This window comes from Oryx dammah, unplaced genomic scaffold, assembly GCF_014754425.2.
Source record: "Oryx dammah isolate SB20612 unplaced genomic scaffold, SCBI_Odam_1.1 HiC_scaffold_24, whole genome shotgun sequence".
Taxonomy (NCBI): domain Eukaryota; kingdom Metazoa; phylum Chordata; class Mammalia; order Artiodactyla; family Bovidae; genus Oryx; species Oryx dammah.
In genome coordinates this window covers 14,720,852-14,984,702 of record NW_024070208.1, presented here as the reverse complement: position 1 = coordinate 14,984,702, position 263,851 = coordinate 14,720,852, and the positions used below count along the sequence as shown (strand labels likewise).

Sequence of the window (263,851 nt, the reverse complement as noted above, 5' to 3'; positions counted from 1 at the left end):
AGGAGCCTGACGTATCTCCCTTTGCCTGGCAAAGTAGTAGAGCTATTCTTTTCTACTTCACCCAAAACTCTGTCTCCAGGAATTGATTTGCTCTGATGTACAAAGAGGCTGAGCTTTCAGTAATACTCTTTTTGTTAGGGGACGCACACTGAAACCGCCCACCCTGGCCAGGCATCCTAGTAACCATTTGCATGAGTTATTTTACGACAGGAAGTCCTGGTAAGGAACACAGAACTAATAAGCCATCACCAACAGGGAGAGTTCAGTTCAGTTCAGTTCAGTCGCTCAGTTGTGTCTGACTCTTTGTGACCCCATGGACTGCAGCACGCCAGGCCTCCCTGTCCATCACCAACTCCCAGAGCTTACTCAAACTCATGTCCATTGAGTTGGTGATGCCATCCAACCATCTCATCCTCTGCTGTCCCCTTCTCCTCCTGCCTTCAATCTTTCCCAGAAGCAGGGTCTTTTCCTATAAGTCAGTTCTTCACATCAGGTGGCCAAAGTATTGGAGTTTCAGCTTCAGCATCAGTCCTTCCAATGAATATTCAGGACTGATTTCCTTTAGGATGGACTGGTTGGATCTCCTTGCCATCCAAGGGACTCTCAAGAGTCTCCTCCAACACCACAGTTCAAAGGCATCAATTCTTCAGCACTCAGCTTTCTTTATAGTCCAACTCTCACATCCATACATGACTGTTGGAAAAACCATAGCTTTGATTGGATGGATCTTTGTTGGCAACATAGTGTCTCTGCTTTTTAATGGGCTGTCTAGGTTGGTCATAACTTTTCTTCCAAGGAGCAAGTGTTCAGAGATGCTCAGAGGGCTCAAACTTTGTGTGCACCAGGACCCAGAGACTCCACAGAGACTGAGACAGAATTGTGTTTGAGTGTCTCCTGCAGAGGTATGGGTCGGCAGTAGACTGCTGCAGGGGTAGAGGCTTTGGGTGCAGTGGACCTGGGTATGATGTAAGCCCTCTTGGAGGAGGTCACCATTAACCCCACCATAGAGCCACCAGAACTTATACAGGCCTGGGAGACAGACTCTTGGAGGGCACAGATAGAACCTTGTGCACCAGGACCCAGGAGAAAGGAGCAGTGACCCCACAAGAGACTGACCCAGATTCGCCTGTGAGCATCCAGGAGTCTCCAGCAGAGGCGTGGGTCGGTGGTGGCCTGCTGCAGGGTTGGGGGCACTGAGTGTAGCAGTGAGTGCATGGGACCTTTTGAAGGAGGCCGCCATTATCTTCATTACCTCCACCATAGTTTGGCCCCACGTAAATATCAGGGAGGGAACACATTCCCACTCATCAACAGATAATTGGATTAAAGATTTACTGAACTTGGCTTCACCCATCAGAACAAGACCCAGTTTCCCCCTCAGTCAGTCTCTCCCATCAGGAAGCTTCCATAAGCCTCTTATACTTCCCCATCAGAGGGCAGACAGACTGAAAACCACAATCACAGAAAACTAACCAATGTGATCACATGTACCACAGCCTTGTCTAACTCAATGAAACTATGAGCCATGCCGTGTAGGGCCACCAGAGATGGACGGGTCTTGGTGGAGAGTTCTGACAAAACGTGGTCCACTAGAGAAGGGAATGGCAAACCACTTCAGTATTCTTGCCTTGAGAACCCCATGAACAGTAGGAAAAGGCAAAAAGATAGGATGCTGAAAGATGAACTCCCCAGGTCAGTAGGTGCCCAACATGCTACTGGAGATCAGTGGAGAAATAACTCCAGAAAGAATGCAGGGATGGAGCCAAAGCAAAAACAATACCCAGTTGTGGATGTGACTGGTGGTGGAAGTAAAGTCTGATGCTGTAAAGAGCAATATTGCATAGGAAACTGGAATATTAGGTCCATGAGTCAAGGCAAATTGGAAGTGGTCAAACAGGAGATGGCAAGAGTGAACATCAACATTTTAGGAATCAGCAAACTAAAATGGACTGGAATGGGTGAATTTAACTCAGATGACCATTATATCTACTACTGTGGGCAGGAATCCCTCAGAAGAAATGCAGTAGTCATCATAGTCAACAAAAGAGTCTGAAATGCAGTACTTGGATGCAATCTCAAAAACGACAAAATGATCTCTGTTTCCAAGGCAAAACATTCAATATCACGATAATCTAAGTCTATGCGCTGACCAGTCATTCTGAGGAAGCTGAAGTTGAATGGTTATATGAAGACCTATAGGACCTTCTAGAACTAACACCTGAAGGAGATGTCTTTTTCATTACAGGGGACTGGAATGCAAAAGTAGGAAGTCAAGAAATACCTGGAGTAACAGGCAAATTTGGCCTTGGAGTACAGAATGAAGCAGGGAAAAAGCTAATAGAGTTTTGCCAAGAGAACACACTGGTCATAGGGAGAGTTCAGCATCAAAAGGAGACTCCATGTGTCCAATCACCTCCCAGAATCCTTCTCTCTGGCATCCATCTTGGCTGAGTGATGCATGCCCCACCAGGAAGGACTCTGAGTCAGAATGATTGGCTAAAGACAACCTGGAAACTAATCCCATCACCATAAAACCAGGACTGCAAGCCAGGACTGTGGCAGAGCAGTCCTCCTGGGTTCCCTGACCCTACTGCTCTCCATCTGGGCGCCCCTTCCCAATAAAATCTCTTCCTTTGTCAGCACATGTGTCTCCTCGGACAATACATTTCTGAGTGTTAGACAAGAGCCCACTTCCGGGCCCTGGAAGGTGTCCCCCTTCCTGCAACACTATCAAGAAAATAATTATTATTGTGCAGCACCAAATTATATTGGTAAGGTTAATTAAGGTAGTATTATTAAATAATAAAGGCTTTCCAGGTGGTGCTAGTGGTAAAGAACCTGCCTGCCAATGATGAGACATAAGAGATGTGGGTTTAATCCCTGGGTTGGGAGGATCTCCTGGAGGAGGGCATGGCATCCACTCCAGGATTCTTGCCTGGAGAATCCCAAGGACAGAGGATCCTGGTGGGCTACAGGCCACAGGGTCACAAAGAGTTGGACAGAATTCAAGTGACTTAGCACACACACATTAAATAATGAAAGGGAAATGCCTACATTTTGAAAAGATGCCTAGAGAAAATATGCATAAAGGATCTCATTATTTGTGAGTATGGTATTCTTTTTGTTTTTAATTGACTAGTATATTTGTTTAGTTTTGGCTGTGCTGAGTCTTCGTTGCTGCATGGCCTTTTTCTAGTTGTGGTGAGCAGGGGCCACTCTCGTTGCAGTGCACAGACTTCTCACTGCAGTGGCTTTTCTTGTTGTGGAGCACTGGCTGTAGGCTCATGGTCTTCAGTAGTTGTGGTGCACGGGCTTAGTAGCTCCACGCCTGTGGGATCTTCAGGGACTAGGGATCAAAGCCATGTCTCCTGCATTGGCAGGTGGATTCTTAATCACTGGACCACCAGGGAAGTCCTGAGTATGATATTTTTAATAGAGCACTGCAACTTCGGACATGAGATTTCCTATGTGAGCTTTATAAGGACTTAGGAAAAAAAGGTGGACAGTATGTTAATAGCATTACGCTAATAGAAAGTTCTTAAAGAGATGGGAATATAAGACCATCTTACCTGGCTCCTGAGAAATCTGTATGCAGGTCAAGAAGCTACAGTTAGAACCAGGTGTGGAACAACAGACTGGTTCCAAATTGGGAAAAGAGTACATCAAGGCTTATTTAACTTCTATGCAGAGTACATCATGCAAAATACCAGGCTGGATGAAGCACAAGCTGGAATCAAGATTGCCAGGAGAAATATCAACAACCTCAGATATGCAGATGACATCACCCTTATGGCAGAGAGTGAAGAGAAACTGAAGAGCCTCTTGATGAAGGTGAAAGAGGAGAGTAAAAAAGCTGGCTTAAAACTCAACATTCAAAAAACTAAGATCATGGCATCCAGTCCCATCACTTCATGACAAATAGATGGGGAAACAATGGAAACAGTGACAGACTTAATTTTCTTGGGCTCCAAAATCACTGCAGATGGTGACTGCAGCCATGAAATTAAAAGACACTTGCTCCTTGGAAGAAAAGCTATGACAAACCAAGACAGCATATTCAAAACCTGAGACATTATTTTGTCAACAAAGGTCTGTCTAGTCAAAGCTATTGTTTTTCCAGTAGTCATGTATGGATGTGAGAGTTGGACTGTGAAGAAAGCTGAGCACCAAAGAATTGATACTTTTGAACTGTGGTGTTGGAGAAGACTCTTGAGAGTCCCTTGGACTGCAAGGAGATCCAACCAGTCCATTCTAAAGGAAATCAGTCCTGAATATTCATTGGAAGGACTGATGCTGAAGCTGAAACTCCAATACTTTTGTCACCTGATGTGAAGAACTGACTCACTGGAAAAGACCCTGAAGCTGGGAATGGTTAAAGGCAGAAGAAGAAGGGGACGATAGAGGATGAGATGGTTGGATGGCATCACCAACTCAATGGACATGAGTTTGAGCAAGCTCTGGTAGTTGGTGATGGACAGGGATGCCTGGATGCTGCAGGCTGTGGGGTCTGAAAGAGTCAGACACGACTGAGGGACTGAACTGAATTGAATTGATGTTAGCAGCAGAACTGTCCAATTCCTCCCCCTGGCCCTCACCAAAGAGTATTCTCAAGGACAAAAAAAAAGTGGTAATATTTAACCTCTCACAAAATATTTTGTGTTCACTGGAGATTGATCCTGATACTACCAGCCTTTCCCTTTGCTTCAGAGCTATCTCTCACTTCCCAACTACAGCCAAGGGGGTGGGCTGGACCTGGGCTACAGCTGGGAGGAAAGAGCTCAGATAAAGGATTTGGAGAAGATTGTGGTTTACTGCTAAGAGGATGGGCTGTGGAGACAACTGCATTCCAATGCGAAGTTGTCACTTGTAGCTATGTCACCTGAGCAAGTCACAAAAGTATTGGAGTTTCAGCTTCAGCATCAGTCCTTCCAGTGAATATTCAGGACTGCAACTCCATTTCCCCATTTATATAGTAGAGGTAATAAAATCTATTTCTCACAGATGTTTCATGAAAGTTGGTTACTGTCATTTATACTTTATTTTTTATGTTTTCACATATTTCTACTGTCCCTTTTTTGACCATGGAATTGTAGTTCATTCCAACAGTGATTCTGGCTTCTTGTTTTTTTGTTTTGGTTTTATTATAAATTCACTGGACTTGTGTTATGGTAAGCTGGAAAGTATCCTTCCATCCTTGTCATTTGCTGTTTAATAAAGCTCAGATATGGCACTAACACTACTCTTTAAACATTCATTAAACAAAAGTTCCCTAAATAAACTTTTTATTGAAAGTCTAACATTGTGCTAAGCACTATGCCAAATGATGTGGCTAGAAATTAATAAATCCCGGCTGGATGAGAAGGTAAGAAAATTGTCTAAATATATTTAGAAAAAGGCTTAGGCAAATATTTTAAAAATGTATAATGAATGAGGCTAATATAAAAGTAGATTTCTACTTGTAATATGAGTTAAAGACGTTGGCTTAATTTCAAGAAGCTTTCTGATAGAGTAAAGAATATGAATTAAGAATTTGGGAAAGCAAAGTGGAGTATTAATCAGGAGATTTTGTTTTCAGCCCAGGAATTAGTGATACAGTTTTGAGCAGGACATTTAATTTTTCAGGACTTTAGTTTCTTTACTTATAAAACAGAATTTGGAGGTTATAAATTGAAAAAACAAATCTTCTACAGAACTCATGGACTCAAGGGGAAATCACAATGGAAATGATAACATTTTTATATGTGCAACAACATATCAAAACTTGGGATAATTAGAAAAGTAATAGTAATTAGAATGAAATGCATATGTGTAAATGAATTTATTTAAAATATAAGACAGCTTGAGCTATATGTTCAATTCATAAAATTAGGGTTAAACAAAGTAGCAAAGAAAAATAATGAAATTAACTATGGAAATTAAGGAAACAGTAGAAAAGAATAGAAATATAGATGATCAATAATACCAAAGGCTGGTCTTTGGAAATAATCCAGACAAGGCAATTTATGGAAAGAAAATAATGGACCAATCTCATTTACAAATTCAGATGCAAACTTTCTGAACTGACTACTAACAAATCATGTGCAAAAATGTATGAAAAATACATTGTGATCAGAGGTAGAGCTACTATGGAAAACAATATGGCAGTTCCTCCACAAATTAAAAATAGAATTGCTATATGATCTAGCAACCCCATTTCTGGTCATATATCCAAAAGAGTTCAAAGCAGGATCTCAAAGATATATCTGCATACTCATGTTCATTACAGCACTATTCACAATAGCCAAGAGGTGTAAGTAACTTAAATGTCCATAAACAGATGAGTGGATAAAGAAAAGTGGATAATTACACACAATGGACTCTTTTTTTTTTGGCTGCTCTAGGTCTTCGTTGCTGCGCTCAGGCATTCTCTAGTTGTGGCACACAGGCCTCTTGCTGCGGTGGCTTCTCTTGCTTTGGAGCACTGGCTCTAGGGTGTGTGGGCTTCAGTAGTTGAAGTTGTGGGCTTAGTTCCCCCCGAGGCATGTGGAATCTTTCTGGACCAGGGATTGAACTTTTGTCCCCTGCATTCGAAGGCAGATTCTTAACCACTGGACCACCAGGGAATTCCCCCTAATGTACTTTTGATGGCAGACTCTCCATAATATAGTTCTGACTGTATCTGTCTTTCAGACCACTCAACTCTGTATCAGGGTTACTGCCATTAGGAAATCAGCTTAGGTTTCAGCAGAAGACAGTAATGATAGAAAATGATGTTCAGGAGTTTAGGTTCTGTTATGTCTGGGCTTCTTTCTTCTTTGAAGATGAGACTTCCTGTCTACCTACTCTCCTCACCCCAAATAAATAAAAATTAGGCAGCCAATTCAGGGACAAAGGTGGGTCCCTTAGAGACAAAGAGATCTGTTTACTCTTCCAGAGACCTCTCCCAGGTGCTTTCCAACCACACATAGGCACCAAAGAATTCTGTTATTTCTATTTTCATGCAGCCTTTGAAGAATTCTGTATGTGATCTCAGTACCCTTAAATAAGTTCTTGCTCCATGACTCACTCTATTACTTTTTTTTTCTTTTTTTCCCCCCTTACTTTTTGACAACTTGATTATGTCATATTTCTGCTGGTCGTATAAGTGTGATAGAGTTGACTGAAATGTATATTATAATCATTCTAGAATATTCTGTTATAAGGTATGTAGGCACAAACATGCCTTTTCTGTTCCACACTAAAAATGACTTACAATTTAGGCAAGTCCTTAATAAATGTTTGTGGGCTGAGAGACCTCATTGAAACAATAGCTTTTTTATTATCTTTGCTATTAGAAGAAAGCAATAACAGAATTCTTCCAAAATGGTAGATAAAGTATAGCAGACTTAGACGTCCACTTCAATAGAGTTACATGCCTAGACTTTTTCTCTTTTGGTCTAGACCAAATTGTAAATGATTTGCCATCCCTCACACACACATTGTAGTGTGGGGATGGGGGAACCCAGTGGGGTTGACTGGGAGGTTTGAGATGGTTGAAGAATGCAAACTGCCCAGGGGACAAGCATATGCAGATAATCAGGCAGTGGTTGTCCCTGAAATACTGATTAAAATGCACTTCAATCTGTGCAATAGACTACAGGTTCTGCTCTCATCCTGTTTCCCTGTTGAAAATGGGACTCAAGTTCATGTTTCAAGATTTTCATTTTAGCAACCTACATGTCCATTGACAGATGAATGGATAAGGAAGATATGGTACTTATGCACAATGGAATATTAGCCATAAAAAGGAACGAAAAACTTCATTTCAATGCTTTAAAGGTGAGGCTGATAACATTGCTTTTATTTAAATATAATCCCCCTTTCTAGTTTTTCTACTTATGGAATGTTCTATCTGTCACCATATAGATAATGGGCTGCCATAGAATAAAACTGATTAATGTTAAACATATGAGATACAGACATAGTTTTTTTCTGTGCTTGGCGGTTGGCTATCATGTCATTTGTCAGAGGATAAGGAGCCTCAAAGAATACTTTTGGATGTTGTTATTGTCTCTGCTTTCTGCTAAGTTTAGTATATTTCCCTGGTCTTACTAGTAATATTGCCAGATTCAGTTACACCAGGAACATAGAGGCTTTTTGCCTCCCGAACATCTGCCATTAAAAAGATGAACAAAAGGAAAAACCCAACAACTGAAAATTAGACAAGCAGCAAAACTCATGTTTAGTCAGAATCAATTATCATACTGAAGAGCCATAACTGCAGGTTTTCTTTACTTCTGTTCTGGGCACCACCATATGCTCATTCCCCAGCAGATGTATGCATCATGAGGCATCATGGTTTCTAAACTATAATGTTGCTATTGTGTTACATTAGAATTCTTTTTATCTAATTTCCAAAGATTCATATGATGCCTATATGGAATTGCTGGATTAAGACATGTTTGCAATGACTTAGAAGTCTCTGGTTACCTTCAACCTGGAGGAAAAATATCTTTGGTGAAACGTGAACCAAATTGTTCTCCTGCTGCTTCCCATTTGCTCTTTGTTTACAACAAAGTTATATAAATACACCTTTGAGCTGGAGGTGAGGGTCCATGGTAAGGCTGGCCTTCGTTTGTGCCCTTATCGATACATAAAAGAGCACCGCCTAGGCAATTTTGTCTCCTTAAAAAATAGTAGTAGATATTCAATTAATGATATTGAACTTCAGTCAATCTTATTATTTTCTATTTCTAGTTCTAAGGAGAGCTTCCCTTTTCTCTCCCAGGTGGCTTAAAATTCAAGATTAAATATCATCTTACTAGGAAAGGGTAGGGGGGATGTAGATCTCTTAAGGCAGAGTTAGTGACTTCTAGGAAAGATGAGTGGACCCTTAGAAGAACACATTGGAAGTATGATAGCTTGTGAAGAACTTTTGTCTGAGTGTGGTGCTGACTTCCACTCTCCTCCTGTGATAAGTCCATCTTTCCTGGTTAATGAATTAAAGAAACTCCCGGGGAGGGGATTTTTGACAATGGAATTCCTTTTGGAGGATATGTCTTTAGGCAGATAAGGGGAGTTCAGAGAAAGCCTCTTCCTGCACTTGCTGTTTTTTAAGTGCCTACATCACAAAATATTAATATACCAAAGCAGCATATTTTGGGAGTGGTATGCCATGCTACACTTCACAATGACAAATAAAAGGAAAAAGTGTCTCATGTGGCGGCAAATGCAAAAATAATAGCAGAACCCTCATTTGGTATTAATACCTCAAAATGGAAGATTTTCTTTTTTTAAAACTATTTATTTATTTATTTGGCTGCATTGGGTCAGTTGCGGCACACAGAATCTTCATTGCATCATGTTGTCTATTTCGTTGCGGCATATGGACTCTCTAGTTGTGGTGCATAGCTTCAGTAATTGCATGGGTTTAGTTGCTCCGTGGCACGTGGGATCTTAGTTTCCCCGACTAGGGATGAATCCAAGTCTGGAGCATTACAAGGCAAATTCTTAACCACTAGACCACCAGGGAAGTCCCCCAAATAGAAGTTTTGACCAATGAACAGGTAGTAAGTTTTTTAGATGTGTTAACTAAGCTTTAAAAATTAATCATTTTATCTGAAATTATTCATTGTAGTCTTTGTGTGAGCTCTGTGATGAGTCATGCCAAGTTAAGTTTCTTAGATAGTAGTTCTGGAGCTCATCTGAGAAGAAGAAGCACCTGAATTCCCCATATCCTGAAGCCAGGATGTAAGGAATGAATCTCCAGAATCCAGGGACTAAGGATCTCAGTTCTCAACAGTATTTAACATGATGCTCTGCTGCTGCTGAGTCGCTCCAGTGATGCTCTATCCCTAAACAAATGCAAAGCTATCAGAAACGGAGATGCAGATTCAACTTGTATCTTCTTACCATTTTCACTGAACTTTGCTTCTTACAAAAAAAAAAAAAAATGCTTTGGGCATGATATTCCATGAAAAGGAATAGTCAGCAAATTATCATAAGTTTAGTTTGGGCAAGGAGAATTTTACAGAGATCAAAAAACAGAGAAGGAAATGTAATACCATTGGATGCCCCTGACTGAAATTTTAATAGTGAGCTTGTTTCTTACTGTCATAATTTCTGAACCTGATGTTCTGCAGAAACATCCTGTGAAAAGTTCAGTAATGAAAGTTCATGTGATAAATTATGTTGACAATATTATTACAAAATGTGGGATCTAAGAAATTCTTTACAAGTTCTTATTGAGTTCCTATCATATGCTTGACAGAATAAAGAGAACTTACATCCTTTTTCAAGATGTTTTTCACTGGAAGTATTCTTTTCAAAATGCTTTTTCTTTTATTAAGTAATTTAGGATCAACACTGGGGTAAAACAGTACTATCCCATACAGTATTATCCCAATATACATTTTAATCAAAATGTATATTGATAGAAGTGTAATCCAACAACTATTTTTTTGTGTGTTACTTATGCCTTGGATAAAAGGGGTGTTTAGAAACTCTTTAAAACATCAAAGTTAAACCACTGAGTTGGCATTATGGCATGATCCCATTCCTATCTATAAATAACTGGAGCAAGAAAGCACCTGAACCTTCACTTCTAGTTTTTGATGGAAAGCTTTGCTGGCATCCTTGCAATTAACTTTACGTTTAACTTCATGAAGGGGCTGAGTCAGCTATATATTTAATTTTCTTGAATTTGACAAGTGTATATACACTGCATGTATTAAATCAGTTTTGTTAGGCTCTTTTCTCTAAATCCTATCTCATGTTTTTCTCTGAAATTCCAACCTTTCCCATTTAATTGTTCTAATTATATCACTCACATAGGAAGGTTTTGTAAACACCTTATGCAAACAGTTGCATTTAGCAGTCAGTGGTCATACACTTAAAAGGATTTTATCTTGTGCTTCTGATTCTAATTTAGCTTGCACATATCCAAGATTTTCTTTTATTTTCCATCAAAGGTATAAAAATCAGACAAGATTTTGGCCTTTATGACTACTGATTTCCTGTTTTCTTCCACAGTGAAATTAACTGGGAATGTCAATTTAAGTATAAGTTACTGAAAACTATTTTATTGTTTTTCTCCTGAAAGATAATCCAGAGTAGGAGAAAATGAATGACCAAAGGAAAATTCCACACTGAGGAATGACTTCAAGAGCCATTCTTTTTTCCTTGAGCTCTGAGACTTGAAACAGACCTGTGTTTGTGGACCTAATCTTTAAATATGAAGAAATATTGGCTGCCATGATCTGTTTGTACTTCTCAACCTGGTTTTGGTTCACATATGGTGGAAGGACAGAGGTCTTCTCAGAATTGTAACACAAAGAAAAATAATGAATTTGCTTATTTCAATAACTTCAGTATTCAAAAACATGTGCAAATACAAATTGGTCCTTAGAACGTGTTGGAAAGATTAGGTTATTATTGTCTCTATTTTATAGGCTCTCATGTTCAATGAACACTAATTGCTGGGATGGGAAAACATTTATCTTGTCCTGCATAGACAGTGTTCCCCAATTATGTGTGATTAATGCCTTCCCCCCCCCAAGCATTTGACATCTGTTTTTGATCAGTGAAGGATCATCCAACTTATCAAGCCGTGGTTCTGCTCATTTATGTCCAATTCCTAGGCGGCTGTAGTAGATATTCTAAAATGTACATTCTTTCCTAGAATGTTTCTACATCAGGAGAAGATGGTGTCCCCAGAGTCTTTGGACAAATTAAAACATGAGTATTCTGTGGAAATTTAACTTGGGAGCTAGAGTTGGCAGAAACCTGATTTAACAACGTGTCTCAGATGCAGCCCTGAAGGAAGAGAAGGTTACACTGCAGGAATTTCTATCTTAGCCCCACACTTGCTAAATTTTAAGACCACAAACTCTCTGAACCCCATTTTCCTCATTTGCAAAATGGGGTAATTACAGCTCCTACATTATACAGTTGTGAGAATTAGAGATAAAACACTTAAAGCAGTTAGAAAATGTGTGGTAGAGAGTAGTCATTAAATAAATATTAGCTATCATCTGGGGAGATTTGGAGGGTTATTTGATTATAAACTTAGAAAAAAAAAAACAACGAAGTTAACAAATTATTTCTTTTTTTAATGTTACTTAGTTCTGTAGCAGAAGTTAGAAATGTTTTTTTTTTTTAATTTATTTTAATTGTGAGGAAATTCTCCAAATTAACACATTCCTTAGAGAAGACTGACTGTGGAAGCGTCTGTAACATTTATGTTGCTTCAGACAGGGAAGAAGTCTTTCATCCCCTTCATGTAGAAGAAATGCTGTGTACAATTAGTGTGTATGCTGAATTATCTTCCTTGGCATTCAAAAGCATTAAAAGAACACTCATTAATTTCCAAAAGAGCTTTGAAAAATATTAGTCTCTAGAGGTCATACTGTGTTTGCAGGAAAATCCTCAGCACAGAGGCATGGAATCTGCAATGAGGAGGGACCCGAGTACCCAGATTTAGGCATAAACCTTGGACAAGTTATTTAATCTCTCTGTGATCACTTACTTCTAAAATGAGAATGATAAAGCCTTCTCCCTCAAAGGGTAGAATTTAACGAGTTAATGTATATCAGTGTGCCCACTGAACCATAAATTCAAATTTCTATACTTAAAAAAAAAAAATCATGTCTCCTTTGAGGATATAAAATTGTTTAGCTGACCAGAAACATATTTATATTAAAAGTTTAATAAGTGCTACAAAATTGAATCAGTTATAAGTTAAGCTATACTCAGTGAAATGTGAATGAAAAGTTTCAAAATAAGTATTTTGTGCAATTTGCAAAAGTCAAAGAGCACATATGACTTCTGGTCTCATATTAATTTTCTAGAGAGCAAACTGATTTAATAAACATGCTGTACTATCCCCATGCATAAATTTCATATGTAAAAATGTATGACTTTTTTTCATGTTTATAACTCATTATTTAAAAATTTGACTTTTTTAAGATGACATTTAAAAGTTACACATAACTACAGCATGACTGAAGCCCTGGTTAGCCAGAATAATTACTGGAGTGGATCAATGGTGTATTTTCTGCACCCGTTTCTCTTTAGTATTTATCTCTGCACTCACAGCCATTCTGAGTGCAAGTATTCTCTTCCTGTTCCTCAAGGGCACTTCTTTTGGAGAATTACTTGGTTTTATTTTATTAAAAAAAAAATTTTTTTTTTGGCTGTGCATGCAGCATATAGTTTCCTTGCATGTGGGCTCTTGGTTCCCTGACCAGGAATTGAACCTGCACCCCTTGCATTGGAAGGTGAAGTTTCAACCACTGGACTGCCAGGGGAGTCCCTTCTTGGTTTTATTTTTTAACTTAATTTATTTTAATGTATTTATTTTTGGCTGCGCTGGGTCTTCCTTGCTTTGTGCCGGCTTTCTCTAGTTGTGAGAGGGGGCTACTCTTTCTTGTGGTGTGCAGGCTTCTCGTCATGGTGGCTTCTCTTATTGAGGAGCACAGGCTCTAGGGCATGAGGGCTCCGCAGTTTCAGCGCAAGGAAGTCCGTTACTTGGTTTTAAATGCCCATCTATTTCACAGTTCTCACAAATAGGTAAATTAAGTTATAATGGTCAGGAAATTTTCTATTTTATGGTAGAAAAAATTCTGGGATTCTCCAGGCAAGAATACTGGAGTGGGTTGCCATGCCCTCCTCCAGGGGATCTTCCCAACCCAGGAATCGAATCCAATCTCCTGCATTGGCAGGCAGGTTCTTTACCACTAGTGCCACCTGGGAAGCCCACCAAAAACTCCTGACATAGTGAAATTTACGTGCTTGTTTGCAATGTCACGATAACGAGATTTAGGTGAACACTGCACCTAGGACTAAGATGAACAATAGAGAATAATTCAGAACTACTTGGGAGAAGGCGATGGTACCCCACTCTAGTACTCTTGCCTGGAAAATCCCATGGACGGAGGAGCCTGGTAGACTGCAGTCCATGGGGTCGCGAAGAGTCGGACACGACTGAGGGAATTCCCTTTCCCTTTTAGAATTATACCTTCAGAATGTAAATAGGTGAAATGTAGGCTTTCAAAAGACAAAGGATAAGTCCAAGTACTGGATTCGAAGGAGTGTTAATGACTTCATTCCACACAGCAGTGGGCATTTGATAATAATGTAAAAAAAATCCAGACTTTTCAAACTGAAAGGTGGGAACATGATAACACCACCAGGTTGGTTCAAAGGCTTCTGTTTGTTTTTAGGGACTCATATTTATGTATCACTGGTCATAGAAATGCTGGCTACTGGAGAAAGAGAGAAACATTTCTCAAACTCAGGTTTTCCATATTTGCAGACTTGCTCGTCATATCTCAGTGGGCCTTGAGGCTGCCTCACCAGGAATTTGAAGGTGAAATGGCAGGTAAAAGTGAAACATGTTTCGAAAGACAGTATTTTCTTAGGTCTTACTGTTATCCTGGAAAAACGAAAACAAGTTTCTTTTAAAAAAAATAATACGGGGGGGACCCACCCCCAACATCAAAACAGCACAAAAATAACAATATTCATTATTATAGTTATTAGAAATCTGCTTTTACAGGGTTATCTCAGTGAGTCATTCTGTCCAACTCTGAAAGACTTGATTATGTGCTTCTTCTGCTTCAAACTCTATCAGCACAATCATGGTGGGTATTTAGGTGACCCCAGGTGTGTTGTTATTTGGGGGTAATTTAAAACTTTGACCTAAAAGCCAACATGTGAGGGACTGTGAGTATTTTCTTTCACATAGTAGCTCAGAGACACATTTAGCCCCACTATATTCCACTGCACTTTCAATTTTCTGGGATACATACTTCCTATTTTCCGTTCAAAAACTATTTAAAAAGCAAGTCAGAGTTTCATTTCAGCAATGAATGGCGGCCATTAATCGGGTGTATCTCTTAAAGCAAAGGCTGTTGTAGCCTTAAAACAATAATTATTTTTGTAAATGGCCATCAGTCAGTGAGTCAGTTCAGTTGCTCAGTCGTGTCTGACTCTTTGTGACCCTATGAATTGCAGCACGCCAGGCCTCCCTGTCCATCACCAACTCCCAGAGTTTACTCAAACTCATGTCCATTGAGTCAGTGATGCCATCCCACCATCTCATCCCACCATCTCATCCTCTGTCATCCCCTTCTCCTCCCATCTTCAATGGCCATAGTTATGTAAAAAAATGGCCACAGTTATGTAAAAAATCCAATTATTCATCTATCAATTCATGAATATCATAAAACAAGTCTGATGTTTTCAAGTGAACTTGATTTTTACTACCATTTCCTTTTCAGTATTTGTGACCACCTACTTGATTCCAGCTTGTGCTTCCTCCAGCCCAGCGTTTCTCATGATGTACACTGCATAGAAGTTAAATAAGCAGGGTGACAATATACAGCCTTGAAGTACTCCTTTTCCTATTTGGAACCAGTCTGTTGTTCCATGTCCAGTTCTAACTGTTGCTTCCTGACCTGCATACAGATTTCTCAAGAGGCAGTCAGGTGGTCTGGTATGCCCATCTCTTTCAGAATTTTCCACAGTTTATTGTGATCCACACAGTCAAAGGCTTTGGCATGGTCAATCAAGCAGAAATAGATGTTTTTCTGGAACTCTCTTGCTTTTTCGATGATCCAGTGATGTTGGCAATTTGATCTCTGGTTCCTCTGCCTTTTCTAAAACCAGCTTGAACATCTGGAAGTTCACGGTACACATATTGCTGAAGCCTGGCTCAGAGAATTTTGAGCATTACTTTACTAGTGTGTGAGATGAGTGCAACTGTGTGGTAGTTTGAGCATTCTTTGGCATTGCCTTTCTTTGGGTTTGGGATGAAAACTGACATTTTCCAGTCCTGTGGCCACTGCTGAGTTTTCCAAATTTGCTGGCATATTGAGTGCAGCACTTTCACAGCATCATCTTTCAGGATTTGAAACAGCTCTACTGGAATTCCATCACCTCCACTAGCTTTGTTCGTAGTGATGCTTCCTAAGGCCCACTTGACTTCACATTCCAGGATGTGTGGCTCTAGGTGAGTGATCACACCATCGTGATTATCCGGGTTGTGAAGATCTTTTTTGTACAGTTCTTCTGTGTATTCTTGCCACCTCTTCTTAATATCTTCCGCTTCTGTTAGGTCCAGACCATTTCTGTCCTTTATCGAGCCCATCTTTGCATGAAATGTTCCCATGGTATCTCTAATTTTCTTGAAGAGATCTCTAGTCTTTCCCATTCTGTTGTTTTCCTCTATTTCTTTGCACTGATCGCTGAAGAAGGCTTTCTTATCTCTTCTTGCTATTCTCTGGAACTCTGCATTCAGATGCTTATATCTTTCCTTTTCTCCTTTGCTTTTCGCCTCTCTTCTTTTCACAGCTATTTGTAAGTCCTCCCCAGACAGCCATTTTGCTTTTTTGCATTTCTTTTCCATGGGGATGGTCTTGATCCCTGTCTCCTGTACAATGTCAGGAACCTCATTCCATAGTTCCTCAGGCACTCTATCTATCAGATCTAGTCCCTTAAATCTATTTCTCACTTCCACTGTATAATCATTAGGGATTTGATTTAGGTCATACCTGAATGGTCTAGTGGTTTTCCCTACTTTCTTCAATTTAAGTCTGAATTTGGCAATAAGGAGTTCATGGTCTGAGCCACAGTCAGCTCCTGGTCTTGTTTTTGCTGACTGTATAGAGCTTCTCCATCTTTGGCTGCAAAGAATATAATCAGTCTGATTTCAGTGTCGACCATCTGGTAATGTCCATGTGTAGAGTCTTCTCTTGTGTTGTTGGAAGAGGGTGTTTGCTATGACCAGTGCCTTCTCTTGGCAAAACTCCATTATGCAGATGATACCACCCTTATGGCAGAAACTGAGGAGGAACTAAAAAGCCTCTTGATGAAAGTGAAAGAGGAGAGTGAAAAAGTTGGCTTAAAGCTCAACATTCAGAAAATGAAGATCACGGCATCTGGTCCCATCACTTCATGGCAAATGGATGGGGAAACAGTGGAAACAGTGTCAGACTTTATTTTTTTGGTTCCAAATCACTGCAGATGGTGATTGCAGCATGAAATTAAAAGACACTTACTCCTTGGAAGGAAAGTTATGACCAACCTAGATAATATATTCAAAAGCAGAGACATTACTTTGCCAACAAAGGTCCATCTAGTCAAGGCTATGGTTTATCCAGTGGTCATGTATGGATGTGAGAGTTGGTGCTGTGAAGAAAGCTGAATGCTGAAGAATTGATGCTTTTGAACTGTGGTGTTGGAGAAGACTCTTGAGAGTCCCTTGGACTGCAAGGAGATCCAACCAGTCCATTCTAAAGGAGATCAGCCCTGGGTGTTCATTGGAAGGAGTGATGCTGAAGCTGAAACTCCAATACTTTGGCCACCTCATGTGGAGTTGACTCACTGGCAAAGACTCTGATGCTGGGAGGAATTGGGGGCAGGAGGAGAAGGGGATGAAAGAGGATGAGATGGCTGGATGTCATCACCAACTTGATGGACATGAGTTGGAGTGAACTCTGGGAGTTGGTGATGGACAGGGAGGCCTGGCGTGCTGCGATTCATGGGGTCACAGAGTCAGACATGACTGAGCGACTGAACTGAACTTTGTACCTATGTCCTCTGGGTTGCACAGTGGTTAATGGCACAGTCTGCTTGCCAACGCAAGAGACTTGGGGGTTTGATCCCTGTATGGGGAAGATACCCTGGAGAAGGAAATGGTAACCCACTCTAGTAGTCTGGCCTGTTAAATTCCATGGACAGAGGAGCCTGACAGGCTACAGTCCATGTGATCACAAAGTCTGCTGCCTCTGAGCAGGCACGCACTTCGTACTGACCCCAGAACTCGTTAAAAACAGGTAGTCCTACTTCTGAGTTTAGTGAAGGAGAGCACAGAAAAAGCAATATATCAAAACTGGTACAAGCTATACAGGGGTGTTGAGCATGTGCTTCTCTACACTGCAATAGAATGGTGGGGTTCCTAACCTTTTAGGGGATGGAAAGAGGGGAAAAGTTTAGAGAAAGCTAAAAGGTAACATGCTGAATCTACTATTATGCATCTTTCAAACCCTGCCATGTATGTTTTTAAAAAGCTCCTGAAATAGGACTGCTAGATCTGGTCTGTGAGATTTAGTGAATCAGCGGTCTGACCATAAACGTTTAGTCCCTCAACACTAAGTTGAAAAAAAACATTTCTGAGGTTTCCTATACTGTTTTTGTTTTCTTGGTTCCTAGGTGAGAAGTACATTTTATTTAGTGGTCAAAAATGCTTAGGGCTAGAACGTTTTGACTTGTAATGGCCAGAGCAGCAACTTCCAGTTAAGTTGCCTCCAATCAAACCTAACCCTGCTTCTGTAGAACTATGCAGGTGTTTTTTTTTTTTTTTCTTTCTTTTTTCCAAACTGGAACTGCAGATAGTTCTTTTTCTAATCGCAGAGGTGGTCTTCATTGATCATTGTCCTCGCGTTGCCACCATGACCAAGCCACTTTGTCTTCCAAGTCAAAACCTACGCGGCCTACAGCCTGGACAATTACAGGGAAAGCTGTCCCTGTGGGCGATTAGCTCCACCTGTTGAGGTCAGTTTCCCCCCGCCACCCCCACCCCCGCCACTGGGCCGGGCTGCTTCCCTCCAGGTAACGATGGATTGCAAGCGCTCTCTTTCTGGAGATGACCTCCTTCCGGCCGTTGAGGGCAGAAAGCAGCAACATCTGCCGGCTCGCTCGCCCCTGCCCGTCGAAAGGGTCGAGGGGACCGCATGGCAGCTGCCACCGCGCAGCACAAAAGAGGGCGCCGCTCGCGAGGAGCCACCGGCCTTCCGCGGACCCCGCAGCTCGGGGGTACCCTCGGAGCCGGCGAGGGCGGCGCGGCCCGGGGGGCAAGCCCAGGTGCGGCGAGGCGGGGAGGAGGGCCCAGCCGCGCGCCTAGGAGGAACGCCTGACTCATGTCGTGGCGGCGGCGGACTCCTGGGAACTGAAACTCGTGATGCTTTTGCTGCGGAGAAGAGCCTCATTACCCATTCCGCAGGCGGGGGCTGGGGGGGACACACCACCCGGGACGCGGACACCCGAGCCCGGGGACCCGGCGGCCTCCGCGGGCCCCTCCGCCCGCCGCGTACCCGCGCGCGCGCCGGCCGCGTGTGGAAAAAGGAGCGGACACGCCTAACAGGCGCGCGCGCTCCGCGCCTCGCCCCACCCCGCCATGGGCCGACCCGGATTCTCTCCCCCGAGGCCGAAATTCCCCACCCCCCCACCGCCGGCGCCTCAGTCAACCTTCGGCAATTTCCGCCGGGACACCCGGCGCTCGGCGAGGCCCGAAGACCCGCCGCCGCCGCCTCCTTCTACCGCCAGACCCGGCTTTATGTCTGCGGCGCCGGGGCGCATGCGCAGACGCCATCTTCCCTCCTTCTCCTCAGCCGGCCCCCTCCCGCCGCCGCCGCCGCCGCTGCCACCGCCTCCGCCTCCTCTCGCCCGCGGTCGCCCCTCCTCCTCCTCCTGCGCTCGGGCGCTGGTCCCTCCTCTCCCGATGCCGCGAGAGACCGGGGGATACGGCGGAGCCGGAGAAGAGCACTAGTAACCACCACAGCCCCCTCCTCGCCCGCCGCCCTCCCTCGGCACCCACCCACTCACCCGCCCCGTTCGCCGACACCGACCAAACCCCACCTCTCGTTCCTTTGAACGGCGTCGGCTGCAGTCGCTGCACCAGCCCCGTCTGGCCACCAACGCCGCCGAGAGAGGAGTCGCCGTCGCCTGCGGCCCCCTCCCGCCCGGGCCGCGGGAGCAGCGGGGGTGAGAGGACCAACCGGCTGCGGAGGACGAGGACGAAGCGGCTCGCACCACCGCCGGCGCTCCTCAGCGCACGTCCCGCCGCCCTCCGGGGAGGCTCGGGCGCCGGCCCCTTCCTCCCCGAGGACGTGTGCCGAGCTGAGGCGCCTGCCCGGAGGGAGGAAAATGCTCGGGCTCCATGGCTGCCAGTGATGGAGCGGTCCCTGGGCTCCCGCTGCCACCGCCGCCGCCGCGCCCCGGCCGTGCTCCGCGAGGACCCGGCGTCTCTGCGCGCCCGCCCGCGCCCCGTTGCTGGGCTCACCGTACCGGGCGCCCCGCCGCCCGAGCCTCGCCGCGCCGGCCTCAGTCGCGGCCAGCGTTTCCTTACGGAGCAGCAGCAGCCGCCGCGAGCCCAAGGGGTTTGAAAGGGTCCGCGGGGCCGCGGGGGGAGGAGGCCCGAGCCGGGCCGGCGGGGCCGGGAGCGGAGGTTTGAGCGACACTGACTGAGCTCGGGGCTCGCCGCCGGCAGCCGCGGCGGCGCTGGGGGGCGGCGAGGGGAAGGCGACACTCGCTCGGCGCCGCCTTCGTGCAGGGCGACCGGGAGGCTTTTTGCAGCGGCCGCCGCCGCCGCCGACGGGAGGAGGGGCGGAGGTGGCTCCGGAGTTGTCCGGAGAAGGTGGGCATTTCTTGGCTTTTCCCACCCCCCTCCCCTCGCCTCCCCGCTCCCCTCCCCACCCCCTCCCTCCCGCCCCGCACCCCACGTGAAGCGGAGTATAAAGGGGGTGTGAGGCCAGCGGGGAAAGTGGATGGCGAAGGACTGAAGGGGTCCCCCCCTTGGAGTCCCTGGCCGCCCCGTTCACCCTCGTCCATCCTCCCTTCCCGAAGCTCGCCCTCGAAGGCAGGAACGGCCGGCGCCTGCGGCTGAGGAGGAGGAGGAGGTGGGGGAATCTCGCCGGGCGGAGCGTCAGGTCCCGTTTTCCTCCTCGGCGTCTTGAATACAAAGATTACGGTGCAGAAGGAAATTGCACTCGCCTTCTCCGCCCCCCGCCCCGGTACCCAACACAATGCACCAGCCGCCCGAGTCCACGGCGGCCGCGGCCGCTGCAGACATGAGTGCTAGGAAGATGGCGCACCCGGCAATGTTCCCTCGAAGGGGCAGCGGCGGGGGCAGCGCCTCAGCTCTCGGTGCAGCAGGTACCGGCGTCGGTAGTAGTGTCCCATCTGCCGAGGATTTTCCGCCTCCGTCGCTGCTCCAGCCGCCGCCGCCTGCAGCATCTCTGTCGGGACCACAGCCTCCGCCTCCACAAAGCCTGAACCTCCTTTCGCAGGCTCAGCTGCAGGCACAGCCTCTTGCTCCAGGCGGAACGCAGATGAAAAAGAAAAGTGGCTTCCAGATAACGAGCGTGACCCCGGCTCAGATCTCCGCTAGCATCAGCTCGAACAACAGCATCGCAGAGGACACGGAGAGCTACGACGACTTGGATGAGTCTCACACGGAAGATCTGTCGTCTTCCGAGATCCTTGATGTGTCGCTTTCCAGGGCTACGGACTTAGGGGAGCCTGAACGCAGCTCCTCGGAAGAGACTCTCAATAACTTCCAGGAAGCCGAGACACCTGGGGCGGTCTCTCCTAACCAGCCCCACCTTCCTCAGCCTCATTTGCCTCACCTTCCACAACAGAACGTTGTGATCAATGGGAATGCTCATCCACACCCCCTCCATCACCACCATCCCATTCATGGCCACCACCTGCACCACGGGCACCACCATCCATCCCATGCCGGTGTGGCCAGTACATCCATCCCTGGAGGACCGCCCTCAAGCCCAGTGTCCAGAAAACTCTCGGCCGCGGGAAGCTCTGACGGTGTTATGCCAGTTGCACCAACTTCTGCTGTATCATCGAGTGGCTCGCCGGCATCTGTCATGACTAGTGTCCGTGCTCCGAGTACTACCGGCAGCCTAGGTATAAATTCTGTTACGGGCACCACTACGATGAATAACGTTAACATCACTGCTGTGGGTAGTTTTAATCCTGCTGTGACCAGCAGCATGCTTGGTAACGCCAATATAAGTGTGAGCAGTATCCCCAGTGCTGCTAGTATGAGTGTCGGGCCTGCAGTGAGCAGCGGGGTTAATGTGAATATCTTGAGTGGTATGGGCAATGGTATGGTTGCTTCCTCCGCGGCCTTTAACAGCGCTGCCAGTGCAGCAGTGGGCATGACAGTGGGGTCCGTTTCCAGTCAGCAGCAACAGCCAACCGTTAACACGTCCAGGTTCAGAGTCGTGAAGTTAGATTCTACTTCTGAGCCTTTCAAAAAAGGTCGATGGACTTGCACTGAGTTCTATGAAAAGGAAAACGCCGCCGTACCCGCCACCGAAGGGGTGGTGGTAAATAAGGTGGTGGAAAGTGTAAGACAGAACACGACTGAAGCGACTTCGGAGAGGGAGAGCACGAGTGGGAGCTCCGTGAGCAGCAGCGTCAGCACACTGAGTCACTACACGGAGAGTGTGGGCAGCGGAGAGATGGGCACCCTGGCGGCCCCGCCAGTGCAGCCGCAGCCGCCCCCGACCCTTCCAGGGGTGGCCCTTCCGCAGATGGACTTCAGCAGCGCCGCTCCACAGGGCATTTCAGCAGTTAGCATCCCTCAGAGTATTTCTCAGTCGCAGATCTCGCAGGTCCAGTTACCGTCTCAAGAACTGGGCTATCAGCCGAAGCCAGGTCTTCCACCAGTACCTCTGCAAGCCGGTATTCAGCCGTCACCTGTTGGCGTGGTGGGCGTCACTTCGGCTTTAGGTCAGCAGCCTTCCATCGCCAGCCTGGCTCAACCCCAACTGCCGTATTCCCAGGCGGCCCCCCCAGTGCAAGCTCCCCTGTCAGGGGCGCCACCCCAACAGGTACAATATGGCCAGCCGGCGCCAGCTGTGGCCCCTCCGATGGCCCCAAGCCACGGTACATCAGTGACTCCGAACCCAGCCTCCGAGTATGTTCAGCCCTCACCGCTTCTCCAAACAGCGGTATCCTCTGGACAGCCCACTTCTGCAGGGGTGGCCGTGGGAGCCACGGTGATTCCTATGGCTCAGCCACAGAGCATCCAGCTCCCAGTGCAGCCCGCGGCAGTCCAGGCACAACCTGCAGGGGCAGCTGGCCAACCTGTTGGCAAGGCTCACACGACAGTAGCTGCTGTACCTCCCAGCAGTCAAATCGCAAATATTGGTCAACAGACAAGCCTACCATCGGCACTGCAGCAGCCCTCCACCCAAATCACACCTTCAGTTATCCAGCAAGGTGCTCCTCCGTCTTCACAGATAGTGCCACCTGCTCCAGCTGCGATCCTTCATCAGGGAGTTCAGCCCAGCGCTTCAAGCCTTCCTCAACAACTGGTCATTGCACCCCAGAGTACCCTGTTACCTGTGCCTCCCCAGCCACAGGGGGTCGAGTCGGTAGCTCCAGGAGTGGTTTCAAAGCAGTTGCCTGCAGTTAGTCCTTTGCCCTCTGCTAGTAGTATTTCTGTTACAAATCAGGTTAGTTCAGCTGGTCCTTCTGGACTGCCTTCTGCCCCGACAAACTTGGTTCCGTCACAGAATATAGCACAAGCCCCCGCCACTCAGAATGGTAATTTGGTTCAAAGTGTCAGTCAGCCTCCCTTGCTAGCATCTAATATAAATTTGCCTTTGGCACAACAGCTACCACTCAGTTCTGTTCAATTCTCCGCACAATCATTAGCTCAGGCAATTGGAAGCCAAATCGAAGATGCCAGGCGCCCAGCGGAACCCTTAGTTGGCTTACCTCAGACCATCAGTGGTGACAGTGGGGGAGTGTCAGCAGTTTCAGATGGCAGTAGCGGCAGCCTTGCAGCCTCTGCTTCTCTTTTCCCGTTGAAGGTGCTACCGCTGACGACACCCCTGGTGGATGGCGAGGACGAGAGGTAAGCTCACGCCGTGTTTCTGCAGGCATTCAACAGATTCAGAGTTCCTCTATTTAGTCGCTGCATATGCACAGGGTTAGTCTAAAAGCGTTATCTACTTTTTTCCTCTTTAGAGGTGAACGAGCATTTTTCTGGTAAGTTTTCTAGAGCAGGAGTGTGATGGAATGGTTTCAAACTGCTTAGGAAGTGGTCCAAGTAAAAGGTAAACAATACTTGACAGAATAGTTTTTGAACATTAAGAGTAGGTACGGGAGCCCCAAGCGGTTTTGTTATTTACGAGATGGTTTTTTTAGAATTAATTATGAACAGAAGCTTAATTTTTGCTAACCCAGCTTAATCGTTCATATCTTCTTTTGACTTACTAAAATCGTTATGATCATCTCTTGGGGGCAGGAGGGGAGGTTGTGGTTCCCACATTTGTTTCTCCTTCACTGGACTGGATAACCCAAAGTCTACTGTGTTTGCCATTAGTCTGAAAAAGATCATGTTACTGCTTTTCCTAGTCAGATATTATAGGAAAGGTGACCTAAGCTGGGTTATACAGGTTGCTCTCAAACTAATTGACCGACTTTTGTGTCCTTACTTAATGGTCGTTTTATCTGAGCAGTAAAGAAATGGGAATGGTAAAGTGTTTTGTGGGGGAGGAGGGGCATACACTTAAAAACAGGCCAGTTTATCTTTGACAGTAGTATGCACTATGTTTTTCCTTTTGCAGTATGGTAGCTGTTTTAAAGAGTAAAGAAAGAGAATGTCTTGGAGGGTTGAATTTATAGAGACATGAAACTGACTTTGTTCTCCTGCTAATCTACTCCACTTGTTCTCTTCTCTGACCAGAGAAATACAGAAAGCCTAAAATACATTACTAGACCATTGTTTTCTTAATAGGATTGGTAATAATATGGTGATTTTTTGAATCAAATTGTGTCTTTGAAGCTGGCCAGCTAGAAGAGTTGTGAAATCTCTCATGATACTACATGGCTTTAAATTAAGTCGATTTTTAAAGGAATGTTCTTTTCACAGATCTGCCTTACTAACCTTGATCAAAGTAATAGTTTTGATCAAGGAGTTTTGACAGAGGCTATTCATTTTCACTGTGGAACTTTGAATAAATGTGAAAGATACTTAAATATTTTGGTATTGGAAATTTTTGTGATTGAACTTTTATTAAGCCAGTTGGAACATTTACATTCTAAATGTATATCTGTGATTTTTACTTTGGAAAAACTGAGCATATTTCAAAAGAATTGCCATTTTAGAAAAACAAAAGCCAAATGTTTCAGTGAGGCCTTCTTTTTTTTAAAAAATTACTTAAAAGATATAAGGTAAAGGCATGGTTAATTGAAATAATTTAAATTCTTGCCTTTGAAGATTCTTATTTTTCTAAGTCATATATAGAATCTTGTTATCTAGCCACATGTATTCTGTATCATGTATACAAGGCTATACTTTAAAAGAGAGACCTCTTCTAGGAGGTGGTTTCCTTAATAGTTGTATTATAATTATTGCTAAACCTTTAAATTTATCAAATCATGCTAATACACATCTATAATTTTAAATTATTAACTTACCTCAGATATTCAGGTTTTCTAAATCTAGTGAGTGTGATCTGAGTAAAATCCCTATAAGAACAGGTATGTTATGTGGATGCTAAATTTAGAGAAGTAAAAGATGGGTGGATACACAAATGAAAACCACATACTTTGAATTCAAACCTGCCATGATTTTTACTAATTACCATTGTGGTCTCCTGGCATGACTTTTTCCTTTTTGTTTTCTCCTCCTGGTGGTAGGGCATGATAGAGCTTTCCATAACATGGTGTTCCAGATGATTAAAGTCAGATGTTGCTACTTACAATTCGGTTTTTAACTATAGAGCTAGAGTCCCAGTTTAAGATATTAGAACAGAATCAATTTTTCCATATAGCAGCTGAGATGAGGACTAATTAGGGGCAAATTATGTAGAATAGTTTGAAATTAAAGGGGCAAAACAGATACTGAGAAATATGATTAAATATTGGTGTACAGTAACTTGAGTTGACTGTACCTGTTTTGAATTAACCACATATTTGAGCTTTTGTTAACATCCTTTAAATTCTGTAATATCAAAATGACTCCTAAAATAGCTGTAAAGGTCAGATCTGGTAAATTTGTGTATTATTTTCTTGGCATTTTACTGCAGATTATCACTGTAGTTTGGAAAAAGTTGTTAAGTGATAATGATTTAAAAAATTGTTTTTACTTTTTTCTTCCCATGTTAGTTTCTGTGTCCTTTGTGTCTTCTGGGCTTCACCTATGGATCTCATGGGAGAAAAGGATACATTGTAATGTCAGTGTTATGACTTAGAAAACACATTAGCAATAAAACTTTTAGGTGGTAGGATAAATGAAGATTGGCTGTTCTTTAGTCATCTTTTGAAATAATATTGACACATGGTAAATTTTAAAATGTTGGGAACATGTGTCTACTGGTGTTGGCTACTGGCAGAGACTATAAAGATTAGAAAACATGATCAGGCCTTAAGATTATGTATGATCTTTAAAAAAAAAAATCATTCTCATTAAAAAGGTCTTAATGTCTTAATGTCTTCCCTGGTGGCTCAGATGGTAAAGAATCTGCCTGCCGTGCAGGAGTCCTGAGTTTGGTCCCTGGGTTGGGAAGATCCCCTGGAGAATTGAATGGCTACCCACTCCCGTATTCTTGCCTAGAGAATTCCATGGACTAGGAGCCTGGTGGGCTACAATCCACGGGGTTGCAAAGAGTTGGATACAACTGGGTGGCTAGCAAACAAAACACGTAATGTCTTAGGTTAGCCTTTAATGTGAACTTACTGTTACAGCACAGGGAAGATGCAGGTATTTCACACTGATGTTTTCAGTGTTTTGTGATTGTTAATACAGCCTTTTCTGTGAAATTGGTCAAACTTCCATTCATCCTTTAAGACTCAGCTCAGATGTTCCCTCCGTAGCATTCTCTTCAAGAAATGTTGTTTGCCTTAACCCTTTTTAGTGGTCCTCTATTCAAGGCACTGTGCACATTCAATTAAAATTACGTTTACCCATTTTCCCCACAAGACTGTGAATTCTTCAAGGGCAAGAGCTAAGTGTTTTTTGAAAGAATTAATGAGCAGACCTTTCTTTGCCTTTTGTATGGTTTAAAACTTGTATTGTCTCTCACCTTAAGCATAACTGTTGGAGATGCAGGATCATATAATTTAATGCCAAAAATGAAAAGAAATTTCATACCTTGAGGTAAATTGATATTTATCTTCTAAATACAGTACCTGTATATAGAGTAGTTCCTCAAATAGATATTAATGAGGAATTTGAGTTTTCTTATCAAATAGGAGTAATACTCATTTTTGCCAACTTCTTAGGATGGTTGCATCAGATAAAATACTTTAACTGTGAAATACTAGATTATAAGATCTAATTTTTATTTATGTTGTACCTGCCCAGTTTAAAGAGCCAAATAGTTTACGTGCTTACCAAAACAAACGAAAGCTTCCTGCCCTCTTTATTTCCCTGGAAGCAATCACTTTCACCTCTTGGAGATGACGATTGTGATATTTATCTCCTAGTCTCTAAATAACCGCCTGTATTACTGCTCGCCGTGCAATGCAGCCAGGTGGTTAGGAGAGTGGACTGCTTAGGTCTGAGCCACCCTCTCTGTCGTTCACCAGTTGCTTAACCTCTCTGTGCCTCAGTTTGCTCACTTTAGAAAGTGGGGAGAATAGTATCTACTGCATAGGATTTTGTAAGAATGAAACGAATTTGGAAAGTCCTTTGAAATGTCTCTAACTCATATGCTCTATATTACTGTTCAGTTGCTAAGTCGTGTCCAATTCTCTGCAACCCCATGGACTGTAGAATGTCAGACTTCCCTGTCCTTCACTGTCTCCCAGAGTTTGCTCAAATTACGGTCCATTGAGTCAATGATGTTGTCTAACCATCTCATCCTCTGCTGCCCTCTTTTCCTTTTGTCTTCGATTTTTCCCAGCATCAGGGTCTTTTCCAATGAGTCGGCTCTTCCATCAGGTAGCCAGAATCTTGGAGCTTCAGCATTTGTCCTTCCAATGAATATTCAAAGTTGATTTCCTTTAGGTTTGCTTTGTATAAGTGTGTGTTAGATAAAAATACTTGCTTTTGTTTTTGGCTTTAGTAACTTCCTGGGTAGAAAATGAAGATTAACTTTGTCATGATCTACTCAGCTGGTCCTCCTTCCTCCTGGTCCCCTCTTCATCTTAATAGTTATGATTGCATCACTGTTGATTATTCAGTTTTCTTGTAAAATATAACTTTTCCTGGCCTGTCTAATGTCCTGCACTTGCCTTCCTCCTATCCCAGCCATCTAGTATGTATGGTATACTTGTATGTATATTTCTGTGTATTGTTTAACGTATACAAATGTTAGTAGTGGGTTCCCTTACCCCAAGCTTTCCTCCATCATCATCTGTTTCCTCCAGGTTGCCTTTCTTCCCATTTTTGTGGGTTTTGGGTTTAACCTTTTGTGATAGAGCCTCTCCTCAGATGTCTGGCAATTCTTGATCTTCTGGGTGTACTTAAATGTAGGAGACTTAAGAGCTGATAAGCAGTTCTCAATGTGACTTGTTGACTGTTAGCTTTTCCATAGGCTGATCTGGCTGGAATTCATTGTCTCCACGCCTCCCTGCCGCTTTAGTTTTCTCTGTAGTAATCACTGACTCAGCGTTTCATCACATGTCCCTGGAGATGTTCAGACATATCGGGTATTGTTACCTCTTTTATCTTTCTGAGGAAGGCTCTCATATTTCTCTGATCTTCATTCTGGACTAATTACCTTTTAGACTTACTAATATTGTGGGGTGCTGAGGTTGGGTCTCCATTTTTCAGTGACCCACGTCATATTCTTCCTTGGCTTGCTCGATATTTTAAAATGGCTTTATATTACCCTTATACAGTTAGGTAAAGGATATTGGATTGGAAAGTGTATTATTTTATAATTTTGCTCCATAGCTTTCTAGCTTCCATGTTGTTTTTGGGAAGTTTGAAGCTGTTCTGATGGCTTACAGATATTACATGTGGCCTGTGTGTGTTTTGTTTTTCCTTTTTACCCCTGTCCTCTTATTTATTCTCTTTTCTTCCCTTCTCTCATTTTTTTAAATCTCTGAAAGCTTTTAAGAGTGTATCTGTTTTTAGCATTCTGAAATTTAACAGTGAGTGTTCCTTATGTGGATTTCTTTTCATTCAGGGTGCTGAATACTTGGTGTGCCCTTTCAGTCTGGAAACGCCTTTTAGTTTTGGGACTTTTTCTTGAATGAGGTTGTTGATTATTTCTTTCCGATTTCTCTTTTCTTTCTCAAATTCCTTTTATTGGGATGATAGACCTTCTTGACCAGTCTTCTGACTTTCTCATATTTTCTTGGCTATTTTCCATCTTTTTCTTTTTGCTCTACTGCTGTTGAGTTTTCATCTATTATCATAAATTATCATATATTAAATTTCCAAGAGCTTTTGTCTTTGGTCCTTGTGAATAGTATCTATCCTGTTGTGGTAGCAATCGTACTTTCTCTTAGCTGAGTATAAGTGTTAGTTTAGTTTTGTTTTTTTCATTAAGGTTTCTTCTCCATGTGTGATCTGTGTCCTCCATTTTTTACTCTTAGTTTTTATTTGTTTGGTCTTTATCTTTTGTGTTACAGCCTTTCCTTAGGTGGTGGTTGTGTCTGAGAGTAGGGGAGTAAAATGCTGATTGGAAATTCTGAGAGGTTTTGTTAGCTGCACTCTATGGTGACCTGTCCGGGCACCTCTGTATGTGTTTCTTCACTCACTCAGCTTGTTTTCGGAATGCTCTCCTGCATGTTGCTGTGCCTCGTTTTCTCAGTCCCAGGATCTTGTGTTTTATATTCACTAGACAATGTATTTTCAGTTTTTTGTTGGGGTTAGGGAGGGGTGGTTGGTATCTGTGGGGCTGGTTGCTTCTTAAACAGACTTTTAAACAATCTTTCTTATTTTAGCACTCTCTCTCCCCCACATCCCACTTCAGATGTATGTGGTACTGCCAATTCCTGAGTCTTTTGGGGATTTTACAGTTTAAATTGGGTTTGTTCTTGGCTTCCCCACTGTTTGCTAAAGATTTGATTTCCTAGTGTTTGCTAAGTCATTTGTCACTCAACCATCTGCTTTCCAGCTTCCAAATTTTTGTTGCTATTGTCTTTTCACCCATTCTCTCAATTTTTGTGGGCTCATGGCTTTTTATATCTTAAAAATTCCTTTTCTGTCATTTTTGTGAGGTTTTTAGGAAAGGAGTGTAAAATAAATGTGTTTACACGTCTATTTCAGTTGTAGAATGCTATGCTATTAAATCTGAAGAAGGATGCTAATTTTAATGATTCATGTTCCAAGATTTGATCTGTAATTAGTACATAAATTTTGAGTGGAATTGCTTGGCTTATATTCAGCAGAAATAAGAATGGCATATAACTTGGTATTTTAGTTCACAGAAGTGATTTAAAATGTTAGGATTAGATTCAGTTAATACTTATTATCGCATTTAATCACTAAACAACCTTGTGAATTAAGTTTTTTTCTAATTTACTGGTGCATAAACAGAAGCTTATTTGGTTTATTAGAGAAACCGAGTGAGTTGTGTAAGGTTACACACATAACAGTAAAGCAGAGTAAGGATTAAAAGTCGTTTTTCTAACTCAGAATCTGGTGCTGTTTCTACTGCTCATAAAGCCAACATGAGGTAAGCCCCTAAGGAATATTAGAGTGGCTGAAAACCCAAAAGAAGGCAGGCCTCGTTGATTTGTGTCTTAGTACAAATCATGGGATTGCCCTAGAACATATCAACATTTACCTGTGACCCTTTGATGAGGAAAAAAGTGGGCAGAGTCATAAGAGTGATGTACCTGGAAAACACAGTAGACAGACAAATGTTAGATGAATTAGTTTTAACATTTTGGGCGGAAAGTTGTATGAAAGTTATCTTTTCAGGAAAACCATTTTAATTTTCTAATCTAAATTCTGTCTTTGTAACATTGACTTCAGTATTGCAAAGCAAATAGATCTTATTTTTTGTTTAGAAACTTCAATTTAAAAATATGAAGTCATTAAAAATATGTGGCATTATCTGAGCCATAGTGGTTGATTTTTGCTGTGTCACTGTGTCTTTAGGGTTGACTATGTCATGGTAAGAATATGCTTTAGTGGCTTATTAAAAGAAATGACACGAGGGGAAAAATGATAAAGGATGTTTATGTTATTTTAAAAGAGTGATCTGTCTATACTGAGTTTTGGATTCCAGGTTGACATTTTTCCTCAGCTTGCATCCCCAGCCCTTCACTTCTTCCTTACCTATCAGCTAGACCCGAAAATCATACTGGACCTCTCATTAGGTCTAGTTGAGCTTTGTTTTCCCTCCTTGAAGCACCCATTCTCTTTTACTTTCAGTTCCGCTCTTCTGTCAGACTCATCGTTGGAGTTCTTTGGGTTTGTGTCCTCTTCCCATCCCCTCCCTTTTCCCTAGGTAGTTGGCTGTTCTGTGGCTTCAGATGAGATCTGTATGCTCTCAACTTCTGAATGCATATCCCTAGACCACACTTCTCTTCTTAGCTCTAGACTGATGTGGTCCTTTGCCTTAATGTTATCTCTACTTGCGTTCTCACAGCTTCTCAGTCTCAACAGATCGTAACCTTAACCTCCTTATTACCTGACCTCTCAAATGTATTAGTTACCCTCATTTTAATAAATGTTACTCCTCATTCTAGTTCTTCACTTTAGGAGCCTGAGTCATTTCTTGATAGTTTCCTTTCTCTCACCCTCTACATTCTGACCATTACTTTCTAAATATATCTTGAATTTATCTTTTCTTTCGCTATCTCTGTTGCCACAACTCTAGCCTAAGATAACATATTCAACTCTTAAAAAGTACTGCAGTTGCTTCTTCACCAACTTTCTGCATACATTCTTGCCTTTCTCTGATTTTGTGTCTTATAGTCAGAATGACATTCTTAAAATGGAAATCTGTTTCAGTTACTCACTTGTCCCAAATCCCTAAAGCCTTTCCATTTCTTTTAAGATGATTCCATTTTGCTTTTGCTCCCTTCTGGCTTCATATGCTCCTTCCCCTCACTTTTTGAGTCCCATTTGCCTCCTTTCAGATCCTCAGGTTGTCATCCTTTCTTGCTCTCTCCTCCGGGCTTTGGCTTGGGCTGTTTTAGCCAGAATGTGTTCTATGTCATCTTTCCTCCTTTCCTCCCTAAAGCCTCACTGTCGCCTTAAGAGGCCTTCTCTGATATACCAGTCTAAACTTAGATTGTTTGTTAACACTGTTTAAAATCACCTTGTTATATTATAGTGCTTAGTACAGCCTTTAATTTGTGTGTGATTATCTGTTTGATTTTAAGCTTCTCAAACAAGTTTTTGGTTTGCTACTATATATATAAAGTATATGTCAGTATCTGACAGTAGGTACTCAGTAAAAATCTGCTTAATAAGTGAAGAAAAAAAAATTTAATGTTGGCATAAGGACAGCTTCTTTTTAAAAACACTATTATGACATATTTGAAAGGTAAATAAGTTCTTGATACATCATGTGATAACACTATTTTCTCCTTTAGTAGAGTTGATTGAGAGAGAGTTGATTGAGGAATGATTACTTTTTTCTGTGTTTATGAGCAAAAAAGCAATGCTTACTTGCTGCTTTTAACAAGCATCTCTGTTTATTTTTGCACATATGTTTTGTTTATGTATGTTTATTGATGAGTTCTCCAACTTAAACCCATTTATTTCTACATTGTGTCAGTATTTTTCTTTATCTCCTTTTGACTGGTTCAGCTCTTTAGCATAAATGATTCTCAAATATCTAAGTATTACCTTGAAAGTTCTTAGCAGTTTCAGCTGTTTAAAATATAAACATTTAACTGGCAAAATGCCACTTGTTTGTATTAAGAGTTTCCTTTGTTAGTGTAGTAAGCACTGAGTTAATTACTTGTTTAAAATTCCTAACCGCTTGTTTTGCTTTTGGTCAATGTAGTTACTTGTTACTAAACTAGTAAGTTATGGTTTCTGTTAAGGGCAAAGAATCATGAAAAATATGAGGCAGTGATTAGAATTAGCAATAAGTTTAATTGATTATATATGGATATTAAATGGGAGTAAAAAGGTATTAAGAGATGAGGCCTTTTAAGGTTGGGGTTATTAAAAACAGAAGGGAAAATACAAAATCTGTTGTAGTTCAGGGGTCATCAGAGGCTAGTTCTAAGAGTCTTTAAAGGTTTTCATATCCTTTTGTGAACATACCGGTGTTAAAACTGGCTGCGTGGCTTAAAACTGTATTTGTGTTGACTGGGGAGAAGGTTCACTGTAGCTTGATTTTATTAAGGATTAGATCGTGGTGAATGGTATTGCCTTTTCTCATCCACGGAGCCATAGAGTAGAGTACTCTGAGCTTCCTGGGGATAAGACAGATGAGATAGCATCTTATTTTTCCAGGCAGCCCAGATTATTTTTATAATACTGATTTACTACCTAGGCGAGGAGCTCCTGGTACTCAGTGTACGTGTCTGAGTATTCTTTTTCTGCGTAATTGTAGATGGATGGATTGATTATAAAATTGCTCACTGTTGATGAGACTTTGTTCTCTCTCAGCTCTCCTAGTTACCTTATTTCTTTGGTTATTAGGGTTAGTGTATATCTCCATGTCAACAAGCCACATATTGACTAGTTGGTCAAACAACATATAGATGTACAGTTGAAATAATATCTTGCATTACATTTTTGTTATCATATGGGTATGATATATTTCTAGTGGTGATAGTAATAAAACCTTACTCTTGTATTATTTTTGTGGGGCAACGGTTTAATAAAACCATTTGAGATAGATTATGTGCTCTTGAGTCATAGCAGTCTTAAAGTTGTCTTAAAGCAGTCTTAATGAATGGAGTAAATTAGGGGGATTGCGGTTTTCATTGTAAGATGATTCAGTTCAGGAACCCTTTGGTTAGCAAATTTATCAACTTATAAAAATACTGTATTCACTTTTCTAGCTTCTCCTCCCTCAAAGCAATGTTTCATTTCTCTTATGTCAGAAAGGAAATAGACAACCCTGATTTTCCAGAAAAGCTATTGATTTATAGCTGCAGTTTTAAAGATCTGAAGGATAAGTGGTTCTAACCTTCAGGTACAATTTTGGCAGTTTAATGTCTCCATAGGTTTTATCTGTGTTTGTAATCCAAAGCAGAAGTGTCCTAAATATATTTAGTAGTGAAAGGAAATCCAAGTAACTGTGAACTAAATATCTAGGATGGGTTCTTTACGTTATTGATCATAGGTGCTTTCTTTGCGTACTAACCAGAGTCCATTGCCAGTTTCTTCCAGGCACTGGAAAGAGATGAAATTATTTCTTCCTATCCCCTGAGCACTCCTAGTGAGTTAAAAGTTGCTCAGTCGTGTCCCGACTCTTTGTGACCCTATGGCCTGTAGCCCACCAGGCTCCTCCATCCATGGAATTTTCCAGGCAAGAGTCTCTACCAAAAAGGAAATGGTATAGATTTATTTAAAGTGAGAAAAACATTAAGGCTATCATTGACAGTAAATGTAACTTGATTATTTTATTGACATCTAAAGTGCCACAAAACTTATTCCTTTATATGTTGGTGCCTTTTTTCATTTTCGTTTGCCATTTCAAAAATTTGGGAATATACACATATATGTGCGGGTATACAAGGTGGCCGAGATGGTAAAGCGTCTGCCTACAATGCGGGAGACCTGGGTTCAATCCCTGGGTCGGGAAGATCTTCTGGAGAAGGAAATGGCAACCCACTCCAGTACTCTTACCTGGAAAATCCCATGGATGGAAGAGCCTGGTAGGCTACAGTCCGTGGGGTTGCAAAGAGTCAGACACGACTGAGCGACTTCACACATACAAAGGTATATGCTTTTTTAAGAGGACGCTTTAAAATCGTCCTTAGATTACAGAATCTCCTGGGTATTTGAAAGGATGTAATTTATTTACGTGTATATACATAGCACTATTTATATCCTTAAGGAGAGCCTGCAGTTGAATTTAAGAATAAATAAATATATATACACACACACACACATACATGAAAGGAAGCAATAACAGGTAACAGATTCAATATATATTACTCTTCTCCTATTTTTGGTCCTTTGTGTCAGTTTTTTTTACCCATTTATAATTTATTTTATCTTGTAATATTTACATCTATTTTTGCAAGCTTCTGGAAACATTTTAGGGCATGACTTGAGATAGAAAACCAGTAAATGGGAAAAGTATAACAAGGTAGGATATGGTGTGTCATGAGAGATACTATTAAAGCAGTGGTGAGAGATAGAATGTAAAGATCACATGCTTTTGAGAGAACTTTGATAGCTGTGGGGATTGTAATATAAGTCACATTAGCAGAGAAAACAGCCCAAAAGGTTCAAGGTATGGAGAGTGTTTTATAGAAAAGAATACAGGACATAGTCTAAGTTGGTAGGAGGTAGTGTCTGTACACAAGAACATGGCAGATGAGGCTAACTTTGAAAAGCCTTAAAGGCAGCATTGCCAAGTTTGGACTTAATTGGGCTTGGAATGGAGGGCCCTTCTTATGTTCCTGTAGTGGCCTGATCAATGCTGTGTTTTAAGAAACACATCCTTACTTTGGATGTCTCGTTGCTTCCTTTCTTAATGGGGTATGAGAAGTTCAGTAATTCCCTTTCCATCACTGGTGAAGATAGAGGCACATTCTCTTTGTGGTTGCAATCTGAGATAATGGTTTGAACCAGTCACCTTGGCCTCTTTAGGAAAGCTAAGAAGGTAAGGACCCAGTCCACACACGGTAACACTCCACTTATCCAGAGTGGGTAACTTAATCATTTAAGAACACAGCTCTGGCTTCTGAAACTGCTTGAAATTGCCATCATAAAATAAAGTTCTGTGGGTTTTTTTTGTTTTGTTTGTTTCCTCTTCTTGCATGGTATCTCTGGTCCTTTTTTGGACTTTTACTAGCTCTGTCATCTTAAAGGAGATGAGGGGAGGGGAAGGGGAAAACGGGACTCTTAGGCATGTAGGATGACAGTAAGAAAGTAGCAGTTCACAACCTGACAGCAAAGTCGGAGTTGGAAATTTTAAGAAAACCCCGGAGAAATTTGATACCGTATTGAATGCTCACTAGTTGAAAGTTAGGTTATGTTTTGTATATTATTTTAAGGAAGCATGAACCTGAATAAATTCCAAATGGTGTTAATTACTGAGCTATGGATAAGTATAAAGAGATGGTATTTTTAGTTGTATTTGCCACCATTGTATCATTTAACCATGGACTGTTTAATATGCTGCTCTATGTTGCTTTTTTTCCCTATTCTCAAGGGAAGTGCTTCACATTTTCCTAGTCAGAGTCTTCTGTAAGAAATTCATAATGTGTTATAAATAAATGTTAGGCCTCTACAGACAGATATTACAGAGAACATTTTCAGTACTAAAAAGTCCCTAATACATGCTATGATTTAAGTAATTATCAATGATTTTTATATTTTAATTTTATATATTATAAAGTGTATATCATATACTGTATATATTTTTATATAATTTTATATTTATATTAGTGAAATTATTGATGAATAAATGGCATGTCAGTTACCTATCAGTTCAAGGTATTGTGTAGATACCTACTTTTTTGGATATTTTGTTATAATATTTCCCCCTCAGTTTTTTCTTTGAAATATTTTTATCATCTTTTCAATGCAGTGAATCAAATAATTGTATCAAAGCTGATTTCTCATTTTAGATGTTTTAAATCTCTATTTTAGGAATTGTTAATACAACCACTTTCTTTCATAAGGAGGTATTTGCTTATGCTTTTAATGTAATTTTGTTTTCTTGGCTGTATCCTTTTGGTGTGCTATTTTCAAAAATGACTGGGATTCTTTATTGAGGGAAATACTCTCCAATTTTAAAATTTACTTTTGAGAGATGGTATTGGAAGGATTGATTCTCAAGCTGAAACTCTCAATACTTTGGGCACCTGATGCTGGGGAAGATTCAAGGCGGGAGGAGAAAAGGGGACAGCAGAGATTCAGATGATTGGATGGCATCACCAGCTCGATGGACATGAGTTTGAGTAAGCTCCAGGAGCTGGTGATGGACAGGGAAGCCTGGCGTGCTGCAGTCCATGGGGTCACAAAGAGACACGACTGAGGAACTGAACTGAACTGATTCAGTGAAACTTACCTTATTAAATTTATTTTGGAAAAAATGCTACTTTTTAGTTAACCTTTTTTGCTTGATTTTTGTTTTTTCAACTGTATTGTTTGGGGTGCAAGGTGATCAGGTGAATTGAGTAAATCTCTGGTTTTGGCTCCAGTGCTGTCTGCTGATCAGGTGCTAATGAGCCATCTCATGTCTGAGTCTTTCCTTCTTGTCCTGTTTTAAAAGGCTTGATCACTTACAGTTGATCTTAACTTCTCTTCCAGAGTCAAGCATGGAGCCTTATCTTTTGTCTTTGGTGGATATTCCATGGTATCATAGAATCTTAACATAAGGGATTTCACTGATTCCTAAGCTGTTCTTCATTTTCATTGTGTTATTCTCTTCTTTCGGGATCTATCAAACATTACTTACCAGTTATTCTCCTATGTGACATCAGGATTTATGTTTGTACAACTGGATATATATCTTATTGGGAATTTACCTGTTTTGAGATTCTAGGGAGGAAGGGTAGATCTAGAGTGAGGAGGTGTAGGGTGAGTCCAAGCTAGGTATCTTAACTAGTTTTCTGCCTCCATTCTTGAATCCCATAGTAATAAACCAAATATTAAACTGCATCCCAGTCCTTTTTTAAAATTTATTTTTAAATTGGGGCTATTGCTTTACTATGTTGTCTTGGTTTCTGCCGTACAGCAGTGTGAATGAGCTGTAAGTATACATATATCCCCTCTTCCCAGTTCTTTTAGGAACAAGCATACTTGGGTGTGTGCTCAGGTGCTTCAGTCTTATCCAACTCTGCGACCCTGTGGACTGTAGCCTGCCAGGCTCCTCTGTCCATGGGATTCTCTAGGGAAGAATTATTGGAGTGGGTTGCCATTCCCTCCTCCAGGGGATCAGCCCATCCAGGGATCAAACCCATGTCTCATGTCTCTGGCATTGGCAGGTGGGTTCATTACCACTAGTGCCACCTAGGAAGCCCCAGTATCAAGTATGTTTAATATTTACTGAAGGTAAGGAATATATGAAGTAGCAACTTCTTTAACTTTTTTTTTTTTTGTAAATTTGTATAAGGTTGATGATAAAATCATAGGGGACCTGAGGATTGTATGACAGATGATTCTAAAATTTCTTTCACTATATTATTGGCTGACATACTACTACAGGTAAAATATTGTCAAGGAAGTTGGTCACGTAACTACTAAGTGATGGAGCTAGTATTTCATCAGGTGATTTGATTCCAGAGCATGTACCACTCTGGCTCTCTGTCTTTGTGGGTTCCATATCCATGGATTCGGCCATTCTCTGGTTGGTTGAATCCGAGGATGTGGGATCCACAGATGGGGAGGGCCAGTAGTATTGATACTTAATACTACTTTGGACCTGAGGAGTGTCATAACAAATGAAGTAAGTCAGAGAAGGAGAAATATTCTATGACATCCCTTATACCTGGAATCTAAAAAGAATTGATACAAATGAACTTATTTACAAAACAGAAAGAGACCCAGACTTAGAAAAGGAGCTTATGATTGCCTGGGGGAAGAGAGGGTTAGGGAGTTTGGGCAGGTCATGTACACACTGCTATGTTTAAAATGGATAACCAACAAGGACCTATTGTATAGCACATGGAACTCTACTCAACGTAATGTGCCAGCCTGGATGCGAGGGGTGTTTGGGAGAGAATGGATACATGTATATGTATGGCTGAATCCCTTTGCTGTTCACCAGAAACTACCACAACATTGTTAATTAGCTATACCAATAAAAGGGCTTCCCTGGTGGCTTAGATTATAAAGAGTCCGCCTGCAGTGTAGGAGACCTGGGTTTGATCCCTGGGTTGGGAAGATCCCCTAGAGAAGGAAATGGCAACCCACTCCAGTATTCTTGCTTGGAGAATCCCATGGACGGAGGAACCTGGTGGGCTACAGTCCATGGAGTCACAAGAGTTGGACACGACTGAGTGACTTCACTTTCATTAATAAAAAGTTTAAAATTTGAAAAAAAAAAGCACAAATGCAGGCCACAAAAACAGCAGTCTTTAGCATATGAGTATGGCGCTCTTTGGCCTTATACACTTCCTGTTGGTTATCGAGTGGTACAGTGACTGGTGTTTCAAATGATGATCCTCTCAATCTTAATTTTGTTTTTTTTCTTAATACATTTGAAAGCATTTTCTGCTCAAAATTATTTAAGTTTTCCAAGTTTTTGCTAAAGAATAAGCCTTTAATTAGAAAATCTGCTTAAGTGGAATCCACTTTCTGAAAAATAAATTGACATAGAGGTAGTTTTATGGTAAACATTTTAATAGATCAGATGGGTAGCCTTGTATTGATCTCAGTGAGCTTTAAATACAAGCTTATAAGCTATTGATAATTCAGATTATTTTTGGTTTCATGTGATCAAATTACAGTACTTTTCAAAATAGAAAACTCTTTAATCCAATTATAATAGCACTTTGTGACTCAGATCTTTAATTTTGTACAGTGACAGCTTATGTTCACATTGTACGATTATTATTGGAATAAAAATTATTAATTTACATGAACATTTTTATATTAAGTTGAAAAACAAGATTTACTAGTCTTTTTTGCTCATTAACCTAGGAGAGTATTATTTTTAAGTCTTAGACAGTTGCATTAGTTATTCTTTTAACTCATGTCTTATAGTAAAGCTGCTTTCCTTAATTTTTATATTTTCCTGATTCACTTATAAACAGTGGAACTATAGAAAACAATTGGAATTTTTTAAAATTGTAGTTAACAGTAAAGGATATCTTAAAGGATATCTTACCTTAAAGTATATCTTAAAGGATATAGTAGTAATTTATCATTTAATAGTAACATAGTACAAATCTTATTCACATGTTCCATAATTTCACTTTCCAGTAATATGAAATAGCCAACGCTGCTAAAAGTCAGTAATTTTCACATCTTGTACAATTGATTGCATTTCTAGACATTTTGCTTATTGATATGCTTTCAAGAGCCTAAATTTGCCGCTCTTCCCAATCCTTGAAGCAGTCACATTGAAAAAGAGAAAATTATCAATGAGGTTAGGTTACCCTTCTGAAATGGATAGGCTAACAGACTCACTTTGTTTTTTCTTTATATGAAAGTTTAGGTATGTCTCTAGTTACATTCAGATTCTTAGCTCATGAGAATCTGCCAGTAGCTTCAGTTAGCTTGTTAAGAAATTGATCCATACGCAAAAAAAAAAAAAAAGTGAACACATCGGCTTAAAAACCTGGTTGTGTTATGAATATATGACTTAAATGCAGTTAATACAAATGGTTGAGTTAGAGGTTCAAAACATGAAAAGGGGGGGAAAACAAAAGTAGAAAGGCCAGTAAAAGGGATGGTCGGGCAAGAGGACGATCTGGTGATAGTTTTTAGCTGTATGAAGTATTTTAGAAAAATAAGCAATTTAAGCAGTTGTCTGTTAGCCCAGAAGTCTTTTTATATTTATCATATTTCTGTTCTTTCTTGATATTTGTGATGATTCATTTATTTAAGAAATATTTATTAAATGCTTGTTATACACATATGTTCACACTGAGCAAACATACTAAGGATGCAAAGGGAAAAAGACATAATTTTGGTCTTGAACAGTTTTGTCTTGTACCCCGAAGAAATATCCTAAAACCTTGTACGTCTTCTGACTTACTCCACGTTAATTATGCTTAGTTATTCTGTGTGTGATGTGCATGACAGCTCTTCTGTTCACACAGGTTGATTAATCTAGGCTGTGGACTAATGAGCATAGAGCATAATGAGGTGGAGTTTAACGAGCATTATCCTTGGCCTCAGATCAGGTGTCTAATCTTGTTTATGCTATCTCTTCATTGTCTGACCTTTGTAAATGTACTTGTAAGCCCAAATTCTTTACCTGTTAAATGGGAGTACTAGCTACCTTTGCACTGTTAATGGGAGGATTAAAGGAGATAATGTAGTGCAGCAAGTTCACGTCTTTGGTAAACGGTAGCTGCTGCTCTTACTGTGCCAAATAAGAATGATTCCTTTCTTACCTACTGTAAATTGAAATTACAAACTTGTCTATGTGTTTAGAGACTTTCTTCCTACTACAGCCTTAGAAACAAGTGGTGCTGCGCCTTTGAGACATTTTTGGTGGTAACCTTTTTCACCTGGAGCTCCATTAGGGAATTAATGCATGCAGGAGGAGTGAATACCTTCTTAATTCTCTTAAGAACAATGTATATCTAGTATCACCATTCCAGATACGTAAGAGAAAAGTGAATTTATAATGAAAGTATTGCAATTAATTCTTTTGCTGAATCCCAGGGTGCTTGGACTGTAGCTTGACTATTGGAGAAGTGCTTCAGAGTTCTGGAACTCATGGAAATAAAAGTTGTTAAAAGCATACTTCCCTCTTTCTTAATGGGGCAGGGAATATGTAGAAGGAATGTAGTGTCATGTGGCAGATTGTTGATACTCCAAAAATGAAACCGTTTCCCTAATCAAATGGTTCTGAAACTTTTTCGCTGTAAGATTGTTTTAGACGGGCGTAATGTCCTGAAGACCATCTGTTCCATACTCAGTCCCATATGGAACTGAAGACTTACCTGCTTAGAATGAATGGAATTAATCAGTTTATTTTAAATAAGATAATGAGTCAGTACCTGGTTTCTAAGTTTCAGAGATTCATTGAACTGGATTTTGGAATCTAGTTTAAAAGTTTCAAAACTAATGTTTTGGGAATGCTGGTTCTTCATGTAAAAAGAAAAATGTTCTAGAGCCCTGGAATCTGGGGGAGAATGCTTTTTGTTGTATACATCTTGGAGACTGACATTGTACTTTAATTTATTGAAGACAGAGATTCTGCAGAAGGAAGACAGTTTCATTTCTTGACTACAACTCATTTGAACATATAGCGCCTATTAGTGTCTTGTAGACCCTGTGTTTTTTGGAACATACTTTGGGAAATGTCGATCTGTTTGATTTTACATGTGAGGAATATTCTGGGTCGTATAACTAAGTGATGTCAGGCTTCAAGTGCATCCCGTCCCTTCATTTATTCTACGTGAGCGGTTCTTTTTCTGCTATACCACCTTGTTTTCTCTTAAGTATTTGATTTATATTAGAAATAAAAGTATAATTGTTGTCATGTGAAAGTATATACCGAGTATATATACCATCTGGCAGAAGGTTAAGAACATATTGTGAGAAGTACAGGCTGACATATTTGCAGCCTCATTTAATTGGCCCTGTCATTGTAAATGGTTTGCAGACCTTAAGGATGGGCCTCATATGAGTTAGCATATTCCTAGGGGAAATCTGTAAATAGGAGAGAAAGAACTAGTTAACTCCATGAACTCAGAGATAGGGATGCTAATCAGAATTTGTTCTGTGCTTCAGTTAGTAAAACGTAGGACATTTTACTTACTTTACTTTGTTTTTCTTAGGTTTTAGAGTTAAAACTTGACATTGCTAACAAAGTAAAGGACCCAATTAAACATTTGCACTCTCATTTATCTATTTCATGTGTTAAACATTTATTTCAGCAATGGAATAAGTGGTACCAAAAATGATGTCAAATTCTGAGAATAACGGAAGTCTCTTGGAGACTAAAAGATTTATCAAAGAGGTGAAAAGAATGGATATTGGAGATGTTCCTGAAGAAGTGTTGGTAGATTAAGGTATTTTCTGGCTTTTTTGGGAATAACTTTGACGATAGACCACCATAAAACAGCAGGAAGTCAGAATTTTTAAAGTACTAGCTGTGTTTATCAGAGACTTGATTCAAGTTTTGAAGGAGGAATGGAAAAAGATTTTCCAACTCAAACACTATAATCTGGTATTCTGAATAAAACTTAAAGAAGTGCCTTATTTAAACATGTGAAGGGGTATACAAGAATTTTATTTCTTGAAGTTATATTCACATTTGTTGTTTTCTCACTAAGTTGAAAACTTGAGTTGTGGTAATAGTGGCACTTACAAGGCCTTCATCCAAGATTTGTGGTGGCCTTTAGAAAGTTGTTGGAGAAGGCAATGGCACCCCACTGCAGTACTCTTGCCTGGAAAATCCCATGGATGGAGGAGCCTGGTAGGCTGTAGTCCATGGGGTTGCTAAGAGACGGACATGACTGAGCGACTTAACTTTCACTTAGAAAGTTGTATGGATAACGCTCATGGTATTAACTAAACTTCATGTATCTCTTTTATGTCAAATCACATTTCTAAAGTTGATTTGATGATAATGATGTTCTTTTCCTTTCATACCATTTCACCATTTTCTTTTTTGGCAGTATTTTCATTTTCACGACCTGGATCGTGACTATAAAATCTTATTTCTAAAATGTTTGGAAAGTAGGATTGTCTGTGAAAGCTGTGAATGGTTGGTAAAATATCAGGATTAATGGTTTTTTTTTTTTTTCCCCAGAATATAAATTTAGTATAGCATATCAGGTTGGGCATTCTTTCTTTTCCTGGTTTGTAGTTTCATTACTATGTAGGTATTAAATACCTCATAAGTATTTGGCAAACTTGGGCTTTCTTAATTTCTGATGGTTTACTGACTGATATGAGCCCAGAAGTTCAGGATACCATCTATGACTTCTTTTTGTCACTGCAGGCTCAATGGCCAGACAAGTTATATAAGAGTAGATTAAAGGTGTTATTTATAATTAAATAATTCTCCAGTCTTTTAAAAAACCTTCCTTGCTTTGTTGATAAGGAATTTGAAAGCATCTTGTTCTTGTATAAACTACTGAGTGCTTCTCATATCACACTCACAATTAGATATTATATTGATTTTTATTAGATTTCATTGGAATGAGAAAGGGAATGACCTTCCTTTGATCTTGTTTTTATATACAGAAGCATTTGAGTAGAAATAATGAAAGCCATCTGTAAATAATTTTAAAAATACGTTAAAATTTAGGACAGCTACAACAGCCATACAAAATATTATATATGCTAACAAACGAAAGACTTCTCTAAGTAGCAGAATTGAGCTCTGAATTAGTAGAGAATAAAATCCAGTTGTTACTGCTAGATCATTATTCTTACACTGCTCATAAGTGATAACTTAATATAATGTTTATTTAATGTTTATATTTAATGACTTAAATATAATGTTTAAAGTACATTAAGATAATTAAACTCATTGAACTTTTTATGAGGTTTTTATACATTTAAGAGACTGTCCTATATATTTGTTAGGCAGGTTAATAGATACATGTGACATGTAAACTAGAAATTAAAATTCTGCATCTTGCTTTTTTGGAGATCTTTCAAGATGAGAAGAATTTTGAATTACCATTTCAACAGATTTTAGATATAGGCCTTTTAGGTTCTGTAGAAACATCTGTTTCTAGGTTATTTATGGTGCTGATACTGAGTTTTGCTATACTTTATTTCTAAGTCTTTTTGCCTTGGCAGACTTTCCTGGGTTGGTAGAAATGGCAAAACAAATAGAAGGAGAAAATTTCAGTTCTACTTAAAGCATTTATTCTAGCATTTTATCACATTCTAAGTATTTTAAAAACAAATATTGCTAATCAAAGTAATATAATTTGGAAAAGTATAAACTCAGGATCTTGGAGACAAATTGGTTTTCTGTTTCCTAGTCTAACAACTTACTAGATTTGTGATCTTAGATGTGTTAACTTTACTGCTTTGTGCCTTAGTTTATTCTCAGTAAACTTGTGATGATTGTATTATATGTCATTGAGTTGTGAGGTTGAGAGAGGCCATATATATAAAACGCGTACTGTATAGCTGTATACTGAGCTCTCCATAAGTGTTAAAAAAACAAACAGGTTACGAATATTTGCTTGTAACTGATTTTTTAAGTGAAGGTTTATTAATTGAGAATTTTGTAATTTGATTTTTAGGAAAAAAAATTGTAAGAGGGATATTTATGGCACTATACTTTCTTATGGAAATTTTAAAGAAAAATGAGCACAAATTTTTATTCCTTGCATTTTTTATTATGCAGTAATAAAAATTCACATGTAGTAATTCAAAATCTGAAGACTTTTTGTTTTTTAGCCAATTACTCCTATATGCTTGCTTTAGTCCAAAGTTCATTTCCATGCTAGTTTAACATAAACATAATTCAGTTTCTCTGTTTGTAGAAGATTTTTTTTATCTCTGATTTCTTCCAAATCAGAGTTCTCTCTATAGAACTATTTATCAAAAAAATTAAAAAGCATAAGCAAGACTATCACTATCTGATTAGTAGTCTGATGTTAGTACAGAACATTAATGCTGTTATTTCTACTAGAGTTAGTTTTTAAAGAAAGATTGGAGTGCACTTTATGTCAAATTATTCAGAACCTTTTGTTTTATTTGGTATTTTTAAATTTTATTTTAAAACAAACTTAGGTCTACCAAAAGTTGCAGAAATAGTACATAGAATTCACCCAGCTTTTGCTAATATTTGTAGAACAAATGTAGACATCAGGAGTTAATACTAACCATCTGTAAGTTTATTTGCATTTTGATCATAGTCCATTAAATGACCTTGTTTTGGTCCAGGATCCTATCTAGAATTTCACAGTGTATTTAATTGTCATGTCTGTTTAATCTTCTTCAGTCTGGGCTTGTTCTTCATTCTCTTTGCCTTTTGTAACCGTGACATTTTTGAAGAGTACTGGTTAGTTAGACTATTTCTTAACTTGTGTGTCTCATGTTCTTTCATAATCAGATTGAGAATTAAACATTTTTGGAAAAGATTCCACTGAAGTGATGTTATGTCCTTATCAGTACATTGTATCAGGAGGTACGTGGTACTGATTTGTCCTGTTACCGGTGGTGATAAAAGTTAATTTGGCTAAGGAAGTGTCTGTCAGGTTTCTACACTATTAATTTACTTTTTTCCAATGTAAATAATAAGTGTCTTGTGGGAGATATTTTAATACTGTGTCAATATTGTTTCTCATCATATTTCCATTAATTTTAACATAAAATTACTTTCACTAAGATTTTCTTTTTTTGAAATATAGAAGCCTTTTTCATTTAAAGGAGGCAGTGGTAAATTTAAATGTTCCTGGGTTTAGTTGTCTTGACCCTGAAGTTGCCTTTTTAAATGCAGCTTGACTCTGAATTTGACTTTTTTTATAGTTGATATATAGTTTTAGGATTGCCTTTTATCTTTCATTCTATAGTGCATTAACTGCTCTAAAAATATATTGCACATTTTCTTTCTTTTTTTTTTACCTTTTTTATTTCCCTATCTTAAGAACCTGAAGACACAGTTGGATTAGCTATTGCTTTTCTCTCTTTTAACAAATACTTAATATTTAAACCTAAAAATAGAGTAACTTGAGCCCCAAATTTTGGGATTAGTATCTTTTCCAAAAGGATGAAGAAAAAAATATATTGATAAATCTTGGAATTTGGTTAGATTCTTAAAATAATCTAATAGGTTTCTTTCTCATTATATTTTCTTCTCTGTTAGGTTATTGCTTTCCATGCTCTATGTTCCTTAATTTCCAGGCTTTCTTCCTTATTTTAGTATTTATAGTATCAAAGGTGTATCCCCTTTGATAATATATACAGGGTTGTGGTTTAGCTATAACCTTTTCTCGGAAGCTAAGCAGGGTCAGGCATCATTAGTACTTGGATGGGGGATACCGCCTTTTCCTCCAGATACAACACAATACTGTGGCTAACTAATTCTAAGGAAGCTGGGCTTTGTCTGTCTGTCTGCCTTTTTGACAAGATCTCTCACTTTTTAAAATTTAAAAGTGAAATTGGATGTTTTGGCAATATCCAGTTTGTTTTCTTACTAATTTTGGTCTGGAAAAGAACATTAGAAAATTTATAATGGGTCTTAAATTTAGCTAAAATTTGTGTCACCTCAGGATAATACCTGTGAAGTTTCAGGTGATTGATCATTCGTAGAAGTTAACCCTAGATGCTGATGGACAACCCCCCCCCCCCCCCGCAAAAAAAGCGAATCCATGAAACTAATACTTACGATGATTTTTATTTCCTTTAGGATAAAAAAAGCCTAACTTTAGACATCAGCTGCTTGATAGAGTTCTCCTTAACTTTTTGTTTTTTGACCAGTGGGCTTCATTCATTTATAAAACCTTTACTGAATTTATTTAACTCAAGTGTGTATAGGGGCTAGAGTTGCAAAGACTCACTGCTTCTCTTAAAGATGTTCTTTCATTTTCTTCTTAATGCCAGTTGGGCCTGATTTGGACATGTGAAGGGATTTGTGGGAAATTCTTATTCTTTGCAGAAATGCCTTAGAACTAGTAAGAATAAATGAAAAAAGACGAGAAGAAGATATTTCTGTGTCACGTTCCCAGTTTAGAGTGAAAGTGCAGTCGCTCAGTCGTGTCCGACTCTTTGCGACCCCCTGGACTGTAACCTCCCAGGCTCCTCTGTCCATGGAATTTTCCAGGCAAGAGTACTGGAGTGTGTTGCCATTTCCTTCTCCAGGGGATCTTCCCAACCCAGGGATCGAACCCATGTCTCCCGCATTGTAGGTAGACGCTTTACCATCTGAGCCACCATGTGACTCTTAGATGTTTTGTTTTATGAATTATCTGTAAATTTATAATTTAGACTTAAATTAGTCTTCTATGACACAAGAGAATAGAAATCATAGTCTTTGTAGAAATGTGTTACCTTCTATTTCATTGCTTAAAAATGATTTGGTGAATCTTTCTCTCTTTTCATTGATATTAGAAATGGTTAGACCTAATAAATATTATATGTTTATTTAGTAATTTAGTATTGAGAACAAATATTGCAAATAGTCTGTACATTTCAGGAGAGTTTCTTAAGAGTAGTATTTATATATAAAATACTTAGATTGTTTCCAATTTGAATGTAACTTAATATTCAGTAAGAATCTTTAAACTTTAATAATGGAAAATACTAAAATGATAGATGAATAGACCTTCTGCCTCCTTGTTTGAGTTCTTTTGTGACATTTCAGCATTGCTGATTTTCTTAGCTTTGGTTTGGAATTTCTTCTTTACTGGTTGAACTGTAAATCCTGAAGCGGAGTAATTTCTTTTTTCCCTCTTGAAACATCACATCGAAGAATGCTGTCTATTAAAACAGAATTAGGTTAGGTCCTACTGTGTCTTTCTTGTGAGCCTCAATCAGTAGTAGTCGTGCAAAGGCTATTCTTTCTTGTTTGAATAGTGGTCTCATTTTGAAAGTGCCTTTACATTTTTCTGTGTAAGTGATTATCAATCCATAGTCTTCATAAATTAATTCCTGAAGCAAGAGAGATACAGTTCTCCTCAGTGATTCAAATAATTCCTATTTAAGGAAATCTGTTTAGTTCATTTTTGAGTATGAATATGTTGAATCCACAAGTTTTGGCATACTTTAAGCAAAATAGAGAGGTGATATCTTGAAAGTAACCCGACTTAGAATTTCGTAAGTGGGTCTATTTCTCCAGCCAGCTCTCTTATTTAACTTACCCTATAACTTAACCTAAGGACATTGGGTGGTTTTAAATCTAAGTTTGTTGCCTTTTTAATTTATATATTCTGTGGGGCCTGGTAATTCAAGGATTTGGAGCTCCTACTTAAGGAGAAACTGTAAATTTAGACCATTATTAATCTGAGCAAGATAATGATTTCTTGGGAGTTGTTTCTCATTTTCAAAGTGAAGTGGGCTTCTAAATTTAAATTTAGAATTGAGTAATTTTTTTCCATAATGGAATTCCCTGAGTAAATTTTTTCCATAATGGAATGCTCCCTTTTTGCATGTATTTTCAATCAGGTATATTGCTATACTACTGATTAGTATTTATAAAATGAAGAAAAACTAAGAAATTTAGAAAATCATATCTTTATAGTTTCTGAATATATTTTAAACTGTATCTTAGTTAAGTTTTACTTAGCTCTCATTCATTTGGGAGTCTTTAAGTTTTCATGATTAATATTGAAATATTAGATATGAAAAATAACTTGTCAAGAAAATTGATTAGAAAAGGGTAGAGGTTGATTGTTTAATAATTTTAAAAGTGATTTTGTCATACCTGTTTCCACAGTATAGGTCCACTGAAAACAAATGAGATACCTCTGATGTATCAGTTTTAAGCCTTTCTCATCTGTTAAAGAGCTACTCCTTAAGAACTCCAGCTGTGGAATACTTTGCTAATCTATTTGTGATTTTTGACCTTTGAAAATACCTATTTAGATTTTGTTTTCTTGAGAGATTGAATATTCAGATCTTTTCTTTTGGTGCTCTTTTCCTCTTGTTATCCCTCACGTTCCTCCTAATGTGATTTTACTGTAAAATACTGTTTAAAGACCCTGGGATTTAAAGTCTGTTGGAAATTTGAAATGAAAAGATAGCTGCCACATAAACTCATAAAATACTGTTGTAGTTATTTATTTGATCTCTTGTTAGATGACAGTTTCACCCCCTTGACTTCCTTTTACTTCTTTTTTCATTTCTTTAAATTTTGGAAATTATAGATTTGATTGTTAAATTTATAGGTTTTCTAAATCCGAACCATTTTTATTTCTCACTTGTACAGAATTGAATATATTCCTAAGGTACCAAAGGGTTATTACCTCATTCCTTCATCTTCAGGCTTAAAAAATTTTTTTTTTACTCTAATTGTTGTTAGGTAATGGAATAACCATTCCTTTTCAGCTGTTGGCATTTTTCCAAACTGGCCGGCAGAGCCAGAAGGAAGTGAAGGCATTAAAACTAACTTTGGTTGGTTGCTACCTTCTTAGTGCTGAACCTATAACCTTTGTGAGTTGATTGATAGAGAACAAGAGAGCGCAGTCCTCGTTCCACTACCAGGTAAGGAACCCTTGTGATGACCAGTTGGGGTGAGAGAGAGAGAAATTATTTGATAGCACTTTTTCTTAATTTATCCCCAAATACAACATGTCCCTGAAGTCGGACAGTGACTGCCCATGTTCCATACAGTAGGAGCATACAGCACCTTTCTATTTAGAATAAGATCTGAAACTTAATAGGGATGTATCACTCTGTACCACAGAATACAATTGATCTGTTTTCAGCTGTTAAAATTTATCCTGCAGTCCCTCTAACTTTAAATATTATATATCTGCCTATCTTATTCTCCTTTCAGCTTTTCCTTGATCAGATACTATGTGCTTTGAACTTCCTTCTCTTGTTCACCTTATTTCTATAATAAAGTGAACTATTTTCCAGTATCTTTATCATCATCTATTATTTGGGTATATCTTAACTACTTTAATTTCTGCATTGAAGCCATTAATGATTATTTCCTGGTCCTTCTTGACCCCAAACCAAATGATCATATGTTTGAAAAGGATTTTTAGTCCGTATTGCCTATGTCCACTATTCTACCCTCCCACTTTAAAGGATGAGTGCTTGAAGAATAAATCTTTTTCAGTGACAGTAGGCATAGCTTGATAAAATTCAGGTGTATTTTTATACTGCTATAATAAGGGACTGTAGTCTGATTAATTCTTTAAATTACTGAAGAATTAAAAAACTGAGAACAAATTCCACTTCTTAAGGCAATTCCCAAGGTTTAGTGGTATTCCTGTTAATATGCTTGATTATTCTATTTCTGCTTTTCAATCCATCGTCTTCTCTTTGACAGCAGAATTAATTGGGACTCCTCCTTTAATATATCTGAGGTCAAGTGCCTTTGCCTGTCCCTTTAAGACACTTATGATCTTGTTTATCAGTCCTAATTTATCATTTTTGTATTTGGTCTTCCACTTGATGTTGAGTGGTTTGTCACACCCTGTGTTATGACTTAGACCAAGCTAGTTCCCTTCTTAGTAGTTACTGAAGAATTAATCATTTGTGGTGAAAGGCTTCTAAAATTCAAATTAAGAAGGCACAGAAGAATGTGTGCCCAGAGGCAGCCCCTTTTTGTCCTGAGGATAAGTCATTACAAGCTCAATGACCAGAGAATGTAATTTCTTAATAAGAGTTTTTTCTTAAATCTATATTCAGCTCTCTATTTCAGTGCTTCTCTCCTACCAGAGGTGCAAGGAGTGATCCTAGAGCCACAGATACAGCCAAGACCACGGAGAGCTTTTGACGTCAGGGGTCCACTTTCTCCACTGAACCTTTGGAGGCAGAATATCCAGCTTCTGGAGAGAGTTGGGAAAGGGTAATAAACAAGTGGGTGCTTTCCATTATTTACTTGGGTTTATTTATAGACTGGAGTGTTCTTCCATTGCCCATGTAATTCTGTTGTTTACTCCTTGGGTTCATAGAAGAACCAAGTGGGGCTGCAATCTGTTTGTTTTTCTAAGAATGCTAACTAGTGCCCTTTCAGAAAAGAGACTTAAGATGTATTTAATTTTCTCTCCAGATAATTAAAGCAGTGGCTGATGTGGGGGCACTGATTTGATGAATGCCTGTGTAGTCCACAGGAATTTTTAAAAGGAAATATTTGCCCATTTTAACCTTTACTGGTAGTAGTGTACTTCTCAGTGCTCTTTTATATTCCACTATTTAAGAAGTTTCTGTATTTTGTTTTTGGGCAAACTGGACATCTGAATTTTCCTGATATACACGTCTGATGTCCAGGTGTTATCCTACCCTATTAGTGAGAACTTTTTGGTCTATTTTCCTATGTTGAACTTTAGGACTTCATATCAGGTAGATCTTTAACAAGATGCAATGATAGTACCATTATGGTTTTACTGTCAAATCTAGGCTTCATTCTTTAATACGATACAAACAAATGAATATGTTTCAGGAGATACTATCCCTGAAAGCTTTGTTAAATATACTCACAAGTAGTTTTCCAGTCCCTAGGAATAATGTTATTTGTGGCAAAAGAACCTTGTCCTAGATTTTCCCCATGGCGTTAATAGAGTTTTCTGTTAGTATCTTTGATGCCAAGGGTAGGATTTGATTTCAGGAAGTTCTTATCATCTATAGTGGGTAGAACGTGAACTTTGGTGCCTTTGGCAAGTTTTCATTTTTTCCTTGGTGGATTCCTTCTGTGACTCCAGGTATCTTGATAATGGGAGACCGGTTTATTTGTTCTCTAATTGCCCAGATTTCTTTCAACTGGTAAACATCCTCCTTCAGCCAAAGGAACTCTAGCAGAGCCTTCATGGATGATATCTGTCACACATGCAGCAACTGCAGTTTGGAAGGCAGTGGTGAACGGAGCCATGCACTATATCTAGAAGACACAAGGATGAGAGAGCCACCTGATCTTGTCACTGATAAACTTTTAAGATTTTCTCTGGTGTACTCTTGATCTGGAAATGGAAAGGCTCAAATAATGACGTAATTTTTTCAGATTGGAACTTTACATGACCATGAAACTATTCCTTTCTATTCAGAAGACTGAACTAGAGGAAGCATGAGAGACTCCTTTCTTTAAAAAACAGCTCTCTATCTGTTTCACTTAAAAGATTTGTGGGATTGAAAATCACCCTAATGAAGCAGGCAGACTTTTTGGTAGTCTCAGAGACCCAGAAAACTTAATGAAACTTGTCTTTTGTTGCCCAACACTGAAAAGAACTAGGAAGTAAAGGGTGAAAATCTTAATTATTCCTAAATTACTTTTAATATTGGGATGTACTTTTTTGGTTTATTTTTTTCTAGTCTTGAGCCTTATTCTTGTCGAATCAACAGATTCCAGCATAGAAGTAGAGGCACCTTCTAAGTTAAGTCTTTCAAAGTAAATATCTGTTAAACTTGAGGTATTGTTCTGCGTTTGCAGGCATTCTAAAGTTGAATGATACTGAAACAAAGAGATATTTTATAGAGCAAAGGCAAGTAGTAGAATAAGCCTCTGTGTGTGAATTAAGTGTTGCAAGAAAGTTATCCAAACTATGGATTTGATAAATTGATGGAAGTAGCTATCAAAATGTTTTATTTCTCTTTTTAGTATCTATTAAACTAGTCAGTTGAAAGCTACTAAAGAGGTTTTTTAAAGTTACACGATGCTGCCAGTTTGTTTTATTTGGTTTAAACTTTAAGAGTAGAAATTCTAGAGATAACACGGTGGAAGCATCTAACTGTTTTAGGAATCTTAAGAGGCTTTAGAAACCACACTTGCTAGGTTATAACCTGGCCTTTAGTCTTTGTTGGCTATGTGTGGGACGCGTTTTCCCCTCATTAATTATACATAAACTTTTGTATATATGGTACTTAAAAGTAAGTTTAAAAGATCAGTTTGAGCTAAAATTTCCCAGGAGAGCTCTGAATTCCCATAAACGATTACAACTTTTTACTCTTGATTTGCTTTTGTTAAAAGTTAATAAGAAAAAAAAAAGTTAATAAGATAGTTTTTACAAACACATATAAATTGAAAAACAACTACTCAACATTTTAGAAAGAACTCAGGCAATTGAAGGCCAGTTTATGGCCTTTTGTTTCAGTTTTGAAGAGAAATGATTTAGTCTGTTAATCCCATTCATCTCATGCTTTGATTAAATTTTAGCTTTGTTCCTTAAAGTGTGCAAAAGAAATGTAAGTGCATTTCTATTCATCTCATGCCACTGAAAGCTATTTAAAAGTGAAATTTCATGTATATTAATGTGAACTGATTTGTTTAAACTTTTATTTTGATTCATTTTCTTTCAGATTTTTAAATATTTCATGTCACAATATGCAATCCTATATTTTTCAGTGTTTATTTTATGAATATTAATATAAGCTAATTTTTTTCTAGAATGACTAATTGTGTAACATTTGTATTATGTGATCATTTGAAAAACTAATAAATATTTTCTCCATGAAAAAAATGCACTTACTGATAAATGGCTTATTTTTCTTTCAGGAGTAGAAAATGGAAACTATAACAGTATTTTAAAATGTATTTTAATTTTATGTGTCTTTCTCTAAGTATTTCTGAATATATATCCTTGTATGTCTTAAACTTTTTTGAGAAAAAAATGATTTAAACTGTTGAATTAAAATGACTATTCATTGGGTCACACAGTGCCAAATTAAGGAAATAGATGATCTACTTAGTCTTGTTTTTGCACTTTACTGATTAGCTTCACCTTAGCTTTGTTTCCAGAATTGGATTGTTTTAGATGCCATTTTCGTATATCGATTTTGCAAACCATTAAAACTCTTGGGAGTAATACACTCAAGTCTTTTAAAGTGAGATCTTGCTAAACATAGACCCTTAGAAAATTGCATACAGAAGACAGTTCTTCGAGTCAGAAAAAGAATATTTGAGAATAATGACTTATTGGAGAACTAGTCTATTAGTGGATACTGTTAATAGGAGAAGAATGGATTTTACATTTTGGTGTTCTACTCGAACAAGTAGTTGTAGAAGGGGAAATCTTAACTTACAGAGTTTTTTTTCTTTTAACCATATCAAGAGAACATGGGAAAGGATAAAATTTGGTTTTCATGATTCTTGTCTTTATATCTACATAAACTTAATTAGAGCCATTAGAACAGTTTACTTTTCTATGCAGAGTCTGCTAGACACAAGAGGAGATTTCCCTTTTGGATTGATGAAAATTTGTAAGCAGACTGCTAAACTTAAAAAACTTTATGGTGGGTTCCTAGGTGACAAATAAGTTTAGTTAATGACAACTTGTGGATTAAAATGACCTAATTTGGCTCTCTAAAGAAATTATACTCTGAAAAAAATAATTATAAAAGGAAATTATGATTTAGAGTAGCTACTGTAGTTAGGGTGTGGGAGAGGAGCTAAAATTCTTGGCTTTATTAGTCTAGTAATTTGGAAAAGATGAGTGAAAATACTGTGGATAAAATTTTGTTTTTAGAATTAAAGCTATTGAAAGATTCACAGACAAAATGTATTTCTATGAAAGATGGGAGGCTATATTTCCTTGAGTACAAAAGAATTTAGAAGACTTAACTATGTGTATTTAAAAGATGTAGGGTAGGGAGTGTTAAATAAAAGCATTACACTGGAAATTTCAAACATATTGTAAAAATAGTGGTGAAATCAGAATTTTAAAAATAATTTTCATTACATGAACTCTTCTCTACACTATCAGTAGCTTCAAAATGAAAACGTTTATTAATATTAAACATGGCTTTATGTTTGAGGTATAAGAACTAGGCTTATTGTTTCACTATGATTCTTAGGACTAGCTATAGAATAAAATAGTTTTTCTTAATTTGAGTAAAGAAAGTTTTTTTTTTAATAACTTCTGTTTTAAAGAAGATAAATGTCAATAAGTGTGACTACAAGTACTGACCTTGTAGCTTATTGTAAATATATCCATAAATCTTACTTGATTTTGCTGTATTGAAACACTTGAGCAAAATGTCAGTGCCTAGATGTCCTAAGCAATTTCTTGATTTAAAAAATTCAGGTATTTTAATTTCCCATTTAAAAAAGTTCACATTAGCTTAGTCTTGAAATGTGAAAGGTTTGTATTTCCAAAATAAGCACATAGGTGCTCTTTAAAGGTTTTCCCCACTTAAATGTACATCTAAGGTAATCAGATTACTGCAGTAAAAAAAAAAAAAAAAATGCTAGGGAACTTTGAAGTGTGCATCGGAGTTTTCAGGAATTGTGATCAAAGTGATCTCTACTCGAGGTAAGGTATGGCATGTAGGTAGAAAATGTTCAAAATATTTTCAATGTAATATCTGATGATAAAGTGACCTAAAACAGATTTCCTTGGATTTTCAGACAGATGTAGAGTTAGGGAAAGAATTTTTCTTTAAATTTCCCCCAGAGAAGAGCAATGGATAAGCCACCAATTTATTTGGAGTGAATTTAGGAACATACATCTATCTACATTGTACTCTCTGTACCTGGCCTACTGTATTCCAGGCATCTCCTACGCTTGTTCTCTTAATGTTTATGATCCATACTTAATTTAGTATTTCTTATGTGCTGAGCACTGTTAAAATACTATACATGGAAAGTTGAGTACATATTTCGTGAGGTTATTCCCTGGTTGTTGGTTGTATATGCCTATTTTTATTACATAAACCTAAATGTAGAAAACTAGCTGTACTGAGTAATTTTAACTTTGGTTTGAGAATTTAATTTGAGTTTTATAAACATTCACTTTCACTGTAACTCAGAGGAGTCTTTAAGAAATAATATTGTTGGCTAGTATATACAAAATTGTTCAGACAAGATATTTATAAGGTTATCCCATAAGGTATATTAAGTGGGTTCAAAGAATCAAAAGTTAGTGTAATATTCAATATATCTAGAAACAAAGGAAGATGTAACATTCAGTACAGATGAGCTAGAAATATGATTTAGGATTTTTTTTTCCTAAAATTACGTTATTAAAATTTACTCAGTAGATGGCAACATAAAAACAATACTCTTCCATCCTATCTTTTAAATTCTTTTTACAAGAATACCAGCTTGTGGATATTTGGCTTTTACTTAAAATACTGTGCTATCTGTTGTGCTTTTTTCCTTTATACAGAGCACATGATCGTATTGCTGTGAACTAGTGATAGCACTCATGACTTCAGTGAGATAGCTCATTCCATGTTCAGGATGCTCTGATGGCAAGAAGCTGATCCAGAATATGCTTCCATGTCATTTTTTATTTGAAGATTACCTTGGGAATTAGCCAAGTTAGAACCTTCATCTTACATACAAGATTAATTGATGTCTGAGAATATCACATGTATTTCTAATATCACATAGTTTATTAAAGGTCTCCTGTAGGGTTTGAGTCTCTTGAAGGCTCTGAGATCTATACTTATCCTGTACTTTATTGCTGCCTCATGTTAGTCTCAGTTCTGGGAACATCGAGCAAGTCTGATTCCCTTCAAATACCATAGCCTGCAGGTGATCCAAGATGGCTCTTATACTGCATCAATTTCAAATGCAGTTTGTTTTTTTTTTTTTCCTACAGGTTAAGCATACCTCCATTTCTTGCTCTTAGGTAGCATGGTTTTGAGTTAAGAGTTCTGTAGATCTCTGAACGTGCTTCAGTATATTTTTCTTAATGTGTGACACAACACAGTACAGGTGTGCTCAGCTTCTGTTTGACCTTGTGACACTCATACTGCTTTGTTTATCCTTACGTATTTATCCAGTCAGGTGCTTAATTTTACGAGATTCTCTTGGACAAAAGAGTTTCATATTGATATGCAAATTTTGTTTAAAAAAAATCAGGGCAGTAGTCTCTTACAGACCAACATGCGCAGTTCAGTGGAAAAGAAAATGACTCAAAGTCAAGCCAAGACCTTGAGAAAGCAATCAAAAAAATGTAATCTTCATTTCAGTTATTGCTTGCTTAATTCTGACTCACAGCTATAAATTCTGTATTAAATAGTTTTTATTGTTGTTCAGTCACTAAGTCTTGTCTAACTCTTTGCGACCACATGGACTGAGCACCCCCGGGCTCTGAGCAACCCCCACCTCTCCTCCACTATCTCCCAGTTTGCTCAAACTCAGGTCCATTGAGTCAGTTATGATATCTAGCCATCTCATCCTCTGCTGCCCCCTTCTTCTTTTGCCCTCATCCCAACTTCAACATCTTTTCCTTGCTTTTTGCATCAGGTGGTCAAAGTATTGGAGCTTCAGCATCAGTCCTTCCAGTGGATGTTCAGGGTTGATTTCCTTTAGGATTGACTGGTTTGATCTTCTTGCAGTCCAAGGAACTCTGAAGAGTCTTCTCCAGCACCACAATTCAAAAGCATTAATTCTTAATGCAAAATGTTATTTTTCAGGTTGTCCTTTAGTAATTTAAGGGGAAGCAGGCCCTTTGGAGCTAAATTGTTGACACAAGGACTGACATTGAGACGAAAATGAACTTGTGTTTAGTAACATAATTAAAACTGGAAATGAAAGGCAGTGCTTTAGTGGAAAAATTTGAGATATATCCCAAACGGCTGAAGATGGTGGAGAAGTGCCCTGGAAGCCTGTGTGGCCAAAATTCTCATGCAAGCAGGGTTTCCTGTTGCCTCTTGAAATATCGTGCAAATACTTCAGCAACGTTGTTTTGGTATAACAGTGTTTTAAGTTACCAGTTAAACAGCTTCCCCCCTCCCCTCCAAATTTTAAATTGAGCTCCAGGAAGACATGTATTTAATACCTTTAAGGTATGAGTAGCCTAATGGTTTGTTTAATGGTTGATTTCATACCCCTTTAGGGTATGTGTTACCTTTTTTTGAGAAATACGCAGGGTGTGTTCTACCTTACCTGAGTTAAAAAGAATTTGAGGACAAATGAGCAAGAAAGAAAAGAACGATTTACATGCCTACTTTGTGCAACTTTTGCTAGGTGAATTACATTTATTTATGTGATTAAATCCAGTTGACCTTTTAGGTAATTTTTTATTTTACATCCCAAAATGCCCAAACTCAGAAATCACAAAATCTTCCCAAGGACACATAATCAATAAGCAACAAAAGTAGCATTTAAAAGAAAATTTGTCAGAATCTAAAGAATTCTATCATGCTGTTGATTGTCAAACATCTTTGCCAAAAAGAATGGATATTCTTAGAAAACTTCATTTTTTCTTAGTATGCATTTTTAAATTGAGAGTAGTTTTAGTCTTTACAGGAAAATTCACCAGAAAGTTCAGAATACCTCCTTCCTCCCCAGGTACACTTTTGCTTATCATAGTTTGCTCTATTGACATCTTGTGTGGTGTATTTTATAATTCATGAACTGGTGTCGATACCTCATTTTTAAGTGAAATGTATAGTTTAGGGTTCACGCCTGTCATACAGTTGTGCGAGTTTCCCCATATACATAATGTCATGTATCATGGTGTCATACAGAAAAGTTTCACCAACCTACACATGATATACGCCTATATTTATCCCTGTGTTCCCTCCCCACCCTTGGCAATCACAGATATTTTCCTTCTTTCTGTAGTTTTACCTCTAGCCGCCTCAGACTGCCTTCTTTCAGTTAGCGATGTCCAGTGTCTCTTTGTGACTTGTTAATGTACTTCTTTTTATTACTGGATGGTATTCCATCATGTAAATCTACCACTGTGTGTTTATCCACTCATCTTTGAAGGACATCCTGATTGCCTCCAGTTTTTGGCACTTAGGAACAAAACTGCTGTAAACATTGGTGTGTAGGGTTTTTGAGGACAGAAGATTTCAACTCATTTGGAAAAACACCCAGCAGTGCAATTGCTGGATCTTACGGTAAGACTATGCTTAGCATTGTAAGAAACTGCCCAGCTGTCTTCCAAAGTGGCTGTACCATTTTGCCTTCCCACCAGCGATGAACCAGAGTTCCTGTTCTGCATCCTTGCCAGCATGTAGTGGTGGTTGTGTTTTGGATTGTAGTCCCTCCAGTAGGTGTATAGTGGCTTCTTACTGTTTTAGTTTGCAATTCTCTAATGATACTATTTACCATCTGTATATCCTTTTCTGTGAGGTATCCTTCAGATCTTTTGCCCATTTAAAACGTTTTTTTTTTTTCCTTTTGTTGAGTTTTTAAAGTTCTTTGTAAGTTTTAAATAGCACGCCTTTACCAGAGAAGTATTTTGAAAGTATTTTCTCCTAGTCTGTGACTTGTCTTCATTATCTTAACCGTGTCTCCTAGAGAGCAAAAGTTTTAATCAATTCCACATCAATTTTTTTTCCTCTAATGGATTGTGCTTTGGATGTTGCATCTTTTAAAAACTCATTGTTAAACCCATGGTCACCTACATTTTTTTCCTATGTTACCTTCAGAAGTTTTACAGTTTTGAATTTTACATTTAGGCCTGTAATCCATTTTGGATCACAGTTAACTTTTGTGAAAATTGTAAGGCAAAAGTTTTAGAAAAGACTGTCCTTTTTCCTTTGTATTTTCTTTGTTCCCTTTTCAAAGATCACTTGACTATATTTGTATAGGTCTGTTTCTGGGCAGTTTATCCCATTTCATTGACCTGTCTTTTCTGCTGATACTACACTGTGTTAAATACTGTAGATTTTTTGGTTCATCTCAAAATTGGTTGTCAGTTCTCTAATTTTCTAGGTCTTTTACTGAGACTGAAACTAGGTCTTTCATATAAATTTTAGAATCAAATTGTCCACAAAATGACTTAACTAGGTTTTTTATTGGGATTGCATCAGATCCAAAGATTAAGTTGGGAAGACCTGACATCTAACCATCTATGATCATGTAATTAGTCTCCCATTTATTTAGATCTTTGATTTTTCATCAACATTTTGTAGTTTTTTCCTCACATAGATCCTGTATATATTTTGTTAAATTTATACCTATATATTTCTTTTTTTTTTTTTTTGGTGCTGATGCAAATGGTGTATTTTTAACTCCAGTTGTTCATTCCTGATATACAGGAAAACAGTTAACATTACCTTTGTCTTGCAACTTTTTTATAGTTGCTTACTAGTTAAAGGTGCTTTTTCTTTCTTTCTTTAGGGGCTTTCAATATACAGTATGTCAGCTGCAAACAAAGACAATTTTATGTTTTCCTTCTTAGTCTTTATACCTTTCATTTCCTTTGCTTATTGCACTGGTTAGGTCTTGCAGGTACAAAGTTCAGTAAGGATGGTGAGAGGGGACTTCCTTGTCTTATTCATGATACTGGGTGGAAAGCATCTGGTTTCTTACCACTAAGCATGATGTTAGGTGTAGGTTTTTTGTAGATATTTTTCACATTATGGAAGATCCCCTCTAATTCTGGTTCCTCAGAGGTTTTTTGTTTGAGTGTTGTGTATTTTTTTAAAATCATGAGTTGATGTTGCCTTTTGTCAGATGCTTTGCATTTATTGATAGGATCATCAGTCTTACATATGTGGGTTAAATGGAGCTTGGCCATGGTGTATAATTCTTTTTACATGCTACTGTATTCAGTTTGTTAATATTTTGTCAAGTATTCTTGTGTCAAGGTTAATGAAACACTGGTCTGTAATTTTCTTTTTTTGTAATGTCTGACTTTGGTATTGGGATTGTTTCATAGAATGAGTCAGGAGTTGTTCTCTTTGTTTCTACTTTCTGAAAGAGATTGTAGCGAATCGGTGTTATTTTATTAAACAGTTGGTAGAATTCATCAGTGAAACCATGTGTGCTTTGCGCTTTCTGCTTGGGAGGGTTATTAATTGTTAATTCAGTTTCTTTCAATAGATACAAACCTTTCCAGTTTGTTTCTTGTAAGTTTTGGTAGATGATATCTTTTAAATTCATTTAATCTAAGTTAACAAATTTGTGGCGATAAGAGTTCATAATATTCCTTACTATCCTTTTAATGTCCATGGGATCAGTTGTAATGGCTCCTCTTTCATTTGTATTGTTAGTGATTTGTGTCTTCCTTCTTTTTATTTGTTAGCCTGGTTAGAGATTTATCAGTTTCATTGATAAAATTACCAAACCTTGGCTTTGTGGATTTTTCTGTTTTATTGTTTTCAGTTTCAGTTTCATTGACTTCTCTAATTTTTATTTCTCTTCTTCCACTTGCCTTAGGTTTATATGGCTCTTCTTTCTCAGCACTGCTTTTGCTGTGTTTCAGAATTTTGATAAATTATTTTCACTTTCTTCAGTTTGAAATATTTAAAGATTTCTCTTGAGCCTCTTAAAACCAATGTATTATTTAGAAGTGTTGTTTAATCTCCATTTTGGGGATTTTCATCTATCTGTAAATATTTGGTATCTTACTAATTTTTAGTTTAGTTCTATTTTGATCCGAGAGCATACTCAGCTTGCTTTCTATTTTTTCAAAATTTTGTGGTGTGTATTATGGCCTTTAATCTTGGTGAATTCTCCATGTGAGCTTGAGAAGGTATATTTTGCTGTTGTTAGATGAAGTAGTCTTTAGATGTCAGTGAGATCCAGCAGATTGATAATTGGTAGATATTCAGTTCTGCTGTCTTTCCTGATTTTCAGCCTGCTGAGTCACCTGTCACTTCCTGGTAGAGCAGCATTGAAGTCTTTCAGTATATTAGTCTGTTCATCCATTTCTCATTTCAGCTCTGTCAGTGTTTGACTCACATATATTGATGCTCTGTGGTTAAACAGATACATACCTAGGGTTGTCATCTCTTCATAGAGAATTGACCCCTTCATCGTGTGATGTCCTTCTTTAGCCCTGGTAACTTTTCCTTGTTTTGAAGTCTGGTTTTCCTGAAATGTATGTGGTTATTCTAGTGTTCTTTTAATTAACGTTATGGTATATCTTTCTTATCCTCTTAACTTTAAATCTCCTGTATCTTTATATTTACTGTGAACTTTTCTTACAACATACAGTTGGGTCTTTTTTTTTCCAATCCATTTGATAGTCTCTGTCTTTTAATTGAGGTATTTCAACCATTTATGTTTAAAGCAATGTTTTTAAGTTGCATTTATATCTATCTTGTTTGTAACTGTTTATTGCCTTTGTCCTTCTAAAATGTGTTTTGCCTTACACTATTTCTGCCTTCTCTGGTATAATTCTAGCCTAGGGTCCTAACATTTACATATGCTTTGCCAGGAGCCTTCTAAATCATTTCAATTCTTTAATTTGATTCATTTAATTCTTTTGAGCATCCACTTACTCGTGCATCTCTCAAGTGCTGAAGATAAGATGCTTCTACCCTAAACCCATCTTTTCAAAGGCTTTCCCCCCTTGTTCTCTGGAGCCTGGATTGATCTGTTGTGTCTTGTCAAAGACTTCATGGCTTTAGTATTTTCTCTGTGAGCCAGTCTCCCTCTCTACTGGATCGTTCCCATTACCATCTAATTGTGCTTTCATATGTCATCTTGAGGCCATCTTCACCTTTTCTGTCACCCTCTAACTTCTACTACAGTCTCTACTCACTTTTATTACCAAGAATCATCTACTCATATTGTTATAATTTCTCAAGTTTTATTCTTTTCTTAGTCTGTCCCATTGTGGCTTTTGCATCTAACACCATATGGCTGCTCTTATCAGAGTCTCTCAGGTTCTGTGGCAACAGCAGGCCTACTCGGTGCTTACCTGTGCGTTCTGACCTCTTAGCAGAGTTCACTGTAGCTGAACCTATTTTCTGAAATGCCCTTCTCAGTCCTTGAGTTTTTCTTTTAAGTCTTCTTCCTTTGCAGTTGGATGACTTCATCCTTTCCCATGACTTAATGCTTTTTCTTTTTTTTTTTAACTCCCCTAATGGTTATCTCTTGTCCAGTCACCTCCTCAAAGCTCCAGTCTTGATACCCACTTGGAAATCAAGTGGATTAAACTACATTAAAAAAAGTCCAACCCCCAGGCTATTTTTTCTCTGTGTCTTCTTCGTTTCAGTAAAGAATGATATTGATCTCACATCAAAAACAATGGAGTGGTCTCCCTTACCTCCCATAGGCAGTCTGTTATTTGTTAGTCCAGTTGTTTGTTTGGGGATTTTTAAAAAACTTTGGTTTTTTTCTTTTTATAGCAGTTTTATGTTTATAGAAAAATTGACCAAAAAATACAGAGCTTCTATATTAATTTCCCCTCCCTAGTTTCCTTTACTAACGTCTTGCGTTAGTTTGGTATATTTGTTGTAGTTGAACCAGTTTTGGTGCATTGAAGCCCAGAGTTTACATAAGGATTTACTCTTTGTGTCAGCAGTGCTATGGATTTTGCTAAACGTGTAATTTCACCTGTCCCATCATTAGGGTATCCTGTCACCACCACAATCCCTGGCACCCACTGATATTTTTACTGTCTCTGAAGGTTTGTCTTTCCCAGAAGGTCATATAGTTGGAATGTTGTAGCATTTCCCACTGGTTTCTTTCACTCAGCCATATGCAGTTAAGGTTTGTCCTTACCTTTTTGTGGCTTGATAGCATATTTCTTTTTATTACTCTATAAATCTGCCACAGTTTGCTTGTTCTTCACCTTTTGAAGGACATCTTGGTCGCTTTCAGTGTTGGGGACTTACGAGTAAGGAAAGCTCCTATAAACATTTGTGTGCAGGTGTTCTGAGGACACGTTTGCAAGACACTTGGAAAAATACCTAGTAGTGCAGCTGCTGGATCTTAAATGGTAAGCCTCTGTTTAGGTTTGTAAGAAACCTCCAGACTCTTCCAGAGTAGCTGTACCGTTCTGCATTCCTACCAGCAGTAAAGGAGAATTCCTGTTGTTTTACGTCTTTGGCAAGTAGAAAATAAAATACAGCCCAAAAGCAGAGCCAAAAAATAGTATCCAGTTTTTCACAGAGAAATTATGAAACAGAGTTTACATATAAATATCTCCACTTTTAGTGGGAGTTTTCATGTCGCAACAGTTGACTATATTTCCCAAGAATGTAAGAGGTGTTAAATCCTTTAGGATAAACTCCTCTTCATTATAGGTATCCTATTTCGTAGACTAAGTGAAAAAGGTCATAGATGGTGTGGTTGTATCTCATTGTTTTAATTTGCAGTCTCCTAATGGCATGATGTTGAGCATCTTTTCACTTGCTTATTTTCCATCTCTATATCCTCTTTGGTATTTAGATAAGGCCAGTGTTTTTAGATTGATCTGTTTTTTCCCCACGTGGATGTTTATTTCTTCTAGCACCAGCTTTTGAGAAGACTGTCCTTTCACCTTTGAATCACTTTGGTTCCTTTTTCAAAGATCAGATTTCCCTCCTAAATCTGTCTCAAGCCTGTGCAGCTTCTCACTGTTTCCATCTACCAGCTTCTGCTCCAGGCTGTCCCTTGCCTGGACTCTTGCAGTAGCCCTCCCTGGTCACCTTACAGAACAGGGTTTATTACATCCATCCGTATCTGTTTCCTGTTGAAGACTCAGTTGCTTTTCTTCATTAAAACTATAAAATCCTAATTCTTTCATCATGACCTGTGATCTTGCCTCCAGCTTTGCCCTAATTCCTGCTCTCTAGCCAACCTTGGGTTTATTTCATGAAGTCTCTAAATTGCTTATCCTCTACTTTAGGGGATTCCCCGTGACTGGAATGTCCCTTCCTCTGATTGTAGGTCTCAGCTTCAGTGTTTTCTTTTCAGAGATGCTGTCTCTAGTCACTAGATCTAAACATCCCGTTTTGCTTCTTAACCTTCGTTCTTTGATATCAATTCCTTCCTAGCATTTTTCTCAATTTAAAATATATAGTTTGTTTATATATTGCCTGGCTTCTGTTATTCATACTGTTTCTTAGCACTTGGCAGAGTAGCTATCACACAGCAGACACTGAACAGATACTTGAGTGAGGAAGACGTAGGCAACTTTTGAGATGTCCACATCTAGTGAGGGAGATCCACACAGAAATAGGTGAATTGCAGGGCCACTTCAGTGCTGTTGGACAGTTGTTATAGTTCTGGAAAATAAGCAATAGAAGACTTAAAAAAAAATCTTTGGGATTCTTTCTCAGTAGTGTGAATTAGTGATTACAGTAATCAGTTTCTGAAGTCTTATTGCCCAGGCTTATTTATGAATCCTTATTGCCTTGGCCATAAGTGAGTTAAATATTTGATAATGCAGGGTCAACATAACTTTCATCCTAGCAGTACGATCCCAGAAATCATCCATCGGTACTGACAGTATGGGTGCTTTAGGGACAATCTCAAGCCCACCGAGAGATTGTCCAGCCTACTGACTGAACATGGCCTGTAGGGTGAGTGTTGGTTTTGAGTGCCCAGTGCAGCCGTTCACCTGGGCAAGTTTAACCTCTGTGTGCCTCAGTTTCCTCATCTGTGAAGGAGCTAATAAACACTGCATGGGGTTGTGATGAGGGTTGGATAGACTAATACTTCCGTAAAGCATTTTTTCATGTGCCAGATAAAGAAAAAGTGCTTATTCTGTCATTAACATTTTATGATGTTAGAGTACCCTGAGTAATATGCAGCTTTCTCAACAGACACTTTGTTCCCACTTTTTCTTTAGACTTCATTCTGATGCCAAACATAAATCTTAACCTTCTCAGCAAGCACCCATCCGTTCTCCTCCATCTATGCTCTGCATCCAGTCACTTCTGCTTTCTCAGATGTCTTATGACTTAAATTCCCTCTCATATTTCTTCCTTTCAAACAAATCTTTCTCGTATGCATACAAACACATTCAAGCCTCCAATTAAAAAAATAAGTAACTGCAGGCGCTGCCCCACCTCTTCCTCTGTGTATGCAAACTTATTCTCTATAACATTCTCTCCATTTCTGTCAATGCCACTCATTTCTCTGTCTATTCCAAGCTTGCTTCTACCTCTTAACTTCATTGAAATGATACCACTGAGGTGATCAGTGACCTTATCACCAAATCAACTGAACCTTTTCCATCCCTCGCCACGAGTGCTCTCAGCATTGAGCACAATTGACCCTCTTCTGACATTTGGATTCTGAGAGTCTTTAGTCTGAATTCCTCCTACCTTTCTGGCTGGTTCTGAGTCTGATTTGCAGACCCATTCTTTCCCAGGCTTTATTTTATATATTGAGAGTTTCTGAGGCTGGATCCTTGGTCATTTAATTAACTTTATGCTGATGATTCAAGTTCAGTAATAGTGGTCCAGCTTTAGAGACAGAATGACCTACTTGGCATCTCTTTCCTTTTCTCTGTGCCCCAAGGGCATTTCAAACACACTTTTGAATTTTTGATCTGTCTCCCCTCAAATGTGATCTTAGCATTCCTCCTCTTAGTGACTAGCACCCCCGTGCATCCACTTACGCATGCCGGAAACCTAGATGACGTTCTGTGTGTGTGTATTCCTCACACCTCCTTTACCCCATCTGTCGTCCTCTCTTGTTGACTTCTGTGTCTGAAATCTCAGCAACCTATTTCTCTGTTATCAGTTACTTCCTAGCTTGCACTATAACAGTTCTAACTGGTCTCCTTGTATACAGCCTTGTGCTAATCGAATTTATTTTCCACAGTGCAGCCAGAATGATGTTTCTCAAGATACAAGTTTTATTGATATATCTTTAATTAAAACAATCAGCTTTCTATTTTTAGTTCGAATCCTTGGATAGGTTAGAGACAAAATCCTTATTATAATTTGTGAAACCCCAATAGACCAAGTTCCTGTTTACCTCTCCACTCATGCTTGGCCACTTTTTATTTATTCTTTTTTTTTAATACTCTGCCTCTCTCTCATCTTTTTTTGCCTTCACTCCGTGGTCATTACCTTGCTTCAGGAATACCTCTGATGTTCTTGAACAGGTTAGATCACCATCCTCTTTGCTCTCATAATGCCATGTTCATATCATATCAGTGGTCACAGTCTTACATTTCTGTGTCCCACCTCTCCCTCCAGCTAAAAACCCCTGAGAGACCAAGGATTGTGTTTGGTTTTGCTTACCATTTGTGGGTACTTAGCCCAATAACTGGCTTATACCCTTCGGTTCATCAGATCTTGAGATGCTATCTTTCTTTCACTAAGGAATAAAAAATTTAAAAAAGGAAGGAAAATAATGAAAGATAAGCTCACAATAATGTTATTGAAAGAATTTTCTATAAAATTAGCTTGAACTATTACATTTTCTCCCAGCCCCCTGCCTTTCTTAGGTAATAAAATAATGTTATTTAAGAAAAATATCCTAGAGTTTATTCCTAGATTCTTGATACTATACGAAAATAATTGGCACTTAATCATAGTTCCATTCTTCAGGCCTTCCGAAACCGAGAAATTAGATTTGTTTCTAACTTTGGAAATAAAATATTCAAGCTGGTTTTGATTTGTCTTTAAGTGCGGGTTTCCTGAACTCCCAAACGATGCTGCCTTGTGGTCATCTCTGGGAAGGGATACTTGTCATGATTTGAGTTCAAGAGCAAGAATTGCTTTTTAACTGTAGGGTGACATGACATGAGTCTTCGTCTAGCTCTTCATTAAGTTACCCTTTCTTTTTTCTCATACTTTTGTTTCTTATAGGAAGGTACCAACTGTCAGCATTTCTCTCCATTCCTTAGTTCATGAGGTTCTCTGCACCATTCTATTAGGGGGTCCAAGAGGGCCATTCTATTAGGGGGTCCAAGAGGATAATTTCCATAACAGACTTAATTTTTGTCTTGACTCAATTTATGCTTTGTATTAGAGAAATTTATAATGGAAAAAATTCAGTTTGTCATTTAACATTGTATTATTTCTCAAAGGAGTTTAAAAATCTAAAAAACTTAAAAGTTTTAAATTAAAAAATCTATCCAAAAAAACTTTTTGTAATTTTGGGGGCCTTGTTTTGCTAGATACTGAATAATCAGCACTCCTGGTAGCCTGGCATTTGGTAGTTGGAATAAACTAATCACTTCAGGCTTTTGCAATCACTTGAAATACTCATTAACTGTGAGTCATTGTTTTGAAATAATGTACATTATATTCCTTTTGTTTTTCTTTCTTGAATGCCTAACAGTGTTAAGAACAGCTTTGTGTCATGAGCTTAGCATACATTTTTATTTTCTGAAAATCGAGTGGTGCCAAAGTACGTTGCAGGACAGTTTATTCCTTTAACATCAAGTTGGTAGTAAGATGTTCTTTTGTAGAGCAAAAAGTACAGCAAAGTACAGAACTTTTTTTTTTTTTCTTACTGAAGTACTTATAAGAAAGTGTCAAGTACTTATAAGAAAGTGTATATGTCTGAAATAATAGGAAACTAATTATCTCTCAGCTTCCCTGGTGTCTTACATGATAAAGAATCTGCCTACAATGCTGGAGACCTGGGTTCAATTCCTAGGTCAGGAAGATACCCTGGAGAAGGGAATGGCTACCCCCTCCAGTATTCTTGCCTGGAGACTTCCATGAACAGAGGAGCCTGGAGGGCTACAGTCCATGAGGTCACAAAGTCTGACATGACTGAATGACTAACACCAACACAGGCATCTTAAAAATTTATATATACGTTTCTTTGCTAAGAATGGAACTTCATTTCTTTATTTTCAAAATTGTTTACAGTAGTTCTTTGAAAGCATAGAATAATCTTCATATTTAAGAGTTAAAATCAGTTACTGCTGCTGCTGCTGCTCCTGCTGCTGCTAAGTCGCTTCAGTTGTGTCCGACTCTGTGTGACCCCATAGACGGCAGCCCATCAGGCTCCACCGTCCCTGGGATTCTCCAGGCAAGAACACTGGAGTGGGTTGCCATTGCCTTCTCCAGTGCATGAAAGTGAAAAGTGAAAGTGAAATCGCTCAGTTGTGTCTGACTCTTTGTGACCCTATGGACTGCAGCCTACCAGGCTCCTCTGTCCATGGGATTTTCCAGGCAGGAGTACTGGAGTGGGGTGCCATTGCCTTCTCTGAAAATCAGTTACTACTATCATATTAATTAAAATATATCTGTATAAAGTAGCTTATTAAATGCTTTCTAAAATTTCTAGTTTTAATAATATGGACCTAGTCATTTTTACATGAGTAAATTAAAACATTTTAAGTATTACTGTTTTTAAGTTGGGACATTCTACTTTTCTAAATATAAAGCCTTTTATTAATGGAAAATGAGACTTAATAATGAACTCTTGTATTTTCAATGTTGTCTTTTAAAAAGTCATTAAAAACAATCCTGTGACGGCTATCAGGGTTTTAAAAATGAGCAGCTTTGTTCCAACTTTGCGCATGAACCAGAGCTTTGATATTTTAGTTGCACAGTTCAGTGCATTAAAGACAAAAACAAACCAATAATCATCTCCTAGCAGTCGTCTTTGTTCTCTGAACTGTTTGTGTTGGTGGTGAATGTAGGACTATTTGAGGACACATTTTGTGTATGTTTTCTAATTAAGTACTCTAAATTCTGAAATCCTTGTTTAAATATATTTATCTCCCTATAATAAGAGTTTCTAATAGGCCTGTATCAGTATTCGCAAATTTAGATGACATTTCTCAATCTACTAAATAAGTCGGGATACTAAAATGAAGAGGGGGTTATCCTAACGGATTTAACACCTCTTACATTCTTGGGAAATATAGTGAATTGTTGTGACATGAAAACTCCACTAGGAATGGAGATATTTATATGTAAATTCTGTTTCATAATTTCTCAGTGAAAAATTGTATACTATTTTTTGGCTATACTTTTGGCCTATATTTTCTATCTGAGTTTGGCTTCTAAGATAGGAAAGGGGGGATGAAATTTGTCATATAAATTAGAGTTTTATTCTTTACCTCTATAAATCAAAATTTCTTTTTAAGCTCTTTTCTTTCAGCCTTAATTTAAGCACATATTTTCAATGAGCAGATATGAGAGATTTTTAAGATCGCTGTGAACATTTCAGTACAAACCACAAAATGGTGAGGATGTTTCTGAACATCCATCTATAACATGCTTCATAATTTTTTAAAAATCTTGGTTATTTTGACAGCAATATGAATCAGATTCGATGGTCATTATTTCGACACTTATAAAATGGCTGTCAGAGATGGTTCACAGAGATACATTGATTGAATTGACAGTAATTCCTAAATCATGATACTAAGATTTTAATATCATCCAGCAGTTATGCAGAGGTTTTGGTGATACTTGGCTGGTTCCTAGTAGTCTGACCTTGCACCTGATGGAATGGATTTTAATTACCATCATTTTAAGAAATTGATTAGAAACCTGATGTTCTTCTGGAAGGTTTTGGAAGTGGTTAAACATTATGGTTCCAAGCTTTTAAATGAGAGGTTTTTAAAAATTATCTCTCTCAACAGTTTTAGTACCGATCACACAATGATGAGCCGTTTTGAGACATCCATCTTTAAAATTCCCATAGAAGTTATTCCTGGAAAGCAATCATTCTCATGAATTGTTGAAAGGTTTTCACATCAAAGGTACAGGTTCAGTGTGTTTGTACTGAAGATTTCTGCTTGGTAGCTTATTAATCTCTTGTCATCACAGGAAAGCTCAGCAATTGTGAATGTTTTTCTTTTCATAAAAGAAAAATCCATAGCCCATCTTTTAAGTTCAACAGTTCTAAGTTTTTCACAATAGATAGCTAGCAAGCCAAATGGAGGAAAAATGATTTTTTTTTTTTTTTTTTTTCTGTTCTCTGTCTCATTGAAAATACCCTTGTGATTCTTCTGGGCTTTGCTGGTGGCTCAGTGGTTTGGTCCTTGGGTTGGGAAGAAACCCCTCAAGTAGGAAATGGCAACCCACTCCAGTATTTTTGCCTGGGAAATCCCATGGACAGAGGAGCCTGGTGGGCTACAGTCCATGGGCTCGCAAAAGAGTCAGACACGACTTAGTGACTAAACAACAACAAATGATCTTTCTACTTTAAATGATTTTTTTTTTTTAATGGAATTAACGACGTTGATATCCTGGGGCATTTAGTGCAAACTTATAATTTCAACTTCTTTGCTGCAATAACTTGACTGTGACTGGATGACTCATTGATTTTCACATGAGTTGATGTCTCTGATTTATCTGCAAATCCCTTTTCTAGCTAAAGCAGCTGCTCCATCGGAAGTTGCAATTATAAAAGAAGAAATTTGCGGTTGAGATTACATCTTCGCCAGTAAAATTTTTCTTTAATTCATCATATACACAAACACAGTGTTTTATTTTGGAAACAGAATCTAGCAAACACCACAGGCTGAGCCATGTAAGAAATATGTCTTCTTTTTATCTTCTATCCGACCTTTTTGGACTACATCATTTGCAACAGTGCTGCTTTCTTCAGACATTATGCAATCTTTCTTATAACCCTTCTGACAATATTTATTGATTGAGGATTGCATTTTAATTTGTCACTAGACTTATTTTTAAAATTCAGTCAATTTTGCCACAGAGCAAAGTATTTTCCTAATGTAACATAACTATTTGTTTAGGGATATTTAGTGAGTGTTGTAAAATGTTGAGCCAACTGGATTGAGTATTTCATGGCTTTAAACATATCTTGAAAAAATACAGATATTTGTCTGGGTTCTGAATTTTTAAAATTTCAGATATCTTGTGAACAGTGATGGCTTCATATTCTCATTAATTATCTAAGCACAATATATATTTAGGACTGATTATTTGGTAAGGGACATAAATCTGTATTTCAAATGAATAGTTTTGCGGAGTTCTTTTTTTGCAGATCTGATTAGCATGATGCATTTGTCAACTGTTGTGGTTCATATGATGTTCATGCTTAGAGAGTTACTCAGCTCTGCCATTGTCCTTTATTTACTCGTTTGTGTTATCAGTGGGCTTCCCAGGTGGCGCAGGTGGTAAAGAATACACCTGCCAATGCCAGAAATGTAAGAGATGTGGGGTTCAGTTCCTGGGTTGGGAAGATCCCCTGGAGGAGGGCACAGCCCCACTCTAGTATTCCTGCCTGGAGAATCCCATGGACAGAGGAGCTGGGCGGGCTACTGTCCATTGGGTCACAAAGAGTCAGACACGACTGAAGTGACTTAGCACGCACGCACATGTTGTTCGTTATCATCCTAGTCCTATATTCCTTTGCAGAAATATTTTAAAGCCATTTCTTTATTTGGTGTGGATTACTTAGTTAATGTAACTCACTTAATCAAATGCCCATAAACTGCAGTAAAATTTAAAGCATTGAAAGTGATCAAGTAAAAGTGCTACTGAAAATTCCTATACCTTTGTGGAACTATTAATACAACTGAGGAAACCTGAACGGGAACACAACTTGAACACTAGTTGATGAGACCATCTAACTGAAGGGTAGACCGGGGTCACCAGTGTCAATCTATATGTGAAATAGCAGTGCAGCTCAATGTCTGACTTCTAAAATGAAAAACTTTTCTCTTCCTGCACCAAGTAGAACATCTTTTATACTCTCTTCTGGAGTTTACTGGTTTAAAGTATGGTTTTAAAAATTGGGATTTTCTCTCTCATAGTCCTTTAAAACTGAGATATGCATGTCCATTAAAGTAAATTTTGGCCTTATTTGACAGTCCACGATTATTCCCATCACCTTAGCTTTTCATTTCCAAGGTGATTGAAATCTTTCTAATTAGACCATTGTACAGTCTTAGATAAATATTAAAGCAAAGTTTGATGAAAGTAATAGTATTATGTCCATGATATGTTGATAGTTAGATGTTATAATTAGGACTGTCTGTGAATTAAATAAGCAATCTGTTTTTAACTTTGTCCTTGGGATGGGATGAGAAAATTTGTTTAGAAATACTCTCTGTGAGGTAACATATAATTTGTTTACCTCTACTTTGAAGGAGGATATTTGTTTTCTTTTGGGATGCTCAGTCGTGTCCGACTCTTTGCGACCCCATGAACCCATGAACAGATACCCACCAGACTCATCTGTCAATGGGATTTCCCAGGCAGGAGTACTGGAGTGGGTTGCCGTTTTGTCTTCCAGGAGACCTTCCCTACCCAGGGATCAAACCCTTGTCTCCTGCATTGCTGGCAGATTCTTTACCACTGAACTGCCTGGGAATCCCTTTCTTCGGGATATTTAATTTCATTTTTTGTCGAAATTATTTTTGAAGGTGCTAACATATTCTTGAGATTGATTTAACTGGTAGACATTTAAAGAAAACAACAGCATTAGGATGGAGAATACGCTGAGGTCCTGATAGATCCTGCACATTTAAGATAGATTTTAATGTTCCTGCACATTTTCAGTGTGAAATTCAGTGTTTGTTTTCTGTTAGTGTCTTAGAAATTATAAGGGCTAATCAAGTCTCTAAAAAATTTTCTAATTTATGCTCACTGTTCATTTTCTCCAATTTTTACTTGATATTTTAGTGAGTAGGCAATAATTTTTTTTTTTTTTCTGTAATGATGCGACCATTGCTCTTGATTTTTTAAAATGTAATGCTTGTGGATCAGTGCACACTGTTTAAGAGGCCAAGGCATAGGATGAATTAAGTTGAAAATTTGCTTCCATTTCAGTTGTTGCCTCTAAAGACTGAAAGCTGTGTGTTTTGCATATAGTCTGGATCTACTTATATTAATACACATGTATGTGTGTAAGCATACAGGCACATGTGCACACATATATATTTGTATGTATAAACAGTTCATTTATCCCTGACCAGAAGGAAGCATAGTAGTCAGACAGTGTAATTCTGGGTTGAAGTTTTAGATTGTTGGAGCCCAAAGAGCCTCTACTCTACTTCTGACTAGCAACGTATGAGCATATTCATTCCCCTCGCACAGATTACTCTTGTTTTAATTTTTTTGTTAATTTTCTAATTTGATATGTTTTAATGTGAACTTTGGCTAATGAAGATAAACATTTTAGAAGTACGGTTACATCTCTTTTTTTTCAGTTATCTTCTTTTTTCCCCTCTTTTAGTTCTGGTAATTAATCCAGTGAGGAGTTGCATATTCTTACTTGATCTGTTGTGATTTAATAGATGATAACCTTCTTAGCTTTTATGACTTCTCAGAGAAGGGAGTTCCAGACTTTTTAGCCTTAAAGACTAAAGATGTATTTGATATTTTCCTACTCCTGACCCCCCCGCTTTGAAATTATAGTATTTCATCACATATTACATACATTACATAATTACATTACTACACAGTATATAAAATTGACTATCTTAACCATTTTTAAGTATTCAGTTGAGTAGCACTGAGTATACTTATATTGTGAATCACTGTCGTCCTGCCCTCTTGGTCATTTTGATTGCTCTGCTAGCATAATTAATTCACTTGGCTTAAAAAGTAATGTTGGCTTTAAAATCTCACTGGTGTTGCCTGTAGCATTCTTATTGTTAGTGAACCATCCTTTTGGTTACTGTTTTTATCAAAATGTTGTATAGATTCGTTGACTTCTCTGGGTGTGGAAGCATACTGTCTAGGTACAGAAGCTGAGATTTCTAGTTTATATTGAGTCTTGGTTACTACTAGTAATTTAGAGTTCATCATTCAATGAATGTGGCTGATTAACATGAATTTCAGTTTTCCCGAAACTTACTCTGTTCTGGTTAGACTGATGCTCTGTCTGCCAGTTTCTGTTTATCACATGGAACCTCCTGAGATAATTCTATAGTTTGTTCTTTTCAGTTAGACACTTTGGGCTGTGTGTCTCTCTTTCTTTGTGTTTTGGCAAAAGGTACAGGGAGTACAAAGGCTCACATGGGGAAGGAACTTGATGTTCTCAGCGGACAGAAGGGCAGCTTGGTGGCTGGGCGTGAGGAGCCCAAGGACATTGGTGTGAGATGCAGGGGCCAGATACTATGGGCCCCATAGGAGTTAGGTTCCTGTTGCACTGTGAGTAGAACTCTGCTGAAGGAGTGTAAGTGAAGCTGGAGTGGAGTGAGCAACATAGTCTTTGTGTTTTATAAAAGAACATACTGGCTACTGGGTGGGAAGAAATGGATTCTAGAAGAAGAGTAGAAGCAGGGAGATTGTGTTGGGATGTGGGATGTATAGTCCAGGTGGCAGTCTTACCCTGATATACTTCCCTTCTTTCAGTCTCTCTCTCTTTCAAACTAAATCCACGTTGTGACCATCTGCAGCACATCTGAAGATAACTTGCCAGGTTTAGTCCATGGAAAAGTAAGGCTTATCAATAAGGATGTATTATAAACATCAGAGCAATGGGTTCATTAGTATCATACTTTAATCAAGCTAACTAACCCCAGGCTAAATATAGTTTGCCTGTGAATCTCAGAAGTTCGCTATCAGCTATCTTTGAACATCCCAGTGATGTTAAATGAACTTTAATTATGTAGGAGTTAGTGAATTCAGAAAGATAATAAACGTGCCTATTTTGTACATGAAGAACAGGACGTAGGACTTTAGTAGTACTAGTCATTAGTAGTTCTAAAATAAAACCAAAACATTTGCCACTTTCCTAACTGCAAGCAACGTTTTGTAAACATCATCCTTTTAGTTTAATTCCTTCCAAATCCATTGTAACTTCAGAGTATGGATGAAACTTAAGTTTTATGCACATTTTTGGCATTTATTATTGTGATGTCTCAGATAAAAGGTCATGAAATTCCTCTGTGTATTTGCTTCTAATTCTGTAAGACTGGGGAAAGGCCCCTCTTAATGTGCTTTTATCAGAGAAGGCAATGGCAACCCACTCCAGTACTCTTGCCTGGAAAATCCTGTGGACAGAGGAGCCTGGTAGGCTGCAGTCCATGGGGTCGCTAAGAGTCGGACACGACTGAGCGACTTCACTTTCACTTTTCACTTTCATGCATTGAAGAAGGAAATGGCACCCCACTCCAGTACTCTTGCCTGGAAAATCCCACGGACAGAGGAGCCTGGTGGACTGCAGTCCATGGGGTCGCTAAGAGTCAGACACAACTGAGCGACTTCACTTTCGCTTTTTACTTTCATGCATTGGAGAAGGAAATGGCAACCCACTCCAGTATTCTTGCCTGGAGAATCCCAGAGACGGGGGAGCCTGGTGGACTGCTGTCTATGGGGTCACAAGTCGGACACGACTGAAGTGACTTAGCAGCAGTAGCAGCATACCTTCCCCTATGTTAAGCATTTATTCTATTTAATTATGAAGCTCTTTGAGAACAAAGGTCAAGATTGGGGAGAATGAAGACAAATGGGGGAACTGGAGAAACAAACGTGAAGGAACTTGAGGCAAGTGTGAAATTTCTCTGAAGTCTTGTGAATATTCAATTGCACTCCATACTACAGCTTTGTTAGATGCAACCACATTTCAGATTAGCAAACGCTGAGGGAGGTTGACACGACGAGAAGCTATGTATTGTTTACACGGTGGCTTTATCTGTTTTCAGCATACTATTGTCTCCCCTAGTGTGAGGAATTAAGTTCTATAGTATTTTGTGAACATTTAAGTTTCTTATGTTGGCTTTAGGGGGATAACATCAATTGCTGTTGTTTAGTCGCTCTGTCGTGTCCAACCCTGTGTGACTCCATGGCCTGTCGCCCGCCAGGCTCCTCTGTCCATGGAGTTTTTCAGGCGAGGATACTGGAGTGGGTTGCCATTTCCTCCTCCAGGGGATCTTCCCAACCCAGGCATCAAACCTGTGTCTCCTGCATTGGCAGGCAGATTCTTTACCAATGAGCCACCAGGGAAGCCCAATAACATCAATACACACCTGATTAGACCTTGTAGGCTTTAGAAAGTAATATATTTTTACTTTTTTTTGAAGTATAGTTGATGTATAATATAAGCTTCAGGTGTACAGTATAGTGATTCACATTTTTTAAGCTTATGTTCCATTTATAGTTGCTGTAAAATACTGACTATATTCCCTGTGTTGTACAATATATCCTAGTAGTTTATTTTGTACATAGTAGTTTGTGCCTCTTAATCCCCTGTACCTATGTGAGATATTTACTTTGTAAAATTTTGGAAGGACTTCGGATGCTTAGTTCTTCAGTACAATATTCCTCTGACTCCTTGCCTTTCTGGACTTCTCTAAACTTGGTCTCCGACTTCTTTTGAATCTTTCTTATTTTGACACTGCACTTCTCTGGTTTACTCCTTACTTTAAAAATCTCATTTCTTGGCTATTTACCTCCCCTCCCATAAGCTATGTAGAAATATGTAAAAGCTTTGTCCTTAGTTCTGTTCCTTTCTGTCAACTTACTCCTGGAACATCTGTGACAGTTCTTAAACTCTAAATACTGCAGATGCGTCCAAATCCTTGTCTTCAGCCTTGATCTCTTCCCCACTGCCCTGTCCTGTGTGGCTGACCAGTTGCCTTGTATCCTGTATGTGTCTCATGAGCTTGGAGCCTCTATTAGCCATCACCCTGGAGTCCCCATCAGCTAGACTCCAAAGCTTAGTCACTTTGACCCCACTTTCTCCTGCTTCCCTTGAGCTTGCTTCCGAATCCCCAGTGCCTGGTTCATAATGGACACTCTGTGTTATCTGCTTTTGGAATTTCTTATTCTGTAACATCTTGCTTTTTGTTCTTTTTTTTTTCCCCACTGCTATTATCACCCCCATACTCTTGACTGTTATCAACTCTTTTGGACTATTTGTGGGAGACGCCTTACTGACTACCCAGCCTCCAAGCCTCCCCACCTCCTTCCCAGTTACAGGATTAATCTCACTGAAACATCCCCTCCCAATACCCAGTTCAGACATCTTTAGTGGCTTCCTGTTGTTTTCTTCTAGCTGACTACTCACTCATACTTTTAAAATATCACCTTAACATAACCCCTTGCTTATTCGTTGTCGTCGTTCAGTCGCTGAGTCGTGTCCAGCTCTCTGTGACCCTATGGACTGTAACACTGCAGGTTCCCTGTCCTTCACTGTCTCCCGGAGTTTGCTCAACTTCATGTCCGTTGAGTCAGTGATGTTATCCAGCCATTTCATCCTCTGTCGCTCCTTTCTCCTCTTGGCTTCAGCAGTGTCAGGGTCTTTTCCAGTGAGTCAGTTCTTGGCATCAGGTGGCCAAAGTATTAGAGCTTCAGCATCGGTCTTTCCAATGACTATTCAGGGTTGATTTCCTTTAGGATTGACTGGTTTGATCTCCTTGCTGTCCAAGAGACTCTCAAGAGTCTTCTCCAGCTCCACAATTAAAAAGCATCAATGCATATGCTTATTCATATGCATCCTTTTTACCAAGAATTCCCATTCCACTCTTCCCCTCAGGCTTATGTGTCCTGGGACCACATTTTGAGTTCTACCCATTTGGATGTGATCTTTTGGAAGTTCAATCCATATATGTGTGTCTTGTACTTAAAAAAAAATTATCACTCACTGACAACCTGTCTTAATTATTGTTTTGAGTCATCATGGGCAGAGTGGTTAAAAGAATGGACTCTGGAGCTGCACTGCCTGCATTCTCATCCCAGTTCCACCTCTTACTAGTTCTACACCTTGAGCTGATTACCTAACCTCTCTGAGCTTCATTTTTCTCATCTGTAAATTGGGAGCAGTCATAGTACCTGGCTCACAGGACTGATGTGATTAATAAGCAACTTAATACATATTTAAAACACGGCCTAGTACCATATAGATATTTTCTATTATTATGTGTTTCCAAAAGATTTATCCTATTCCATCAGCTCCCTAAGGGTCGGGGATATCTTATTCTTATTTGGAATGCCCCATGGAAACTGTTAAGGTACCTTATACTTAGTAGGCATTCAGTAAATTACTTATGAAATGAAATGTAAATTTATTGAAAGATCTAGTTGTCTAATAACAGCTACTTCTTTGTTTTTTTTTGAAATAAGGTTCTTTAAACTTGTGCCAGGGGAGTTTCAATAGTTATAGTGTGAGGTCACAGAGTTTTTCTGGGATGGTTTAGCACCAAAGTATATGGTTTCCTTGTTTAATTACATGGTTTGGAAAGAAAACCAACTATGTACTTTTAAAAAAATAGATTTTAAACAAAATCATACAAAGATGAACTAGTGAACCACTGAACACTAAAACTCTTAAGACATAAACTTTGGTGTTTTAAAAAGTAGCAACAGCAACTAAGAATCATTTTGGACAACAATTAGCATGCAACAGAGACAACCTTCTAGGTGAAAACACCCTGGAGTAGAACTTGGCTGGTTACATATAATTTTAGACCATCCTGGCATTTTTTATGTATGCATTTGGCTTTTCCAACATATATTTAACAGTGTTTTTGAGTACTGAATTGAATACAAGATGGCCAGGGCTAACATTTGCTGTTGGTCTTGTATGTTGATTGTAAATTGGGGTAGTGATGTTTCAGGCTTAAATATCTGAAGATGTATCATGTAGTAGTTTTGTTTATATGGTGTTAAAGAAATAGTAAACATTATCATTTGAGACTTTTAATGGGAACTTAAGAAGCTCTAAGACTAGACTGCAGGTAAAACAGAGTAATATTGGGTTCTGATGGGAAAAAGGGAAAAAAATCCATTAAGTATGGGCTTAATTTTTTCTGGCTCCAAGATAAGATAAATTGAATTTTCACCAGTAAATAGAAACCTGTCTAAATACCCCCAAGAAAGTAAAATTATTTGCCTCAGATTAAAATATTTCATTCCATTTGGTGATAAACTATCTTTTTTTCTGTGGTTTAATAAGGGTCTTGAAGCAATAGCGGAAGAACCATTTGAAATGCCATGTAACCCTGGGTCTCAAATTCGCGTAATCATCATTTTATAGTCAAATCTAGGTATATTATCTTGGATATTTAACAGAGTAAAAGACTAAATTTCCATCTTTTTATGTTAATATGCTCTTAAGATGGATTCAGTTAATGTCTCCTAATTTTGTCATGAATTTATTTGAAATAATTTTTAATGTTTAAGTGTTCTAAGTATTTCTAGTCCAAATAAAAACATAAATATACTCAAGAATCTGTAAAACTAGGTTTTGTAATGGATCAGTATTTAAGTAAAAGGAGGAATGGTATCAGGTAATTGTAATGAAACATTTATCAGCTGTAGAATGCCTTATTCATCCACTAGCCAAGTCTTAGCCTGTGTTTCTGTTTCATTTGTCTTTATAACCTTTGTGTTAAAACCCTGAGGCTTTATGCTGTAAAGTCTCTCTCTCTCTGCTTTAGAGTTGAAAATACTGATTTTTATATTCTAGATTATATCTTCTCCTCCCCCACCAAAAAAAAAAACTGATGAAAATTCTTGGAAAAGTATTAGCTCATTTACAAACTTAGTAGCAATGGCAGTTTGAAAATTCAAAGGTATTTATGTTGGCATCCTGGAGTTTGGTGGGAATCATTTATTTTCCTTTTTCTTCTGCCATGTTAACTTTAGTCTAGATTTATATATTCCTAAATAGAGCTCCGGCAGATTTCTAGAATCTTTCATCATGTACTACATCGCCTGGTTGCCCTCTATTTTCCCCGTGTACTTCAGGGTATTTGTGTGGGTACATTAGAAGCTGTCTGAAGGAACTAGAAAGTAAAATTGCTGAAAAAGCAACTTTCATATTAGTAATTATATGATAGCTTAAAAATAATTAATTGTAGATATGTCTGTCTTGTGTGCGTTTTCCCCGTATTTGTATCTTCAAATTTCATTATGTTCAGTATGTACATATTATTATATCTCTAATGACTGATGACTGTACTTTGGCTCGAGTGAGGCTTCTATCAGTAAGCCTACGCTTAGTTGACTTTTTTCAGGAGCCTAGGGCTATTAGGAATACAAGGGAAGTTTGTTGTGGTCCTTATTTTAAACAGCTTGCAGTTTTGTTGTGATAAGTGTGTATATTTGTAAAATAACTATAAAAATAGTACATCATTAAGGATTAGTTCATAAGGTGTTGCTTACATAGGAAGGCAGAGCTTCCCTGGTGGCTCAGTGGCAAAGAACTTATCTACCAGCAGGAGATGCAGGTTTAATCCCTGAGTCGGGAAGATCCCCTGGATAAGATGGCAGCCCACTCCAGTATTCTTGCCTGGAAAATCCCATGGACAGAGAAGCCTAGTGGGCTACAGTCCATGGGGTTGCAGAGTCAGACATGACTTAGGGACTAAACAACAACATATATGAAGGGAGAGCTCAACAACATATATGAAGTGGATTCAGAGCTGTAGATTTGGGAGTTATTGAAATAGTAAGGACTCTGGATTCCTTACTCTGAATCCAGGTTCCTCCACTTACTTCACTAGCAATGTGACCTTGGTCAGGTAATGCAACCTCTGCCTCAGTTTCCTCATCTGTCAAATGGAGATAATAATATAGCTTACCTACTGGGATTGTTGACTTATGGGCTTTCTAAACAGGAATTTCTTGAGAAAATTCAGCAATAATGACCTCAGTCATCTATTTATGTATTGATTTGTCTCCTACGCACCTGAAATGGCACTAGTTTTGAACCACTGTTGGGAGATTTGAGAAAACAGGCATCAGATAATTTTCTGTGTACAGTGCTTCCAGTAAGGAACCCTGGTTGAGGATTAAATGAGCAATCAATCATATGGAACAGGGCTTGAAAGTGTTAATTATCATTGTTGGCCTCTGAAAAGAAAAAAAAGAGGATTTAATTAGAGGTAAAGGGTTTTTTAGGCTGAGAGAAGTTAAAGGTTATCTGAAAGTGTTTTCCATCTCAAATAAGTATCCAATTACTTGTGTCTTTGGAACCAAGATGGGACTTGGAAAAATCAGCAACTTGGTTATCAGTCAGAAAAGCATGGAGCGCTTGAAAGGAGGATTGTGTATTTAAAAAAAAAAAAAAGCTTCTTAATAAGCATTTAGTTGAATCAGTCATATAAATTTATAAGTATCATATTGAAACTATGAGAGAGATACAAATTTTCAGTGAGCAAGAGATGGCAAACGGAAAATAACCATATACCAAAAAGGCAAATCAACACACCTTTTTTTGGGGTGGTTACATATATTTTTTGTTGCATATAAAGACAAATCAGAGAGAGATTTTCATTTGATCTGCTAGAGGGCTGTTGGAGCACAACTTTAGGTAGGTTAAGTACAGTTGGCTGTTGAGTATAAAGATCATTGTTAACCCTGGAAGAGAGTCATTTCAATGGAGTTCTCCCTACCATGCATGTGGGCCACTCACTCTTCTCCCCCGCCGCCCCCCCCCAACAGTTTCCATATGTTTGTAAATTCATCTGACTTTGATGCAGTTAATATGCGTGTTCAGAGGTTTGTTTTTTTACTACACTAGACTGGTCATCCCACATTCAGAGCCTCTCTTCTTACATTTCATCCGGCATGTCACACCTCTGATCATTTTCTTTCATCTGTCCCACGTGACTCCCTCTAACATGTGCACCCCTTCCCCGCCTGAGCCTCTGGGAACAAGTCTGACCTTAGGGAGTATTTAAAATGGCACCCCACTCCAGTGTTCTTGCCTGGAGAATCCCAGGGACGGGGAAGCCTGGTGGGCTGCTGTCTATGGGGTCACACAGAGTCGGACACAACTGAAGCGACTTAGCAGCAGCAGCAGCAGCAAAGAGGTCCAGCTCAACACTGGAGGATTCAGCAGTTGGGATGGCTGTTGCTGTCTTAACCATTTATCATGTAGTAGTATGCATAATCAGTGTACTGCTTTGTTCCAGTGATCAGTTCCCCGCCTCCACCCCACTTTGTGTACCTGGGCTACTTTTATTTCTCTTTGCAGAGTAGTTTGATAACTCTAGGCCTCTTCGTGAAACTCAGAGGCTGATTCTCTCTGATGTGTGACATTTGCAGTGTCCCATCTGCTGAGGCATCTCTTAAATGATACTGAGACTCCCTAAGACTAATCTCTTGCCTTATTATTACCTGTTGCCTGTCAGGGTTTCATCTGTTTTCCTTCTGGTAAATTTTCCATTGCTCCCCGTGGTTGGGTCCCCACCCCACTGCTTCTAGTTCCATATCCTCATCCCTTCTAGGTTCTCATTGCAGGAACCACTGCTGCTGCTGCTGCTAAGTCGCTTCAGTCGTGTCCGACTCTGCGACCCCAGGGACGGCAGCCTACCAGGCTCCCCTGTCCCTGGGATTCTCCAGGCAAGAACCAGAACTTTAGGTACTGCCTAAAGCAGAACAGTGGCAGAGGGTGAGATGTTGTTTAATAAAACTTTTCTGGCAAAGGAAGAAGCCAGCAGAGGAGACGCCATTAAGTATATGAGATAAAGTAAGGCCATAGGGAAATACTGAGCAGGTTTTAGCATTAAGAACCCAGAGGGAAGCCTCTTCTTTCTTTTGGTTGTGATTATAATTTACACATTCTTAAGATGCAGTCTGAGGAGGACAGTGAGGGAATTTAGTTGATTGTCTCTATCACCTCTGAGATTTAGGTGGAGATGTTGCTTGTTGATAGTGAGATAAATTGCAATGGCTCCAAAAAATGAAAAACAAAATATAGAATGGTTTATGTGGAGTATGGATGTATAATCAAACAAGAATGTGTATGTGGGTTGCCAAAAAGCTGTGAAATAAGTATGATTAAGTCTGGCTCCTATAACATTTGGAAGCCCAGAGACAGACTGGCTGATAATTAGTCAAGTGGTATGTAAAGTTTTCCTAACAGTATATTCCATAAGGAGTTAAAGGAAGCTTACAAAAATATACCCAGCATGACAGAATTATAAAAGTATACACATTTAGAAAGGATAAGATGGGGCTCAGAATGAAAATGTGACCCAGACAACATACACAGAAGTCTAGAAGTGGGGCATAAATTAACTGAGGGCTTTCTAGCTGCCTATCTAAAGATGGAAATAGTAATTGCTAATTCCAACTCTGTACGATATAAAACAAATGAGCTAATTAGGCAAAACACAAGACTTGTTGGCATTGAGAAAATATTTTCCCAAAGTCTTTTCTGGGATTTTATAAAATGATGAAAATAGGGAACATGTTATGGGTCAGCAGAAATAGCTCTAGGTAAAGTCAGTCTTGATCATAAGAAAGTAAGTTAGTTAACGGCAGTGTTTCATTCTTTCCAGGGTCGGAAATCTACAGATGTTAAGTGGACAGAATTCGATTGAATTAGAACAGTTAGAGTAAAACTAACCCCATTACCAATGAAAACACAGAACTGTAGTTTGTCATGCAAGTACAATTTTTGGGGAAGTATTTGTAAATTATAGATATTTCAAAATATCAGTTTATACCTAATTATTAAGGCAGTCTAGAGGTACAGCCCTGCTCACCCTGGGTACCTTCAAATTCAGAATGTTGAAACAGTCTTAGATAACAAGTGTTTTCAACAGAAACAAGTAAAAAGAAAATACCTTCTTTGAAAAATACTATGCAAGCATTTAGTTTCTAGCATAGTATCTAATGGCATCCAGATGATTTGCTGAGGCTAAGAGCGTGGCAGTGTGCCCGGGGAGCTGCTAGCCCGTGATGCCAGAGTGAGTGAAACCGACGTCCAACTCCACAGGCCCAAGCCGAACTGTATTTCCAGTGAGGGAGAGAACTGTTCTGTTAGTTAGATTTTTATATTTAGGTTTTTCATCTCAGAACTAATTAAGGGATTTTACCTTGACTGTGGCCTTATTTAATAAGAAAAAGATTTACATTTCCTTAGATTAATTTAGAGCAGTTTTTTCTTTTTTTAATAAGGAGGATTAGAAAATATTTCTTCGTGTATTAAATGCATTAATCAACTCAGAAGCTCTTGTTTTAATTAGTTTGAGGATGGATTACGAGGCAGAAACATTGCACAAACAAGTTGCTAATTATTCCCTCAGATACTGGCCAGCCATGAAGACCTAACGACCAAGTAGCAACGGGTGAGCAAAGCTGTGAATTATTTTCTGTCTGACCAAGTAAAGGACTAAATGCATGAGCATTCGCTAAGTGAGGTACCTGGGATATAAATATGATAAAGTCACGGCCCCTGCCCTCAGAGTCTGGTCGAGGGTTATCTCGTCTATAGGAAAGCAGGCAAGTGGTAAGTGCTCTGATAAATGCTTCAAAAATATGCTGTGAAACAGTGAAATAACCCTTTCTAGAGGATGAGACATTTTAGTTGAATTTTGAGGGAAGTTACTTGGGAAAGGATTTCCCAGTTAGAAAAGCACAGACCCCTTCAGCAGAAGTGTAATTGGGAAATAAGAGTGTAATTGGGAAAGAACTGACGCTGAAGCTCCTGTACTTTGGCCACCTGATACAAAGAGCTGACTTGCTGGAAAAGACCCTGATGCTGGGAAAGATTGAAGGCAAAAGCAGAAGGGGGCGGCAGAGAATGAGATGGTTAGATAACATCACCGACTCAATGGACGTGAATCTGAGTAAACTCCCAGAGATAGTGAAGGACAGGGAAGCCTTGCATGCTGTAGTCTATAGGGTGTCAAAGAATTGGATAGACTAGTGACTAGCAGCTGACCACCACCACCACCACCAAAAGGCAAGGGACAGCAGGAGATGAGGCCAGAGGGCTAGACTGTTGTCCAGTCACTCAGTCGTGTCTGCCTAGGAGGGGGCTACAATAGGGAAGACCTGTTGTGCTAAGATAAGGACCTTCACTTTATCCTAAAAACTATAGGGAAACTATGGGAGGATTTTGGGTAGAAAAATTAGATGATTAGATTTGCATTTTGGAAAGATGGACCTGGCAGCACTTTAGAGAAGAGGTGAGTTGAACTATCTTAAAACAAATTAACTATTTACTGCTGAAATGTGATATTAAGTATATTCAGTGTTGTATAACTTGTGAAATTCTAAAACATTTTTATCACCCCAAAAGAAAACTTCATACCTAGTGAGCAGTGCTTGCCATTGGCCTCTGCTCTCAGGCCCCAGCAACCACCAATCTACTTTCTGTTTCTATGGATTTACCTGCTGTGAGTATTTCATATGAACGGCATCATACAACATGTGACCTCTTTTGTTTGGCTACTTGGTGTAATGATTCCCAGGCTCACCCACGTTATAGCATGAATCAGTACTGTTTTTATGGCTGAAGTGGGTCCCTTGGGTGTCTGTGCCACATTTTGTCTATTCATCTATTCCTGAACATTGGACTGTTGCTACCTTTTGGCTCTTGTGAATAGTGCATGTTAGTGTAAGTATTTGAGTACACGTCTTCAGTTCTTTTGGATGTGTACCTAAGAATGGGATTGCTGGGTCATGTGGTTTTTAAGTTTTGAGAAACCACCCAACCATTTTCCACCGTTGCGACTCCATTTCACATTCCCACCAGCAAGGTACACGTGTTCTGATTTCTCTACATCCTCACCATGACTTATTTTCTATACTTTTAATTATAGCCATCCTAGTGCTTGGAAAATCCCATGGATGGAGGAGCCTGGAAGACTGCAGTCCATGGGATCACTGAGGGTCGGACATGACTGAGCGACTTCACTTTCACTTTTCACTTTCATGCATTGGAGAAGGAAATGGCAACCCACTCCAGTGTTCTTGCCTGGAGAATCCCAGGGACGGGGGAGCCTGTTGGGCTGCCGTCTGTGTGGTCCCACAGAGTCGGACACGACTGAAGTGACTTAGCAGCAGCAGCAGTGGGTGTGAAGTGGTACCTTACTGTGGTTTTGATTTGCATTGTCCTAGTGACTAAAAGATGTTAACCATCTTTCATGTGCGTAGTAACCATCAGTATGTCTTAATTCCACTCTTAGGTATATACCCCAAAGGTCTATTCAATATATACTAGACCCTTATTGGATAGTGTTAATCACAAGTATTTTCCCCCATTCTGTAGGCTGTCTTTTCACATTCGTGATAGTGTGCTTTGATCCACAAAGGTTTTAATTTTGACCAAGTCCAACTTACCTATTTTTGCTGTTGTTGGTTGTGCTTTTCAGTGTGTTATATCTAAGAATCTGTTGCCAAACCCCAGGTCATGGCATCTTATTCTGTGTTTTGCTCCAGAAATTTTTTAGTTTCAGCTCCTGTATTTTGATCATTGGTCTATTTTGAATTTGTCGATGGTATGAATAGAAGTCTAGCTTTATTCATTTGCATGTCAGTATCCAATGTACCAGCACCATTTATTGAAGACTGTTCTTCCCCTGTTGAAGAAGGCACCCCTTTCTAAAATCAGTTGGTGAGAGTTGTATGGGTTTATTTTGGTATCTTTGCTGTAGGTGATCTCTGAAGTGTCTATTGCATTCATTTGAGGTCAGCTAGTGTTTTGGCAGCAGAGAAGGCAATGGCACCCCACTCCAGTACTCTTGCCTGGAAAATCCCATGGACAGAGGAGCCTGGTAGGCTGCAGTCCATGGGGTCGCGAACAGTCGGACATGACTGAGTGACTTCACTTTCACTTTCATGCATTGGAGAAGGAAATGGCAACCCACTCCAGTGTTCTTGCCTGGAGAATCCCAGGGATGGTGGAGCTTGGCGGGCTGCCATCTCTGGGGTCGCACAGAGTCGGACACGTCTGAAGCGACTTAGCAGCAGCAACATCAGTGTTTTGGCAGAGATTGCCTTGAATGTCTGGACGCACCCCACCTCCCCTGCTAAATAACCCCAACTCTCCCACTCTTTGTAGATTGGCCCTCCATTGGGACAGCCTTTAAAGCTGAGCTAGGCTATTTATAGTTCTCCCTTAGCCTTTCCTTCCTCATGCACTGAACCTCAAGATCTGCCAGGAGTAACATTTCAGGATCTTCTCACATCCTGTCCCGGGTGTGCATGCTGGCTTTCTGATTGCCCAGTGTAATGGTAGCTTTCCGGTGTACTAATTTTCCATAGCGTCTCTCTCCCCGGGCTGTCAGGGTATCTTTTGTGCACCTTCCCTGTAATCTTTTTGTGTTTTCTAGGAATGCCCTCTACTTAGCTACTTTTCCACCTGGAGTGAGTGAATGTCAGTTGGTCTTTCACGTTGGCCACAGATAGGTCAACACAGACATGATTCTTTGAGAACAAGGTCTGCTCTGCTCCCAGTGCCACCAGGGGCTGGTGTCCCCCACTGTGAATGAAGGCCTCCGTCATCAAGACCGCAGCAGAGCCAGGGAGTTGGTGGGCAAGTAGAAATGGTGCCAAGCTTACCTACCGTTTTTGTGTTTCCCCTTATGGTTCACTATTTGCTTGGTTGCTTATAAACCTTTGACTACTTTCCAGAACCCCTACAAAGTTGATTCTGTTTGTTTTGCTCATTTTGGAGCGTGGTTCTTGGAGGGACGTGCCCTCGGAACCACCTACTTTGCTATATTTGCTGCTACTGCAACCACAGGTGGCCTTTTGAGGAATATGTTTGATGGGAGAGGTAAAGCGTACCTGAGAAATATTGGATGTAGATAGCTACCCAGTGAGAGTATATCTCTTGAGCAGTTTTCAAGGGAAATGAAATGGAACTCATATTTTCATATTTTAAGTTCTTTTGGTCATTGGATCTGGAAGTCATGTAAAAGAATTACATAACCTTTAAGCTAATTATGAAATAAAATAAACAGCTGTGAATCTACTTTATTGTTGTTTAGTTACTAAGTTGAGTCCGACTCTTTGCAACCCCATGGACTGTAGCCTGCCAGGCTCCTCTGTCCATGGGATTCTCCAGGCAAGAATACTGGATTGGGTTGCCAGGGGATCTTCCTGACTCAGGGATTGAACCTGCTTCTCCTGCATGGCTCAGATGGTAAAGCGTCTGTCTACAACGCGGAAGACCTGGGTTCGATCCCTGGGTCGGGAAGATCCCCTGAAGAAGGAAATGGCAATCCACTCCAGTACTATTGCCTGGAAAATCCCATGGACAGAGGAGCCTGGTAGGCTACAGTCCATGGGGTTGCAAAGAGTCGGACACGACTGAGCGACTTTGCCTTGCCTCTGCCTCCTGCATTGTAGGCAGATTCTTTACTGCTGAGCCACCAGGGAATAACACCTTAGAGTGTCTTTGAAGCTATTTTTTATCCCTTAACCCTCCCCCCAGCATCCACTTCCCCCTGTGTTTTACATCAAAATAGATCCCACATCAGCTTATCTAGATAGGTCCTTTCCCTAAACAATGTGTTGTTAGTTTTGTTTGTTTTAGGAGCCTTATAAAAAATGGAATCCTGTGGGGAGTCTTATATAGATTAGGTGTTTCACTCAGTGTTGTTTTAAGAGTATCCATGTATAACTGTGCATTGTTCATTTTCATGAATACATGAAACTTAGATGTGTGAAAGCCCACAGTTTATATAGTTTTCTCTTGCTCCGCGTTGTTTTAGGGTTGTTTCCAGTTGTGTTTTGTTTTTGTCTTTGTTTTTTTTTGTCAGCGTGGACAGGGATGTTATGAACATTTTTTTACATATATGCCCAGACCTGTATAGTATTTCCAGCTGGAATGGAGTGTCCCAATCATGGAAGAGACACGTGTTCAGCTTGTAAAGGGACTTTGCACAACGATTGTTCCAATTTGCCCTCCCACCAGCTGTGCATAAAAAGCTCACCGATTGTAATTTGATATTACAAACCTTTTCAATTTTGCTAATACAGTGCATGAAAATATTAGTTCATTGTGGTTTGAAATTGAGTACATTACCAGCATTCTAGAATCCCCTTTCAAACTACCTCCTAATTACTACCCTCATTCATCTAGGTAAAGATACTAGTCTAGTGTCAGTTAACTTTTGTCCATTTCAAACTTTATATAAGTGAAATTATATGCTATATATGCATTTACTTCTAGTTGTATTTGTGAGATTCATCCTTGTTGAGTTTAACAGAAATTTGCTGATTGTCGTTAACTATGTAGTATTTCATTGTATATGACATTGTATTTTTCTATGGATAGACTTTAGATAGTTTTTCTTTGGAGACTTCATGACTATTCAGCTATAAACGTTCCCATGTATATCCTTTTGGTGCACATATCTTTGCATTTCTGTTGGGGGTAGTCCTAGGAGTAAAATTGCTGGTTGGTTTGTGTATGTTGATTTCTGGTAGATATTACCAAGTTTCCTATTTGCACATCGACCAGCTATGTATGAGTGCTCTATTTGCTTCTGACTCCATCCATCCCATTTAAATCTGTTCCTCAGTCTTTCTAATTTTAGCCACCTTGGTGGGTGTGTAATGTTACCTCGTTGTGGTTTTAAATTGCATTTCCCTTATGGACAGTGAGATTGAGCATAGATGGAAAGCAGACAGCCATGCTATTTGGATATATTATTTTGTAAAATATCTGTTCAAGTCTCTTGTCTATTTTTTCTGTTAAGCTGTCTTTTTCTTATTGATTTTAGAAGTTCTTTAAATATTCCTGAAATAAGCTGTTTGATGTATTACAAATATCTCCTCTCACAATGCAGTGTGTCTTTTCATTCTTTTATTGATGTCTTTCCCAATTTTGATGTAGTTCAGTTTGTTTATTTTTCTCTTTGTAGTTAATGCTTTTGCGTTCTATTTAAGAAATTTTTGCTTATCACCAAGATACTCTTCTATGTTATTTTCTAGAAACTGTTAACATTTAGAGCTATAGTCAATCTTATTTAATTTTTTTAAAAAATATGGTTTGTGATAGAGATTAAGTTTTTCCATATAGGGGCAGCTAATTAGCTCAGTACTAATGTTTGAAAAGACCATCCTTTTTCTTCTTTGCAAATCTGTCTTTGTCATAAATCCAAATAACACAGGGGTGCCAGTATCTTTTTGATTTCATGTTTTTAAATATCTAGAAGTAGAATGGCTGGGTCGTATGGTAGCTGTATCTTTAATTTTTTGAGTAATCTCTGTACTATTTGCCACAGTGGCTACACCAGTTTACATTCCTACCAAAATGCACAAGCATTCCCTTTTTTAGACATCTTTGCCAACATGTTGTATCTCGTCTTTCTTGCTGATAGCCATTCTAATAGATATAAGGTATGTAGGTTTTGTAGTAGTCACATTAAAAATGTAAAGAAACAGGTGCAACTAATTTGAATAATATGTTTATTTAATCTAATATTGTTATTTCAGAATGTAATCAGTATAAAATTATTAATGAGATATTTAACTTTTTGGAGTTACCGAATCTTCATAAGCTAGTATATGTTTAATATTTGTAGCACGTCTCAGTTTGGATTAGCTGTATTTCAAGTGCTCATAGTTGCATGTGGCTAGTGGCTACTGTATTGGTGAATATCGGACTAGAATTTCTAGTAGAGTGCTAATACTGGCAGACTTGTTCGTAACTTAGAAACAAATGCTTCTGACATTTCACTGTTAAGAAGGATATGGTCTGTAGGTCTGGATAGATATCTTATATATGGTTAAGGAAGCTTTCTACATTTTTAGTTACTAAGTTTTATTAAATTTTGTCAATCTTTTTAATCTTACTTGAGATAATCTTTTTCTTTTAATTTTTAAGGTGATAAATACAATTTAAAGATGTTCTAATGATTAGCCAGTCTTTTATTGCTAGAATAAGCCCAACTTGGTCATGATATCTTTTTATTCACTACTAGATTTATTTTGTAAGAGTATCATCTTCTGTACCTTGGCTGTTTGATAGAAATTTACATGTAAAAGGTTCTAGGTTGGATGTTTCTTAGTGCTGCCTCAAATTTTATAATATTCTAATTATTTTAATTTTTGATTATATCCTTTAATTCCTCATGCTATTTATATTTGTATCCCATTTTCTTCATTAATGTTTTCAGTGAGTGAGTGAGTTATAGTCACTCAGTCGTGTCTGACTCTTTGCAACCCCCTGGACTGTAGCCTGCCAGGCTCCTTTGTCCACGGACCTGTTTTATTAGCCTTTCAAAGAACCAAACGTGTAAGAATTGTATCTTGTTTTAAAGTTTTATGAATTTTTGTTTTATATTCATTGTCTGTTTCTCTCTGCCTTTAGGCTTATTTTAGTTCCTATTCTATTAAGTTGAAATTTCTATTCTTAAATTTAGAATAGCTCTTAATTTTCAAGTTTTCTTCTCTAACGTTGTAAGCATTTAAGGCTATAAAATTTCTTCCAGGTTATTACTTTGGCAGCATATCTTACAAGTCTACATTTTCTTTTCATTTGAATTGTTTTTATTTATTTGGCCATGCTGGGTCTTAGCTGTGGTATATGGGATCTAGCTTCCCGACCAAAGATCGAACCCAGGCCTCCTGCATTGGGCGCATGGAGTCTTAACCACTAAGTGTTTTAAATCATCACTATATTTTATTTTTGACGCAGAAATGATCTAGGAGTGCTTTAAAATGTAGGTGCTTTTATATTTTTATCATTTTTGTTAGCAAATTATGTATAAATGAATTATGCATGGTGATCTACAAACTTGGTTGTGTGATACAGATTCTTTGAAATTTGTTTAGTCTTGCCTTGTGGTTTAGCGCATGAACAGTTTATGTAGATATTCCATGGATGTTTGTAGAGGATGTGTGTTCTTTAACTGTGAAGTTGGGAATTCTCTTTGTGTCCATTGAGTCAAGTTATTTCATTGCTTTTACCCACTCCAGTGTTCTTGCCTGGAGAATCCCAGGGACAGGGGAGCCTGGTGGGCTGCCATCTGTGGGGCCGCTCAGAGTCGGACACGACTGAAGTGACTTAGCAGCAGCAGCTGCAGATGTTTAATACCTTAACTAATTTTGTCTGCTTGATCTAAATATTGTAAAGAGAGGGGATTTGACGTATTCTCCCTTATGATTCTATCATTTTTGCTTTATAGATTTATATGTATTCGGTGAATACAGAGGAGAATTCTTGTGCATTTCTGGTGCATTGAAGCTATTATGTCTTGATTCTTTTTATCCCTAATGATGCCTTTTGCTTAGATCTATTTTGTGTTATTTTAATAAGGTCGTTCCAGCTTTCTTGAGTTGATATTGCCAATGATGTCTCTTTTTTCCACTTTCCATCTTTTAGTATTTCCATGCCCTTATATTTTACTGTGTCTCTTGTAAATACTGTATAGTAGCATTTTGCTGTGTGTGGGGAGAGGTTTTTTTTCCCCCATTTGGGTTTGAGAGCTATATATTCTACTTACATTCTTCTAGTTTATACTAGTCAGACATTGTTATTGACCATTTTAATTTCATTTTTTAAAGTTCCATAAATTTGACATTATTATTTATGCAGACATTGACATTATTATTTATTATCTAAATAATAATTAAATATTATTTATTATTACAGTAGACAGTGTTTGTTTAGTATTATGTACATGTCTACCAGCTTCTTTGCTTACTGTTCCTTCTTGTAACTCAGACCTTTTAAAGGGAGCATTTTTCTTTTCCCTAAAGGAATATTTTTGGGGAGTTTCTTTAGTGAATGTTAAATGGTGACAAATTTTTATTTTGTGTTTATCTGAAATGGACTTTATTTAACTCTAACTCTTGAAAGGTCTTGGGTACCCAGTTCTAGGTTGAGAGTTATCCTAGTCATTTGTTCTTTCTGCAATAGTAGGACATTTTTGAAATGTCTTTCTAATGAAAAATGTAATAAATCTAATATTTAATATGTGTGGGCTCAATAAAAATAATCTTACTAAAAAGTGTCTTAATAACTATGTACACAGTTGGCATTAGGTTATATACAGGATTGCTATACATTTAAAGATTGAAATATGACTAACAGGAATTTCTGTACACATATGTATGGGGACTGCCCTTAGGTTTGTAGCTGGAGTCACTAGTTATACTATTATTATTTATGACTTTAAGGCTTTATTTGCTTATACTATGTGCCCATTTTTCAGAAACTCCTACTTTATCAGTTTTTGCTGATAAGAGGGCAGGTTGTCTGGATTTCAGTGTTTTAAAGCCTTATTTTCTGATTATTGCCTTGATGAAGTGATTTTATTATTATTTCTGCCTGCTCTTTACTGTTTCTGTAATATGCTAGAAGGAAAATGCAGTCTTACGTTCTCTGTATCTTTGTATGTCACTCATGCTGTGTATTCTACATAGCTTTTATTTTTTAGTTCTCATTCTACTCCCATTTTATACTTACATTATAAATGGGATTTATATACTTCCATTTTATAAATGAGGAAGTTGAGTTTGAAAATGATTTAAATGACTTCCTGGGGTATCACAGTATGTAAATGTTGGGACTAGGAGTCAAGACACAAGCACTCAGGTATTGTCTGCAATTCTGGTCTCATTTAAGATACCCTGTGATAATCAGCCATGCTAATGCAGGTCAGTGGGCAGACTGAATAACCGCCTGTGTACCTTGATGCTCACGTGCCAGAGCCCCTCAACTAAAAATAGTGCTGTACTGTTTGGTGTTGCATCAAGGTGTAGAACTAGATTTCCTCGCAGGTTTGAGACCGCTATCTTACGCCACAAATCATTTAATATATTTATCATGAGCGTGATTTGTACTTAAAATAATTTCTGTCATTCCCTGTCTTCCCCTATCCCAGCTCCCGTTCTAGACTAACATGGCAGGTAATAATAAGTAACTGTGCATTTTATCTCTTCCAGGCTAATTAAAATAACTTTTTACATACCTATGTATGGCCAACATTCAGAGACATTATTTACCATTGGGTTGGCACTATTATTGTTCAATTCTCAGCCGTGTCTAACTCTCTGTGACCCCTTGGATTGCAGCATTCCAGGGTTCCTTGTCCTTCACTATCTTCTGGAGTTTGCTCCAACTCATGTCCATTGAGTCGGTGATGCCATCCAACCATCTCATCCTCTGTTGTCTTTTATGATGTATAAAAGGTAGGCTAGTATGTGAAGGGGTGGGGAAGAACTATATTCCCTTTCCTGTCAAGGAAGTTAGAATATTCTCCAGAGTTTTAAAGGATTTCGTGAAGAGATAGGAAAAGTGATTATTGCAAATACTAGAGGTTTTAAGAGGGCTGTTTGTTTGAACATTCCTATGGTTGGTTGACTGTAAAAGTAATTTCACTTTCTGGCTACTCTAACCTCAAAACATTCACATACTATTTTTGAGTTTCTTTTATCTGTTATTTTTTCTCAGTTTTTCAAATTTTGTGATAGTGTATCTGTTAAATTTGTTAACAAAGTTTATAAATTTTAATCGTATATTAAAGCAATACATTTTTTAAAATTGTCCAGATTTGTGTATAAGATGCCTGTGTGTTCGGGTTTAAACAATTAGATTAGAAATTAAAATATAGAATCATACTTAATTTAAATTTACCTGGGTTGTCTATATAAAAATATTCTCCTAGAAGGGAATGGACGCTATTTGAAAAAAAAAAAAAAGAATACGATGTATTAGCGCCATCTACTGTTGAGTAAGAATAGTCTCTTTGTGTATACTTGGATTTTTCCCAGCCCCTACCTATTAAGTCCTACCTATTACTGTAGGTATCCTCATTTAGTTGACCACTCTGTAAACTCTGGATGTTTGGGAATATTTAGATGATATTATTTGTTCAGAGTTGACCAGTTTTTGGAGATCTTGCTCATAATTCTCATCAAAGTAACAGTAGCAAATTTCCTATAATATTCTTAACAGTTAAGGATTTTAAAAGGAAGCTAGCTGGTTATTCTAGCTTTCCGTATAGCATCTTTGGTTTAAAGTTTACTGATTGATTGGCCATTGCTATAAAAAGACTGGAGGATTAAAACTCAGATTTTAAATTCAATGTGCCATTTGTAGTTGAAGGACTATCCATGGAATACTATGTTTCCATATGTTGTTTGTTTTATAATGAATGTCCAAATCTGCATAGCACAGTATTGAGTGTATTTGTCATTTAGAGGAAAAGCTGTGTTTAAATAATATATTAATTTTCTTGGAGTTTGTTACTGGAAAGCACATTACAAAAATAGGTTCCAGTAATACTATTTACTTTGCCACTTACGATCTTGAGACCGTTAACTTCTCTGAGTCTCAGTTTTCTCATTTGTAAATGAGAATATCAGTAACACTACATATCTCGAGATTACTGTAGAGCATAAATAAGATATACCTTCTAAAGCACAAAGCATAGCTTCTGGCACCTTATAATAATAAATACTAGTTGTTAGCATTATTTGTCATTAATATTTTTATCACTGATTATATATTTAAAGTAAATATAATGTTTCAACAAATATTTTTTTATCTTAATAACTAATACCTTTAAAAAAAAAACCCTGTAATGTTTGAATAAAACTTGCTGCCTAAGAATACAAATGTTCAAAATGTTTACTGTTTCTGCACATCATTTATAATGGAGGATGCTGTGTGGTTGGGTGGAAAGTAACAAGGCCTTTTGGATCTCTGGTCCTGGACCTTCAGTTACTAGCAGTGTAACCTGCAGTAAACTATTTAACCTCTCTAAAAAACTCAGTTTCTTCTTCTGACAAATGGGGGGAGGGTGTTATGAGGATTAAATGATTCCGTGTATATATGGAACCATTATTCATTTCCTTTTTGTGGACTAGCAGACAATAAATGTTCATTCTCCCTTTCAAAAACAACCTACTACAAGTTTGCTAACATGAACCTATTCCTCTAATTTTTCTTTGCATTATTTATGCTAAAATAAGAGATTTGCTTCCCTGGTAGCTCAGATGGTAAAGCGTCTGCCTACAGTGCGGGAGACCCGGGTTCGATCCCTGGGTCGGGAAGATCCCCTGGAGAAGGCAATGGCAACCCACTCCAGTAGTCTTGCCTGGAAAATCCCATGGACGGAGGAACCTGGTAGGCTGCAGTCCATGGGGTTGCAAAGAGTCAGACACGACTGAGCGACTTCACTTCACTTCAAGCATCTTTATGTTTGAGAGACATGGAGTTTGAGGGGATACAAAGAAATTGTGACATGTTTGAGGTGTCTAATTGAGATAGGATCTAAATATACAAAGGTTTTCTTTTTAATTTGAATAATGTAATCTGTGTGCATCACTGTTAAATAAATTATACAGGAAATATTTGGGGGGAATTCAAAGGAGGAATCCTTTTTCTGCTGGACCCAGCTGACCTGCCCCCTTCCCATTATCGTCATTGTCACCATTATCGTCATCGTCACCATCATCAGTCACCATCACTGGTTTAGGAATTGTCTCCCCTTGCATATTCTAAGAGGACATAAACAAGATAAAATCCACTCATGGATTAATAGAAATACTTAACCAGTTGCACGTTGTTTAGCAGCATTATGGACCAAGTCTTCAAGGTAGGGCAGGGGTTGTATGTGGTGGTAACTGATGAACACTGAAAACATAGTGAGTGTGTTTGTGTGTGTGTGTGTGTGTGTACAGCTCTACTGGGTACGTGCTTGTAAATACTTGAACAAATGAACGAAAGCCTCTGCATCACAATAGTAACGTCAGCTGAAACCAGTGTTCTTGTCACACTCTAGTTTAAATTTCTGTGCATAATTATAAACAACTAATTCCCTCCTGTGTCCTCTGGGTCTTTACTTCATAATGATGCTATCAGTTATCTTTCATCTTTTCCTCTTTACTGGCAACTTGTGTGGATCAGCAATCCACCCCCTGCCCACCCCGGAACCCCAGACCGTGTCTTCCTGATCCCTATTCATTGATGTGGCTGTGGGCCGACTCTTCCCTCTTCCTCACCCCCTTATAGCACAGGTTTCTGAGACTGTCGTTTTGCACACATGACCAGTGACTTCCTAACTGTCCAGTCTCAAGTCTGAGAAACGCTTTTCAGTCTTACCTCCTTCAGTCTCTTGTCTTTGTCATCATTGTCTGATGTTCTCCTCCCTTGGTTCCTAGTTCTCCTCTCTTGACCTCTTTTTGAGTCTCATGTATTTATTTTAAAATTTTTCCTTGCCCAGCCCTCTTAACTGTTGGTGTTTCCTTGTGTTCTGCCTAAGGTTTTCTTCTTCTTACGCTGCAGATTTTCTTTGCACTGCGGGGACCCTGCCCAGATGTGATGATCGGCTGTCTCCACTTGAGTTTTATCTGTGGGATCCTAGGTCAGCCTCTGGTAGTGCAGGGGGCAGAGGGAGGTGGGCTTTAGCCCAGGAAACCCTCCACCACCTGTCAACGCATGAAAGCTTCCCTGTGTGAACATACAATCTGTGTGAGACAAGCAACTGAAAACCACAGAAACATGGACAAGTAGTGTGTTTGGTGTGGAAACTCAGCCTCAAAAGTGTCTCTAACCCCTTCTGCTGCTGATGTACTCCTCTGTAGAAATTCTGGGGCTGCGCTCGACGGGCCTTAGTTTCCCTGTGAACGCATCTCCTTGCGTGTCCCATCCAGGCTGCGTTCCTCAGTTATCACCCCTTTACACGGTATGCTCCTCCTGTATTTTCAGTTAACAGGACCAAGATACACTCTGTGCATGAGCCAAACCCCTAATCATCCTAAACTCAGCTGCTGCTGCTGCTCTTATCGTATGTAACCAGCCAGCCCTGGGGTAACTACTCCTTTAGTATCTTTCCTTAGCAGTGGAATTTACTTTGTTAAAGTTATTTGATCAATGTCTGTTTATTTCACTAGAATCTTTATGTCCCAAGTCCCTTGTATATTTTCACACGATAATATTTTTATATGTAGAAATACATTTAGCAACAATCCCTAAATCCCAAGGACTGTTTAATAGCATCACCCTCCTATGCCAAAGAACCCAGGTCTCCCGCACTGCAGGCGGATTCTTTACCAGCTGAGCCACCAGGAAAGCGCCACTAAAGAACACTAACGTACCATGAAACAACAGGCCTTTTAATCTTGAGTTGGTCAGATGTTATATTACAAAATACTAAGATTATATTAAAGTGAAATACTTTAAGGTTGTTTTCTTTTGTAGTTCCTCAGTTTAAAAGAGTTGTTTATATGTTACCGATACCTTCTAGAACTTGCACACTTCTGATTGCTTCAGTTTAAAAAAATGAAGTTCAAACTCCCTATGAGTCTTATGTTATTATCCAGTTCTTCTCATTTAATATTGCTCAGTATTATTTTTGTTCCTTAGATGCTCTCCAGCAGTGGTTCAGTAGTTGCATTTTTGTGAAATGTATACTGTACTTCCCATTTATTGTCATTTTTAAAGTAAACTGTCCCCATTATCCTTTCAGGGCCAGCCTTGGAGGTGTAAACTTTTCCCATTTCAGTTCTAAATAAATAACATGAGAAGATGGCATGTTCCAAACTCTATAAACGGTTACAACTTATTCATGTAGGTTTTCCAGTGGTTCTAGTGTTTAACATAAGAGAAGTATCGGGCTAACTGAGACAGACTTTTAGATGCCTAATCTTATTTTAACCTTCTGAGATGGTTACTGTTTGAGGATGACTCAGGCTCAGGTCCAGGGCCATGACTTGTCTTTATGGATGCGACTACTTACCTCTCAGCCTCACAAGACAGAAAAGTTACCTCTTCTTGATACTGTGTATAACTGGTAACCGTTTGCCCTTTTCATGTAATTTTTTTAATCTGTTGAAGCCCAGAAAGCCTGATAGTCAGATTTTAAGAACTGTATGATAAAAGAGTCAGTAATTCTCAAACAAGATCTAAGGCGGTTGTTGTTTAGTCCCTCAGTCGTGTACAGCTCTTTGCAAGCCCATGGACTGTAGCCGGTCAGGCTCCTGTATCCACGGGGTTTTTCTAGGCAAGAAAACTGGAGTGGGTTGTCATTTCTTCCTCTAGGGGATCTTCCCGACCCAGGGATCAAACCCACGTCTCCTGGTTTCCTGTGTTGGCAGGCATGTTCTTTACCACCGCACCATCTGGAAAGGCTGAGATCTAAGGAACAGAGGCTTTCCTAGGAGTCAGATGCTAAACCTTACTCAAAAAAGTATCTGCTCAGGCCTATGAATATGGGCCTGTTTCCTGGTCGTTCCGTGCTTCAGTTTTCCTGCCTATGACATGGTAAAGTTAAGTTCTTACAGGCTCCCAGGTGGCGCTGGTGGTAAAGAACCCACCTGCCACTGCAGGAGACATAAGAGACGCAGGTTCAATCCCTGGGTCAGGAAGATCCCCTGAAGAAGGAAAAGGCAACCCACTCCAGTACTCTTGCCTGGAGAATCCCATGGACAGAGCAGCCTGGTGGGGTCCATGGGGTCGCAAAGAGTCAGACACGACTGAAGCAACTTAGCACAGCACAGAGTTCTTACGGGAATTACACGAGATACTATATATATAAAGTACTGAGAAGAGTGTGTGGATACTAGTTCCTCAATAGTGCTAATATTGTCTATATATTATTTTTATTGTTTTCTTTTGTTGTTTTCCAGTCACTAAGTTTCGTCTGACTCTTTGTGACTCCATGGACTACAGCACACCAGGCTTCCTTGTCCTTTACTATCTCCTGGAGTTTGCTCAAACTCATGTTCATTGAGTTGATGATGCCATCTAACCATCTCATCCTTTATTATCCCCTTTTCCTCCTGCCCTCAATCTTTCCCAGTATCAGAGTCTTTTCCAGTGAGTCAGTTCTTCACATCAGGTGGCCAAAGTATTGGAGCTTCAGCTTCAGCATCAGTCCTTGCAAAGAATATTCAGGATTGATTTCCTTTAGAATTAACTGGCTGGATCTCCTTGCAGTCCAAGGGACTCTAAAGTTTTCTCTAGCACCACGATTAGAAAGCATCAATTCTTTGGTGCTCTGCTTTCTCTATGGTCCAACTCTTCTTACACCCATATATGGCTACTGGAAACACAGCTTTGACTATACAGATCTTTGTAGGCAAAAATGTTTGTTTTTTAATACGCTAGGTTTGTCCTAGCTTTTCTTCCAAGTAGCAGGTGTCTATTAATTTGGCTGCAGTCACTGTCCACAGTGATTTTGGAGCCCAAGAAAAGAAAATCTGTCATTGTTTCCACTTTTTGCCCTTCTGTTTGCCATGAAGTGATGGACCAGATGTCATGATGTTCATTTTTTGAATGTTGAGTTTCAGGCCAGCTTTTTCACTCTCACTTTCTTCAAGAGGCTCTTTAGTTCCTCTTTGCTTTCTGCCATAATGGTGGTATTATCTGCATATCTGAGGTTTGTATATTTCTCCCAGCAGTCTTGATTCCAGCTTGTGATTTATCCAGCCTGGCATTTCACATGGTGTACCCTGCATATAAGTTAAATAAGCAAGGTGACAGTATACAGCCTTAATATACTCCTTTTCCTGTTTGGAACCAGTCTGTTGTTTCACGTACAGTTCTAATTGTTGCTTCCTGACCTGCATACAGATTTCTCAGGAGGCAAGTAAGGTGGTCCGGTATTCCCATCTCTTTACGAATTTTCCACTGTTTGTTGTGATCCACACAGTCTAGGGCTTTTGTGTAGTCTGTGAAGCAGAAGTAGATGTTTTTCTGAAATTCTGTAACTTTCTGTATGATCCATCGGATGTTAGTAATTTGACCTCTGGTTCCTCTGCCTTATCTAAATCCAGCTTGTACATACATTATTTTTTACATTATTTTTCCTGTGGCAGACGTGAAATGTTTTCATGTAAATTTAAAATGTAAATTTTAAAATTTCCTCAAACTTAAGAATTCTGGAAACTTCTGGCATCTCTGAGGGAATGTTGTGATTTAACTATTTAAGCAACTTAAAGTAATTCCAATCTTAAGTTCTGTTCCAGCTTACACAAAGGACCTGTTGAAATTCTTTTACCTTTTATATAAGGACTTTATTTAAAAACCAGAATGACGCTTGCTGTGTTCTCCGTAGTCCCCTCTTCCCTCTGCTTCACACACATCCAACTCCCGCCAGTGCTGGCTGCTGGAGGCGCAACAGTGAGAAAAGCACCCGTGCTCCGCGTCCGCTATGCGTGGGGCATACAGGTGTGCCACGCTGTCCTGTCTTCAGTTATACAGGCGATTAAATTCTGTACCACAGCTGTATTCATGCCTATTGCTGGGAAAGACAGGGCAGGAGGAGAAGGGGACCACAGAGGATGAGGTGGCTGGGTGGCATCACCGACTCAGTGAACATGGGTTTGGGTGGACTCTGGGAGTTGATGATGGACAGGGAGGCCTGGCATGCTGTGGTTCACGGGGTTGCAAAGAGTCAGACACGGCTGAGCGACTGAACTGAACTGATTCAGGTCTATGAGAGCATTTCACAGGGACACCTCACCTGGTCTGAGTGTTCAGGAAAAGACTCACTTCGGGAAGGAACTTAGAGATGAAGTCCAGAGGTTGATCAGTATCATTAACTAGGAATGAAGTGAACAGGGCAGGGCACGCATTTCACACAGATGTGATGTGCTTGAGATGGAAGGGAGCCATTATAAAAAGGTGTGCTCTTTAATGAATTCTTATTTTTTTGCAGTTGTGGTATTTTACTGTTAAATATATTCTGTCTAGGAACATCTAAGTATTATAACAGTCTTAAAATTTGTAATCAATAACTGCGACAGTCTAGTCTTTTCTTAATCTTTAAGAAAATGTAAAAAGAAATGATTTTTAAGGTAAATTGTAATTACTAAATATTGAAAATAGTCATAAAATTTGATTCAATAAGCTGTGCTTCAGTATAAAAGATTATTTAAGTTTAAAATAATTTATTCTTGTTTATGTCAGGGGTCAGATCATGTGGCTAATTAATAATTTTCATCACTTTGATTTTTAAAATAGAGCACGTCATCCCTGTTTTGGGGAGGTTTCCCTGGTGGCTCAGCTGGTAAAGAATCTGCCTGTGATGTGGAAGACTTGGGTTTGATCCCTGGGTTGGGAAGATCCCCTGGAGAAGGGAAAGGCTACCCACTCCAGTATTCCGGCCTGGAGAATTCCATGGGCTGTGTAGTTCATGGGGTTGCAAAGAATGGGACGCGACTGAGTGACTTTCACTTCACTTTCTCCCTGTTTTTATAAACTGCACCGTTTATTATTTGATAATCAAAAAAAGGAGGATCATTTCATCAGTTATTCAAAGTTTATTTCAAGTGACAAATAATGTATGTTTTGGACTGATTTAGAACTAACCATTCTGTTTTATGATATTTTGAGTGTATTTTTTTTCTGTACTTATATTCCTAGAAATAAACTGCACCAGTTGTTCTGTAGTTTGTTTATAGTTTATGTAATTGCTGAAGTAGAAAGTTGAATAGATCTTGAAGGATACCTAGTTTATGTATTCTGTCAGCAGTGACATTTCAACTTTTTTATGCCTTCATCCACTGATGCCCCCTTCTGCAACAGAGTTTCTCACATGGACTCCTGTGGCTTATCTAGTGTCAACCACATGGCATTAATTTTAATTTTCTCCATCTCTTTGGGCCACACTGAGGTTCTGTTCTGTTCACAAGGGAGTGCCTCTTTTGGCGGTTTCTGTTGCTGACCCTTTCTTGGCCGTTGCAGGAACCGCCCAGGGCTGGGTCACTGAATGATATCTAGGACTTGATGGTGAAGCTGTCTAGCCTGGGAGTTTTATTTATAAAAAGGTTTTTCACTATTGATTTAATTTTATTTAGTGGCAATAATGGGCTGTTCAGATTTCATATCTCTTCATCAGTCTGTTCCAGTAAATAATGTTTTTCTAGCAATTTGCCTGTTCTGTATTTTTAAAATGATGGCTGTATTCCTTTTTCTCTCTTGATTTTGCTTATTTCTGCCTTCTCTTTTTTTTCTTAATCATATTGGGGGTTTGACATTTTAGAGTCTTTTTCACAGGGCCAATTTTTGGCCGTGTTGATCTTCTCATATATGTTTTCTGTTGAAATTGGTTTTGCTATTACCTTTGTTATCTCCTTTCTTTTATTTGGGTTGATTTTGCCAAGTTTTCTCCTCTGTGATAAAGCCTCATATCAGTTTAGTCTTTATTCTAATGTTTAAGACTGTTACTTTGGTTACATCCTACGAGTTTTGAGATATACTATATTCATTTTAATCTCATAATTTAATAGGAAATCTGTGATGTTGATCCCTTTGCTTGTATTTTTAATTGCAAATGTTCCTGAATTTTTCAAAGTTTAATCTATTTTCTGAAAGCTCCAACTTGGACATTTACTGGTTACTTTCTGTTTTATAATTGATACCATCCAGGTTTTGCTGATGATCACATCCTTTCATTTTGATTTTCTCAGTCCTATTCTACCTTCTGAAGTAGCATTGGGTAGGAGAAAACAAATGAACTATGTGTTTCTCTTTATTTCCCACCCCACCCCCATGTCTGCTCCAGTAAAATGGTATATTTGTAAGGCTAGAGTAGAATATCTTGGATGTAAGTTGTAGGAAGTACCGTGGGCCCTCTTGGGAATTGAGAAGCTGCTGGGCAGGAAGTTTCTCCGTCTCTCCCCATCTCTCTCTGTCTCTCCCTGAGCCCTCCCTCTCCCTGAGTCCTCCCTCTCCGCAGCCCTCCCTGTCTGCTTGTTTCAGTTTTGCTTTGCGAAGCCTCTTGAATGTTCCTCTCTTCCCTCTCCTTCTTCCTTCCTTCCTCTGGCCCTTCTCTCTCTCCCTTCCTCCCTACCTGTTCCTCTTCCTCCCTCCCTCCCCAGCATCTTCTCTCCTATCTTCATCCCTCCCTTCATATTTTCCTTCCTCAAATCTTCCTTCTATTCTTGCATCTTCATTGCTGTCCCCACCCCGCAACACGTTTCAAAAGTTGGAAAGCCCCCCCACTGGATACTCCTGATTTTGGGATCTAGAATTCCCACAGGAGCCATATGGCATTGACTTGTTACACTCTAAGAAAACCTAAAGAAAGTCTCCTATGCCCTTTCAAATCCTTGAAGCAGAGCAAGTCACTGTGTGCATAGTGTTACTGTTCTCTGGGAAGCCAGGTCATCCTAAAGAAACTGGGTCACTGTCCCTTTAAATAGAAACTGCCTTGAGGGAGGGGTGGAACTCGGGACACTTGGCTGGGTCCACCCTGAGCGTCAGTTGGGCCTGAGTGCAAAGAGAGGCCCTAGGAAAGCCCCGTGGTGTGTGTGTATACCATGAAACTTTTTCTGTAGTCTAGCGGTAGACCTGCTGTGAGTACTCAACTGTCGTCAAATAACTGTGTGAAGAATTGCCCCCTCAGTGGTCCTATTCTTGATTACCTTGAAAGAGGGTTGATTTCTAAATACCCATATTGGAGGGTGAAATGAGGTTCAGTTCAGCCATTTTTATGTCCTGGTTGGAACATTTTAAAAGATATATATATTTTTTAAACCACTTGGAAGATTATTTGGAGATTATCAAGGAAATAATTTTTTCCTTCTCTTGTTAACTGAGGTGAATTCTGTAATGTCCATTTTTTAGTTTAAAATCTTTAAAAGCTTAGTTGCATAACAACTTTTAATTTGTTTGATTCCCCAGGTAAAGTGCTAATGAATTGACTTAAAATTGTAGATGATTTAGGACTTTATATTGAGCTTTTCTATCAGAAAATGTCAGTATCCCTTCATTTAGCTACTTAAAAATGATGTTAGCTGTACTTCATAGTATGTTTTGAAATTAAAGATATTTGGATTTATATGTCAGTCAGTTGCATGGTTCTTTTGAGTTGCTCAGATTGTTGTGAATTCGTCTTAGAGCTGGTGAATTCTAGCTTAATTTAAATATATGTTGTATATTATGTATATTTTATGAGTATATGTATGTATGTATATGTGTGTATATATATGTATATATATATACACACACTGTCTCTACTGTTTCTATAACTTAAACTGATTTGAATGCTGGCAAAAGTCCTTATCCAATTGTATAGTTCTACATAAATTTAAAGTACTTCAGAGTAGTTGGTATTAACTTTTAAAATTTAGAACTCTAATTTTAAAAGTAAGTTTCAAAAAAAAAGTTGTTCACTAGCCTCAAATTAGAGAAAATAATTATAGGAATTTTGCAGTTGGCTTAGGTGACTCAGATGGTAAAGAATCTGCCTGTGATGCAGGAGAGCTGGGTTCAATCTGAGTTGGGATGATGTCCTGGAGAAGGGAATGGCTACCCACTCCAGTATTCTTGTCTGAAGAATTCCATAGACAGAGGAGCTTGGTGGGCAAGTCCATGGGATTGCAAGAGTCAGACACAACTGAACGACTAACACTTTGACTTTCACTACTTTACTAAAGAAAGACACAGATTGTGGTTAATTTTATTTAAAGAGAGGTGAACCAAAAAGATAATTGGAGGGTGAAATGAGGACAAAGAAACTTTTAAATCTTTTAAAATTAAATCTATAGATTTCATCAGTACTAAGTTTGAAGAAAAGTTGCACATCAGAGCTGAAATTGCAAAGGGAAATTTTCTGCTTAGCATAAATGAAAATCCTTGAATCTTAAAGGAGAAACAATCTTTTTGCCTAAATTAACTCTTCCATATGATGGCAATTTTTTCTAGTTATTTTTAGTGAAAAACGTATGAATCCAGTTTTTAAAATTCTAATTTCTGTTTGATTTATGGATTCCTGAGGTGTGTGTAAACTTTATAATAGAGTCATGATCTGACTGCTAATGGTCAAATAATACTTGTTTTCATAACAATACAGATACAAATGGAAAGCCAGTTTTTAAAAAATCACTGAAATAACTTAGATTTTAGTTATTGATTAAACAGATGACCAAGAGTTGTTATGATGTAATTTTTTTTAGAACTGGTTTATGATGATTTAAAAAAAAAGCATACTTTTGTTAAGCCAAATAGCACTAATGATTTACAAATGAATAGCTCACTGAAATTAATGGTTAATTGAAGATATTTTAGATATATAGGATGAATTTCATCTCAGTTATAACATTAAGTGATCTTATTTGCCCGCTTGTTTTGTCATATCACTTGCTTCTCTGATTCGGCTTTAGAAATAACTTAATACTTCATAAGTGTTTCTGCATATATTGTCTCTTTTGGGTCCTTAGAATAACTTGTGAGGAAGTTAAAACAAATGCTCTTATCCTTATTTTACAAGTAAAGAAATTGAAGTCAAGAGATCGTTACCAGTCAGTCATACCCAGTCCTAGTCTTTCAGCTGCTAAGTTTGTACTTTTTATATGTATGTAGTACAAATAAAGTATGCCTGATAAATGTTTGTTGAATGAGTTAGCATAAATAATTTTTATTATAAAGTAATAGACTCATTCATGATTTAATTAGAAATTTCTTTAATAAGAAATTTGGATGATATAAGAAATTAGAAGGGAAAAATCATCTTCAAATTCATCTACAGTGCATTTGATGAAAGATAAAAAAATTATCTCACGTTATTTGTATGTGATTATAACATAAAAATATAATTCTATATATAAACATTAAAAATACATAATTATAGTGTATAGTATGGTATATACACTTATATGCTGCCAAGTTGCTTCAGTCGTGTCCGACTCTGTGTGACCCCAGAGACGGCAGCCCACCAGGCTCCCCCGTCCCTGGGATTCTCCAGGCAAGAACACTGGAGTGGGTTGCCATTTCCTTCTCCAATGCAAGAAAGTGAAAAGTGAAAGGAAAGTCGCTCAGTCGTGTCCGACTCTTTGCAACCCCAAGGACTGCAGCCGACCAGGCTCCTCCATCCATGGGATTTTCCAGGCAAGATACTGGAGTGGGGTGCCATTGCCTTCTCCGATACACTTATATACATATATGTATTTGACTGATATCATACTTCATTGGCAATTTAAAATCTGATAGTTGACCTGGTGTCAGTGAAGAAGCATTTCTAGAGGAATTTATGTCCAATTTTAGGAAAATTTAGGGAGAAAATTAAGAAAAGGTATTTATTTTGTCCAGAAAACTAACAGAGGAAACAGAATGAAAAAGGACTGTGATAGAACTTTAAAAAGTGGCACTTGGTTCAAAGGAATTTGAAGCAAATTTTAAAAACCTTTCTTTAATTTTCTTTAATCTTCTATTTTTCTGAATTTGCTTATGGAATTTATATATAATACTGGTATCCTATAGCCATTCAGTGGGTTGTTTGGACATTTTAACTTTAACAGAAAAGATAAAAAGATTGTGAAAACATTTATCTGCATAGTCATTATCCCTGATACAACTTGTTGTTTTGTACTTTTTTCTATTAACATACTACAAAATTTTCTGTTACGAAAAGAAGCAATTAGCAAAGCTGTGCAATTAAATGTGAAGCTTATCGGGAGAATGGCTTTGAGGATGGGAGGAGTGGACAAAAGTAGATACCTCAAAACAAAATTAGCTGCCATTCTTCCTACATTCCATTATTCTCTCTACACACTGGTCTTGAAATACTTATCATTAACACTGTCTCCTTGCCTCTCCTACTAAACAGTAATTTGTTTGATGGTAAAGACTGCATTTCCATGTCTCCTCCTCAGTACCTGGCACACACAGCAGGGTCTCAGATATTTGTGGGATGGAGAGAGAAATCAGATAATGCCAATGCTTTAAATTTCTGAGGCATTGCTACCAGCATGCAAAGTAGAAACTGCTGGCTTATATGAAAAAAAGAGAAGGCACAGTTCTGGGGCTGTGAGGATAAAAGAGATGACCAGTTTGTTGTTAAAGAAGTAAATTCAAATGATGCCGCAAAACTGAAAAATGCAACAGCTTGTTTGCCTTCTCTCCTGAGAGTTTTAATAGTTAAAAGGAAACAAGTCTTCCCTGGTGGCTCAGAGGTTAAAGCGTCTACCTCCAATGAGGGAGACCCGGGTTCAATCCCTGGGTCAGGAAGATCCCCTGGAGAAGGAAATGGCAATCCACTCCAGTATTCTTGCCTGGAGACTCCCATGGATGGAGAATCCTAGTAAGTTACAGTCCATGGGGTTGCAAAGAGTCAGACACGACTGAGCGACTTCACCTTACCTTACCTTAAATGCTATTTAAAGTCATCATTAACAGAAAAACAAAAACCAAAAAAAATACTCATTATCTTTTCAGAAACATTTAAAGCAGATATTCTGCTTTAACTATGTAAATATCTGTTCTATTGGATATGGTGCTTGGAAACTGGAAGCAGACAGGCTCTGTCACTTGGGGCAGGTTATTTGACCTCTAAGCCTCAATGACCTTCTTAGTATCTTAGGGGGATAAGAATGGTTACCTCCTTCACTACGTTAACATGAGGATTATTAGATAAGAGAGGTAAGGTGAAGTACATAGCACAGATTTATAGGAAACTCAATGAATGTTACTTATTACAGTAAACTAAATTACAGTTGAGCTACCACTTTAATAATTTTAAAATTATTAAAAACAATTTAAAATTTTATGAATTTAAATGTAAATAATTTAAATTTAATTAAATAAATTATTTTTTAAAATAATAATTTTATGGATTTAATAATTTTGACCTCCATATATAGAATTTCATTTAGTGCAACCTGATTGTAATTGGTGGTCATATTTTCACAGACTAAACTTCCAATCCTTTATATTTCAAAAGTGACTTAATCTTCACTGAATAATTTTCTTAGATGGAATTAATACAGATGGTGCTCTGAAAATGTCAGGGGTTCTGTATTTTTATCCAGTATTTGAAAACTAGTCTTCGTATGTCAACATGATGTTAAGAAACTTCATAATTATTTAGGCTCATTAAGGAGTTTGAATAATTTAAGAATTAGAAAGTGTATGTAGTTAAGGTACTATAGAAATTTACCATACTTCATTTATGCGTACTTCATTGTTTAAAGTTGATCAAACAATGCTATCTAGTGGGCAATAAAAATTTGTAGTTCCATATATTTAACAGGATGGTTATTTGATGACCAGAAAGGAAAATGTGATCCCTAATTGATGTAATGAATTTGTTGGGAGCTCCAGGTGCTCACAGTTGAATTTCTATATCTTGTATTTGAAGAGAACAATTTAGTTTTGACCTTAGAAACAACTTCATTAAATCAGACATTGACAATTTAATAATTTTCACAAATTTTATGAACATTAATATCAGTATTTAAGATCTTAAAATAAGTCTTACAATATCTTGATTAATATTTTTCTAAATAAGCAGTTTTAGAAGTCACGGTTTGTTTTAAAGTTTGAAGTGGTGAAGGTCTTTTGAATAGGTACCACAAGGTGGCAGGAGTGTGTTTTTGTAGATTCTTTTTGCTTTGATGGCCTGCAAATTCTTGGTTATCTGAGATTAGTGTTTTCCATGTGGTTAACTGTTAAGCATTTTATATACCAGAACTTTTAAATTTTAACTTTTCTAATGGAAAACCTTTAAAGTACATTCCCTGTTTTCCTGAATTCTTAAGCAGAAAAATATAACTTAGCCTTTATCAATAGGCCTTTTGAATACCAGTTATTGGATTGCGATTAAGATGAAGTGCAAGATAAAGGTGGTATGTGAAGAATGAGGACTTGGCCCTGCAGAAACGCTAGAACTCGTGCGGTAAAAACTTGTGCTGTTTGCTTTAGCTTGCTTTTCTGCATATCTACATTTTTTCCTGGTGAAGTGAAGTCAATCATGTCGAGTGCCAGACTCTGGTGTAGTAGAACATAATTGCTTTCTGCAAAATTAAACAGCAATGAAGACAGCCATTGCCTTTTCCCCAGGAGGAGCGCGGAGAACAGAGAGGAGGAAAGAAAATAAACTATGTGCCTTAAAAAGTCTTCATCAAAGACCGCTCTGGTAAAGCAACCCCAGACCATGAGGACTAGGATTCTGTAGTTACGAGGGACATTAGAAACGAGTACAGCTGCTTGTGGAGCAACTTTCAGAAGTATTTCCTGTGATAATGTTTTAGACTCTGAGTTGTACATAATGTGTATGAAAGAGATAATACTGATTATAAAAGATATCTCTAATTATATACTTAGAGATGGATGTATTTCCGTGGTGACTGTTTTCTTGCTCTGGTCCTAGAGCTGTTTCAAGGCCGTCTGTGCCGTTACTGGTGATACAACAAGTGTTGGGTAAAATCTTCAGTATCTTGAAGGCTTCATTTTTTGCCAGAACCTTTTTCTCCCCTCCCACGCACTTCCAGTTGTTCCGTGAATCTATTACAGCAGAGGTTTGGGCTAAAAATAGGTTTTCTTTTGGATTTGTTTCCTTCACTAGTTATTTGCATATTTTTTGTAATCTTTGTAAAGATATGGGTAGAATTCATGATACCAAATTTGAAAACAAATCCATTTAACCTCCCATAAGCCCTGAGAAAGCACTGTTGAGCTCCAGTGATGAAGCTCATTGAAGAAGAAGATGTGGCTTCCTTCAGCACCCATTTATTTCTCTGGCTTTCTGGAATGTTCCTTGACCTACCTTCTGAGTTAATGAGAGAACTCTGAAAGGGCTGCAGAGAAGCCCCTGGAAATGACCATTAAGTTAGCTCTATCTGAAATAGGTATCAGGGCATAGACGCTCGATCCTTTCCTCTCAGTTCTCCTCAATGACACAACCGTTTTTAACCTATAGTAGATGAGAAAGTAGGAGTTTCATGACTAAATATATGTATAAACTTCCCTACCTTGTAGTTTAAGCTTGTACATGCTTTCCTCCTGGTAAGGTATTATATGTTTTTAAGTAAAAGTGATGTTCAAGATTTGCAAACTGGTTTTGTGAATTATATAAAAGATTCATGCTGTAAGAAATAGCCAGAACCCTTCCGGTTACCCAAGGGCAGTTTTTGTGTAACTGTACAGGCTGGAGCAGAATTAACTCTAATTTTGAGATTACCCGAAAGATGCAAGAGGTTAGCTGTGTTAAGAACATCCTGCTATACATTCTGCCAAAAATTGAAGAACTGTGAGCAAAAGCAGCATGTTTGAAGTGGTACCAAGTTTGAACATTTAACTCTAAGTTAAACATTTAAGATTTAACCTCATTTGTACATGAGGTACAATCTCATTAAAAGTATTAGCCCACAGTTTAAGTATTTTTCTCCTTTTAAATGTAGTTTTAAGATATATTTAATTTTTGTTTTGGTGAAGGAATTTTGGACTAAAAATGCATTGCAGTTGAATTAAAAAAATTTTTTTCAAGTCTATTAGAGAACATTTCATTTTTTATTTATTAATTGGAAGATAATTGCTTTATAATGTGTTTTTAAAAAATTAGTGGTAAGTTAAAGCAGTTACCTACAGACTTTGAACGCCAAGCTAAATGTTGGGATTTTATCCTATATGCAGTGTGTAATCATTAAAGGACCTGTAGTTGAATGAGAGACAGGCAAGAAAGTTAACATTAAGAATATTAGCCTGGAGGCAGTATACAGGATGGATTTGCCTGGATCCAGGTGGATGGCGATTAGAGCCAGATTGCCCAGTGGGGATAATATGGCAATAATCCAGAAATCTTATGATATGAGTCTGGATTAGGGTGTTGGTAATAGAAATAGAATTAAAGGCAGAGATATTAGCAGGGAGGAATGGACAAGACAGCAAATTACTTATATAAAATTTCTGTCTTTGTCAGAAGTCTTAGGCACAAGCCCATCTTTCTGCAGGAGAACTATTTCTGTACATTAATGTATTGCAAATTCTTGGTCATAAAGAAGATAATGCTACTTGATTTAAAGTCCAGTAATGGAAGACTGTTGATGTTAAGCCTGATTTCACAGAGTGATGTGCTGAAAGTGACACTAAAAGATTATAGTACAGTGGTTCTCAGAAATCCAGCAACCTCAGAACCACTGGTTTATTGGAGAGGGAGAGGATGTTTTAAAGGATGAGAGGAATGTCATGGTTATAAGCATAGGCTCTATGCACCCCTACAGGTGTGAAGCCTGGATCCACCCTTGGCCACGGGCAAATTGGGCTTCCCTGGTGGCTCAGCTGGCAAAGAATCTGCCTGCAGTGCAGGAGACCCTAATTCAATTCCTGGGTTAGGAAGATCCCCTGGAGAAGGGATAGGCTACCCACTCCAGTATTATTTGACTTTCCTGGTGGCTCAGCTGGTAAAGAATTAGTCTGCAATGCTGCAGACCTGGGTTTGATCCCTGGGTTGGGAAGATCCCTTGGAGAAGGAAACAGCTACCCACTCCAGTATTCTTGGGCTTCCCTTGTGGCTCAGCTGGTAAAGAATTAGTCTGCAATGAGGGAGACCTGGGTTCGATCCCTGGGAAGATCCCCTGGAGAAGGGAAAGGCTACCCACTCCCGTATTCTGGCCTGGAGAATTCCATGGACTGTATAGTCCATGGGGTCGTAAAGAGTCAGACACGACTGAGCGACTTTCAGTTTCACTTTTCGTGGGCAAGTTACTTAACTTCTCTATGTCCCAGTTAACTATTTAGGGTTGTTACAGGTACTAAATCCAGTGATACATACAAAATGCTTAGATTTCCTGGGACATTGTAAATACTGAAAAACAGCTGTGGCTGTTTTTAGTTTATCATTTCCGACCTCTGAAAATTCTAATTCATACCTTTGACTTTGGGCTCAAGAATCTGTATTTTTAAAACTTCCTGCAGCTCTGATCTGCAAGTTTGAAAACTTGTTGCCACCTGCTTTTCTACCTGCATGTAACAGGACTGTATTTAAATGTCTCTATCTTCTTTTTCTTTTGACATTCCAAAGGTGGCCAAGGTTTTTAATGGGATGTGAGGCAGTGTTCATGTGCTCCATCAGGAACTCCTGTTGAACAGCTTATCTGAATACCTCTGAAAATTCCTCCAAGCACCCCCACCACCATTCCTCACCCCTCGGTCTCTCAGTGGAATTGAGGATCCCAGCCATAGTTGTCAGCCTTCCCTGCTGCCTCACCTGGAAGCCAAGATTAGGGCTCCCTGGTCTCAGCCCTCACTCTCTGGTTCTGCCTGTTTCCAGCCCTGTCTGTGCCCTCAGAAATTCCTTTGTACCCGCCCCTCGTCTTTTTTTTTTGGCTGCATCATGTAGCATGCGGGATCCTAGCTCCCCAACCAGGGATTGAACTCACGCTGTCTGCAGTGGAAGCACGGAGTCTTAACCACTGGACCACCAGGGAGGTTCCTCTACACTTTGTTGGAGAAAATGAATATAGAATCTTACTAAGAATAGTGGAGCAGCTTGCCATTCCTTTCTCCAGAGAATCTTCCCGACTCAGGGATCAAACCCAGGTCTCCTGCATTGCAGGTGGACCCTTTACCATCTGAGCCACCAGGGAAACCTTCTTAATAACTGCAGAGTTTTTTGAATTATATCAAATAATATCAGGTTTGTTTTTTGTAAAAACAAAAACTCCTAATACCTTTTCTCCGATCCTCTGATTGTTGCTGATGTCTTACTCTGGTCTAGTGGTTCTTAGCCCATGCCTCTTTTGATATTACCTGGGGAACTTTTAGGACTTCCCTGGTAGCTCAGATGGTAAAGTGTCTGCCTACGATGTGGGAGACCAGGGTTCAGTCCCTGGGTTCTGATCTCCTGGAGAAGGAAATGGAAACCCACTCCAGTATCCTTGCCTAGAGAATCCCATGGATGGAGGAACCTCATAGGCCACAGTCCATGAGTTCGCAAGGAACTTTTAAAACCTACCGATGCTCAGAATTCGTACAGGGCCAATTAAATCAGGATGGACCTGAGGCTCTGTATTTGTGAAAAGCCTCCCACTTGAGTCTAAGGTTCAGCCAAGGTTGAGAAGCATTGAATTAGTCTGTCTCATCACAGACAGACCCCACCCCACCCTGCCTGGCACAGTTCTGTTAGACAAAGGAATGCCTCAGCCATGTGAAGTGAAAACAGCTCTCCTGTCTGGCAGAGAATTTGAGATGGTAAAGAGAAAGCTTCCTGAAGCCTGTGTTTTTCCTGGTGGGCTGTCCTTGTTTTCCTGTCTCTGTGCTTCAGGCCTTCGTCCTTGCTATTCCCATATTAGATCCAAGTCCTCTAGAGCTGTAAGAACTGTCCTTAATGGTGCAGGCATTTCTTCTATACTATGACATGGATGTTTCTAAAGACCCCACTTTGCAAAATTGCATGCCAAAAATAAGGTGGCTTCTGGAGAAAACCGAGTCAAGCCGATCACTCAACACTTAGGCAACTTTTGTAACTAGAGCACTGAGAAAACAAAAATTTGGTGCCAGCTCAAGAGCTGAACTTCTCATGGTAGATATTAACACACACACACACAAGTAGGGTGAAATGCCAGCAACATTTTAATTAGTGCAGAGGCAGTGGGTGCTAAGATAACAGAAGGAAATGGAGCTCTAAGCTAGGCAGGCTGCTGTGGGGTGGGGTGCAAGAGGCAGCTTCCTTGGCAGAAGCTGAAAGCTGCACAGAACTGGGGGCTGGCTCTCCTTGGGAAGCACTTGCTTTGAAGTTTTGTTAAATGCAGCAGCAGGGCCTGGGGCTCTTTGTGTGCCTGCTCAGTCGCTTGGTCGTGTCTGACTCTACAACACTGTGGACTGCAGCCCGCCAGGTTCCTCCGTCTGTGGGGTTCTTCAGGCAGGAATACTGGAGTGGGTTGCTATTTTCTCCTCCAGGAGATCTTCCAGGGATCAAACCCACGTCTCCTGCATTAGCAGGTGGATTCTTTACCACTGGGGCACCTGGGAAGTCCCTGGAGCTCTTCGTTTTCTTGCTAAAGGTTGTAATTGGCTGACTATGCTGGCTGTTTGGACTTCCCATCCTGGGAGACATTTGCTGAAAGAACTTCTCTAATGAAAGGGGTGGGAGCGGTCAGAGATGGGAGCATTGCATATATACTTTGAAAAGATGGAACAATCAAAGTGACAGCCTTATGGAAAGTTTAGGAAGCTGAGGAAGACATCATCCTTGATCCTCTTCTACTGCAGTCATACTCTAGTACTCTTATTATTGTTGTGGTATTATTATTACATGACCTTTTGAAATATACATTCTATCAGTTTTCTATTGCTATAACAAATTACCCTAAAATTTAGTGGCTTAAACCAACAATAAATATTTATTATCTGCTCAGTTTCTGAGGGTCAGGAATACCTTAACTGGATGGTTCTGGCTCAGGGTCTCTCAGGAGGTTATGGTCAAGATATCAGTCAAGGCTACAGTCATCTGAAGGTTTAACACTGGGCTGGAGGATCCACTGTCAAGATGGGGTACTCAGATGGTCGATGTTGGGTGTTAGCCGGTTGTCTCTTAGTTCCTTGCCATGTGGACCTTTTCTACACAGGGCTACGTGAGGTTCTTCATGACATGACAGCTGGCTTTTCCCAGAGCGAGTGATCAAAGAGTCTTAGAAATCACACACCATTGTTTGTACAGTATTTTTCCCAGGTCAGCACTCTTCACTGTGGAAGGGGGCTGAGCAAGGGTGTGAATATCAAGATGGGATGATCACTGGAGGCCATCTGGAAGGCTGGGTACCACATATATGCATTCATGTTGATAGCTGTCATTGTAAAATAGGTGCAGTCTGTATCTTTGTTCACTTAGTACTTTCATGTCGTTTAGTTTCTATTATTTGTGGTGTATATAACTCCTTAGTTTCTTTTGTTTCTAAACACGAGATAATAAAATATAATAGTTATACATAATTTTCTCTACAATTCAATTCAGCAGACATTGAGTACTTTCTGTATACATGCTGCTGCTTCTGCTGAGTCGCTTCAGTCGTGTCCGACTCTGTGCGACCCCATAGACGGCAGCCCACCAGGCTCCCCCATCCCTGGGATTCTCCAGGCAAGAACACTGGAGTGGGTTGCCATTTCCTAGTTAAGCATTTAAAATTTGCCACTGTATACATGAAAATGTAAGCCATGTACATACATTTTAAAATAACTCAATTATGGGCACAGTCAACAGTACAGAAAATGACTGATTTTTCTTTTCATTTTTCTTTCATGAATTGATCTACTTTCCTGGCATTGCTCTTTGACAATTACTGTGATTGGATTGCAGGTAAGGATTCTTTTAAACTTTTTCTCTTTTATTATAATCTTAAGAGCAAATGAATGTAAATTTGCAAATATAATTTTTAAAATGAAATCCTTGAATGAAATACCACATATTTAAGGATTTAGACATTTCTTTCGAAAGGCCGTCTTCAAAGAGAGAAGTAGTCTCTTTATATCAACTTCCATATGAAATTCAATAGTTAATCTGAATTCCCACTGACCCATCTCTGAGTTCAAGTGCATAGTGTTAAACCCTTGGGCTGGTCACCCAGCTGAACTTCTAGTTCAGAGTCAGGAGTGCTGCAGTTTAGCCAAAGATACTGTTTCTGTAATTCTGGGTAGAATGAAGATTAATACAGGTACGTGAGAAGTCTGTGAGTGTGTCAGATAGTTAAACGTGATTTACAGATGTTAGGTTACTGTTGTTGTTTAATTGCTATGACGTGTCCGGCTCTTTTGTGACCCCATGGACTGTAGCCTACCAGGCTACTTTCTCCATGGGATTTCCCAGATGAGAATGCTGGACTGGGTTGCCATTTCCTTCTCCAGCGGATCTTCCTGACCCAGGAATCCAACCTGTGTCTCCTGCATTGGCAGGCAGATTCTTTACCACTGAGCTACAGGGAAACTCCAAAGAAATTTCATGGACTTTTAAACTGAAATTTCATAATTTTAGGAAATCATACGTAATTTTTGTAGTTATTTATACTTTCTTCCTTATGTTTATACATAGATGATGATGTCTGATTTTGTTACTTTGTCAAGTAAAATTGAACCCTTTGATCAACACTTGAGAATTATAGAATCAATTTTGTTTTTTCAGAATTAAGATTAGGAGAGATATGGACTGAAATTATTAAGTGGATCTTTTTTATTGAAAAGAGTGACATAATTTTTCAAAATTCTTAAGCATTCAATGTGTATAATATACATCTAAAATCTTATTTATAGTTATGTACATTAACTTAATTTTTATATATTATGTATTTTAATATAAGCTTTACTTTTCACAGATAAGTAAACAGTATTTAAATATTTCCTGACACATTCACCATCTTTTTTAATTGAAATATAGTTGACTTATAATATTAGTTTTTAGTATACACATAGTAATTTGGCATTTTTACAGATTACACACCATACAAAGTTATAATATTGTTGACTATATTCCTTGTTCTATACGTTACATTTCTGTGACTTATTTATTTTTAAACTGGTACTTTGCACCTTTTAAAACCCCTTCTCCTATTTTTCCCATCCCCACCCCTTCACCACCCTCCAGCCGCCCACAGCCACTAGTTTGTTTTCTGTATATGTGAATTAATTTTGTTATATTTGTTCATTTGTTTTGGTTTTTAGATTCTACATATAAATGAAAACATACAGTACTTCTCTGTCTTATTTCACTAAGCTTAATAACCTCCAGATCTATCCATGTTGTTGCAGATGGCAAGATTTCTTTTCTTTTTTATGGCTGAGTAATATCCCTCCCTCCCCCAGCCCCTCATGTGTGTGTCCCATCTTCATCTGTTCATTTGTCAGTGGGCACTAAGATTGCTTCCGTATCTTGGCTATTATAGCTGATGTTGCTGTGAACACAGGTACATATTTCTTTTTGAGTTAGTATTTTCACTTTCTTCAGATAAATACCCAAATGGTACTCTGGATTGTTTGGTAGTTCTATTTTTAATTTTTTGAGAAACCTTCCTAATATTTTCCATAGTGACTGTACCCATTTACATCCCCAACAACAGTGCACAAGGCCTTCTTTTTCTCCAGATCTTTGCCACTTGTTATTTCTTGTCCTTCCGATGAGTGCATTTTGACAGGTGTGAGGTGATATCCCCTTGTGGTTTTGATTTGCATTTCTCTGGTGATTAGTGATGTTGAGCATCTTTCCATGTGCCTGTTGTCCAGCTGTATGCTTGCTTTGGAAAAATGCCTGTTCAGGCCCTCTGCCCATCTTTCAGTTGAGTTGTTTTTTGATACTGAATTGTATGAGCTCTTGATGTGGTTTGGATAGTAACCCCTTATTGGATGTGTCATTTGCACATGTCATCTCAAGTTGCTTTCTTTTTTGCTGATAGTTTCTTTGCTATGCAAAAGCTTTTTAGTTTGATATAGCTCCATCTGCTTAGTTTTGCTTTTGTTGCCCTTGCCTGAGGAGATAGTTCCAAAATAATATTGCAAAGGCTGATTTCAAAGATTGAACTACTGATATTTTCTTCTAGGAGTTTTATGGCTTCAGATCTTATATATTTAAGTCTTTAATTCATTTTGGATTTATTTTTGTATTGTAGTATGAGAAAATGGTCACATGTAGTCATCCAATTTTCCCAACACCACTTACTGAAGAGGCTGCTGTCTTATCCCCGTTGTATGTTCTTACTTCCTTTATTGTAGATTAACTGACTGTATATCTGTGGCTTTATTTCTGGGCTCTATGAAGGAGGCTATTAGGACTGGAACATAGTGTGGGACATCAAGTAAATAGGTGAGGGGAGAAAAAAGAGAGGATTCTCTAAAGATATTAAACAGAAGTATTGGGAATCACTCTCTGAACTAATTCATCATATCTGCATGCTCAGTCACGTCCAACTCCTTGTGACCCCATGGACTGTAGCCTGCCAGGCTCCTCTGTCCATGGGATTTTCCAGGCTAGAATACTGGAGTGGGTTGCCGTTCCCACCTCCAGGGGATCTTCCCAACCCAGGGATCAAACCCACATCTTGTGTATCTCCTGCATTGGTAGGCAGATTCTTTACTACTGAACCACCTGGGAAGTGCTTCATCATATTACAGAGATTAAGGCAAAACTTTAGCTGTCCTTTTAACAACGTAATGAAGTCTTTTTTAGGATGACGATTATGAATTGGTTCTTAGGATAATTTTTATGTGTTAGGGATTCTCATAGTTGAAGTAAGTGGAGAAATTTACTGACCTTTCGATTAACTCTAGTTATGTCTGAAACCAAGTAGTTGAGAGCACGAGGTCATGACTTTAATTGCTTGATTAACCTGATTGATGTGAGAAATGCTAGGTTCTTTCCTTGTGTTATCTCCCCATTGTATATAAAAGAAGTGATTTTTGGAAATTTGAATTTTCATGGGCTCCAAAATCACTGCAGGTGGTAACTGCAGCCATGAAATTAAAAGACGCTTGCTCTTTGGAAGAAAAGCTATGACCAACTAAGACAGCATATTAAAAAAGCAGAGACATTGCTTTGCTGACAAAGATCTTTCTAGTCAAAGCTATGGTTTTTCCAGTAGTCATGTATGGATGTGAGAGTTGGACTATAAAGAAAGCTGAGCACCGAAGAATTGATGCTTTTGAACTGTGGTGTTGGAGAAGACTCTTGAGAGTTCCTTGGACAGCAAGGAGATCCCACCAGTCCATCCTAAAGGAAATCAGTCCTGAATATTCATTGGATGGACTGATGCTGAAGCTGAAACTCCCAATCCTGTGGCCACCTGATATGAAGAATTGACTCACTGGAAAAGACCCTGATGCTGGGAAAGATGGAAGGCAGGAGGAGAAGGGGATGACAGAGGATGAGATGGTTGGATGGCATCACTGACTCAATGGACATGAGTTTGAGCAAGCTCCAGGAGTTGGTGATGGACAGGGAAGCCTGGTGGCAGTCCATGGGGTCATAAAGAGTTATACACAACTGAGTGACAGAACTGAACTGAACTGAATTCCAAAGCAGGGTTAGATAGCATCACTGATTCAATGGATAGGAACTTAAGCAAACTCCCAAGAGACAGTGGAAGACAGAGGAGCCTATTGTGCTACAGTCCATGAGGTCGTGAAGAATGGAACAACTTAGCAACTCAAAAACAACAAATTTCAAAGTATAAAATCTTTAAAGCAGCTTAAAAAGACATTACCGATCAAAGAATAAATAGATTTGAAATTTTACAATAACGTATCTGAAGTCAAAGGACTAAAATAACATCATAGTTGCTTTTAAGAGTTTTTTGAAGGTGATAACTTTAACTGGAATTAAAAAGGCTAAGTCAGCATCATTTTGGCATCTCTCTCTTAGGCCTTAAGAGGAGTTGGTGAGATGTATGGAAAGACTAACATGGAAACTTACATTACCGTATATAAAATAGATAGCCAATGGGAATTTGCTGTATGGCTAAGGAAACTCAAACAGGGGCTCTGTATCAACCTAGAGGGGTGAGGAGGGAGATGGGAGGGAACTTCAAAAGAGGGGATATATGTATACCTATGGCTAATTCATGTTGAGTTTTGACAGAAAACAACAACATTCTGTAAAGCAATTATCCTTTAATAAAAACTGTTAATTAAAAAGAATAGAATTGTGTCTGCTATTAGGAGAATGAGGAGAATTTTCATTGATATCAGAACCTTAGAAACATAAAGAGGCTCATATTTGATAGCATCTAGTCTAGTCAAGGCTATGGTTTTTCCAGTGGTCATGTATGGATGTGAGAGCTGGACTGTGAAGAAAGCTGAGTACCGAAGAATTGATGCTTTTGAACTGTGGTGTTGGAGAAGGCTCTTGAGAGTCCCTTGGACTGCAGGGAGATCCAACCACTCCATCCTAAAGGAAATCAGTCTTGGGTGTTCATTGGAAGGACTGATGCTAAAGCTGAAACTCCAGTACTTTGGCCACCTCATGCGAAGAGTTGACTCATTGGAAAAGACTCTGATGCTGGGAGGGATTGGGGGCAGGAGGAGAAGGGGACGACAGAGGATGAGATGGCTGGATGGCATCACTGGCTCGATGGTCGTGAGTTTGAATGAACTGCGGGAGTTGGTGATGGACAGGGAGGCCTGGTGTGCTGTGATTCATGGGGTCACAAAGAGTCGGACACGACTGAACAACTGAACCTAACTGAAGTGACTTGAGAATAATCAGTCTTCACTAATCCATTTGAGAATTGGAATTGGATCCTAGAATTCTTCTATTTTGATATAAACAGACTTGGACATCCCTGGAAACTTAGTTTTCTAAGTCCATCCAATAGTATAAAACTGTCAGTAGCCGTAATTCTTAGACTTAGATCAAATGTATGCATGTATAATAATATATATAAACTCCTTTTTCCATTAACTTGTATATCATTGCTGGAAATTCTTTAGCAGTTTTCTCTTCATTCTCTGCTTCACAGAGAATGACAGCTGGAAACTTTAAAATTATATAGAGATTTTTGAGACTACTAGTCATTAGTAGCACTGTTAATAAAAGAAGCAACTTCTGCAGCATCTAGTGATTTCCATTTAAGATCTTTGTGTAGAGATAGTGCTTTCTCTTTGATTGTGAGGAAGGTTGTTCTTGTTTTCTTTGTTTCATTTGGTTGGAAGTCAGGAAGATTTCCATTTCTTCTCTGTATTAGGAGCTTGTCCTTACTGGCTTCACATCACTTGAAGTTGCTGTAGCTGTGTTTCTTTTATGTTTAGGTGCTCTTCGGTGGCCCAGTGTGGGTTCCTTTATGCTTGTTGCTCTGGAGAGATTTCACATACTCTCATGTCTTTGAAAACATCCTATTCTTAGCTTCTTCCTCATTATTTAAAACTTTTTCCTTTTTCATGCACTGCTTGATTTTTTTTTTTTTAATTAAAGTATAGCTGATTTACAAAGTTGTGTTAGTTTCAGGTGTACAGCAAACTGGTTCAGTTACACACACACACACACACACACACACATGTATATATACACTATAGTCTTTTTCAGATTCTTTTCCATTCTGGGTTATTATAGGATATTGAATACAGCTGCCTGTGCTATGCAGTAGGTCCTTGTTGTTTATCTACTTTGTATATAGTGGTGTATATCAGTTAATCCCAACCTACTGCTTGGTATTTTTGAACCAGGGTCGTTAGACATGTTTGGGATTTGAATGAGTGCTTTTTTTTTTTCTTTAATATACAAAAGTTAGAAAAGTTAAGATTTGAGAAAGAATAGCAAACAGTCTTGTAGGATATCAAACTATGAGTAGCTGCTAATATGCTTGAGATGTGTGTGTGATTGTTTTTCCAGGCAGCCTGATCCAGCTGGATGCAGTTTCCTGTGTTCAGCTAATATTGCTTGAACACATAAGCCTAAGCAAAATGTGAAATATGAATTATGCTCAAGTTGTTCTGTAACGTATAGGCTATATTGGAACAATTTGTGTTCTCCCAATACGCTTTACAACAGAACAGATTGTGCTTGATAGTCTCTTTTAATTTAAAAAAGCACGATCTGTAGCTCTAGGAAATTTTCTTACATTATTTTATGATACTTTCTTCTCCTTCAGATTCTCTGTTCTGTTTGCAAAAATTTTGAGTTTTTATCATTTGCTGCAGGTATTAGTCCTTCTAAACTGCTGTCCTGGCACTTCCCTGGTGGTCCAGTGGTTAAGACGCCTCACTTCCGATGCGGGGCAGGGAGGGTGGCACAGGTTTGATCCCTGGTTAGGGAACGAAGATCCCACATACTGCGTGGCATGGCCAAAACATAAAAATAGAAAAGAAAGCAATCCAGCTTTGGAAAAACTGCTGTTTTTTCTCTTCTTTCCTATTTTTCCCTTTTTGGTGTTTGTTCTGGTTCTGAGATATTTCTTCAGCTTTACTTTTCATACATTCTAGGAAATTTTCACTTGTGCTTTTATAATAGCAGTTTTTCAATTTCCATGAGTTTTTGTAGTGTTTTTTTGTTTTCTACTCCACCCCTCTCCATCTCCATTATTTTATCCATGTAATCTTTTAGCGTCTTTAAAGCTTCTTCATTCTCTCGGTTTCCCCCAGGTTCCTTTTTCTTTGGGTGGTGGTTCTATTAGAGAGTAGTTAGGCCTTGCTCAGTTATCAGTGTTCTTGCTTGGAGAATCCCAGGGACGGGGGAGCCTGGTGGGCTGCCGTCTGTAGGGTCGCACAGAGTTAGACACAACTGAAGTGACTTAGCAGCAGCAGCAAGGATAGATAAGGGTCTGTTTTTCTTTACAGACTCTCATTTTGCCTGTACCTTGTACTTTGAAAAGCCTGTGCTTTAGAAGTATTGGATTCTTCAATGCATATCACCTATCTTCTGATATGTCTTACTTTGTCTTGCTTTGGTTTCAGCTTGATGAATTGCCATCTTTTTTCCAGGCTGTTGAAATCGACATTTCTCACGTTTACTCTATCCTTCTGTATTTAAAACCAGATTCTCTATCTCTTTAGTGGTTTGTTGGCAGCAACAGGGATAATATAATTGATTGTATTCAGTCTACCATATTCACTCGGAAGTAGCTTTGAATAGCTTTGTAGCTGAAGGAAATAAACTCTGAGATTGTTATGGCTTCATGAAACTGTATAAATGAAGATTCAGAGAAGAGAGCTGTCACTATATTTCTAGTGCTGGAACTTTGTAGGCGGATGATTCTACAAAAGGACATCACTTGTGTATAGTTCCAGGCAGGAGAAGTTTTTGAGTTTTTATTGAAAGGTGAAAAGCACCCCTAAATAATCATTGAAGAAACTAGTTTAGGAGCATACCAAATGGTATGTAATACGTATGGCTATATTGCTGTTAAATGCTCAGCAGTGCTTCTTAAATGCACTGTGTATCATAATGCTGATTTCAGTCACTGTTCTGCCAGAGAAGAAAGGAGTCTTTTGGAGTACCAAGAAAGCCAGGGCCATCCCTTGCACTATATACCGCTCGCCACACAACCCCATGATGCCTCATGACGGCTTGACGTGGTATGGACTCATGAATATCAGATGAGCATTGCCTCTTCCTGTTCTGTCTCTTTGATATCCTCTTCCATGACTGATTCCTTCATTTCCTTCAGGTTTTTACTCAAGAGTCACTTTCTCATGGAGGGCTTTCTTGATGACTTTATCTGAAATTTACCCTCTCTGATCGTGGACATTCCCACTTCCGTTCTTCTTCTCCTCAGTATCATCACTATCTCCTATACTATTTAGCTTAAATTTTTTTAAAATTTATTTTTATTGAAGTATAATTGCTTCACAGTGTTGTGTTAGTTTCTGCTGTACAACAAAGTGAATTAGCTATGTGTATACATATATTTGGTCTTCCCTGGTAGCTCAGATGATAAAGCATCTGCCTACAATGCAGGAGACCGGGATTCAATCCCTGGGTTGGGAAGATCTCCTGGAGAAGGAAATGGCAACCCGCTCCAGTATTCTTGCCTGGAAAATCCCATGGACTGAGGAGCCTGGGAGGCCACAGTCCATGGGGTCGCAAAGAGTCAGACATAACTGAGCAACTTCACTTCACTATACATATATTTGGAAATGGCAACCCACTCCAGTATTCTTGCCTGGAGAATCCTGTGGACAGAGGAGCCTGGTGGGCTGCTTGCTGTCCATGGGGTTGCACAGAGTCGGACACAACTGAAGCAACTTAGCAGCAGCAGCAGCAGCATACATATGTTCCCTCCCTCTTGCGCCTCCCTCCCAGCCCACCCCCTTCCTACCCCTTTAAGTGAATATTCCTTGGTTTAGATCTCTGTATGTAAATCTGGGATTCCTGATCTAGAGGACAGCATATTGAATCAGAAGGTGGTTCTCTGCCCCGTCCTACAGTAGATGAGATAAACGCTGTACAAAGCACACAGTGTCTTTGAACTTCACTTTCTAAACCTACAGAAGAAGGAAATTAGAACTAGATGATCTCTAAGAGCCATTTCAGCTCTAAAATTCTGCAGAGACCAGTAAAAGAAACCCTCAGGCCCAATGAAGTCACAGAGTTGGAGAGAGACTGTAATATGGAAACGCATCCCTTGATCAAAGCAGAAGGTATTTATTAAACACATAGTGTCCCTAGCACAGAATTATCTTTTCCAATCGGTAATGTTTACCTAAGTCTGCATTTGAAATTCAGGAGCTATGCAATCCTCTAGTATTTATCTTCACCTTTGTAAATAAAACTGCTCAATTGAGCTTCATCTACTTGTTTCAAGATCACCAAGGACCGACTCTAATGGCCCTATGTGGTTCTCTGTGTACAGAATAATGGTTAATATACTCCCCACTGGCTCGTCTTTCTCTACTGCTTATCATTGTTGTTATCATAGGGAAATTAACATTAAAAAATAGCTTAAAGTAACTAGTTACTTTTAAAAAGTTAAAGAAGAGCCTGAAGCATCTGTTTTCCATAGCTGTGCAAAGGTAAAATAGAAATAATATTCATTCCTGATAGACTTGCACACAGTTCTTGAAATAGCAAATCATAGTCAGGGTAACTTTTCACTTCTTCAGAGTTTTATGTTTTTTGATTCCAAAATCTGTGATGCCCATTTTGCCTGTGGCTTCTGATTTTCATAATCTTACCACAATTTAGCAAAAGCAGTGATTTATGAAGAAGCTTGGCTTTGAGGAGCTTATTTTCATGATGATAAAAAGGAGAAAAGAGAATGTTAATCATTTGAATCCTGTTGACTCTTTTAGCATAAGGGCATCATTTTGGAATTAATAGTTATGTTAGGGACTTCCTTGGTAATCCAGTGGTTAAGACTTCACCTTCCAGTGCAGGCCTTCTCGTGCAGAGGGTGCAGGTTCAGTTCCTGGTCAGGGAGCCAAGATCCCACCTGCCTTAGGGCCAAAAAACCAAGATGCAGAACAGAAGCAATGTTGTAACAAATTCAACAAAGACTTTAAGAATGATCCACATCAAAAAAAATCTTTAAAAGATAGTTATATTAAATAAAACAAATATATATAGAGAGAGGCATGTGCAGACAGGTATGGAAGAACCAGAGATTGCTTCTAGAACTTTAATTTAAAAGTAATTGTATATATTTAGAGAGAACATATACAGAAAGAGACAGGAAAAATATATTTATAGAGAGCCTTATGTGTGTGTATAAATAAATAAAAGGTTAATTTAAATTTGCTAGTATTTTGTTAGGATTTTTGAAATTCTTCCTCTGAGCAAGTAATTTGTTGAGTCTTCTAATCCTCATATGGGATTTAGGAAACCTGTAATATCAATATACCTCTGTTCTTCTGCAGGTTAATTACCAACAAATTTGATAGCTTTAAGACAAAGCAAAGTTGTAGTTTAAAATTCAAACCCAATAATACATTTCAAATAATTACAGAGCAGTTAGTTCTGAAATAGACAATTTTTTTTAGTTCTGGTCAGTGAAAGTATTCAAGTCCTTGTATTATAACTTTGGTAGCTTTTTTTTTAACTCTTTGCTTTTACTTCAAAATATTTTTAGTCAAAATACACGCATAGGTGACTAGAGAAGTAAATTCATAGAAACAGTAGCATGATGATTACTGGGGCCAGGGTGGGGGATGGGTGTGGGGAATTATTTAATATGCATGGCTTCAGACTTGCTAGAAGAAAAAATTGTAGAGATCTGTTTTACAACAAGGTATATACTCTTAACAATACCGAACTGTACACTTAAGATGATTAAGTTGATAAATTTTAGGTTATATGTGTTTTACCACAATAAAAAATACACATGCATTTATAAAGATCAGGTAGAATTAATAGAAAAAAATATTAGCTGTTCCTTTTTTTATCCTCTCGGCCGCTACCTAGCCACTCTTTTCTTTCATTTTTTTAAAGTGTGATACAAAGTTTCTCTCTTTAGTACACAGTTCTACAAGTTTTGACAAACACAAACAGTGGTTATACCATCACCACAATCAAGAAATGAAACAGTTCCATCTTCTACAAAAACCTCTCCTCTCTCACCCCAAGGCTCTGGCAACTTCTGATCTGGTTTGTTTGTCTGTTTGTTTTTTGTCCCCATAGGTTTGTCTTTTCTGGCTTCTTTCACTTAACCATAATACATTTGAGATTCATTCGTGTTCCTGCGTGTATCAGTACTTAATTTCTTGTTATGGCTGAGCAGTATTCCGTGGTATAGGTGTACCATGATTTGTTTATCCATTCTGCAGTTGAATGACATTTGGGTTATTTCCACTTTTGAGTGATTATGACAAAGGGCTTCCTTGGTGGCTTAGTGGTAGGAATCTGCCTGCGATGCAAAGAGCCACAGGAGATCCAGGTTTGATCCCTGGGTTGGGAAGATCCCCTGGAGGAAGGCATGGCAACCCACTCCAGTATTCTTGCCTGGAGAAACCCATGGACAGAGAAGCCTGGCAGACTGTAGCCCGGCAGGCTTCTCTGTCCATATGGTCGCAAAGAGTTGGACATGACTGAAGCGACTTAACGCACACTCACTAACTTAGACTGGGATTATCGGGTTTTATGGAGACTGAGTCTAACTTTATAAGCAACTCCTGAACTGTTTTGCAAAGCGGTTATACCATTTTGCATTCCTATCATCAATACATGAGCATTCCAACTGCTCTGCAGCCTCATCAGCAGTTGATATTTTTAGGTTAACTTTTTAAAAGATTTCCCCGCCTCTGGTATCTCACTGGGGCTTCCCTGGCGGCTCGGATGATAAAGAATCTGCCTGCAATGCAGGAGACCTGGGACTCGATCCCTGGGTTGGGAAGATCCCCTGGAGAGGGGAATTATGTTGCTGTATCTCATTATGGTTTTAGTTTGCATTTCTGTAATAATTAATGATGTTTAACATTTTGTCATGTGCTATTTACCAGTCTTCTTTGATAAAGTGTTGTCCATTTTTTAAAAAATTGTGTTGTTTCCTTGCTATTGAGTTTTAAGAATTCTTTATATAACTGGATATAAGTCCTTTATCAGATGTGTGACTGGCAATATTTAATTACAGTCTATAGTTGTATTTTCATTCTTGTAACCGTGTCTTTCAAAGAACCAAAATTCTCCATGTTAATAAAGTCTAGTTTATTGATTTTTTTTTCTCTTTTATGAATGGTGCTTCTTGTACCATATGTAAGAAACTTTGCCTAACCCAAAGTCCCAAGGAATTATAGTTTGAGATTTTACATTTAAGTCTATGGTCCATTTTAAGTTGATATTTCATGTGGTGGAGAGGAATGGGTCAAATTGGGTTTTGTTTTTTTATATGCATCTAGTTGTTTCAGTACTGTTTGTTGAAAATATTATCTTTCTGCACGGAGTTAGTTTTACATCTTTGTCAAATCAGTTTCCATATATGCATGAGACTGTCTCTTAACCTTTCATTGCTCTGAACATCTGTCCTTTTACCATTACCATACTATCCTGACAAGAGTAACTTTACAGAAAGTCTTGAGTGCGAGTCCTTCAGCACTTTTCTCAATGTTGTTTGGCTCATTCTAGTTCTTTAACTTTCACATATAAATTTTAGAATCACTTTATCATTTTTTATAAGATGTCTTGCTGGAATTTTGATTGGGATTACATCGAATCTATGCATTATTGTGGGGAGGGGTAATTGACATGTTAGCCATGTTGAGTCTTTCAGTTGGTGAACACAGTTTATCTCACCATTTATTTGATTCTCTTGGATTTCTTTTGTCAGCATTTCTTAGTTTTCAGCATACAGATTTTATACATATTTTGTTAGATTTTATACCTATTTCATGTATTGTTATGATATTATAAATGGAATTTAAAAAATATCAGCGTTTAATTGTTTATTCTAGTACGTAGGAATGCAACTGATTTTTCTGATTGAACTTATATCCCATGACTTAGGTAAACATGCTTATTGTTAGTTCCTGTAGTTTTTTTATGCATTCTTAGGGATTTTCTGTATAGGCAATCTTGTGCTAAGTTGCCTTAGTCATGTCCAACTCATTGCTACCCTATGGACTGTGTAGCCCCCCAGGCTCCTCTGTCCATGAGATTCTCCAGGCAAGAACACTGGAGTGGGTTGCCATGCCCTCTTCCAGGGGAGCTTCCTGACCCAGGGTTCAAACTTGAGTCTCTTATGCCTCCTGCTTTGGCAGACGGGTTCTTCACCTCTAGCGCCACCTGGAAAGCCCCATAGACAATTATCTGTTAATAGGACAGTTTTATTTTTTTCTTTTTAATCTGGATATCCATTCTTTTGGTCTTCTTCCTTTTTTTTTTTTTTTTTTTGCCTTATTGCCTGCCTATTACTAATACCTCCAGTGTCATATTGAATAGTATTGCTGAGATTGGACATTCTTGCCTTTTTTTCCAATCATAGGAGGAAAGCATTCATTCTTATATTGTTAAGTGTGATGTGGACTGAATGGTTTTTATTAGGGTGAAGAATTTCAGTTCCTATTTTGCTGAGAGGTTTTTTTTTTATTATGAGTGGATGTTGAATTTTGTCAGATTGCTTTTTCCTGCCTCTGTTGAGATGACCCTGTAATTTTTCTTTAGTCTGTTGACTAAATCATACAGTGAATCATTGATTTTCAGATGTTTACCTTGCCTTCTCAGAATAAATGCTATTTGGTCCTGATTATATAACTGGTGTCAAGTTGCCAAAACTTTTTAAATTTAAATTTACTTATTTTAGTTGGAGGCTAATTACAATATTGTATTGGTTTTGCCATACATCAACATGAATCTGCCACAGGCATACACGTGTTCCTCATCCTGAACCCCCCTCCCTCCTCCCTCCCCATACCATCCCTCTGGGTCATCCCAGTGCACCAGCCCCAAGCATCCTGTATCCTGCATTGAACCTGGACTGGTGATTCATTTCTTATGATATTATACATGTTTCAATGCCATTCTCCCAAATCATCCCACCCTCTCCCTCTCCCACAGAGTCCAAAAGACTGTTCTATACATCTGTGTCTCTTTTGCTGTCTTGCATACAGGGTTATCACCAAAACTTTTTGAAGAATTTTAGTATCTCTGTTCAGTAGGGCTTTTGGTCTATAGCTATCTTCTCTTTTTTTTATAACATCATTGCCTGATTTTAGTATTAGGGTCATGCTGGCCTTGTAGAATGAGTTGGGAAGTATTTTCTTCTCTTTAGTTTTCTGGAAGAGAGTTTGTATAGAATAGGTATTATTTCTTCCTGAAATGTTTACCAGTGAAACAAACCATCTGGGCCTGAGGGTTTTGGCATAGGAAGATTTTAAATTACAAATTAATTTTTAAAGGAGACCATTTAGGTTACCTGTTTCTCCTGAAGTGAGTTTTGGCAGTTTTTGTTTTTCTAAGAATTTGTTCATTATATCTAAGTTGTTATATTTATTAAAATAAATGTAATATGCTATGTTTTATTATTTTTTCCTCAGTTCAAAATATTTCCCAATTTCCCTTTTATTTGACCTCCATAAGTTATTTAGGTATGTGTTATTTCCAAATATTTGAAGATTTTCCAATTAATTTTCTGTCATTGATTTCTAATTCAGTTCCAATGTGTGTATACAGCATGCTTTGTATGATTTGAATTCTTTTAAATTTATTGAGACTTGTTTTGTGGCTCAGAATGTGGTCTCTCCTGGTAAAAATGCCATGTGTGCTTGAAATGAATGTGTAGTCTGCTGCTCCTGGATGGAATGTTCTACAAAAACCAGTTAGGTCAAGTGCTTGACAGTTACTCAAGTGTTCAGTATTCTTATTTTCTGTTTACTGTCTTTCAGTTACTGAGGATTGTTGAAAACTACAGTTTTGGATTTTTAAAATTTCTCCTTACAGTTCTATCAGTTTTTGCTTAATACAGTTTGAAGCTCTGTTATCAGTGTTTAAACACTTAGGATTTTTATGACCTCTTGATAAATTGATCCTTTTATTCATTAGGAAATGGTTTAGCTTTGCAGTCTACTTGGTCTGAAAAATGTAGCCTTTTCAGCATTCAGCATTTGATTATTTTAACATAGAAGATCTTCTTCTATTCTCTTATTTTGCCCATTTATGCCTTTATATTTAAAGAATTATTTCTTAAAGCCAGCAGTAGTTGTGTCTTGCTTTTTTATCTAGTCCAACAGTCTCTACCTTTTAACTAAGGTGCTTAATTTACATTTAATGTGATTCTTGCTACAGTTGGTTTAAGTGTACTGTCTTATTGTTTGCTTTTTGTTCATCCCTCTTTCCTTTCTTTCTCCTTCTTTTAGATTGTATTTTCTCTAATGATTCCGTTTTATCTTCTTTATTGGCTTAGTATTAATAGCTGTTACTCTTTGTATTTCAGGTATTACTTTAGAGTTTGTAGAATCCATCTTCAACGTTCACATCTACTTGTTAGTAATCTAAGAACTGTACAGCAGTATCCATTCCTTCACCCCTCCTGGTCTGTGTTCTACTTTGTCATACATTTCACTTCTATGTATGATATAGCCCCTCTTCACTCATATACTGTTACTAATTTTACTTTAAACAGTCAGTTATTTTTTAAAAGAGATATAATGGGTTTTTTTTAAAAGAGAAATAATAGCTAAGGGAAATATTTTTGTGTTTAACTACATAGTTCCTACTTCTGACACTCTTCATTCTTTTGTGCAAAATTTCTTATAGTGATAAATTTCTTATCACTGGCAGTGATTGAGTCCTTCCAGCTTTCTGAAAAAGAATTTCATTCTCATTTTTTTTTCTTTTTTAAAATATTTATTTATTTGGCTGTGCCAGGTCTCAATTGCAGCATGCAGGATCTTTTGTTACAGCATGAAAGATCTAGTTCCCTGAGTAGGGATTGAACCCAGGCCCCTGCACTGGGGGCACAGAGTCTCAGCCACTGAACCACCAAGGAAGTCCCTCATCTTTATTTTTGACAGATATTTTCACCGGGGACAGACTTGTAAGTTGATAGACTTTTCAGAATTTCCTCTCAGCGCTTGAAAGATGCTGCCACACTCTTCTGTCAACCAGAAGTCTGCTTCCAGTCTCATCTCTGTAGCTCTGTGTATAATCTAGTTCTTTCCTCTGGGCAGCTTTTAGGATGATCTCTTTATCACTGGTTTTAAGCCATTTGATGATGATATACCTTGCTGCAGTTTTCTTCATAATTCTCTTGCTTGAGGTTTGTTTAACTTCTTGGATCTATTTTTTTCAATAAAATATGGAGAAAATTGCCATAATTGCCTCAAATATTTTTCCCCTTCCTTCCTCTCTTCTTCAGGGACTTCACTAGAGATTTATTTGGTTGTTTGAAATTGCTCCATGGTTCAATGATATGGAGCAATATTAATTTTTTTGTTTTTTTCTCCGTTTTGTTTTGGTTAGTTTCTATTGCTAATATATCACTAATATTTCTGCCCTGTTTAATCTGCTGTTAATCCCATCTTTTTTCCCAAATCATATGTTTCATCCTGTAAATTGGGTTTTCTGCAGTTAATATGCTAATGTTTACCTGTACTTTCTTGAACATATAAAACATGGTTATAATAATTTCAGTGTCCTGGTCTACAAATTATATCATCTCTGTCATATCTGGGTCATACTGATTGATCGATTTTCCTCCCCATCATGAGTCATATCTCCCTGCTTGTTTGTATGCCTGGTACTTTTCATTGGATGCCAGACATTGTGAATTATTGGTTTATCTCCGAGCCTTATTTCGAGAAAAAATTAAGTTACTTGGAAACAGTTTGATCTTTTCAAAGCTTCCTTGTATATTTATCTATTTTATTTTTCATTGAAGTATAGTTGAATTACAGTGCTTTGTTAATTATTGCTGTACAGCAAAGTGACTCAGTTATTCACATATACACTCTTTCTCATATTCTCCTCCATTATGGTTTATCATAGGATACTGAATACAGTTCCCGGTGCCGTCCAGGCGGACCTTGTTGCTCACCCTTTCTATATATAATAGTTTGCATCTGTTAACCCCAAATTCCTACCCTTACCCTCTCCCATCCGCTTTCCCCTTTTCCCTTGGCAGACACCCGTCAGTCCAGAACTAACTTTTCATCATGACTTCGGCACTATCCTTCTAAATATCTGGTGTCCTGTGTTTACAAGTTTTTTTTTTTCCTTTTTTACCCAGGCTGGTGGCAACACCAACCCTGTGTGATTTCTAGAAGCTGTTCTGCTGCTTCTGTTGCTGGCTCTTCCCCAGCCTCAGGCAGTTTCTTCACCTGTGCTAAGTACTCACCTGAAACCTGGGAGCAGAGCAGCTCCTGGAAGACCCCATTCTCCCTCTTGAAAATATTTTTTAATCAAAGCAATACCTGTACATACCTAAAAATAGAGTGAATAGAAACAAAAGTTAGCAATTTCCTTTTTTCAGTCCATAAATTTATGCCTCAGTAGGGAGCCACTTTTAATTTCTCAAATTTACCCACACATGTCCATGTAATAATATATTTATACTGTTATTTCTTGCTCTGTCAAGAGCATTGTAGGTATTATATAATCAAGTCGTAGTAGAGGAGGATTTAGCACTTTTACACCATTCTTAATAGACATTGTTTTTTCCTACCATGCATTTCTTCTTCCCACAACCTTCCCAGTAACCTTAACTTTTTAAAGTTAAACCAGTAAAACAATTTATATTATTATAGTCAAGTTTTATCTATGAACATTCTTTTCTTTTCCTTTACTTTTGATTTCTGCAAAACTGTAAAACTGTCTCGAACTTACTTAGTTGTTCCATTAGATCTGGTTCATACCTGGCTTTAGCCCCCTCCCCCCACAAATGCTCAGATCTATTAGATCATGTCTCTGTTTATTCTCACCAAAGTGCTGCCTCCCAAAGGCTCTCACTTCCCCCCACGATTACATACCTGTTGCTGCTAAGGTTTGCTTATTAGCCCCTGCCATCCCCAGGTTTCCTTCCCCATCATCTTCTTTTGGGCTTTTTCACTACACCATGCGGCATCTTAGTTCCTGCACCGCGGATGGAGCCCATGCCCCCTGCAGCCCTAACCACTGGACAGCCAGGAGCGTCCCTCATTATTCTGTTGGTTCCCTTCCTCCTCTCCAGCATTTGAGTCCCTGCTTCATGTTTCTCATACCATCTTTCCTTTCTGGGGGAATGTATTTTTTTTTTAATTTTCATTTTATTGTGGTAAGAAGACTTAACCTGAGACCCACCCTCTCAAAGTTTTACATTTTCAACATCGTATTATTGATTTCAGGTGCAAGGTTGTACTGCCTATCTCTAGAACTTATTCCTCTTGCTTTAAACCCCTTTCCCTGATTTGCTCCTCCATTTCGGTTTCTAAAATATCTGAAAATGTTCTTGTGATACATTTACATTTAAATGATTTCACCAAGTAAAAAACCTTTCTCTCTTAGAATTTTATAAGCAGTTTCTCCATTGTTTCCCAGTGGCCAAAGCAGCCATTCTGATACTGGTACCTGTGTTTGTACCTTGCTTTGTCCCAAATGATCTTTAGTTTTGTCATGACGCGCTTTGGTGTAGGGCTCTTTTCCTTGATGGCGGTCACCATTTGGTCATCTCATATCATCAGGAGACTTGCACCCTTCAGTTCTGGACATACTCTTAAATTATTTCTTTGGTAATTGCCATCCCTCTGGTCTCTGTTTGTGGAATTCACTCTGTTTTGCTCTTGGCCCTCCTCCTAGATGGACCCGTTTAGTGTCTTGTATCTCATGTTTCCATCTCTGTTTCTTTTGTTCTGTTATTTTGAGGAAGATTTTCTCAACTTTATCTTCCATGTTTTCAATCGAAATCAAGGAAATTTAAAGTATGGTTGAATTTTTCTTAAAATTTTTTTTGACATTCTTTCTTGTTCCAACAGTGTGCAGGACCCCAACAATAAAAACATTATTCGTGGTTTATCTGCAGTTCAGCTTTAACTTGGAGTCCTGTAGTTTCATTTGCTAAACCTGGTAAAATGACCCCCAGCACCTAGTGAGAGTGGGCTAGAAAGGGAAGGTGGCGAGCAGTCCCTGGACAACAGCTGTTGGTCAAGCTCGGGGTTCTGTGCTTTAGCCTCTTTTGCGGCAGTCAGTTTAGATTTGCAATGAGTTTGGACAGAGGGACAAACAGGTTATCTTGTTTGAGTGGTGGGTCACCAACTGTACCTATATTGTTGTTGCTGTTGTTTAGTCACTAAGTCCTGTTTGACTCTGTGACCCCGTGGACTGCAGCGTGCCAGGCCTCCCTGTCCATCGCCAACTCCTGGGATTTACTCAAACTCATGTCCATCGAGTCAGTGATGCCATCCAACCATCTCATCCTCTGCCTCCCCCTTCTCCTCTAGCCCTCAGTCTTTCCCAGCATCAAGGTCTTTACCTATATTGTACCTATCAAGTTTGGAAGAAGAGCACATGTCACTGAATTAGCTATTAATTCATATGTGCTATTAATATGCAGAAGTGATTGAACTGGAATCCAGGTAAAAAGGCACTTAGGCAAAACAGAACAGAACAACAAAATCAACAACAGATAACCACCCAGTCTCAAAGGTCCAGGCCTTTTCCTGTGATCCGGATTTCCCACTGGAGTGAGACCTCTTGACCTCTGCCCAGTGTCTGAAGGGGACTAGTATCATCCATGCCTTCAGGGGTCTCTCCTGGAGGCAGGCGAGTGTTTATCCTGTCCTTGGTTAAAGTCAGGGCACTAAACTCACAGATGTTCTATTTTGCAAATGGAAGAACCTTTCTGTAATAGCTGGAAAGTAATTTTAGTCCTCTGGGCCTCAGACATTCCTGACCCGTGGACTGTCCTCTAGAGAGATCTCTAATCTCGTTGCCTTCTTTTTGAAATTATGTCTTTTTAGTTTTCCATTTAAAATCTATCTTATCCATGCTACCACATAACATTGAGCAGAGTTCCATGCTCTATACAGTAGGCCCTTGTAGGGTATACATTTTAAATATATCTGTGTGTACATGTCCATCCCAAACTCCCTAACTCTCCCTTCCCCCCATTCTTTCCCCCAGGGAGAGTGGATACTTGTTTGTCTATGTATGGCTGAGTCCCTTTGCTATTCACCTGAAACTATCACACCATCATCAATCAGTTGCGTGTGTGTGTGTGTGTGTGTGTGTACAGAATAAAAAGTCAAAAAAAAGAAAGTCAAACTTAACAAATCTAACAAAAGGTATAACATTCATAGAGATTAAATTTTTTTCTCTAATTAAAAAGAAAATCTATCTTAAAGGAACCTAGCACATTTATCAGAGAAAGCAATGGTACCCCACTCCAGTACTCTTGCCTGAAAAATCCTATGGACGGAGGAGCCTGGCAGGCTGCAGTCCATGGGGTCACTGAGAGTCGGGCACGACTGAGCGACTTCACTTTCCCTTTTCACTTTCATTCATTGGAGAAGGAAATGGCAACCCGCTCCAGTGTTCTTGCCTGCAGAATCCCAGGGACGGAGGAGCCTGGTAGGCTGCCATCTGTGGGGTCGCACAGAGTCGGACACAACTGAAGCGACTTAGCAGCAGCAGCAGCAGCAGCAGTACATTTATAGAAAAGATAGGAAAAGAAATAGATTTCTAATTATCTTTTTTCCCAGCAGATTCTCCAGAAATATATTACAGATGTTCAAGGGTATATGTGCAAGGATGTTTCTTGCAAGTGTGTCTAAAATAGCAGTGTTGGTGCTGACCATAATGTCCCACTGTAGAGATATGGGGTAAACAGACCGCAATTCGGATATTGCCTTCTATTAGCTTAATACTTGCATGATCAACTGGAATGAAAGAAATGAAAACATGACCAGCTTGTAACTTTCTATTTTCAAGAACATCACAAATAAATCAGTTAATTTATTAATCTTCTTAAATAAGTGGGAATTTAAAATTCTTTTCTATATATGATATTAGAGTTTTGGGTTTTTTAAGCTCTTTTTACAACTTAAGTGATGCTTTACTTTTTCCTGTGCAGTTGACATTCCATTTAAATCTGTAAATGACTTAATCACAGAATGATAACTAGCAACTTAGCAACTTAAAATTTCCTAAATTAAAGGATTCTGCTTAAGAGAGGGAAGACCATATGTGGGTTTGTGTGTGTATGTATGTAACTTTCAAAATATAGAGAAACTATAATGTAGTAAATAATAATTGTGCCTAGATTCATAGACATACAGACCACATATCTGCTTCCCAAATAGTGATTTTTTGATCTTCCACTTACTGTTTTCCTTTTGAAAATAAATTTGTATCATAATATATAATTTTTGTAAATTATAAATATGCCAACACATATTTGAATAGCACTTGAATATCATTTGTTATTCAAAAGTAAAGCTTTAAAGTTTAGAGAACAATATAAACCTTACAATAACAAAGAATGATACGGCCTTGGTTTTTTAACCCCAAAGAGAATTAATTGCCCTTTCATCAGCTTCCACATTCACCAGATTTGGTACCTAACCATTTTGGACAGTTTCTAAAACCAAACACACTCTGCCAACATTGGGTCAACTTCAAAGACTATCTAAGAGGCTCCACTAGCAACTTAAAATTTGCTAAAGGATTCTGCTTAAGAGAGAATGTTTGAGAGAGGAAAGACCATATGTGGGTTTGTGTGTGTGTGTATGTAAATAGAATACGTACCTATATATGTTCTGTGGTCAAGTTTTATGTTGGAATTATTTGTGATGATACAATTTGCTTATTTGAAAGTCTTTAGTATTGAAGTTTTTTGTTTCTGTTTTTATAGGATTATGCCATTAGAGGGCAGTATTGTAGAGGCTTAAATGTACCTTCTTAAACGTACTGAATTGCAAGCTGTTTATAACCTATAATAATCAAGTGACCCTAAGGCCTTAGACTTATAGTATATTAAACTTTAAACTCAGTTGGTACATTCTTACAAATATTTTAAATTAATAGAAGAAAATTATGTAACGGGTTACGCTATTTCACACTCAGATCTTTTAATTTTGGTTTAGAGAAGGGAATTATTTGGTCAGTGCGGCTATAACATTGACATACAGACTTTACAGTATCTTAGTTCTGCTGATGTAAGAAGGCTCAAAGGACTGACTCTTACAGAAATTGCACTTAACATCTAAAAACTTTCACTTAAAAGTGAAAATAGATCTATGTAGGAAGCACTCCAATACTCTTGCCTGGCAAATCCCATGGGCGGAGGAGCCTGGTAGGCTGCAGTCCATGGGGTCGCCAAGAGTCTCGGACACGACTGAGCGACTTCACTCTTACTTTTCACTTTCATGCATTGGAGAAGGAAATGGCAACCCACTCCAGTGTTCTTGCCTGGAGAATCCCAGGGACAGGGAGCCTGTTGGGCTGCTGTCTGTGGGGTCGCACAGAGTCGGACACGACTGAAGTGACTTAGCAGCAGCAGGAAGGATTCAACCTGTGGGGTTCCCCCCGCCCTAGATATACACGGAAGGAAATGCGATTTTAAGGTTTATGGCAATGGGAACTTTTGAGATCTCATTTCATCTGGTAGATTCCTTTTGGCCTCAATTTATATATATGTAGCAAAGACTATGTACTATTTTTTGTTTCTACACATAATTGATAAATTCATAGAAAGGCAGAATCTCTCAAAAAGGAAATATGACTTTTTTCCTCTAAAATTCACTAGCTTAAAAAAAAGTATTATTACAATATAGTTATCTTTATAAATAAAACCACCCTTAAAGTCCTCCAATTACTGCTGCCTGTTGCAACGAGATAATTGAAATCGAGATACTCCAGCTCCTGCGAGTCTTTAAGTGCTGGGACTGGGCATGCCCAGTAGCTCAGACGGTTCTGGTTGCAAATAAGCAGCTTTCGCCGTTCGGCAGCCACGGGGACAGGCAGCTCCAGGGACGGGGTCTGACTCCCTTAAACGTAAGCACGTGCGGAGCCCTAATCGCATTTTCAGGACCCCTTGGCGTTTTCCGCCTGAGCACTGCTCGGTTTTTCCTTGATCTTGGAGGCCCCTGCGGCCCGCTTCTCAGCCCCTGAGGCTGCGGCCTGGGCCAGCCCACCCGAGGAGCCGGTGGGGAGGCTGGGGGCGGGGTGGGGGTGGGGAGGGGGCGGGGAAGCGGGAGGAGGGCGGGAAAGGGAGGAGGGGGCGGATCCAGCGGCGCGCTGGCCAATCGGCGCGGCTCTTTCCTGCATATATTTTGCACGGAGACTGGGAGCCCTAGACTAGAGCCTAGTGGAGCCCGGCTGCTGACCAGGGATCCTTCTCCGCCCAGCAGTGGGATCTGCGTCTTCCCGGAATCTCCAAGCCCCAGAAGCCGGGCTTCTTTCAATTAGTACTGCCGTTTCTGTTTCTCCCTGAGCTGCGTAAAGCTAGAAGATTTTTATCTAGCCCCAACAAGGCGGCTAGTATTCCCGTTTTTTTTTTTTTTTTTTTTTCCTGCGAGGGTGTTTTTGGCTGCAATTGCATGAAATCCCAATGGTGTAGACCAGTGGCGATGGATCTAGGAGTTTACCAACTGAGACATTTTTCAATTTCTTTCTTGTCATCCTTGCTCGGGACCGAAAACGCCTCTGTGAGACTTGACAATAGGTAAATGTCGGCTGGGATACTTTTAAAAATTTACTCGTGAGATCCTTGTAATAATGCAGGTGAAAGATAGCCCTGCGAATTCCTTTGTCCATTGCTGAGAGGCTACGGTGACATGGATGTTGCTTTTTGAAATGTTCCGAATAGCCTTGTTTTTGCAGGTCTGGCCAGAGCACAGTGTTTTACCACATTATGTAATTTAGCCTTTGTGGCTCACTAAAATAGGGAAATGTCTGGATATTCGTTAGGAAGAGAGTGGCTGGTGTTTTCTGGAGGGTGATATATTACATAGCATTAAAGAATGTTCAGAAAATGATGTTAGTAACACCACAGAATTAAGGAATTCTTTTTGTCTGGGATAGGAAAAAAAGATCTCATTTATTGATTTTTTTTTCCTTCTCTTTTTCAGCTCATCTGGTGCAAGTGTGGTAGCTATTGACAACAAAATCGAGCAAGCTATGGTATGTACTGTTTTAAAAATCGTTTGTACTAAATGTGGGCACAGTACAAAATGCAGGGTGTCTTGGGATGAAAGGAGCGCATCTGTAGAAGGTGATGACTGCTCTCCATACATTTAGAAATGCCGGCACTGTCTCCATTCTGCCAGTATGAAGCCACATACCGGGTCTGCTAAGGAGAGAGAAAGGGACCCTGCGGGTATTTGATGTTCTTTCCAGGACCGATTTCAAACAACCATCAAGATTTTGGCGGAGGTGCCTGCCCCTTTTTTGCTGGGGAATTGCTGGGAAAGCGCTGGCCCAGCGTGTCCTTCGGTCTCGGGCACATCGCTAGTGATGTGGCTTTCCTAGGGATCCTCAGGTTTACCGCGGAGCCGGGAGCGGGGAGGGCCCCAGAAGTGGGGGTCTCGGGAAGGAGCCTCCTACACAGGGCCAAACGGATCCCCAGTGGTGGGGGCTCCTGCACAATGAAGAAGAGCCGGAGAAAAGTTTCGCCGTCTCAGCCTGCGCCTGGATTTCTCCCATTTTTTATTTCCGCCTTGGCCGTTCTTTGTTATTGGAGCAGCGCCTGTGGCTCTTCTCACGGGATTCTCTGCCCACTGTTGCTAGGCAAACTCCGAACCTTTAATTCGGAGCTATAAATAACTCGAGCGCCCATTGGCTGCGACGGCTGCCCAGGTTTCTGTGATGTCAGCTTAATCACGAAAAGGGGGGGTGGGGGGGAGGAAAATGCGGCAACACGCTCTGTAGGAACTGGCTGCAGCCGGTGCTGAGGGAGGCGGTCCAGCGGACGGAGGGAGGGGCTTGGGGCGGGGTCGTGGCTCCCGTTGCTCGGGGCTGGACATCCCTGGGCCCGGCTTCTTTCTGCACCAAGCCTGGAGCCCGGCTGCGTTTTGCCATCTGGAATAGGAAACCTGAGCGTAGGCATTCCTGGCCAACGGCTGCAAGGAAAGCAAAACCTTGATCATTTATACGTTAAACTGAAGTATTGTACAGTTAGGGTGGTGGTCCGTCTTTTTCCCCTGGAGCCTGTTAAATGAATCTCTAAAGGCAGGATATGTCAGTGGTTAGGGAGAGACTTGCAAAATGTTTTAACAATTCAGAGTCCGGGAAACAGTCAATAGAACGTTAAACCTTTCTCCCCCATCCCCCTTCCTTCTCTCCCTTTCAGGATCTGGTGAAAAGCCATTTGATGTATGCAGTTAGAGAGGAAGTGGAGGTTCTCAAGGAACAGATCAAGGAACTCATAGAGAAAAATTCCCAGCTGGAGCAGGAGAACAATCTGCTGAAGACGCTGGCCAGTCCCGAGCAGCTTGCCCAGTTCCAGGCCCAGCTGCAGACTGGCTCGCCCCCTGCCACCACACAGCCACAGGGGACCACACAGCCCCCGGCCCAGCCAGCGTCCCAGGGCTCAGGACCAACCGCGTAGCCATCCTGGCCCCCGAAGAACTGGCTGCTGTGGTCTGAACTGAACAGACCTGAGAAGATGTACTAGGGGAGGGGTCCGCCCCCACCGTCACCCATTTCATTGCTCGCTGCAAAAGAGACGTGAGACTGACACATGCCATTTTCTCTTTTTTCCAGTATTAAACACTCATATGCTTTCGGCTTGAAGAAATTTCTTAGTTGGGTGAGTTAAAGGTTAATCAGAGAATTAGCATGGATATACTGGGACCTCATGCAGCTTGGCAGAACCGTGAGAAATGGTTTCATTCATTCTGAGGAGCTGTTGTGCCTTTCCACCCCCACCCCCAGCCCCTGCTCCCCACTCCCCCCCACCTCCAAGAGTTCTTCCTGCTTGCACAGTAGTGTACTCCATGGGGTTCCAAAGCAGAGGAGCTTGCCACTGGACTTTCCTCTCCTCCCCCAAGAGGAACTGGAAAGGGAGGTGAAGGTCAAGAGTGAAGCTTAGTCTCACCTAAGATGAGGGGAAAACATAGTTCATTGTACAAACGACGACTGTCACCAGACTCCATTAAAAAAAAAATATTGTACTGTGCCTCTTTCCGAAACAGTGACACAAAACTATTAGCGTGACTACATGGTGACAGGTAGCTGGGACCTAAGCTCTCTTACCATGAAGGCCGTTTTGCTCATTGTATATTTGTGTATGTAGCGTAACTATTTTGTACAATAGAGGACTGTAACTACTATTTAGGTTGTACAGATTGCAATTTAGATGTCTCATTGGCTGTCTGAAGAGGTGTGGATTGTCTTTTATATATCAATCTCCGTGAAAAACCCATGAAGCAAAACACACCTCCCTAAAGAGATTTTAAGAATTTGGCACAGTTAGTCACTTTGTGTAATCTGCAATCTTCTAGCTGCTGAGTATCTTGAAGTCACTCCCTGTTCACTGAAATCCTTGATTGAACTGTTTGAATACTTTGAAAAATGCAGAGTTCTAGCTAATGGATTTCCCAGTAGGGGTTTCTGCATATTACCTGTATAGTAGTTATCTGCATATGTTTCTGTGCATGTTCTCTACACAGTTGTAAGGTGTCACTGTATTTAACTGTTGCACTTGTCAACTTTCAATAAAGCATACAAAATGTTGATAAACAAGTGTTTCTCCGTTACAGTGTTAATGTAATGGTAGTCATTTCCACAACTATTTCCAGGCAAAGTTAAAACAATTTGGTGAAATTCTGAAGGGGGGTGAAAGGGTTGGGCAAAGTAGTGATGCTTATGGTTTGACTAGAGAAGCATAAGGAGTCTGACATTGCATTCTTTCAGGTAGTAAGGGAAGAGACAAGGAGGCAAGAGCTTGGTCCTTCAGACTGGTTGTGTGACCTGGACAAGTGGCTTTCCCCATTCACAGCTGATGGGAGGGTGCTGAAAGAAATCTCTTGAGTGCCTCTGTGGCTTTAAAACTCTGGGAGTCCATGGAAGTCTTAATCTTCTAGTGTTTACCGGCTGAGGGGAATGAACCTTACTCCATGTATAATCCCAACAAGCAGCTCTAGGGGGGCTTAGAGAGAGAATCTGATTTCCGCTTCAAGAACTTTGAGAATGGATGCCTTTCCTAGTGTGGATTGAGTTACTAGCTCCTAGGGATGCCCAAACAAAAGATAGGATAATTCCAGTGGCTTCCTTTATACTGAGTTTGAGGAAGGACCAGATGAACAAGGGAGTTGCCTCCCACTTGTTTCCTTAAGACTAAAAGAAGTCAAAGTTCTACACATGGAATCCTAAAGCAAGTTGGCACCTGAGAAGTGAGCCTGCAGGGTCCCATTCTGTTGCAGGAGCCGTGCCGCTGAGCAGAGATGAACAGGGTGAGTTTTCAGCCCTGTAGTCTGCCCCAGCACCTAAGTAACTAACCCTCCACTAGAGAGAAGCAGCATTCCTCAGCTCCAAGGTTTTCTCAGGCCCTTGCAGGACAGGACTCAACTTTGCTGAATACTTCTCTAATGTAGAACTGATGGGAGCTTGATGGGCGGATGGAGGGAACATCAGAGTTCCCCGGAAAGGACTGGACTGCGTGCATGTGTGACAGGGCTCGAAGTGACCCGCTGGGCAACCTAGCTTCTACTGAAGCACTGAACTGCCAACTGCCGTGGGAGGGGTTGGTGGCCATGAAGATGGTTTGGGGAAACTTAGAGAGGGCTTAAAACAATCCTTGTCATACTCACATGAAGGTTATATGTTAATAACTGACAAAGGGATACTCGTAGTAATCCCATTTCCTTTAAAAAAAACTACACTGATTCTAAATCCTTAACCATTTCATCTTTTATATTTTTAATGAAGCTCTTCAATAGCAAAGGTCGTAATTGTGGGAAATTTGAAAAAATTCGTGTCAATGTATCATTAAGGCAGAACTTTCTTCATTATTTAATGGAATTGGGGGCCTTTTTAATTAAAAATGCAAGACTCCCATGCTGTTTGGGAGCTGAATATTGTACATGAAATAAGAATGAATTATTAAAAGATGTTTTTTCATGCATGTTCATTTTAGTTATTACTAAACATGTTTTAAGTAATTTTAAAGGGCATTTTTACTGTCTGCCTACAGACGTGATTAGGCCTTTCTTGGCTTGTGGGTTGTTATTTAATTGATTATATCATACTTAGTTTCTCTGGAGCGGGAGAGATTTTTTTAGGGGAACGGAATGTTGTCCAGCCTTGGGTGTGCCTGACATCATCAATTGCAGCAGGAGAAACCACCATTCGGGGAAGGAGAGACAAGGAGTCTTACGTGATTTTAATGAATGTCTGCTTTCTGTTTCAAATTCACAATGCTTATAACTCATTAATTCTGTTCCTCTTTTTTTGCATAGTTTAAAAACAAAAATTTATTTTTCGTTATGTGATAAATACATAATGCCGGGATCAATTTTAAATTGATAGAAGATATGTATAGATATTCATTATAACTGAAATGGGTAAGGAATTTGCCTGCAATGCAGGAGACCTGGGTTTGATCCCTGGTTTGGGAAGATCCCCTGGAGAAGGGAATGACTACCCAAACCAGTATTTTTGCTTGGAGAATTCTGTGGACAGAAGAGCCCAGCCAGCTGCAGTCTTTGGGACTGCAAAGAGTCAGACACGACTGAGCGACTAACACACGTAACATTAGAAATGAAAACTTAATTTCCACAAACACTGCTCTGCCCTTACTTTTATGTAAAATGAGTAGCTGAAGCTACCAGGGGCCTGGCAGCCTTTAGCCATCAACTTCACAACCATTCCAACAGCAATCATGGCCCGAAGACTAGAAATGGAGGCAGAGAAAAATGAAGTTTCCTCCCTCTTAAATAAGAGCGCCTGCCACAGAGCAGAGATGAAGAGCTCCACCTTCCAGGCCTGGCACTGCAGAAACTAGCTCTTCGACCTTTTGAATGGGACCTTCTACCCACTTTCTCATCAGTAAAATATGGAGCTGGATCAGATTACGAAGATGCTGTCCTGCCGCAAGATGCTACAGTCCTCCGCTTTTCCCAGTGACTTTATTTCACTGGAACTTTTGGGAGGAGAGGGTGCTGTTTTATTTATTTGTTTAACTTCATGGGCTAAATTAATTTGGTGTTAATCCTAACTTTGCCGTTTTTTAGCAAGGTGGCGTTGGGCAGGTTCCTTTACATACTGGTCTGTTTCCTCATGCTAAAATGAGGACATGCTATCTCCATAGGTTTTATTTCTTTTGTAAGGGAACGCTGTAAACACAGATTGATTCAAAGCAAATGGGTCAAGAAATGTTAGCCTCTGTCTTATTTTTGAGTCATTCATCCTCTTATTTATTTGTATATTTAATTTTGTATTTTTTTGCAGGAATAAAGGTGTGACAGTTTTATTTTCTGAGCTTCCCTCATAGCTCAGTTGGTAAAGAATCTGCCTTCAAGGCAGGAGACCCCGGGTTGATTCCTGGGTTGGGAAGATCTGCTGGAGAAGGGAAGGGCTACCTAGTCTAGTATTCTGGCCTGGAGAATTCCATGGACTGTATAGTCCATGGAGTCACAAAGAGTCAGACATGACTGAGTGACTTTCACTTTATTTTCTATTATCTTTTATTTAACATTGAGATAACAGTGGTGGCTGTTAAAATTTTATTACAAAAATGCACTAAAAAATGCCTTTTCTTGGAATGGGGACAGGAATATACCATTCCTTCTATATCTAAGAAATTATACTTAAGGCAGCTATTTGATTAGAAAGAATTTATTGGGAATTGTTTGAAAGTCATTGGTAGAAGTAAATACACAATTACAGGTGGAATGTATGTCTTACATGATTGATTTCCTTATGGAAAGAAGTTCTAGGTAAAACAGTGCTATGGATGGCTGGGCAGGCCAGAGTCACTGGGGTCGGTAATCCAGCTTTATCAACAGCTGTTTTAAAGGTTTGGTGGCCATTTTAAAGTGTGCAAAAATTACTGCACTATTACAACATAAATCTGTGCTTTAATCCAGGTGTTTTGGACCCAGATGTCTGTAGCATGTGACAGAGAAGTCCCTTGAGTGAAGTGAGGCCAGACAGTGGGAAGTGGTGATGACTGTGGCCTCGAGAATACGCTCCATCCACACACGCCCGGAGCCTGTGCTGCTCAACTCCGTGCAATCGTTGCTGTGTGCGAACTCAAGCTCTGTGTTGCCAGATCTTCACGTTTTTCAAGATCCAGAAATCTAGGCTCTGTCTGAAAATTCCTGATTTTAGACATCGTGCAGACCAAACAAAAGCACGGCTGCAAGAACCAGACTCCTACCCTAAATAGCAGCTCATCCCTTCAGCACAAAACAAAGCAGAAAACTTCTCTTTTGAGTAGAGAAAACGGGCACAGGCTGTCTGGGGAGCTATGAGTGAATTTCTTCAAAGACCCTTTCCCGAGTACCCTCCTGGCTTTTTTTTTTTTTTCAATGTGGGCCAGTTTTGAAAGTCTTTATTGAATTTGTTAATATTGCTTCTATTTTATGTTTTGGTGTTTTGGCCATGAAACATATGGGGTCTTAGCTCCATGTGGGATCAAACTCTCATCAGGGATCAAACTCTCACCTCTTGCATTAAGGGATGAAGTCTCAACCGCTATACCACCAGGGAAGTCCCCTGTGGCTTGTTCTTTATACTGGAAAGGAGTACAGAGTCTCAGCCCTAAAGGGCAGCCCAAATACCACCTGTTAGAGATATGAGGTACTTTGTTTTCTGAAGAAATTTGCCTTATGTGACAAAATACCTGAATCACTCTTCTCTTTTCATATGAATCCTTCAGCAAAAATATTTCTGGGAGTTCTTTTAGGAACTGTTGTTAAATTGGTAGTGATTCCTCAAGGGAGTATGACCCCTCCACTACAGTTTACAACTGACTCATTTAAGGACAAAGATGTTAGTGGATGTGTGTACTACAGGGTTATATCATACATGCTTCAAAGTTCCAGGAATAACTTGTATTTCAGTAAAACAATCTGCCCTATTGTGTCAGGTATACTCAAGCAGGTCTGGGTAGTGGTCTGCAGTCAATGCAGACTGCTGCTGCTGCTAAGTCACTTCGGTCATGTCCGACTCCGTGTGACCCCATAGATGGCAGCCCACCAGGCTCCCCCGTCCCTGGGATTCTCCAGGCAAGAGCACTGGAGTGGGTTGCCATTTCCTTCTCCAATGCATGAAAGTTAAAAGTGAAAGTGAAGTCGCTCAGTCGTGTCCGACTCTTAGTGACCCCATGGACTGCAGCCCACCAGGCTCCTCCATCCATGGGATTTGCCAGGCAAGAGCACTGGAGTGGGGTGCCATTGCCTTCTCCGCAATGCAGACTAGGGGACCAAGAAAACAGAAGTCTGTGTTTCTCTCCTTAAGGGGAGAGAGAGATGGAGACAGACTGACCCACTGTCCTGGTTTGCTGGGGAATTGAGAGTGATTCCTGGAAGTGGGACTTTCAGTGCTACAACCAGGAAAGTCCCAGGCAAGCTGGTAGAAGTTGGTCTCCCTAGAAACCATTTCCTCTCTACTTGGACACACAGCTGAATCATACCTTCCAGCCCTTTGAAATTCAGTGCCACCTGGAATTCAGTTTTAGCCAATGGATTGAGAGCTGAAGTGATGAACACTCGGCCATAAGAAAACCAATCTGAGGACTTCCCTGGTGGTCCAGTGGTTAAGATTTGGCACTTCCACAGCAAGGAGTACAGGTCTGATTCCGGGCGGGGCATTAAGATCCTGTGTGATGGGCCATAAAAAACAAAAAATAATCACAATCTTCCATGCTTGTTCCCCTGACCCATTGGGAAAGACCTGGGGCCCTTGGGTGTGACAGAGCCTGTGTCAGCCTGGGTGTGTGAATGACTGAGTGTCCTCCCCCACTAATCTGGAACCAGCCTGCACAGTCCCATAAGCTGGAGCGTGTCAGCCTTCAGACATCTGAGAATCTGCTTGTCTCGGGGGCTGGCCCAAGGCTAACACAGAAATGACGCTGATCTGGGGTGTTGCCGTCAGAACAGAAATGTTGACTGTGGCATCGACGGCAGCCAGCGATAAAACCATTGGAGGTGTGAGAGGTTGAGACCCATACTGGAAGTGGTAACACATTTTGTAAAACTGGTGCCTGTAGCCACCCAGGTGCCCAGGGAGCCTGAAGGATCAGAAAGTTAGTAACCTGTTACTATGTTTGATGAAGGCTTTCAAGAAAAAGGTGGGCTCAGGAAAGAATGAGTACAGTTTTTCAATAAAAAGGAAAGGGAAGAAAAGGTACAGAAATTGGGAAAGTCAAAGTCAAAGGGTTCAGTCGCTCAGTCGTGTCCAACTCTTCGCCACCCCATGGACTGTAGCCCCCCAGGCTCCTCTGTCCATGGAATTCTCCAGGCAAGAATCCTGGAATGGGTTGCCATTTCCTTCTCCAGAGGATCTTCCCGACCAAGGGACTGAACCCGCATCTCTTGCATCTCTTGTATTGGCAGGTGGATTCTTTACCACTAGCACTACTTGGAAAACTAGAGGATCCCTAACTAGTACAGATCTTTCCTCTGTTTCCTTGTCAACAGATTGGAATTCTGTTTACGTTCTTTTTCCCCATAGGAATAATTACTGTAGTATACTTTACTGCAAGGAGATCCAACCGGTCCATTCTGAAGGAGATCAGCCCTGGGTGTTCTCTGGAGGGAATGATGCTAAAGCTGAAACTCCAATACTGTGGCCACCTCATGCGAAGAGTTGACTCATTGGAAAAGACTCTGATGCTGGGAGGGACTGGGGGCAGGAGGAGAAGGGGACGACCGAGGATGAGATGGCTGGATGGCATCACCAACTGGATGGACGTGAGTTTGAGTGAACTCCGGGAGCTGGTGATGGACAGGGAGGCCTGGCGTGCTGCGATTCATGGGGTCGCAAAGAGTCGGACACGACTGAGCTACTGAACTGAACTGACTTTGAATTTTGGAAGAAATAATTATTGCTGTATACTTTGAATTCTTAAAATTCTATAGGAGTGATAAATCTGTCTCACAATAAAGGATGGAAGGGAAGGAGGGAGGAAAAGAAAGAAAGGAAGGAAGAAAGGGAGAAAGAACCACCTCCCAAGGTTTCAAATTGAGTTTATTAGCATGTAAAAATTTTACTAGTACTGTAGATGAAGGACACGATGTTAAACTGGTCCACATGGTTGACTCCACTCTGTTAATGACCAACTATAATCTACATGGAGGTGGTGCTCAACTCCATCTGGGGAGGACCTTGAAGCCTCCCTGGGAATGTGATACTTGAGCTGTGCCTTCTATTAATAGGACAAGTTGCCAAGAGGGAGCGGGCAGCAGTGTTGGAGGCATCTTGTGAGCATGTTGAGAGGAGTGGCAACTTGAGGCTGATTTCCTCTAACTGAAGTGCAGGCTGGTGGGGTGTGAGGCAGGAGAGGGCGGGCTCTAGCCTCTAGATCCCCTCTAGCCTTTGAATTGTGGGAGAGGCTCCCATAATCACGCTAAGGAATAGCAGCAAGGAACACACTGTAAGGTACCTTTTAGAAAAAAATCAAGGCGGGATGGCCTATACACAGAGAAATCTGTTACTCGACCGCTGAAATAGATCAGGTGCAGGAGAGACGTCTAAGAAACACACCAGGGGTGGGGGAAGAGTGTAGGAGCCTCGAGGTCAGGGAATTGGATGAGTGAGTGATTGCACCACCCCCTGGATGGGAATAAGAAGGCAGAACCAGTCTGGGAACCTTACAGAGTTCCGTTTTGAATGTGTAGAGTGGGGAACTTGTAGCGAATCCAGGTGGAGATTTGCTCTAGCCAGCCTCACCTATGGCCTCGGGGCTAGCTGGTGGAGATGCTTGTGTTCATTATGCCCACGTTTTCCTCTTCTTTCGGGGCACAGCCAGACTACCTTCCCGCCTCCCTGCTGTAACATGCGCCCTGCCTTGCCCATGGATGGCAAGCAGAAGGGATGTGTGACACCTGTAGGTGTGGCCCCAGGGGATCTTCCACGTTCTCTGAGTGTGCAGCCCCAAGAGGAGGGGGAGGGCGGTGAGGCCGTGGGGAGGACTGCAAACTGTGCTGAGCCTCAGACATCGTAGGGGGTTGGGGGAGTCATTACAGCATTTAACCCACTTTGTCCACTGCAGCTGAAGAGAGCGAGAGTCGTTTTGTGACTGAGTCCAAGCCTGTACTGCTGCCCACACAGATCAATGAATCTAGAGATGAACTGTTAGGGCAAGGAAAGGTGGCTTTATTCAGAAAGCCAGCAAATGGAGAAGATGGTGAACTACTGTCCAAGGAACCATACTACCTGAGTTAGAAGTCAGGCTTCTTTTATACTAAAAGGGGAGGGGTTGTGGCTGGTTATTGCAGACTTCTTTGTACCTGAATCCTTGGTTCTTGCAGTGTCCATGTAGGTCTGGTCACTGTGTTCCTATAAACCTCCAACAAGACAAATGGTATTCTCTGTTCTGCAACTTCTTATCTCTGTATGAATGGAAAAATGTTATACCTTTAAAGGTCAGAGCCTTGACAATGAGCTGTCATGTGTATTTCAGGCTATCGGCAACATCTTTTGGACAAAAGGTCCAGCCTGACTAAGTACAGGCAACAGAGCACAAAGGTTAGAGCTAAAGGAACAGATCCAATATGGAGTCAGGTTTGTTCTGGACCACAACACAGGGGGAGGAATCAGGTCTCAGAGAAAGGGCAGGAAAGAGTGAAGGTGGAGGCAAATACAGATGGATTCGCAGGTGTTGAGAAGCTGAAAGTCCCTCCTACTAGCCAAATTTGTCCCCTGTGGATTAGGAAGAGGGTGTTTGAACAGAAAGTACAAACGGCAGATGCTGGGAGTTTGAGAAAAACACGGGAGGTAGAATCATACAGCCTTGTGGAAGGAAACTGTTGATGTTGAGGACTTTGGGTTCCAACAGGAAATCTAGACCTTGCAGGCTTCTGCAGAAGCCTCTGCCCCCACATCAGGTGGCCTGGGGCCCAGGCTCTGGGGCTGGTGGTCTGGGGCTGTGCAGAAGACGGACTTGAACGAGACAGGAGGTCCTGGGGGCAGTGGGAGAAAATGGAGAAGGGATTCAAGCTGTGGTTTAAGGGAAAGGTGGAAGGGGGGGTGGGTGAAAGTGTTTGTCACTCAGTCGTGTCTGACTCTTTGTGACCCCCTGGACTGTAGCCTGCCAAGCTCCTCTTCCATGGAATTCTCCAGGCCAGAATACTGAAGTGGGTTGCCATTCCCTTCTCCAAGGGATCTTCACGACCCAGGGATCAAACCTGGGTTGCCCACATTGCAGACAGCTTCTGTACCATCTGAGCCACCAGGGAAGCGCTTCTGAGGCAGGTGTAGGGGATTTGAAGACTTGAAAGCTATAGAATTGAGAGGACAATGTGACCAACTGGATACCAGAGTTCCTGGGAGGAATCTCAGGGCAGAGAGCGTGGCCTTGGGAGGTTCTTCTAACCCAGCAGTGCTGACACCTACAGAGTCACACAACAGAATCACCTTACACCGGATGGAGGGGAGGGGGCTTCTGGCTCTACCGCACCCCTTTCCACTTCCAGAGGGGACACTGAGTCCCAGGGACATGAAGTCACTTCTCTATGATCACAGTTAGTGGACAAAACACCCCTGGACCCACATGTAATTGCAAAGGAAAGGGAAAACTTGGTGAAAGAGGAAGACAGGAGGGGCAATCATTCATTCATTCATTCATTCGTCCACTTTTTCATTCAACAAATGAGTATTGCCTGTTAGATGCTGGGGCCACAGATATGAACACGATCTGGTGTCTGCCTCTAAGGAGCTTCTAGCCGGGGAGCGGCCGCCAATGGCTTTTGGAATAAAGCACACAGGATACAGAGGGACAGAAGGAGGAGTCATGTGTGCCTGGGTTGTTGAAGTGGGTGGTTGATGAGTATCACGAAAAGCTTCCAGAAGGAACAAATGGACTGAGTCTTACAGGATGAGGTGGGCTAGTGGAAAGGATGTGTCAGACGCCCGGTCAGAAAGCAAGCTGTGTTCTAAGGTCGCCCTCGGGCTGGAAAAGCCAGCACTCCTTGGAAATCATGTTTTGATTGACAGGGGGAATTGGGAGGAAAGGTCAGAGAGCAACGTTCTCAGGGTAGCACATGCTACAGCCTTGCCCCTCAGAGGCCTGTCTAGTGCACACTGGCCAGTGGGGCGGGGAGTAAGTTGCCTCCATCCCTCAGCTAAGAACGGGAGCTCGGGGGCGGACCCCTGGGCTCCGGGACCGGCTCCATGGCACCGCCAGGCACCAGACACAGCGGGCTGAGGGCCAGGATCCTGGAGGCGAGGTGGACTCATAAATAAAGCCAATAAAAAGTGACAGCGCTAAAATCCAGGAGAGAGCGTTGGGGGAGGAGCGACTCCCTCCAGCTTGGAAGGGGCTGTAGAGCCAGGAATACTGAGGCATGGGCAGGAGTTTGAGAGAGTGGATGGGGAGTCACGGGGTGAGAAGATGAGGCTGGGGTGAGGGGCTCCGAATGACTCTGATGGAATCTCTACCTTAGGGAGGAGCTGCCGTGGATTTCAAAGCAACGACTGGCTGGAAGCTGGGTTTTCTGTAAATTATTTATTTATTTTTGGCTGTGCTCGGTGTTCACTGCTGCTCGGGTGTTTCTCTAGTGCTGGCGAGCGGGGGCTGCTTCTAGGTGCGGTGCTTGGGCTTTTCATTGCGGGGTTTCTCTTGTTGCGGAGCACGGGTGCATGGGTTTCAGTTGTTGCAGCATGTGGGCTGAGTAGCTGCGGCTCCTGGACTCGAGAGTGCTGCTCAGAGTTGCTGCTCTAGAGCACAAGCTCCGAGACTCATGGGATCTTCCCAGACCAGGAATCGAACCCATGTCTCCTACATTGGCAAGCAGATTCTTTACCACTGAGCCACCAGGGAAGGCCTGGAACCCGTGTTTTCTCAGAGCCTTGATTCCTTGTGTCTACCCAGCCCTCGTCCTCTCACCTGCTAGGGTCAGGGATACTCTTAACGGGTGCTTTGTTTTTTCCCCCAGTTGGCCTGGTACTTTGTAGAAGTTAGATAAATGCCTATTGAATGAATGAATAAGTGGAAAAGAGTGTTGAGAAAAGATTTGGAAGGGCTTCATCTTTAGTAATTCTGGGATTATAAAACAGAAGTTTTCGTTTACCCAGAGGACCCAAATCTTAGCTTCATCTCCCAGGCCTCTTAATCCTTTTTTATGCCTTGGATCTGCTTGGTACCTAGTGATCCCTTCTTAGAGCAAGGGTTTTTTTTTTTTTTTTTGTATATGATTTTACATTCTTTGAAAGGGACTAGATTAATTCTTTCTGGTTTGTTTGTTTTAATGACCACTGCATTTATTTCAAAAAGCATTTCTTGACAAAATGGGAACTCAACATCTCCTAACAGTGTGAATTCAATGAGCATAACTTTAAAAGAGAGAGAGGAGAGAGAGAAGGAAAGGAATGGAGGGAAAGAAGGGAAAGGAAAAGTCTGATGCGTTTGCCAATCTCATCACCCATGGTGGGACTCTCTGGCAGGGAGGTGGCATCATGACCATCCCCTTGAGGTCCCCTCACCAGAAAGCAGTAATGCTGATGGGCAGACAGGGTCTACGCTGCCTCGGCCACCCACAAGTGAACATGTTACCTGCAAATGGACACACGGGCTGGGAGTGCTGAGTGTCTCAGGGGCTTAGGGGCCCCCGGGCTCAATGGACCCCTCCTTACTCCTGAGCCCTCACTTTCTCTTCTCACCTCGAAGAGACAGGGACCCAACTGACTCTGGCCAAGGAACACACTCTCCTTCTGCAAAACCCTAGGCTTCTGGAAACAGGTGAACATCTGTGATGCTTTGTTCTGTCTTTACAAGCGTTTTCTTTCAGAGGTTGATTTCATCTCCCTTGTAACAAATATTTATAGTCCCCTTTATGACTATTATCATATAGTTCATGCCTTTGGTCCACAAATATTTGCCGAGTACTCACGTCAGCAAGAGCAAGCCATCCATGCTCCCTCCAGGACCATGGGGCCTCTGTTACCATGTGGGTAGATTCCAACCATTCTTCCCAGTTTAGTTAAGGGAGGCCCTTAGAGTGGGGATGAGGAGCACTGAGGGGAGAGATTCTGGCCCTGGGCTGACGGGGCCTCACTGGGGGCCTGCTGGGAGGTGAGAGGGTGTCAGGGTGGACGAGGCTGTGGTGCGTAGGGTTGGTGTGAGCACAGTGGCAAGGAGCTCATGTGGGGTCCATGGGGGCCGGGCCGGGCTGTGGCCCTGCAGGAGTGAACTGGTTTGCATGCAACGCTGGTTGGTAGGCTTTCTGCCATTCATTCCTTCCCCTGATCCATCCATCCATCCACATATATCTAAAGAGACCTTCTCTACCTGTATACCTTCTTTAGGTGCCATGCAGCCTTGAGTGCCAGATACAAGCCCCTGCCACCTGAGAGGAGAGACAGGGAAGTCAGTGGTTGGAACCTAGAAAAGGACTGAGTGAGCATCAGCCAGAGGGGCTGCCTTGGAGCAAAGGAGGAAGTGACCAGTTTTACTGGAAGGGCAGGGAGGAGAGGAGAGGGGATTCCAAGGAAGCAGGAGCGGAGAGGCATGAAGCAAGACTGCCTGGCCTGGAACCAGGTAGTTCGGCCAGAGCCAGGCTGCTTGCCTCAGAGGTGACTGGCTGATTGGCAGGGAGAATCGAGGTCATGTTCAGGGCCACCAAGGGCTGGGCCCAACCGGATATACTCAGACTGGCCTTTAGGAATCCTGAGTGACGTTCATGGGGAGGGCTGGTTATGGGGGCAGGGCTGGGCTGGGATTGATTCTGTGGCACTGTGGCACGTGTAGTGGCGGAGGCCCTGGGAGGAGGAGGCGGACTGTCCTGTACTGATCAATGAGACCAGCAGCAGAGCTGGTGAGGGGGCTGCTGGGGCTACCACCTGTGACCTTGGGTGAGTCCTTTCCCTCTCAGGCCTTGCCTTCCTCTTCTGTCCAGTGGATTGGGTAGTGGTACGAATGTGATGATATAACCTATATACTGTGCGTAGAACAATGCCTGCCGCACGTGCATGCATGCGACGCACACACACACCCAAAGCGTGGTAGCTACTGTGTCCCGGACTGCCTGGGACCCCTCGCATATTAAGAGATGGGTGAAGCCTTATGAATGGATGAGATGGCTCAGGGAGAGAGCGCTGTGAGGCTGAGGACGGCGTGGCCCTGAGCACGTAAGGATGTTTTCTTACTTCACCACTGTTTCTGCGTCTCTGAGTCAGGATACTGGTCAGAACAAATCACGGGGCTGTGGTTTAAAATCTTTTAAAAACAAGTTCTCATCAGACCTTCTAAATATATCAAACCATTTAGTTTTATGAGCAAGCCAAATTAAAGCTTTACTCTTTATATTGCAAGAAGAACAAAGTGACACTGTAAATACCATACAGGGCATTTCTAAGGTACGTGGGAACCGCGGTTGATCCCAGACTTGCTGTTAACCAGCAGCGTGACCTTGGGGAGACATCCACTCTCTCTGAATCTGAGTTACTGTAAAATGAGTCACTCAGATGATAATGGTCGCTCAAGTTTCTTCCAGTCCCAAAAGTCTAGTTCTAAAGGCAGCTAGCTAGTTATTTGTTGTAGTTACTTGATATTGGAGGAAGAAATGGCCAACCCCTCCAGTATTCTTGCCTGGGAAACCCCGTGGACAGAGAAGCCTGGTGGGCTATGTATGGTCCATGGGGTCACAAAAGAGTTGGACACGACTCAGAGACTAAACAACAAGTTACTTGATGTACTTGAAAGTTAAATGGTGGAGCTTCTTTAAAAGCATCTATATGTGGTGGGAGGGGTTATCCACAGCAGACAGGATGCCACAGCAGTTGGGGAGAGGACAGTGGTTGGGGGTCTGGGAATCCTGCAGCCCTAGTTGGGAAGGGAAGCAACTCAGGCTGCGGCCCCTGTATGTGCTGGAGGTGGACACCAATCCCCCGCAACCATATCAGATACTATCTCTGCCTCCATTGTATTTAAAATCTGTCAGGCAAGTGAGATAGTGAACAAGTCCCAATAATGAATGAAATGATGCTAAGACCGCAGGCAAATTCCTCAGTCTCTTCAAGATTCTCCATAAGATGGGGAAACAGACATTTTACTCAAGGGGTGTTATGAGAGGAACTGCCTCAACATGGGTTTTCCCCTTGATTTTTGATGGGATTTGCAGAGATGCATACAGTATGTGTACGCTGTGCTAAGTCACTTTAGTTGTGCCCGACTCTTTGCGACCCTATGGACTGTAGCCCGCCAGGCTCCTCTGTTCATGGGATTCTCCTCGAGGCAAAAATACTGGAGTGGGTTGCTGTGCCCTCTTCCAGGGGATCTTCCCAACCCAGGGATCGAAGCCGTGCCTCTTACCTCTCCTGCTAGTATCCCCTGGGAAGTCTGTATAGAGTAAAACAGAAGCTAACAAATAAAGACATGGGAGTGAAGGGATAATAAGATGAGAAAAAGGTAAATTAATCTCCAATGGCACATGGATGGCCTTCTGTGGTTGCTAGCAGTAGGCGGCAAATTCGGTTCTGAGCTTCTAAGCTATCAAAGTGAAGTGAAGTGAAGTCGTTCAGTCGTGTCCGACTCTTTGAGACCCCTTGGACTGCAGCCCACCAGGCTCCCCCATCCGTGGGATTTTCCAGGCAAGAACACTGGAGTGGGTTGCCATTTCCTTCTCCAGGGGATCTTCCCAACCCAGGGATCGAACCCAGGTCTCCCACATTGCAGGAAGACGCTTTAACCTCTGAGCCACCAGGGAAGCAGAAAATATGATTAGCCTGATCACATCACTTCCGGTTAGAGTTTTTCAGTGGCCTCCTACTGCCTGTAGAAGCCAGGCTCCTCCATCACCTCACATCTTCCTCTGCTCCCAACAGCCACTCACATTCTGTGGCAAAGAGCAGCCCTCCTTCTCTCTTTCTTGGGCCAGCCGTGCCCCTGCTCTTATATTCTTTCTTTCCTGGCTCAGTTCACCGTCTCTTCCTCTAGGAAGCTTTCCCTGACCCCAAGGCTGGTGAGAGTGTTGCTGTCTGCTCCCCAAGAATCCTGCACCTCTTCTCTGTACTTGCTGGTCTGTCTTCTCTTGGTAACCCATCTCCTTCCCCTGGGCTCCCTCCCTCCAGAGTACTGGGTACACAGTGGATGCTTAGTAATTATCAGCAGAATGAATGGATCTGCTAAACGTTGCACAGTCCTGAGATCTGTGTGTCAGGCTCCCCCACGGATCTTCAGAAAGAGGATGTCCTGTGGTGTGGGGGACACCCTGGTGGCATGACTCACAGCCTGGCTGGCTGGACTGAGTAGAGTAAATGGTGATCTACCAAAAATGGAAAGAGGTTGATGGTGGTGGTTCCAGTAGGAATCTCAGATGATGAGAACTGACGTGGGAGTTTCCTGCAGGGGAGGGAAGGTGAGGGGAAAGAGTGAGCTGAGGGTAGTTTACAGAAAACCTGCAGAGGCCATTTTAAGGAGCCTGCTTTCTCTGACCACCCCTTGGAAGGTGGATCTGCAGAAATTAGTGAGATTTTTGAAAATAAACAAAAGATCAACCCCAGAAAAGAGAAGGCAGAGGATGGTACAAACCCATAGCCCCAGGGGACATATTCTAGGACAAAGGTCACAGAGGTGAAAGGCTAGTGACTAATCTGAATTATCCAGGCAATGAGTTCACATGTTCAGACTTGCTGAGCTGTGAAGATGCTGTGGTGAACTTCATGGAAAAATCAGAGAATCACAACAGTCCACACTAACATTTCACAACTAGACACTGGTCCAAAGATATTTGGATATTTAATCATTTTATATCTACGTGCCTCATCTTAGGCTTATATAGACTTTCCAGGTGGCACAGTGGTAAAGAATCCACCTGCCAATGCAGGAGACGCAAGTTTGATCCTTGGATCGGGAAGAGCCCCTGTAGCAGGAAATGGCAACCCATTCCAGGATTCTTGCCTGGAGAATTCCATGGACAGAGGAGCCTAGTGGGCTGTAGCCCATGGGGTTGCAAAGAGTCTGACGTGGCTGAGCAACTGAGCACACACATACGTTTATGTAGGTGCCTTATTTAAATTATATATATGTATGTGTATATCAATCATTGGGTTTTAAGTTATTTGAAAAGAGTAAGAATATGTCCATTTCATGCATTTCCCACAATATCTGCCCTAGAATCTTCATATCATACTTGGTTGTTAAACTGAATTAGAAGTATTAGAAAGGCATGGTTTGCAGATGTGGGGAAGTCATGCTAAGCTTAATAGTATGGGCTTGTACTTTGGAGGGCTTACAAAGGATCACTTATTTGTAAAATCGTTTACTCCCCCATAAAAAAAATGACCCAGAGCCTCTGTTAAAAAAAAACAACAAAAAATTAAAAAAAAAACTCAAGGATTTTACACAATAATATATTCCACGTGAGTCATCACTATGAAATGACTTCCAAGGAAATTGAAGGACCCGTGGGCTGCATTCATTAAGTGTTTATGGTCCTCCCCTCCACTGGTCAAACCACAGCTGGCATAATTCTGTTTGGGGCCCCATGTCTTCTATAGAAGATGGATAAACCCAGAATAGATTCCGGAAATGATGGCCAGGAGAGAAAAGACACTCAAAGTTGTGAATTGTAAGAAACAACCAAACGATGATTCCATTTATGCTTTCATTTCCCTACTCATCCGAACTGGAACCTTGATACTAATCGAGACTATTTCACCTCCTTCAACCCCTCTTGGATCCTGGCATTGCTCTGTGTTCCCCAGTGTCCTTAGCTGAGTTCTGGAGCCCCTTGTGTCTCCTGAGGCTCTGCAGCAGCTCCCATCCTCCGAGCCTGCTCACCTCTGCCTGTATTCCACCTGACTCTCAGGGCGACCTTTCCAAAATGCACAGCAGTTTGTGCCACTCCCTGCTGAAAATCTTGATAAACACGCCTACATTCGGCGCCTGACTCAAGCCCACTGTTAGCCATATCCTACTCTCTCTAGGTCACAAGCACCCTCAGCTCTGGCCAGGCCACAGAGCCAGCAGGTCTTCCAGTAGACCATGCACCTTCTCATCTCCCACTTTTGCACATCTTGTTTCATCTCCATAGTGAGCTGGGACAGAAACTCAACTCTAGCTCACAAACAAGAGAAAGTATCATGGATATAATAAATGTCTGAATATAAAGTAACCCATAATATAAAATATTTTCCAGTAAGAAGATTCTCTGCTCTGACTCAATTTTTCTTCAGTTGAATATTTACATTTATTGAGGAGAAGGGAAAGATGGCAGCAGATAGTTTTAACTTTACAACCACCCAGCATCCTGATTTCAAAGGCGAGAGACAGTTTTCCTCCTTAGCAGAAGACCCCACCCCGGGAAAACTCTGAGGGGCTGGGCTTTAGACCTTCCCTGAGCCAATCACTGTGCTCAAGGTATGGGGACTCACTCTGATTGGTTCCTGCAACAGAGAGGGGCAGGGCACAGTGTCTGGGACCCAGAGTCCTCTGCAGGGACCGAAGCAGAGGAGGAGTTCCCAAAGAAAGGGATGCAGTGGAGATGGACCACTATGTCTTCTCTCTTCCCTCACCTTCTTTGAAGAGTCAAGTGCTTCTTCCCAAGTGCATTCAGAAGTCCTCATGAACACCACTCTCAGCAAGGGTTGTATCACTATGATTTTCTTGGTTGTATAACCTTCTCACTCATCAGATGTAAATTCTGAGAGCAGGGTTTTGGTTTGTACTGGCCATCTTCTATCTACTCTCCATGTTCACTCATCACCCTCTTCACCCCACTTGCCCATCTGGACTGTATCACTGGGCCCCTGGGCCTAGTTTGGCCTGGGGATCTCACCAGCAGGAGATGATGTGGGGAGAGGAAAGAGGCTGAGATATTTGTCACTCTGGCTCCTTGTCCTGTTGTTCACAGCCCCGGGTTCTGCACTATCTCTTTAGGTTTCCCTATACCCTTTCCACACCAGATAAATAGCTCCTTTATTAAACTCTCCTCATATTACCCAGTTAAAGCGTGACACCTGGTTCCTGCCAGACCATTCCTAACACAGTGCTCCATTCATCTTTGTTTCCCCAGGACCCTGCATTGAGCCTTCCACACCATGGGCCCTTAATAAATTCAGGAATTAAGGAATGATTGAGCATTGGCTAGATTTAGGAGGGTTGAGTTCTATATTGAAAATGGATCAGGGGAATAGGTTTCAAATATTTTTTGGTCAGGACTCAGAGAGAAACTCAACTCAGATTGCCGTGCAGTGGACGCATGCATATTTTTATATAGCTGAGTGAGAAGTTTTGTGAAGCAATGCTTACTTTCATGATTTGCAATGCACTGTGGTATTTTCCATTTAATTCTTCTCTGTTTCAAGTTCAAATTCTCATTTGCTGTTGTTCAGTCACTCAGTTGTGTCTGACTCTCTTTGTGACCCCATGGACTGCAGCGCACCAGGCTTCCCTGTCCTTCACTATCTCCTGGAGTTTGCTCAACCTCATGTCTATTGAGTCGGTGATGCCATCCAACCATCTCATCCTCTGTTGCCCCCTTCTTCTCCTGCCCTCAATTTTTTCTAGTATCAGGATCTTTTCTCATGAGTTGGTTCTTCACATTAGGTGGCCAAAGTATTGGAGCTTCAGCTTCAGCATCAGTTCTTCCAATGAATATTCTTTAGGATCGACTCATCAGGGTCTGCTAAATTGTCTTATGTTTCCCCCAAATGGTTGCAACCATGGCTTGAGAAGCACTATTCCAGTAACATTTAACTTTTAATCCCTGCTGGAGACTTTGGGATTCCATAGGGAGAATTCTAAGGCACAACGGGTGACAATGTAATAGCGTCATAGGGACAATGCATTTAGTGAGAATTGGCTTCATTGCCTTGAAAAATCAAACAAAGCTGCCATTTCATCTTCTGTTTTTCAAGAATTCTTACTCAAAGTTAGCCTTTTAATGCTTAGACTAATTTGGAGGAAGGAGTGGATGAGAGCTCTTAAAACAGCCTGGTGTATGTGAGCAATAGTAAGCACTGTGCTCATAAAGTCAGTGTGGGGACCACAGGCTTGGGAGCTCAAGAGAAAGGTAAAAAGGAAAGCTAATCCTGTAGGCCTGTCTAGGGTCCCTGGGCCTCTCCTCTGTCACCTGCTGCCATCAGCAACTCCGTCTCCTTCTCAGCAAAAGCACATCTTACTGGCTTATGCTGTGCTTAGTTGTATCCCACTCTTTGTGACGCCATGGACTGTAACCCACCAGCTCTTCTGTCCCTGGGATTTTTCAGGCAAGAATACTGGAGTGGGTTGCCATTTCCTCCTCCAGGGGATTTTTTGCAACCCAGAGATCCAACTCTGTGTCTTCTGCACTGGCAGGCAGATTCTTTACCTGCTGAGCCATCAGGGAAGCCCAGCTTAGTGGCTTGGTCATATGTAAAGCTTGACTAAGAAGGCACCATCAGCCAGTCCCGGGCCATCAGGGGCTGGTAGTCAGCAGGCCATCCACTTGCAATTGAATATTGTCTCCCTGTTTTAAACCCAGCCCAAGTCCGTGGTCCCCTCCACCTCAAAAATTGTATGATGCTATTTCAAAAACTATGTTTTATGTTCTCTAAAATTGACTCTCCCCTCTCAATTCACCATCTGTCATTCTCTTGGTTTCTGTACTGTAACACCAACTTGGAATCATGGAAGATGGTAAGAGATGTTACTTAGCTGTGATTCAGTATCAAATCCTCAAACCCCATCTTCCTCATCACCTCCCTTCGAGGTTCTTGAGAGAGAAAAATGCCAAGAAGATAAGCCCAGATGGGGCTCCAAAGTGGAAGCTTGGCCTGTGATACAGGCGAAGTATCATATTTGTTTGTCTTCATTCTTTCCAAAAATTCCTACCAGCGCCTGGGATATGTTGGGCATCAGGGAGAGAACCGTGGACAGAGTCCCTGCCCCTGTGGAGCCAATGTCCTGGCAGGGGAATCAGAAAAGAAACAAATAAGCCAATGTATAGATACCAATGGGCTTCCCCAGTGTCTCAGTGGTAAAGAATCTTCCTGCAATGCAGAAGATGCAAGAGATGCAGGTTCAATCCCTGGGTCGGGAAGGTCTCCTGGAGGAGGGCATGGCAACTCTCTCCTGTATTCTTGCCTGGAGAATCCCATAGACAGAGAAACCTGGCAGGCTAAAGTCCATGAGGTCGCAGAGTTGGACACGACTGAAGTGATTGAGCATGCATGCATGCATAGATATCAGCATAAAAAATGGTGGTAATGGAGAATGGAGATTCTCCATAAATCCAGCTCAGGTGTGTGCCAGGCAGTGTGTGTATGTGTGTGTGTGTGTGTGTGTGTGTGTGTGTATGTGTGTGCGCAAATGGGAGCATCACTTTAGTGGTATCAGTGAGGGCTATTTGAGAAGAGAGCTGAGTGGATTTGAGCCAAGGAAATACTAACGGAAAACTTCTGCCCTCCAGTCCACACCAAATCTTGGCCACCATTTTAAAACTAATAGGCTCAAGGATTTTAAAAATTGTTTTTAATTCAGTAATACATACATAACTCAAAATGTTATATATAACTCTCTTAACTATTTTTAAGTGTCCAGTTCAGTGGTACTAAGTATATTCACGGTTGTGCAACCATCCCCACTATCCATCTCGAGTGCTTTCCATCTTGCAAAACTGAAACTCTATATCCATTAAACAATGCTCTGTTTTCACCTGCCCTCCAGCCCCTGAGAACCACCGCTCTACTTTCTGTCTCTAGGAATCTGACAATTCGAGGTACCTCGTTTATCTGACTTCCCTGGTGGCTCAGTGGTAAAGAATCTGCCTGCACTGCAGGAGACCAGAGTTTGATCTCTGGGTGGGGACGATCCCCTGGAGAGGGGAATGGCAACCCACTGCAGTCTTCTTGCCTGGGAAATCTCATGGACACAGTCCAGGGGATCACAAAGGGTAGGACTTGACTGAGCGACTAATACTTTCACTTTCTTCAGGCAGCAGGAGATCACTGGGCAGCATCTAGGAAGACGGGATGTATTAGAGGGGATGTATCTCCCCTCTCCCTAGAGAGAACCCTCTCCCTGGTGAGGGAACACAAGGGCTGCCTGGCCCGCAGGAGGAGGACGGGCTGCAGCCCAGGGCAGGACTGAGGGCGAGATGTTGGGGGAGCGGCTGGAGGAGCGTGCAGAGGCAATGCTGTGAAATTCCTGGAAGCCAGGGCAGAGAATGCATCATCTTGTTAGAGAGCAGAAATTGCTGCTCCTTTGAGAGAGAGACAGAGGCCAAGGCATAAGGAGACAGCCTGGCATCCACTGGGGATGCGGTGTCAGGGACAGCTTCCTAGGGAAAAGCCCAAGATTCAAGGCTATTTTCAAGGCTGGTCCTCCGAGGCCTGCACCCGGCCTCCTTGTGCAGTAAGGCCATGCACCGGCTTCCTCCAGTCTCCGTTACCATGGGCAACAGAACCCAAGCTGAGTTATTACATCAGCGACTTTTCCCTTCCTTGTCTCCCTGGGAGCCCCGCCAGGTTGAATAGCAGCAGGAACCTTTTCCAACACAAATAAATGTTGATCTCAGGTAATAGTGCTGATATTAGAAAACAGGGCGAGACACTGTGCGGGTTTCACTCAGATTGAAAGGAGTGGGAGCTAAGCCCGGTCCTTTCAGGGCTGCGGCCCAGGCCCAATCTGGGGACCCAGAGCTGCAGAGATGGCTCTGGAAATACAGATTTGGTGACTTCTGTCAGCAAGTGCCCTTAATTCACGGGGGAGTCTTTCTGCTTCTCTGCCATCCTTTCCCTATTCGCAGTATTTGCTCTAAAATAGAAACACCCAACTAGCATCTCCTGCCCTAAAGGCAGGGAATAAATAAAGTGCTTTCCTGTTGTGCGAAGAGCTCACATTTTCCCACATGGAGACCATGGATCAATGTCATCAACGTTTCTCCCTTCTTTCATTTTCCTAAATCACATTTCAGAAGAGAGCAACAATGCCAGTTTTGTGGATGTATGTCTAATATGTAGATACTTTCTGGGTCTCCCTCATCAGTTCAGTTCAGTTGCTCAGTCGTGTCCAACTCTTTGCGACCCCATGGACCACAGCATGCTTCCCTGTCCATCACCAACTCCCAGAGCTTCGTGTCACCCTCGTAGTGGATGCCATTGTATTCCGGCAGCCACCTGGCATTCTCAGGAGGAAAATTAGATGATGTGTCCAGACTCTGAGTGAAAGGAAGGGCATCGAGAATGCCCAAGGTGACTGTGTACCCTGGAGCCTTTAGGAGCCCATGGGACTGGCAGCCCCCAGCCCACCCCGCTCTCTGCTCTTTCTGGGTTCCCAAGACACATTGCCCTGGTCCATGGGACCAAGAAAGCTTCTCTTGTGTGTGTCTTGTTCCCTGACAATCCTATTCACACCTTGTCACCAGAAATGTATCTTTATTTTACTCTCACTTGTTCCCTGCCAAACCCCAGCTTATCCACTCTGAAGATGGTTTATCCAAACAACAGTAGTCAGAAGAAAAATAGGGGAAAAATTAAGCCCCTTTCTCAGGTCTTGTGTGTTAGTTGCTCAGTCGTGTCTGACTTTTTGTGACCCCATGGACTGCAGCCCACCAGGCTCCTCGGTCCATGGGATTCTCCAGGCAAGGATACTGGAGTGGGTTGCCATTCCCTTCTCCAGATCTTCCCGACCCAGGGGTTGAACCCAGGTCTCCCATACTGCAGGCAGATTCTTTACCGTTTGAGCCACCAGGAAAGCCTGGACAAATTTCTACCATCCCTGCTTAGAAACATACCTCTGCGGGATGTGGTTCTGAGAGTGGAGATTGAGTGTGTGGAAGGGGGTCATGTGCGGGCCCCTGTGACCTAGCCTAGACACAACAGATGTGGAGATATTGTGTAAATGATAAAGTGTTCACTAAAATGCCAGGAAAGTCCTTTCCTCCCTTCCTTTCCTCCTCCCTCCCTTCCCTCTTCCCTTCCTGCTTTTTTCTCCCTCTCTCCCTCTCTCCCTTCCTCCTCCCCTCCCTCCATCTCCCCCCCATCCCCAACCATTCTCTGTCTATTTGGAATCTCCAGTGCTGTGGGAACTGATTGCATGTCCTGTCTCCATTCTAACATATTAGGAGGTTTGAAGATAACAAGCATAATGAGAACAAAACAAGCAGTAAGTCAACCTCTTCACAGATATAGTTGTCTTCTATAGCGCAGAAGAATTTTAGAATCTTGCCTAAAACCCCAGGAATTACTATGAGCAACAATAGTAATAGAGGAAACAGGGGCAAAGACAATACCATATGCATTTTGAGTTCTTTCTTCAACAGCCTGGATGGATTGTGTTGACCCATTCCACACCTCCCTTTCTGGGCATTCTTGCTGCTGGAGCATGTTGTTCTAAGATAGGGCCCCAGCAGAGGTAGGATTTTGAAAACGTAGCAACGTTTCTCTGTATAGTCCCCACCTGTCCTGAGTAGCAATTACTCTTATATTATTATATGATTGCCAACAATAATTACATATAATCGTATATGTATATATAATTATATATATAATTTGTACATCATTCTACAGTTTTTTCAAAGCAATGTCACATACATCATATCATTTGCTTCCCACAACAGCCCTGTGATGTGGGAGGGCAGGAGATCTTCAAACGGATGAAGGAGGAAATCAAACCAGAGAACAAAGTGATAAACAGAAGCCAGGAACTCGGGGGCCTGATTTCTGGTCCTGGGCTCTTTCAGTTCTGCCTTCCACAGCTCCAGCCTTGCTGAAACTATGCCCTCACCAAGAAGCTATTGTTCGGTGACTTATTTATTCATTCATTTCACGAACATATCTGTTGTTTAGTTGCTGAGTTGTGTCTGACTCTTTGCGACCCCTTGGACTGTAGCCTGCCAGGCTCCTCTGTCCATGGGATTCTCCAGGCAGGAATACTGGAGTGGTTTACCATTCCCTTCTCCAGGGGATCTTCCCAACCCAAGGATCTAACTCACATCTCCTACATCTCTTGCACTGCAGGCAGATTCTTTACCACTAAGCCACCAGGAAATCCCCTCATGAACATATATGCTCAGTCAGTGGGTTGTCATTTCCTTCTCCATCATGAACATGTATATTGAGCACCAAATTTTCAATACAAATTTTTTTTTGTATTGAAAATCAAAACAAAAATCAGCCATTCCTGTGGAGCAGAATCAGGTGGTGGTTGAGGTCAGTGCAGTGGTGAAGAGTGCAGATGCAGGGCCAGCCTGCTTGGGTCTGCAGTCCAGCTCATCTGTTTACTTGCAGCGTGACTTCTGACAAGTGTTTCAAACCCTCTGGTCTGTTTCTTCATGGATACACTTCAGTTCAGTTGCACAGTCATGTCTGACTCTTGGCGACAGCTTGAACTGCAGCACGCCAGGCTTCCCTGTCCCTCATCAACTCCCAGAGCTTGCTCAAGCTCATGTTCATTGAATCAGTGATGCCATCCAGCCATCTCATCCTCTGTCATCCCCTTCTCCTCCTGCTTTCAATCTTTCCCAGCATCAGGGTCTTTTCTAATGAGTCAGGTCTTTGCATCAGGGAGCCGAAGTATTGAAGTTTCAGCTTCAGCGTCAGTCCTTCCAGTGAATATTCAGGACTAATTTCCTTTAGGATTGGCTGGCTTGATCTCCTGGTAGGCCAAGGGACTCTCAAGAATCTTCTCCAACACCACAGTTCAAAAGCATCAGTTCTTTGGTGCTCAACTTTCTTTATGGTCCAACTCTCACATCCATACCTGACTACTGGAAAAACCATAGCCTTAACTAGATGGACCTTTGTTGGCAAAGTAATGTCTCTGCTTTTTAATATGTTATCTAGGTTGGTCATAGCTTTTCTTTCAAGGAGCAAGTGTCTTTTAATTTCATGGCTGCAGTCACCATCTGCAGTGATTTTGGAGCCCAAAGAAATAAAATCTGTCACTGTTTCCATTGTTTCTCCATGTATTTGTCATGAAGTGATGGGACCAGATGCCATGATCTTAGTTTTTGGAGTATTGAGTTTTAAGCCATATTTTTTCACTTCATGGGTAAGACAGGGGTAATTATAGCTTTTACCCAAGGGGCATTTTGTGAGGCTTCAAACAGCAGATACTCATAGATACCAGAATAGGACCTGGCCCACAGTAAGCCATATGTGTTGGTCATGAGTCAAACCTACCTTATGGGGAGACTGAAATAACACAGCAACGACAACAAACATGTGTGCAAGACTATGAAATGCTTAATAATGTGTCATGGCGAAAGGGAAAAGCAAATATCGTATATATATGGAATCTAGAAAAGTGGTACTGATGGACCTATTTGAAGGGCAGGAATAAAGACACATGTAGGGAATGGGCTGTGGACAGAGTGGGAGCTGGGGGCGGGGAGAGGAGGGTGGGAGGAACTGAGAGGGCGGCAGGGAAACACACACAGCACCATATATGAAACAGATAGCGAATGGGAAGTGGCTGTATAGCACAGGGAGCTCTCTGACAGCCTGGGGGGGATGGGCTGGGGGTTGGTGGGAGGTTCAACAGGGAAGGGACATATGTATACTTACGGCTGATTCTTGTTGTTGTGTGGCAGAAGCCAACACAACATTGTGAAACAATTATCCTCCAATTAAAAATTGAAAAAAAAAAAGAAAAACAAAGAGAATGCTTTTCAGCAAATTTGGGGTGATTACTCGAAATGCTTATTTCTTTCTGGATCTTTCTTCTGTTTTTTTTTTTTTTTCAGATTTTATTTATTGATTTATTTTTAACTGAGTGGGGTCTTCATGGGCTTTCTCTAGTTGCAGAGAGCAGGGGCTATTCTCTAGTTGGGGTAGTTTTGGCCGGCAGGCTTAGTTACCCCAAGGCATGTGGAATCTTCCTGGACAAGGGAGCAGATTCTTTACCACTGGACCAGCAGGGAAATCCTGGACTTTCTTCTTAGTAGTAACATATTTTGTCTCCCCCATAGCTGACCTTCATCTTGCTCCCATCAAGAAGTAATGGATGGGTTATAAACATCTTAGGACCAACCAATGTTTGTGTTTTTGTTTTTTTCATTTATTTTTTGACCACGTCAAGCAGCCTGTGAGATCTTAGTTCCCTGACCAGGTATCCAACCTGAGTCCCCTGCATTGGAAGTAAGGAGTCTTAACCACTGGACCAAGATGAGGGAAGTCCCCAGGGCCAATTTTTAAGCCATTCATTTAGAACTCTCTTCCGGAGCTCTATGCAGCTCTGCTCAGGTCTCTTTGTTCTCCTAATGCAATATTTAAAGTTTGTATCTATCACAGTGAGATAAACTAGAAGTCTCTGTGTACAGGCTTCTATCTTGGGGACTTTCGAGATGTCGAAACATAGTCTGTGTCTCTGTTTTGAACATTCAAGGCTGAGAATTTCCAGTTACTTCTCAGAAACAGCTTGACTCCCTGGCTCCATCTTAAATTTGGCTTTGCCCTTCAAGGTCTCACCCTATCATTCCAACTCTCCAATCATACCTTGGCACTGATAGAATTAATATCCTTTCTATTCATCCTGAGAGAGTCCCTCACAGCTCTGCCGAGGCAGATCAATTGCCCATATTACTTTTATTATTTAAATTCTAAATTCCTTCTTAGGAGAGTCTGCCTTCTGTCATGAGCAACAGGCTTGTGGATACGCAAACCTTCCAACATAATCCAGTGTTCCAGGGGATGAGGGCTTGTGCACCACAATCTGAGATTTGTTGTTGTTCAGTTGCTGAGTGGTGTCTGACTCTTTAGTACCTCATGGACTGTAGCCCTCCAGGTTCCTCTGTCCTCTACTATCTCCTGAAGTTTGCTCATATTCATGTCCATTGCATCAGTGATGCTATCTAACCATCCCATCCTCTGCTGCCCCATTCTACTTTTTGCCTTAAATCTTTCCAAGCCTCAGGATCTTTTCCAGTGAGTTGGCTGTTTGCATCAGGTGGCCGAATGATGGGAGCTTCTGCTTCAGCTTCAGCATCAGTCCTTCCAATGAATATTCAGGGTTGATTTCCTTTAGGATTGACTGGTTTGATTTCCTTGCAGTCCAGGGAATTCTCGAGTTTTCTCCAGCACCACAAATCGAAAGCATCAATTCTTCGACACTCAGCCTTCTTTATGGTCCAACTCTCACATCTGTACATGACAATCTGAGAACTGCCACTCAAGAGTAGGGCTTGGCAGGACTCACTGGCTTGTTAAATAAAGTTTTATTGAAACAAAGCCTGTCCATTCATGTATGTGTTACCTATGGCTGCTTCCAAGCTACAAATGTGTAGCTGAGTAGTCTCAAGGCTGTATGGCCCACAAAGACTAAAATATTTACTCCCTGGCCTCTGCCGAGAAAGTCTGCTGACCCCCAGGGAGGAAGGCGGACCCACAGGTGGCAGATGGAAGCCTGAGGACTGGATGATTTTCAAAGAAAGGAGCTGAGACTTACTGCTCTATCTTCACAATTTGCAGCTGAAACCTGATGATGAGTTGTGAACGATAAAGGAGATCACTCAAATGATATTTTGCCTCCAAAGCAAATGTGATCCAGAGTGGAGTAACTGCAGGCTGCTAGGACGTTCTCGTGTCTGGAAGGGATGAGAACTCTCTTCCAGCCCTGTGCAGCCCACATGTCTCTCTGTGTGCTTTCTTCCCCTCTGAAGCTGTGAGCACACTCTCTGTGCACGGCCTTCCCAGAAACAGCATTTGATCTGTCATGATGCCCTGGGAGGCGAGAATCTGGAAAACGCCCTTTGTATTTCCACTGCAGATGGCTTCCCTCTTATAGAGCTTTTGAGGGTCAAGTCGTAAACACTCTGCACCCCTGTCTGTGTTCTTCTTAACGACAGAGATGCGCAGGACCTGGAGCAAAATAAGACACAGTCTTAGAGTCGCTGAGCTCTGCGGAGGGTCCCAGATGCTTCCAATGTCAGAGGAGGGAGGCGTTCTCATGCATCAAAGTTGATGCCATGTTAGGTTTGGGAATATTGCCTCTGAGTCCCCATTTGATTTAATTAAACTAAGTCTGCTGGTGAATTGGTTTCCAAAGGCTAAATGAGTAGATGGGCAGCATTGAAATCATATGGATATTGTTTTTAAAAATACCCCATATCCCCCACTCCAAGCCCACCCCACAATAACTGTGTTGCACAGCAAGTGAATGCTAACAAGCAGAATCTGGTGTATATGTCCCAATGTTTCACTGGATTCAGGGGGTGCCAGTTCTTTCTCTGTAGGATCTGTACCATAAATCTCCAAAGGAGAGCTGCTTAATGCGCTCCTGGAGGTACTGCTTGGGGGTGACCGAGATGAGAGGTCCGGTTCTCATCAGGATTCAGGGTTCTGACTTTCTCACCTCACAAGCCCTGCTTCTCTGTTTCCCGTGAAGGGCTTGATTTTCTCCTGAAGAGCAGTGTTTTTCACACTGTGGGTTGCAATCTACTTGTGGTTTATAACGTCCTTTTAAGAGGGTGCAACCAGCTTCTTAAAAAAAAGGACTAGATAAAAACCAGAGTGCATCACATGTGTTAAGGATAAGTGTTGTTTCCTGATAACTGCTATAGTAGGTGTGTTGTGTACCTAGTTGCCATGTGTTTCTTTTTTTCTGCTATTTTACTTATTTTGGCTGCACTGGGTCTTCATTGCAGTGAGCAGGCTTTCTCTAGTTTTGATACGAGGGCTTCTCTTGCTGCAGGAGCATGGATTCTAGAATGTGAGGACTCGGTAGTTGCTTCGTGGGCTTAGTTGCCCCGTGGCACATGGGATCTTAGTTCCCAAACCTTGCATCGAACCCACATCTTCTACATCGGAAGCTGGTGGATTCTTAATCACTGGGCCACCATGGAGGTCCCTACCATGGGTCATGGCAAAAAATGTTTGTAAATCTCCCTTGTACAGCCATGACCCTAACTAACTTAGCTCTGGTCTCCACAAGTAGAGGGCTCATGGAAGAAGTCACCAGGGAGGGCAGAGTGTCAAATACAAGAACTTTTGGGAGGTTACCTGGAAACTAACAGAAAGCCAATTTGTGGACGACTGCATAGCCCGGGGAGATAACTCCACCACAGGAAGTTTTACGGATGGCAGACGACTCAGCCCACCACACCTGTCACCTGGCGACAGCTGGGTTTACCTAGAGCCCAGTCTGGCCAAATTTCAGTTTCCATTTCCTTGAAATGGGGATAATCACCCTATTGATTATTATTGTTGTGGGAAAGACCAAATGAGGCGGGGAAAAGACTCTTTCTGGTAAAGGATAAATCTCAAAGCTCAGAACCGGCCATGGATTTCACGATGGTCTGATGGGTGTGCTTTTGTTGGCATTAAGGGTGGGTAGGAGGAAGGCTCTTAGATCAAGTCTAGGCCCCGTGGGAGTCAGAGAGGGTGTAAACGGGAGCACAGACCAGGGAACCCTTACAACAAGGGGCCTGGCCTTCGACCGGCTTCTTGGCAGGCAGCCATGAGGTCTGATCTCACACTGATCTTAGTCACCAAGAAGAGGGTGGCCAGACAGAGCCCAGATAATGAAGGGGCCAGCTAGCAGAGCGCATACCGAGCACAGCCCTCAAGTGGTGGAGAATGTCTTTTGCCAGCTCCGGAGGGGCTTAGGGTTGGGGTGGGCACAAGATTGGTAGCCTGTCCCTGCGGCAGCTAATTTCAGAACAGCCCTGACACCCTCTCCTCAGTGAGAAACAAAGAGGAAGGAGGGGAACTCAAAGGATGGGAGAAAAGAAAGCTTTCAAGAACATCACTAAGAGGTCTGGGGTGAAGGACTCTTGTGGACAAAAAGCCCCCGCCCTCTATTCCGAAGGGCCACTTATAACAAAGCCATTTAAGTGGTAACGAGAGGTCCTGACTGTTTCCTCCATTTTTGTTTTTAAAACTCTCACACTTATTAGGGCTTTTCTGATGGCTCAGATGGTAAAGAATCTGCCTGCAATGTGGGAGACCCTGATTTGATCCCTGGGTCAGGAAGATCCCCTGGAGAAGGGAATAGCTTAACCACTCCAGTATTCTTGCCTGGAGAATTCCATGAACAGAGGAGCCTGGTGGGCTATGGTCCATGGTGTTGCAAAGAGTAACTAAGTGACTAACACACCCAATTATTAAGGGATGAAATAAATGACTAAGAAAGCAAAAAATGGAATTAAAAAAAACAGCGAAGGCCTGTTTAAAGTTGCATAGTGATCCTCTTTTATCCTGCAGGTGATCTGGGCATCTGTGACGTCTTTAGGCAAAATTAGAAGTCCCAACCAGGGGGCAGGTCCAAAGATCCCCTCTGCAAATTGTCAAATGTGTGGAAAACCCAAAGTCCTTAAGAACTGCCCAGGCCTTCCTTTCAGATGTAGACCTTGAGGGTGGCTAAATCTAGCCCTGGTTCCAAGGCCACAGATTCCCCGACTTTCCCCCATTACATAATTGAGTCCCCCCACCCTACCCATCCCCCTGAGGAGCTATCTTGACACCTTTTCTCACTGGAAGATGCACGGGACATAAGGTTGAACAAAGACATTTATTTGTAAAAGCAATTCCCAATGGAGCAGAGACTGTCTCCATAGAAAGTAAAGCAGTGATCATGGGGGGTCCACATGCAGACATTAGTGAAACCCAGGGCGAATCCAGACAGACAGCACTGCTGCAGACACCAGAAAGCTCCCCATCCTGCCAACTGCAAAGCAAAATGTCCTTTCCGCTCAAGAACACGGATGTACCGAGATGTCCTGTGAGAAAGCAATTTGGTCTGACGTCCACGATGAAGTGATCAGGGAACAGCTGAGGGAGCCTTTGTTTGTTTGTTTCTTCCTCTTCTGGGTGACTTGTCGGCTTCCCACAGATACCCGGCTAAAAGCTGAAGTGGTCCTCCACCCTCCAGCGGGAGGGGGCAGTGTCAAACCCCCAGGGCCGGCTCACATGCCCATTCTGATGCTCTGAATGATCTGGAAGATAGCTGGACGAGGAAAACAAAACAGTCGGCTCAGATACCCGACAGCACACAGCTGGAAACCCAACCCCACCGCCAGCCCCGCTTTGCTGACCCGGGGCCCGGGCCTGTTAGCACACAGCTGATTAGAGATTTCCTAACAAGGAGTTAAGTTAACAAGAGGTCAGTGAACTTCTTTAAAAAGGCAGTCTTGCTCTGTCTGCTGATGGATGCCGCGGGGATTTATGGATAACTCCTGCTAATTCTACCGAGAGTGAAGGCCAGCAAGCCCTCAGATGCTGAGAGATTTGCACCCCCCTCCCCCGTCCCCAGGAGGTTCTGATGCTGCTGGGGAGCAGGGCTTGCGTGCAGGCGGGGCGCTCGTTTAACAGGTCATCGACGCTGCCTCTTCCCAAGGGCTGTGACCTGGAAAAGAAGCTGCCCTTGAACAGGAAGGAAGGCCAGGTGCTGGGAGCAGACACGCAGAGCTGGGCCCCCCGGCTGCTGATAACCTTTCGATACAAGTGCATCTTCAGGCGGCCTGGAACTTTCTGAAATTCAACTTGAAATACACCAAGAGCCACACTGATTTATTCAGGGCGCTGTCCTCACTAAGTGGGACGAACTCCTTCCTGATAAACCGAAGGGGTGGGTAGCCTGAATGTCCAACCAACAATTCCTGGGGCCCATCCCCTCCTTATTTGGGTTAGAGCTGATTGGATAGTTCCCAGTCTGGTTTGGTCGAAAGGGTTTAAATGTGTCCCAGGAGAGGAAGGTCCAACTTCTTTTTCACATCTTTCCCAGATGGAAAATATACAATATGGGTCCATCGTGGTGAAGACAATCACGATGATAACGGCAATGAACATGTACGGAATGATTTTTTTTTTTTTTTTTGAGGAGCGTCTGGGTACCATGTAATCATCTGTAAACACAGAACAAGCAGAGCTCATTTCAGGGGCTTACCCCGTCTCTCCTTCATAAAGTCTTCCTCGAATCGACCCAGGAACAGTGCATCCTAAGTAACCCCTCAAAAAACAAAGTGTTTGATTTTATCATCTAACTTTTGTGAGCATATACCATGGGCTGGGCACTGTGTTTGGGGATCCAAAGATAATTCACAGGGGCTCTTTCTTGGACAGCTAGATTTGAAGGGTAGATTAAGTACGAATGAAGTTGGGTGTTGGTTTTTTTTTTTTTTTTTACGATTTTTTGTTTTTGATGTGGACTATTTTTAAAGTCTTTATTGAATCTTGTTAAAGTATTGTTTCCGTTTTATGTTTTGGTTTTTTGGCCAAGAGGCACATGGGATCTTTGCTGCCTGAATAGGGATGGAACCCCCAGCTCCTGCAATGGAAGGCATAATCTTAACCACTGGACTGCCAGGGAAGTCCCTGTATGGGACTTTAGTTTATGGTTTTTCATAAACTAAAAAAAAAAAAATCACTGTGTACATCATCATGACTTTCCTAAATTGGATATACACCCAATGTGATTTAATATTAGGTTTTCATGAATGTTCAGTGTGACCTTATAAAAAGTGATAACTGATAAGGCTCTGCTGTAATATTGTTACAGCGGATGCACAGTGTTTGATCTGATCCCCAAACACCTCCAGTCAACTATCCATCTTGGGCTCCCTTTTATGCTTCTCAGTGGTTATTTGGGCTCAAGGATTCTTGTGTCTGGTCACATCTCTGGTGTTACTACACCAGTCTGCAGTGGGTCCTCTTCTATTATTATGAGCTGCAGACTAAGTCGAAAACAAAGACTGTTAGAACTACGTGTATAACTAGAGTCAATCGGTTGTATGTGAAGGTTGGACTCTTTTCTAGATAAAGGAGTTAATCCAACAAGTCATGATATTTAACCCTGGCTGTGCTCAGAGGTTTTCTTGGCTTATTCTGATTTTGGGGTGACTTTTGACAGGAGAAGTTGCTAGATGGATGAGGAAGTACTCACCCAGATGTATAAGCTTGCTGGAATACGGATGTTTCCGTCTTCCTCTAGCAAAGCTAACAAGGAATAAAAATTAAATAAACATTCTGTGTTCTGGCTTCACATAGGAGTCCTAGGAGGCAGCTGTATATTCAAGCACATTAGGAAAAAAATATTTTCATCCACCATGCCTCAGGCTTTGTTCTTGGGATAGGGAAAATATCCCTAATTTGGACAAATGGGATTAACTTTAGAAGAGAGTGTTAAGGTTGGAGGGAACTGGGATTGACTCTCTGCTCTTCACTGACCAGCCGTGTGACTGCATGAATAATTTAACCTCTTCATGCTCGTCTCCTCTGCTGTGAAATGAGGACCATGTTGCTTGCTGCATTAATATAGGGATTAAACATATGATATAGATGAGGCTCCTCACATATCAAGGTTTTAGTGCATGGGAGCTATTGGAATTACTAGTCACTATTACTACAATGATGGTTGTGGCTTCTCTAGGTATGCCCATGAAGACCAGAGCTCAAGAGGTATTTACCATCTGCCAGAGTATGAATCTTTGGAATTCACAACATAGTTTTGAGCCCTAATTTCTCTAATTTATAAAACTGTAGATAATATGTACTCCAAAGAATTGCAAGGAATGAATATGATGACGTAAGTAAAAGATGCTCAAAATGTTGTTGCTCTGTGAGATTTATTCTTAGACAACAAATCGTTATCAGCAGTATGTAGGTCAGTGACTATCGGAAGCAGTCTGTGTCTTAGTCCATCAGATCCCATTTAAGTTATTCCATGATTTTGAAAGTGCTGGGTAATGATAAAACCACTCAGTTCTTTTTAAGGAACTGCTGCAAATTTCTCTTAAGAATCTCAAACAAAGTTTGCTTTGTTTGAGTAGCAACACTTATATTAAAATTTACCTATTTCTGTGTCTGCTTTAAAAACTAAGGAAAGGTCATTCTTGACCCTTATTGAATCCATGAATTAACATGTAAAATCTGATGGTCTTTAATATGTTTACAGGTGACCCTTTAAAATCGAAGCCTCTTGGAGAAATTACTTTGAATAAAGTCTACTTTAAGTTCAGCATTTGCCTCCACTGTTAAGATAATGGAGAGATGGTTGTATTTTATGATTTTTTTTTCAGTTGCATCAAGGTCTTTAAAAAGGCTTTACCATCTTATACCAATTATATTAACTGTACTTCTGTGTGCACTCCAGTAATGACCCGCCGTGCAATCCAGGCCTCCCCAGTGCTGATTTTCCGAGGCGGTGAACGGGAAGGGAGCCAAGAGTGGGTTCCAAGTGGGAAAGGAAGTGGGGAGTCTAGACCCTGACAAGTTAATAACTTAACAGTGGGTGAACAAAGCAGACAAAACAGTTGAGCGGGCTGCAGGAAAGGGGCCATGGAGTCAGCAGGAGGAGAATGCCAAGAACGGGAGGGGTGGCGGGCATTGGAGGTCAGGGCATCCGGCCCCGGGAAGGCCACAGAGGTTCAGAAAAATCCAGGCCAGAGCGGGAACTCCAGAATCTGAGAGCCTCCATGCTCTCCCATCTGTTTAGGATCCTGGTTCTTGTTAACCTCGGCTGGCTCCATCTCTTTTATTCAACTGTTCCCTTTCAATGAAGTTCTTAGGGTTTAACATGTGAGAAGCACTGGCAACTCAAAAATCAAACAAACCAGGACACTCCTCTTGACTCCACATCTCCCATCCACAGATACCCTCCTCTTTATAACCATTTCCAAAAAGCTGTCTATAGTCCTCACTTTATCCATTTCCTTACCTTCGATTTCTCATTCCACTGCACTCTAGCTTCTGCTCTCTTCAACTCCATTGAAATAGCTCTTGCTAAAACCACAAATGGCCTTCCAAGTCACCTAATCCACAAGCATCCTTCAGCCGCCTCTGGCCATATACCCCTCTTCACCGTTGCTGAGCGCTCCCTGGGGGAAACTCTCCCTCGGCTTCTGTGACACACGATTCTCTGGGTTTCCAGTCTTCTTCCTTCTCTCTACTCTTTTCACTAAACCTGGTGTACGGGGGTCACCCTGACTCTTCCTGCCCAGCCAGCAAGAATGCTGAAGTTCCCCACTGTGTATTCTGGCTTTCCTCTCTTCATTACACTCCTTCTCCCGGGTGATCTCATCAATGGCAGCTTAGCTTTCAATGACTCACCAAGATGTGCTGTCAGCCCCGACCTCTCCTAGGAGCTCCAGACCCACGCCTTCCACCATCTAATTGTTACCTGCACACAGGTGGCTCAAAGGCTCATCGAACACAAGAGGAACGCCTCACGGTCTCTTCCCACTGCCAAGCTTGGCATCCTTCCCCTCCATCTTGCACGTAAACCCAAAGCACCAGAGTTATTCTTGGACATGTCTAGTTGATGACTGAGACCTGTGGGCATTACCTAATAATCTTGTGATTCTGTGTCTTTCATTCATCCTTCCAGAAACCGCCCTAGTCCAAGTTACCATCATCTTTCCCCTGATTGCTGAGACAATCTCTAGCTGGTTTGCTCCTCTTCAATCCTTTCTCCATACTGTAGCTAGAATTATTCCTGATAAAAATAAGTAAGATAATGCCATCCTTGAGTTCCTAGCATACCAGAAGCTTTGTATTGCCCAGTAAGTGAGATCACACCATCCTTGGGTTCCTAGCGTTTCAGAAGCTCTCTATTGCCGAATCCTTTGCAAAGCCTTCATGACGAGCATTTCCTGGCTCCGGGCATCTTGTCCATACTCACCTTCTCCATTCTCTTCCTCCTTTATGGCACATCTTCCTGTTTTCAGGGGCTCCCTGATCTCACGATCGGACTTCTAAACATGCCATTCTTTCCATCTGAAATACTTTCCCCATCCTACCCTATTGCCTAGTTTTACTTCATAATTCAAAAGTTATTTCTCCAGAGAGGCTGACTTTGACCATCTGGAGCAAGAGTTCTCTAACTTGTGTATCACAGTGTCCTGAACGTGTCTGAAAACAGGTGCTGGACCCCATCCCTAGAGTTTCTAATCCAGTGGGTCTGTGGTGGGAACTGAGAATGTATATTTCTAACAAGTTCCTCGGTGATGCTGAGGCTGATGGTCCGGGGACCATGCTTGGAGAGCCACTTACCCAAAGCACACCATCTCTTTGCATCACAGGCACACTTTGTTTTATTGCCTTTTTTTAAAAAAAATTGTGGCAATCCAGTATGGCTGAAGTCTAAGGGTGCCATTTTTCCAACAGCATTTGCTCATTTTTTTTCTCTGTGTCACATTTTGATAATTCTCACATTTCAAACTTTTTCATTATTATTATGCTAGCTATGGTGATCTGTGATCAGTAATCTTTGATATTACTGTTACAAAAAAGATTGTGGCTTGCAGAAAGGCTCAGATGATGGTTAGTGTTTTTCATCAATAAAAAAATATATTTTTAAATTAACATATATACACTTTTAAAAGATATAATGTTATTGGATTCTTATTAAGCTATAGTATAGTGCAAATATAACTTTTATATGCACTGGGAAACCAAAAAACTCATGTGACTTGTTTTATTGAGATATTCACTTTACTTGCAGTGGCCTGGACCCAAACCTGCAATATCTCTGAGGTCTGCTGGTACATGCTTTCACAGCCCTACGTGCCTTTCCTTCAAACATATTCATGGCTGAAATTTTACACATTTCAGCATAATTATTTGACTGACTCATCCTTCTTCCCCACTTGACCACAGGCTCTAGGACAGCAGGGATGATTTTGTTCCCAGATCAACCCCTGGGTCTAAGCTCAGCACCAGGAACATAGTAGGTCCTCAGTACAAATTTATTGAAGGACCGAAAGATGAAAAATTGTGAACAGCGTGGAGGAAAATGCATTTAAAAACTTCAATTGATTGCTCTGCCAACCAAAAGAATCAGCATCATATGGAAACCCTGAGATTCAATTGGTCCAAGAGCTTAGTCCTTGAGGGGAAGTCAAGTCATAAGAACATAAACTTCCTTAAGGCTGGGGGCTGTGCCAGTCCAATGCACTCGCCTCCTGGGGACTGTCTGACCCCAGATAACTGCAAGTGGCTGAAGCACACAGGCATGACACAAGTAGATCCTCTAGGAGACTGTCAGAACGCTGGGACCCTACCAGACAACGGGGGCTTCCAAAAATGATGTTTATTGAAAGTAAGTGGTTGACAACAAGAGACATCAAGGAAGTTGCTGAGAAGCAGGATCAAGAGAGGCCAGAGGGAATCCCCTTTAGGAGGATAAGCCAGCTTCAGAAATCACACAACTTTTATTCTTTTTCATTTAAAAAATTTAGAAAATCAAAGCACCGGCAGGAAAAGTATGGGTCCCACAAAAGACAAGCAGAAATGTTAGAAGACAAGACATCATGAGGTGGTTCTTTCTTTGAAAGAATCAGCACAAAGAAGGTCAAAGGCAAGATGCCATTTCCCAGTGGCTTCTCCAGAGATGGAGAAGAGGGGAAAGAGAGGGAAGCCTGGGACAGGTGAGGGCGGGAGGATGATGTTAGAAGAAGGGATCATATTAGCAAAGAATGGGATGCTCGCTCTCTGGAGTCAAATGGCAGACAGTAGAAGCATTCTTCTGAGAAGGAACCCATAAAGAAACCCAGAGGACCCAAAGGGCATGGGGAAGAAGGAAGCATAGACAAGGGAGGTGTGAAGATCACCTTGAGGGAGCCAATGGGTGATGAGACATCTTTTTTCCAGACTGTTCATCTCAGATCCTGAGGCAGGAGTTCCAGAGCAGACGCACGTCCTCAAGCTTTCCTTTGTGGTGAAACAGAAGGGGTTCTCCGGGGCGGCTCAGCTCCTCAAACACCCCACTTTCCAGTCTTGGGGCTGTGACACCCTCTGGGTATCACGATTTCAAAATAGTTCAGGCAGTCTCCAGGAAAGGCCAGTGTTTATGTGGTCAACCTGCAAACATGGTGAATTCAAATCTATCCTGAAGCAACTGTCCAGGAAAGAGCAAGGTGACAGAGAAGCCTGGTGGCCCAGTCAAGAAACAGCCCATGGCTGGGTCAGGGCTTTACCCACCTGGGAGCAAACCCAGACAGCCTGTCCAAATGGAACTCTGTACTGTGCACCTTTTCTGGCAGGGAAAGTAAGAGATGTTTCGACAGGAGTTTTTTTCAATACCTGGTCATATGCTAAATGCCTGAAGTTGGTGGAAAACTTCCTCCATGGTCGTTTGGGAGACATGGTAAGAGAAAAGGATGTAGGGTGATGAAAGCAGATGGGTTTGGAGTTTAGGTTCGGGAACTAGCTCTCTTTTTAGCTATGGGATGCTGGCTGATTTCTTCTATGGACCTGTTTTGTGATTCGGAGAAATGAGTACCAAAGCTTCTTTGTAGGCACTGTGTGATAAGAAAAGAAACCATAAATGGAGGGCCTGGCATTATAGTAAGTACTCAAGAAACAGTAGTCAAAATAGTTATATGAATAGATCCTGCTCACCCCATGGGCTAGTCTTCAAAGAGTTCTTTCTGGAAGGAGAGAAGAGGCTCTAGCTCTAGCTGCCCCTGCAGAGATGACACCACTGACTTCTGGCTGGCAAACCGTGAGCTCTACCTGTCCAGGTAGGAGCTGGGTCTCCTGACTTCCCCAATATCACAGAGTTGTGCTCCCCCAATACAAATTTTCTCACCTTCACCAGAGTCACAGCGTTACCTTTCTTTCCTTGTAAACATTCAGAAACTTGGTTTGAACCTTGCCAGGAGTGTTGAGAGACGGCGATGAAGGGCATCATCAAAATGACAGAACAACAAGCATTTGTAAAACCACCACCGGGACTCAACTAAACACGGTGCACACACGGCCTCATTTAATAATCCCCAGGATTCATTTTCATGAGGATCCTAGGAGTTTTCAGATAGAATCATCGCTTTTAACAGTGGGAGAACTGAGGCTTAGAGTGGGTATAGATGTGAGTAGCTCTGACAAGGCCACAGATTTAGTCAATGGCAGAGCCATGTTTTCAACCCAAGGAGGCTGGCCCTGGAGCTGGCACATGTGGGACTTGGTCCTTTTGCTCGTCCACACCATCCTTAACAGAACAACCAGTCCCAGCGAGGGAAGGGGAATTGGCCCTTCAAGAAACGGAGAGGCATATCCATAAAGGGAGACTGCTGGACCCCCTGAAACAAGGCTGGGAAGACAGGAGACTTCAAGCCCAGCCAAGAACATCTCAGGGAATCACTCTTCCTCTCTGTTCTGAATAGGGTGTCCTGAGAAAAAGGTCCTGCCCATGATACATTATCCGTACTCCATTCCACCCCAGCAGGCAGAGTGCCTGCAGGAGACAGGAGAAGAGTACAGTCTGTTAACTGCCGGACAAAGGGAACGTTCCTGTCCAGAAACAGCGCAGCTACTCATGACTGATGGTGCAGGCTCTGTGGGAAAGGCATTAACTCTGTAATCACAGAGGCCAGCGCTGGGCCAGACATAATTCCCCATGTGATGGGCAAAGAGGGTCCAGATGTGCATTCCCTCTGGGGATGAAAAAAAAATCAGAATATCCAGCAACACAGGAGGTATCCCCTAAACACACACACACACAGACATGCACATAGTCAGACATGCACACACATACACACAAAACAGGCAGACACATACAAACCCACAGAGACACACACATAAACCCACAGAGACACACAAACACATATATGCAAATACACAGAGACACATAAACACACATAGACAAGCACACAGAGACACACACAAGCACATATACACGAACACACATACAGACATGTGCAAATATACACAGACACAGACATAAACACACACAGAGACATAAACACATACACATACATAACACAGGATCTCACTGAAGATCCTGCCTCAGTGAGAAGAGCTTTTCTTTCACTTGTTTCCCTTTAAGATTTGAACAAAGAGGTCTACTGCTTAAAAAAAAAAAAAAAACTGGAAAGAAAGAAAAGGCTAAAACCAGGAGTCTAGACATTTTGTTCCCCAAATATACTTATTTTTTTCTGATTATACAAGTAATATATGCTCATTGACAAAATTGGAAAATATAGAAAATTAGGAAGGAAATAAGTCACTGGTTAATCCTATTACCCTGGAGGTTTCCCTTTGATGGGGGATATAAACTCATCAGTTTCAAGAAAATCCAGGCTTCAAGAACCACGAAAATGCGCATAATCTCTAATTAGGAAGTGAGTATCAGGTTCAGCCAGAGAGAGAGAGAGAGAGAAATGAAATTGAAATGAGGGACAGATGAGAGAGAATTAGTCTAAGGGAAGGAAGCAGGGCTGGCTGGTGTGTAAGTTTCCTTCTGAGAGTCGTAAGCACGATGGGGGTAAAATGGTGGCTCCAGAGACCTGGCTGAAAGCTCAGTGAGGGGAGAGGACAGACTCTGCTCTTAGCTTGCTGCTTCCTGCCCACATCCAAGGACACGCCAGAGCCCCGGAGAGGTGAACGACAACACAGGGTCCCAAGAAACATGGAAGCACCGACTAAACTACCCAACTGTCTGGTCAGCTAGCCTGTGAGGAAAAAGACCTTTTTCCCAGGTCCAGGTGAAACTTACAGTTCAAGAGGACAGTCAAAAATGCTGAAGACAGTAATGCTTATGGAAAGATCCTATGTATATAAAAAACAAAAGACTGAAAAGGGATAAAAAAGTGCTGAAGACAGGGCCTTCCCTGGTGGTCCAGTGGTTGAGAATCTGCCTTGCAGTGCAGGGGACACGGGTTTGATCCCTGGTGGGGGAACACAGGCAGCTAAGCCTGTGCACCACAACTGCCGAGCCCACACGACGCAATGAAAGGTCCCGAATGACGCCACTAAGACAGAGAAAGCAAGCAAGCAAGCAAACAACTCCATGTACAATTGCGTCAAAAACATAAATGTTGATGTTTCGGCATAAACTTAGCAAAAGATGTGCGGAACTTGTACACTAGAAACTACTGTAAAACTGCTGAAGACGGTCGTCCAGTGAACCCTGTAGAACAGACGTCAGGGCTGATCACCCTACCATCACTGCTGTGTTCAGGTCAGACGTTACTGACCCATGGCAGCACACTCCCCACCGAGCTCCGGGGCGGCTCGGAACCCTCCTCCACAAGGCTCTTGAAAGAGCCCAAGACAAAAGGGAGCGGGAAACCCAGGGGCAAGAACTGTGGGCATGAACGGTGTATGGACTCCGTCAATGGTCCAGGGAAGCACCCGCAGACAGCAAGTGTCTGGAGCAGATAGCGCTCGGTGTATCTTTATGACAGCATCTCTGCCGCCTCAGACAGACATTCCGGGTCACGCTTGTCTCTGAGTCTCAAGATAAAGACAGAAGCTATCAGACAGCTCCCTAAAGAGGCAGGGTTTTGAAAACAGGGGACTGAGAGTCGGGATGAGCTGCTTATCTGGAAAGAGGACCCCTGGCCTGCAGAAATGGAAGATTTTTTTTTTTTTTAATAAAAATGGGAGAGAATAAAACAGCCGAGTCTCTAAGAGAGCGGTGTTGAAAGTCTTGGGACTTCAATGTCAATCTAAGGGTCTAGGAAATCAAACAAAGACAAATGCAACCCAGTTAAAAAGGCCCCAGAAAAAATTTCGGGTCAAGACCTGAACAAGAAAAGTTTCTGGCCTGTTTGAAATAATCATCTGAAGGGACTCAGAAGAGGGATGTGACTAAGAGACAGGTTATAGATTTCTGATGGAAGGTATATAATATTAACAACAGTAAGGCTAGTTTCCAAACTAAGTCTGACCAAGTAAGACAAGGCCCTGAGATGGCCTCTGTGGACAATTCCGTGTCTCAGAAGAACACGCTGTTCCCCTGAGCTTTTGTATCTCACAAGGGAAACTTTTTTTTTTTTTAATAACAAAACAGTGGTGTATTTCGGTTGCTTTAAGAAAATAAAAACCCAGGGTCAGGAAGATCCCCTGGAGGAGGAAATGGCAACCCACTCCAGTATTCCTGCCTGGAAATCCCCATGGATGGTGGAGCCTGGCAGGCTATAGTCCGCGGGATTGCAAAGAGTCAGACACGACTAAGCGAGTGAGCACACACACAAGCAAAGGGATGAAACTCACTGGTTACTTCTGATATTCAACTTCAAATTACAAACCCCTATGCACTCATTTCGGCCTGCCTGTGGGTGGTTCCTTTTTCCTGTCTGGGTCTGTCTGAAAGGCTCTGATGCTTTCTTGTGGGAACATAAGTCTCACACACTGGGAGTGTGATCACCGAGACAGCGTCCCCTCCTCCTTGGAGTGAAGAGGTGGGGTCTACAGCTCTCTGGAAGGTTCAGACCACCGTGAGTGGCTGCGTCTGCCAAGCAGAAGCACAGCCTGGGAGGATGGGTGTAGGGGCTGATGGGAGATTAAGCCCCCCTGGCACGTAAGTCCCGTCCATGGTACCTCTACTTCCCATGAGGGTGATGGGGACAGAGGTGGTAGTGGCTGAGGCCGCAGGTTTCACGCATGCTGTGGGCCAGCGCGTATGTCCCTGGAGCCGTTCAGCGCCTGGACAACCTCCAGCAGGGCTCTTCCTACCCCTGTTTAATCCATAAGGAAATCAATACAGAGAGAGTGAGGAACTGGTCCAAGGGTTTTCAGCAGATACCTAGTGAACCCAGGCTCTGAACCCACATCTGGCAGCGCCCCAAACTAACCTCCCCTCGGAAGCCTCTTATCCTTTTACGGCCAGTTGGTCAGTTTTCAAAGAAGTGTCTTGCCGGAGAGATCTTTTGCAATCCTGGAAAGTGGACATTTCCTTCCTCTGAAGTGAGGTGTGCTAGATAACATCCTCTGACTGGTTACAACCATGGATCCGGGCTGGACGGGACCCCGGGGGCCTCCCTGGTGAGGAGTGGGCATTCCCTGGGCTCCAGGGGTCTCTCTGAGTGCCTGTGCTTTGTGGCCTCCTGACTCCCCCGGGTCCTCTCCCGTCCTTATCATCTGGCTCTTGTCAGTGCCCAGCGCTGGTGGCACGAAAGGCATGTGTGGAGAATGAGGAAGGCCGCAGGGAAGAAGCTGAGGAGGAAGGGGTCAAGAGTGTGCTGTGACATGTCACTCCCCATGATGAGGGGTCCCAGCACCTCCTGGAGGTTTGTTAACTTGTTTTCCCACATAAAATGGACTAAGGGTGACCAGCAAGCGAGCATTTGCTTAAGTGTCAACATTTTTACCAGTCTTCATTCTTTCCCAGAAGATACTAGGAAAACAGATAAAACAGGCAATGCTTATGACGTGCCTGACCTGAGTATTGATTTACCCTGGTACACTGACAGTATTTCTGTGACTTTTTAAATTGAAGTACAGTTGATTTACAACGTTTCAGGTGTACAGCAAAGTGATTCATTGATACAAACATACATGTGTGTGTATATAAGTCACTTCAGTCCTGTCCGACTCCTAGTGACCCTATGGACGGTCACCTACCAGGCTCCTCTGCCCATGGGATTCTCCAGGCAAGCAAGAATACTAGAGTGGTCTGCCATATAGCAAAGTGATTCAGTGATACAAACATACACATATATAATTTTTCAGATTCTTTTCCACTATATGTTATTATAAAGATGTTGAATATAGTTTCCCATGCTATATAGTAGGTCTTTGTTGTTTATCTTTTATGTATAGTAATATCTGTTAATCCCTAATTCTTAATTTACCTCTTCCCCCTCCCCCCACCCCCCTTTGGTAGCCATAAGTTTGTTTTCTATGTGACATTATTCCTAAAAAGAGCCCTTTGCCCAACCATCAATCAGAAAAGTGGGTTAACAGAGTAAGGTAATGAAAATAAGAGAATCAGATCACCTTTTTCCTCTCTGTATAAAAATCTAGGGACTTCCCTGGTGGTCCAGTGGTTAAGAATTTGCCTTCTAATGTAGGGCACTTGGATTGGATACTTGGTCGGGGAACTGGGAGCCCATATGCCTTGGGGCAACTAAGCCCGCAAAACTACTGAGTCCTCTCGCCACAGCTAGAGAAGCCTGTGCGTGCAATGAAGAGCCTGCATAGCCAAAAAAAAATTTTACAAAATATGAATAACTAATTATACGAACTCAGAGAGGGAGAATGACCTTAATATCCCCGGGACTTGGTGAAAGGGAACTTAAGGTTGGCCTACGGTATATCCTGTTCACGGGAAAGGGAGCTGCTGGACAGGGACAGGAAGCGCCGTGTCTGCAGAGGTATGGAAATCCCACCGGAAAGTCCGGTGTATTTTGTGTGGGCATGACAGGCCAGGCGGGGGTGAGAGGGCTGCTGCGCGCATCACAGACGGACAGCAGGACGTGGGATGTGATGGGTCTTTATTACATTGCGCTACAATGGATAAAGTATGATAAAGACGGTAAAGTACCTGCCTGCAACGCAGGAGACCCGAGTTCGACCCCTGGGTTGGGAAGATCCCCTGGAAGAGGGCATGGTAACCCACTCCTGTATTCTTGCCTGGAGAATCCCATGGACAGAGGAGCCCGGCGGGCTACAGTCCATGGGGTAGCAAAGAGTCGAACACGACTGAGCGACTAACACTTTCGCTTTCACAAAACTGAACAGAGGCGAGAGAGAGCAGTGATGAGGGCCTTCAGTCATCCAGGCACCGAGTCTGCTCATGACATAAAGCCAAGGAACTGATGATAAAGGGAAGGGCTAGATCTGAGGAAATTGCATTTTTTTTAAATTTAATTTTATTGTTAATTGGAGGATAATTACTTTACCATGTTGTGTTGGTTTCTGCCACACATCAACATGAATCAGCCATAGGTATGCATATGTCCCCTCCCTCGAATTCTTTTAAACGTAGAGAAAAGGTAGGTAAATCACGGAATCACTTAGCTGTGAGGCAGAAATTAACACAACGTTGTAAAATCAACTCTAATAAAATCAAGGAGAAAAAAGGTAGGCAGGAGCCTATGGCCTGTGACTCTGGAACGTGAGGAACTTGGAGGGAAAGTGAGAGCTGCAAGAGGAACTGAATCGTGACTAATCCCAGAGAGACGGCAACAGGGATGGAGCTAAAGCAGCTATTGTGTTTCTCATGACATGTTTGGTTTAGAAAAGGACACAGACAAAGATAGAAGGAACGGCACAGCACCAAGGACGAACTGAGAAGAGTGATACATTTCTGTGAGAACAGCGCTTAGGCCTGAAATGAAGCTTGCGGAAAAAAAAAAAAAAAAAAGCTAAAGTTGGCAAAAGAAATTTGAAAAGAAAAATTTTAAAGGGACATTATTTTTAGCTATGATTAAAAAAGGGATGAGGTTCTTTGCTTGGATCACAACAGCATGTTAACAGAGAATGAAGTTAAGATGACCCAACTCCCTGTTCACTGTCTAGCCTTTCCATAGAAGCCAGTGGTCTTAACTAGGAAGAGGTAAAGAAGCATCCTTATAGAACTTCCCTGGCAGTCCAGTGGTTAAGACTCTGTGCTTTCAATGCATAGGGCGTAGGTTCGATCCCTGGCTGGGGAACTAAGATCTGGTGTACCATGTGGCATGGCCAAAGTATTTTAAAAAAATAAACAGGCATCCTTAGAAGAGCCCCAGGCGGTATGTCCTCTTAACTATTTTAAGTCCAAATCTCCAGGCCCTACAGGCTCCCATTTCAGGCCCCTGCACAAACCAACAAACAGGACAGCAGAGACAAGGTACTTGATCCTTGAAAAAACTAATGGAAACTGGGAAGTTTCCAGAAGATTACTGCCAGCAAACATCCCAATGTACTCACGCAGGAGGGGGACATAGAGCTCCTACTATGTGAACCAATAAGCCTGGCAAAATGTTAACTAAGATGTAGTTTAAAGAAGGTTTTTAATCCTTTTGAGAAGGATGGGTATTGAAAACTAGCACGGGTTGGAGAAAAATAAGCCAGACTATTGGCTTGCCCTCTCCCGCCTATGGGCTTCCCTGATGGCTCATTGGGTAAAGAATTGGCGTATAGTGCAGGAGACTTGGGTTCGATCCCTGGGTCAGGAAGATCCCCTGGAGGAGGGCATGGCAACACACTCCAGTATTCTTGCCTAGAGAACCCCATGGACAGAGGAGCCTGGTGGGCTACAGTCCATGGAGTCGCAAGAGTCAGGCATGACTGAGCGACTAAGCCTGAACACTCCCCTACGTGCTACCTAAGGGCACAGGCCAGAAAGGGCTCCAGTTACTGTGTATCTTAAAGCAAAAAAAGCAAAAAAAAAAAAAAACCAAAACCCACCCCAGCTCTGTATCTATTTAGTCCCTAACAACACAGGCTGTATGGTGGCCAACTCTGAGAGCCCTGTGGCTGGGCTTTGGCCATTCTTGAGCCTGGTGTATTATCTCAGGGCTCCAAGTCTTTGACACACGGTGCTCTCTCATGCTGATTAACCTTCCCTTTGTCTGGCTGTTTGTCCTTCAAAACTCAGCTCAAATGGCAGCTCCTCTGGGAAAATGTCTCTTCTGCTCAGCATGATTTAGAAGCCTTGCTACACAATCTGATTCCCATGTTGGAATCCTAGTACCCAATGTGATGGAGGCAGAAGGTAGGGATTTGGGGGGGTGCTTAGGTCCTGAGGGTGGAGGTCTCATAAATGGGATTTGTTGTTTCATTTGGTTTCTCAGTCATGTCTGACTCTTTTGAGACCTCCATGAACTGCAACCCTCCAGGCTCCTCTGTCCTTGGGATTTCCCAGGCAAGAATACTGGAGTGGGTTGCCATTTCCTCCTCAAGGGGATCTACCTGACCTAGAGATCGAACCTGGGTCTCCTGCTTTGGCAGGTGGGTTCTTATCACTGAGCAGTAGGGAAGCCCCATAAATGGGATCAGTGCTCTTGAAAAGGACACCCCACTGAGCTCCCAAGCCTCATCTGCCATGTGAGGATGTCATGTGAGGAGGATACAGGGAGAAGTCTGTGTTTGGGCACAGGGCCCTCACCTGACTATGTTGGTACCCTATTCTGACTTCCAGTCTCCTGAACCATGAGCAATAAAATTTTGCCATTTCTAAGCCACCCAGTCCACCGTGTTTTGCTAAAGCAGCCCGAACGGACTCAGTCCCTTATCCGCGCTTGCCAAGCCCTCTGAGCGCTCTGCTATCACAGTGCTCATCCCCTGGGCTACAACAGACAGCTTCCTTATCTGCCTACCCACGGCCTGCTGCCTCCTGGAGGAGTTTCTATTTCCAGAGCCTGTGCAGTGCCAGGCACACTGGGGACCCTCAAGTTACTGGGATTGCTTGGAGGAGTTTTGCTGAGAGGTTCAAATCAACCTGAGGGGATTTGTCTCTAATCATGTTCTGTGGGCTTCTCCAAGGCTAGACTTTTATCAGTGACTTGGAGGAATAATATTTTTTCAAGAAACCATAAAGTTGGGAGAAAAAGATAATTAGATAAAAGGCTCAAGGTTCAATCTTTGTTTGACTATAAAACCTGAAAACATAGATAAGTTTTTATATAGATGGATTTTTCTTCTTGATTTTTTCTGTGGCATGCTAACAGCATGTGTTTTTCCTTTTTTGGTTTGTTTTGCTTTGGGGAGAAAATCAGAGGCAGATCATGTGAGGCAACGTATCACAGATGACTGTATAGGCGGCACTGAGCGAAATGCTGCATCGGTGCACTGTATTCCATGCAATTTTTCGCCAGTGCTCTGAACTATGCATTGCTAACGCAGGTCAACACACTGAATATATCATGTAGTGCCACTGACTGTATGGTACATTATCACATAGTATCAGTAAGCCATTTATTATAGATGTTCTTCTATGCTTCCAGACTTTCTGGCTACTCTGTAGAAAAATGGCTTATAGCCAACAATGAAATTATAATAGAAATGTTCGCGAAGCTTTATGCATGCAGGCTTGCAGTGTCTAATTCTTTGCGATCCCATAGACTAGCCCACCAGGTTCCTCTGCTCATGGGATTTCCCAGGTAAGAATACTGGAGTGAGTTGTCATTTTCTCCTCCAGAGGATCTTCCCCACCCAGGGACTGAACCTGGGTGTCCTGCATTATCGGCAGATTCTTTACCGCTGAGCCGCCAGGGAAGGCATGTGTTCTAATGTGAGTATAAGTACCGTTCTCTGAACTTGCCACCTTCTGGCATCAGGTGATTGTACCGTGAGGCTTAGGTCCAAGGTTCCGTTCTCCCCCAAATCTCTGCAGAACTTCTCTCAAGGCATAAGGCCTCTCTCTCTTTCTGGAACATGAATTTATCTCAGGCAGATCGGTGCTCCACTTTCTGTTCCAAATGCCCCTTTTTAGGTCAGGTCTTCAGAGAAAGCTTTAACTGAACTCTGAAGTGTAGCCAGCCAATTTAATTGCTCAGTGTAATCACTTTATGATTATGATTTGATAACATATCAGTTCTGTCTCTATTCCTATTTGGTTTGCTGGAACGAAAACGAAATCAAAACCCATTATGAGGAAGGCTTCAGGCAGCGATTAACTTGAATCCCAGACCAACATATTTTTGGCATATTTACCTTGCGGATAAAACATGTGTTTTTATGGGACAGAGGAGATCATGGGATAGTAAGGACAGGGAGAAACCCATACCTGAGCCGCAGACAACAAAAACGAACAGCGCCAACAGCCATGGTCCCACAGGATATTTCTCTTCTTGCGGCCTCTGAAAGTGAGTGGGAGAAGGTAAGATGAAGTTCATTCATTCAAGAAACATTTACCGAGCACAGCTAGACACTGTCCTAGCGGCTGGGGACCCGTCGGTGAACGAGACAGACCCAGTCTTAATGCCAGTGGGCAGACCTAGATGAAAGGGAAAGTGTTAGTTGCTCAGTCGTGTCCAACTCTTTTGCAACCCCACAGACTGTAGCCCGCCAGGCACCTCTGTCCACGGAATTCTCCAGGCAAGAATACTGGGGTGGGTAGCCATTGCCTTCTCCAGGGGGTCTGCCAGGCCCAGGGATTGAATCTGCGTTGCCCACGTTGTGAGCAGGTTCTTTACTGTCTGAGCCACCAGAGATCTAGATGAACAAAGTCAATTTAAAGGATCAAGACTGGTTTGGAAAAACTCATCAACAACCTTATTTACATGGCTGGATGGCATCACGGACTCGATGGACGTGAGTCTGAGTGAACTCCGGGAGTTGGTGATGGACAGGGAGGCCTGGCGTGCTGCGATTCATGGGTCGCAAAGAGTCGGACACGACTGAGCGACTGAACTGAACTGAACTGAACTCAATGAACTTGGTAGTTCTTAAATATTCTGGAGACAGATGAGGTATAATACATAAATCATTACAGTGATTTGGGAGCCAAAAATGCCATTACTAATCATTGTTTCTGTTGGCTGAAAGCACACTTCATACCAGGCACTCTAGGAAGCAGCCGATATTTACCATTTCCAGCGCTCACAACTCTACACGAAGTCAGTCTTACTATCCCCCTTCTGTAGCTGAGAAACTGAGGCTCAGGCTTTGTTAACTTCAGCAAGAGCTGGGATTCAAGTTTAAATTTGCCTCATTATAGAGCCAGGGGGTTTGCCTCCAGCAGACTCCCCTTGAATTCCCGCATCTGTGGCTTCCAAGCTGGGTCACGAAGCACAGCCATTTTCTCAAAACTTTCCAAGTGCCAGGACTTCCCCCGAGATCAAGTGGGTAAGACTCTACCCTTCAAAGCATGGGTGCTTGTAAGCTCAGTCGTGTCTGACTCTTTGCAACCCTGTGGACTGTAGCCCGGCAGGCTCCTTTGTCCATGGGATTCTCCAGGCAAGAATACTGCAGCGGGTTGCCATTTCCTCCTCCAGGGGATCTTCCCGACTCAGGGGTAGAATCCGGGCCTCCTGTGTCTCCTGCACTGGCAGGTGGATTCTTTACCACTGTGCCACCTGGGAAGCACGGGTTCTATCTCTGGTTGGGGAATTGAGATCCATGTGTCTCGTGGTGCGGCCAAAAAAATAAAGAGAACTCTTTAAAAAATAAAAAATGGTTTAAAAAAGAAAAAATTTTTAAGTGCTAAAAACCTGGAAAGTCACTGCAGTGCAAATTCAGGGAACAGTAGACAGCAACCACGTATGGAGGTGAGAGGAGCAGCATTTTGTAATAAATCTCCTAATTCTTAGTGAAGCTGACTCTTTGGAGAAATCTCTACTTCTCTGGGAAGCACAAGGGGCCTGTGGTTCCCACACAGATAAGTCCTGTGAACCTCTTGCTCATCTCAAACCTAAAGAACAGGAAGTCCCTCTGCAACCCCTCTGGGTCTGTGTGCTGGTAGGGCTTGGTCCTTACAATCCAATCAATCAATGGAAAACCAATATTTTCTGAGAGAGGCATCTGAAAGTGGAGAATTTCTCAAATGCTAAGGGAGAAGGTAGAGTGAAAAAAAGAAAGAACTCAGTAAATATTTCCTCATTGGCATGAGCCGAAAATAGGCTGTAGTCAACACAGGTTAAAAAAACAACAACTTATTTTTATCATAGATAAGGCAACAATTCCCTGGTTCTCAGCTTACTTGTTCCATTCTTAGAGAACCTTCTCTCTTCTACTTCTGTTGAGCTCACTTGGCACTTATATCACCAAGTACTTTTTCTATATAGCACTTAGCATGATTTGTATGACAATGTTTATTCTTGTGATGCTTTATTTAATGTCTGTCTCTCCACTAGACTATAAGCCCCACAAGGGCAGGCACTGGGCCTCTTTCATGTAAAAGGGCATACCAATGCCTGATCCAGAACTTAAATATAGTAGATGCTTGATAAATGTTCATCAAAGAATGAATAAGCATGCAAGATTCACTAAATATGACATCTTAGGTCACCTAGGGGCTTCCCTGGTGGCTCAGACGGGGTAAAAAATCCACCTGCAATGCAGGAGACCCAGGTTCAATCCCTGGGTCAGGAAGATCCCTTGGAGAAGGGAATGGCTACCCATTCTAGTATTCTTGCCTGGGAAATCCCACGGACAGAGGCGCCTGGAGGGCTAGACCAGAGAGTTGCAAAGAGCTGGACATGACTGAGCGACTAACACTTTCACTTTCACTACTCTATAGGTCACCTAAAGAAGGATCTAGAAAAGATATTGGCTCTTTTATTAATTCTTCCAAATTGGTGATAGGGTTATTCCAGGATTTCTCTTACTAGAGAAGTATAGATTAATGTCAGGGGCAGATAGAATCTGACTAAGGATTAAAACAACTCACTTCTCTGACTTTGAGAAACTTGTATCTACCAACACTTGTATGATGGCAAATCACACTGAAAGGGGATAGACGGTTTCTTTTGACTAGAACAAGGACAAAATCAGTCAAATAACTGCACAGAATAACTCTTTAATCAGCGTTTTCACTGTGTCATTCTTTGGCACTTGAGACCAAGTCAAGATGAGAGCAAATAAATAGTTACTTGAACAGAGTGTAACATTTACCCCTCCCCTATTCACCAACTTCCTAATCATTTGTCCCAGTTGACCAGAAACAAATTCTGTTGCTGTCATCCCACTAATGCTATATTTAAAAAAAACCCATTTAGTTCTATCTCCAGCAAGTCAACAAGTGAATTCAGAAGCCTGTAAATGGGATTATTGGTCTAGGGCAGATACCAAATGGAGTCCTTTATTTTTCCTTTGAGGAAACTCCACTCAAATTATCAGGATGCAGAGCTTGGAGCATATAACACAGAAATCTTTTTGATCACATTTCATAGTGAATCAACAGTACTTTGGGACTTTCAGAGCTCAAGAACAACTTGGTTGGTCATAATACCTATATATATATATATATATTTTTTTTAAACTCGAGTACAGTTACTTTACAATGTTCTGTTAGTTTCTGCTGTACAGCAAAGTGAATCAACCACGTGTGTGTGTGTGTGTGTGTGTGTGTGTGTATCCTCTTCCTTGGATTTCCTTGCCAGTTCCCGTGCTATACAGCCTGTTCTCATTAGTTATCTATTTTATGCATGAAAGTGAAAGTATTAGTCTCTCAGTAGCGTTTGGCTCCTCTGGCCATGGGATTCTCCAGGCAAGAATACTGGAGTGGGTTGCCATTCCCTCCTCCAGGGGATCTTCCCGACCCAGGGATCAAACCTAGGTCTCCTGCATTGCAGGAAGATTCTTTACTGTCTGAGTCACCAGGGAAGCCCACAGTAGTGTGTATGTATCAATCTCAATTTCCCAATCCATCCCATTCCCCTCTCTTCTATTGGTATCCATATGTTTGTTCTCTGTATGTGTTTCTATTTCTGCTTTGCAAATAAGTTCATCTATACTGTTTTTCTAGATTTGAATTCCTGGTGGTCCAGCTGTTAAGACTCCATGCTGCCAGTGCAAGGGACATGGGTTCGATCTTGGGTAGCAGAACTAGGATCCCACACGACTTGCAGCACAGGGGAAAAAACAAACAAACCCCTCTATCCCAATATATCCTTTTCTGAGAGCTTTGAGTTACTTCATTTTGGGAAACATTGCCCAGCACAAATCTGTCAGGACAATTCACCTAAGCCTGAATCTACTGCTGGGAAAGGTTTTTTTTTTTTGTTTGTTTTTGTTTTTTACAAAAGCAGTAGAATCATGCAAATGACATGATTCATTTCCAGCAGGAGTTTGACAGTCTGTGGGCCCCAAAATGGCCTCCCTGGAGGCTCAGACAGTAAAGAATCTGCCTGCAATGCAGGAGACCCGAGTTCAATCCCTGGTTCAAGAAGATCCCCTGGAGAAGGAAATGGAAACCACTCCAGCATTCTTGCCTGGAGAATCCCATGGACAGAGGAGCCTGGCGGGCTACAGTCCATGGGGTCACAAGAGTTGGACAGGACTAAGCGACTAACACTTTCACTTTGTTGGAGGATGTATTTCCCTGTGATAAGACACAGCAGGGGAACTCTGAGATGTAAATTGCCCCTTTATTCTGAAGAAGTTACTACTGTAATTATGAAATGATCATCCCATTACTCTGTTATCTGGGAGAACAATATTGATTCACCCCATAGCTGTACGCCAATAATGAAATACCTGCCTACAATTAAAGAAATTTATTTCTAAATGACTAGTCTGGACTTTCCTTTAGAATCTGTTTGTGTGTCTGCATTTCATTCTGAACAAGTTACCCCATGCAAGTTACTTCTTTCTAAGTATAATCATGTTTGATCTGTAATTAGGAAAATGAGATTTAGGATTCAAAGTGTTTCATTTCATTTTGTTGTTTTTTTTTTAAAGAGAATTTCATTTTTCTTTTTGGATGCTGATCCATGTACAATAAAGTTAACCAAAAAAGCCTTTCTAACCAAGGGAAAATAAACATACCTTGTGGCTTGGTTTGGAAATCTTTCATTACAAAGTTAGTAGGACCATTTAAATACCCTCATAGGCTCCAGGCACTTTTGAAGGGCCCACTCTATGGTATATCAGAACCTATTAAAAATCTACTCACACCACACATTAAACATTATTTGAAAATATTTCTGAAAGTTGAATTGAGTTGAACTGCAGTCAAGTTGACTACATTTCTTAGATATTTAAACAGTTTTTTCTCCAGCTGTTCCATTGTCTTTTCTTACTTTGGAGACAGTCTTTTTTTTTTTTCAGGTCCCAATTGTTCTCGAGTGGTCTTAAAAAGCTCCAGGTGGCAGATGCTGACTTTACCAAGCCTAACAGATAACACAGACTTCCCTGGTGGCTCAGTGGTAAAGAATCCGCTTGCTGGGTCAGGAAGATCCCATGGAGAAGGGAATGATTACCCACTCTGGTATTCTTGCCTGGGAAGTTCCATGGACAGAGGAGCCTGGGGGAATACAGTCCATGGGGTTGTGAAAGAGTGGACCTGACTGAGCGACCTAACAACAACAAATGGATGACACAGCTCTGCAAAAAGTTTCTGTTTTGTTATTACATTTGCAGTCAGATAAGTTGTCAACTGGAGAGAATTAACAAGTGAAGTCTGATTTTTTTTTTTTTTTTTAGTTTATTAAAAAGAACCACACAGCTAGAAATTTTCAGTAAATTAACTAGCCTGTATGATATCCTTGGAAGACCTGATCTTCTAGGGAAATAAACCCTGAATGCTTTAATATCCTTAAAAATTGTTTTCCAGCATCAGTTTGGACAGTAAGATTTTTTTTCCTGAGTAAAAATAAGAAAAACACAGATCTATGTGAAAAATAGTTCCAAATCAATGGCATGTTGCCATTTTGCTGCCCAACTACTCAATGATCTAGCTTCCAAATGAGGAAATTTCCAGCACTACTTAAGCCTGTAGCTGTGCTGCGCTTAGTTGCTTCAGTCGTGTCTGACTCTTTTCGACCCCGTGATGTGTAGCCTGCCAGGCTCCTCTGTCCATGGGGATTCTCCAGGCAAGAATACTGGAGTGGGTTGTCATGCCCTTCTCCAGGGGATCTTTCCAACCCAGGGACCAAACCCGGATCTCCCGCATTGCGGGCGGACTCTTGACTGTCTGAGCCACCAGGGAAGCCTACATAAGCCTGTAGCTGTGTATAAAGATCCAGCTTTGATCCTAAGGCTTCTCTGACATAGTACTGCTTGGTTCTGCGAGAATTCTAGTCTAGTGATTGCAAATCTAGCTTTTTGCTTAGTGAATCAAACCAGCATTGTGTCTTGGCTAAAAGCAATCGCCTCATCAAGTCAGAAGACTCTTCCAGCCAAACTCCAAGTTTCAGCTAAACTTCCACTGAAGTGTCTGAGATAATATTGATAGATTCCAAGTGTCTTTGCTCATGCACTTGGAGACAAACACCATCCAACAACTCATCTGAGGCCTGCCACTGAATGTCCAGAAATACAGGCCTGGCAATTTCTGCTGAAGATCATTTGCTTTACTGAAAACAAATGAACACCACACACACACACACACACACACACACACCTGTGCATAAGGCACAGATTTTACTTAAAGATTGTTATAAAGCTTTAATCTACATTTTTGGAGGTGTACAATGCCTGGCAATAAACTAGGCTCTAAAATTCTGGAACATACTATCAAGATGAACCTGAATTCACAGAATGAATAAGAGGAATGCTGCTTTTAGAATCTGGCCAACAAGCCCCTGGAGAAAAGGCAAAGAAGGAAGATGGAAGGAAATTCAGGTTGAATCGCACTTTGAATTCCCAATGTACACAAGGAGAGCATTACAGAACGCAGGAAAGAAAACCTTACCAGGGTGTGTTTGTTGGGGAGGGCGGGCAGGGGTGAAGCCTAGGAGGGAGAGATGGCAAACGCCTCCCTTTACCCATTCATTCATTCATTCATTCATTCAACAAACGATCTCGCATCTAATAGGTTCCCGTCCCTTGTGTCAAGCGGTGGGTTTAACTCTTCCCTTAAGGATGTGACTTTGATCTTTCCCAGAGACAAAGACTCAGTTCAGGAGGCCCTTCTGTGCCTCCGTGGCAGCCACTCCCAGAGGGGCCACGGCCAACCAGGGCCCTCTCCGCCCACGCGAGGCCAAGTCCGCGCCCCGGCCGTGGGGGAGCCCATTCCTCAGCGTCCCCGAGTGCCGGACCCCGCGGGAGGGGCGGCCCGGGGCGCGGAGGAGGCGGGGTGGGGGGCAGCCCCGCGCCCGCAGCCCTACGCCCGCCCCGCCCCGGCCCGGCCCCGCGCCGCTCGGTCCACGCCGCCCCCGCCTTACCAGGGTTTTGGCTACGTTCCCCCTCTGGGTGATGTTTTTGCTGTGCTTCTCGTTGGCCATCCGGATCCGCTGTTTGGCCACCATGGCTCGGGCGCCAGGAAACGCTCTCGACTCCCACCTGCAAGGATGCCCCCCGCGTGAGCCCCCAGACCTGGCCGAGCTCGTCCCGCCCGCCCCGGGCGCTGCAGGTGGCAAGGCGCGGCCCCCGAGCCCCGGGCACCCCGCTCCCCAACCCCCAACGAGCTGGCTCCAGAGAGAGGCCAGAGCCCGGACGGAAGTAATCTTTCATCTCAGGAAACCCTCTCCTACTTCCTCGCCATCCTTCCGGTCCCCCCAGCTTCCTAACCAGCGCAGCCCCGAGGCTGGCGCTGCTGCGCGTCCTCTGCGCACCCGGCGGCCGGAGCGCAGCGCGCCGAGCGGCTCCGGTCGGGGGACCCCGGGGGAGTCGGGATCCAGCGGCCGAACGCGGCGAGGCCCAGGGTTCAGGCGGCCGCGGGCTTTGTGAGCTCACAGCGGGCGGGGGCTCCCCGGCCCGGGACCCACCGAGGCCCTGGGGAAGGGGTTGGGGCGGCTGCGCTTCGAGCCGGGGTCGCGCAGTCTCCCCGGCACCGCTGCCCGCTGGCCGAGGGCAGGGTTGGAGGCGGGGGCCCGCGGTCTTCAAGAGACAAGTTGAACCAGGGAGGACGGGGCTGGGCCCGCGCTTCTGGGGGACCGTGGGAAGGAGCCTCCCCTTCGGGGGTCTGGGGAAGGGCTTGCGCAGGGACGGGCGCCGCAGGAGCTCTCTGAAGTGCTGAAGAAAGGACCGGATCTTCCCGAGGGTGGAGAGAAGGGGATGTGAGGATGGAGCGGAGAGAGGCCTTCGTGCCTGGGCGGTTACGGGGTTACTCGCAAGACGGACAGCGCCGCATCTGAGTGAAACGTGGAGGAAAGACTTAGGCTTGCTGCCCAGGCGGAGTTTGGTGGTCACCGCCCGGAGTGGGTACCTTGGACCACCCAGGGCAACTTGGTTCTCCTCTAGAGAATTCCGCCCCCCCAACCCCCCACCCCCGGTCCAGGGGCATCTGAACTGGAGGCTTCCCTGTGGCTCAAGGGTACAAATGGAACGTTCCTGTCTCACAACCGTTGGTACCAGGCCCTACAGACTGTCTAGTGTGGGAACGGGCGGGGGAGGGGGAAGGGGGATGGGGGGATGGGAAGAGGGGTCCAGTCCTTCACTTTCCCACTTGCTGGATGGATTGGAGTTAGCCCCTAGAAGACCAGAAGAGGGGAAGCCTCAGCCTGGAGGTTCTGGGGCTGGGGGGAGTGGTGGGAAGAAGTTAGACCAGCTTTGGCTCGTGCACCCCAGTCCTTCCTCTGGGACATCTGTGACTGGGTTTCCACCGGGTTCTATGCCGTGAGACTCCCCTGTATCCAGGGGAGGAGAGGGAGGGCGCCGTCTGGCCCTTTGTGCCCTCGTAACTGGCAGGGGCTCCTCGGCTGAGCTCAATCTCATGCCTCTTCCCATTTCTCGTCAATCAAATGATAATATGGACTGTTTAGGGGCAGCTTTGGGTAACCTAGAAGCCGGAAGTTATCTAGCATCACTAATAAAATCTGGTCATTCTTTTTCTACTCTGAAGATGAGTTAAGTTTCCAAACTAGTTTCCATTGGCTTAACCATTACCACCACCACCATTACGTGACCACATGCTGCGCTTTTAATACCAATTGAGTTCTTTCTTTTTAAAAATTTAATTTTTATTGAGTATAGTTGCCAGCTGATGCAAAGAGCTGGCTTATTGGAAAAGACCCTGATGCTGGGAAAGACTGACGGCAGGAGTAGAAGGGGGCGACAGAGGATGAGATGGTTGGATGGTACCACTGAATCAATGGACATGAGTCTGAACAAACTCCGGCAGATAGTGAAGGACAGGGACGCCTGGCGTGCTGCAGTCCGTGGGGTCCCAGAGTTGAACATGACTTAGCCACTGAACAACAACAGCTGCTTTGCAATATTGTGTTCATTTCTACTACCCAGCAAAATGAATCAGCTGTATGTATACATACAGCCCCTCCCTTTTGGGTTTCCTTCCCACTGAGGTCACCACAGAGCTCTGAGTAGAGTTCCCCGAGCACCGAGTAGGCTCTCATTAGTTCCCCGTTTTATTCATAGTATCAGTAGTTCATATGTGTCGATTCCAAGCTCAAGCTCACAGTTCCTCCCACTCCCTCCCACACCAAGTTTCCCCCTTGGTGTCCATTCGTTTCTTCTCTATGTGTGTGTCTGTTTCTGTTTTGCAAATAAGATTCTTGGTGGGGAAGGGTGAGAGGCCTTCTGCCCCTCAGTCACACTTGCTGGATTTGGCTGTGTGTGAGGCCCAGGGCCAGCCTCTCCGTGACTCGCCTTCCTCCGATCTTGTCCACATACCTGGAGAGGCAGGGCCCCGCCTGAGCTGGCACAGGCCTGGCTCCACGAAGCATGAAGGGAAAGATGCAGACAGAGGTGGTTTTCCATCTGGGCCTGCGAGCAGAAAAGCGTTCCTCAGGGTTAGAGATCTGCCTTCCATCAGGCTCAGGTGTGCTGCCTGGCTTAGGAAAATAATTGGGTTTTGACCCGTGACTCCTGCTTGATATGGGGCTTCCCAGGTGGTGCTAGTGGGAATGCACCCACCTGCCAACGCAAGAGATGTGGATTCAGTTCCATGGGCGGGAAGATCCCCTGGAGCAGGGCATGGCAACCCACTCCAGTGTTCCTGCCTGGAGAATCCCATGGACAGAGAGAGGAGCCTGGCGGGCCACAGTCCAGGGGGTCACAAAGAGTGGGACATTACGGGAGCGACTAAGCACGCAGGCATGCCTGCTTGACAGTGACCAGTTTTACTCTCTTTTTCTCGCTATGCTTCATGTCACAATATTTTAAGTTAGTTTGTTTTAATTATAGATTGTATACTCACAGCAAACATTCAAACAGAAATAGGATATAAAGTGATAAAGGTCTCATTCCCTGCCCTCCCCACTAATTCCCATTGTTTCTAGGTTACCCTTCTAGTAGTTTTTACTTCTGTAGAAGGCTACTTATATATTCCTTTTTAAAAAACAAGCCAACATATGCCAACTGTTCTGCCATTTGCTTTTCTCAGTTTATTGCAATATGATTACATCTACTTTTATATCCCTTCTTTTTCTAATAGGTACACAGTCTTCCATATTTATGGTTATATAGTAATAGATTGAAATATAGGTGGACATTACTTTGCCACCAAAGTCCGTCTAGTCAAGGCTATGGTTTTTCCAGTGGTCATGTGTGGATGTGAGAGTTGGACTGTGAGGAAAGCTGAGTGCCGAAGAATTGATGCCTTCTAACTGTGGTGTTGGAGAAGACTCTTGAGAGTCCCTTGGACTGCAAGGAGATCCAACCAGTCCATCCTAAAGGAAATCAGTCCTGAATATTCATTGGAAGGATTGATATTGAAGCTGAAATTCCAATAGTTTGGCCACCTGATGGGAACAGCTGACTCATTGGAAAAGACCCTGATGCTGGGAAAGATTGAAGGCGGGAAGAGATAGGGACGACAAAGGAAGAGATGGTTGGATGGCATCACCGACTCGATGGGCATGAGTTTGAGTAAACTTCAGGAGTTGGTGATGGACAGGGAGGCCAGGCGTGCTGCAGTCCATGGGGTCACAAAGAATTGGACACCACTGAGTGAACTGAACTGATAGGTGGACGTTTATTTCCAGTTATTGTGTATACATGTATGTGTTTGCCAGCAATGCTTTAGGGAACATCCCTGGACGTGTATCTTTCTGTACCTGTGCAGGACACATGTGTATGTATGGCATAGATTGCTAGAGCTGGAGCTGCTGTGCCTTTCATGGCTTCAGTGGAGTTACTGCTCTCTTTTGGGGTGAGGCAGTCTCCTCTTGTTGTTCTGTCATTAAGTCGTGTTCAACTCTGCGACTCCGTGAACGCCAGGCCTCCCTGTCCATCACCAGCTCCTGGAGCTTGCTCAAACTCATGTCCATTGAGTCAGTGATGCCATCCAACCATCTCATCCTGTCTCCCCCTTCCCCTACTGCTCTCAATCTTTCCCAGCTTCAGGGTCTTTTCCAAGGAGTCAGTTCTTTGCATCAGGTGGCCAAAGTATTGGAGCTTCAGCATCAGTCCTTCAAATGACTATTCAGGACCGATTTCCTTTGGGATTGACTCATTGGACCTCCTTGAAGCCCAAGGGACTCTCAAGAGTCTTCTCTCGCACCACTACTACCGTGACCTCCTCTATATCTTCCCATTCTCCTCTTTGCCCTCTACAAGTCTCAGACCTTTATTAGACCTAGGATCACCATTGTTGTTTTTTTAAATATTTTTTAATATGGACCATTTTTAAAGTCTTTATTGAGTTTGTTGAATACTGCTTCAGTTTTATGTCTTTTTTTTTTTTTTTTTGGCCCTGAGGCATGTGGGATCTTAGCTGCCCCACCAGGGATCAAACCCACAGCTTGCTGCATTGGAAGTTGAAGTCTTAACCACTGGACTGCCAGGGAAGTCCTGAGGATTAACCATTATTTACTAAGAAGAGTTTTCCCTTTCACCGTGGGTCTTGTCCCTTCCTCTCCTTAGCCCCACGTGCATGCATGCATGCTCAGTTGCTTCGTTTGTGTCTGACTCTTTGTGACCCCATGGACTGCAACCTGCTAGACTCCTCTGTCCATGGGATTATCCAGGCAAGTATACTGAAGTGGGCTGCCATGCCCTCCTCCAGGAGATCATCCTGACCCTGGGATTGAACCCACATCTCTTGCGTCCCCTGCATTGTAGGCAGATTCTTTACCACTGAGCCACTGGGGAAGCCCCCTTAGCCCCACAGCCTGCCATACACCAGAGATCAAGCTGGCTCATGCCAGAAGCCCTTCTGCTGGGGAGCAGGGTCCGATGTCTGAAGCTGCATCCTTAGAGTTCAAGAGTAACCACTGTGCTAAGAAGGAGTGAGGCCTGGAGTCATCTTGCTTTTATGAGGTGGGAGAATTGAGGAGGTGAATGGAAACTCGATCAAAAGGAGAAAGTTCCTTTGCGTTAATCGTGCTGGTGGCAGGAGTTTTATGATACACCCGTAGTACGTAATACTCAACTGCAACTTCTAAAATTGCCTTGGGTAAAGAAGCAGGAAGCTGTTATGTTAACTGATTAAAATTGAATTTGGGGTGGTAAGTTTGTCAACCTTTCGAGCAAGAATTCATCACAAGCCTGTGACCATTAATCCTAAGGCTGCCCCATGTAGGGCACTGGGTTTCAGACTAGAGACACTGGGTTTCACCCATCTTTATGAATGATGTACGATCAAAGCTGCAGTGTCCCTGGTGGCTCAGTGGTAAAGAATCCACCTGCCAATGCAGGAGATGCGGGTTTGATCCCTGATTTAGGAAGATTCCCTTGAAAAAGGAAATGGCAACACACTCCAGTATTCTTGCCTGGAAAATCTCATGGACGGAGGAACCTGGTGGGCTACAATCCATGGGGTCACAAAGAGTCAGACTCGACTTAGTGACTAAGTAACAACAAATATTCAAAGCTTACAGATGTGACTCTATTGAGCTGTGAGGTACTGGACACCTGTCATTTTTCTGTGAACAACTTGCAAACCTTGTGTTTTTTTGGGGGGACTCCTCACTGTGAATCTCAGGACCTTCTCTCCCACCATGGGAGCCCAGTAGGTGTGTGACCAAGCTTGGCCACGTGATGCTCCTGGAACTTTAAAGCCTGAGGAGAAAGCGCAAGGACAAAGGGCCAGGTTCAACTTCACCTTGGTGGTGAGGCCTAAGACACCAGCAGTATCTAGTAGACAGGGTGATGATTAAGATGGTGGTGGACCCAACGGTGGTATCTTATGTATTCTGCAATCTTTATAATAAATTCTTCTCCTGCTTCCATTGGCCAGAGTTTATATGTGTTGTTCACAATCAAGAGGGCTTCCCAGGTGGCTCAGTGGCAAAGGACCTGCCTTCCAGGCAGGAGAGGTGAGTTTGACCCCTGAATTGGGAAGATCCCCTGGAGAAGGAAATGTCAGCCTACTCCAGTATTCTTGTCTGGAGAATCCCACGGACAGAGGTTGGGCTAGTCCATGTGCTAGCAAAAGAGTCGGACATGACTTAGCAACTAAACAAGAACAATCACAACCAAACACCCTGCTGAATGTATGCAAAAACAGACAAAACCCCAGAATGTCCTCCTTGGTCATTTCCCTTTCCAGATCTGGAATGATGGCCGTCTCACTTGAAGTTTTCAGACATTGACAACTAGTGGCCTCCTCTCAGCCTAACTCATCAAGGGGACCTGGGCATAGAGATCTTGATGGCAGGTGCTGTGGTGGCCAGTTCTCGATACTGAGTGAGGGTGACTGGTACCCCTACATAAGTGAAACTAGCAGATCGCGGATGCTTCAAATTAATAGTTTCGGTTTCTTCTTCCTCCACACTGTTTCCAATACTGCTGGAGAAGAGGCAAAGTTGGCAAATCTCAGCATCATCTCCTTTGCACATGTGAAGTTCTGATAAGAATGTTCATGATGATGTGTCAACAGCAGGCAAAGAAAAATAGGAGAACTGACAGTCATCGCTGTCGGCTGCACGTGTTAGCATCAACGCCTTCAATTATGATTTTATAGAATCATATCATGTTGTAACTGGAAGGGAACTCAGTCATTTGTTTCATGTTTATTGAGTGTCTTCTATGTGCCAGACACTATTTTAGACCCCGAGGATTCAATGACAGATACAAGAGTTTCTACCTTTAGAAAGCGCTAGGTTTTATGGCAAAGACAGAGAGCAAACATTGGGAGAGAGCCTCATTTCACAAATGAGCAAAGGCCTTGGAATTGCAGACGGAGTTGTGGCCGAGTTGAAAGCAGCAAAGAGGCCTCTTGGCTTCCTGTTTTCTCAGAAGGAACATTTACTAGGTAAACTTGAGTGGGAGCCAGCGTGCAGGTTTGAGAGATTTGGAGTAGCCTCTACATGCTCTGAAATAAATCACACACATGCGTGCACACACACACACATGCATACTGTAGAACAAGGATAAACTATCTTCCAGACAAGCCTTGATCTTTGGTCTCTAAGTGATGGCACAAGACAGACTTTAAACATTGTGATAACTGTCATTCCCTGACCCCACAGGTGATCAGATTAAGCTTTAAAATAGAAGACGTGATTACCCATCTCCAGTCTGTAATTGCCTGCTCACAGCTGTTATTAATAGCAGTAAAGCCATCCTATCCCGAGGGGGGAGAGATCGTACCCCATTACAGTATTTTCCCTAATGACCTCCCATGGCAGTGCACTCAGGGCTGCAGTGATGTGAAGTGTTTCCCACATGTTTGAACACTCAAGCCATGCTGCGTATCACACTCCTGCCCGTGCCCTGCTAAGATTTCAACCGTGATTTAGCACAAAGCCACCTTGTTTCTGTTCAGTCGAGTGCATGTTTTTAACGGCTGGAAGAGTTTCCTGGTAGGGAAGAAATAACATCAGTAATACCTAACATTTCCTAAGCACTTCCCGAGGGCCAGACATTGCTAACTGCTTTACCTGTGCTTTCTCACTTCTTACACAACCCTCTAAGTACGTGGATCCTGGAAACAGACAAATCCTGGCCCCTCCACTTATTAGGTGGGTGATATAAGTCTCTCTCCTCATCTATAAAGTGGGGATATAGCAGTAATGCTTATTAGAGTTCTTTTGAGATTAGATGAAATTAGTCATGTTAAGAACATTAAACGCAGAGCATAGATCCATGGTCATTACTTAGTAAATGTCAGCCTCTGCTAATATCTCCATGGACCACTGAGGAAATTGCTTTATAGAAGTTAAGTATCTTGCCTAAGGAAGGTCAGGACAATGAGCTACGGTTATTGCCCTCACATACTTTGGAATCTACTGGAGGTTCTTAAACAGGCCTGAATGTTGTAAGCCCAGATGAACCCAAAGAGCTGTTGCATTCAGAGACAGAATCTTTCTCTGTCATTTTTCCTTTTAAATTATTTCAAAAATCTAAAAAATATTCAAGCATTACCATATTGAAGCGATATAGAGAAAAGTCAGACTTTCTCACCTTTGACTCCAATAAGTTGAAAACAATTTCTACCTGTCTATGCATATTCAAGTATGTATGCATAATACATTTTAACATGTGTACATGTATTATATATGCTTATTTATGTATAATATATTTAAATAAACTCGTTACAAAATCCTTTTAATTCCCCTTTAAAAAATCTCAAGTAGTATCCTGCTATTCAACACGATCTGTGCCTTATTTTATTATATTTTTTCACTTCATGTATCATGGAGATTGATTCACATCATTTTATCATTTTAACATGATTGCATGATATTTTGGGTGTGAAGAAACCATAATTGATTTAACCCATCTCCTATTGATAGATATTTAGATTGTTTCCAGTTTATTGCTACAAAAATCAATGAATAGCTTTGCCTATATATTTTTGCAAAAATGCATGCATATATTTATTGTAGGACTTCCCAGAAGTCCGATTACTGGGCCAAAAGTTGTGTTGAGAAGTGTATGGAGATTATCAAATTATCCTCAGAGACATTGTATCAATTTGTATACTTCCTTCATAATGTATGTGAATGGGTTCAGGGTATTTTTTCCTTAGTTGTATGGGTGAGTGGCATGACTTCTTTTTGTTGCCTTATAGGCTTTCCTAGTGAGAGTGGGTGCTGTAATGAGGCCACAGTCATGAATTTGTCCACTCTGCAGTCAGTTAGCTTTGTTGTCCCCTTCATCAAGGTTAGTACTTTCCTGGTCAGTGAGTCACAATAGGGACCAGAGGAAAAAATGGACAGATGGGCAATATTCCTGACCATTTCTGGATTTCCTTAGAGTCTCCCTTTCTAACAGTAGAGAATTATCAAAAAATTGAAATGTTTTTAAAATAATATTATGTTTTTTAAGCTTCACTGTCACAAGACATGTTTATATCTAGTACAGAGCTCTAAACAATTTAGAAATAAAGGACTTATCCTTATTGTACAGAAATCGCTTTTAGTAGACTGTGAGCTCCTTCAAGACACAGACCATGGATGTTCACTATGGTATCCCCGAGGGTGTCTGGTGACAGATTAAGTGAATACTGAAAGAAAGAATAGTGAATACAGAAAGAATTTGGGAGACTTGGATATTAATTACAATAAATATTTATTTTGTGTATTATATGGTTTGTATTTCATTCATTCAGAATACATGTCAACTTGTGTTGGATATGCAGAGCAAGTTCATACTACAAAATGTAACCCAGCCGTCTATAGATAACAGTAAGCCCCAGTTTTCATTGGTTATGTTAGTTTCTTTTGATTTAAATTCAAAGTTATATCACCATTTAGAATAATATACATGTTTTACTGGTTTGGGTCACTCACTCCTTATTATAGTTGTTGTTTTTATCTGTCACATTGAATTTTTTATTTTTTTTCCAAAATCCAGTCCTTTCAATAATGTCATCACACAGTTGCTTCAAAGGAGCTTTGCGGATGATGGAGAATGCTCTCGGCCTTTCTGAATGTCAGCACATTCAACCAAGATTCCCAGCTTCTGAAAACTTGTCACATCTAATATACTTAAAAAGGATTTCATAAAGAGCTTATTGGCAATGATATGGGTATGGATTAGTAAACTATCCGCAGAAAGCTCAGGCATTCGGATCAAACTATTTGCACTGAAACCACAGTAGCATTTGAATCACACAACGACCCTGGGTGACTTTGCATGTGGAAAGCTCTGGGCCATTCTGGTTTCCACATTCATCTGGGTGGAACTGAGTACTAGGCAGGGGCTGCCCCAAGGCTGTTGAATATCACAGTGAAATCTGAGCCGGGATGAGGCAAAAATAGGTGAGGGAAGAGGAAGAGGAAGCTTTGAAGGGAGCCCCTCCTGGTCACCTAGAAGCATCAGTCCCCTCACGTCACCTGGAAACACACGCCTGGACCAGAGCCATGGTGTCACTCCCCGACCCGCTTGAACACCCTTTTCACGTAGAAGCAGAAATCAGGAAAGAGCCAATCCATGGGGAGAAAGGAAGTGACTCAGAGCAGTTGGCAAGCCTCCTCACCAGACTGATTCCCAGGAATTCCTCTGAGCGTAATATTGAGAGGGTGTGTGGTTCAAGCCGCCTTTTACTCCAGAGCCCTTTGTCCAAGAAGGACAAAATACTGCCAAAGAGTGACAAGTGTCACGCATCCAGTACGGGTCAGGCCCATGGAAACACTGAATTCTTCCTGGGAAGTAGGTCCTGTTCTTTTGTCTATTTTCTAAGATATTTTACCAAGCTTGATCAGTCAACCCCCATACCAGGTCAACGTCATCATTATCCCAGGTTTATAGCTGAGAAGCTAGCACACAGATGGTGACTGTGACAAAATTCCAGGAAATAAAGGACCTCAGGGTCAACAATCTGGTTACAAATGGGGAAGAGGGGACCGTGGTAGGAGTGTACCTTTTTGAAAAAAATTATTTTACTGAAGTATAGTTTATTTACTTATTTGGCTGCAGACTGTCTTAGTTGTACCATGTGGGCTCCGGAGCACGTGGGCTCAGTGGTTGTGTCATACAGATTAGTTGCTCCATGGCATGTGGGATCTTATTTCCCTGACCAGGAATTGAACCCAAGTCTTCAGCATTGCAAGATAAATTCTTAATCACTGGCCTACCAGGGAAGTCCCTAGTTGATTTACTAATACAGTGTTGTATTGATTTCTGCTGTATAGCAAAGTGATTCAGTTATATATATATACATATGTTCTTTTTCATATTTTTTCCCATTATGGTTTGTCACAGGATATTGAATATAGTTCCCTGTGCTATACAGTAGGATTTTGTTTATTCATTCTGTATATAACAGTTTATGTTGGCTAATCCCAAACCCCCAGTCCATCCCTTCCCCGTTCCCCCTTCCCCTTGGCAACCACAAGTCTAGTCTCTACGTCTGTGAGTCTGTTTTGTAGATAAATTCATTTGTGTCACGTTCTAGGTTCCAAATGTACAGGATATGATATGGTGTCTGCCTTTCTGACTCACTTCACTGAGTGTGATCGTCTCCCAGTCCATTCATGTTGCTGCAAATGGCCTGCTTTCTTTCTTTTTTATGGCTGAGTAGTATCCCATTGTATCCATGTAGCCCATATTTATCCATTCAACTGTTGATGGACATTTAGGTTGTTTCCATGTCTTGGCTGTTGTGAATAGTGCTGCTATGAAAATACGGGTGTACCTATCATTTTGAATTATAGGAATGTGTCTTGAAATTTTGCTCGCATAGCATTTTTACAGAATTGAGAAAACCTGAAGCATACATGGCTTCTATCCCCAGCTCTGTCTCCCTGGCACCAGCATGGCCCACTGTGACAGACGTGATTTTGCCAGAGGGTTGTCACTTATATACCAGTGGTGGCCCCGGCTAAGGGTTCAGGTTGCTGAACCTGAGGGGGTTGCCAGCCCCTCTCTGCTTTGTCAGAGCTCCCCATTGAACAATCTCTGAGCCCACCTCCTGTATGGACTCAGGGGACTTCAAGATTGAAAAGGACCTTGAGAGCTATTCAGTCCAACTCCTCCTTTAAAGGTGATGCAAAACAAATGTTGAAAGAGAAAAATTCATAGAGGTGGTTGCTTGGTAACCGAGAATGATCATTTTCATATGCAAAACCTGTACTCAATGAATTTGAGTGTGTGTGAGTGTGGAGAGAGAGGGGGGCTCATTTTTTTTTTTTCTCTATCACTTGGTACTGTGTAGGACATATAGTTAAAATACATTGCATTATTTTAACTCAGCTAATGCTTCCCAGGAGGCTCTGTGGTATAGAAGCTGTCTGCCAATGCAGGAGACTTATGTTCAATTCCTGGGTCAAGAAGATCCCCTGGAGAAAGAAATAGTAACCTGCTCCAGTATTCTTGCCTGGAAAATTCCATGGACAGAGGAGCCTGGCGGGCTGCAGTCCATGAGGTTGCAAAGAGTCGGACATGACTGACTGAGCACACACAGGCACGAATATCATTCATGAGTAGAAATCATACACGACTTTGGCAGTGAAAGGGAGCAAAGTCTAGAAGGAATGGAAACATGATTGGTTCGATGGAGAGTTTTTTTGTTCCTTTGCTCTGAAGGAACAGAAATATTCTTCTTTCAGATTCATTCTGGTTAACATTAGCATTGCTGTTTTAATAACAAAAGTTCCCTCTTTTCCCGGTGAGCCCAGTTCTCTGGGACATTTCCACAGTTCAGTCCATCCAGACGTTGTCTTTTTTTGTTGTTGTTCGTTTAGTGGCATGGTGCTTCTTTTCTGTGTTTTTTCTTTGTCATATTTGATATTCCACGAGTGTGTTCTCTTGGTTCATATTTGCGTGATCTGTTTCCTCTTTCTCTGATCCCCTCTCTTCAGCGTTTCCCACCGTGTTCTATTGTACTATAGACACGTCAATGGCATGGACATTCAGGCCCATGGACTTGGAAGGGGTAAAATTGTCCTGTATCAAAATAGTATTGCCTGAATGCACATTCAACGTTTGGACTCCATGCAATAGGAAATTGTTGAATTTTCATACTGTTATCTACCACAAGGGAAGCCTCTACTAACAAGTAATTCATCTAGCTCATTCCGCAGGTCTACTAGTCTGAATAAGAAAACAAGGCCTTGATGAACTCCAACTATAAGAAAACATGAATGCCAAGGAGCAGCCTGTTCACCTTCCCATGATCCCAGTCTCCCCCGGCTTCCTTCATCCTTCCTGAGATGCTCATACCTGGGTGGCCTATGGCAGCTGTGTGGCTTTGTGGCTTCTGAGCTTAGTTTGGTCCAACTCTTTGGTTCTGCTCCAGCAAGAGTCAAGGGGAGAAGGTGTCATGTCATGACTGGTGTTTTATTCTTCTTCCTCTCCTGTCCAAACCCACAGAGTCTAATCAGTACCCAGCAAGCTTTATTACAGAGTTGGCTTTCTCACTGACAACTTAATGAAAAGGGACCTTGACTCTCCTCTTTGTTTCTCTCCCTCCATTTCCTTGACTTTGACTGCATCCCACGTGAACTCACTCCCATAAATGGGATGGTTTGCTCTCTCCCATCCCCTGCTTGTGGAGATCTGGAAACAATTGCCTCGTCTGACACTTCTTTCCACAGCTGAACTTGTCTCAGTCAGACTGTGGTCTCTCCTGCTTCGTTGGCTATTTGTTTTCCTAACTCTGAAATGTGCTTCCACCTCACCCACCCCCTCCATCCTGTGTATTTTGTTTATCCAGTGTAGGCGGTTGCCAATATAAAAGGAAGAAAATGACCGGTTAGAGCTCTGAATAGTTTAGAAGGAGGGGGAAGATGGAGGGAGGAGGCCAGAGAAAGAGGGACGGGCCATTTGGAAAACTTCTGGCTGAATAAGACCTCACCAGCCAAAGATCTAGGATAGCTGTCTGTAGAGTCGACTGGCTAAATGCTGCCTCATGACTGCAACAGCCCATTTGGTGAAATGTGCTGTCGTTCCCAGTCCATAGGGTGACCAAAAGTGGGATACGACTGAAGCGACTTAGCACAGCCCAGCAGCGTCATTCCCCTCCCACTGCTAGTGTCTACCAGCTATTAATCATTTCCCTTAGGATTTACTTTCCTTTTTTCATTTTTATTTCAAGTGGTGGAGATGTTCTAGGTTTGTGTGTGTGTGTGTGTGATAGAAAATATGTAAAACTGAACATATAACGTAAAAATGTTTTATTTAACACAGAGCATAAATGTTAACCATTTTAAAGTGTACAATTCAGTGGCATTAAATATCACCACTGTTTCTAGAATTTTCTCATCATCCCAAATGGAAACTCTATACCCACTAAGCCCCCCCACCCTTTCCCCAGCCCTTGGTAACCTCTGTTCTATTTCTGTCTGCATGAATTTGCCTCTTTAGGAACTGAAACACAGTTTTGAAGTCTTAGCATCCTTAAACGGATAACAGTTGGCTCAAAGCCCCAGCACGCTTCTATCAGATTGTGGAACGAGCCATCTGGTGACTGAATCTTCCCTTAAATAATCCAGGAAACAGCCACGGTTCACCTGAATTACTCATACTATGGCTCCTAGCAGACAGTGTGACGTTCCTTTGTATCCTCTTTAAAAGCTTTGTTTTCTCCTTTCCCTTCTTTCATGGTACTTTTCAAATAGCTTACTAGAAACTGGCTTGTCATTTAAAGTTGGCAATTGCCCTGGTCATTGCTCCTAGAAGATTTTAATTCTTCATTTTTTTAAAGAACATTAAAGAAATTGAATTATAGTGGATTTGCAATGTTGTGTTAGTTTTTGGTGTACAAAAAAGTGATTCAGTTATGTACACACATATATATTCTTTTCCATTATAGGTTATTACAAGATATTTTATATAGTTCCCTGTGCTATGCAGTAGGGCCTTGTTGTTTATCTCTTTTTTATATAGTAGTTTGTATCTGCTAATTCCCTACTCCTAATTTATTCTCCCACCTTCCCCTTTGGTAACCATGTTTGTTTTCTATGTCTGTGAGTATGTTTCTGCTTTGTAAATAAGTTCACTTGTATCATATTTTAGATTCCACATTTAAGTGATATTATATATTTGTCTTTCTTTGTCTGACTTACTTCACTTCGTATGATAATCTCGAGGTCCAGCTATCTTGCTGCAAATGACAATAATATGTTTTAAAACAAGTTCCCTATCTTCCTTTTTTAAAATTGTGATAAAATATATAGAACATAAAATTCACCATTTTAACCATTTTAAAATGCACAGTTCTGAGGCATTAAGTACATTCACACTGCTGTGTGACCATCACCACTATTCATCTCCAGAACATTCTCATCCTCCCAAACCAAAACTCCGTACGTACCCATTAAACACAAGCACCCCATTTGCCTCTCCTCCGACCTCTTATCTTCACAAATCTGCCTATTCTATGTGCCTCATATAATTCCCTTTAATTGACGCAATGTCTAGAAATCCAACTCAACAGCAGAAATGGGATACCACATCAAGAGGAGAGGGGCTTGTTAAACTTCTAGAGTTTATCTTAGGCTTCTATTTTGACACAGCTGGACTTACAGAGATTTACGGCTTGGGGTTCATGGTTAAATATCAGATTTTTGAGATTCCTTTACTTTTATAAATGCTCACACTGGGTTAGTTGCTTCTAGGAATCAGGAATCAGATGGTTTATGTTTCTTTAACTATAGGCAGAGCTAGCTGATTTCTAAAAGGGAGATTATTTCCTCAAGGGACTGTTGACCTAGTTAACAGCTAGAGGGTGGATCCTTGGGCATATTCAGAGCACTTTCCAATGCCTTTGGGGTAACAGTGTAAATAACACCTATTTTCTTGGCCCAGGGTAAACAGAGGAACCTGACAGGCTATAGCCCATAGGGTCACAAAGAGTCAGACACAACTGAAACGATTTAGCACAGCACAGGATAGCTACTAGAACTGAAGCAGGCACTTAAGTAAGCCATCTCAGTCTTCTGGTTAGAGAAGTTGTCATCATTTTTTAGTTTTGGAAGACAGGTAGGAAGGAAGAAAGGATTTGAACTCGTTTTCTCCTATCTTGCTCCAGAATAGCAAGATAAATGTGCAGATGTGCTTAAAAATAATAAGAACAAGATCACAAAATGATTCTACTAGAATGCTCAGGTGCCATCTTCTCTCAGGAAGCATTAGCTGACCATGTGACCTGTAGCTTTTACCTCCTCTGCAGCCCTCAGAGGCTTTTTGGTCCCATTCATCTGATGGGGGCCAGCCATTGTCTGTGTTTAATGTCTGGTTTACTCTCTAATGAGATTACAAGCTCATCAAAGACAAGAGTCAGGTCTTCTCTGGAGTGTTTACCATTGCATCTGACCTGGAGCTAGCTTTCTTTAAGCACCAAACGTAGCACTTTGCCCACAGAAGGTGGTCAATCTTAATTTGCTGAGACTGTTCCTAGAAGGAGAAATATCTGATGTGAGCTCTCTGGACTTCTGTTTTTCTGAGTTCTCGTTCCTTATCATCACCTCCCCTTTCCTCCTCAAAACATGAGGGGTTTTCCTTTCTTCTATCCACAGTCCATGCTACCTGCCTAGAGCAGGGGCTCGCGCGCTTTCAGGGGCAGCTGTGGCGGACCAGAAAGAACACTGCATGAGGGGTCAGAAGGCGTGGGGCTGCGTTCCGGAACTTTACCTCCCAGAAAGGCCTTGGTGTGCTCATCTGTGAAAATAAGCATGGCAGTGCTTCCTTTGTAGGGTTGCCATGGGGATTACACATGGGCTAGGATGTCTGGGTGCATTTTGATCTGTAACGCTCTGCTGGGAGATGTAGGGTGGTTAGGGACGTGGCCTCGGGGACCGGCTCACCTGGGTGGGAAACTTGGCCATGTCCCTTAAACCCTGTCTCAGATTCTGGATCTGAAAAAATAGCAATGGTTATGATACCCGCTTTGCAGGCTTGTTTCTAAGACTTCAACAATGAATGTGTTTGTAGACCCTGGGCAGGGCTTCCCTTGTAGCTCGGTGGTAAAGAATCTGCCTGCCAATGCAGGAGACACAGGTTCAATCCCTGGGTGGGGAAGATCTCCTGGAGAAGGAAATGGCAACCCACTGCAGTATTCGCTTCATGAACAGAGGTGCCTGGTGGTTACAGTCCTCGGAGTGGCAATAGAGTTGGGCACGACTTAGTGACTAAACCACAGACACGTGGTAAGAAGCATGTGGATGACATTGATTATCGTGTAGTTATAACGAGGTGTTATTTTTCCAAAGTGAGGTGTCATTACTGAATGAAGATAAATTCCAGTCTTAGCCCCAGTTTTGTATTTTGTTCTTATCTTTTTCCCCTAGTTTGCAAGGTGTTTCCACTTGGATAGTTTATCGTCACCTAAATCTCTATGCCTAAAATGGAATATATAACCACAATCCTAATGTCTCCCCAAACCTTTGCTGCTATTCAACTCTACTACTGCTGGTGGTGGGCTCCATTCTTAGTTACCCATATTTACATTCTCATAGTTCTCCTTGACTCTTCCCCTACTCCCTCACCCTCTGGGTCTGAAACAGGATGTGCTGTTTCAAACATACTGAGGTTCAGCCAGAAGAGCTGGAGACAATGTCCTTTGCTCTAAGAGAATATTATGATTATCAATCAGCTGTTTTGGCTAGAATTTTCATAGAAAACAAATCCATCTTGTGTCCTTCCAGGATGTGAAAAAGTGGATGATTGATCAGCAACCGGTCGTAATAACAAACTTTCTGAAGATCAAAATCACACATCAAAGAACTCTGTGATCTCACTTTCCCTGTTTGAAAATAAAAACACAGATGCATTCTTGATTATGTATATCCTAATCCTTCTGAACTGTATTAAAAAAAATCTACCATATGATAAGCTTCACACGTGTTTATGGCTGCATTTTCTAGAAGGAATTTCCATTTCGATGTGTTGGTTCCCAGATCGTGTTACTAGTGAGTTAGACAGGATGGAAAATAAGCTATCAAGCTGACATCTTGGATGAATACAACTACAGATTAATGGGTAGGGGAATTCTTTCAAGGCTGTGAGGAAGTACACTGTAAGATGAGCAGTAATTTCATCAGAATATGCCAGAAGACACGGGCAAATTGCCAGGCTGGGATGTGATGGCAGTGAATACATTGGCTTTTGCTATCATGACAAAATGTCAAACGTTCTTTTTAAAAAATGATTGTATGGGTTCATAAGATGGAAAGAAAGAAAAAGATAGTAGTTGAGTTGCTGGTATTTTTTTTTTTTTATGAAATTGTTTCAAACAGTGATCAGAAAAGCAAGACATCTAATAAAATTATCTGGCATGCTAGCTTGTTATAACAGACCACAAAATAAAATCTTGTGATTTCTTCCAGGTCACTGTTACAGGAACCAAGAAGAAAAGACAAATATCATATGATATCACTTTTATGTGGAATCTAAAATATGATACAAATGAATTTATTTGCAAAAAAGGGGAACAGACTCACAGATATAGAGAACAAATTTATGATTACCAAAGGGGCAAAGATAAGTTAGGAGTTTGGGATGAACTTATACACACTACCTATGTAGGCCTTCCCAGGCGGCACAGTGGTAAAGAATCTGCCTGCCAATGCAGGAGACCCAAGAGACATGGGTTTGACCCCTGGGTTGGGAAGATCCCCTGGAGTAAGAAATGACAACCCTCTCCAGTATTCTTGATTGGAAAATCCCCTGGGGGCTATAGTCCATGGGGTTGCGAAGTGTCAGACATGACTTAGGAACTGAAGATTCACACATACACACTACAGTGTGTAAAAAAGAAATAATAAGGACCTGCCGCAGAGCACAGGGAACTATATTCAATATCTGGTAGTAACCTGTAATGGAGGGGAATCTTAAAAAAAAAATGTGTGTGTGTGTATATATGTATGCCCACATACAAACAGATATATATGGAGCTGCATCACTTTGTTGTTCACTGGAAACTGACACAACATTGTGAGTTAACTATACTTCAATTTTTAAAAAATGGTTTAAAAATTAAAAAAGGAAAGTTTGATCGAAAATTCAAATATTTAGCTTCTTTTATTTCCTTCGGCTATATGATCTCAGCCCACCACTTATTCCCAAGCCTCATTTGTCTGACTTGTAAAACCAGGATAATATAATAATGTTTATTCTCTTAAATCACGAAGCGGTTGTGATGATTACTTTAAATAAAATAGATGAAAAATCTTTGAAAAATTTAAACTATAAAATATCCTCTTTTTAGATATAATACTTTTTCCAGGGATTTACACCTTTTCCCTATCATATTTTTTACTGGTTCCAAACTTCCTCTTATCTTTTAGAAATGCTCAGCAAGTAGTTCTGTTGTTTATTAAGGAAGGAGATGAGCTTGGAGCTTGTTTACAGCTGTTACTGTGCACTTAAAATTTTCTTCTGAAATGCCTCTCTCTCTCCCAGCAGCCCTGCAGGACAAACAGAAAGTGCATTGAAGGTACATGATTGACCTGGGGGATACAGGAGGGAGCCCCGTTTTTATCCTAAGGAGACTAAGATGATGGATTAGAATGAGGTAAGTTCTTATTTTAGTGCTTTCCTTTAGGTTTGACAAGACATATTCAGAAATAGCCTAATAATGTTAACTGGCATATCTTGATTTACACACAGTTACTATTTGAAAGAGGAAGATCAGGAACCGCCATGTTTAATAGACTCTAAGATCCCATTGCTTCCAAGATGTGTCTCTATGTTGTTTCCTATAAGAAATAACACAAAATACCACCAATTACAATTTCAAGATATTAACGATTGAAAGCAGGCCCTGCTTTCAGAGCTTTTAAATCAAGAGAAACTGTATGACAGAGTTGATGAAATATGGTCATGTTCTGAGTGTCTACCATATCCAAGGAATGAATAAGGATATGCCTTCTTTATTCATTTAATTCTTTCAACAGACCCAAGAGGCAAGTATTCTTTTGCCCACTTTCACAGATAAGCAGGCCGAGATGCAGACAGCTTACTCTGCAAAATGACCCACAACTGATAAATAGTGATGCTGGAATTATGATCCAGGTCTGTCTGATTCCAAAGCCTGTAATGAATGCCACATTAGGTTTCACTGTACCTTGACCTGTCAGGAGGGCTTCCCAGGTGGTGCTACTGGTAAAGAACCCTCCCACCAATGCAGGAAACATGAGACACGCGTTCAATCCCTGGGTTCAGAAGATCCCCTGGACGAGGGAATGGCAACCCACTCCAGTGTTCTTGCCTGGAGAATCACATGGAAAGAGAAGCCTGGCCAGCCACAATTCATAGGGTCACGAAGAGTTGGACACGATTGAGTCGACTTACCATGCACACACAGCCTGTCAAGAAGCTTCATTCTTTCTCTTGGCAATTTAAGGCTAGGAAACGTTTGGCTGGCAATATTGTGCCCCACTAGACAATCTTCTCTTTATTTATTTATTTTGTTCTTGTTTTGGCTGCACCGCATGGCACGTGGGATCTTAGTTCCCAGATCAGAGATCGAACTCGTGCCCTCCGCAGTGGAAACACAGGGTCTTAACCTCTGGACCACCAGGGAAGACCCATCCTGCTTTTAAAATCATGAGTCACCTTTGACTTGCACTGGATGCCTGGCCCCAGATTTAGATTAGATCCAAGAGATCGATTTGCTGAGGTCTCTTCCCGTGGATGGACTGCACGTTCTGCCCTCAGTGGAGAGAAGTCCACTCCAGCAACGTGACGGTGGTGAGACACCTGGGTGCCACAGCCAAGGGGCTGAGGCAGGCAGCTTCCCAGGGCAGTGCTTCTTCACGATGCCATTTTTATTGTGCATGAAAAGTGTGCAAGTCAGAAACAACAGAGAATATAACACACACCCGGTGCCCACTAGCCAGACGCAGCAGATGTCCACGTTTTACCATAAGTGCTTCGGCGAAGCCAAAGTCCCTTCTGTTCCCCTTCCCAGTTCCATCGTTCCATTCCCTCCTTCCTTAGATGTCAGTCGCTGCCATCATGAATTTAGCGTGTCTCTTTGTTTTCCTACTTAACATAATAGTATACATTTAAAACATTTGCAGAGATGGCGGCGTGTTATATTTATCATCCTATAAATGTCTTTGTTTGCTTCACATTATGTTCCAAAGATGTCACCGTGTACCATGTTGGTTTGTATGAATCCAGTTCATTCAACTTTTGCTTATTGTTTCGTAGTGTGACTATACCACAAAATCTATCAATTTCCCTATTTTTGGCTATTATATAGAATGTTAGGGCTTTTCCGAAGGCCCAGCAGGTAAAGAATCTGCCTGCCATGTAGGAGACACAGGAGACTTGGGTTCAATTCCTGGACCAGGAAGATCCCCTGGAGTAGGAAATGGCAACCCACTCTTGTTTGAAAAATCCCGTGGACAGTGGAGCCTGGTGCACTAATATATATATATAAAGTGTCACAAAGAGTCAGACACGACTAAGTAACTAGGTACACACACACACACACACAGAATGTTATAGTCAACCTCCTTCTGCACATAAGGGACATTTCCTTTAGTGTGTACACCTAGAATGGTTAACTGGGTCACAGGCCATGTGAGTTTTCCATATTGCCAAATGTTCTCCAATGTTTGAGTTGGTTTCTACTCCTGTCAGCCATATGTGAGAATTCCCATTGCCCGTCTTCAATAACACTTGGTATCGGTCAACTTTTCAAATTTTGTAAATCTGATGAATGGGAAATGGTAACTGTTGTTTTAATTTATTGGTGAGGTTTTATTTCCGACAAGCATCAGGGCTCATCTGAATGGCCTGTAACCACAGCCCCGCAAGTCTCGGCCTCCCAGGGTTTGTTATCACGCTATCCACCCTCACCTCGGTGTTTGCAGCAGACAGAGAGGTAGCCGGCCAGGGTGTGGCCAGCAGTGTGTGTGGGAGGTGTGTCATGTCCTGAGGCTGATGACTGCCTCTGTTCCCACATCCTGTTAGTCTGCAGGACTGCAAGGCCATAACAAATATTGACCCCAATTTTCTTAAGTGTAGGTTTCTCTCTGTTAATTGGTTAGGGACATTTAGGAGCCTGATGAGTTTGTGGAGTAGAAAATGCCTCCAGCCATAGGGCCTTGGAGGAAGATTTCCTGCTTCCGGATAAAAGCAATATTTCTTGGGATTCCCCTGGTGCCCCAGTAGCTGACTTCGCCTTCCAATGAAGGTTCGATTCCTGGTCGGAGAACTAAGATCGCACATGTCTAGCAGCCAAAAACAAAAGCAAAACATAAAACAGAAGCAATATTGTACCAATTTAAGATTTTAAAAAATGGTCCACGTTAGGACTTCCCTGTAGCTCAGATGGTAAAAATAAATGGCCCACACTGAAAAAAGAAATTTTAAAAAAAGCAATGTTTCTTAAGAATCTGTGCCCACAAGACATGGTGGCAATAACTTGTTAGTTAGGATTCCCCCTGGATTCTCAAGTCCACTTACGAATTAGACATTATGTAGCGTGAAGGAAACTGCACTTGGGGTACTTAGCTGATCTCAACTCCATCTCTTAACAAATAGATGATCTGGGAAAACATCTTAAAGCCACATTTTTCTCATCTGCAAAGAGGTGATGATCTCAACGCCTACACTATAGAATTGTTAGGATTGGATGAGGTAACGCAGACACGGGTAAGGGCTCTTTGATTACCTATTTGTGGTAATAACTATCTGATTTAACTGACTCAACTTTTAGTAACTGGGAACTCTCAAATAAATACCTTGATTTCTTGCTTCCCTTTAAAAAAAAAATCAAAGCTCTGGTAACACTGGACCAGATCCTGTGTATTTTGATAATCCTAGGAGGCCCTCTGGACGGTCAGGCTTTCTTTTATTTGTCATGCCCCTCCTCCCACATTTATTTACATCTCCTGCTTGGCCCTTGGGGGAATCAATTTGCAGCTTCCCTGATTGCCCGTGTTCAAAGTTCCTTCATGAAGATTAAGCCATTGTTCTCTGAGCAGGTCCTTGGGGATCCTGCCTACTGCTTCCAGGGATGGAGGGGACAGAGAAATAATATTTGGTGACTGGCCGGCTCTGTGCCGGATATTGTGCTCTGTACTTGACATGCCCTGTATTATTTAACCCTCACAGTAGCTGTGAGGTATTGTGTGTACTATCATCCTCACATCCATAATAAAAGATGCGTATGACAAATGGTGAAGCAACCTTGATGAGTTGAACAAACTGTGCCAGGACATGCCACTACAGAGAGACAGAACAGGGGTGTGATGCTGGCTATTTAGAACACCTAACCTACTCATGATACTGTGCCAAAGGAGAGAAAATTAGCTTATCAAAGATTTGGGGGTTCATCGCTATTAAAGTGAAAGTGGTAGTCACCCAGTCTGACTCTGCGACTTCATGGATTGTAGCCCGCCAGGTTCCTCTGTCCATGGGATTCTCCAGGCAAGAATACTGGAGCGGGTTTCCACTTCCTACTCCAAGGGATCTTCCCAACCCAGGGATTGGTGGGCAGGTTCTTTACCAGTAACACCACCCGGGAAGCCCTCCTGACAGGTCAAGGTACAATGTGGCATTATAGGCTTTGGAATCAGACAGACCTGGATCAAAGCCAGGTCTCCCGCATTGCAGGTGGATTCTTGACCACTAGCGCCATGTAAGGCTCCACCTAAATGTTCTGACAGTTGTTGCTTATTTTCAGGTCTGTTTTTGGAAGAGGTGAACCAGGATCACCCAGAGAACAGGCACACGTGAGAGCCCCAGGGAGTTATTTTCTTTGCCTCACCTGGAGCTACCTCCTCCTTCAGTGGCCATTTCCCTCAAGGACCAAGAGACCTCCTCAGATGAGGTGTGCATGTATCTTCGGGGAAGGTTATAAGTTTGGCTGTGTCCCAACACGCTCTGAGGCAGAGGTTTGGGGCTTAGCCAGTCAGACTTCCTTTCAACCTGTCTGACTGAGACTTCCCAGCAGAGCTCTGGAAAGTCAGAGAAAATGTCACCTGGAGTGTTTGAGCAAGCAGAAACAGGATGTATTTCACGTCGAAGGTAATTACACGGTGGGTGTGTAGTAAAGGGGACTGAAGCCATTGAAGTCACACAACAGAGATGCCTCCGATTGGCTGAGGAATGTTTCTCTGTCATGGATAAATATTTTGCAGCAGTTACCTGGGTGAAAACCAGCTTCCTGTAAAGGATTGATTAAAAAAAAAAATACTCTTGAGGGCTGAGTGCTCTGTAATTATTTCCCAGCTAATGGTACCAACTCAACTTTATGCAAAGGGAAGTTTCAAAAACCATCTTCATCCTTCAAGGACCATTCCCAAGTGTGTAACTATTGCTTCACAGCTTCAGAGCTGAGAACCACTTGTTCCCTTGTTCTTCAAACAGAATTCACAGCTACAGAACCCTCCTTAAAAAAAGAAAGCCATTTAATTTAGCCCTCATAATGTAGCTGAAAGTCCTGTGTGTGATCTTAGAAAGCAGAAGGCTTAACACCGAGATCCTTGGCCAGGGAACTTCTGTAAGCCGTTGTTTTCACCTCCATAAATAAGATAATATGTCTATTTCTACTAGGTGTAGTGAAGTTCAAGCGGGATTGTGTTCCATTAGGCAACAAACATTGAGTGTTGGTAATGTACCTGGTACTGTGCTAGATGCTGGGACCAAAAAATGAAAGGATCCTTCAGCCTCAAGAACTCCCTGTGTAGAGGGGACAGACCCTTCAACGAGTGATGGGTTCCATACTAAGGGGAACCCGTGGGGGCGCAAGCCCATTCCTTGGACAGGATCCCCAGGAGGCCCACGGGCATCACTCTGGAATGACAGCACGTGGGAGGTGGCCCCAGGCTGGGTCTTGAAGGTGTGTAGGTCCACCGGAAACAGACGGGGACGGCCGGAGGAGAACCGTGGTGGGTGTGAAGCAGCGTGGGGGTTACCCGCAGCCCTCTCGGGTGGCTCAGAATTACCCGGGACACAGGGCAGGGTTGGGGCGGGAAGATGAAGCTAGGGAGGAGAGGAGGGAAGGCAGGGTGGGCAGAGCCAGCCTGCGCGCTGCCGGTGACTCGCCTGGGTTTCCTGCTGTAGGGCCAGCACTGGAGGAAGGAATACTGGCAAGCGTTAACAGGGTGAGTAAGGGACAGCTGAGGCTGTCCCGGTTTGCCCTCATCACGTAACATGGAGCCGGTCGACGGCTGCCCAGCCAGCTATGTAGAGCAGGCCTCCTCTGGACCTTGATCACTCCCAAATCTGCTCCTTTACAGAGTCAGGTACCTATTTTAAGTGACTTCTCGCAGCCGTCCGCCTGTCCTTCCCATCCCATGCCCTCACCCTGCCTTGGACTTGTCCTCAGTCAGGATCACAGAGGTGCTGGACCACACCGTCCAGGGCGCCGTGTGCATAGTTCACTCTCCCTTATTCTCGCGAGAGTTCCCAGGCCCCAGACAAGGCTGCCCCTTGAATCTCAGCATCCCACTGTCTCCATCGCTGTGATTCTATGGTTTCCCCACCTTCCTTGACGTTGCCTCCAGCAAACTGTGAGAGGAGAGGTCTTAGGTCTCATAAGAGGTCAAAAGCCGACTTCCCAACAACCAGCTGCGAAAGGAGCTTGCTGGTTCTACTCGCTTTCTTATCTTCAGAGACAATAAAACATCGTGCCCACTGCCCTCCCTGCCTTGAATATCTGACTGCTTAATATTAACAGCTAAATGAAAAACATTATGTCAATCTACCATGCAAAACAGCATTAAAATTTAAAAATATATGTACAGTTATAATTTTTGACTAATAGTGGAGAAAATATTAAATATGACTGAATTTAATTATCATTGTACATGCATGGATGATCTTTTCATGAGTGGCAATGAATGAATAATAAGTAAAGACCTAAATAATAATAAAGTATTATATAATTATTACATTCATTTTATTTTCTTGCCTTATTTCAGCTTAATTATGATCTATGTTATAATCAAGATTTTCACATCATTTATGATCACTTGTAACAATGATATAAAGAGTTAAAGTGACCTTGTAATTATTTGAAGGTAACAAAGTATAAACATATTTTATTTATAAACAAATTAAGTGGAAAATTTTAGAATTATTTTAATATACATTTCCAAATAATTATTTTCTCCTAAAATAGTCAAAATTACCTTTTAAAAATGAGGCCAATCATAGACTATAATTCATAAATATAAAACTTTAAATCAAAGTGACTTAGAGCTGTGTTTTTAATTCTTTGAATATTTAAAACCTATTAAATATTTTATAAAAATAAATATATTGTATTTCTAGCATTAAATGTCTCTTTAGATGCCAACATAATTGCATGTCATGTGTATATTTATAAGCACACAAGTTCAAGTGTAATATGAGTTGTGGAATATTGCAGAATGATTCTGTTGTGATGACCTGCTAATTTGTAAGTACTTCCAGAATCATTCTGCTGCTGTGGCTAAGTCACTTCTGTGCGACTCAATAGATGGCAGCCCACCAGGCTCCCCTGTCCCTGGGATTCTCCAGGCAAGAACACTGGAGTGGGTTGCCATTTTCTTCTCCAATGCATGAAAGTGAAAAGTGAAAGCGAAGCAGTGACCCCAGGGACTGCAGCCTATTAGACTCCTTTGTTCATGGGATTTTCCAGGCAAGAGTACGGGAGTCATTCAGTGGACTACAAATGAGTTAACCAGCAATAATGTGAACCAGTATTTAATTTTGCAAGCGTCTGTGTCTTCTAGGCTATTTGACAGGAAGGTCTTCGAAAGCTAATTAATTTGTCTTTTACCTTCACACTTCTGTCACTCTAAAACTCTCAGCACTTTGAATCAGTGTTCATCGCTGACCTCGTCAGAGGCCCAACCCATAAACCTTCCCAGTGTTTAGATACAGTTGTCTATTGTTTCAAGGACAGGTGAGCAAGAGGATTGGACAGGTGATTCCCTGGGGCCTGAATGGCATTCACTGTGAGAACAGTTCCATTATCAGAGAGAATGTTTGCAGGTTATGCTGTGCCACTGATGAAAGATTTTGGTAACAAATGATAGAGGTGCCCATGTATTTCTTTACTAGGTTTTTTGATTGTTTGGTTTATGTGTGTTTATATTATACAAGGCCCTCTAAAGCAAGGACAAATAAAATAATGCTGCTGCTGCTAAGTCACTGCAGTCGTGTCTGACACTGTGCGACCCCATAGACGGCAGTGCAAGAGGCTCCCCGGTCCCTGGGATTCTCCAGACAAGAACACCAGAGTGGGTTGCCATTTCCTTCTCCAATGCATGAAAGTGAAAAGTGAAAGTGAAGTCTCTCAGTTGTGTCCAACTCTTAGTGACCCCATGGACTGCAGCCTACCAGGTTCCTCTGTCCATGGGATTTTCCAGACAAGAGTACTGGAGTGGGGTGCCATTGCCTTCTCCGAAATAAAATATAGGATGCACAATTAACTTGATTTCAGATAAATTAGAACTATTTATTTTAGTGAAAGTGTATACCCTAATTGCATAAGATACACTAATATATCCTATATATACAAATAAATGCTAATTTAGTATATTGCATAGTTGGAGAAGGAAATGGCAATCCACTCCAGCACTCTTGCCTGGAAAATCCCATGGACGGAGGAGCCTGATAAGCTACAGTCCATGGGGTTGCAAAGAGTCGGACACAACTGAGCAACTTCACTTTCACTATAGTTATACTAAAAAAATTGTTCATTGCTTATCTGAAATTCAAAGGTCACTGGAGCTTCCAGCAGTTTTATTTGCTAAATCTGACAACCCTCAGGGCAAAGAACATGCTTTCTCTTGCCCAGGACTAAATGCAATTCTGAGCTCAAAGAGCTTTATTTGGAACATAAAAAAAGAGAAAAGCAGATTTCTGAAAATCTCAGCCACGACTCCTATGAGAGGAATGTTGAATATCCCTTTTACCTATCACGCAGGTAGGTAGAATCAGAGAGGTTAATTTCTCATCAAGAATGTCTGTGGGAAACCAGAAGATGAGTTCTTCTCTTGCAAATGTTTCTTTAATCATGAAGCCATGGAATGTTATTGGCTTATTCTGTCGTAAAGCTCGAATAATCCCTAGCTCTTCATTTATTTATTAATGCACACATAAAATATTCATTAGACCTTTTTATGTAGCGTGCACATAATATTTAATAGTTGAACAGTCCTATGAGGTAGATGTTATTATGTCAGTTTCACAGATACAAGAAACGAAGCTCAGTGAGGTTAAATAATTGGCCTAAGATCACCCACTTGGTACATTAGAGAGGCCGAGTCTAAGCCAATGTTGTTCTGATACACAACTTCTAGTGGAGATGCAAGCCAGGGTGCAGAAAGGAGAGAAGAGTTAGTCATTCTTTAGTGCTTCTTATACCCCAGGCATAACTGTTTAAATGACTAACAATCTTTCCTGTTCTTGTCAGGTAGAATTCTGACCTTTCACCAAAAAAAAAAAAAAAGGAAGAACTATAGGATTGTTTCCATAAGATAAAAACTGTTTCCATGAGCTAAAAAAAAAAAAAAAGAAAAAAAAAGTATTTGCTCTTCTTAAACTTGTATGGAAATGCAAAGGACCTAAGTTGCCAAAACTATTTTGTAAACAAAGTTGGAAGAACTATACTTCCTGACTCAAAGCCTATTATAAAGCTACAGTAATCAGATACACGTGGTGTTTCCATAAGAATAGACACATAGGTCAATGATAGAGACTAGAGTCCAGAAATAAATGCATACATTTGTGGTCAATTGATTTTTGAAAAGGGTGCACAAGAAGAAAGCATAGTCTTCTGGAAAAACTAAATATCCATTTGTGAAAATAAACACACAACAGCAACAACAATAAAATGCTTAGACCCTTAGCTCACACTATACACAAAATAACATATACCATAAATCTAATTATAAGGACCCAAACTATAAATGGGGCTCCCCAGGTGGCACTAATGATAAAGAACCCACCTGCCAATGCAGGGGACATAAAAGATGTGGGTTTGATCCCTGGGTTGCTAAGAGCCCCTGGAGGAGGGCATGGCAACCCTCTCCAGTATTCTTGTCTGGAGAATCCTATGGACAAAGGAGCCTGATGGGCTACAGCCCATGGGGTTGCAAAGAGTCAGACAAGACTGAAGCGAGTTATAATGCAAACTATAATGAAAAAAACTTTTTTGAAACCTGCTGTTCATTCTAAGGCCTGAGAATTAAGGGGTGAATAAAGTGTCAAAAAACTCCTTTCACTGATGAGCTTACATCCTAGTGAGGAAAGACAAATACTAAACAAAATGTTTAAAAATTTTGTAATATATAAAGCAACTATAGACCAATAAAAATTTTGGCTGACTTAAAACTCAACATTCAAGAAACAAAGATCGTGTCATCTGGTCCCATCACTTTATGGCAAATATATGGGGAAACAATGGAAACAGTAAGAGACTTTCTTTTCTTGGGCTCCAAAATCACTGCAGATGGTGACTGCAGCCATGAAATTAAAAGATGCTTGCTCCTTGGAAGAAAAGCTATGACCAACCTAGACAGCATATTAAAAAGCAGAGACATTACTTTGCTGACAAAAGTCCATCTAGTCAAGGCTATGGTTTTTCCAGTAGTCATGTATGGATGTGAGAGTTGGACCGTAAAGAAAGCTGAGCACTGAAGAACTGATGCTTTTGAATTGTGGTGTTGGAGAGGTCTCTTGAGAGTCCCTTGGACTGCAAGGAGATCCAACCAATCCATCCTAAAGGAAATCAGTTCTGAATATTCATTGGAAGGGCTGATGCTGAAGCTGAAGCTCCAATACTTTGGCCACTTGATGTGAAGTACTGACTCATTGGAAAAGACCCTGATACTGGGAAAGATTGAAGGCAGGAGAAGGGGATGACAGACGATGAGATGGTTGGATGGCATCACTGACTCAATGGACATGAGTTTGAGCAAGCTCTAGGAGTTGGTGTGGTACAGGGAAGCCTGGTGTGCTGCAGTCCATGGGGTGGCAAAGAGTCAGACATAACTGAGAGACTGAACTGACTGCTGTAAGTTGGTGATAAGAGCTATTGAGAAAAGCAAGTCAGTAAAGGGGTTATACTTTTATGGACCTAGTATCTGGAGGGCACAACTGGGAAGATGAAACACAAGCAGAGACTTAAAGGAAATGAGAGTGAGACAAAAGGCATACTGGGCAGAGCATTCCATGTAGAGAATGGAAAGCGCGAGGGTTCCGGGGTACACAGAGCTGCAAGGAGTCTCGTGTGGCTCAAGGCAAGCACAGGAGGGAAGAGGGTTCATGGCTCAAGTCACAGGCCTTGCAGCCCATCGAAAGGACTTGGGCTGTTATTCCTAGTGGGGTGAAGACCATCACATCTGATGCAATTAGAAATTTTAAAAACAAAAAATTCTAAGAGAATAATGTTTTTCATAATACAACGTTATTTCTGTCCATTAGAGAGCCCTCCTGAAGATCCTTGGTATAAGCATGTTGATCCTCAGCACCTTTTGGAAGAAACTAGTTCATAGGATTCATTTCAAACTCCTTACTGGGACGGCCAATGCTCTGTAGCCTAAATCTCTAAAAGTTAAAACTCACAGTGAGCATATACACCCTCCAGATACACACAGTGTATACGTGCACATGCACCAGATCGAATACTATTTCCTGTTTTACTTGATTCAAATGTCACTTCAACTGTGAATGTTTCCTTCATTTCATCAACTTCCCTCTCTACTCTCAAAGTGCTTAGTAGACACCTGAATTAGTCAGGAGGTGGATAACAAATACTCCCTGCATCTTCCAGGTATAGAAGAACAGTGGTGTATTTCTAGTTGATGCAGAGTAGGCTGTAGTTTGGGACCCTCTTCTGGGTAGCTGAAGAGGGAAGGCTCAGCATTGCACATAATGGCTACCCATCCTTCCACAATCACTTAAGATATCAAATGAAAACTCTCTGGAGTCTCATGTGCTCTGCTGTGCTGTTTTTAGTTGCTTAGTCATGTCTGACTCTTTGCAACCCCATGCACTATAGCCTGCCAGGCTCCTCTGTCCATGGGGCTTCTTCAGGCAAGAATACTGGAGTGGGTTGCCATGCCCTCCTTCAGGGGATCTTCCCAACCCAGGGATCAAACCCAGGTCTCCCACATTACAGGCAGATTCTTTACCAGCTGAGCTACCAGGGAAGCCCATGGAGTCTTGCTGCTGCTGCTGCTAAGTCGCTTCAGTCATGTCCGACTCCGTGTGACCCCATAGACGGCAGCCCAGCAGGCTCCACTGTCCCTGGGATTCTCCAGGCAAGAACACTGGAGTGGGTTGCCATTTCCTTCTCCAATTCATGAAAGTGAAAAGTGAAAGTGAAGTCGCTCAGTCATGTTCGACTCTTACCGACCCCATGGACTGCATCCTACCAGGCTCCTCTGTCCATGGGATTTGCCAGGCAAGAGTACTGGAGTGGGGGTGCCACTGCCTTCTCTGATGGAGTCTCATACTGGCAGCTAAATGCTTCTGCCAATACAATTTTTTTCTAACATTTATTGACCAGAGCAACTAGCCCCTGCCTAGAAGGGCAATTAGAAATATTGGTAGATAGCATCTTGGTTATCATAGAGCCTCTTCACTAGAGCTTGTCGGACTTGATTTATTTGTGTGTCTCCCGCATGCATCACATGTTGTCCTTCTCAAAGGTACTATCACTTATCATCTTGATTTATTTTGACCTAGCCCCACTCTGTCCTTGGCACATAGTGGGTGCTGAATAAACTTTTAGAAAACAAATACATAATTTTTTTTTGCATAGACTTTTATTCATTTTTATTTTTAAAATTATTATTATTATTTGGCCATGCAGCATGTGAGATTTTAGTTCCTGGACCAGGGATGGAACCTGTGTCCCCTGCATTGGAAGTGCAGAATCTCAACCACTGGACCGCCAGGGAAGTCCCCACATATATATTCTTTATGGAAAGCTCACAGGTGTGGCTCAGAGAAACTGGGTGTTCCGCATTTTTGCATTTTATTTTCTTTCTGGTAAAAGGCAGCCCCAGATCCTCAAGTTTCCATTTGTTCACCCATCAGTTGAAGGATGATCAGCTGCATTTCTCACCACTTGGCTGAATCAAATCATAAGGGACATTTCTCACCACTTGGCTGGGTCAAATCATGTGGTTTATGATTTTCAACAAATTATGGAAAAGGACCGTTAGTTTCTCACTGTTGTTGGAATATTTACAACAGCCTGAGTTTTACACATACCCACTCTCCAGGGAGCACAAGGCAGTTACAGGCATTAGCTAATGCAGGCAGGTCTGGGGAGAGGGATGCAGGTATAATAGCCTCCATTGTCTGGATGCAAAGTCAGTATGGTCCGGTGATTTACACAAGCACACGCAGGAGCCTGCAGTCCTTGATTTACTGACTTCGGCTCACACATCTCTCCATTTCCTCTGATTCTGTCTTCATTTTTCAAATCAAAAAAAAAAATGTACAAAAGTGGCCAATTTTACTTGGCCTCCTTTTAAGGGATCATTTTTCTTTTCTAATATCTTTTTCATCTTCTAAACAACTTGGGTTCAAAATAATTAATATAGTAACAAATCCACCGAAATGGCTAACAGTACTGCTCTGAAGCCAAGGTCTCTTCTTCGCTTTGGCTGGATCAGCTCAGAGCATCAACTTAAGTGACCTCAAAGGACCCATCCCTCTCTAAGATTCCGTGACTCCATAGTTGAGAACATCCCCAAATGAAATCTATCCTCATTTTAACAAGTAGATCCAAACCCACTTTCCAATGGCTGTCTCAGGATGTGTGCCCAGCACACTATTGGCCTTGGGTGGTCAGTTAGCCACTCTGACTGCTATTCTTTTGGGGAAAAAGTGATTCAGAGGCTAAAACTCCCCCACCATACAATGTTGTGAGTCATCTGGCTTTTATACCTTTTTCATTCCACTTCATTTGTCAGTTCACTCATTGAATTTTTATCCATTCATCAAGCAGGCACTGAATACCTGCTCTGTGCTGGACAGTGGGCTTACTGTAGGACATGGAAAAGCATCAGGTTTCTGCCCATTGGGATCACATCATCCAATGGGCATATGGATAATTATAATCCAAGGTGGTAAGTGTGATAATACGCACACAGTATTTTATTTTATTTTATTTTTTACCATTTTATTGTTTATTTATTTATTTTTATTTTACTTTACAATAGTGTATTGGTTTTGCCATACATCAACATGAATCCACCATGGGTGTACACGTGTTCCCAATTCTGAACCCCTCTACCACCTCCCTCCCCATACCATCTCTCTGGGTCATCCCAGTGCACCAGCCCCAAGCATCCTGTATCCTGCATCAAACCTAGACTGGTAATTCATTTCTTATATAATATTATACATGTTTCAATGCCATTGTCCCAAATCATCCCACCCTCTCCCTCTCCTGCAGAGTCCAAAAGACTGTTCTATACATCTGTGTCTCTTTTGCTGTCTCGCATACCGGGTTATCGTTACCATCTTTCTAAATTCCATATATATGTATTAGTATACTGTATTGGTGTTTTTTCTTTCTGGCTTACTTCACTCTGTATAATTGGCTCCAGGTTCATCCACCTCACTAGAACTGATTCAAATGTATTCTTTTTAAGGGCTGAGTAGTACTCCATTGTGTGTATGTACCACAGCTTTCTTATCCATTCATCTGCTGATGGACATCTAGGTTGCTTCCATGTCCTGTCTATTATAAACCATGCTGTGATGAACATTGGGGCACATGTGTCTCTTTCAATTCTGGTTTCCTCAGTGTGTATGCCCAGCAGTGGTATTGCTGGGTCATAAGGCAGTTCTATTTCCAGTTTTTTAAGGAGTCTCCACACTGTTCTCCATAGTGGCTGTACTAGTTTGCATTCCCACCAACAGTGTAAGAGGGTTCCCTTTTCTCCACACCCTCTCCAGCATTTATTACTTGTAGACTTTTGGATCGCAGCCATTCTGACTGGTGTGAAATCGTACCTCATTGTGGTTTTGATTTGCATTTCTCTGATAATGAGTGATGTTGAGCATCTTTTCATGTGTTTGTTAGCCATCTGTATGTCTTCTTTGGAGAACTGTCTATTTAGTTCTTTGGCCCATTTTTTGATTGGGTCTTTATTTTTCTGGAATTGAGCTGCAGGAGTTGCTTGTATATTTTTGAGATTAGTTGTTTGTCAGTTGCTTCATTTGCTATTCGGAGAAGGCAATGGCACCCCACTCCAGTACTCTTGCCTGGAAAATCCCATGGATGGAGGAGCCTGGTAGGCTGCAGTCCATGGGATCGTGAAGAGTTGGACACGACTGAGCGAATTCACTTTCACTTTTCACTTTCATGCACTGGAGAAGGAAATGGCAACCCACTCATTTGCTATTATTTTCTCCCATTCTGAAGGCTGTCTTTTCACCTTGTTTATAGTTTCCTTTGTTGTGCAGAAGCTTTTAATTTTAATTATATCCCATTTGTTTATTTTTACTTTTATTTCTCGTATTCTGGGAGGTGGGTCATAGAGGATCCTGCTGTGATTTATGTTGGAGAGTGTTTTGCTTATGTTCTCCTCTAGGAGTTTTATAGTTTCTGGTCTTATGTTTAGATTTTTAATCCATTTGGAGTTTATTTTTGTGTATGGTGTTGGAACGTGTTCTAGTTTCATTCTTTTACAAGTGGTTGACCAGTTTTCCCAGCACCACTTGTTAAAGAGATTGTCTTTAATCCATTGTATATTCTTGCCCCCTTTGTCAAAGATAAGGTGTCCATAGGTGTGTGGATTTATCTCTGGGCTTTCTATTTTGTTCCATTGATCTATATTTCTGTCTTTGTGCCAGTACCATACTGTCTTGATGACTGTGGCTTTGTAGTAGAGCCTGAAATCAGGCAAGTTGATTACTCCAGTTCCATTCTTCTTTCTCAAGATTGCTTTGGCTATTCGAGGTTTTTTTGTATTTCCATACAAATTGTGAAATTATTTGTTCTAACTCTGTGAAAAATACCACTGGTAGCTTGATAGGGACTGCATTGAATCTGTAGATTGCTTTGGGTAGTATGGTCATTTTCACTATATTGATTCTTCCAATCCATGAACATGGTCTATTTCTCCATCTATTAGTGTCCTCTTTGATTTCTTTCATCAGTGTTTTATAGTTTTCTATATATAGATCTTTAGTTTCTTTAGGTAGATATATTCCTAAGTATTTTATTCTTTTTGTTGCAATGGTGAATGGAATTGTTTCCTTAATTTCTTTTTCTACTTTCTCATAATTAGTGTATAAGAATGCAAGGGATTTCTGTGTGTTGATTTTATATCCTACAACTTTACTATTTTCTTTGATTAGCTCTAGTAATTTTCTGGTGGAGTCTTTAGGGTTTTCTATGTAGAGGATCATGTCATCTGCAAACAGTGAGAGTTTTACTTCTTCTTTTCCAATTTGGGTTCATTTTATTTCTTTTTCTGCTCTGATTGCTGTGGCCAAAATTTCCAGAACTATGTTGAATAGTAGTGGTGAGAGTGGGCACCCTTGTCTTGTTCCTGACTTTAGGGGAAATGCTTTCAATTTTTCACCATTGAGGATAATGTTTGCTGTGGGTTTGTCATATATAGCTTTTATTATGTTGAGGTATGTTCCTTGTATTCCTGCTTTCTGGAGAGTTTTTATCATAAATGGCTGTTGAATTTTGTCAAAGGCTTTCTCTGATCTATTGAGATAATCACATGGCTTTTATTTTTTAATTTGTTAATGTGGTGTATTACATTGATTGATTTGCAGATATTGAAGAATCCTTGCATCTCTGGGATAAAGCCCACTTGGTCATGGTGTATGATCTTTTTAATGTGTTGTTGGATTCTGATTGCTAGAATTTTGTTAAGGATTTTTGCATCTATATTCATCAGTGATATTGGCCTGTAGTTTTCTTTTTTTGTGGCATCTTTGTCAGGTTTTGGTATTAGGCTGATGGTGGCCTCATAGATTGAGTTTGGAAGTTTCCCTTCCTCTGCAATTTTCTGGAAGAGTTTGAGGGGGATAGGTGTTAGCTCTTCTCTAAATTTTTGGTAGAATTCAGCTGTGAAGCCATCTGGACCTATCTGGACCTGGGCTTTTGTTTGCTGGAAGATTTCTGATTACCGTTTTAATTTCTGTGCTTGTGATGGGTCTGTTAAGATTTTCTATTTCTTCCTGTTTCAGTTTTGGAAAGTTGTACTTTTCTAAGAATTTGGCCATTTCTTCCACGTTGTCCATTTTATTGGCATATAATTGCTGATAGTAGTCTCTTATGATCCTTTGTATTTCTGTGTTATCTGTTGTGATCTCTCCATTCTCATTTCTAATTTTATTGATTTGATTTTTCTCCCTTTGTTTCTTGATGAGTCTGGCTGATGGCTTGTCAATTTTATTTATCCTTTCAAAGAACCAGCTTTTTGCTTTGTTGACTTTTGTTATGGTCTCTTTTGTTTCTTTTCCATTTATTTCTGCCCTAATTTTTAAGATTTCTTTTCTTCTACTAACCCTGGGGTTCTCCATTTCTTCCTTTTCTAGTTGCTTTAGGTGTAGAGTTAGGTTATTTATTTGACTTTTTTCTTGTTTCTTGAGGTATGTCTGTATTGCTATGATCTTTCCTCTTAGCACTGCTTTTATTGTGTCCCACAGGTTTTGGGTTGTTGTGTTTTCATTTTCATTCATTTCTATGCATATTTTGATTTCTTCTGTGATTTGTTGGTTATTCAGCAGTGTGTTGTTCAGCCTCCATATGTTGGAATTTTTAAATTTTTTCTCCTGTAATTGAGATCTAATCTTACTGCATTATGGTCAGAAAAGATGCTTGGAATGATTTCAATGTTTTGAATTTACCAAGGCTAGATATATGGCCCAGGATGTGATCTATCCTGGAGAAGGTTCTGTGTGTGCTTGAGAAAAAGGTGAAATTCATTGTTTTGGGGTGAAATATCCTATAGATATCAATTAGGTCTAACTGGTCTATTGTATCATTTAAAGTTTGTGTTTCTTTGTTAATTTTCTGTTTAGTTGATCTATCCATAGGTGTGAGTGGGGTATTAAAGTCTCCCACTATTGTGTTCTTGTTAATTTCCCCTTTCATACTTGTTAGCATTTGTCTTACATATTGCAGTGCTCCTATGTTGGGTGCATATATATTTATAATTGTTATATCTTCTTCTTGGATTGCTCCTTTGATCATTTCTTTGTCTCTTTTCACAGCCTTTGTTTTAAAGTCTATTTTATCTGATATGAGTATTGCTACTCCTGCTTTCCTTTGGTCTCTATTTATATGGAATATCTTTTTCCAGCCCTTCACTTTCAGTCTGTATGTGTCCCCTGTTTTGAGGTTGGTCTCTTGTAGACAACATATATAGGGGTCTTGTTTTTGTATCCATTCAGCCAGTCTTTGTCTTTTGGTTGGGGCATTCAACCTATTTACATTTAAGGTAATTATTGATAAGTACAATCCCGTTTCCATTTACTTTATTGTTTTGGGTTCTGGTTTATACACCCTTTTTGTGTTTCCTGTCTAGAGCATGTCCTTTAACATTTGTTGGAGAGCTGGTTTGGTGGTGCTGAATTCTCTCAGCTTTTGCTTGTCTGTAAAGCCTTTGATTTCTCCTTCATATTTGGAGATCCTTGCTGGGTACAGTAATCTGGGCTATAGGTTATTTTCTTTCATCACTTTAAGTATGTCTTGCCATTCCCTCCTGGCCTGAAGAGTTTCTATTGAAAGATCAGCTGTTATCCTTATGGGAATCCCCTTGTGTATTATTTGTTGTTTTTCCCTTGCTGCTTGTACTATTTGTTCTTTGTGTTTGATCTTTGTTAATTTGATCAATATGTGTCTTAGGGTGTTTTGCCTTGGGTTTATCCTGTTTGGGACTCTCTGGGTTTCTAGGACTTGGGTGATTATTTCCTTCCCCATTTTAGGGAAGTTTTCAACTATTATCTCCTTGAGCATTTTCTCATGGTCTTTTGACTCCTATAATTCAAATGTTGGAGCATTTCATATTGTCCTGGAGGTCTCTGAAGTTGTCCTCACTTCTTTTAATTTGCTTTTCTTTTTTCCTCTCTGATTTATTTATTTCTACCATTCTATCTTCTATTTCACTAATCCTATCTTCTGCCTCCGTTATTCTATTTGTTGCCTCTAGAGTGTTTTTGATCTCATTTGTTGCATTATTCATTATATATTGACTCTTTTTTTATTTCTTCTAGGTCCTTGTTAAACTTTTCTTGCATCTTCTCAATCCTTGTCTTCAGGCTATTTATCTGTGATTCCATTTTTATTTCAAGATTTTGGATCATTTTCACTATCATTATTTGGAATTCTTTATCAGGTAGATTCCCTATCTCTTCCTCTTTTGTTTGGTTTTGTGGGCATTTATCCTGTTCCTTTACCTGCTGGGTATTCCTCTGTCTCTTCATCTTGTTTATATTGCTGAGTTTCGGGTGGCCTTTGTGTATTCTGGCAGTTTGTGGAGTTCTCTTTATTGTGGAGTTTCCTCACTGTGGGTGGGGTTGTGTCAGTGGCTTGTCAAGGTTTCTTGGTTAGGGAAGCTTGTGTCAGTGTTCTAGTGGGTGGAGCTGGATTCTTCTCTCTGGAGTGCAATGAAGTGTCCAGTTATGAGTTATGAGATGTCAGTGGTTTTGGAGTAACTTTGGGCAGCCTGTATATTGAAGCTCAGGGCTGTGTTCCTATGTTGCTGGAGAATTTGCATGGTATGTCTTGCTTTGGAACTTTTTGGCCCTGGGATGGTGCTTGGTTTCAGTGTAGGTATGGAGGCATTTGATGAGCTTCTATCAATTAATGTTCCCTGGAGTTAATTCTCTGATGTTCTCAGGATTTGGACTTAAGCCTCCTGCTTCTGGTTTTCAGTCTTATTTTTACAGTAGTCTCAAGACTTCTCCTTCTATACAGCACCAGTGATAAAATATCTAGGTTAAAGATGAAAAGTTTCTCCACAGTGAGGGACACCCAGAGAGGTTCACAGAGTTACATGGAGAAGATAAGAAGAGGAGGGAGTTAGAGGTGACCCAAATGAGATGAGGTGGAATCAAAAGAGAAGAGAGCAAGCTAGCCAGTAATCACTTCCTTATGTGCCCTCCACAGTCTGGACCGCTCAGAGATGTTCACGGAGAACATATATACGAGAAGAGAAGAGGGAGGAAGGAGACAGAGGTGGCCAGAAGGGTAAAAGGGGGGAATGAAAAGAGAAGAGACAGATCCAGCCAGTAATCAGTTCCCACCATCTGAAACACACAGAAATTCACAGAGTTGGGTAGAGAAGAGAAGGGGGAGGGAGGAGACAGAGGTGACCTGGTGGAGAAAAAGGAGAGTCCAAAGGAGGAGAGAGCAGTCAAGCCAGTAATCTCACTGTCAAGTAAAAATGGGTACTGAAGATTGGGTTTTTGAAGGTACAAAATTGATAGCAAATACCAAAAAGCAAAGATCAAAAATCTAGAGTAGAGGTTGGATTTTCAAAAATACAATATTAAAGAAAAGAAGAAGAAGAGAAAAAAAAAAAACAAAGTCACAAGAATTATTTTAAAAAATGTATATATGAAGTTTGCTTTAAAAATAGGGTCTTCTTTTTTGAAAAGTAATAGTAGGTTATAAAAATGAAAATTAAAGGAGTAATAGAGGACTTAAAATTTTTAAAAAGTTTAAAAAAAAAGAAAAAGAAAAGAAAAAAAAGAATGATCGTAAAAATAGTAAAGATATATCTAGGACTTTCTCTGGTGTTGTTGTGGGCAGTGTGGGGTCAGTTCATTTTCACATAGTTCCTTGGTCTGGCTTATATTTCTCAAGACCTATAGGCCCCTTCCTATGTAGTCGGTACTAACGACAGGGTTTTAATCTGTCACTTCCAAGGCACCTGTCACTTCCAAGGCAGTTCCCTCTGTTTTAGCTTCTTCTGTTTGCTGGTCTCTTCGGTGTCTGATTTCTGCCCTGACACAAGGTGGGCGGTGGTGGACACTTTTTTTAGGCTCACTTGTTCAGTCGCGCTGTGGGGAGGGAGGGACGCTGCAAACAAATAACATTGGCATGTGCTCACTGTGTCTTAGCCACACTGGGCCTTGCACACAGCTCAGGCTCTAGGTTGCTCCGCCGGGAACCGTCTGAGGCCAGCCCTGGCCTGCATGCACCTCTGAGGTCTAAGCTGCTCAGGTTCAGGCACTCAGGTAGTCCTCAGAGTTTCAGACTTGGTCGGGCCTGCGTTTTGTGCCCTTCCCAGATCTGAGTAGCTCAGGTGTTTGGCGAGCGTGGTCGCTGTGACTTATCACCTCTCCTGTCCCTGCTGCTAAGTTTTCTGGGTGTACAACTGGCGCACCTTCTCAGGCGGATGATGACTGTCCAGAACCCCAAGAAGTCTTAGTTAGCAAAGAAACCTGCTTGCAGTTTGGTAGGTAATGTCTCTCTGGGGCTGTGATTGCCCCCTTCCAGCCCTTCCGGCTCTGGCTGCCTGTCACTGGAGGGGGATGGTCTGCAGCCGGCTAATTCTGTTCCATCCTTTGTTCTATGTGCGGTCCTGGCAGTGTCTTATGTTAGAGCTTTCCACGTGGTAGCTATCCCACAGTCTGGTTTGCTAGCCCAAGTTAGTTCGCTCTGGTTACCCTTGGGGCATTTGGGCGAGCAATACAGCCCGCGCCTCCCTGCCCAGCACCTGCTTGCTAATGGTGGATGCAGGTGTCTGCGCTGCTTCTCCGCTGGGGGAGTTACCGCTGGGCTCGTAATCTGTGGGCTTTAATTATTTATTTATTTTTCCTCCCTGTTATGTTGCCCTCTGTGCTTCCAAGGCTCGCCATGGACTCAGCAGTGAGAGTGTTTCCTGGTGTTTGGAAACTTCTCTCTTTTTAAGATTTCCTTCCCGGGACAGAGCTCCCTCCCTACCTCTTTTGTCTCTCTCTCTCTTTTTTTTTTTTTTGTCTTTTGTATTTTTTCCTACCTCTTTTTGAAGACAATGAGCTGCTTTTCTGGGTGCCTGATGTCCTCTGCCGGCATTCAGAAGTTGTTTTGTGGATTTTACTCAGTGTTTAAATGTTCTTTTGATGAATTTGTGGGGGAGAAAGTGGTCTCCCCATCCTATTCCTCTACCATCTTACTGGTCTTTTTTCGCACACAGTATTTTAAAAGACCCGAGAATATGTTCCTCATCCAGTCTTGGGGTGGCCAGGGAAGAAATCAGGAGGGCTTCCTGTTAGAGGTGATGGCTCAGTGTTCAGGTATGAAATATGTACCCAGGGAAATGAGAGAGTGAATGGAGAGGAATGAGACAGGACTGCCTGACAACCCTGAGGGTCCTCTTGAGAATAGTAATCATAAATTTAAACTGAGGAGCTACCCTGGTGGTCCAGAGGTTAAGAATCTGCCTGCCAGTGAAAGGGACATGGTTCAATCCCTGGTCCAGGAAGTAAGATCTCACATGCCATGGAACAACAAAGCCCTTGTGCCACAACTACTGAGCCTGCGCACCCTAAGGCCCATGCTTTGCAACAAGAGAAGCTACCTCAAAAAGCAGCCCAGCAACTAGAGAGTAGGCCTCGCTCCTCGCAATGAGAGAAAGCCTGCACACAGCAATGAAGACCCAGTGCAGCAAAAAATAAAAATAATAAATAAATAAAGAAACTGGAGCTTGACAGAATGTTTTTCTTCAGCCAAGTTCAAATGCTTGGGTATAGGTGAGAGTAGATGTGTGTGTGTGTGTGGCGGAGGTGGTTTGAACTTTCCAGGGTTTGGATTTTACAATGAACGTGAAGGAAAGAAAGGAGAATAAAAATGATAGGGATACATCAGGACTTCTCTGGTGGTTCAGTGCCTCAGACTCTGCAATCCCAAAGCATTGAACCTGCCACAACTCAGACATGTAACAGCTGATAAAAAAACTATTTTTAAAAAATGATAGGGGTGACATTTAAGGGATGACTGTATTTATGGTCAATGACACATCAACTAGGAAGGGAATAGGGATGTGAAACCAGAGGACTTTTGGAGCCTGAGTTCTGGACTTAGGGGGGGTGAGGTGGAAAGATAAGAAAAGTGGTGTTTGGAGAGTGGGATGCTTAAGGATGAGATTACGGAAAGGTTTGAGGAAAAGACAAGAGCATGGGAATGAGAACTTTGGAAGAGGGAAATACAGGGAACTGAGGGACTGAAGGATATTGGATAGACTGTCTACCCCATGTAACATTAAAGTCACCAATGCTTATGGCAAGAGTTGTATTTGTTTCTATTGTTGCTATAACAAATGACCACAGATTTAGTGGCTTAAGCAACATGAGTTAATTATTTTCCTTTTCTGTAGGGAAGGAGAATAACACAGGTCTCATGGGCTAAAATTAAGATGTCGACAGGGAAGTGTTCTTTCCTCGAGGCTCCAGAGGAGAATCTGCTTCCTTGCCCTTTCCAGCTTCTAGAGGCTGCTTGTGTTCCTTGGATGGTGGCCCCTTCCTCCAACCTCAAAGCCAGAAAGCGCAGGTCAAGTCTTTCTCGTGTCATATCACTCTGATCTCTGTCCTCCCTCTCCTGCTTTTAAGGACCCTTGTGGTGGCTTAGCTGCAAAGAATATGCCTGCAAGGCAGGAGAGCTGGGTTTGATCCCTGGGTCAGGAAGATCCCCTAGGGAAAGAAACCATAACCCACTCCAGTATTCTTGCCTGGGAAATCCATGGACAAAGGAGCCTGGTGGGCTACAGTCCATGGGGTTGTGAAGAGTCAGACACAATTGAACACATGCATTCTCTTCACTCTCTTCTTGACCCAGGAATAGAACCCAGATCTCCCACACTTCAGGCAGATTCTTTACTGTCTAAGCCACCAGTGAAAGTGAAAAAAAAAAAAAAGAAGAAGAAGAAGCCAGAGAATTAAATAAGGATCTGGAAAGTAAAGTATGCCAGAGGAAGATCCCCTGGAGTAGGAAATGGCAACCCACTCCGGTATTCTTGCCTGGAGAATTCCATGGACGGAGGAGCCTGGTGGGTTACAGTAGTCCATGGGATCACAAAGAGTCAGACCCAACTGAGTGACTGACACTCATTTTCTTTCATTGATGCCCCAGTCTTGGGCTTGTAGATCAGAAGTTCAATACAGAATTGATTAAGTCCCTTGTACATTTAATTTTTAGAAGCGAGAACAGGCAGGTTACCTCGACCACCTTCCACACCTCCACATTCTTTCTTACAATGACCAACTTTTCAGTGACTTGAGAATTTTGCCTAATATGAGCAATCTTGTTTCCTTCTAGATCCAAAATGACAGCTGATACTTGCTGAAAACTTTCTTGGTGGGACTGCTGTACTCCAAGCAGAATCTCATTGAATTTAACCCTCCCAGCAACATGAAGAGGGGATACGCGGGATACATTTACTCTCCTCATTTTATGGATGAGGAAACTAGGGTCTGGACACATTAGCACACTGTTCCTGAGGCCTCACAGGTGAAAGGTGCGTGGAGCCCAAAGCTCGTTCCTTCTACTCTTTGATGTGCAGCCTTCCATTTGTCCATCATCCTTTCTTCTTTAATCATGAAGCAGCAAGCAATAATGCTTAGAAAGGTGTCACTTGCTCAAGATGACCGCCTTTAGACTTTACTGAAAAGCTTAATTTTTGTTGTGCAAAATATAAACCTTGAGAGTCCTTAGTAAGAAGCTATGACTTCAGGATGGGTGTGTATGTAAGGGACTCCTGGATATTTTGGAAATGAAGTCTAGAGTAGCTCCTCTGTGACTTGCCAGGGTCTCTAGCATCCTTTCTGGGCTGTTCTAGAAAATTCTGTTTCCTGTGACTTGTCAGTGTGCCAGTGAGGCTGAGACGTGCTTCTACTGGGAACCCAAGCCTTGCGGTCTGTGTGCCCCATGGATCTTTTCAACCACGGGAAGAATGACGTTTGTTTTCTAAGCACATCACTTAAAACCATGGTTTAGTAAACTTAGAAAAATTAAGCAACTTTTTGAATTGAGGTAGAGAACAATTAAAAAAATTTTTGTATTTTACATTTTGGAGTATAGTTGAGTTATAATGTTGTGTTAGTTTCTGGTGTACAGCAAAGTGATTCAGTTTTATGTATATATGTATCTATTCTTTTTCAAATTCTTTCCCCATTTAGGTTAGTACAGAATATTGAATACAGTTCCCTGTGCTATACTGTAGGTCCTTGTTGGTTGTCTAATTTAAATATAGTAATGTGTATATGTTAATCCCAAATTCCCAATTTATTCCTCCTCCCCATTAGTAGCCATAAGTTTGTTTTCTAAGTCTTACGTCTGTTTCTGTCTTGTAAATACATTCATCTGTATTATTTTTTAAGTGATTCTACATCTAAACAAAATCATATGATACTTTTCTTTCTCTGTCTGACTTACTTCACTTGGGTTGATAATCTCCCGGTCCATCCTTTTTACCTTTAGGCCTTTTTGCCTTTAATGCAAATGGCATTATTTTAATCTTGTTTCTGGCTGAGTAGTATTCCAGTGTCTATATGTAGTGCATCTTTTTCATCCATTCACCTGTCAACACACATTGAGGGTGCTTCCATTTGTTGGCTATTGTGAATAGTGCTGCTACGAACATAGGGGAAAATGTATCTTTTTGAATATAATTTTGTCCAGCTATATGCCCAGGAATGAGATTGCTGGATCACATGGTAACTCTATTTTTAGTTTTTTGAGGACCCTCAATTATTTTAATTGAGGTACAGTTGATGTACAATCTTATATAAGTTTCAAGTATACAGCAGAGTGATTCACAGTTTTTAAATGTTATGTCCCATTTATAGTTCTTATAAAACATTGGCTATATTCCCTGTGCTGTAAGATATCCTTGCAGCTTATTTTTTTTATATACATAGTAGTTTGTGCCTCTCAATTCCCTGTCCCTACTTTGCTCCTCCATCCTTGCCTCTCCCCACTGGTAACCACTTTTTTTTTTTTAATTGAAAGATAATTATTTTACAATGTTGTGTTGGTTTCTGCTTTAAAACAATTCGAATCAGTTATGGGTATGTGTGTTAGTTGCTCAGTCGTATCTGACTCTTTGTGATCCCATGGACTGTATCCCACCAGGCTCCTCTAGTCTGGAGTATTTTCTGCTTTCATGGTCTTTCTCCACATTTTTTTTTTTTGGTTGTGTCTGGAGAAGTTGCATATCACTCGTATCAGTCCATTTGACCGAGTGCTGTAGGATGGAGAAACTGTTCTAAGCCCTTCCAGGAAACAGCCTGATGATTCTCTCTGAAGGTCAAAGAATTTCAAGTCATGGATGCACAACCAGATCTGTGCTTTAAACCCCTCCAGAGAGAGGGCTTAATAAGCTGCTAAGTTCTCTGGGGATAGAAATGCCAACATTTTTTTTTGTTTACAATGAATTTTAGTCTCTCACAGCCCTGTGATTGCAGAGTGAGTTTTACTAGCTAACTGAAATCCCAGTTTTGGAGAAAGCCAGACATGTGCCTTGTTTTCCCCTTGGCGTGGCTTGCCTGTCTCTCTCTGATGTTCTGGTAGATTGCATTTCCTCAGAGCGATGACGCAGCACAACGCTTACAGGAGAAGATGCAGAACCTCTAAGAGCTTGATTGCTCTGGGTCCATGGTTGTGATTAAGCATTGGAGAGATCTCCTTACTACCTTTGTGAAAGGTCAGGCATTGGCCTGATTTTGATGGACACCGGCAGATGGGCTCTTGCCTACTAGGGCTCTGATTATTCTGGTTCCAAGTGTGTGCAGGGTCTGGTAGTGATTCTCCAACATAGATGAGCTCCAAAAGAATATAGAGCCTCCAGCTCTTTGAAATCCGATAGGGTCTGGATCTTTGGATTTTTAGGAAGTTCCCCAGGAGATTCTGATGTACATAAATGTTTAACATTCGCTGTTGGAAGCACAATGCTAATTACATATCTTCCAACCCTAGTTGTGTGCTGGTGAGTTGCGGTGCTTACAAAGTAAACTATAATTCCTGTGGGTGACCTTTTATAAAACTGTTCCTTATTACATCTGGATAAGAGGAAATAGAAGGTACCAAAGGTATTATTCTCTTACAAGGCAATCAGGAGAAAACCAGAATTGTTGATAAGAACAGTTGCTAAGTAACCAGTTGAGGCCAGGATGGTAAAGTCACTTTAAAATAAAACGTCAAGGCTTGGGGAGAGGGGGCTTTAGGCTCCAGGTAAAGAACCCTTCTTCACTCTCTTTGTTTTTTTTCTTTTTGCTGGTCAACATACCTGAAGGCAGCATCCTCCTCAAATACTTAAAGAAATTCTAAATGATATTTCAAATGAAGGTTAAGTCATTTATCCAAGAAAGTAAAAATAGCAGTTAAGTAAACAGTTCTCAATGAAGCGGAACTAAGTAAACTTTTGAGTTTAAAAATTGAGTAATTTGTACTTGTGAGTGAAGTTTTGCTAAAGGATCAATGTCTCAAAGAAACAGGCAACAGTGGGACTTCCCTGGTGGTCCAGTGCTTAAGAATTCACCTTCGAATACAGGCATCATGGGTTTCATTCCCGGTCCAAGAAGATCCCATATGCCTTGGGGCAACTAAGCCCAGGTGCTGCAACCTACTGAGCGGGCAAACAAGAGAAGCTGCTGCAATGTCAAGTCCACGAACTGCTGCTAGAGAGTAGCCCCCACTCTGCAACTAGAGAAAGCCAAGGTGCAGCAACAACCCAATGCAGCCAATAAATAAATGTGTAAATAAGTTTGTTTAAAAAGAAAGAAATAGGCAATGGTATTGCCATGAAATAAATAAAAAGCAGAGACATCACTTTGCCACTGAACGTCCATATGGTCAAAGCTATGGTTTTTCCAATAGTCATGTACAGATGTGAGAGCTGGCCCATAAAGAAGACTGAGCACTGAAGAATTGACGCTTTCGAATTATGGTGCTGGAGAAGACTCTTGGGAATCCTTTGGACAGCAAGGAGATCAAACCAGTCAATCCTAAAGGTAATCAACCCTGAATATTCATTGGAAGGACTGATGCTGAAGCTCCAATACTTGTGGTCACCTGATGCAAAGAGCCGACTCATTAGAAAAGACCCTGATGCTGGGAAAGAATGAAAGCAGGAGGAGAAGGGGGCGACCGTGGATGAGATGGTTAGATGGCATCAGTGACTCAGTGGACACGAATTTGAGCAAACTCCAGGAGATAGTGGAGGACAGGGAAGCCTAGCATGCTTCAGTCCATGGGGTCACAAAGAGTTGGACTCGACTGAACAACAATCGCCATGAAGATAATCAAAACTTGTAAGGGAGTGCTTTAGGCAGGTGGCTGCCCCAGTAGCTAATCCTCATTCAAGCTGTAGGGGCTGAACGTCTGTCAGTCCTGCTGGTATTTGAACATTTGAACCTCGATTTCTCAGGGTGTACAGGGGGATTTCTCTGTTTCTATTTGGCTCAAATATACCCTGGATCAAATATACCCTCTCTTATTCCCCATAACAAACCCCAGCAGGCTGGTATGGGAATTGAGAAACAAAACATGAAAACCAAGGGGAAAACAGCTACTAAATGTTCCAAGAGACTTAATCTGTTGGAAAAATTTTCCAAGGGCCCCATAACTCTTGGCATGCCAGTGGACAGCATCTGTATGTTTACTTATTACTATTTTTTATATGGGTGATTTCTATTTTTTTTAATTGGAGGATAATTGCTTTACAATGTTGCATTGGTTTCTGGCGTACATCAACGTGAATCAGCTGTAATTACGTATATTCCCTCCTTCTTGAGTCTCCCTCCCTTCTCTCATCTCATCCCTCTAGGGAGCCCACCCTGGCATCATGTGTGTGTTTAGCGCTCTGTGAAGGAAGAAACATCCAGTGACTCCCTTCAAGGCAATTGTTGGCTCTCTGATTGCACCTCCAGGACACACTGTAAGGCCCTTTTCAGGATCAACCGTCAAAGCCAGGACTGACAGGGCCTCCTAACACAGCGGGCCTATGTCTGCCCAGCCGCATTTTTCTAAATTCAAATTTATAACCTGGGCAAATATTTGTCTGTGGGGCAACGGCATGGAATATTTGCAATCAGGACTCTTGTTAAAAACTGCAGACATACAAATATTTTGTCCGACTCCAATGTTGGGGTTTGATCACCATGTTCTCAAACATGAGGTGAGTCGAAGATGGTCTTGGACACAATTTTCTCTCCAAACGTGCTCCACCTGGGAGGGATTTTGAGGGGCTTATTCAAGGTTAGATTTACTATGTTGTCTAATGTTCAGACTTTAATCCTGTGAGGAAAATGTGAAAGGGAGCCTTTTTTCTTTTTCTAAGACCTCCCTCCTCAGTTTCTTTTCATTTAGAAGAGAATACATTTTCTGGATTACAAACTTAAGCAAACACTTGGTTTGGTTCAAGTAGTGAGAGATGCTGCACTGGGTCAGGTCTGTAGTCCTTGCTTGCTTTTGTTTCTGGCTCTCAGACTGTCAGTTTCACATGGGCAGCTCCAGAGAAGCACATCCCTTGGCGTGGCCCCCCTCAGCTCAGGTGGGCAGAGTGTGTGTGTGTGTGTGGTGGGCGGGCGCACGGCTCCCAGCTTCAGCAGGCCGCTGGGCTGTGTGTTCATTGGGCTGTCGTACCGTCCACTTGTGTGCTGTTCGGCCCCACATCTAACCTCCCTGCGGCAGCAATGCTGACGTGGACTTGGCCTCCCTCCCTTCGTGAAATAAACACCTTCCCATCACTGTGGCTGTGCTCCCTGGGCTCCGAGTCAGAGATGTGATGAGTCAAGGACGTTTCGAAATCTGGGATGGAAGGAGAGGGGAAAAGAGCATTTATGGAATTCCTCCTCGGCCAGCTGGTTTACATTTGTTCTTCTGTAACACTCACCCAAACTATTGGATCGGCCAGAAGGTTCCTTCGGATTTTTCTGTCCCATCTTATAAAAAAATTCGAATGAACTCTTTGGTCAACTCAATACACTGTAAGAGGGGGAAGTCATCCCTATTTAATGGGTGATAAAGTTGAGGCCCTGCCCCATGAAATAATTTGCCCAGGGTCATGCAGCCAGTAAGTGGCAAAGCCAAGATGTGAGTTCCGGTCTGCCTGAATCAAAATCTACGGCATCTCCGGGGCCTCATACTGGAGCTGGGGTTTAGAATCCATCTAATTCTGGTTGGAGGGAGAACCTTTTCTCCAGTAAAGCTCTTTCTTTCCCTGGTGGCTCAGCCAGTAAAGAATCTGCAATGATGGAGACTTGAGTTCGATCCCTGGGTCTGGAAGATTCCCTGGAGGAGGGCATGGCAACCCACTCCAGTATTCCTGCCTGGAGAATCCCATGGACAGTGGAGCCTGGTTGGCTAATGTCCATGGGGTTGAACAGAGTCAGACACAGCTGAAGTGACTGAGCATGCATAGTGACTTAGCACGCGTAGCCGATTTAACAATATTCTGAGTTTTAGGTGAACAGCAAATGGACCCAGCCATACATACACATGTGTCCATTCTCCTCCAAACACTCAGCCCTCCATCCTCTTTCTGGAGAATTCTCCCTTGTAGCTTGTCCTGAGTGGAGGCAGCAATGGGGAATGTATTCAGGGTTCTAGGAGCTTTCTTTGACTCTGCAAAGCTAGGTTCCTAATTATATCATTCCTATGATGGGCTCTTGCCTCTGTACTCAGCTTCCCAGGCTACTCACTCTCCTCCAGATCCCCCTCCCCATTTCCCACCCAACCACAACAGCTTTTGGATATACTTCTTGCCTGCTGAGCTTAGCTGAGCAGCTTTCTGTTACTTACCTCCACCCTCCTAGTCAGTTCAGTCACTCAGTCGTGTCTGACTCTTTGTGGCCCCATGAATTGCAGCACGCCAGGCCTCCCTGTCCATCACCAAATCCCGGAGTTCACCCAAAACTCATGTGCACTGAGTCGGTGATGCCATCCAGCCATCTCATCCTCTGTCGTCCCCTTCTCCTCCTGCCCCCAATCCCTCCCAGCATCAGAGTCTTTTCCAATGAGTCAACTCTTTGCATGAGGTAGCCAAAGTATTGAAATTTCATACTCAGCATCAGTCCTTCCAATGAATACCCAGGACTGGTCTCCTTTAGGATAGACTGGTTGGATCTCCTTGCAGTTCAAGGGACTCTCAAGAGTCTTCTCCAACACCACAGTTCAAAAGCATCAATTCTTTGGTGCTCAGCTTTCTTCACAGTCCAACTCTCACATCCATACATGACCACTGGAAAAACCATAGCCTTGACTAGACGGACTTTTGTTGGCAAAGTAATGTCTCTGCTTTTGAATATGCTCTCTAGGTTGGTCATAACTTTCCTTCCAAGGAGTAAGTGTCTTTTAATGTCATGGCTGCAATGACCACCCTCCTAGAGATAACTCCAAACCTGCAGCAAACAGAACTGAGGATCCAGGCTCAAGGAATGGGCAACTCCTGCTCTGTTTTCTCCTCTCCACTCCCCTTTCTCTGGAACATGTTTCTTCGCTCTTAGGGAGTATGCAAGTTCCAATCTCCATGTGTTTTCCCAAAAAAGCTATTCCCACAAAAGATTATGAAATATACTTATCTTTGTAAAAATAATTTATTTTGTATTGGAGTATAGCTGATTTCCCACTCCAGCATTCTTGCCTGGAAAATCCCATAGACGGGGGAGCTTGGCAGGCTGCAGTATTTAGGGTTGCAAAGAGTTGGACTCGACAGCGTATACAACCAACCATAGCTGATTAGGGTTTCCCAGGTGGCCCAGAGGTAAAGAATCCGCCTGCAATGCAGGAGCCACAGGAGACCCCAGTTCGATCCTTGGGTCAGGAAGATCCCCTGGAGGAGGGCATGGTAACCCACTCCAGTATTCCTGCCTAGAGAATCCCATGGACAGCAGAGCCTGATTGGCTATGGTCCCTGGGGTTGAACAGAGTCGGACACAGCTGAAGTGACTGAGCATGCATAGTGACTTAGCACGCGTAGCCGATTTAACAATATTCTGAGTTTTAGGTGAGCAGCAAATGGACCCAGCCATACGTACACATGTATCCATTCTCCTCCAAACTCCCCTTCCATCCAGGCTGCCACATAACCCTGAGCAGAGTTCCCTGTGCTCTACAATAGGTCCTTGTTGGTTATCCCCTCTAAATGTAGCAATGTGTACATGTCCATCCCAAACTCCCTAACTATTGCTCACCCCTGCCCCACCCCCCCACCCCACCGTCCTTTCCCCCACTTGCCCCAGGAACTATACATTTATTCTCTAAGTCTGTAAGTCTGCTTCTGTTTTGTAAATAAGTTCATTTATATCGTCTCTTTTAAAATCCCACATGTAAGGGATGTCATAGGATATTTCTCCTTCTCTGTCTGACTTGCTTCACTCAGCCTGAAATGCATTTATCTTAAAGTGAAAACACCAATAAGAGCTTTAAACAGAACTTCCTCCCCCTGCCCGGCTTCCTCCCAGGGAATTTGCAGTTTAACAGGCCAAAGAGTGAAGGGAAAAGGCAAAGGCTTGAGTCATCTGGGGAAACTAGGTTCCAGGGATACCTAAGAGGGATCTTCTTCGAAAAGGAGGTGACCTTCTCGGGGTCCTGTGGATATCACCTGGGCAGGCCCGCAATGGACCCCAGCCAGGACCTCTCCAGAACTGGGGGAACCTTTGAGGGCCAGACATTTGCTGTCAGGGTTTGTCTAGGTTCTGACAAAGGAGGTAGGCTTGATCTCCTGGGAAGAGTTTCAGCTTTATTGCACTTGTAAGTGGACAGGTTAAGGGAGACCCCAGAGAAAGAGAACCAGGCATGTCTTTCTTGACGTAAGATAAGCCATTTTTGGCCTGAGCCATTTTGTGATCTAAGCCTGGCCTAAATGCTTGCCCTTGAGCAGGTCTCAATAATTAATGACTTTAAGAGAAGGGAAGGAATGCAGAACAAAGGCAAAGTACCCAAGAAACAGTAGTCCTGGGAGAAACAGAGACCTAGTTCTTTCTCCGGGGATATACATACAGAAGAGTCAGAGACAGATAGTGCAATTGAAAGTCAAGAGTTTTGATTTTCCATCACTGTCCTCCACTCTTTGAGTTGGAGAGACATCTGTTGAATGAGTCCTGCCTGAACTAACATCCCTGAACCTAGGTTGGGTTGATGGTTTTATGAGATGCATGCCATTTGGATCCTTTGATGCTAAAGAATGTACTATAGAAAATCTTGTCCATCTGCTCCAGTCCATAGATTTTCCAGCTTAAATTTCAAGATGCGTTCTTTCATCAGCTGTTTGCAGACATTCCTCAAAACTTCAGATTCATGATTTAGCAGCTGCATTTACTGTGGGCTGAGTTGTGTTGCCATGATTCTAGAGGAGCCCTGGATAAACTTGTGAGTATCCATGAATTTACAGGGATAACGATGCAGTCAGGCAGAAGGAATTCTGTTGTGTGTGTAGGGATCTCCAAGGAACACAGCTAAGTTCTGAGACATTGCTCTTTACCTATAAAAACAGTGCTGCCAAGAGCCTTGAATGTGGAGGCCCAGAGTTAGCTATCAGGCAGCTGTTTTGGTTTTTCCCTGGGTCTTGTAATAAATACTGTTTTATCTCCTTGATTTTATGTAGCATTTTATGCTTTCCAGATCTTTTTCAACTGTTATCTCTTTTCTCCCTCTAAAATAACCTTGCAAAATAAACAATTATCATCTCAATTTGATATATGAAAAAATAAACTTCAAGTTCATTAAATGTGATATTTAGAAAACTTGAGTAATGAATATCTTTAAATTAAGTTTTCTTAGACTTCAAGTGTTGACAAATTATTTTTCTATAGAGTTATATAAAGATGTACAAATATTCTATATGCTTATATTCATTACACAATCATTGAAAATCTACTAACTAAATATAAGCAAGACAAAAATATTGATAGCTTTTGAATTGATAGCATTTGTTTCATATGTGGGGTGATATTTTGCTGAAACTAAATGACTAATATTTGGCTTAATAGTATACCCATGTATCTATATTTTTCATTCTTGTCAACATGATTTCTTTGATTAGTTTGAGTCATCGCATTTACCATAGTCACTACTCTCCCATTTTAACCTGAGCTTATTTTAAACCATGGATACATGGTTGTGAAGGACCAAACAATTGAGAAGTGTAAATCAAAATGCCACGCTCCAAGTTTAAAGAGTTAGTATTTAATGAAAAGTCCTCATTGCGTATTTTCTGTAATACTGTTGATAAACCATTGGAGACTGGTATAAACAGAAACACGATCCAATGAAAAAATTTATTCACAGAGTGATATTACTTTGAATGAAGGCTCTGGGATGAGGTATCCACCATCCACTGTATTTCCCCATTTCAATTACCCTCTATTAGCAAAGTGTTCTAACCCCCACTCTTCATTGTTTCTTAAAATCTGCTCCAATCCATGAGGCTCATTGAGCTGTGTCTTCTTTTCATCAGAATCAGTGCCTCCTCTTCCCATGACCCCACAGTCTCTCTCTCTGATTTCACTCTGCCTTGGGTTACAGTTAGCAGCTGCGTGCCTGGTTTCCACATTGGGTGGAAAGCTTTTAAGTCAGGAAGCTTTTCATAATCTTTGTGGTCCCCAGTATGAATGTCACATGCACAAATGCTTAGTCATGTCTAACTCTTTGTGACCCTATGGATTGTAGCCTGCCAGTTTCCTCTGTCCATGGAGTTTTCCAGGCAAGAATACTGGATTGGGTTTCCATTTCCTGCAGTGTCCTAATTTAGGGGGAAACTAGAGTGAGGGACCTTCATAGGGTATATACATAAGCCCCACAAGAAGCAGACCTCAAATTGCTTGTTTTCTGACATAGTGGAAGCCTCTCAGCCTAGATTGGTTGACACAAAACTTCAAAATCTGAGCAGATTAAGGACTCCTCTGACCCTATTCATCTCATCTGAATTTCTTGTTTGTAGAAGGGGAAACTGAGTCTCAAAGAAATAAGATGACTTGCCCAAGGAGACGTCACACAGCTAAATATTTGCAGAACCAGTACTAGCTCCGAGCTCAGTGTGGTCCACCTCATCAGGCAGCTTCCCTGCCTTCAACTGATCCCTGGAGAAGCTGTTCAAAGCACCCTGCTCTGAACTCAAAGGAGAGGCTCAATCCAGTTGTTCATTAGAAGTTCTAGAACATTGACTTATACTGCCTGCGACTGTCTGATATTTATTTTTTTTAAATTAAAAATGGAAATCTTCATCAAAAAATTAAGTCTTGGGTCATATTAACAGAGATAAGGCTAATTAAGGACAGAACTGTAGTGTATCCAGCATATAGAAAACTGTCAAAAAAACCCCTTATATGTTATAATGAATGAACCAACACTCCACGTCCTAAATCCCATGACATTATAAATCCAGGCACAGATGAAATGAACATGTGGGCTTGCAAATACAAATTGCAGATAGTGAGATTACAGAGCTGATAGGCAGTTTTCATTATATTATTCACACACTACTTCAGGGGTTGGCATTAGGGCCCTTGGGTCAAATCTTGTACTTCTTTTTGTTAATAACATTTTATTGAAACACGACTGTATCCATCTGTTTAATATTGTCTGTGACTGCTTTTGCGCTGAAAGAGCTAAATAGCTGTGACAAAGACCATACTGCCCATGAATCCTAAAATCTTTATTATCTGGCCTTTTACAGAAAAATCCTCCAGACATTTATACTCCACGTGTTTCTTCATCTGGGGTTTGTCACTCCAGTAGGATCTCTAGACATATTTCTGGAATTATCCCAGAACTTTTATTTATTCATTCATTTCTTTTTTAACTTTTTATTTTGTGTTGGAGTACAGCCGATTAACACTGTTGTGATAGTTTCAGGTGGACAGCAAAGGGACTCAGCCGTGCATATACACTGCCACCTAACATTGAGTGGGTCCAGAACTTTTAAAAGTTGTGTTTCATGTCTATGATAATCTGGAGTTAACACGAACATGAGCATGCTCTCTGCCTTCCACATGGTTTCTGTAGAACCTGATCACAGTGCCTTGCATTTTAGTACCCGCATTTGGATTTGGGTTTATGGTTGTGAGAAAACATGAGAAGGTGGGAAGACCTCACAGCAGGCTAGACAAAGTCCCTTTAGGAGCATCCAGGGCTGTTCTAACCACTTTGCCTATGACTTAGAGGCATCTGCCCATGAGTCAAGTAAAATACACCAGCTTTCTCTACCCACCAGAGGCTTCTCCTGGAAGCCAAACACACTTTGGGTTGCTCTGAGGGAAAAGAGGATAGTTAGTTTTGCTATATGGAGGGGTAAGGAGGGTCTGCATTAAGCTTTGCACAGGGTGCGTTTTTCTTAGTTACGTGACCAGTGAGTGTTCCAGATGTTTGTAAAGTGGTCAGTAGGTTTCCAAGGACCTGGCCTTTTGCCAAAGGAAATCAGTCTTGTTCCATCTGGATGGAATAATTATACCATTTTGCTCCCAGACTGAACATGTGTCTCTAGCAGGAAGTATAAAGTTGGGCTTGATCATCCTATTAAAATGGTATTCTTGAGCCTTTTATGCATCCTGAGGGGTCTACATCAATCCAATGAGATTCCTGAAGAGAGACAAGGAGATAAAAGCAGACAGTCTTTTAAAAGTTCAAGGTCTATGAAAGATAAACCTGATTGGTTTGTGGGAGAACTTTCAAAGCAAGAAAGCAGAACTTGACTTATAAAGCTTGAAATCCATGACAGGGCAATCAAAATACTGGTTTCCTCAAAGTAAAAGACATTTGTGGCATTTCAGACCAACTAACTGATTAGAGGAACTCAATTCCAGTCTTGACTAGTTAAGATAAAATTTACAATTGCAAATTTGAATAATCCTTTGGGAAGGAGTTACATAGAGGAAACATAAAGATAATAAATGCCTTTAGACCCAGTGATTCTGTCTCTAGAAATTTTTCTTAAGGAAATAATGCACAGAAACCAAAGAATGTATAAACAAAAATGTTCACTGCTACATTGACTTTAAGATGAAAGTAAACATTAATGTAAAAATATCAGCGGTAGGAGAATGTTTAGTCAGTTTTGCTATATCAATATTATAAAACTATTAAAATGAATAATTACAAAGAACATGTAGAAAAATGGAGAAATGTGCTATAATTTAAGTAAAAATAACAGCAAACAAAGTAGAGTGCTTACTATAATTGTGGATATGTAAATACTATGTGCAAGAGGTAATATCAAAGAATGAAAATAGATAATTAGGTAGTGTGGTATGAAGGGTGACATTTAAAATAGTTTCTTTAATGATGTTGTACTTTTTTTTTTTTCCAAAAAAGAATTAGGACAGTCACTAATTAAAAAGCCAAAAGCTCAGGTAAGGGCAAACATTAAAGAAATGCCATATTTTAATTTTGACACAGATTTGATATGCTGGGAAAAATAAAATCACTTTATTCAAAATATCATAAGGATTCTGAAAAGTCTCTAGGCACCAAAAGTCAGTGATTCTCTCATGGGAGCTAATGAGAAATGACCACCTACTATGTAGAAATGTATAGTAAGTCCCCTACATTTGAACCTTTCAGTTACAAGCTTTCAAAGACGAGAATGTGCCCCTGTGTGCTAGCTGTCATACTGTACTCCTATACGTTCCCAGGTACTGTATCATCAGGTTAAAAGTCATTTCTTTATTTTTTGTGTTTGCTATGTATTATTTATATAACAAGTATTATAAACCTATAGCAGTACAGTACTATAAAGCCAATTGTGTTCATTGGGTACCTAGGCTAACTTCGTTGGACTTACGAACAAATTGAACTGACAATCATGCTCTCTGGATGGAACTCGTTCATAGGTAGGGGACTCACTGTACTTTAGACTTCAAGCATCCTTTGTGGCCAGCACTAATACTATTCCCATTTTTCAGATGAGGTGATAGGTGTAAAGAAGACAGGAGATTTGCCCATGATCACACAGGTCATCAGTGACAGAAAGAAAAAGAAATCAGTTGCTCAGCCATGTCTGACTCTTTGAGACCCCATGGACGGCAGCATGCCTGGCTTCCCTGTCAGTGGCAGACCTGGGATTTAATCCAAGTCTGACTGGAGGGCCAGTGCAGCTGTTAAATTAGAAACCCTTCAAGACATTATGCCCAGAGAGACAATCTCTTGGACTAGAAAACTCTTGAAATGAGTACACACTTGTTCATCAGACAGACCTGAGTTTGGATTTGCCTTTTGCATCAGGCAGGCTGCTTCCGATGAAAGGGAAAGAGAGTCTGACTCATCCTGATGCAAGTACTTAGGAAATTGATTATCTCATGTCACGTGGAGTCCAGAGGTCGGGCAGGATGTGGGGTTGGTAAGGTTGGCTACTTAGTGGCACCATCCAGGACTCTTGCCCTCTTGCCCTTCTGTCAGCCTCAGAGTGATCTTTACTGGGAAAAGGATGCATGGAATCCTTGTCTGAGGAAGAAGAGAGGGCAGCCCTACCTGGGATGATGCCTCAGTACAGGGAAGCTTTCCTCTGAAGACTTCCAGCAGAAAAGTGTCCCAGGATCATTCCAGAACTAGTTCCTGGCTGGGGATGGCCATAGCCTGATTGGTTTACACAAATGTGGAGGCATGGACATCAGGGAGTCAACCAGAATATTCATTGCACTCTTTTCTTGGTTAACTTAGTTCAGTTCAGTTCAGGTGTTCAGATGTGCCTGACTCTTTGTGACTCCATGGACTGCAGCACGCCAGGCTTCCCTGTCCATCACCAACTCCTGGAGCTTGCTCCAGCTCATGTCTATCAAGTCAGTGATGCCTTCCCACCATCTCATCCTCTGTCGTCCCCTTCTCCTCCTGCCCTCAATCTTTCCCAGCATCAGGGTCTTTTCCAATGAGTCAGTTCTTCGCATCAGGTGGCCAAAGTATTGGAGCTTCAGCTTCAGCATCAGTCCTTCCAACGAATATTCAGGACTGATCTCCTTTAGGATTGACTGTTTGATTTCCTTGCAGTTGAAGGGACTCTCAAGAGTGTTCTCCAACACCATAGTTTCAGAGCATCAATTATTTGGTGCTCAGCTTTCTTTATGGTCCAACTCTCAATCCATGCCTGACTTACTTGTTGCATTCCATTTCTCTGTCTGTAGAAGGGTAGAGCTGAGGATTCGATGGGATGAAGGTTGGATGTGCCTGCACTGTGGGGACATTCAGTATTGAGTTTGTCAGTTTGGGGAGAAAGGTGGAGGGGTGAGTACTGGTCGTATAAACTTGAAAGGCGATCTTAGTGAGTGCGCTTAATTCTTTTTCTTTACCACCCTGTGTGTGTATGTGCGTGCATAGCTGCTTCAGTTGTGACTGACCCCATGGACTGTAGCTAGCCAGGCTCCTCTGTCCATGGGATTTTCCAGGCAAGACTACTGGAGTGGGTTGCCATGCCCTCCTCCAGGGGATCTTCCCAACCCAGGGGTCAAACCCACATCTCATGTCTCCTGTATTGCAGGCGAGTTCTTTACCACTAGTCCCACCTGGGAAGCCCTTATCATCCCTTCAGCCAGTTCAGTTCAGTGGCTCAGTCGTGTCTGACTCTTTGTGACCCCGTGGACCGCAGCATGCCAGGTTTCCCTGTCCATCATCCCTTACTCCTTGTCATCATCCCTTATCATACCTTAAGGAAATCAACCTGAATATTCACTGGAAGGACTAATGCTAAAGTTGAAGCTCCGATACTTTGGCCACATGATTTGAAGAGCTGACTCACCAGAAAAGACCCTGATTCTGGGAAAGATTGAGGGCAGGAGGAGAAGGGGGCAGCAGAGGATGAGATGGTTGGATGGCATCACGAAATCTAAGGACATGAATCTGAGCAAACTCCAGGAGATAGTGAAGAGCACAGGAACCTGGTGTGCTGCAGTCCATGGTGTTACAAAGGGCTGGACGTGACTTAGCGACCGAACAACAGCAACAGCAACATCCCTTATCCAGTAATAGTTTGGTAAACAGTGAGGAGCCAGTAGTCCTAAAATTAAAAAAAAAAAAAATTTCCTCCTTTCTTTTTTTAAAGCAGCTTTATTGAGACATTATTGACATAGAAAAATAGTGTTTATTTAAGGCAATGTTTTGATACACATATACATTGTAAAATCAGCACAATCAAGATAGTTAACATCTGTCACCTCTACCTAGTTACTGTGTGTATGTTGCGTGTGTGTGCACATGTGTGTTGCTGCTGCTGCTGCTGCCAAGTTGCTTCAGTCGTGTCTGACTCTGTGCGACCCCAGAGACAGCAGCCCACCAGGCTCCCCTGTCCCTGGGATTCTCCAGGCAAGAACACTGGAGTGGGTTGCCATTTCCTTCTCCAATGCATGAAAGTGAAAAGTGAAAGGGAAGTTGCTCAGTAGTGTCCGACTCCTAGCAACCCCATGGACTGCAGCCTACCAGGCATGTGTGTTAAGAAGCTTTAATTTAAAATTTATCCTCTTAGCAAATCTCAAGTGTATGATATGGCATTGTTAGCTGTCATCACGTGCTATGCGTCGAACTCCAGAACTTATTAATCCTGTTTAAGTTTCTTTTTTCTTCTTCTCCTGGGCCTTCAGCCCACTTCTCCATTGAATTTCTCTAGCTGATCAGAAATGTGCAGAGACTCAGAGTTTAAGATGTTATGAAATTCCATTATTTAAAAAGTGGAAATTAAATTTCTCAGAAAATTTTCAAGATTCAAGCTAAACTGTGACCTCTGCCTTCTTCCTCACCTCTGCTAGTCTTTGCTACTGATGTTTCCCCAGGCTGTTTCCATTTATCTTTGAGCAGCAGAATTTCTTGCTTTGTATTATTTCTCAGTTTTTATTTGTGCTAAGTGAAAAGACAATGAGTTGTTACAAACCACGATATTCACAGGCCTAAGCATTCGTGACTCTTCCCTCCCTGGTCCCCTCCTACAAAAGCAGAGAGCATCCACTTTCTCAGTGAAATGTTTCTGGGTGCTTCAGTCCCCTGGAGGACCATCAGGCCCCGTTCTGACTGTGTCACATACTAATGTACAAGCTGAACTACTCTCCTCTGCTCCATTCGCTCTGCCTTCTCTGGTGATATGCTTGGGACAGACAGAATGATCCCTGGGGGTCAACACAGGAGCTGGAGGAAAAGAAAAGAACTGGCTGGCAAGGTTGTTAGCATGACTCCTCCCTTCTTTCTGTCCTTCTTACTCCCTTCCTCCCTCCCTCCCTCCCAAGGTCACGTGGACTGAACCCCTGGATGTCGGTTGCAGTTCCTGTCCAATCAATCAGTGGAGTTTCAGGAATCAGAGGCACATCTCCTTATCTGAGTGACTGAGTGTCAGCCCCACTTCAAAGCCCAAGTTCTGATTGTAGTTTCCCAGTGTACATGGCGAGAAAGGCATATTGATTTTGGCATCTCTAGTCAAACGTCATAGGAAGTATGATGTGGTTATTCCTGTACTGAGTTCCTGCTTAATTCCCCAGGTTTTACCCATGTATGGCAACCCCAAAGCCCTGCAAACACGTTAAACACTATAAAACCAATGGGTTAAAGGCAACTGAGTTCAACCTATTGGACTGTGGCCATAGCATAGTAAATCATTTGTGTGAACTTTACTTATTATAAAATGACAATATAATACTTAATAAATATTTTAAAAGGAAAATATTCCTTAGAATTCTTTCACCCAAACACTACTGTCTATATTTTTTATATCTAAGCAGCACTAGTCATATGTCTACATTTATGTAATATTATATATATGTAATATATGTATATGTATACATATGTAATATAATTATATGTATTATGAATAGTAGTAGACATTGTTGACATACTTGAATTTTGCACTCTCATTTTCAATTATTGGTCAGGGATGTCAAAGACATCTTTAACTTTGAAATGACTGGGTTTCAAAGCTGATATGAAAGAAGGCAAGAGTCCACAGTTAGTGAACAAGTTGCCTACCATTGCTAGGAACAGCGTTTCAATACAGCTTTTGTGCTTGCCTATGGAGCTGGTGAGGAACTCTCACAAAGTGATAAAAACATTGTTTCTTTGCAGATTTAGGTCAGTATAGTAATGATGTGATATAATGCAACCTAGAATTTATTGGCAGAATTTATTTCTATAGCTTTATAAGCAAATCCTGAGTTCATAGGTTCATTAAGAGTCTCGGGGGGTTACTTCACATTTTCAGTTACTGCATTTAAAAGGGAGCAGCTGTGTACTACAGTGGCTTTCAGTTATCTGGGAACTTGCAAGGATATAGGCTATATTCTTCATGAATGTCAATGTTGTACTGTTTTCTACCTTTTTACATGACAATTTAGTTCCTATAAATATTTTCCCATGGTGTTATGTAATCCTCAAAAAGATTATGTCAAATAACTACACAATATTCCACTGGGTTGTTGTATGATTGTTTACCAAACTGTTCTCCTGTCACTCCCCATTTAGGTTGTTCTCAACTTTGCACTGTTGCTCTTGCAATGACAAACTTTGAGTCTACTTCTGAAATATTTTCTTGGATAAATTATTACACTCTTTTGCGAGATATTTATGTAAATTTACAGATGACCATCAATGTGTTACCAAGTCCAAGCTCATACTCATCACCACACAACAGGGCAATACATCAAGAGACAAGTTGCTGAGACAGGAAGAGAGAGTTTATTTGGATAGTTAGCAGACCTAGAAGATGGTGGACTCATGTCCCAAAGAACCATCTTCCCTGAGTTAGAAGTTAAGCTTTTCTTCAACTGAAAGAGAAGGGGTTGTAGCTGGTTGCTCCAAACTTCTTGGTGCCTGAATCCTTGTTCTTGCAGCTGTCCAAGTAGGTCTGTTCACAGTGTTCCTATAAACCTTCAACAAGACAAATGGTATTCTCTTTTTTGTAACTTTTTATTTCTATACAAATGGACAAGTGCTATACCTTTAAAGTTCAGAGCTTTGAAAATGGGCTATCTGTAATATTTCAGGCTATAGGCAACAGTCTTTTACAAAAGGTGCAGAACCAGCATGACTAAACCAGATAAAGAGCACATAGGTTACAGCTAAAGGAACAGATCCAATATGGAGTCAGGTTTGTCCTTCTCTGTTACAAATGTATTAATGTTTATTGAGTGGTGCAAAACAGATGACATCATGCATGGTTGTTAACGTTTTCTGCTGGTTAAATAGATATCAGATTGTTCAATATTATTGTTTTACTTTCTGATGCTGATTGAACACTTTAAATTGAACACTTTAAATATATTTAAATTTTAAATATATTTAAAATTCAAAGTTTCCTTTTAAGTGACGTATCTGTTCGTATCCTTTGTTGGTTTTCTTTTAGGGAATCCTTTGGGCTTTGGAGTTGAGAGGGGTAGAGAGAGTTTGAATTCCAACTCTGCCACTTACTAGCTGTGTGGCCTGGACAAGTTACTTAACATCCCTGGTCTCTTTTTTTGTTTACATCTGTAAAATAAATCCACCTGCAGTGCAGGAGATGTGGGTTCAGTTCCTGGGTCAGGAAGATCAGCTGGAGAAGGCTACCCACTCTGGTATTCTTGCCTGGGATATTCCATGGGCAGAAGAGCCTGGTGGTCTATAGTTCATGGGGTCTGAAAAGAGTCAAACATGACTTAGTGACTAAACAACAACAAAGGGGGCATAGTGACATATCTCTCACAGAGCTGTTAGAGGGTGAACCACATGCACACATGAGGAAGTACTGAGAACACCCACTGAAATCATTCCATGAGTTTTTAGTTACACGATATGGCTGGTTGGTTGGTTTTTATCCCAGCTTGAGCTGCCAATGGCTTCCTACTGCTCTCAGGATAAGGCTGCCTAGACTTCCCAGGAGCCTGAGTGCTCTCTCATCTCTGTATTAATTCCCCCAATTCACTCTTCACAGGAAGTGTCTTGAATGTGTCTTGTGGTTTCAGAATTCTATCTATGCCTTCCTACAATCAGTTCCTCCCCTCATGCCCTCGCCAACCTTCTTCATCTAGTAAACTCCGAATCATCCTTCAAAACAGCCTCCAGCACTTTCCCTGATCTTCCAATCTAACTCATTCCTCTTCCTCCCATAAACCCCCATGCCTGTCCCCATCTAGACACATTTACTGCACTCTTCTATATGGTCAATTTACTTGTAACTTTTCCCCAATAGATTCTAAGCCCCATGTGAGTAAAAACCATGTTTTATTTGATTTTACAGCCTCATTTGTAGCACAATCCTTGGCGTGTGGAAAGCACTCAACAAATATTTGTTGAATGAATGAATCAATACCTACATTACTCATCAGGTGTGGATTCAAATGTCTCAAAGAGGAAAGGAAGTCACTTTCACAAGACAAATATTTGCCATCACTGGGATTGGCTGGATTTAGGGCAGCCTTGTGGGAGAAAGGGTTTCATCTCCCAAGGGACTGTTCTGGGTGTGTAAACTGTGGAATTACAAAATATATAACTCTCACTAACCTGCAATCAATCACCAGTCATGGTTATGAATGATTTGTTAAAGCCTCAAAGGACAGAGAATTGCTGTAGTCTGTTTATCATGTTTAATGGTGTATGAGAAATACATATGCTGAAGTCAAACCCAAGAGACAAATCCCCAAATTAGAATGGGCAGTGGCTGTATTGGAGGAAGTGATTAATCTCCCAAGATGAGTACTTTGAAAGTGACAACATCTATTGGGATGATTACATTCAGATCTAATTGTCTAAAAAATAAAAATAGATACATGTTCTGACATATGACTTCAGTGCTAAAGAAAATACACACATAAGGGGTAGGCACGGAATCTAGTTGGCAAGCCTTGGAATAAGTAAAACTGAGTTAGACTCTGAAAGAAAGGAATAAGTAGTGGGGAACCCCTCTTAGCAAGAGAAAAAACAGAAGTAAGACATGCAATGTGGAAATAGGGTGCTGTTCTGGATGGAACAGAGGAAGCTAAGGAACAGGGGGTGTAATGGATGGCTTATGGGGACATGGAAGGCTTTCCCAAGAATTCCTTGGTGTATCTGTGCAGATGCAAGAGGGAAAGTCAGAGGCTTAGGCTGGATTCCCTAGAAATGAGGCCTGAGACAGAGATTCAGATGCCTGCGATTTACTGAGAGCAAGGAAGGAAGGTAGGAGAGGGTAGAGAACCCAGCAGAGACAAGCCTCAGCCTGACCCTCTGGGACATGGGTTGCAGAATTGTCCCCATGCTGAGGTTGGGGGGCTGGCCTTTTGTGCCCCTGTAACTGCCAGTCCCCAAGAGGCAGGGCATGGGTATCTCTCTGGTGGGGTGTTCGGGTCAGCCAAAGGCAAACCTCAGAGATGGGGAGCAGCCTGGAGCCACGAGCACCCCCTGAGGGTGTCGCGTTGGTACCCCATGCCTCCATTGCACCCGTGGAGGCAGCTAATGAATTCTCTTCCTCCCCAACTGCACTGCCTCCATCCTTTCTCCTTCAGAAGACTTGGCTGAATGCCTGTCTTCCATAAAGTCATGGTCTTTTCTGTGTGGGAGAGTAATCTCTCCTTTTGCACTTCCTAAAATGCTTTGTCTACACCTCTTTTGTGGCACTCTCCTCTTAGTGGGTGTCATCTCGCTCGTCGGTGCGTGGTCCTATCTCGCCTACCAGCCTGTCAGCCTCCCCACGTCAGGAATCACAACTTGTCCAGCTCTGTATTGTGTTGACCCCAGCTCCGTGTCTAACACGTGGGGTTCAAAATAAATATGTGTAAAACAAGTGTCCTGAGAATGCTATTGCTGCCCAAACTGGGGAAGAACTTTGGCTGCAAATCCATTTTTTTCTGAATTGGCTGCTAGATGCTCCTGGTTTATCTTAGCTTTGCAAAGCCCTTCATAATCCCATCCCCGCCCCCAACATTAATATAATCTTTTTAACATCCTTTTGCCTGTGGGCCATTAGCCTATTACCAGCATAATAGCGAAATTATAGTGATTTTGAGATGGCGATCTTGGGGTTTCTGCAGGATGTTTTCAGAGACTTGGCTTTGAGCTACGCAGTGTCTGATTCCATAGACACAAGTCAGGCCTATGAATGGAGTGTAGAAGTGCTGTTTTTGACATGCTCATGAATGCATAGCATCTGCCACACTGAGGCCTGCAATTCCCAGCCTGCCTTTTGAGTTTCTGGAAGTCTCTAGAGGGAGACTCTAGTAGTGAGATGCTGCGGAAATTGCTCCATGGAGCCTTCTCACCTCTGTCCTTCCTAGCCCGCTGGCCTTGGCACTGCTCTCTCACATGCAAGAGAACACAGGAGAGGTGGTGTAGGGTGTCCTGAGGCCATACAGGCTCAGCCAGGGATGCCTACATGCTTCAGCTTGCTGGGTGTTTGGACGGAGGTGGAGAGTGGTGTGGCCCGGGAAGGAGCTCTTATTCTTATAGAAGGGCAGCCTTTTCTGTACACATTCTTTTGGAAGAACATCCAGGATGGTGTGTGTTTCATAACACGATCCAACCTGATATATCCTGGGCAGGTTGGATTCACGGCTGACAGTGTATTTTTTTAATCAAGCCGAATCTCCTTAAATATATTATTGGCAGAGATGGGGAACAGGTATTCCACAGGGCCTCTGTTGCTAAGCATGGTAGCACTGAACTCTTTGTAACTTGCACCATTCGAAAACCAAACGTGTTACCTATGCAACTTAAAGGAAATTAAATAGTCCAGAAAACAACAACAACAACAACAGTGAATTCTGACTTGTTTTCTAGACTTGAGGACCTGTGTGCAATCAGATTCTTACCTTGAGCAAAACTACTCACTGACCAGAGAGATCATTAACCAGAGATGACCAGGGTACCCAACTGGGATGGGTGCTGTTGGTGGTCATGGGAATAATTAACCCTGGAGATGTTGACCAGATCATAGTGAAGGCCCTTTGTAAATTACTAGTGCCAGACTTCCGAAGCATCAGTCCCTGGGCTTCCCGGACCCCTCATGCCAGCTTCTGCAGGATGCAATCAACCAATGGCCAGAGGGAGCCATCTGACACCACCCTAGAGGGTGAGAGTTTCTTGTCCTTCTCCAGAGCCACCACTTCTTTCTATCTTCAGTCTGGTTAAACCAAGAGCATTTTAAAATGGCTTCACTTATTGAGACAAAGTGTTGGCTCGGAGTCTGTTTCTTGATTGGCACTTGTTAATTTCGGCTACCTTGGCTCACTCGGATTCCCATATGATCCTAATGAATAAAACATTCAAGGGCCAAATGTTGTAGTGTGACAACTTGACGTCAACGTTTCTGGAGTGTGGCATAACGTACAGATTGGGTCCCAGAGAGGCGTCTCCTTCAGAGGAAGACCTGGAAACAGCTCTGCTATAGTGAACTGCATCTTCCACCCAGAGTCCAAAAGAAGAAAGCACGTGCGCAAGCTCAACTGTGTCCAACTCTGTGCAACCCCATGAACTTAGCCCGCCAGGCTCCTCTGTCCAGGGGATTCTCTAGGCAAGAACACTGGAGTGAGTTGCTGTTTCCTTCTCCAGGGGATCTTCCTGATCCAGGGATCAAACCTGTCTCCTGGGTCTCCTGAATTGGCAGGCAGATTCTTCACCATTGCATCACCTGGGAAGCCCTGGGTTCCAAAGACTTTCTTCAAACACCGAGAGGGCTGAAGACTTTCTTCAAATAATGAGTTGAACACTAACGTGATACTGGTCAGGCAATTGCTTCACCTCACTTTCTTTGTGAAATGATGTGATACATAGTATTTGTATTTGCAATTTTGTTGTGTTGCTCTCTGGTGGAGGATTTTGCATTTTAGTCCCACGGTGCCAGGCATGGCTGTGTGATTTTTGGCACCCATCCATCCTGTGGAAGAGTAGTCCTCCCTGCCCTATTGACGTCAGGCTTGCCTGTGGGGTTTGCACTGGCTTGCAAAAGCGAGTATGAATAATTGTGTCACTATTGTATAGATGCCTTAAGGGCCATCGTGTGGTGTGCCACCTCTCTTTCTCTCTGTCATTGGGGCCTGGAATGAAGAATATGTGAAGATGGGCTGTAACTGACCCACAGTGACATGGGTGAGCATCAAACCTGTGTTGCAGTAAACACTGAGGTTTGTAGGTTGTATGTTACCACAGCATAACTTGGCTTAAGCTGATTAACACAACTGAGATAATATGATCTATTGGATATGTGTTTGGCAGGAGAATCTGATGAGAGAATTAACTCAGAAATATATGTGTGTTAATCACTGCAGATGGTGATTGCAGCCATGAAATTAAAAGATGCTTACTCCTTGGAAGGAAAGGTATGACCAACCTAGATAGCATATTCAAAAGCAGAGACATTACTTTGCCAAAAAAGGTCCATCTAGTCAAGGCTATGGTTTTTCCAGT

General features: G+C 41.4%; 2 protein-coding genes and 1 long non-coding RNA gene across 14 annotated transcripts; 2 read left to right on the top strand and 1 right to left on the bottom strand.

The window, feature by feature from the left end:
* The first annotated feature begins 20,436 nt into the window (after positions 1 to 20,436).
* On the top strand, positions 20,437 to 142,353 carry TSC22D1 (TSC22 domain family member 1). 11 transcript variants are annotated; one of them, XR_005725710.1, is made up of 5 exons: positions 20,437 to 23,219; positions 23,580 to 23,623; positions 49,409 to 49,564; positions 50,723 to 50,882; positions 51,783 to 53,047. XR_005725710.1 is itself a non-coding variant. In XM_040267210.1 (4 exons), the coding sequence occupies exons 1-4, from the start codon at positions 20,763 to 20,765 to the stop codon at positions 141,215 to 141,217; spliced, it is 2,811 nt and encodes a 936-aa protein (XP_040123144.1). In that variant the 5' UTR covers positions 20,453 to 20,762; the 3' UTR covers positions 141,218 to 142,353. The 11 variants fall into 11 exon arrangements, 9 of the variants coding, with proteins under 9 accessions (XP_040123141.1, XP_040123142.1, XP_040123143.1 ...); XR_005725709.1 differs by having other exon boundaries at positions 20,441 to 23,623; XM_040267210.1 differs by lacking the exons at positions 49,409 to 49,564; positions 50,723 to 50,882; positions 51,783 to 53,047 and adding exons at positions 139,740 to 139,791; positions 140,960 to 142,353 and having other exon boundaries at positions 20,453 to 23,219.
* Positions 142,354 to 154,519: 12,166 nt separating this feature from the next.
* On the top strand, positions 154,520 to 221,100 carry LOC120883194. The gene is made up of 3 exons (XR_005725708.1): positions 154,520 to 154,626; positions 216,079 to 216,187; positions 220,316 to 221,100. It is a non-coding gene; the product is annotated as an uncharacterized LOC120883194 (long non-coding RNA).
* On the bottom strand, positions 172,186 to 197,436 carry SERP2 (stress associated endoplasmic reticulum protein family member 2). Of its 2 annotated transcripts, XR_005725707.1 has the most exons (4): positions 197,109 to 197,436; positions 190,067 to 190,139; positions 179,241 to 179,490; positions 172,186 to 172,639 (listed from the first exon to the last, which is right to left on the bottom strand). XR_005725707.1 is itself a non-coding variant. In XM_040267204.1 (3 exons), the coding sequence occupies exons 1-3, from the start codon at positions 197,190 to 197,192 to the stop codon at positions 172,599 to 172,601; spliced, it is 198 nt and encodes a 65-aa protein (XP_040123138.1). In that variant the 5' UTR covers positions 197,193 to 197,427; the 3' UTR covers positions 172,186 to 172,598. The 2 variants fall into 2 exon arrangements, 1 of the variants encoding a protein (XP_040123138.1); XM_040267204.1 differs by lacking the exon at positions 179,241 to 179,490 and having other exon boundaries at positions 197,109 to 197,427.
* Positions 221,101 to 263,851: the final 42,751 nt, after the last annotated feature.

Coding starts and splice junctions, on each gene's coding strand:
- SERP2 (XM_040267204.1), bottom strand. CDS start 197,192: ATGGTGGCCAAACAGCGGATCCGGATGGCCAACGAGAAGCACAGCAAA. Junction 190,140..197,108: donor GGAACGTAGCCAAAACCCTG/GTAAGGCGGGGG, acceptor ACTCACTTTCAG/AGGCCGCAAGAAGAGAAATA. Junction 172,640..190,066: donor TTTTGTTGTCTGCGGCTCAG/GTATGGGTTTCT, acceptor TTCCTCGTCCAG/CTATCTTCCAGATCATTCAG.
- TSC22D1 (XM_040267206.1), top strand. CDS start 20,763: ATGCACCAGCCGCCCGAGTCCACGGCGGCCGCGGCCGCTGCAGACATG. Junction 23,624..139,739: donor GTGGATGGCGAGGACGAGAG/GTAAGCTCACGC, acceptor TCTCTTTTTCAG/CTCATCTGGTGCAAGTGTGG. Junction 139,792..140,959: donor ACAAAATCGAGCAAGCTATG/GTATGTACTGTT, acceptor TCTCCCTTTCAG/GATCTGGTGAAAAGCCATTT.